The following is a 288,358-nucleotide window of genomic DNA, read 5'->3' as shown; positions in this document are numbered from 1 at the left end:
GCGGTTTTTGCATATTATGTCCTCATTTGTTAGCTGTCTGTATCATCATGATCATGATCATGATCATCATCATCATCATCATCATCATAGACATTTATTCAGTATATTGCAACACGTAATTTACATACAGAGGCAATATGGAACGTCCTCGTCCTGCTAAACGACACTGTTGTGTCGTGAACTGCTGTAATTCAGAACGTTATAGCGGTCCTAGTGTAAAGTTCTTTGCGTTCAATACGAAAAAGGAACAAGACAAAAACGGATATTGGCAGCGAATCGATTGAAGTAAGTAGAGTAGTAGAAGTAGAGTAGTAGATGGAGTACGCCCATCCCCTAGTTCCGGATTCCGTAATTATAGGAGAGAGCACTCTTTTATTGCAAAAAAGGGGCCTCAGGGGCTCTAAAGTTTGGAGCGTGGGTTGGCGACCACGGGGCCCTTAGCTGAGTCCTGGCATTGCTTCCACTTACTTGTGCCAGGCTCCTCCCTTTCGTCTATCCTATCCGACTTCTCTTGGTCAACTCTTGTTCTTTTCCGACCCCGACGCTATTAGGTTTGCGAGGGCTAGGGAGTCTTTCATTTTCACGCCCTTCGTGGCCCTTGTCTTCCTTTGGCCGATATCTTCATTTTTCGAAGTGTCGGATCCCTTCCATATTTTCCCTCTGATTAGTGTTATATAGAGGATGGTTGCCCAGTTGTACTTCCTCTTAAAACAGTAATCACCACCAATCACCACCATCCGATAACCATAAAAGTAGTTAGTGGGACGTAAAAGCAATAATTTTATCATTTTTATTATTATTCAAACATGTTAATTACATCAAAAATTACGCGTAATACATTGGACCTTCCTGTAAAATCACACCTTCGTACTGAGCCGTATCTTGCCGGCACATAATAATAATTAGAATATTATTTGACCAAATATGTGAAATTTATTCATAAAAGTTACAGTCTAACATGTTAAAGCATCGTATCCCAAGATAGTTGATACCGGATGTTGAGCAAGACAGTAAGTCGCTGGATATTGCTTCATATTTCCGTATGACCTTGAGAAAGGATAGCGTACCCAAGCGCTGGTAAGGATCGACAATTGTATTAGATGCTGACCAAGCAAGATATTTCAGCCAATGGGAACTTAGGGATTTGGTAAACCTGGAGGCTACACTGCGCCAAATATTAATTCCAGGATGACCAACGTGCTGTGTGGATAAAGTCAGTTTCTGTAGATAATCGGTTTTCCACAGTTTCTGAAGTCAGATATATTTGGAAATGTATTATATAAATTGGTGGAAGAGATTTGCTAGTGTTTGGGCTGTGTTTTGTAAATATATCACAATAAGTATTGTGTCATTATAGGTGACGAACTCTCTGATTGGTGGTTGATTCAGACACCCGGGAACCCCAACATTATTGGCGTCACCGAAGCCTCCTCAGTAACCCAAGCTCTGGAGAGCGTCATTCCGTAGCAAAGATTTGAACAGTGCGGATGCACCAACTCTGTATCTCTGTAGTAAAAGTTTGAACAGTGCGGATGCATTAACTTTGTGACTGGTGATCGTGATTAACGTGGTGTTATTCCAGCAATAGTAACTGGTTCTCATTGATACCTTTAAATTGTGCAGTCGCAATATTTACTGTACTTGAGTGAATGAAATAGTATCTTTTTGGCAGAGTTTACTTTCTATCGATAAAGACGGTGCTTAGTGACCGCTGAGTAACAAGTGTAGTGGAAATGTGCTATTGTTTCACTATTTCGCGACGGGCGCGTATTCGCGTGGAACTTCCGTACCGAACCGTGTGCTGCTTTTCTAACTGTGTTTTTACCCTTTAAGTGAAGTGTGTAATATATATGTGAATCAGTGTGTTTAGCTGATCTGGTAAAGAGAAGGGTATTTCGGCTCGCAGCATTAAGCAGCGAAGAGATTATCAACTATAGTCTTCTGTGTTCCAGTGAATTATTTTCCAGCAAGATGATGGATACGCCTGCAGAGGAAGGAAGTGCATTCACACATGTTAATGATGTGATTAACATGGAGTAGATCCCAAAAGCAGTGGGGATGTAAGCTGCTATCCTGGTTTCCCGAGAGTCGTGTAAATACAGTAAGACGCATGTATTATTTACGGCATGATATGTAAGTTATGTTAAGGTACTAGGGCAGTGTAGATATAATTTTATTTTCATTTAAAGTAAGCCTGACGGCATGTGTTTGTTTAACTTTGTTACTATTATAGTTTCGGATACGAGATTAACGCATGTTTATTTTATTTTCATTTTGCTTTATGAGTAGATGTTTGTGAAAATGAGGGATTGATAGGATCAGTTGTTGTATATTTGTGTATATTACTTAGCGTAGGATATTCCGAGTTTTCCTTAAATATATGCTAGAAGGGGTAGATCGACAGGTTCATTTTTATATTACGTCAAACACGTATTAATTCATTTTATTTCGGTTATTCAGAGAGACAGGTATAGCTATTTTGCATGATGCATGGTTTTACAGAAGCTGCCAGAAGGAGCTGCAGAACGTCGTTGTTAAAATAAGATCTTTGAAGTTAAGTTGGATTCTGTTTGCCTGATGGTCTGCCAAGGACTCGAACTGTGGCTCATTATGTGGAAAGGCCAGTGGGATTCATGAGGAAAAATGAGATAATAATTGCATGCTGAATTATAATGTATTGGTGCAGGCTGATTGTATGCCTGACAAGATAAAGATTATTGTGCAGATGTGTGTGCCTGCCTAGTGTCTTCTGAGTGTATTGTGATCAGAATGGACAGTGTTAATTCCAGACTATTGAGTCTGATGTTGTTAAATGGCCCAAGCATGCTAAGAAGGAATGAATATACGTGAGTTTCCGTGTAGTTGATGAAAGGCGTTATCTCATGGCAAGCTGATTCCTGGCCTGTGTTTATCTGTATGTGCGAAGGAGACAGTAATTCCTTGTGGCGGCCTCGGGAGACAAAATCCAATCTTTAGCATAGTGGAGTTCAATATTTATTTTCAGCTCGTAATCTACCCGGAAGTACATGACGGATGACCGCGCTGTTGAGCGCTCAAACGCAGCAGAAGGAGGCAATGTAGCCCATTGCTTTTTTCATGATATCAAGAGTTATTATTATGTTTTTCCCTTACAGGATGATGTTTTACATTATTATTTGTGATTGTATACCTTGTCTCGTTGTTTTTAAAGGGAACAGCCCGAGTGCTGAAGTATTGTTGGTTTATCTAGTTCTGTCTAGATCTTTTGCTGTGAACCAGGATTCACATTAGAAGCAGTGTAGCATTTAAGACTTTACTCGATATCCGATGTATATATATGTTTAGTTTGATTATTTGAATTGTTGTAAATATAGTGTAGGATTTGCCCCCAGTATTTTGCATAAATTACATAGCGTCCATTGCGTCTTAATTATTTTTCTTTCCGTCGTATTTTTTTTTTTTTTGTATAATGTAACTTTTTATTTTATTGTAATTTCGGCGACTCTCGGGATTAACTTAATTTTGAAACCGTATCGTTGGGATGCGATAGTGTGAAACTCCATACGGAAATACCACATGGCAGTGTTTGCGTACAATTGTTGCCATACAACATAAACATTGGACTATAAGAAGAAATTCAGTCTTGATTTATATAAATGTTCTTTGTTGAACTTGTTTGTTTTTTTAATGTCAAATTTGTATAATCATTCAATTAACGTTTCTATTTTCGATTTATTTCAATACTTTTAGTTCATTTTTTTCAAATTATAACTTTTTTTGATTCAATTATTTTTATGTGGCTGATCGGGGATATTTATTAATAAATCCATCTTACCCCCTATTATTGTTTCTCATTCGTGTTATACCTCCATTTCCTGTTATTGATTGCTATTTTAGTGTAGAACTTCGACTTTTTATCCTGACCCAATCGACAACCAACCCACACTCTGCCCAACCCTGAGTTAGTCGGATGTTCATACAGGAATGGAGGCATCGTCCTAGAGGGTATTTACCCCTGGGTACGGTACAGTACGTCAAACGGTTTTCGAGGTATAAATAAATTTATTTCTGGAACTAACTTCATTTAATTCCTTAGGGGTGGAATGTTTAAATATTTCCTATTTTACTTCTGGGATTTAAAAATACCGCCATTTGGAATTTAGTCTTCGTACCCAAACAATTTCGAAGGAATGAATATTTTTGTTTTCGGGTCTTAACCCCCATTTAACAACCTTAGGGATTAATCTTTGATAATAATAATAATAATAATAATAATAATAATAATAATAATAATAATAATAATAATAATAATGGCTTTATGACCCACTAGGTACTTTTACAGTTTTCGCAGACGCCGAGGGGGCAAAATTTAGTCCCGTGGGAGTTCCTTTACGTTCCATTAAATCTACCGACCAAGGTTGATGTAGGCCTAATTGAACACCTTCAAATACCACCGAAATGAGCCAGAATCGAACCTGCCAAGTTGGGGTCAGAAAGCCAGCGCCTCAATCGTCTGAGTCACTGAGTCCGACTAATCTTTTTTCACACCAGGTAAATGCTGGGGCTGTACCTTAACTAAGGCCACGATTGTTTCCTTCACAACATTAGCCATTTCCTATCCCATCGTCGCCAGGAAGAGTTACTTCTATCGGTGCGACGTAGAGCAAATTGAAATAAAATAGCTTCTGTTATTTAACACGTAGTACAATATTGAAATAGCCTGCTTCATTGTGCAATTATTTCATTAACTTCTGCCCCCTGTGGGTGGGGGTGGTAGAATAACAACCACGGTATCCCCTACCTGTCGTAAGATGCGACTAAAAGGGGCCCCAGGGGCTCTGAACTTTGGAGAGTGGATTGGCGACCACGGGGCCCTTAGCTGAGTCCTGGCATTGCTTCCACTTACTTGTGCCAGGCTCCTCACTTTCATCTTTCCTATCCGACCTCCCTTGGTCAACTCTTGTTCTTTTCCGACCCCGACGCTGTTACGTTTGCGAGGGCTAGGGAGTCTTTCATTTTCACGCCCTTCGTGGCCCTTGTCTTCCTTTGGCCGATATCTTCATTTTTCGAAGTATCGGATCCCTTCCATTTTTCCCTCTGATTAGTGTTATATAGAGGATGGTTGCCTAGTTGTACTTCCTCTTAAAACAATAATCACCACCACCACCACCACCGACCTCGGCGCTATTAGGTTTTCGAGGGCTAGGGAGTCTTTCATTTTTCACGCCCTTCGTGGCCCTTGTCTTTCTTTGGCCGATACCTTGATTTTCCGAAGTGTCGGATCTCTTCCATTTTTTCTCTCTGATTAGTGTTATATAGAGGATGGTTTCCTAGTTGTACTTCCTCTTAAAACGATAATCATCACCACTAAAACCACCACCTTACCTGTCCTTGACATTTTTCGTCAATAATATTGAACTAAAGATACCGTAGCCGTGACTAAGGCTGAACCTGAAACGAGTTTGAACAATCTCTCAGAAGTGCTATTACGAAGGAATGATTCGATGGTTTCTTTAATGACCAGACTGGACTCTTCAAGGCTTTTCGTCCTGCTCGGTCGTCCTTTGAAATGAATTGTTTACCAACATCGTCGGCCACCAACCCACATAAAAAGAATACCAGTAGATGTCCCCTTCACTTACATGAGCGGGCTTGTGATATAGTAACAGATCCTTCTGTCGTAACACCTGTACTTGCCGGGCGGAGAGACATTCAAATGTCAAGAAGATGAACGTGCTTAACATTTCGACTTCGAGTCTCTTCAAGTGGTGTTAACTGTTCGACCAAAACTCATTTCTCCATAACCCCCTGTGGGTGGGGGCGGTAGAATAACACCCACGGTATCCCCTGCCTGTCGTAAGAGGCGACTAAAAGGGGCCCCAGGGGCTCTGAACTTTGGAGTGTGGGTTGGCGACCACGGGGCCCTTAGCTGAGTCCTGGCATTCCGCCCCAGGGGCTCTGAACTTTGGAGCGTGGGTTGGCGACCACGGGGCCCTCAGCTGAGTCCTGGCATTGCTTCCACTTACTTGTGCCAGGCTCCTCACTTTCATCTATCCTTTAGACCTCCCTTGGTCAACTCTTGTTCTTTTCCGACCCCGACGCTATTAGGTTTGCGAGGGCTAGGGAGTCTTTCATTTTCACGCCCTTCGTGGCCCTTGTCTTTCTTTGGCCGATATCTTCATTTTTCGAAGTGTCGGATCCCTTCCATTTTTCCCTCTGATTAGTGTTATATAGAGGATGGTTGCCTAGTTGTACTTCCTCTTAAAACAATAATCACCACCACCACCACCATCCTGGCATTCCTTCCACTTACTTGTGCCAGGCTCCTCACTTTCATCTATCCTATCCGACCTCCCTTGGTCAACTCTTGTTCTTTTCCGACCCCGACGTTATTAGGTTTGCGAGGGCTAGGGAGTCTTTCATTTCACGCCCTTCGTGGCCCTTGTCTTCCTTTGGCCGATATCTTCATTTTTCGAAGTGTCGGACCCCTTCCATTTTTCTCTCTGATTAGTGTCATATAGAGGATGGTTGCCCAGTTGTACTTCCTCTTAAAAATATAATCACCACCACCACCACCACCACCACCGGGCCCCAGGGGCTCTGAACTTTGGAGCGTGGGTTGGCGACCACGAGGCCTTCGGCTGAGTGCTGGCATTGTTTCCACTTACTTGTGCCAGGATCCTCACTTTCATCTATCCTATCCGACCTCCCTTGGTCAACTCTTGTTCTTTTCTGACCCCGACGCTATTAGGTTTGCTAGGGCTAGGGAGTCTTTCATTTTCATGCCCTTCGCGGCCCTTGACTTCCTTTGGCCGATACCTTCATTTTTCGAAGAGTCGGACCCCTTCCATTTTTCTCTCTGATTAGTGTTATATAGAGGATGGTTGCCTAGTTGTACTTCCTCTTAAAACGTTAATCACCACCACCACCACCTCTTGTTTGTTCACAGTAATTGAAATATGGTGCGTGATAGTCGAGTGGCATAGTTACTGGCATCTCACCAAGGCGGCCCTGGATGGAAACCTGGCGAATACGTGTGGTTTCTTTGATATGAAGTGCCACATCCTTAGGGTTCGGTTTGCCCGTAAAATTGGAGGTCCCTTGGCTGTACTCACCATATCAACAGCAGTCATGTAACAATAAAATTTTGCTTGCATTTTAATAATAATAAAAATAATAAACTGAGCTCTGAGACCTTTGGAGATGTGGAATGTAAGTATTATAGCGTATGTAACCTCGGCACGTAGTGGGTTTGTGGTGTACGGTGAGTAAACCACAGTATTTCTCTCCAGACGTCTCGTTTCTGAATCTCTTTGAACAGGAATCGATTCTATGTCATTCCATGTACTCCGAACTCGCCTTTACTGCCCCAAGTAAGCAGACCATATAATAATGAAAATGAAAAATCCACAACCTGTTTACCGTCATTCTACCGAGTCGGGAATGGAATTAATGAGCCCTCATCTAGCAGTAAGGATAGGAAACGTGCCGGCTGTCGAAGCCTGTCGCACTCCTCTGGGGTAATGATTGATGACTGACAATTGATATTAAATTATATTGGAGAGTGTTCTGGAATGAAAGATGAAAGGAATATAAAACAGAGTACCTGAAATATAGCCTGTCCCACATCCGCTTTGACCAGCACAAACCTCAAATGGAGTGACTGGGATTTGTACCACGGAACCCAGCGGTGAGAACACTGTCGCTTGAGGCACGAAGGCTGCATATAATAATAATAATAATAATAATAATAATAATAATAATAATAATAATAATAATAATAATAATAATAATAATAATAATAATAATTGTTACGGAGTTATCCGTGGTAGTTAGAGGTGAAAGAAGGTGCGGGCGGGAATAGGTCTCAACTTACGAAATTAAAGTTAATTTAAAACATTAACAAAGGTTATATTTTCTTTTCAAAATCAACAACTGACAACAAATAACAAAGATGTAACAGGTACCAAGTAGCAAGTTAACAATTTAGGAATTTACAGAACCCCAAGATTAATTTATGATCTCTCAGCTCACCACCACAATAGTTACAGGGCAGAAAACCCTAAGTACAAGGAGCACTTGCTCCTAATTACAATGTTAAGATGAAAAGAGCAGACCCGCTCTCAATTTTACCAGCCTGTCAAAGGCTAAAACAACCTTTATTCCTAACTGCCCTTAAGGCACACATACCGTGAAACAGGGGTATCTTGTACCCAACCTACAGGGCCTTCACATGAAGAAGAAAACAAACACTGGGTTAATTAAATGGCCCAAAAAAAACAAATTGACTGGAGCCGTAGCTTGCACTCCTACATGAAACTTCTTAAAACCTAGGTGGCACTCGGCCAGTTATACAGGGGCTAATCCCATACTAGGGAGGTGACTAGTTGGCAAATAAGTTTAAGACTTTAAGAAGGAAGAGAAAAAAGGTTACGAAAACATAGTCACCTCAAATTCAAAATGAAGGGGAGTTCGAGAGGGTTAAGCACTCTCTATCCCAACTTGCGGCTAATTTACATGAATGCAGTAAGGTTTACATTAAAAAGGATTCGAACCTTCCCCCGCGGGTTAAAACTGCTGAGCTAGCAAGACATAAAGATGTTAACAGGCCATTACCTTGTAGATGAACCGCTGCTTGGAGAAAGAGGCGCTTCCCGCCCCCTGCTATATATGTTCACACACTGCGAAAGATGTTACTGAAGTGGCCCCGAGACCAAAAAATCAGCAGTTTTTACCCTCGTGGAAAATTGGAGACCTTTCAAGAATGAAAAAGACACACCCCTTCAACTTTATTGGTAGACAAGGAATTACACATGGAAACCTGAGGAAGAAAGCTATGATTGGAGGAAAATTAATTACAGAAATTACCCATTGGTCAAATTCAAAACTGGCGGAAAGAGAAGGGTTATACTGCCAACCCAAACAATGACTGAAAGATATTTAACAAAGAACAAACTTATGAATACCAAATTTCTTCAACAAAAAAAAGTTCCTTCACTTCGCACTAGGGTGCACAATTGTAGTTCTTAAGTAGTGCCATCTAGAAGAGAATGTTCACACTTCTTACTACAGAGCAAACAAATACAAATCGAAACAGACATAGTTCAGAACACTTCAAAATTTACAGTAGAGACATCTTCCGAGAAACTTTTGATTTAATACAGATTGTTAAAGTTCAGGCTTCCTCCTGTAGAGGGATTTCAACTGGCGCAATATTTGAATTCGCGGCGTGGAGGTGTACCGCCCGGTACAATAATAATAATAATAATAATAATAATAATAATAATAATAATAATAATAATAATAATAATAATAATAATAATAATAATAATAATAATAATAATACCGAGCTCGATAGCTGTAGTCGCTTAAGTGAGGCCAGTATCCGGGAGATAGTGGGTTCGAACCCCACTTTCGGCAGCCGTGGAGGTGGTTTTCCGTGGTTTCCCTTTTCACTCCAGGCAAATGCTGCGGCTGTACTTTAATTAAGGCCTTGGTTGCTTCCTTCCCATTCCTAGCCATTTCCTGTCCCTCGTCGCCATAAGCCCTATCTGTGGCGGTGTGACGTAAAGCAACTTGTAAACAATAATAACAATAAATTTGGGATGGATGCAACACAACTTATGAAGCAGATTTATAATGTGTTGGATAACAGACATAACGTGTCGGATAAATGGTTCAAGGAAGTAAGGAAGGACCTCAAGAGCATGGGACTGAATCATGAGGACATCTCTAACCTCTCCCTGTGGGCGGGAACGGTACAATAACACACGGTATCCCCTGCCTGTCGTAAGATGTGACTAAAAGGGGCCCAGGTGCCCTTAACTTGGGAGCATGGGTTGTCGACCACGGGGCCTTTAGCTGAATCCTGGCATTGCTTCCACTTACTCGTGCCATGCTTCTCACTTTCATCTATCCTATCCGACCTCCCTTGGTCAACTCTTGTTCGTTTCCGACCCCGACGGTATTACGTATGGAGCCTAGGGGAACTTACCACCACAACCACTACCACCACCGCCATCTCTAACCGATCAAAATCCCCCTGTGGGTGGGGGCGGAAGAATAACACCCACGATATCCCCTGCCTGTCGTAAGAGGCGACTAATAGGGGCCTCAGGGGCTCTGAACTTTGGAGCGTGGGTTGGCGACCACGGGGCCCGCAGCTGAGTCCTGGCATTGCTTCCACTTACTTGTGCCAGGCTCCTCACTTTCATCTATCCTATCCGACCTCCCTTGGTCAACTCTTGTACTTTTCCGAGCCCGACGCTATTAGGTTTTCGAGGGCTAGGGAGTCTTTCATTTTCACGCCCTTCGTGGCCCTTGTCTTCCTTTGGTCGATATCTTCATTTCTCGAAGTGTCGGACCCCTTCCATATTTTCCCTCTGATTAGTGTTATATAGAGGATGGTTGCTTAGTTGTACTTCCTCTTAAAACAATAATCACCATCACCACCACTAACCGATCAAAATACAGATCAGTGATCAACAACTTTAAGGGCTTCCACGATGAGCACAAAGCGGAACAGCGACTGGGCAGAAGAGAGAATACAAGCGGCTCGAGAAAGAATGCAACGGTTTTGGCCTCCAAACAAGACTCCCAGAAATACCTTATAGTTAACTGAAGTGGCTCTAAACGAGAATAATAAAAATTAATTCGGGAGATAGTAGGTTCGAACCCCACTGCTGGTAGCCCTGAAGATGGTTTTCCGTTGATTCCCATTCTCACACCAGGAAAATGCTGGATCTGTACCTTAATTGAGGCCACGGTCGCTTTCTCCTCACTCCTAGCCCTTTTCTGTCCCATCGTCGCCATAAGACCTATCTGTGTCGGTGCGACTTAAAGTATAATGTAACAAAATCATAATTGCTATGTGGTCCACAGGGGGTGGGTATAAGAAACGGCAGGACTGTAGGTCTGGACGAAAGAATGTTAAGGAAGGAGGATCTGGGAAAGCAGAATTGTAAACTGATGATCATAGAAACCAGAACATCATGAAAGACTAGAGAGATAGGAAGTTAATATTCACACGACATGTGCACTAGTATGTTCTGAAAAAATCTGTAGCATTTGAACCATGTCCGCCCACAGTTTCAGGGTCCACATCGATATCTCATCGCCCCACCACAACTGTCGCTATAAACCGATGGTAATGGATCAGTGTGAGTTGAGCAGACGTGCAGGATACCTCGTAGACCTATGCGAAAACCGTATCGTCAAATGAGTGAGTTTGAAAGAGGGCGCGTTATTGGCATGAGAGAACGTGTGTATCCATCAGGGATTTGCTCCTCGTGTGGGACGAAGTGTGTCGGCTGTGCAACGTGTGTGTACAGAATGGTTCACAGAAGGCCGTACAACACAACGAGATGGGTCTGGTCGTACCACCCAGACCACCCCTCTAGAAAATTGACACCTCATCCGAATGGCATTGCAGGTAGAATCTGCGTCGTTCTCGGCCCTGGCGCAACAGTGGGACAGTGTAACACATCGTACTCGATCAGGAGTGACAGTCATCGCCGTTCATTACGGTCTGGGTTACTGGCGCGTCGTCCACTTCTCCGCCTACCTTTGACTAATGTGCATAAGCATGCTAGACCGCAATGGTGTATGGAACGACGTCACTGGGGGCAGGAATGGCAGCAGATAGTATTTTCGGACGAATCCAGGTTCTGTTTGTTTGAAAATGATGGCCGCATTTTAGTTCAACGCAGTTCGGGGCAGAGGCATCACATTGACTGCGTTCGCACAAGACATACAGCACCAACTCAAGGTCTTATGGTGTGGGGTGATATTGGGTAAAACAAAAATCACAGATGGTGCGTGTCCAGGGCATTGTGACGAGTCTTAACTACGTGAATGACATCCTGCGACCCGTAACCATACCCTTTCCCGCACAACATCCGATATGCTATATTTCAGCAGGACAATGAGCGACTACATGTTGCTGCACGAACACGTGCCTCGTTGTTATTACAAGATGTCACGCTGTTGCCCTGGCCCACCCGATCACCGGCCTTATCGCCAATCGAAAATGTGTGGGATATGGTGAAATGACGGGTGCGGAGCTGTGACCCAGTGCCAACTACCAAAGATGAACTGTGGAACCAGGTGAATACAGCATGGAGAAGAAATAAACTGACAACTTAAACAGAGAGGCTCTAAATAATAATACTAAGAAAGTATGGCTTAAAATAAATCAAATTTGTAAGGATAGAATAAATATAACCCAGGTAAATATAAGCCATAGAGAATGAATAAATTACTTTAGTAAATTATTAAGTGGTGAAGATAGTTGGAAACAGGATGTTCAGAAGAGGGGAATCTCGAGAGGATTGCGGTGCTCCCTGCCCGATTTAGATAAGGAAATTTCAGCCGCTGAAGTAAAAGAAATATTAGAGAAAGGGAGGAAAGGGAAAGCAGGAGCAATTTCAGGAATAAACAATGAATTCTGGAAGGATGCAAGCAAAAATAGCTTTATCCTAGCTAGTATAGTCAAAATATTTAACAAGATCTTCGAGGGAGCAAGATTCCTTAAATCATGGCAAGAAGGTATCATCTGTCCTGTATACAAGAATCGTGGAGAGAGATCTAACCCAAGTAACTATAGAGGGATTACGTTGCTAGATTCGCAAGATATACACAGGGATATTGGCAAAAAGATTAATGAATTGGGCAGAGGAGTACTCGATCCTGTCGAGATTACAAGCAGGATTCAGAAAGGGAATGAGGACTAGTGACAATATAATCGTAGTTAAAACAATATTAGATAAATATATCAGAAAGAAAAGAGGCAAGTTGTGCATTACCGTAATTGATTTAGAAAAGGCTTTTGATTCGGTGAGTAGAAAAGCTGTTGCCCATAAGTTGGGGCAGATCGGAGTATCAGCTAAAATTATAAGATCAATTGATAATATATATTCGGAATTTAAATGTTCAGTCAAAGTGAAGAATGTTTTAGTAGTGGGAGAGATAACTTCTAAAGTGGGCCTTAAACAAGGGTGTAAACTGTCCCCCATATTATTTTTATTGTTTCTTAACGATATTTTCCACTCGAAGGAATTTGAAAAAGGAGCTTCTCCATGTCTTGAGTGCCAAGATATTCCAGGCCTAATCTTTGCGGACGATATCATTCTACTTGCATTAACATCCAGCAAGATGCAAAATAGTATTAATGAGGTAGAGAACTACTGCAAAGAGTGGAATTTAAAGGTTAATCCACAGAAAATCGGAGTAATGGTCTGTAAAAGGGGTGTTAAGCATTCTAAGAGTGAACAGTGGTGGATGGGTAGGACAAAGTTAGAAGTGGTAAAAAAAATCGAATACTTAGGGACGATTATAAGTAGTAATGGAAACTGGTCTGATCAAATAAAAAGATCAAAAATGAGGGGAATAAGTGCCTTGGCTAGTAGCAAAATATTAGATAAAAAGATGCCTAACGTAGAATACAAAATCCAGGAAAACATATTTAATGCAATAGTAGATCAGGGAATTGTAGCTTTAGATGTAATCGTTAGGAAATTTGCCAAAATAATTATGGGATTACCTAACTGTACTGCAAACAGTGGAGTAAGAATGATGTGTGAAGGGGTGAGTATGCGAGCTGAGATTGCTAAGCGAATAGTCAAGTATTGGTTGAGATTAAAGACTGGAGGAGGTGGTGAAATATTAGGCTTAGCCTACCATCACCAAATGAAGCATTTAAACGAAGGCTATTGGGTGGATGGGGTGAAGAAGCTTCTAGAGTACATAGGAATGGGATCATACTGGGTGACTAATATTGAAAGGGATGACAGGAGATTGCCTAACAATGTAGTTCAAAGAGTGAAATATATAGAAAGACAAACAATTAGGACAGAATGCAATAGTAACAGAACACTAATAGAATTTTGTAAAATAAGTGAGAATATGACAATAAGGACACAAATGTTAACAAAAAGGGTAATGAGAGGAATAATCTAGTGGCTGATGGGAGTGTATAAAAATAAAGCTTGAAGAGAAAAAATGACGAAAATAAATGTATTTTATGTAATTCAAATATGGAAGTGGCTCATTTGATTAAGGACTGCAAAGAAACAAGAAACATTAGAGAGAAATACATAGAAAGGAAAGAATTGGACAAAATTCTAAATGAAAATGAACTGTACACACTCTCTAGTCTATTAAACAGAGAATGGAAGAAACCGGGAAAGATAGCCTAATTATTTAATATTATGAGAGGTATTTGGGAAAAAAATGTAAAGAAAACAGAGATAATTACATGTAGCTACGTTCAAAGATATGTGTAAGTAACTATTAATGAATATGTCTGTGGTAGTAGATTATAACTGAATATGGTACAAGTTACAAGTAAGTGACAGTTCGAAACTGAACAGAACCAGTGACATGTGATAGTGATGGATGCGATGATCGGACGGTCTCTCCCCCGTATTGGTGGCCATCCTTGGATGGGGGGAGGGGGTGATGTCCGTTCATTGTTTTCAATCGGTCGTGTGGAATTAATATATTCGATTTATTCACAGATATGGAACATTATATAGTATAACTCACTAATAAGTAAGGGCGACAATAATTATAAGTTTAGTATTATGTTTCGTTTTTTATTTTGTTCAGTTTTGTTTCTTTGTTCCTTAGGTATTGTATATTTCTAATTAGTAGATTCAATTCATTGATATGTAAGCCGTACTGTATACCTTATAATGAGGTTCTTGGTTGTTTGTCTGCCCGTTTTATTTTGGTTTTATTTTAGTTTGGTTTTGTTAGTTTGTTTGTTTTTGGCTGCTGACGTACAATAGAGTTGGAAGAGGGGGAGATAGGCCTGACCTATCTCAAGCTAAAGTGTTGATTCGGTACGTCTGCACATGTAGAGTAGAGTAAAGTAGTGAATAGTGCTAGGTTAGAGGAAGTAAGTTGTCAATGAGACAGTGAAAGATGAGCCGAGTTATGGAATCCGTCTCGGCAGAAGAATACAGGTGTGACAGCCTACATGTAGAGCTAGGCAATCCGCAGACATGTGGGTTGTTACAGGAAGGAGTGGTGAGGAAATAACATTGACAGCTTAAAGGGTCTATGAGGTATCGGTTTCCGAGCCTCATGAGACATGTCTGGTCGTGACATCCCAGGGAAGGGTGGTAGCAGTTCCTCACCAGGGGTGATGTCGCGGCCAGACAGATTTAGGATAGATTTAGTATATATTCATGTAGTAAAGTAGTTAGTTTAGTTAGGTGGTGTGTTGCATGTGGAGCTGGCGATCCGCCCATGTGCAAGATGCTACAAAGTAGTTTTAGAAGTAGTTAAGTAGTAAGTAGTTAGTGCCTAGCTATAAATAGTCTGTGAGTGTTTATTTTGAATTGCATATTGGAACATTGTAACTGGCCAAAAGCCTGTTATGTTCAGTTCAATAAATTCAATTGAATACAGCATGGATGGCTATACCTTCTAGGCAACAGGACACATGCTGAACCTACAGTAGGTTACTGAAATGCTAATCATTTCTGCAGAACATACTAATAAACATGTCTTGTGAATATGAAATTCCTATCTCTAGACTTTCAAGGTGTTCTGTTTTTTTATGAACATGAGTGTATTATATGATCATTTTTTGTTTGTTTGTTTGTTTGTATTTTCTTCTATGAGTAAACAATTTAACAATAACGTGAATTAAATCTTCCTTAGATAACAATAGCAAAAGGCCGGTAACAAGGTTATGGGGTATTAGAATACTTTAAAAATGTTGTACTTACTGAGCGCTGAAACTTTCCAAAGAACCATTTGCGCTTTACCCTTTTGAAAAAAATTATACGGTAGCTTCAGGTACAGGTATAGCACCGTGTAAATCCTCGTTAACTTTTTAATAAATGAAGAAATGTAATAACAACTTAACATTCAAGGGCGGGGAGAACCCCGAAGTAAACAGGAACAAGACTCATACTAGGATAGGCTGTGAGACATTACACCCAAGAATGAAATCCAATTAAATTTAGAAAAAAACGTGCAACAAAAGGAATCCTTCACGATCTCCAACAAATAGCATAACAACTACACCTAAAGTGAGACGAAAGCTTGATGACGCTGTGACTAGAAAAAATTGGGAAAAATACCTCCAGAAACATATTAAGTTATATTTTGAAAATCCTAGTCAAAGAAAAGGACAGCGAGGGTTCACACTCGTGCTTCCTATACACGATAATAGCCGTTGATTGTCACCAGCATTTATGCTAGAAAAAGTTAATTGAAGAAAGAGCCTACGCGATTGAACAAAAATAGTGGTAGCAGGTTCCTACCCTAGAATTTACATGATAGTGCATTAATAAAGATCCTCAACTGCCAACAGATAATCTATATATATAAAATAACTTGTCCTGACTGACTGACTGACTGACTGACTGACTGATGGTGGTGGTGATTATTGTTTTAAGAGGAAGTACAACTAGGCAACCATCCTCTATTTAACACTAATCAGAGAGAAGAAATGGAAGGGGTCCGACACTTCGAAAAATGAAGATATCGGCCAAAGGAAGACAAGGGCCACGAAGGGCGTGAAAATGAAAGACTCCCTAGCCCTCGCAAACCTAATAGCGTCGGGGTCGGAAAAGAACAAGAGTTGACCAAGGTAGATCGGATAGGATAGATGAAAGTGAGGAGCCTGGCACAAGTAAGTGGAAGCAATGCCGGGACTCAGCTGAGGGCCCCGTGGTCGCCAGCCCACCCTCCAAAGTTCAGAGCCCCTGGGGCCCCTTTTAGTCGCCTCTTACGACAGGCAGGGGATACCGTGGGTGTTATTCTACCGCCCCCACCCACAGGGGGACTGGCTGACTGACTGACTGACTGACTGACTGACTGACTGACTGACTGACTGATTCATCATCGCCGAGCTAAAACTACTGGACATAAAGTAATGAAATTTTGGGGATATATTCATATTAAGATGTAGGTGCTCACTAAGAGAGGATTTTCGGATATTCCATCGCTAAGGGGGTGAAAATGGGGGTGAAATTTTAAAATGAGTGTATCTATATCTCAAAACTTTAAAAGTTTACAGATGTAAAAATTGGTATTTAGAATCTTCTTTAAAAATAAGGAAACACGTATTTTTTTGTTTTCAGAAAATCCCAATACGACGGATGAAAAAGGGTGAAAATGGGGGAAAATGGGTTGAATGCCTTTAATCAGGATACCGGTACTTATATCTCAGAAACTGAAGATATTACAGACCTGAAAATTGGTACTTTTGATCTCTTTTAAAAATAAAGAAGCACGTATTTGTTTGTTTTTGGAAAATCCAATTAATGGGAGGGTGAAAAGGGGGTGAATTTTTAAAATGAGTGAATCTATATCTCCAAACTTTTAAAGTTTGCAGATGTAAAAATTGGTATTTAGAATCTTCATTAAAAATAAAGAAACACGTATTTTTTTGTTTTCGGAAAATCGCAATAGGAGGAGTGAAAAGGGGTGAAAAAGGGGTTGAATACCTTTAATGAGGCTACTTATATATCAGAAACTTAAGATATTACAGACCTGAAAATTGGTGTTTGGGATCTCCTTTAAAAATAAAGAAACACGTATTTTTTGTTTCTGGAAAACCAATTAAGGGGGGTGAAAAGGGAGTAATATTTCAAAATGAGTGTATCTATATCTCAAAACTTTTAAAGGTTATAGATGTAAAAATTGGTATTTAGAATCTCCTTTTAAAATAAAGAAACACGTATATTTTGTTTTCGGAAAATCCTAATAGGAATGGTGGAAAAGGTTGAAAAAGTGGTCGAATGCATTTCATGAGTCTACTTATATTTCAGAACCTGAAGATATTACAGACCTGAAAATTGGTGTTTGGGATCTCCTTTAAAAATAAAGAAACACGTATTTTTTTGTTTGTGGAAAATCCAATTAATGAGGGGGTGAAAAGGGGGTGATTTTTTAAAATGGGTGTATCTATATCTCAAAACATTTAAAGTTTATAGATGTAAAAAATGGTATTTAGAATTTCCTTTAAAAATAAAGAAACACGTATTCTTTTGTTTTCGGAAAATCCCAATAGGAAGGGTGTAAAAGGGTTAATAATGGGTTGAATGCCTTTAATGAGGCTACTTATATTTCAGAACCTGAAGATATTGCAGACCTGAAAATTGGTATTTTGGATCTACTTTAAAAGTAAAGAAACACGTATTTTTTTCGTTTTTGGAAAATCAAAATATTGGGGGTGAAAAGGGGGGGTGAAATGTTTAAAATCAGTGTGTCTACATCTTAAAACTTTAAAATTTACTAATGTAAAAATTGGTAGTTAGAATCTCCTCTAAAAATAAAGGAACACGTATTTTTTAGTTTCCTGTAAATCCTAATAGGAGGGGTGTAAAAGGGTGAAAAAGGGGTTGAATGCCTTTAATGAGGATACATATATCTCAGAAACGAAAGATATTACAGAACTGAACATTTGTATATGGGATCTCCCTTAAAAGTAAAGGAACACGTATTTTTTAGTTTTTGGAAAATCCAGTTAATGGCGGTTAAACAGGAGTGTCAATTTGGGGTGAATTTCTTGAAAGACTATATCTACAGAATATCTGAGAAACTTAAAATGTTGCAGACGTAAAAAGTGGGTGTTTGGAGTCTCCTGTAAATATAAAGAAACATAGGTGATTTGTTTTTGGAAACTCCACTTAAGGGGAACTCAAAAGGGGTGACATTTTAACATGAGAAGTTTTACAGTATATCTAAAAAAACTTAACATGTTAGAGAAGTGAAAAATGGTATTTTTTATCTCTATTAAACATAAAGAAACGTGTATTTTTAGTTTTCGGAAATACCACTTAGGCGGGGGGGAGGGCGGTAAAAGTGACTGAAAATGGTGTTGCTTTCTTTTAATTAGGCTACTGATATCTCAAAAATGAAGATGTTACAGACGTGAAATTTGATATTTGCAATCTGCTTTAAAAGTAAATAAACACGTATTCTCGGAAAATCCAATGAAGGGGGAGGGAGGAGGTGAAAGAATTGAAAAATTAATTGACTTAATTGTATGAGAATACATACATCTAATAAAAGCTAAAGTTGTTAGAGATGTGCAAAATTCGTTTTTGGATCTCCTAAAAACAAGGAAAAACGCGTTTTGGTGGGGAAACCATCTTGGAGGGCGGGAGTGTAAAGGAGTTGAATTCCTTTCATGAGGACACATAAATCAAAAACTGAAGAAGTTAGAGTCGTGATAATTGGTATTTAGAAGATCCTTTACTATTAAGGAAACAAGTATGTTTTGCGGGGAAATTCACTTAGGGGGGGGGGGGGTTATTGTGAAATGAAGTGAAAAAAGTAAATTATTTTTATGGGGATACTTATATCTCGAAACTGAAGTTAATAGACGTGAACATTGGTGTTTAGAATCTCCCTTAAACATAAAGAAACAAGCATTATTTTCATTTTTTTGTGCGGGGGGGGGCGGTAAATAAACTTAACGGCGGTGGGGTGTAGAAGGAGGTGAGACCAATTGATTTTACTGTTATTAATGTACTTATAAGGATCCTCTGTTGCTCAGGCGGTAGCGCGCCGGCCTCTCACAGCTGGGTTCCGTGGTTCAAATCCCGATCACTCCATGTGACATTCGTGCTGGACAAATCGGAGGCGGGACAGTTTTCTCTCCTGATACTCCGGTTTTCCCTGTCATCAGCCATTCCAACAACACATAATAATAATAATATTCCGGATTATCGTCAAATGTGCGGACCGCGCTGGAAACGGCTCCTGGACGGGTAATGACTAAGAATGCAGTCCGGCCGCGGGTTCAGTGCCGCCAAGGCACCCAATATGACACCACGCCGGTTCTCCTGAAGGATTTTATCGATATTAAAAATGATTATAGGAAAAGATGGCAAAGATTTACGGACCCAACTGACCGGGAGGAATACCTGAGCCTAGCCCGGGAAATACGAAATCGATTGCTGGAAAGGAAGATTGAAAAATGGGAGGAAACGTGCCGTAAAATAATAGAAAACCAGTCAGATCGGGAATTTTGGTGGATTCTCGCAGAAAATGAGTCAGATCGCTAATTTCGGCGGATTATATATCTAAAACAATAAGCATTCAATTATAAATTTCAGTATAATACCGTAGCGAAGCACGGGTATCTTGCTAGTATAGTATATAATATTCCATTCATCTACTTTGACATTTCCCACAAGTGGCCAGCCGCCTGGACCTCACTCTAGTAGGTGACGATAGATAGAACGTTAGGAGGCAATCTCAGTATTCTTACATTTACCGAGGGATGCTGCTTATTCGACATAGGTAGTGGAAACTTCATATTAAGAAACGGAGGGTGTGCCAACCCCTAAAAGTTACAATTCTCACTAAAACATTCAAGCACAAGCTCCTAGTTGGCAACACCAGTCGATAAAGCGAACAAAGTAGGCAGGCTTAAGAAAGTGAACCATTTTTAGCAATGGTGTCTTTACGGAGTTCCACATTTCACCACTAGGTGCCACTAAGACAAAGTTTTTAAAATGTTGTACAATACTAGGGGGTCCTTTCCTTCATGTTAAAATAATAATATGTACGGTAATGTGAGTCTTCTGTCCGAAGGTTGGCTGGATCCTCAACAGATCACACATTAGCTGTCACAGGTAGCCTAGCTTCGCCGAAGAGGCTTACTAGGGAAATAAGGAGTGAGGTGGTTTTCATTTGATTTCCTTACTAAACCAGAAGATGCTGTTACATATCGGTCTCGCAGCCGCACTGAAATGTATACACAAACACTTTCAAACCTATCGTCACAGGGACTGAAAACATGACGATACTCGAATGACATTCATCACGTTCATATTGTCAAAGCCAAGGATGAAACAAATATAATGTAATAATAATATTATTACTATTATTTGAAGAAATAGAATGATAATTCATAATCATGAGACGTGTCTAACGACATCTCTACTTAAGGTATTCACAGATGTTGGTCTACTTCGGGATCGAATCCATATACTCTGTATTTTTTAAAGTCGGTATTTAAACTCCAATGGTATTCAGACTGATGTATTTAATGTCAATGTCTGTCTCTCTACCACGGATCAAGTGGCTGAGGGTTTGGATGGCGTAGCTATCAGCTGGCATTCGTGGTTTCTCATTTTCACACCAGTCAAATGCCGGACTGTTCATTAATTAAGCGAACGGTCGCTTCATTCCAAATCCTAGGCTCTTCCTATCCTATCGTCACCGTAAAACTTATCTGTGTCGGTGCGATTTAAAAAGCAGATAGTAAAAGAAAAGTAGTGCCCATTTGCCTGCTTCCATAAATTTTCTTTGCCTGTTATTTTGTGCACTAAATTGTTATTAATTTAATAATAATCTAGACAAAAGTTCTTAAAACCCAAGAATTACGTTTAATGACGGAAATTTCAGGTCACCAAAATTGTTAGGGCCCCAGTGTCTTTGAACTTTGGAGCGTGGGTTGGCGACCACGGGGCCCTCAGCTGAGTCCTGCATTGCTTCCTCTTACTTGTGTTAGGCTCCTCACTTTCATCTAACCTATCCGACCTCCCTTGGTCAATTCTTGTTCTTTTCCGACCCCGACGCTATTAGGTTTGCGAGATCTGGGGAGTCATTCATTTTCACGCCCTTCGTGGCCCTTGTCTTCCTTTGGCCGATACCTTCATTTTTCGAAGTGTCGGATCCCTTCCATTTTCTCCTCTGATTAGTGTTATATAGAGGGTTGTTGCCTAGTTGCATTTCCTCTTTAAAACAATAACCACCACCACCACCACATTGTTAGCTTGTAGTTTTACCTTTCTGTTGACAGACTAACAATAGCCACAGATCTCCAGTTTCGGACTCCCTATGGGTGGGGTGGTAGAATAACACCCACTGTATCCCCTGCCTGTCGTTAGAGGCGACTAAATGGGGCCTCAGGAGCTCTGAACTTTGGAGCGTGGTTTGGCGACCACGGTGCCCTTACAATTGCTTCCACTTACTTGTGCCAGGCTCCTCAGTTTCATCTACCCTATCCGACCTCTCTTGGTCAACTCTTGTTCTTTTCCGACCCCGACGGTATTACGTATTTTCACGCCCTGCGTGACCCTTGTTTTCCTTTGGCCAATACCTTCATTTTTCGAAGTCTCGGACCCTTTCCATTTTTTATCTCTGTTTAGTGTTATATTGAGAATGGTTGCCTAGTTGTACTTCTTCTTAAAACAATAATCACCACCACCACCACCACCTCCGTGACCCTTGTCTTCCTTTGGCCGATACCTTCATTTTTCGAAGTCTCGGACCCTTTCCATTTTTTTTTATCTCTGATCAGTGTTATATAGAGAATGGTTGCCTAGTTGTACTTCTTCTTAAAACAATAATCACCACCACCACCACCTCCGTGACCCTTGTCTTCTTTTGGCCGATACCTTCATTTTTCGAAGTGTCGGACCCCTTCCATTTTTCCTTCTTAGTGTTATATAGAGGATGGCTGCCTTGTTGTACTTCCTCTTAAAACAATAATCACCACCACTCTCCAGTTTTGCATGAAATCTTAATCACGGGGACATAACTTATTATTTCAAAAATCCTACATATATTATCTGGGATTCGAACCGCATTCGCCCTAGTGAGAAGCCTGTGGCCATTCTATTCGGCTATCACGTCCACGTACCCTTATTTTGCTGACAAGCCCTGCCATTACATAAAATCAGCTTCATGGTCCGTATCGCACTTCAATAGATTCACAATTAAGTATTTATTTATTTCCATTGTATCGACTAGGTGGAAAATAAATAAATACTTAATTGTCAAGCCCTGCCATTTTACCTCATTTTCTCGTAAAGATAATCATCTTCAATTCTAATTGTGTCTGAATCTCGCGCTAGAGAGTGACGAAATACTTAGTGGTAGTGATTATTGAAGGGACGTCTAGCATCTAATTGAGAAGACTTCCAGGAAATAACATTGTTTATCACATGTCCACGTAAAACCCCAGTGGGAGTAATAAATTAACCAATTTCGTTTGTGCATTAGGGAGTATTGTGTTGAAAATTGAATGAAAGCCTTCCATTAATTTTGCTTTGAATTGATGTAATTAACATTAATTAATTCCCCCCTTGACTTATAGCTGATTCATCTCTATTAGTTGTTTCATGCCGTGTAATGAATATGAACAAGTATTGCACGTGCAAGGCTGAAAGACTTCTTAATTTCCTTTTGTTCCGTCTTCTCAGCTGGAACATCTCTATAATCGTACAGAGGACGTAGTCAGGAGTTGCGCCATCAGCAACCGCCGTTTTACAATACAAACATAAAGTTGGATGGCGCTTTTACTTTTTCCCTCTTCAAAGTGATTTGTGAATTGTTGGAGAGTCTTTACGTAGTGGGGGAATGATATGAAACGTTCCGAATACAAAGACCGAACATAACACCCCCAGGGGCTCTGAACTTTGGAGCGTGGGTTGGCGACCACGGGGCCCTTAGCTGAGTCGTGGCACTGCTTCCACTTACTTGTGCCAGGCTCCTCATTTTCATCTATCCTATCCGACCTCCCTTGGTCAACTCTTGTTCTTTTCCGACCCCGACGCTATCAGGTTTGCGAGGGCTAGGGAGTCTTTCATTTTCACGCCCTTCGTGGCCCTTGTCTTCCTTTGACCGATATCTTTATTTTTCGAAATGTCGGATCCCTTCTATTTTTCGCTCTGATTAGTGTTATGTAGAGGATGTTTGCCTAGTTGTACTTCCTCTTAAAACAATAATCACCACCACCAACACCTGAACTCAAGAAGATAACAAAAGACGCTTCAAATTATACGAATTTTTCAGATAAAATTATTTTTTTCAGAAAACTTGAAAATATTTTGAAATATTCTCAAGGACTGAATATCTCTAGTAAATATATTAAAAGGAATATCTGAAAGTGAAAATCCGCCTGATGGTTGGTAAGTTTCATCTTGATTTATAACTCAAACCCCGCTTAATCCAGACATGAGATAAAATTAATATTGTTCATATGAACTGATTAGAAGGCCTATCTTTCGATTCCGTAGTAGGGGCGGCTATCGGGTGGATTATCTCTAACCTAGATGCTACCCAACCAAATCTTATTCTTCATTCTTAACACTTTTACCGTCCAGGGTTAGTTTTTCCTTCAGCCTCAGCGAGGGATTCCGCTTCCACCGCCTCAAGGGCAGTGCCCTGGAGCGTTAGATTTTAGCTCGGGGTATACATCTGGGAAGGAGGACCAGTACCTTGCCCAGGCGGCTTCACCTGCTATTTTGAACAGGGGCCTTGTTTGGGGGGGGGGTTGTGGTGATTATTGTTTTAAGAGGAAGTACAACTAGGCAAACATCCACTATATAACACTAATCAGAGAGAAAAAATGGAAGGGGTCCGACACTTCGATAAATGAAGATATCGGCCAAAGGAAGACAAGGGCCACGGAGGGCATGAAAATGAAATACTCCCTAGCCCTCGCAAACCTAATAGCGTCGGGGTCGGAAAAGAACAAGAGTTGACCAAGAGAGGTCGGATAGGATAGATGAAAGTGAGGAGCCTGGCACAAGTAAGTGGAAGCAATGCCAGGACTCAGCTAAGGGCCCCGTGGCCGCCAACCCACGCTCCAAAGTTCAGAGCCCCTAGGGCCCCTTTTAGTCGCCTCTTACGACAGGCAGGGGATACCGTGGGTGTTATTCTACTACCCCCACCCACAGGGGGATGTTTTGGGGGGGGGGATTGGATGGGATAGACAGGGAAGAGGGAAGGAAGCGGCCGTAGCCTTAAGTAAGGTAACATCCCGTCATTTGCTTGTAGGGAAAGGGGGAAACCTCGGAAAACCACTTCGAGGGTGGTTGAGATGGGAACCGAAACTTCCTCCACTCAGTTGACCTCCCGAACCTGAGTGGACCCCGTTCCAGCCGTCGTACCACTTTCCAATTTCGTGGCAGAACTGGGAATCGAACCCGGGTCCCCGTGGGTTGCAGCTGGTCACACTAACCACTACAGTGCCGAGGCGGACTCAAATCTTATTCTATTGCAAAAAAAATCCGAATTATGTCACTTATTCAGTCAGTCATGCCGTCATCATTGTAATTCTATTATTGTTATTATTATATATATATATATATATATATATATATATATATATATATTGCGAATGAGCCCATTAGGACTACGCAAAGTACTTAGAGACAGGCATTTGCCTTTCTTTGTGCCCACACTTCCTTCATTCGTTTGCTGTGTGCTTCTTTTCTCTCTTGAGACCATGTTGTTCCGGTCTTCTTCTTTGGTTTTTCCTCTTGATCAACTTGCCACTTATGAACTTTGGTTCTGAAGATAACCCGGCTTTGGATGTCTTCAGGTGTAATTCCTGCCAGTTTGAGATCTGTTTTAATTTCGCCAATCCATTTTATTGTGTCCGTTTTAGCTTTACTTCGGTTTTCATAAAATTCAACTATTTGCTTGGTAAGTCTATCTGGGTTCATCCTTTTTATATGTCCAAAGAATCTTAATCTGCGTTTTCTGATGTCGCTGTGAATGTTAGAAAATTGTTTGATTTCCTGTTTCCCTCTAAGGCGGTACTGTTCATCTACGAGTTTTGGGCCTAAAATTTTTCTAATGATCTTGCGTTCCTTTTTCTGAATATTTTCTAGATCAGTTTTCCTTTTCAAAATTAGTGTCTCTGATCCATAGAGGCATTCTGGTTTTATAACTGTATTATAGTGTCTTAGTTTAGCATGCTTGGAGAGACACTTTTTGTTATAGATATTTTGGGTGAGTCTATACGCAGTTTCCATTTTTTGGCATCTAACTTCATTGGCTTTTGTTTCCATTCCATTCTCCTGAATTATTTCACCGAGATATTTGAATTGCTGGACCCGTTTTATTTTGCCATATTTTGTCTCCATGAATTTAGGGGCTTCTTTGCTGCAGGTCATGTATTCAGTTTTTTCAAACGATATTTGGAGGCCGACTTTTTCCGCTGTTTCTTTCAGGAGTTCGATCTGGTTTATGGCTGTTGAAACGTCACGAGTTAAGATTGCCAGATCGTCCGCAAATGCCAGGCAGTCTACTGCTAATTTGCCCCTACCAAGAGTGATTGGTTGGTCAATCTTGAGGGCAGACTTCTGTTTGCGCCATTCCTGTATTACCTTTTCAAGGACGCAGTTGAAGAGTAGTGGAGAGAGCCCATCTCCCTGTCTTACTCCTGTTTTGATCGGAAAAGGGTCTGAGATTTCCCCCATGAATTTAACCTTAGATTTTGTGTCTGTCAATGTCTCTTTTACAATTGCGAGTGTTTTCCGGTCTAGACCCTGTTCTTTTAATATCTGAAACAGTGATTGACGATCAACTGAATCATAGGCCTTTTTGAAATCAACAAAAGTACAAACTACATTTTTGCTACAAATTCTCTGATGCCTTAGGATTAACTTTAGGTTCAAAATTTGCTCTGGACATGAACGGCCTGGTCTGAAACCTGCTTGATATTCTCCAATTTTTGGTTCTAGTTGTTGTTGGGCTCTATCGATAAGGCACTGAGATAAAATTTTGTAGGCAACAGATACCAATGAGATTCCTCTGTAGTTATTTACATCTGTTCTGTCTCCTTTCTTATGTAAAGGATGAATTAGTGCACTTTTCCAATCTTCTGGAATTTGTTCTGTTTCCCAAATCTCTTGGATGATACCGGTGAATTCTTTTATAGTATTTGGGCCTGCTGATTTGAGAATTTCTGCTATGATCCCATCCTCACCTGCAGCTTTATTCATTTTAAGTCGTTTTATCTGTCTGGTAATTTCTTCTTCATCCGGTGGTACTGAATTTGGGTTTGTGAAGTCAGGTTCCTGCGGTGGGAATCTTTGTGTTGGCTCTGGGCAGTTAAGCAGTTCTTCAAAATACCTTGCAAGTTCGGTGCAGTTTTCTTGATTGTTCAGTGCAAATTGCCCATTTACTTTCTTAAAGCAAAGGTTTTGTGGCTGATACCCTGTTAGCTTTGTTTTGAAGTTCTTGTAGAAATTTCGTGTGTGGTTTTTTTCGAAGTCCTTTTCAATTTCCAGCAGTTGATCTTTCTCGAATTTCCTTTTGGTCTGTCGGATTAATTTTGCTGCCTCTTTCCTGACTGCCAAAAACATTTTGTGATTCTTATCGGTCTTTTTGCTGTTCCACTTATTGTATGCATTCTGCCGGGATTGGATGGCTTGTTCACAGTCTGCGTTCCACCAAGGGTGTTTTTTTCTTTTCTGCAGAGGAATCAGTGTTTGTGCTGTTTCAATTAGTTTGGTCTTGAGTTGCTGCCAATTGTTGGACTGCTTTTTCTCTAATTCTTCGGTGAGAGATGGCTGGATCCGACTGGTATCAAATTTCGGAATTATTTGCTTCCTTCTTCTGAACCTTTGGGGTATCAACTGTAGTTTGACTCTTGTCAGATAGTGGTCTGAGTCTATGTTTGCACCCTTCCTTACTTGGACATTCATAATTTCTCTGTGGTTTGGGTACGAAATTGCCACGTGGTCAATTTGAAACTCGCCCAAGAGGGAGTTTGGTGATCTCCATGTCATTTGTTTAGAAGGTTTCTTCCTGAAGTGAGTCGACATGACTTTAAGGTTGAATGCCCTGCAGAATTCGACTAATCTCCGTCCATTTTGGTTCGTCCATTTATGTGCTGGGAATTTTCCAACTGTTTTCCTGTATTTCCTTTCCTTGCCTAGCTGAGCGTTGAAATCTCCTAACAGAATTTTGACGTGGTTTTGAGGAATTTTTGATGCTGTTTCTTCTAGTATTTCCCAGGATTTGTCTACCTTCTCGCGATCTGTTTTATTGTCTTCATTGACTGGCATATGTGCATTGATCAGTGTGTATGATTTGTTTGCACACTTTAGGGTGATTGTCATTAGCCTATTGTTTACACATTTCACACCTATTACTGAGTTAAGTATGCTCTTCTTGACTGCAAATGCAACTCCTAAATGGGGTGTGTTTTTGAGAATCCGTTTGTCTGTTTTACTTTTGAAGAGTCTGTAGTTCCCGAAATCCATTGCGTGTTCGTCAGTCAGCCTCGTTTCTTGGAGTGCCAGTATTTCTGTTTTTTGATCATTTAGGGTTTGCTCTAGTTCGTACAACTTCCCTGCCCGCAAGAGAGAATTTATGTTCAGTGTTCCGAAAAATGTTTTGCTGTTTGGGCGAAGTTGGCCAGAGGTCTCCGACTCCCTCTGTTTGCGTGTCCAGCCAGACTCCCCAGAATCCGATAGTCTGGTTGTGCTGCTAATGTCAGCAGTGGATTGGTTACCACCTGGGGTACAAATTTGTTTTCTGCCACGCCTCATGGTACTTGATTATCCAAGTATTGGACCGTAGTCCAGTTTCATAGGACTGGAGTGGATAGTTCCAGAACATACATTTCCAGCCGCACCTCTGGTGAACAGACGCTGACCACTTTGCCGCTTGCTGCAAGTCAGACGCGAAGTGGATTTCAGTCAGTTCTTCCGCCCTCTCCGCCATCGGGATGAATCCTCTTATGCCGTCGAGGCCGTTGACCATTTTCCTTGTTCCCTCAGTTGATCCGCGGGTGCTTATTTGGCTATGCCTTATTCGCACCTGTCCTGCATATCTACAGGAACTTTCCCTATCAGCCATTGGGACGCGCCGTGTCGGGGTTGAGGGCCCCCACCCCAGTGTCTTACATAGAGTTATGCCTAACTCCTACTCAGTTCAGAGCTAGACCCCCACGCAAGCTGACCGGGCACGGTTATTGTTATTATTATTATTATTATTATTATTATTATTGATACCCGAGTTCTCACGTTAATGATGTTGACAAAGAAAACGTTCACGGTAAATTGATGTATGTCAATAAGTTATGCATGCCCTTTAGTTTTGCAGGAGATTTGGCGATTGGGCAATCACACAATTTTTATTTGCAAGGCTCGGAAACACACACATGCTAATACGGAGGAGATAGTATGACTTCGTCCTTCTTACTCTCAATATCACTGCTCAGTTTTTGTTCAGTGCTTCTTTTTTTTTTAAATCGAGAATGAGAATTCAATAAATTTGACTCATATTCTCCATGGCTCATAATTAAAGTAAATTAATTAACGGACTTACTGTCGATTCTTCTCACCCGTTTATCTTCGAAGCGCCTCATATATTATACACTGTAGAGAAGTTAATCTTGTACTTTTAATTAGGCTTATATTTAATGTTGTACTAGGGACTCTTTGGTACTATATCAAAAACATAAAATGATCGAATAACAATAAAGTTTCAAAGCCATCTAAAGAAAACAAAGTGAAGATCGGAAATTCTTAATGGAGTAATCATTGACTCTTTCTACTCCGTCCCGACCATAACGCAAGAAGGTGGAGCCGTCACAACAATTTATCTTCTTATTATTAATAGGAGTGGTTGATGGAACGGAATACTGACGTCCATCTCCTGGCGGAGCACTTTGGGTAATAATAAACGAATTATTCCCCCAGCAGCTCACAGAGAGAGAGAGAGAGAGAGAGAGAGAGAGAGGGGAGAGTGAAGATTCAAAATTTCATCTGTGTGGTATTTCTGGGCCAGATGTGTTCCCTCCTTTTTGAAAAGTTTCGGGGAGATTAATGCCCTGTACTCTTATTGTCTACCAATACTGACCAACCTTACTTTGATTCAAAACCACACGATTATTACAGCTTGCTACAGTTATGAGGGTGGGCAGCCCCGGTAGTGATCACAGGGCTGATCCCCCTGTGGGGAAGTGTCGGATCCTTTCCATTTTTCCCTCTGATTAGTGTTATATAGAAGATGGTTGTCTAGTTGTACTTCCTCTTAAAACTATTATCACCACCACCATCACCACGAAGGGCGTGAAAATGAAAGACTCCCTAGCCCTCGCAAACCTAATAGCGTCGGGGTCGGAAAAGAACAAGAGTTGACCAAGGGAGGTCGGATAGGGTAGATGAAAGTGAGGAGCCTGGCACAAGTAAGTGGAAGCAATGCCAGGACTCAGCTGAGGGCCTCGTGGTCGCCAACCCACGCTCCAAAGTTCAGAGCCCCTGGGGCCCCTTTTAGTCGCCTCTTACAACAGGCAGGGGATACCGTGTGTGTTATTCTACCCCCCACCACAGGGGAAACCGGGCTGAGGGTCCGGCTCCATGGCTAAATGGTTAGCGCGCTGGCCTTTGGTCACAGGGCTCCCTGTTTCGATTCCCGTCAGGGTCGGGAATTTTAACCATCATTGGTTAATTTCGCTGGCACGGGGCCTGGGTGCATGTGTCGTCTTCATTATCATTTCATCTTCATCACGATGCGCAGATCGCATTCGGTGTCAAATCAAAATACCTGCACCTGGCGGGCCGAACATGTCCTCGGACACTTTTGGCACTAAAAGTCATACGCCATTTCATTTTTTACCGAGCTGAGTAGCTCAGACCCCGTGTGGGTGGGGGCGGTAGAATAACACCCAGGGTATCCCCTGCCTGTAGTAAGAGGCGACTAAAAGTGTCCCCAGGGGCTCTGAACTTTGGACCGTAAGTTGGCGTTCGCGGGGCCCTTAGCCGAGTCCTGACATTGCTTCCACTTACTTGTGCCAGGCTCTTCATTTTGATCTATCCTATCCGACCTCCCTTGGTCAACTCTTGTTCTTTTCCGACTCCGACGCTATTAGGTTTGCGAGGGCTAGGGAGTCTTTCATTTTCACGCCCTTCGTGGCCCTTGTCTTTCTTTGACCGACATCTTCATTTTTCGAAGGTTCGGACCCCTTCTCTTTTTCTTTTTTTCTTCCTCTGATTAGTGTTACAAGGTGTACAACTATGCTTCCGCCGTTTGCCGATGGACTGCGACAACGGTACGTAGCGGTCGAACGAAACACATTCCAGACGTCAGGCAGTTAGCTTGGACCTCGGTCAACATAACCCCATTCAAACTTAGTCGATGTGTGTCTGCATCATAAAGTTGTTCTCGATTGAGCATGGCAGTGTACGAGCCAATTTCTCGGCACTTGCTGGAGGTGTTACTGTTTTGTTTCAATATGAAGAAAACTGCGGCTGAGTCTCATCGAATGCTCTCACGTACTTCTGGTGAGGACGCTATTAGTGGAAGAACGTGTCGTGAGGGGTTTCAACGCTTCAAGAACGGTGATTTTAACGTCGAAGACCGGCATAGTAGTGGAAGAGAGAAAAATTTCGAAGATGCAGAATTGGAGACATTGCTGAGTGAAGACTCGCGTCAAACTCAAGAAGAATTGGCACGGTCAGTGGGAGTGACAGAACAAGCCATTTCAAAATGTCTCAAGACCATGGGCATGATTCAGAAAGAAGGAACTTGGGTCCCGTATGAGTTGAAACCAAGAGACGTTGAACGGGGACGAAAAATGGGTTCATTACGATAACCCTAAAAATCATGGGGATATCCCGGCCATGCTTCAACGTCGACGGCAAAACCGAATATTCACGGCTCCAAGATCATGCTCAGCATTTGGTGGGACCAGCTCGGCGTCGTGTACTATGAGGTGTTAAAACCCGGTTAAACAATCACAGGTGCTCGTTATCGAACGCAATTAATGCGTTTGAGCAGAACATTGAAAGACAAACGGCCGCAATACAGCGAGAGGCATGATAAAGTTATTTTGCAACACGACAACGCTCGACCCCACGTTGCAAAAGAGGTCCAAAACATACCTGGGAATGTTAAAATGGGACATCCTACCCCACCCGCCGTTTTCTCCAGACATTGTTCCCTCTGATTATCACCTGTTTCGATCAATGACGCATGACCTGGCTGACCGACACTTCCAATCTTATGAAGAAGTCACAAATTGGATCGATTCGTGGATCGCTTCAAAAGATGAACAATTTTTTCGACACGGGATTAGAACACTGCCCGAAATATGGGAGAAAGTCGGTGCCAGCGATGGACACAAGTTTGAATTATACATGTGTAAGTAATCTGTTTCATTAAAGCCTCCAATGTTGGGGACAAAACTGTGGAAGCAAAGTTGTACACCTTGTATATAGAGGATGGTTGCCTAGTTGTACTTCCTCTTAAAACAATAATCACCACTACCACATCCCTTCACATAGGGTTTGTTGTGGGGTGGCCTAGTTGCTGTCTTCCCACCCCGAAGGCTGAGACTCGAATGATGGTCGATCCTGGGTCAAGATTTTATTCTCAAGAATCACGTGACATCAGGAAGGGGATCCACTCTTAAGTACCTGGCCAAAACCAAGCTGAGGCTTGGTAACTCCAGCGAACCCTGAAATAACTGGGAGAAGCTGAAGAAAGTTTACATATGGTCAGGAAGAGCCAAATCAACACACAACCCGACCCCGGGAAAACTGTGAATAGTCCGGGAAGAACAACGCAGGTTTTTGAAACTGGAATTGTAATAATCACGTAAAGATAACAGGCATAAGACTGAACTAACTTCCACCATTACTTCCGTTCTACTACTCTGCATTATCTTAGTCTCAACCGTGCAATCACCGTGCGAGTTGGCCGTGCGGTTAGGGGGAGCGGCTCTGAACTTGCATCCGGGAGATAGTGGGTTCGAATCCTACTGTTGGCAGCCCTGAGGATGTTTTCCGTGGTTTCCCATTTTCACACCAGGCAAATGTTGGGGCTGTACGTTAATTAAGGCCACGGCCGCCTCCTTCCACCTCCTAGGCCTTTCCTATCCCATCGTCGCCATAAGACCTATCTGGTCGGTGCGACGTAAAGCCACTAGCAAAAAATCAACTTTATAATTAACTGTTAGCAAATCGTAAATCAATTAAAGCTTGCTTTGTGCCTGCTCATGACGTGTTAGTTTTGCTTGCTACGAAGTGGAGGAGGTGAAAAACTGTAATTGAGACACAGACAATTGTTAAAATGAGTAATGGATTCGGAGAGTTTCTTATTGCCAAGCCTGTCATACAAATGTTACCTTATAACAATGGAAATAAGAACTAGTGAGTAATTCAGACGTAGTGACCGAAAAGTATTCCTCTTGACAGAGGCTAGATTATAGCGGCAAAGGGAAGAGAGTGCGTATACTCTGCGGCGTTGCAAAAATAATTTCAAGCGAGAAAGGATTTTTTAATATCTATTAACCATTTAGAATAAAATAGAGGAACGAGTTACACTATAAAACGAATTATCTGAGTACACAAGAAGTATTGTTGTGAGATTTATGAAACACTATTAATCATCTTTACATTAAAGTATGAAATCGAATGTCATGAATTGACTTACTGTGTATTTAATGGATAAAAACGTAAATATCCTGCGCAGATGTTCTCCGTCATCTGTTAAATGAAAGACGTAGTTGTAGATATAGTTTTGCCAACATAATTCTCATCCCAGGTACATGAGTCGTGTCGATTATGCATCTCTTTGGTTTATTTGACTGAGCAGGGTGGCTTCTGTAGACAATAATACAGACCGAGCGAGTTGGCCGTGCGGTTAGGGGTGCAAAGCTGTGAGCTTGCATTCGGGAGCTAGTGGGTTCGAACTCCACTGTCGGCAGCCCTGAAGATGGTTTTCCGTGGTTTCCTATTTTTACACCAGGAAAATGCTGGGGCGGTACCCTAATTAAGGCCACGACAGCTCACTTCCCATTCGTAGTCCTTTCCTGTCCCATCGTCACCGTAAGACCTATCTGTGTCGGTGCGACGTTAATCCAATTGTAAAATAAACAATATTACGCGGCTAATCTCCATGTAGCTGTTTGGCATTTAACAATGCTTAAAATGAATACCCGTTTCCACCCTGGTGAATGCCAATGGAGAAGTGGCAGGTAAAGACTCCTACTATTCTTAACATTGGCTCTAGGAGAGTGTTGAACTCTGTGCCAGGTCGCCTTTTCTCCCCTGGAATTGACCTGGTACTCATTTCTGATTTAGTAATCGCAGGGCTACAGGCTTCTCCAAAAGTGAGGCAAATTTCATACAAGCTGTTAATATATTGTTACGTGCCAGTCCTCTGGCTGTAGTCAACTTCGGTATTTCCTGGAAGGAACTTGTAAGTCAGCTGAGTGCTTCCAGCTGGAGGACATAGTGACAGTCTTTCCCCTCTTTTGTTCTCTTCGTCTTGTTTCTCGTGGATCTTCTGAAAAGCGTAACCAGAATGTTCCCATTCGGGCCGCACCTCGAAAAGTCTGGGACTTCATAATCAGGATATAAAAAAAGCATCACAGCGAACAGAGAGTGAGTTAGTGGAGTTGGACAGAAGTAATGTTTGTTGTGGTGTGTGTCCCACCGGAGTCATTGTCAGAGTATCATCCTGTTGCAGTGTTCTTGGAGTACGGAGTAGAGTACAGATACACAGATCACGTCCTTTAAAACAGGAGGTGGATGCACAGAACGGTAACACGGTACTGTATAGGCTGAGAAGTCGGCGCCGTAGGTCAAGTGTCGCAGTAGCTCACATGGCAAGCGGGAGGGCAGATATGTGATAGTCGACAGTGCATGAGGTAGGAGGTTCGAATCGTCCGTAGGAATTATTTTTTATAGCCTGTTGCCTGGTATGTGGTAAGGTTGTATACTTGATAGCTTCCAAGGACTGATTTGTTTATTTGGCCCTGTAAAAGACCATATGTATCGTAGCATTGGGTATGGTGCTGGGCTGGACGAGGATGAGGAGATGATTATCTGTGGCCAGTTAACTACGTCGTACATTTTCCAAGTTTCGTAGACCGCAGGTAGGGCGAAGTGTGCCACATTGGAACGATAACATGCGATGACAGGGAAGTATGTAGCTGCGCGAACTCCCCGCTTTCGAATCAATTTACAACACAGAGTATATTCACTGCCTATGTGCATATGTTACTTATCTATGGAGAAGCTACACAGAATGTTACCCCTGTGGGTGGGGGCGGTAGAATAACACACACGGTATCCCCTGCCTGTTGTAAGAGGCGACCAAAAGGGGCCTCAGGGGCTCTGAACATTGGAGCGTGGGTTAGCGACCACGGGGCCCTCAGCTCAGTCCTGGCATTGCTTCCACTTACTTGTGCCAGGCTCCTTACTTTCAACTATCCTATCCGACCTCCGTTGGTCAACTCTTGTTCTTTTCCGACCCCGACGCTATTAGGTTTGCGAGGGCTAGGGAGTCTTTTATTTTCACGCCCTTCGTGGCCCTTGTCTTCCGTTGGCCGATATATTCATTTTTCGAAGTATCGGATCCCTTCCATTTTCCCCCTCTGATTAGTGTTATATAGAGGATAGTTGCCTAGTTGTACTTCCTCTTAAAACAATAATCACCACCACCACCGTCTGCTGACAATGATCCCCCTGTGGGTGGGGGCGGTAGAATAACACCCACGGATCCCCTGCCTGTCGTAAGAGGCGACTAAAAGGGGCCCAGGGGCTCTGAAATATGGAGCGTGGGTTGGCGACCACGGGGCCCTCAGCTGAGTCCTGGCATTGCTTCCACTTACTTGTGCCAGGCTCCTCACTTTTCGAAGTGTCGGTTCCCTTCCACGTTTCCCTCTGATTAGTGTTATATAGAGGATGGTTGCCAAGTTGTACTTCCTCTTAAAACAATAATCACCACCACCACCACCTGCTGACAATGAAGAGGTCGTGTTTGATGCTATCGGGCGTAACCCTCATACTAGTACCCGGGCCACTGCACAGGGGACGAACTTCACCCAAGCGTCTGTTATGCGGATATTGCATACCTACCGGTTTCACCCGTACCATCTGCACTTACACCAGGAGCTCTATGGTCATGATTTCGATACCCGGGTGGCCTTCTGTCAATGGATCCTACAGTATGTGGACACTGATCATGCTTTCCCAGCGACTCTCTTATTTAAGGACGAAGCATGATTCCACAACGATGGAACCGTTTAATCACCATAATATGCATTACTGGAGTGTGGGTAAACCCCATTGGGTGCGATAGACAGCTATTCAGGTATGGTCCCCATTTCTTTGAGGGCAATTTGACCAGCCAACGCTATCTGCCGTTTTTAGAACATTTGCCACTATTTAACCGCTGTAGAATGTGGTTTCAACATGACAGAGCTCCACCGCACGCCGCGGTGGTCGTCCGGAACCATCTCCATGCAACGTATGCTGATAAAAAATATAGGGATGGTAGGACCTGTCCCCAAGCTCGATAGATCTCCTGATCTTACGCTCCCGGATTTTTTTCTGCGGGGCCATGTAAAACAACTGGTGTATGCACAGGAGTAGGCCAGTCCTTGTCACCTTTGACAACTCCCCCCAAGACATGCCGATCCGTTTCGCCAGAGATATTGCAACAGACCAGACGGTCCTTACAACATCGCACGCAGCTCTGTATCGACCACGGAGGTCGAGAGTTCGAGCAGGTGCTGCGTTAAATGACGTGGATAACTGAAATCCTGTCACATGTTTCCTAGCCTCTATCAACCCGGCTCCATACCAACGGCCCTTTTCAGGTTTTACCGGTTTTATGTATACAACCTTGCGACATCCGAGGCAACTCGCTTTAAAACTTACTTGCATGGGACTCGAACCATCTAACCCTAGAGCAGTGTCAACTATCACACATCCTACCGCGTGCTAGCCATGTGAGCTACTGTGACATTTGACCCACAGCGCCCACTTCGCAGCCTACAGCCTACTGGCCACACACCATCATCTCCACATCCTGGTCCGACCCAGCACCAAACCCAATGCAACAATGCATACGGTCTTTTACAGGGTAAAATAAAAAAATCAGTCCTTGGAAGCTATCATATAAGCAACCTTACCACATTCCAGGCAACTAGCTGTTAAGAAAATCTTATATGGGAATCGAACTTCCTACCTTGAGAACTGTCCACTATGACATATCTTCCCGTCCGCTTGCCATGTGAGCTACTGCGACACTTGACCCACGGCGCCCACTTCGCATCCTACAGCCTACTGGCCACAGACCATTATTTCCACATCCTGCTCCGACCCAGCACCAAACCCAATGCAACAATGCATACGGTCTTTTCATCATCATCATCTGTTTACCCTCCAGGTTCGGTTTTTCCCTCGGACTTAGCGAGGGATCCCACCTCTACCGCCTCAAGGGCAGTGTCCTGGAGCTTCAGACTCTTGGTCGGGGGATACAACTGGGGAGTATGACCAGTACGTCGCCCAGGCGGCCTCACCTGCTATGCTGAACAGGGGCCTTGTGGAGGGATGGGGAGATTGGAAGGGATAGGCAAGGAAGAGGGAAGGAAGCGGCCGTGGCCTAAGTTAGGTACCATCCCGGCATTCGCCTGGAGGAGAAGTGGGAAACCACGGAAAACCACTTCCAGGATGGCTGAGGTGGGAATCGAACCCACCTCTACTCAGATGACCTCCCGAGGCTGAGTGGACCCCGTTCCAGCCCTCGTACCACTTTTCAAATTTCGTGGCAGAGCCGGGAATCGAACCCGGGCCTCCGGGGGTGGTAGCTAATCACGCTAACCACTACACCACAGAGGCGGACATACGGTCTTTTACAGGGTAAAATAAAAAAGTCAGTCCTTGGAAGCTATCATATATGCAACCTTACCATATTCCAGGCAACTGGCTGTTAAGAAAAACTTATATGGGAATCGAACTTCCTACCTTGAGAACTGTCCACTATGACATATCTTCCCGTCCGCTTGCCATGTGAGCTACTGTGACACTTGAACTACGGCGCCCACTTCCTAGCCTATACAGTACTGTGCGTCCACCTCGTGTTTAAAGTACGTGTTCTGCGTATCTGTTCTCGTTTTACGGATTCATTCGAGGTACCCATAATGAATTAATAGTGGTGTTCACGATTCCTGCTGTCTCCTAGCCCGTAAACGCACGCCTCGTTATATCACTCAGGTTTAGGGAAAGGGGCCGATGTCTTTCATAAATGTGAAGGGATGTATAAAACTGGATTGTAAGGGGCTGAAGTACCACCCGGTATATAAAATAAGGATTGTGTCTGCACATTGCTCAGAATTTTAAAATAATGCTATTTCTGTATAGGTCCTGTCCACAGTTACAAGGAAATTAGCTTTTTAATTTTCTGGAATTTATGTTTGTCTGTATGTATGTAATGAAACCGTACAGTGTCCTGTCCTGCTCATTGACAGCATCTGCATATTCAGACCCTATTAAAATCACTACAGAAATCGCGTCATTTGTAGCATGTTGGGAAAAAGGGACATCCCCGGGACTCGATCGGAGTGAGGTCAGAACGAGACCCGCGAAAGAGCCGTTCAAAGGTGTGGCTGAAGCCAAGCCCACGAGGAAAGGTGTTCTCATGTGTGAACCAGAGTTGGAAATAAGACGCGACGCAACGGCAGTCTAATATGCCCAGAGGAGTGGCCAGTTTTTCAGGGTTTCACACTTACAGAAGAAACTTCCCGTTTTTCTGCATGTTTCACAGGTGTCATCGTCGAATTTTGGCGCATAAAATTATGTGATATTTTAATCTAGACTAGGGTTGGGCTGACCGGAAGATTCACTTGTTCCGCAACATTAGGTGCTTGAGGCGGAGTGTTTCGGTACAGAGAGCCGGGACACGGGACACAGGACTGTAACTGCGTCTTAGAGAGAACTTTGAGAGGCAACATGACATGCACCGCTTCAGCTGGAATGTGCCTGAACCGAACATGCTGTGTCAAGGCTGCACTAGATAGATTAGTTGGCCTTGGCTGTGTCTGACTGTCGATACCGGCTGTGTGCCGCCCTGTGCTGGAGTGTCAACATTTTTTCATCCACTTATATCTTTAATTTCAAAGCGATGACCTATATTTTTCTTGGATGTAAAAGCTTCCTTAAAGTCCAAATTAATTTTTAACATCAATCTCCGAGAAAGTGTCGAGGGAAATTTTCGAGATATTAAAGAAAGTAAATGGAAGTTGAGAGCGAAGGAATTCGAAGTGCAGAGAGCATAACAGCACGAAAGTACAACAATGTTTTCATCCAATTATATTTCTAGTTCCACAGCGATGACCTATATTTTTCTTGGACTTAAAAGTCTCCTTAAAGTCCAAATTAATTTTTAACGTAATCCCCGAGAAAGTGTTGAGGGAAATTTTCGAAATATTAAAGAACATAAATGGAAGTTGAGAGGGAAGGAATTCGAAGTGCATAGAGCATAACAGCACGAAAGTAATTAAACCGTACGAAAGACGGTAAACTTTGCATAATGTCGCATCGGAGTCCTGTTCAGGACTTTTACTAGAAGAAAACCGGACAAAGTAAAATGCAATTTATGTTCTATTTTGTCTGCAAAGGGACCTTCAACCGGCACAATGACAAGATATTTCAAACTTAAACATCCCACAGTTTTTATTTTCGTGTTCCGCTTGTATATTGTGTACGTGAATAGAGCACTGACGAATGTTTCAACTGTGCGAGTATACTTTTAATTGGTGAAAATAACATTGTGATATTTGTAAACACCTGTACTGCCAGTGTAACCGTGACAGGTGTATTTCAGAATGAATGAAAACATTCTTATTCTAAAAAGAAAATTTAGACATGATTTTTGGGTGAGTACTTCATTCAGAGTTCCGACTGCTTTCTCACGTGCCGTGAAGTGTTATCCTGGCACTAATCACTCACAATACAGGCCAATACATTCAACTGGTGAAAATATTCTTGAATTAGTTACTTTTAAACACCTGCACTGCCATTGTAACCGTGTTATGTGTATTTTATATTGACCGGAAAAATCTTAACCTAAAAGCAGCCTTTAAACGTGATTACTGGGCGCGAATTTCAGTGTTCTGACTGTTCGTTCACGTTCCCTGCAGCTTTATGCTGGACCATGGCCATAACTACACATAGGCACACACCACACAGCACGTTCCGTACAGGCACATTCCCACTGGCGCGGAGCATGTAATGTTGTCTCTCAAAGTTCTCTCTACACTGCGCAGTTACAGTCCCGCGTCACGTGCGCCCACTGCACAGTTCAGCTAGTAGGCGAAGGGCAGTGCATAGTGGCGCTTCTGACTGGACAGCGGGTCAGAGCCTCCGGCTCGCTTGAGAATGTTTCGGAACAATTGACACTCGGTGTTCTGGAACAGCGGAACATAACTGTGCACCGGCACATTGTGCCGAAACAGGGACATAGTGCCCAACCCTAATCCAGACAAAGAAAATATATGTGAGGCACAACAATGAATATACCTGAATTTTCTGTGTATCCCAGATTGAAAACATGGAATAATTTATTCATGGGGCGAACTGAGGTCACAAAATGTCCAACTGTAATGTACTGCTAACGCGTGTGAGTGGGATGCATCTCCCAAGCCAAGAATTGGGCCTAAAGTTAGCTCCTCCTTCGAAAGGCCGCGAATGAGCTAATTAATGGCGGGAGCGTGATTACTTAAGAACTGACGATCGTATTGCGACCACATTCGGCTCGAGTGAAAGAGGGAATTGAGATGTACAATATCCACCATTTAAATGTCTTGAAGTCCAGTTATTAACGGAGCCAATTTCCCTAATGAAGCGTGAAGGAGACCCTACGCCAAGGACCAGCGGGTTGAAAATGTAAGGCCGATCCTGGCCATTGCTGAGAACAGTCTATTGACCAGTTACAAAAACGAAGTTATTGTGCCCGTCGCGACCGTAAATTTTATAACTTTATGAACTGTGTGTCAGGAACTCGAACAATAGCCGATCGAGCCTAGGCAAGTGTCTCCGTGCCGTGCAAGAATTAAGTAGGCCGCTAGAAACATTTGTATAAATGAATTGCTGGAGTCGGCTATGAACAATGCTGGCATAAATTAGTACGCACTATTAGTAAATTAGTGGTATTTAATTCGAGCAGTAACATTCGGCGGTAGAATAGCGTCCCCCTGTGGGTGGGGGCGGTAGAATAACACCCACGGTATCCCCTGCCTGTCGTAAGAGGCGACTAAAAGGGGCCTCAAGGGCTCTGAACTTTGGAGCGTGGGCTGGCGACCACGGGGCCCTCAGCTGAGTCTGGCATTGCTTCCACTTACTTGTGTCAGGCTCCTCACTTTCATCTATCCTATCCGACCTCTCTTGGTCAACTCTTGTTCTTTTCCGACCCCGACGCTATTAGGTTTGCGAGGGCTAGGGAGTCTTTCATTTTCACGCCCTTCGTGGCCCTTGCCTTCCTTTGGCCGATATCTTCATTTTTCGAAGTGTCGGACCCCTTCCATTCTTCCCTCTGATTAGTGTTATAGAGAGGATGGTTGCCTAGTTGTACTTCCTCTTAAAACAATAATCACCACCACCACCACCGGTAGAATAGCGTCGAAAGGAACAATCCGCTATTCAGAGTCCGGCTTCCTCAAGCCTTGTAGGAGCCGGATGTTTATGCAGTAATAGGTTAGAATGCAAACTTACTGAAGAGGGAAACAAGTATAGACTACCCCGCACAACAGTTGTGCTATGATGTTTGCATAAATGTTAGGGGTACTGACCATCAAAATCCCCCTGTGGGTGGGGGCGGTAGAATAACACCCACGGTATCCCCTGCCTGTCGTAAGAGGCGACTAAAAGAGGCCCCACGGGCTCTGAACTTTAGAGAGTGGGTTGGCGACCACGGGGCCCTAGCTGAGTCCTGGCATTGCTTCCACTTACTTGTGCCCGGCTCCTCACTTTCATCTATCCTATCAGATCTTCCTTGATCAACTCTTGTTCTTTTCCGACCCCGACGCTATTAGGTTTGCGAGGGCTAGGGAGTCTTTAATTTTCACGCCCTTCGTGGCCCTTGTCTTTCTTTGGCCGATAACTTCACTTTTCGAAGTGTCGAGTCCCTTCCTTTTTTCCCTCTGATTAGTGTTATATAGAGGATGGTTGCCTAGTTGTACTTCCTCTTAAAACAATAATCACCACCACCACCACCTGACCATCAAAATTTCTGGAATGTATGTATAGTTCACGAACCTTTTCTCGAGCCCTGAGCTCCATAGTGCTGAATGGGAACTAGGGCTCAAGATAAGATTCGCGTACTATGTTTATGAATTTCATGCAGAATTTGTAATTCTCACTATATTAAGGAAGAGTAGGCCAGAGGACACTTGCTATTAACCAAATTAGTTTGCATTCCAACCTATTACTGCATAAAAATCCGGGATCCATTAATTCCATATTTTGTAAATATTACACATTTCATTAATATTTACAAGGGTTTTATCTAGGCTACATATTTCACACTTTGATATTACATAATAATCCGAGAGATACCTATGACGATCCTCCATACTTAAAATTCTCCACGGGGTACAAGTAATTCTTTATGTTAGGGTAACTACAACCACGTATGGGAGATGGTGGTTTGAGACGTTATTGAATATGATATTGCAAAGTGGTGATCGGACCCCGTATACTCGTATGCATGTATGGGCATCTCGAGTAAATGGCTGGAGAGAATGTAATAAAAATCGGTATGTAAAGTCGGCAAATGATGCACTAAAATCTAGGCTATAAATAATTTTATTCACGCTGAGTGAAAAGGTAGCTTAGGGAAAGGCCTAAAATTTAAGTCTCAAATATTTATATTATTAATCATCCTATCGATAAATCCTAAATAACTAAAGTTATATAAAATTATATTTAAGACCATTTATGTCTTATACAGCTTTTTCATCATCATCATCATCATCTGTTTACCCTCCAGGTTCGGCTTTTCCCTCGGACTGAGCGAGGGATCCCACCTCTACCGCCTCAAGGGCAGTGTCCTGGAGCTTCAGACTCTTGGTCGGGGGATACAACTGGGGGGTATGACCAGTACCTCGCCCAGGAGGCCTCACCTGCTATAGTGAACAGGGGCCTAGTAGGGGGATGGGAAGATTGGAAGGGATAGGCAAGGATGAGGGAAGGAAGCGGCCGTGGCCTTAAGATAGGTACCATCCCGGCATTTGCCTGGAGGTGAAGTGGGAAACCACGGAAAACCACTTCGAGGATGGCTGAGGTGGGAATCGAACCCGCCTCTACTCAGTTGACCTCCCGAGGCTGAGTGGACGCCGTTCCAGCCCTCGTACCACTTTTCAAATTTCGTGGCAGAGCCGGGAATCGAACCCGGACCTCCGGGGGTGGCAGCTAATCACGCTAACCACTACACCACAGAGGCGGCCATACAGCTTTTTGCTAGTGATTTTACGTCGCACCGACACAGGTCTTTGGCGACGATGGGATAGTACAGGGCTAAAAGTTGGAAAGAATCGGCCGTGGCGTTAATTAAGATAGAGCCCCAGCATTTGCCTGGTGTGAAAATGGAAAAGCACGGAAAACCATCTTCAGTGCTGCCGACAGTACGATTCGAATCCATTATCTCCCGGATTAGTCCGTTTGAATATTTTGGTTTCAAATTATGTGATATTTTAATCTAGACTAGGGTTGGGCTGACCGGAACATTCACTTGTTCCGCAACATTAGGTGCTTGAGGCGGAGTGTTCGGTACAGAGAGCCGGGACACGGGACACAGGACTGTAACTGCGTCCTAGAGAGAACTTTGAGAGGCAACATGACACGCACCGCTTCAGCTGGAATGTGCCTGAACCGAACGTGCTGTGTCAAGGCTGCACTAGATAGATTAGTTTGCCTTGGCTGTGTCTGACTGTCTTCTGCCCGTTTATCTGACCGCGCCAACCGCCCGCTCTCTGGTGTACGGCACGGCATTTTAACTTCGAGTGTTAGGTAGATCGTGTTCGTGTTCGGCTTGGTGTGTGGGGACCTATGTGAAGCGACCGTGCGTGCAGAGCCAAGCGAAAATGAGGCCTGTCAATCAGGATTATCGCCCGTCTTAGGTTATACTGGGGAGCCGGACCACCCGTGTTGTCTCAGAACTAGCGAGTATCAAAATTCATGAATTCCAAGAAGAGGATTAGTGTGAGTGGATTTCTTTTCCTGGGCCAGTCTCAAAACCCAGAGCTCAGAGGTGGGCATGTCGTGTAGCCTCGCACAAAGTATACGCGACAGAAGGTTGAGAAACCCATGTACACACTGGTGAGCTGTTTCACTTAAAATCCTCCTGTGCGTGGGGGCGGTAGAATAACACAAACCGTACACCCTGCCTGTCGTAAGAGGCGACTAAAAGGGGTTGCAGGGGCTCTGAACTTTGGAGCGTGTGTTGGCGACCACAGGACCCTTAGCTGAGTCCTGGTATTGCTTCCACTTACTTGTGCCAGGCTCCTCACTTTCATCTATCCAATCCGACTTCTCTTGGTCAACTCTTGTTCTTTTCCGACCCCGACGCTATTAGGTTTGCGAGGGCTAGGGAGTCTTTCATTTTCACGCCCTTCGTGGCCCTTGTCTTTCTTTGACCGATATCTTCATTTTCGAAGTGTCGGATCCCTCTGATTAGTGTTATATAGAGGATGGTTGCCTAGTTGTACTTCCTCTTAAAACAATAATCACCACCACCACCACCACCTCCGACCTCTCTTGGTCAACTCTTGTTCTTTTCCGACCCCGACGCTATTAGGTTTGCGAGGGCTAGGGAGTCTTTCATTTTCACGCCCTTCGTGGCCCTTGTCTTCCTTTGGCCGATATCTTTTTTTTTTTCGAAGTGTCGGACCCCTTCCATTTTTTTCTCTATGATTAGTGTTATATAGAGGATGGTTGCCTAGTTGTACTTCCTCTTAAAACAATAAGCACCACCACCACCTGAGTCACTGCGCACCTCATCCTTCCTACGGTGACCACATGCACCTGCTGTCCGGAGTCGTGAATTTTGAGAATCATTAGAATATTAAGGCGACACTACGGAGATAAAAATATATTTTTACCTAATGCATGAATTTTCAAGAAACTCTCTGGGAATCCCACTTACATAAAAGGAGAGATCTAACGAATAAATATTTCACAGTTCTTCCAAAATATTTTTTTACTTTTTTATTCCATTTTTCATGAAATTTAATTAACATGAAATGCAAATTCGTAAATAGGTAGATAATGCGGCTTTAAAAGCACTACGTCTCGATTTTTCTGTACATTATTTATATAAGAAGATATATCGTACTAAAATTTGTGTAATTTTACGTTCCAAAATTTTGGACTTAAAAATCCCTACCACATAAAAAAATTCTGCAGTCAATAATTCCATACGCAGGAATCTTAACATAGCTTTGATACATATAACACACAAGTTTTGTTACATTTGGCAGACAATTATGGGAGGAAAATGGGATTTAAATGTAAAATTACAATTGGCAAACAAAGGATTATCATAGAGATAAATTGTTTGAATTGAGCGGAATAACTTCGTGACAAATAAAAAGAAACTCAATCCTTTCAATTTTTCATAAAATATTTAACCAAAATGAAAAAATATAGAATTTTCTCTCCAAAGTGTCGCATTAAGCTAGTTTGTAGTCGTGAGTTTTGAGACGTAACCGAAACACCTGTTGTGTGAGCACTAGAGACTTGTAAATACAGAGCAATTAGTGAACTTTTGTCGTTCATTTTCAAGTATACAGTAATTGTATGTGTATGTGAGTCATCCTAGATTAAATTAGATCAATAAACAGTGTTTTATACATATCAATCCGGAGTTGTCATAGTTGCGTCGAACTCCACCACCTGTGTGTGGGATGGTAAAGTAACACCCTCGGTATCTCCTGCCTGTCGTAAGAGGCGACTAAAACTATTCCCAGGAGCTCTGAACTTGGGGGTGTGGGTTGGCGACCGTGGTTCTCTTAGCTGAGTTCTGGCATTGCTTCCACTTATTTGTGCCAGGCTCCTCACTTTCATGTGTCCTATCCGACCTCCCTTGGTCAACTCTTGTTCTTTTCCGACCCCGACGCTATTAGGTTTGCGAGGGCTAGGGAGTCTTTCATTTTCACGCCCTTCGTGGCCCTTGTCTTTCTTTGACTGATATCTTCATTTTTCGAAGTGTCGCATCCCTTCCATTTTTCCCTCTGATTAGTGTTATATAGAGGATGGTTGCCTAGTTGTACTTCCTTTTAAAACAATATTCCCCACCACCATCACCACCAGAAGTGTTACTCCCACGTGGCGCGTCCCAGATGGCGGATAGGGGGGTCCTAACCAGCTTGCCGGCGGACTTGAGGGAAATAAAATACCTCTCGCGGACCAAACACACTACCCCCTGCGGGTGGGGAACGCACATGTAGAACACACCCGCGGTATCCCCTGTCTGTTGTAAGAGGCGACTGAAAGGGGCTCAAGGGGCTCTCTTCCCCCTGTGGGTGGGGGCGGTAGAATAACACCCACGGTAACCCCTGCCTGTCGTAAGAGGCGACTAAAAGGGGCCCCAGGAGCTCTGAACTTTGGAGCGTGGATTGGCGACCACGGGGCCTTTAGCCGAGTCCTGGCATTACTTCCACTTACTTGTGCCAGGCTCCTCACTTTCATCTATCCTATCCGATCTCCCTTGGTCAACTCTTGTTTTTTTCGACCCCGACGCTATTAGGTTTGCGAGGGCTAGGGAGTCTTTCATTTTCACGCCCTTCGTGGCCCTTATCTTCTTTTGGCCGATATCTTCATTTTTCGAAGTGTCGGACCCCTTCCATTTTTTCTCTCTGATTAGTGTTATATAGAGGATGGTTACCTAGTTGTACTTTCTCTTAAAACAATAATCACCACCACCATCTCAACTTGGGAGTGTGGATTGGCGACTACGGGGCCCTTAGGTGAGTGTTGGCATTGCTTCCACTTACTTGTGCCAGGCTCCTCACTTTCGTCTATCCTATCTGACCTCCTTGGTCAACTCTTGTTCTTTTCCAACCCCGACGCTATTAGGTTTGCGAGGGCTACGGAGTCTTTCATTTTCACGCCCTTCGTGGCCCTTGCCTTTCTTCGTCCGTTACTTCATTTTTCGAAGTGACGGATCCCTTTATTCTTCTTTTTTCTCTCTCTTTACCCCCTGTGGGTGGGGGACGCAGACGAATAATACACCCACGGTATCCCCTGCCTGTCGTGAGAGGTGACTAAAAGGGGCGACCAATGAATAATTGAATTAGAACCATGAAACTACTTTTGATTCGTACCATCATGCGGGGAACACCGTGGGTTGCCTGTACTTGCGACCAGTACCACTAAATTAGGTACGAAATAGGTTTGTGGTTAGTAGCAGTAAAGAGGCTGGCCTGGGGGTTTCCAGTACCCGTGCGTCGTACCCATGTGAGCAACACCGCGGTTCTGGGCGTACCCTGTGTGTTGTACCACTATATGAGCGACACCGTCGGTCTGCGTTGCCTGTGATTGGTGCCCACTATGTGAGGAACACCACGGCGCCCGTGATTAGTACACCTAGGTGAGGAGCCTCATCGGTTTGCGTTGGCTGTGATTGGCGCTATTGTGTGAGAAACACCATAGGTCTGCGTAACCTATACGAATTACAATACTTGCGAGTAGTACCATCTTGTGTGGAATACCGTGAGCCTTCGCTACTTTTGATTAGTACAGCAACATGACAAATACCATGGTTCTACTTTACTCGTGACATATGCCATTCTGTGGGGCCTTAGATGTGGTTTTTGCACCCCTTTAGACATCAAGCATCATTGTGCTTTATAAGTGCTACCTAGGGCAGTAATATTATTATTTACGCTCTTTTATTGAGTGTGATCCACTGTTTTTTGTTTGTTTGTTTGTTTGTTTGTTTGTTTATTTTGGGTTCATGTCCATCCATTCATTCTTCATGACATTTCTTATTTTATTTTGGTCAGTGGATGAATTGGAACTTTTTGTTATTTCATTTCGTACCATTAGGGGCCGATGATCTCGATGTTAGGCCCCTTTAAACAACAAGCATCATCATCATCTCAGAAAGACTGTTGCTGGAATGGAATGTGAAGACTTCCACTAACAGCAAGTTCGGCAATGTATGGAGTAGAGTGATTAGTTCTACGCTTTTCCGCCAAGAATAAAATTTCTAAATGTTTCTTCTTCCTGACGTAGAATAGAACCCACATTCCTCCGGATGAACCGCGCACACGTTTACCGCCCCGGCCCGGCGTCGCTATCCCACTGTGGGTGGTGGTGGAATAACACCCACGGTATCCCCAGCCTGTCGTAAGAGGCGACTAAAAGGGGCCCCAGGGGCTCTGAAATTTGAGCGTGGGTTGATGACCACGGGGCCCTTAGGTGAGTCCTGGCACTTGCTTCCACTTACTTGTGCCAGGCTCCTCACTTCCATCTATCATATCCGACCTCCCTTGAACAACTCTTGTTCTTTTCCGATCACCCCCTGTGGGTGGGGGCGGTAGAATAACACCCAAGGTATCCCCTGCCTGTCGTAAGAGGCGACTAAAAGGGGCCCAGGGGCTCTGAACTTTGAAGCGTGGGTTGGCAACCACGGGGTCCTCAGCTGAGTCCTGGCATTGCTTCCACTTACTTGTGCCAGACTCCTCACTTTCATCTATCCTACCCGACCTCCCTTGGTCAACTCTTGTTCTTTTCCGACCCCGACGCTATTAGGTTTGCGAGGGCTAGGGAGTCTTTCATTTTCACGCCCTTCGTGGTCCTTGTCTTTCTTTGGCCGATACCTTCATTTTTCGAAGTGTCGGATCCCTCCCATTTTTCTCTCTGATTAGTGTTATATAAAGGATGGTTGCCTAGTTGTATTTCCTCTTAAAACAATAATCACCACCAATCACCACCATCTTTTCCGACCCGACGGTATTACGTAAGGAGGCCTAGAGACTGCTTTATTTTCACTCCCTTCGTGGTCCTTGTCTTCCTTTGGCCGATACCTTCATTTTTCGAAGTGTCGGACCCCTTCAATTTTTTCTCTCTGATTAGTGTTTTATAGAATATAATAATGTTATTTGTTTTACGTCCCACTAACTACTTTTTAAGGTCTTCGGAGACGCCAGTGTTTTATAGAGGATGGTTGCCTAGTTGTACTTCCTCTTAAAACAATAATCACCACCACCGCCACCCGGAGTCCCTTTTTTCTTTATCCTACAGTATACGGGTAAACTTCATTTCTTGCGATGTAAAACATACTGAAACATACGCGTTGTCGCCGTCACTGGAATTAGAAAGAAATGTACCTTCGAAGGAACCGTCTCTGGTCTGAAGTGCAGCCCTGGAATATTCCTGGTGAGAAAATGTAAAATCTACACATTAACTGTACTTGTAACTCCTGCTTGCACGAAGACTGAGTCAGTCCATCATCCTTGCAGAAAGATGGCCTCGGAGGTATTGCAAAATAATACTTTTCGTCCATTCTGATGAAAGTAGTAGCTCATCCAGGTTACGTGAAAATGAAAGGCACTTTCACTACTTGTCGAAAGCCCTTCCAAACATATTCCATCTCTTGTTAGCATGGCGGCATTCTACCTTGGAGAGAACTTATCCGAGAGTGGCCATCTGGTAAAATGCAGGTGTTGAATTAACTTCTTCACCTACCTTAAGTGCAGATTAAGTCAATATTGTTCTTGGGAAGTAGGATAATATTCTTAACACGTTCGTGATGGCATGAATCACTCACTAGTAGTACACACACTTCTCAGACGCCGTCCTGTACCTCCTACAGAACACGCTTCCATAAAGATTCCTTAACACACGGTTCCAGGAGAACTCACAGGATAGAATATAGTACATATGCGCATTTATTGGTTAATGAACCTTAACTCAAACTACAAGGAATCGCACTGTGGGAGGTCAGAGTTTATTCGTCCGCCACTCCTTCGTATCATAAAAATGTAAAAAAAAAAAAAAAAAAAATCTTATGAATGGTGTAATATATCGGTCATAGGTTCAGTTGGTGCGTGCATTTCAGTGGTCTTGACAGACTGATATGTACTGTATTAGCAACATCTGGCCCGGTGATGAAAGCAACGGGAAACTACCTCACTCCTTATTTCCCTAGTATGCCTCTTCATAGACACCAAGGATATCTATGACAGCTGTTGGCGGAGTTGTGGAGGATAAAAGCGGCTTTCGGACTGAATACGCAATATACACGACACAATTGTAAAGGCATTCATTTAAGCTCTTCAGATATTTTCAATCGTGAAATTACCAGCTTTTCGCCACAGTGTAGCACTGGCCTCATCAGTTGGATAATTGTAGTTCATTATTTCTTTAATGTAGTGTAATGGATTTACAAACCGTAGTGAGTATTTGTCTAAGAATCAGTAACCCTCATTGCACACATCATCTGCTTGAGCCTACATAAACTGGTTCATTACGAGCTACGTGGCGTTATCCCCCTGTAGGTTGGGGCAGTAGAATAACACCCACGGTATCCCCTGTCTGTCGTAAGAGGCGACTAAAAGGGGCCCCAGGGGCTCTGAACTTTGGAGCGTGGGTTGGCAGCCACGGGGCCCTTAGCTGAGTCCTGGCATTGCTTCCACTTACTTGTGCCAGGCTCCTCACTTTCACCTATCCTATCCGACCTCACTTGGTCAACTCTTGTTCTTTTCCGACCCCGACGCTATTAGGTTTGCGAGGGCTAGGGAGTCTTTCATTTTAACGCCCTTCGTGGCCCTTGTCTTCCTTTGGCCGATATCTTCATTTTTCGAAGTGTCGGACCCCTTCCATTTTTCTCTCTGATTAGTGTTATATAGAGGATGGTTACCTAGTTGTACTTCCACTTAAAACAATAATCACCACCACCACCACCCCAGGGGCTCTGAACTTTTGAGCGTGGGTGGCGACCACGGGGCCCTCAGCTGAGTCCTGGCATTGCTTCCACTTACTTGTGCCAGGCTCCTCACTTTTATCCATCCTATCCGACCTCCTTTGGTCAACTCTTGTTATTTTCAGATCCCTACGGTATTACGTATGGAGGCCTAGGGAGTCTTTAATTTTCATGCCCTTTGTGCCCCTTGTTTTCCTTTGGCCAGTACTTTCATTTTTCGAAGTGACGGGCCCCTTCTATTTTTCCCTCTGACTATTGTTATATAGAGCATGGTTGCCTAGTTCCTCTTAAAACAATAATCACCACCACCACCACCACCTGAATATGCAACATACAGAACACAATTGTAAAACCATTAATTTAAGCTCTACAGACATTTTCAATCATGGAACTACCAGCGTTTCGCCGCAGTGTAACGGTGGTCTTATCCGTTGGATAATTGTAGTTCATTATTTATTTACTGTTGTGTAAAGGACTTACAACCCGTAGTGAGTATTTGTCTAAGAATCAGTCCCCCTGAATAACACCCACGGTATCCCCTGCCTGTCGTAAGAGGCGACTAAAAGGAGCCCCAGGGGCTCTGAACTTTGGAGCGTGGGTTGGCTACCACGGGGCCCTTAGCCGAGTCCTGGCATTTCTTCCACTTACTTGTGCCAGGCTTCTCATCTTCAACTGTCCTATTTGACCTCTCTTGGTCAACTCTTGTTCTTTTCCGACCCCGACGCTATTAGGTTTGCGAGGGCTAGGGAGTCTTTCATTTTTCGAAGTATCGGATCCCTTCCATTTTTGATTAGTGTTATATAGAGGATGGTTGCCTAGTTGTAGTTCCTATTAAAACAATAATCACCACCACCACCACCACACCACCACCTCTAAGAATCAGTAACCGTCATTGCACACATCATCTGCTTAAGCCTACATAATCTGGTTCATTACAAGCTACGTGGCTTTACCTAGTTTCGCGGGTTGATTATCAAATGTTCAGGTTTTGTCCATTCATGGGGTATGACATGATCATTGGTCATGTTGGCAGCAATAATCAGAAGTTCAACGACGAGAAACCCACCAAGGATGGCGGGAAATCATAATGAGTGTACAAATCTGTGTAGTCTTTCCAGTTGTGTTAATGATTATGAGTAAAGATGGGAATTATCAGCACGAACAGGTTAGACTGCAAACGTATTTGAACAAGGCGCAAATGTAATTCACCCGCTCTACAGCTTTGCCTGAGTTGCGTACATTTTTGGTGTTCTGATAGTTCAGATCGGTAATATTTATGCAAACCTTACTGTAGAACCGTCGTGCCGGTAGCAGACACTTGCTCCTTGGTTAAATACATTTGCATTTGTGTCTATAATTCCCATCTCTAATTATGAGGTGAATTAATGTGCCTGAAGAGAACGATACTGACTTTTGAGGAAGTCTGAACGAGGCAAAACGCGTGTGTGCCAAGGTGATACACGAAAAAATAGACGTAAAGTACCGAAATGAACTCTTAACTCTTCTAAAATGACATATCTTTCGAATACCTATCACAACAATTCGAAAGTCTAAATAATTCGACTTACGGCTCGGACCCCCCTGTGGGTGGGGGCGGTAGAATAACACAGACGGTATCCCCTGCCTGTCATAAGAGGCGACTAAAAGGGGCTTCAGGGGCTCTGAACTATGGAGAGTGGGTTGGCAACCACGGGCCCCTCAGCTGAGTCCTGGCATTGTTTCCACTTACTTGTGCCAGGCTCCTCACTTTCATCTATGCTATCTGACCTCCCTTGGTCAACTCTTGTTCTTTTCCGACCCCGACGCTATTAGGTTTACGAGGGCTAGGGTGTCTTTCATTTTCACGCCCTTCGTGGCCCTTGTCTTTCTGTGGCCGATATCTTCATTTTTCGAAGTGTCGGATCCCTTCCATTTTTCTCTCTGATTAGTGTTATATAGAGGATGGTTGCCTAATTGTACTTCCTCTTAAAACGATAATCACCACCACCACCTTACGGCTCGGAGGATGGAAAATGGTACTAATCTCCACCGCGGACGTTTTAATTTCAATCGATGACACCCTATTCCTTACGAACCATTTGTCTCCAAATTTACTGCTGACCACCTCATATCCTAGAGTTTGCACATGGGACATGAAAAACACACTGCCACTCTCAGCCATTAGGTAGGGCTCTTGAACCTCACCCTAGTACAGAATTATGGGAATAAAGCGAATATGTAGTGAATGAGAAGCCTCGGATAATAACAGTAATGAAATATTTGCTGCTTTATGATTTCTAAGGATGGATACCACTGTCTTCGTCAATGGACCAACTGCAGGCCTTTTGAAAATTTTATTATAATATAGATATAAAAATTGACCCGCACCTTCAGATATGCAACCCAACAAACTCGTATATCATAGCCAACCTAAGAACATTGATACCTGATCCCACATTGCCTTAGTAAAACCATACCGTTGAGTTCATGCTCGATAATATAGATGAAATCATTAGTTCCAATGTTATTTCAATGACGTAAACTATAAGAAATGTTTCGAACAATCATAGCTACGAATAACACTAATTTACGTTTGAATAGTAAGGGTCTATTAGGAATACGACCAGATTAAAGACTTCCCTCAGCTTATCCCAGTTATTCTGGAACATACCGGACTCACTTTGGTTTAGACCGGTGTTTAATACCGGATTCCCTTCCCGAATCCACTTGATTCTTGAGGTGAAAATTTTGACCCTGGATCGACTGGGTTTCGAATCTCAGACTTCCGGTTGTGAAGCCAACAGTTAAGCCACTGAGCTAAACACGTACTCAGGACTACGAAGAGATTTCACGCGTAAAAATCATGCGCCTCGTCTATTCGAAGCCAGGGTGGCTAAATCACGCATCGCTGCTGATACGGAGTCAAACTGCGAAGGGACAGGTTCAATTCCCCGGCTGGTACACATTTTTTTCGCTTAATACCGTTTGCAATGGATGTGATATGGCCATATACCTACTCGTTAAATTAATGTCTCCTTATTTCGTCCTAAAAGGGACTGTCTTTATCAGCTGTTACGTAGCCAGGTTGGACAACGACATTATTGCCTGTAGGTAGGAAGCAGGTTACCCTTAATATTCAGCAGTAAGTGCTCAACATTTTTTACCACCTTGGTTTATACAGATTTCAGGACGACGTTGTAAAGACATTCTTGCTCGTTGTAGCATGTGAGGCGTAACAGCTTGGCATGAATCGGTGATCTGTTGTCGATGGTGACCAAGATTTTCAAGCTCCTGTGCAAACACTACCTGCATGAAGTGACACCACAGCATGGAGTGAAATGGTAATCTGGTGGGCCAGGGAAGGGGTCCTTTCCCTCCTATACATTTATTAGGATATGAAACATGAGGACGGTTCCGGAATACTACTGATCCGTGAGGTGGGGCCCCATTATGTTGAAATCTCCTGCGTTATTTGTCTTGCAGTGAAGAGTTCTCCAGCAACTGTGAAAGTTCATTTTGAAGACAATGCAAGTAGCGTGCTCCCATCAGATTGCCAACGAATAAAAATGGTCCGATTAGGTAGTCATCAAAACTCCCAACACCAAACGTTAATTCCCCACTGCACTTGAAATGCGTCTTTCTTACCCATTTGGGATTGTCCTGGCTCCAATAGTGCACATCGTGCCGATTCACAGAGCTATTCTTGTGAAGTTGTGATTCCTATGAAATCAGGACTCTTGACAAAAGGCTGCGTCGATGTTCACACTGTGCCCCGTGTGGGTGGGAGCGGTAGAATAACACCCACGGTATCCCCAGCCTGACCCCCTGTGGGTGGGTGCGGTAGAATAATACCCACGGAACCCACTGCCTGTCGTAAGAGGCGACGAAAAGGGGCCTCAGGGGCTCTGAACTTTGGAGCGTGGGTTGGCGACCACGGGGCCCTCAGCTGAGTCCTGGTATTGCTTCCACTTACTTGTGCCAGGCTCCTCACTTTCATCTATCCTATCCGATCTCCCTTGGTCAACTCTTGTTCTTTTCTGACCCCGACGCTATTAGGTTTGCGAGGGCTAGGGAGTCTTTCATTTTCACGCCCTTCGTGGCACTTGTCTTCCTTTGGCCGATATCTTCATTTTTCGAAGTGTCCCTTCCATTTTTCTCTCTGATTAGTGTTTCATAGAGGATGGTTGCCTAGTTGTACTTCCTCTTAAAACAATAATCGCCACCACCACTATCCCCAGCCTGTCGTAAGAGGCGACTAAGAGGGGCCCCAGGGACTCTGAACATTGGAGCATGGGTTGGCAACCACGGGCCCACCTCAGCCGAGTCGTGGTATTTCTTCCACTTACTTGTGCCAGGCTCCTCACTTTCATCTATCCTATCCGACCTCACTTGGTCAATTCTTGTTCCTTTCAGACCCCGACGGTATTACCCCCTGTGGGTGGGTCGGTAGAATAACACCCACGGTATCCCCTGCCTTTCGTAAGAGGCGACTAAAAGGGGCCTCAGGGGCTCTGAACTTTGGAGCGAGGGTTGGCGACCACGGGGCCCTTAGCTGAGTCCTGGCATTGCTTCCACTTACTTGTGCCAGGCACCTCACTTTCATCTATCCTATAAGACCTCTCTTGGTCAACTCTTGTTCTTTTCCGACCCCGATGCTATTAGGTTTGCGAGGGCTAGGGATCTTTCATTTTCACGCCCTTCGTGGCCCTTGCCTTCCTTTGGCTGATATCTTCATTTTTCGAAGTGTCGGACCCCTTCCATTTTTCCCTCTGATTAGTGTTATATAGAGGATGGTTGCCTAGTTGTACTTCCACTTAAAACAATAATCACCACCACCACTACCGACGGTATTAGTTTCCCGAGGCTTAGGGAGTCTTTCATTTTTATGCCCTTCGCGGCCCTTGTCTTCCTTTGGCCGATACCTTAATTTTTCTCTCTGATTAGTGTTATATAGAGGATGGTTGCCTAGTTGTACTTTCTCTTAAAACAATAATCACCACCACCACCGGTTACACGTAATGCTCATTGACAAACTGTTAATAGGATATTCAAATCACATCCGTGGAGCTTGTAGTGAAACGACAGGTGGTAGGGTGAAATGCTTAGATATGCAATATTCACATAAGAGACGACCGGCTGATGTTGGTCTGTGGTGAAAATGTACGCGTACAGTATTAACATGAAGAATATTCCGGTTAGTGTCCGAAACAGCCTCTTGATCTGCACCGGACATTATAGGAGCATTTCTGACAGTAAGCACTGCCCCCTTTATTCCCGGTCGGCTCAGCCGGAGAGCGAGAGTCCCAGACGTGAATCGTTCGCTGTCAAGCTTCGCTTATTTTAAAAGGGCAGGTAAGACTTAAAGGCTGACGATTATTGAAAAAAAAATTTAAAACAACAGGTTTTACATTTATTACAACTAGCACTTCATATAACAAAAAATAACAAAATTTAACAAATTAATCTTGATGATTTTGACTCAGATTCTTCTCCAAAAGATGTCTGATACACGACACCTTCATTCTCCAACCATACCGAAGCTTACATTTTACCCAAATATAAAATAAATAACCATTAGCCCACATCTGGCTTGAATAAAAATGAAAATATTATTGAGGGAGAACCTCCTCCTAACACTGGTTGAATTATCAGCAAATTAGAAAAATTAACAACAGTAAGTTATTTCATAAACTACCCTAGACTATCGCGATAGTGCCTACCATTACACAAACATTATTTCCTTAATTATAATTTAATGAAGGAAATTAATTAATAATGGCGTCATTAAACATTGCAAATATTACAATAAATATTACATCATTATGTTTCTTTTCGTGGATAAATTCCATTAACATTATTTCGTCTTTCTGGTTTGAATTCAGCTGGACAATACTCTTGAAAATATTTCCATTACGTAATTTTACTGAATCATGCCCATTAAAGACCTTACCAGAATTAATTACGTTAACAAAAATTATTATTTCCACGAAATTCCTTCGAAACTGCTTGGAAATAATATCGAGCATTAATTAATTCATATAACTCGACGCCTTGAAAATGAATTTTATAATACTTGCAATTTTTGATACTTTTCTCATGCGATTTTTAAATAACATGCACTTATTCATTTTTGGCTGGTACCTTAAAGTTAACTTTACGTAAAATTCAATTAGCCACATCAAACTAAGTCATTACAAACAACGCTGGAATAACCTGGGCCCAACATGATGAACACGTTGCCAGGTCAAAACCACATTTCAATAAATCACAGAAAAATATTTCTAACTACTGCACTCATTCCACCATCACACAAATGATACACGATTATTATTTACATATTTTACAATCGGATTCTGGAATGTGAATATTAAGTTTTGGATTTTTATTCTCCTATCCATGGAATATTCAGATGAGGGTATTGGATAAATAGCAACACACGACACTCATAGATATGTGATTAAATCTGGGCAATCACTTGTAAAGAAAATAACAAAGTTATCACAACGATGATCATCGACAAAATCAGTGATTCAATATTCTGAAGAATTGGTCGACTTATAACGCACATAAATATTGGTTAAACATTATTTTCATCGGACATGTGGTTCATGAGTCGCGATAAATTATTATTACTCCTAAATCTCATCCACATTATTTAACACGTGCTCCAAATTTCGCAGAAGACATGGTTCTCTACACACATACTTCCCAAATAAAATTACACAATTAATCCCTCAGAATCCGCTGTGTCCTTATATAGCGTCGTAATTGGACATCGTATCTTCACTTGATAGGCTCTCATAGTACGAGAGTGTACTATATCGAAAACATTCGCCACGCGCTATCAATTGGGGTGGCCGTGAGAAATTCCAAGTAGGTCACATGACTACAGCTGGCCGGTCGATTGAAAAATCAATACACTGTCCACCCTGCCTGTTCAAACCGGTTCTCTACGTAAAGACACGACTGAGTTGAAATAAACTTGTATCATATCACCCTTAATGAAAGAATGATAACATCCCTTTGCCACATACAATAAAATATTCATTATAGGTCAAATTTGAAGGGGACAGTACCTTCCAAGTGTTCCATTTGACGACAATTATTGTTGAAGGTTTCGGAACATATTGGCAATCGGTATTCTTATGTCAGAAAACCGCTCGTGATGAAAATGTTGCGGCTCGAATGCTTTCTACATTGTTTCTCGTCTCGGAAATACCTCGTGAGTGAATGAACAAGTGGCGTGACGTGAAGTGGAAGGTGTGGATAAGCACTGTGTCTGCATTACAATGATGTATGGTCTGTCGTTCAAAATATGTGCACAGTTGGATTCGAGCCACCAACGCTACCATTAATCAGATATCACATGCGACAGGCATATTATCGATCAGCCACAAAAACAAGACACATCATACTCGCTAAAAGTATGGTATCGAGCTCGATAGCTGTAATTGCTTAAGTGCGTCCAGTATCTAATATTCCGGAGATATTGGGTTCAAATCCCTTTTCAATCAATCAATCAATCAATCAATCAATCAATCAATCAATCAATCAATACTGATCTGCATTTAGGGCAGTCGCCCAGGTGGCAGATTCCCTATCTGTTGTTTTCCTAGCCTTTTCCTAAATGATTTCAAAGAAATTGGAAATTTATTGAACGTCTCCCTTGGTAAGTTATTCCAATCCCTAACTCCCCTTCCTATAAATGAATATTTGCCCCAGTTTGTCCTCTTGAATTCCAACTTTATCTTCATGTTGTGATCTTTCCTACTTTTATAAACGCCACTCAAACTTATTCGTCTACTAATGTCATTCCACGCCATCTCTCCGCTGATAGCTGGGAACATCCCACTTAGTCGAGCAGCTCTTCTTCTTTCTCTCAATTCTTCCCAACCCAAACTTTGCAACATTTTTGTAACGCTACTCTTTTGTCGGAAATCACCCAGAACAAATCGAGCTGCTTTTCTTTGAATTTTTTCCAATTCTTGAATCAGGTAATCCTGGCGAGGGTCCCATACACTGGAACCATACTCTAGTTAGGGTCTTACCAGAGACTTATATGCCCCCTCCTTTACATCCTTACTACAACCCCTAAACACCCTCATAACCATGTGCAGAGATCTGTACCCTTTATTTACAATCCCATTTATTTGATTACCCCAATGAAGGCCTTTCCTTATATTAACACCTAGATACTTACAATGATCCCCAACAGGAACTTTCACCCCTCTGTTGGCAGCCTTGAAGATAGTTTCTCGGGGTTTCCAATTTTCACACTAGCCAAATTCTGGGGCTGTACTACGATAATTAAAGTCACGGTCACTTTCTTCCCCTTCCTAACCCTTCCCTATTCCTATCTGTGTCGGTGAGATGTAAAGAAAATTGTAAATAAATAAAAATCTTGTCATGTATCAAATAAGTGTTAGGAGCACAAACACAATTTTCTATGTTATTTCATGTAACGCGCCTTTATAAACGGAAATACAGTGAACGTCTCAAATAGCTGGTCGTAATTTGAAAACGAGCACTCAGAAACAAACGCAGAATGCGAATTTCTTAACCATTTAGTAGATACAGGACACGAGTACGAAGATACCAACTAAAGCATGGAAATTCTCCACACCAATGAAGAAGCAACAGCAAGCTTATAATTTTACAGATTTGTTGATATTGTGGTCATAACAACAGGACCTCCAATTTTAGCGAAATCCTAATCAGTAGAGAAATTCCACCTGCATTGACTGGGATTTGAACCGCGGTCTCCTTGGAAGCATGGGACATGATAGACGAGTGCCAGTATCGTTGTCTCCTGACCAATGCGCACGCGGTTCAAATAGCACCCTAGGTATACAAGGTTTTAGAAATGAAAATTAACGTTCCTTTGGCTCGGATCCAACGTACTCCAGGTGGTCCTACAGATGTGATCGCGATTTCAACCGTTGCGATAAACGATACCTTCCTTTCTCTACCTCGAATCACAAACACTCTGAATGAACTCATACACATCAGGCCACACGTATTACACGACCACATCATATTGAATTGCCTTTGTAACCGCAATATTCGTAATGGAGAAAGAAAATAGTAATACGGCCTTATGAATCAGTTATTGAGACAGACCACATAAAAACCATTATAAGAGATTAGTTAATTACTTGGAGAAAGATTCTTACAAATCTAAATGGCAACGATAAGCCTGGCTGCTTCGCTTGAGATCTTAAATTCAAAAGGTTCTAGCCGTGGGTTTTAGGCGTCTGGTTAATTCATCTGGCTCGGAGTCTAGGTATTTCTATTCATATCAGTTTGCACCTCTACAATTACACACACGCCGAGCTGAATGGCTCAGACGGTTAAGGCGCTAGCCTTCTGATACTATCTTGGCAGGTTCGGCCCTGGCTCCGTCCGGTAGGATTTGAAGGCGCTCTAGTACATCAGACACGTGTCGGTAGATTTACTGGCACGTAAAAGAACTCTTGTGGGACAAAATTCCGGCACCTCAGCGTCTCCGAAAACCGTCAAAAAGTAGTTAGTGGGCCGTGGAAAGAGTAACATTATTATCGTCATAAGTATCATCATCATCATCATCATCATCATTATTTACACACAGGACTCAATACTACCAGACGTGGTAGCCAGGTACATCCTCCCCCTGTGGGTGGGGGCAGTAGAATAACACCCACGGTATCCCCTGCCTGTCGTAAGAGGCGACTAAAAGGGGCCCCAGGGGCTCTGAACTTTGGAGCGTGGGCTGGCGACCACGGGGCCCTCAGCTGAGTCCCAGCATTGCTTCCACTTACTTGTGCCAGGCTCCTGACTTTCATCTATCCTATCCGACCTCCCTTGGTCAACTCTTGTTCTTTTCAGACCCCGACGCTATTAGGTTTGCGAGGGCTAGGGAGTCTTTCATTTTCACGCCCTTCGTGGCCCTTGTCTTCCTTTGGCCGATATCTTCATTTTTCGAAGTGTCGGATCCCTTCAATATCTTCCCTCTGATTAGTGTTATGTAGAGGATGGTTGCCTTGTTGTACTTCCTCTTAAAACAATAATCACCACCACCACCACCACCACTCTTCCATTTTCACGCCCTTCGTGGTCCTTGTCTTCCTTTGGCCGATACCTTCATTTTTCGAAGTGTCGGACCCATTCCATTTTTCTCGCTGATTAGTGTTATGTAGAGGATGGTTGCCTAGTTGTACTTCCTCTTAAAACCATATCACCACCAACAGCAGGTACATCCCACTAAACGCAGTTAAAAATCAATAGGTCCAGTCCCGTCTCGTGCTCTTCGAAGTTCAAGTGGAGTTACGTCGCCCGGTACCTGTACCCCAAAAGGTGTGCACATGTACATTATTTAAGGGGGATTATAGACCTAGTGACCACCAGACACGACATTCGAAGGATGATCAGGGAGCTACCTGGCGGCAGATAAAACAGCGTTTTTTCCCCATCCTCTGTCCTATAAGGCTCCTTCGTTAGCAGAGCGCCCTACTTGTGCGAGTGAGACACGTCATTTGCTTGCTGATTAGTGCACAATAACAATTACCCATCATGGTTAATTACACCATTGAGCAACGAGTGTTCATTGTTGAAACAGACGGATTATTAATTTTTATTTTTATTTCTATAATTACTATGGATATGCATCTCGGGGTACGGAGGACATGAATCAGAACAAAGAGGTGATAAATGATTTCTTCCTTTTCTTTATCTCCTTTTCTTTTCCTCCAGAAGCAGAAGAAGAAGAAGAGTAGGAAGAAGAAGAAGGTTTCATTCTTATTTTCTTCCCTGTATTTTACCTCTTCTTCCTCATTATTATTATTATTATTATTATTATTATTATTATTATTATTATTATTATTATTATTATTATTATTATTAAGGTTATTATGGTCAGAACGACAGCCAGTTGGACAGTGGAAGACAAGCTCAATGCACTTGAAGTGGCCAGCTTTTGATTCACAAAAGAGTAATTCTGCGACAACATAATGAACACTTATGTTCATAAAAACAGAACACGTTGAAATACTAGAGATAGGAAGTTCATATTCACAGGACATGTTCATTAGAACGTCCTGCAAAAACGATTAGCATTTGGTAAAACTTCAGGCCTGGAGAAAAGGTATTTCTAGCGTTATACACTGAGTGACAGAGCAAATGCAACACCAAGAAGGAGTGGTCAGAACTTTATGCCAATTGCAGGGTAGACTGACGTCACTGAGGTATGCTCATGATGTGAAATGCGCCGCTGTGCTGCGCACGTAGCGAACGATGAATGGGACACGGCGTTGGCGAATGGCCCACTTCGTACCGTGATTTCTCAGCCGACAGTCATTGTAGAACGTGTTGTCGTGTGCCACAGGACACGTGTATAGCTAAGAATGCCAGGCCGCTGTCAACGGAGGCATTTCCAGCAGACAGACGACTTTACGAGGGGTATGGTGATCGGGCTGAGAAGGGCAGGTTGGTCGCTTCGTCAAATCGCAGCCGATACCCATAGGGATGTGTCCACGGTGCAGCGCCTGTGGCGAAGATGGTTGGCGCAGGGACATGTGGCACGTGCGAGGGGTCCAGGCGCAGCCCGAGTGACGTCAGCACGCGAGGATCGGCGCATCCGCCGCCAAGCGGTGGCAGCCCCGCACGCCACGTCAACCGCCATTCTTCAGCATGTGCAAGACACCCTGGCTGTTCCAATATCGACCAGAACAATTTCCCGTCGATTGGTTGAAGGAGGCCTGCACTCCCGGCGTCCGCTCAGAAGACTACCATTGACTCCACAGCATAGACGTGCACGCCTGGCATGGTGCCGGGCTAGAGCGACTTGGATGAGGGAATGGCGGAACGTCGTGTTCTCCGATGAGTCACGCTTCTGTTCTGTCACTGATAGTCACCGCAGACGAGTGTGGCGTCGGCGTGGAGAAAGGTCAAATCCGGCAGTAACTGTGGAGCGCCCTACCGCTAGACAACGCGGCATCATGGTTTGGGGCGCTATTGCGTATGATTCCACGTCACCTCTAGTGCGTATTCAAGGCACGTTAAATGCCCACCGCTACGTGCAGCATGTGCTGCGGCCGGTGGCACTCCCGTACCTTCAGGGGCTGCCCAATGCTCTGTTTCAGCAGGATAATACCCGCCCACACACTGCTCGCATCTCCCAACAGGCTCTACGAGGTGTACAGATGCTTCCGTGGCCAGCGTACTCTCCGGATCTCTCACCAATCGAACACGTGTGGGATCTCATTGGACGCCGTTTGCAAACTCTGCCCCAGCCTCGTACGGACGACCAACTGTGGCAAATGGTTGACAGAGAATGGAGAACCATCCCTCAGGACACCATCCGCACTCTTATTGACTCTGTACCTCGACGTGTTTCTGCGTGCATCGCCGCTCGCGGTGGTCCTACATCCTACTGAGTCGATGCCGTGCGCATTGTGTAACCTGCATATCGGTTTGAAATAAACATCAATTATTCTTCCGTGCCGACTCTATTTTTTCCCCAACTTTCATCCCTTTCGAACCACTCCTCCTTGGTGTTGCATTTGCTCTGTCAGTCAGTGTATATAAGTGCACTTTAATGCTTACTTGGAATACGTCTCAGACGAGAGATCTACATTTACTTTTATAACCTAATGGAGAGTATTACACGCCATTTTCATTTCTGAAGTAGCTACTTGCATTCCTATTGGTCAACGTAAAGTGGCACGTGTTATAATTCCGGTCAATAATGTTAATCATAATCCGTTACCAACCCCAGCACAATAAAATCGCAAGGAAATACATCATGTTAAGGAAACAATGTACAATACAGAACAGCAATACAGTTATGCGAAAGTTACTGTAGAGGAGGGTAGAGCGTTGTGGCAGCCTTCAGGAATTCGTGCACCCGGGCGTTTAAGGGGAACGAGCTCTTGAAGAGAGATTCGGCAAGATAACGGAGAAAAAATCGTTTCCTCCTGCCGAATCCCGGAACCGAGCAGCTCCCATGCTTCAGATGACGCCACCGGTTTTCTACAGTACATTCTGCGTATGCACGGGCGATTGATGGGTATCACCCTCCTGTTCCCCCTATTCACGTGGCCACTTTTCTTAGTGTGCAGAAACTGAACAGAGTGATTCACGCGAAGGTGCACGCATCCCTCGTCTTCCAAACAATCGTACGCCCTCCAGCAATCCGATATAATTCTCGCCCCTGGGGTGATCCACTTTTTAATGACAGCCAGTGAGGTGTCTTTATCTCTTTTTTGGACAGGAACAACAAAAAAATGTTTTTGTAGCTGTCCCTCTTCACGCCTCCGAAGAGCCACTGGCCTTCTACCCGCCTGCTCTTTCCAAACTTGCTTTCATCAATTTTTACTATCCTATTTTTTTTATCGTCAACCCAGGCTATGCAAACTCCCTACAAAAGTTCGACCACTCCACAATAGTTGTATCAGATAAACCAAACTCTAGTTTCACATTTTGACCCAGGGGTTTCGGTGAAACGCACCACAGGATAGCTTACGCCCCCAGACCCAAACCTCCTTTGCTTGTTCCTATATCACTGGTCTTGTCCAGCTACTATCCTAACCGTCCACACGGCAAGAACAAGTCCTCACCAATCGTGTAACCATAATCACCACCAGCAGCTATCGAATCACCACTCACTCACTAGTTCCTAAGTACAGAGGTTGGCAGCACTGAGCAGCGCTTGACAAAATCCTTCCCGAGAATGCCGCTAGCGTGTAAACAAATGACAGTCGTTCCGCGCGAGTGGAAGTCTTGTCTCCAGGGCTAAAGTAACGATTAGCAATTCAGTCACCTAGGTTCAGCATTGTGTCCTGTTGCGTAGTTGGCACTGGGTTCTCCAGGGGCACTGATAACTTGTTCCATGCGTAATGGCATCGACGCGTATAGGGCGCGAATGGCATCCTGGGGTATAGCTGTCCATACTGCATTCACCTGGTTCCACAGTTCATCTTTGGTGGTTGGCAAACAGCGCCACACCCGTCGTTTCACCATATCCCACACATTTTCGATTGGTGACAAACCCGGTGATCGGGTGGGTCAGGGCAACATTCTAATATCCTGTGATAACAAGAAGGCACGTGTTCGTGCAGCAACATGTGGTCGCGCATTGTCCTGCTGAAATATGGTGCCTGGGGTGTTGTGCAGAAAGGGTATGGCTACGGGTCGCAGGATGTCAATCAAGTGGCTCAAACTGGTCACAGTGCCCCGGATACGCACCAATTGTGATTTGTAGTTGTACCCAATATCTCTCCACACCATATCGTATTGAGTTTGCGCTGTATGTCTTGTGCGAATGCAGTGAATGTGATACCCCTCCCCCTGTCTGAGGCGAACCAAAATGCGGCCATCATTTTCAAACAGACAGAACCTGGATTCGACCGAAAACACTATCTGCTGCCATTCCTGTCCCCATTGACGTCGTTCCATATGCCATTGCAGTCCAGCATGTTTTTGCACGTTAGTCAAACGTAGGCGGAGAAGTGGACGACGCGCCGGCAACCCAGACCGTAATAAACGGCGACGGATTTGTTATACTCTCTCGCTGTTGCGCCAGAGCCGAGGAGGACGCAGATCTGCCCGGCAATGCCATTCGGATAGGGTGTCGATCTTCTCGGGGAGTAGTCTGGGTGGTGCGACCAGACCCATCTCGTCGTGTTCTACGGCCTTCTGTGAACCATTCTGTACACACCCGTTACACTGCTGACACACTTCGTCCCACACGAGCAGCAATTTCCCAGATAGGTGCATCACGTTCTCTCATGCCAATAATGCGCCCTCTTTCAAATTCACTCATTTGACGGTACAGTTTTCGCATACGTCTGCGGGATATCCTGCACGTCTCCTCAAGTACACTGATCTATTACCTTCGGTTTATCGCGAAAATTAAAGCCTCAGACACACTTTACCAGCCGGTGGTCGTGGGCGGAGATATCGATGTGGACCTCGAACCTGAGGGCCGAAATGGTTCAAATGCTAATAATTTCTTCAAAACATACTAATGCACAAGTCTTGTGAATATGTACTTCCTATATCTAGTCTTTCAAGGTGTTCTGGTTTTTATGAAAATGAGTGTGGTATATAATAATATTATTATAGTGTATCTTGTACGGTAAGAACCTCCGTGGCTCAGGCGGCTGCGAGCCGGCCACTCATGGCTGGGTTTCGTGATCCAAATCCATGTGAGATTTGTGCTGGACACAGTGGAGGCGGGACAGGTTTTTCTCTGGGTACTCCGGTTTTCCCTGTCATATTTCATTTCGGTAATACTCTCCAATATCATTTCATGTCACCTTCCAGTCATTAATCATTGCCCCAGAGAAGTGTGACAGGCTTCGGCAGCCGGCTCAATTCCTATCCTCACCACTAGATGGGAGCTTCATTCATTCATTCATTCCATTCCTAACCCGGTATAATGACAATAAACATGCTGTGGATTAATGTTTTATACCTTGTATGGTATACGATATTTGAATTCTTTAATGTAGTATAACTCGCTTCTTACACGAAAAATAAAAATAGGGTGATAAAAGTTATATCGTGAAATTCTAGAGCAGGAAACATGTTCCTGCCGAGTGACCAATTTCATGAGAGAAAAATTATCAGTGTTACATTTGAAGACATCTATCTGTATAGTTAGTGTCAAGAGGGGCATCCGGTCACAAAAATGGCGGAATTCCACATGTGTGACACAGTACGCATCAGTAACCCCACCAGGGTGTGAGTCAAAGTGGCGGTGAAATATGTTTTGATAAAAACTGCAATGAAAATAGGATCTTTAAATTTTATTAGAATTATTTCCGACTGTTCCATTAACGTTGACTTGTGTACACGAGCTGAATCACATTCCTTCCATTATAGTTGTACAAACTTAGAATGAATAAATCTCTAAAGTATCTTGGTTCTCATAAAGTAGGACTCAGACCAATATTTACGAAGCTTGTTCGGTTGAACTCAATTAGTTTTCTAAGCTTGCACAATCACGAACTACAGTAAAGCAGAACAGACCAGAATATTAATGGCTTTGCTACGAGTTTTATTCTAATGGGATATTCAAATCAGCATATTGAATCTGAGTGGAGTCACCGTGAAAGAGTTGTGGTCTCAAACGAATGAATGAGAGGAACGGGCTCAGCCATAATAGCGTTAAAAATCATAATGAAATATCTGACAGGTAGATTTAGTGGAGCTTATCTTAACACTTATTGCTGAGCAGCTATTGGCTAGTAGGTTTGGGACAGTATCGTAACAAAAGTGTACACATTCTCTGGATGTACGAGTAGATACAAAACGTTCTTCTCCTTATTATTACGTCCGACTCGTTGGCTGAATGGTCAGCGTACTGGCCTTCGGTTCAGAGGGTCCTGGGTTCGATTCCCGGCCGGGTCGGGGATTTTAGCCTTCATTGGTTAATTCCAATGGCCCGGGGGCTGGGTGTTTGTGCTGTTCGCAACATCCCTGCAACTCACACACCACACATAACACTATCCTCCACCACAATAACACGCAGTTACCTACACATGGCAGATGCCGCCCACCGTCATCGGAGGGTCTGCCTTACAAACCCCCTGTGGGTGGGGGCAGTAGAATAACACCCACGGTATCCCCTGCCTGTCGTAAGAGGCGACTAAAAGGGGCCTCAGGGGCTCTGAACTTTGGAGCGTGGGTTGGCGACCACGGGGCCCTCAGCTGAGTCCTGGCATTGCTTCCACTTACTTGTGCCAGGCTCCTCACTTTCATCTATCCTATCCGACCTCCCTTGGTCAACACTTGTTCTTTTCCGACCCCGACGCTATTAGGTTTGCGAGGGCTAGGGAGTCTTTCATTTTCACGCCCTTCGTGGCCCTTGTCATCCTTTGGCCGATCTCTTCATTTTTCGAAGTGTCGGACCCCTTCTATATTTTCCGTCTGATTAGTGTTATATAGAGGATGGTTGCCTAGTTGTACTTCCTCTTAAAACAATAATCACCACCACCACCATCTGCCTTACAAGGGCTGCACTCGGCTAGAAATAGCCACACGAAATTATTTATTATTATTATTACTATTATTGTCATTATTATTATTATTATTATTATTATTAGTCTGCCTGGTGGCCATGATGGTGAAGGCATCAAGACTACATGGTCTGACACTGTGCTTAGCCGTTTCGTATCCCGTTGTTCGAAAAATTGTTTATGCTGCTGATGCTGATGATGATGATGTTTGTTATTTAAAGAGACCTAACAGCTAGATCATCGGCCGCTAATGGTACGAGGTGCAACGAAAGGGAAATTAAAACTTCAAAAAGTATCCACTGAATAGAATGACGATGAAAAAATAATCCTGAAACAAAAATAATCAGAGGATCCAATTCACAATGGCTAAATTACTGGGATGATGCTTATTATCTAAAGGGGTCCAAATTCCAGGTCTCCAGTCCCTCATAATAGTATTAAGCACCGGTGAAGCAGAACCATGATGTTCATCTTATAGAGGTACTTATTACAGGTAACGTTGACTCATGGTTTTTCTCGCATTGTGGTACTAATAGCAGTTATTGTAATGTAGACCCATGGTATATCGCACACATAATAGTACCATTCACAGGTAACAAAATCCTATGTTGTTTCTCACAGAAGGGCACCACTCGCAAGCAACGCAGATCCATGGTGTACCTCGCACATTGGGACTAATCACGTGCGCCGGTATTCCCATGGTATACTCATAGTGTTACTCAAATAGTGGTACTAATCATAGGCATTGCAGACCGACGGTGTATCACACATTAAGGCAACACAGACCCATGGTGTTCCTCATAAAGTGGTACTATTTAAAAGTAATGGAGGCCCATCCTGAACACAGTGGAACGAACACTTGTAATACACACGATGACACTTCTCACATGCAACGCCTAGACCTGTAACGTTTCTCTCATTATGGTACTGCTTCTATGTAAAGTAGTCCCATAGTTTTGGTCGCAAGGTGGTACTAGTCGCATGTAACGTCGACCCATGGTGTTGTGCACGTAATGGTGCTAACCATAAGTAGTCTCATGGCTGTAATATCATGATCCCTTGATCGCCCTTTTTAGTCGCCTCTTACGACAGGCAGGGGATACCGTGGGTGTATTCTTCGTCTGCGTCCCGCACCCACAGGTGTGAACAACTTTTCACCATTAGAATGTTGGACGGCAGGACAGGAGAGGTGGTGGTATACAATTTCTAATTACTGGATTGCGTGTCAAAAGCCTAGATTCACTACCAATCCCCTCCGCAGTTTTCATAAGGAGTGAGGGCATATGACGCTGTTGATGGTGGAATAACTCACCAAGGGAGACGTTCAATAAATTTCCAATTTCTTTGAAATCATTTAGGAAAAGGCTGGGAAAGCAACAGATAGGGAATCTGCCACCTGGGCGACTGCCCTAAATGCAGATCAATATTGATTGATTGATTGATTGATTGATTGATTGATTGATTGATTGATTGATTGATTGATTGATCCATTGGATGTGGAGGTAAAGCCTTTAACGGACCCCTTGGTGCTATTCGACAGGAGCAGGCTATGAGCCAGCACCGGCTTTCACCCTCTCGCAGCTTGCTGTCATATATCTTTATCACTCATTTCATCTCATTAACTTCTCTCTTGAGGTTGGCATCACGAAGGCCACCCCGTCGTAAACGTTCATATCCGGCCAGGTAGGTAAACGGAACAACGGCTGGACATGCAGAATAGATCTTATTTATTATTATTAAGAAATACATCGCAATTGGGAAATATCCCGGTGCCAATGGTTACTAACAGTAGTGTGATAGTAAAGCACCCCTGTGGGTGGGGAGGTAGAATAACACCCACGGTATCCCCTGCCTGTCCTAAGAGGCGACTAAAAGGGGCCTCAGAGGCTCTGAACTTTGGAGCGTGGGTTGGCGACCACGGGGCCGTCAGCTGAGTCCTGGCATTGCTTCCACATGTGCCAGACTCCTCACTTTCATCTATCCTATCCGACCTCTCTTGGTCAACTCTTGTTCTTTTCCGACCCCGACGCTATTAGGTTTGAGAGGGCTAGGGAGTCTTTAATTTTCACGCCCTTCGTGGCCCTTGTCTTCCTTTGGCCGATATCTTCATTTTTCGAAGTGTCGGACACCTTCCATATTTTATTAGTGTTATATAGAGGATGGTTGTCTAGTTGTACTTCCTCTTAAAACAATAATCACCACCACAATCACCACCAAAACAATGATAGCACATTGATTTAACGAGAGAACATCAACAACAAACAAGCTTATAAGCTTGATTAATTCACAACCGGGGCGACTTGAGAGTTCCATTTTCAATTACAGAAGACTTTATTCGAAACAATATACAAATCTTTGGCATATATTGCGCCGTTCCCGGCTCCCTGAAAGGACGCATAATATCCAGGCTAGCTTAATTATGACCTTTCCAACTAAACAGTTCAATAATTTGGGTGTTGAGTTCCGAATCAGAGAAAGATATACCATGCGGAGCTAAATAAGACATAAATCACCTATAGTAACGACTTTCATATGTTGCTTATTCTAATTCTTATGCTATCAAGATGTCATCGCTCTCATTTACTTAAATCTAGGTCTCTATACTACAAACACTTTGAAAGAACTGTTTAACATTTTCTATATTTGTTTATTATAACAATATTTCAATCCAGAATTCGAATATTGGACTATCCTCCACAAAAAGAAAAATCTGGTAAAGGAAATTGTATGGTCGACTGTTCACTTGGCCTATTTCGAGGGAACATGGACTTAACCTAAGTTTACCTATTTCTCCATTCAATATTTAATTACTCATTTCCTTTTTTTTCTTTTAATTGCTCTATATCACTCCTTTATTCAGCACTTCCACGTTTCTGGGTGGAAAGAAGAATCGAAGAAAAGGGCGGTATCGTGCAAAAATATATGTAAGTAATGTTCATGGAAAATCTACCGGTATTTGGCATATCCAGCGCCCACTATGCATTCTAAAGTAAAAGTTGTTTGATCTCGTCATCATCTGTAATAGATCTACTGGAATCCATTACGTTAAGTGCTCAGGTCATGTTTGCCCACAAAATCAGGGACAGAATGCAATGTATGGCAAGGTATTAAGTTCTGAATAGGCCACCATTAAGTTGAATACTATTATGCTCCAGCCCATAATTATCAAATTAAAACCCATAAGTCCAAAAGAAAATGTCAAATTCTCCCTCTTAGGCCCTTAAACCAAACCAAACCAAACCAAACCCCATGGCACTACAGCCCTTGAAGGGCCTTGGCCTACCAAGCGACCGCTGCTCAGCCCGAAGGCCTGCAGATTACGAGGTGTCGTGTGGTCAGCACGACGAATCCTCTCGGTCGTTATTCTTGGCTTTCTAGACCGGGGCCGCTATTTCACCATCAGATAGCTCCTCAATTCTAATCACGTAGGCTGAGTGGACCTCGAACCAGCCCTCAGGTTCAGGTAAAAATCCCTGACCTGGCCGGGAATCGAACCCGGGGCCTCCGGGTGAGAGGCAGGCACGCTACCCCTACACCACGGGGCCGGCATTTAGGCCCTTAAAGCAATAATTAAATTGGAATAAAGCGTTCAATTAATGGATTGAAACGAAGTCGAGTATGTTTGAATACTTAAATTAGTGAAAGATTTCCTAACATAGGTAATTAAAAATTCGTATAAGTAATTGAAACTTACTTGGCTAACTAAAGAAAAACTTATCTGTATAGTTAATAACTTATCTGGGTAACAAGAAAAAAAATTATTGGTCTGGGTGCACCCTAGCAAAGAAAAGAAAAGAAATATTTACAACATGAGTTCCAATAAGCAAAATATAGACTGAGGGTGTCTTCTTCATGGTATCCAGGACGCATTTTTGAGACTTATAACCATATTTTAAGAATTGGAATTTTTCTCTACTACATATGAGGTTTGAATTAACTATTAGCTCTCCCTCGGAGCTCATATTTATTTACTGCCATAGAATAATCCTATCCTTCTCAACATACTAATAAATACCTATGGGTGCTAATCTGGGAGGATAGTTCCCTAATGTTTCCATACATAATTAAATCACAATGTTGGATATGGACTAATGACCATTGAAAATTTAATTAAATGTTGAATGTTGAATATTAATGCTTCTTTGTCTACGTCCTTTTTATTCTGCACGAATTCCGATAAGTTCCCCTTTCAAATCAATGTAGTTCTCATAAAAGTTCAATCAGAACCAGTAAGACATATATACCATTTAAAGATCCAAATCCTCTCGTCATTTTAAGCTAAACATAGGTGCGATATTATACTTGTTAATGACTACCCTACTAGTCTCGTCTGAAATATGCTATCAAGAGTGGTGCATAGTGTGAAGACTTGACCGTTGAAAATCATTTCTACATTTCCATTTAGTCATCAGTGATGGGATGACGCCTAAGAAATTACTACGTTCCTCTCGTCTGAGAATAGATTGGTATTAAGAAAAAAAATTTTTTTGTGACAGCACATGTATTCAGTTCGTCCTCCTAACTGAGATTTTGTTAACACTACCAAGTGAGCGTTCTAACCAACAGATGTCACTCAGATCTTATTTGTATTTCTACATGCTTGCTCGTGAGATAAACAGAACATGAAATTGCTACACGTTCATTTCCTAATTAGCAAAACTCTACATGAAAACCGTTAAGTGCATAGCCACGTCACCGTGTTCATCCTCGCGAAGAATCAATAACTATCATTATTCTCAATCATCAATCACGTATCAACTTCTCTTAAAATATTACTATTATACTTTCAAAACCATAATCTGTCTTCTTACTAACACGGGTTCACTTCTTACCATTGTGGCCCTTATTTTTTTTAAATTACGGTTCATGGACACATTTCCAAATACTATGACCTTCATTCAGTCATAACCACCATTTATCATAAACAGATTTGTCTACCTAGCAAGCATATCCTACTGTTGGTTCCTAACTTGACATTCATTGACTATAACCAATGTACACACGTATCTATATCGCTCTTTTATGTATCATACAACTTACTGTCACTTTGACTAACTCAGAATTTCACACTACATGGATCACATTTGAACGTAGGCTTTTATCACTGAGTGACTACCTATCTAAGGATTTGTTATGCACATCTGAAGATTACCTATCCACCTTTATTCTAATTTATCACATCACTTCGCACCGAACAAATTAATAAATCATACTACATTTACAGTTGAATACGAACATTATTACACTGATTTAAAAGTAAGACTTATCTGAATTCAGCAGCTCCAGTCGCCGTCATATGTCCAGCTGACAGGACATATTGAAACGTCGCTACTTATTTCCCTGGGAGGACGGGAAATATTCGCATATTCCTCCTCTGGACTCAGTCATCTCGGTCGGCAACGTCATCCTGCGGCACCCATTTGGGCAGTCTGGCTTATCATCTCCTTAGAGCTTCATGTTCATCTGTGGTCTAGTTGGAATAGAATGGCATATGAGATTAATTAGCATTTCCATTGTGAATAACTGTGAGAAACTGTCTAATGTGAAGATTGTTCCCTCTGAAAGAGTTGATTTACTGGTCGAATATTTTCCTTAGGGTGATGTAATTTTAGAATTTGAAATGATTAATTCTCTTTCTTCACTCTATTTCGAGTTATTGTAGGATTCCCTTTGTAACTCTTCACTTCGGTAATATCGGGAAGTACGTCAGCAGGGACTGCAGTGACGTAAGCTTGTTGCTGTTATTTTTCTCTCTTCACGTCTCTTGGAGTTCGCTGAATGAAATTATTAGTCTCCCGTTCAATTCGCAATGTAGCTTCTAAAAATCCCTTCTTTATCCCGCGGAGCTGATTTCTTGTTGTGCCGTCCTTAAGATTCTGGTGCAGTTGTTCCGTCTTCAATTCGTATATTTTAGGTAGCAATCCAATCTCGTTTTTTTTTTTTTTTTTTTTTTTTTTCATAATTGTTAGTAACAATATTCCCGTTCGATCCTTTTCACTGCCTTCTGGATCTTACTTCTTCTTCTCTCACTTGGTGTGAGCACTTTCGCCTTCACATACGGTATGATTAAGATCTTTCGGCGTTAATTATTCCAAGATACATGGGTTCCATCTTTGTTCTACTTACGTTCGTAACTTCTCATAACAGTGAAATAGCACAATATATGTGTCTGGCTGAGAGTTCTAGAATGAAATAATATACTATTCGATTGGTGGAACCTTACGTCATTAGGTAGAAATCTGATTATTTGATAAACGTTACGGACAACTCAAAACAACTGAAAGGGAATCAGGTTATTAACTCTTAAAACATGAAAATTCTCAAGTCAAGTTAATTCCACTTCAGTACGCTAGGCGACACTTACAATCACCAGTAGAGACATCTACTTAAAATATATTTAACTTCGTGGGCATGGTAAAGTATGATTAGTCTCTCTAAGATTTCACTGCTGTCACTCGGTATAGCGGGAGTTCAAACTCATGGAGATGTCCAACTGTTGTCACTATTATTATTATTATTATTATTATTATTATTATTATTATTATTATTATTATTATTATTAATATTATTATATTGCACACTTTCGTGCTAATCGTATTGAAAAATTGTACAGATTTTAGGAAATCAACCTTAATTTACACTATTTTTTTTACGAAGTATTCGAACCTATAAATTTCCTCCCCTGTGGGTGGGGACGGTAGAATAACATACACGGTATCCCTTGCCTGTCGTAAGAGGCGACTAAAAGTGATCCCAAGGCTCTGAACTTTGGAGCGTGGGTTGGCGACCACGGGGCACTTAGCTGAGTCCTGGCATTGCTTCCACTTACTAGTGCCAGGCTCCTTATTTTCATCTATCCTATCCGACCTACCGAGCTCGATAGCTGCAGTCGCTTAAGTGTGGCCAGTATCCAGTATTCGGAAGATAGTAGGTTCGAACCTCACTGTCGGCAGCCCTGAAGGTTTTCCGTGGTTTTCCATTTTCACACCAGGCAAATGCTGGGGCTGTACCTTAATTAAGGCCTCGGCCGCTTCCTTCCCACTCCTAGCCCTTTCCTGTCCCATCGTCGCCATAAGACCTATCTGTGTGGGTGCGACGTAAAGCAACTAGCAAAATAAAACCTATCCGACCTCCCTTGGTCAACTCTTGTTCTTTTCCGACCCCGACGGTATTACGTACGGAGGCCTAGGGAGTCTTTTATTTTCATGCCTTTCGTGGCCCTTGTCTTCCTTTGGTCGATATCTTCATTCTTCGAAGTGTCGGATCCCTTCCATTTTTCCCCCTGATTAGTGTTATATAGAAGATGGTTGCCTAATAATTGTACTTCCTCTTAAAACAGTAATCACCACCACGACCACCACCATAAATTTCCGTACAGTTCCAGTCATGGGAATGACCACCGTCTTCTGCATGGCCATGTAGATGTTGGTGTTGACATCCAACTTCTTCAGTCCTTTCACCAGAGATTTAGTTATAGCAGCTGTACTCGAAATTGGCACAGTTATCACCTCTTCACAATGCTGTAAGAGGCGACTAAAAGGGGCCCCAAGGGCTCTGAATTTTGGAGCGTGGGGTGGCGACCACGGGGCCCTTAGCTGAGTCCTGGCATTGCTTCCACTTACTTGTGCCAGGCTCCTCACTTTCATCTATCCTATCCGACCTCACTTGGTCAACTCTTGTTCTTTTTCCGATCCCGACGCTATTAGGTTTGCGAGGGCTAGGGAGTCTTTCATTTTCACGCCCTTCGTGGCCCTTGTCTTCCTTTGGCCGATATCTTCATTTTTCGAAGTGTCGGATCCCTTCCATTTTTCCCTCTGATTAGTGTTATATAGAGGATGGTTGCCTAGTTGTACTTCCTCTTAAAACAATAATCACCACCACCACCACCACCACTTCACAATGCTGTAATCTTTGAATATGTTCTGCCAGTGATGTATACTTGTTGGTCTTCTCAGTATACATTTCATGGAGGTTCCCGGTGTTCGGGACAGCTATGTCGATCAGAGCGGCACGTTTCATTCTCTTCACTTACACCACTATATTCAGTCTGTTGTGGATAGTCGTCTTATCCGGGATAATTATTCGGTACCAGTACATTTTAATCTCATCATTTTCGAGTACAATTCGAGGGCTATACTTAAAATAGAGTTTTCATCAACCAGTCTGTATTTAATGGCAAGTTCTTGGTGCAAAGTCTTCGCAGCCTAATCCTCTTACTCCCTTCCAGGGAAGTGCGAGCATCCAGAATAACATGATGGATGGTTTCTTGCGTTTGGCGGCCACATCGGCACGAGTCCCTCATGACTGCTGGGTCTCTCACTACGTTCTTCAGGTAGCTTCTGGTTGGAATGACTTGGTCTCGTATAGGAAATACGAATTCCCCCTGTGGGTGGGTGCGGTAGAATAACACCCACGGTATCCCCTGCCTGACGTAAGAGGCGACTAAAAGGGGCCTGAGGGGCTCTGAACTTTGGAGCGTGGGTTGGCGACCACGGGGCCTTCAGCTGAGTCCTGGCATTGCTTCCACTTACTTGTGCCAGGCTCCTCACTTTCATCTATCCTATCCGACCTCCCTTGGTCAACTCTTGTTCTCTTCCGACCCCGACGCTATTAGGGAGTCTTTCATTTTCATGCTCTTCACGGCCCTTGTCTTCCTTTGGCCGATACCTTCATTTTTCGAAGTGTCGGACCCCTTCCATTTTTCTCTCTGATTAGTGTTATATAGAGGATGGTTGCCTAGTTGTACTTCCTCTTAAAACAATAATCACTACCACCACCACCAGGTAATACGAAACCTTCTATTTCGGGAAACCTTTGCCCTGCAGTGAGCCAAAAATTCGATGTTACCAAATCGACATTTTCTTGTCTAGCTGAGCAGGGATGCTTCCCAAGTAGTGGTTTTGCTAGCCATGCGTCGAGCTTTTGCAAATCAGTTCTTTTTTAAATGATACTTATTCGTGCCGTCGATCTCTGCAGATCTTTTGCCACTACTTTCACCAGATGAGAGGAACCTGCCTGTAAGTGTAATTGCGGAAGTGTAGAATGATGTATGTGAGGAAAGGAACGTTAAGGACGACACAAACACCCAGTCCCCTGGCCAGGGATATTAACAATTAGAATTAAAAACCCTGACCTGGCCGGGAATCGAACCGGGGCCGCCGGGTGACAGGTGGACACGTTGTCCCCTACACCGCGGAGCCGGAGAAATCAGTTCTTACTTCTCGCGCTAAGTCTCGGTGGTTAAGAAGTAACGGAGTTATATCATCCACCTCACATATCATTCGGTGGTGGTCTGAGTTATCAGCTGATGTATGAAAATACTCCCTCAGTGACACTAATTGCCGTGTCAGCTGAGCTCCAATATCGACAATACTACGTCCACCCTGATGGCGTGGCAGAGTCAGTCGCTCAACTGCTGACTTTGGCTGGTGTTTTCGTTCCTTGGTCATCAGGCAGCGCGGTTTCTTTTCAACATTTTCGATGTCGGTCTTGCTCCAGTTGTTAACTCCGACGGAGTCGCTAAGAACTGGTATCGCATAGGTGTTGATTGCTTTAGTTATATTATTGCTGTTCAGGCCTGATTTCAGGATTAACCGTGTCCGTCTAACAAATTCCTCAACCAATTCATACTTAACCTGTGTATTCTGATGATGAAGATGATGCTTGTTTTTTTAAGGGGCCTAACTTTGAAGGTCATTGGCCCACTGTGTTTTCTGTGCGCAATGTTCGCTTGATACTCAAGTACTTGTAAGGCTCGTTTGAAATTATCGTTTTGATTGATCGCCCATCTCTCAGCTCAAAGGAATTTTCTTCACATAATTTACCTTTGACCATACTAACCATTTGGCATTTTTCAATCCCAAAGTCCATACAAATGTCCTTCGAGAAGTTCTCAGTGATTCTCAGTAGTTGTTCAACCAGTTTCTGGTTGGCTGCATGCAGTTTGATGTCATCCATGTACAAAAGATGACACAATCAGTACTGGCTTCGTGATTTGGGCTTGATGGAATAGCCAAATCGAGTGGAGCTCAATATCTTTGACAATGGATTCATTGCCAGGACGAACCACAACGGATTTAGGGAGTCTCGTTGTAATATTCCACGCTGTATGCTTATGGTATCTGTTCCTATGTGTCCTGTAGATGTATTGAGATGCATTCTTGTGCTCCAAGTTAGCATGGTATGAGATAGGAAGTTGCAGAGTTGTAAAAAATAGTAAAAAATCATCGTCACGGAGATTCACATCTAAGCTTAGGAAATAAGACGGTTAACTTATCAATACGCAAAATCGAAACCTATGCAAGGTAATCTTAACTTACAGGCCTAACAACGACAACTGACGAAGCATTGTGGACCGTGAAGAAGCCCTATTGAGGTCCGCGGTAAGGTATGACGTTATGGGGAAGAAAAGGTTTACGAGAACCACCCTTTAGCTGAAATATATTAAAATTAACAAAAGATAAAAGATCAAAATAAAAACCTACCGGTAATCAAGGTACTTTAAGTAAATTTGTAAAACACAAGTTTTAAAATAGTAAGATTATACAGAATTACAAAATATTGTCAATAACAAAATGCAGGTGACTGTCTGTCGAAAAAATGTCATTCAGAAAAGTGAAATTAGTGACGACGGGAATCTAGGACAAACTCCGACAGGATGAATTTAAATCATTGAAAGTTACATTAAACGAGAAAATACCAAAACACTAGAAAGAATTTAATAAAATCAACATAATAGAAAAAAAATAGAAATAGCACTTACCAAGAAAAGGCTGAGGTTCCCCGCGAGGGAGCAAGGCCCCGAGCGCAAGCGCTCGCTACGGCGGAAGAGACGCCGACATGCATCACACACGCGTAGCCGGCAGAAGGCCGGAAGTGGCCAAATCACAATTAACCAATAGGACAGTGAATTTCTCTTGATTCCCGTTTTTCGACAATTGGAAAGTTCGTTATTCTGACCAATCCAATTGCATGACAATACACGGTCAGTTTAAGATAGTTAGCAATTTCACAACTTCTCGAACATTCCTATTACGACACAAAAGTTTTGATCAGCGGTAACCGAACGTGCTGTATAGGCTACCTCAAAAATAAGGCCATTTTAAACTTTTCAAACACATTACAAAATTACAATTCTTGAAGTACGGAATATAAAATGATAATACCATTTAGTTCTTTTTCACGCAATAATTTAAAAAATAACTTCCAATAAATTCTTCAAATTACAATTAAAAAAATTTCTTCCTCCCAGTCCATAGTCTATATTCTTCATAGATTTCTTGAAATTAATTCAACTGATACAGAATATTTTGAAAACTCAAACACAATTACATGAAGTTTAAATACAAGAACATTTCGAGAATATTTGTTGCAATGTTCATTTACAGTTCCCAATAGACTAATAATTTCTTGATGCGTCCGGAAAAACAAAATGGTAAAATTAAATAACCGTACATGGCAAGGATTTCTGTGGCTTCACCGATTACACTGCTGTTCAACAATGGTCACATCGTCCCCCCTTCAAACTCGAGCTACGCTTGAGGGGGTTGAGACCAGACCACATCCGAAACTTTGCAGCACTAATCTTGATGTCGTTCTCGTCAGGAACGTCCATATAAATCGAAGACTCACAAGTTGACCCCCGGTATTGCTGTCCAATGTAGGTGCTGGCCCCGGCCGCACCAACGACCTTCATAATTTGCAGTCCCACCGAGGATTTTGGCGCGGCACTAACGACTGCCGCCGTAAGGAGCGCCTGCCCACTCCAGCGTCGGATAGTAGTGGCCCTAGATACTTGAAGCCTACAATAAGGTACCACATTTTGGAGATGCACCACCGCAGCCTGTGGAACATAAATAAACACCCAGCAGAAACAGAACAAATAAGGCCACTGGCCTGAACTGTCGAAGAGCTACAAGTTTATACATGAGTTCAAGGGGGGGTTTTTAATTTATTTTGAGTAATAATTAACTAAACTCCTTAGGGAGGTCCCCTCCATAGATCTGGGGATATCCCAACCCCCCACTGCCAAGCGCTATTTTAAAATTTCAACAGGCAAACATTGAAAAGCTACAAGAAAATCCACCGGAGTTTACCCTAGTACCAGAGAATTTACAGAAAGTCCCTAGTTATGTATATTAATGAAAATCAAAATCTTACTCCAAAGTACATTATATTAAATTATACCTAGCATGGTCTCAAACGACCATTCTTATAACAACTAAAATAACTCCCAATTAAACTACACATTCCAGGAGATAGCCGGCCAGCCTTTTACCCAAACGAAAATTTTCTTACAACTAAAATTCCTTATAACTACCCCAAATTCAAATAAAGAAAATTCACCAGGAAAATAAATTTTAAAATGCATGTTACTGAGCATAAAGCAGAAGGGAAGAGTCAACAGAATGCACATAGAAACACAAACATTTATAGGGAACTTTGTGGAAAAAGACTGGCAGAAGGAGACAAGGACAACCAATTGATTATAGAGTGATTGAACCTCAACAGGAATAGGAAAGTTAAATTGTTGGCAAAGTACAGTGTGGCACCTAAAATATCAAAGAAAATCTGTTGGACACAGATTACTTGTCATTTTACACACGTGAGCATTTCCAAAGCGGACTTCATTCCTCCATCCATGTTCATTATAGCTGTTAAATTTCTTATTAGTATGAGCATTTTAGCACTTATTCTCTTCCAGCATCAGCTAACAAAGAAGAGGCGTACAATTAATTCCAAATCGAATACCTTCACAAAATATGCTGTTAGGAAATTTTAATCTACATTGTATGAACAAAAAGGACATTCATTTACACATTTCGTACTCACATATAATGAGAACATAGGATCGTGCACAATGTGCCTGATTCGTTCAAACGTTGCAGTAAAGCAATTTCTAGATTCCAATATTGTATTTGTATCTTCAGTGTCACTGTGTACAAAACTGATATAATTCAACTTGCCTGGTTTTTCCCCATCAGCACCAATTTATAGCGATAGTTAGCAGCCTCGTACTTCTTCCACATACACTGCACTAGGCAGAAAAACATCTCTTCTTTAACCTTCCGCACACACACAAACCTAAAGATTTGTCCAAAAGAAGTGAGCATCAGGTTCCTGCACATGTCTCTGTCCCCATCAGCGATATTACAACTGAGAACTTCACTTATCTGCTCATTGGGGAGTGTGATGAGATCCACAGCATGACGTTTCCTAACGTGGGATAGAAAGTACTGATGGACTCCCTTCCAAATGCAGGGATCAACGAGGCCAAGGAAACATTTATATTCTCGAAATGCACATCCTTTAAGATGGGCATTCATTTCAGATGGTAGTATTTTCGTAGAACACCCATAATTAAAATTTTCACATTGGACCGATGTATGGCCAGTCGTGCTGATCGTAAGGTTCCTCTGCATAATTGACATTATTTCAACTGTTCTTCACATGAAGTGCAGATGTAATGCCAATTCCTACACGCAGATCTTAAAAACATAAACTTCAAACAAATCTGACAGTCGAACGGAATTGGACAGCCACAATTTCTTGTATCGAGCGAATGGAATTTCTTCCACATCACTCCATTCCACATGTTGAAAGACACTCCGTCAAGAGCTCATTTGAGTCACCGGCAAGGAGTATCCTCGGATTAGTGTTATATAGAGGATGGTTGGCTAGTTCACTTCCTCTTAAAACAATAATCACCATCTCCACCACATGTTATAGCCTCCTGTGATTGTTCCCAATTAGCTGGATTTAAAGTTCCCAACTTGTGGATGAATTACTGGTTGCTCTTTAGCTTGTCCCTGTCAAACTTATCATATTTTCTTGGAGTAATCTTCTTGGTATTTCTTGAATTAGTCAAACTTTGATCTTCGAAAGGTAGTGATCCGAGTCGAAGTTGGCATTTATTAGAAACTTTACGTTCCGAAACTCTCGCTGCGCTTTCTGTGCAATGGCGACATGCTCTATTTGGAATTCACCAAGCTTGGAGTTTGGAAGAATCCAGGTTTCTGCTTTCTGGGCAGGTATTTGAACGCTGTTGACTTTAGAACCAGATTGAATGCTCTGCATAACTCCACTAGCCTCTCTCTATTACGATTCGCCTCCTGTGAGCTGGGTAGTTACAAATTAGCTTCTGATATTTTCGTTCCTAGCCAAGCTGAGCATTGAAATCTCCAAGCAGAATGATGATATGTTTCTCAGGTACCTTTCAGACGATACCTTCTAGCTCCTTCCAGAATGCGTCTGTTCCTTCCGGGGCCTTCTTATTCGTCTGAATGATCGGCGCTTGTACCTTCACCATTGTGTAAACTCTATTTGTACACCGAAAAGAATGAGGAGAGACTGGGCTGTTAGGGGAGGTGAAGTCCACAATCGAACCCATAATCTTGCTGTTGACAATAAGTCCTTTGCCTAAGTGTGGGATAGTTTTTATTTTGCACGTTTACCGGTCTTGTCTTTGAAGATTCTATAACCTTGTGACTCGAAGCAATTATCGTCCGTAGGTCTTATTTCCTGAATTTTAGCGATCAATATTTGATTTCGGGACAAGGCATCAGTGACCTGTTTCAGTTTGTCGGTCTTGAGAAGGGAGTTTGCATTGAAAGTAGGAAAAAATTTCCGGCGTTTGTGTCCGAAAGAAGTGAGCATCAGGTTCCTGCACATGTGTCTGTCCCCATCAGCGATATTACAACTGAGAACTTCACTTATCTGCCCATTGGAGAGTGTGATGAGATCCACAGCATGACGTTTCCTAACGTGGGATAGAAAGTACTGACGGATTCCCTGCCAACTGCAGGGATCAACGAGGCCAAGAAAAAATTTACATTCTCAAAATTCTTATCCTTTAGTATGGACATTCATTTCAGATAGTAGTATTTTTGCAGAACACCCATAAGTAATATTTTCCCATTGGACCAATTGTATGGTCAATTGTGATGATTGTACGGTTCCTGTTCATACTGGATATTCTTTCAACACGAAATGCAGATGCAATGCCCATTCCTACACGCAGATCTTACAAACATAAACTTCAAACAAATCTGACAATCGAACTGTATTGGACAGTCACAATTTCTTGTATCGAGCGAATGGAATTTCCTCCACATCTCTCCATTCCACATGTTGAATGACACACCGTCAAGCCCTCTTTTCAGTCACCGGCAAGGAGTAGCCTCGGATTAGTGTTATATAGAGGATGGTTGGCTAGTTTTAGTTCTTCCTAAAACAATAAACACCACCACCACCACCCTTTGTATGTGTACTGCTGCATCGCGTTCATTATCCCACCAAGCATGCTTTCTTGATTTCGTGAATGGGACATTCTCCTTACCTGTTCTGATTATAGCCTCCTATAGTTGTTCCCAATCCTCTCGATTTAATGTTTCCAACTTGTGGATGATTTCTTCGTTGCTCATTAGCCCTCTACTGCATACTGTTGCCCTTAGGCAACATTTAACGTTTCACCTGTATAAATGGATAAACACAGTAGACAGAGGTAGTTTTACGGCACACCTTCAACTGTACAGTAAATTAAACACATATCCCAGTGATGCATTTTTTTTACATAACATAAAATAAAACAGCATTTCAAGCAAAGGTACTCCTTCCACGTGTACCAACCACCGTTTATTTTACGTGGGCCCTCCCCATCACATTACCCCAGGCTTCACGAGTACCTCGGGATCAACCTCAAAAACATTACCGACCTACGATCGTGCAAGTTGTACCGCAGTACGTACCCATGGTCAGTAGGTAGAAATGTTCGGTCATTGAATGTTAAAAACTTAGAGTAAAATCGTGAAAAATCGTATATATATATCTTATCACATTTTCTAGGAGTAATCTTCTTGGTATTGCTTGAATTAGTCTAACTTTGATCTTCGAAAGGTAATGATCCGTGTCTAAGTTGGCATTTATCAGAACCTTTTCGTTCCGAATCTCTAGTTGCGCTTTCTCTGCAATGGTGACACGGTCTATTTGGAATTCACCAAGCTTGGAGTTTGGAAGAATCCAGGTTTCTGTTTTCTGGGCAGGTATTTGAACGCAGTTGACTTTAGGACCAGATTGAATGCTCTGCATAACTCCTCTAGCCTCTCTCCATTACGATTGGTCACCTGTAAGCTGGGTAGGTTCCAATTATCTTCTGATATTTTCGTTCCTTGCCATGCTGGGCATTGATATCTCAAACCAGAATGATGGTATGTGTCTCAGGTACCTTTCATAAGATATTTTCTAGCTCCGCCCAGAATGCGTCTGTTCCTTCCGGGGCCTCCATATTCGACTAAATGATCGGCGCATGTACGTTCACCATTGTGTAAGCTCTATTTGTACACCGAAAAGAAAGAGTAGACATTCGGCTGTTAGGGGAGGTGAAGTCCACAATCGAACCCATAATCTCTCTGTTGACAATAAGTCTCCCCCTGTGGGTGGGGGCGGTAGAATAACACCCACGGTATCCCCTGCCAGGCGTAAGAGGCGGCTAAAAGGGGCCCCAGGGGCTCTGAAATTTGGAGCGTGGGTTGGCGACTACGGGGCCCTTATCTGTGTCCTGGCATTGTTTCCACTTACTTGTGCCAGGCTCCTGACTTTCATCTATCCTGTCCGACCTCTCTTGGTCAGCTCTTGTTCTTTTCTGAGCCCGACGCTATTAGGTTTGCGAGGGCTAGGGAGTCTTTCATTTTCACGCTCTTCGTGGCCCTTGTCTTTCCTTGGCTGATATCTTCATTTTTCGAAGTGTCGGACCCCTTCCATATTTTCTCTCTGATTAGTGTTATATAGAGGATGGTTGCCTAGTTGTACTTCCTCTTAAAACAGCAATCACCACCACCACCTGACAATAAGTCCTGTGCCTAAGTGTGGGTTGGTTTTTTTACTTCACGTTTACCGGTCTTGTCTTTGAAGACTCTCCTTGTGACTCGAAGCAATTATCGTCTGTGGGCGGTTGTTCCTGAATTTCAGCGATCAATATTTGATATCGGGACAAGGCATCAGTGACCTGTTTCAGTTTGTCGGTCTTGAGAAGGGAGTTTGCATTGAAAGTAGGAAAAAATTTCCGGCGTTTGTGTCCGAAAGTAATGAGCATCAGGTTCCTGCACATGTGTCTGTCCCCATCACCGATATTACAACAGATAACTTCCCTTATCTGCACATTGGGGAGTGTGATGAGATCCACAGCATGGCGTTTCCTAACGTGGGATAGAAAGTACTGACGGATTCCCTGCCAACTGCAGGGATCAACGAGGCCAAGAAAACATTTATATTCTCGAAATTCTCATCCTTTAAGATGGGTATTCATTTCAGATGGTAGTATTTTTTCAGAACACCCATAAGTAATATTTTCACATTGGACCGATTTTATGGCCAATTGTGATGATTGTACGGTTCCTGTTCATACTGGATATTCTTTCAACACGAAATGCAGATGTAATGCCCATTCCTACACGCAGATCTTACAAACATAAACTTCAAACAAATCTGACAATCGAACGGTATTGGACAGTCACAATTTCTTGTATCGAGGGAATGGAATTTCCTCCACATCTCTCCATTCCACATGTTGAATGACACACCGTCAAGCACTCTTTTCAGACACCGGAAAGGAGTAGCCTCGGATTAGTGTTATATGGAGGATGGTTGGCTAGTTTTAATTCTAGCAACCACCGTTTATTTTACGTGTGCCCTACGCATCACATTACCACAGCCTTCAGGAATAAATCTGGCTCAACCTCAAAGACATTACCGACCAACGGTCCTGCAAGTTGTACCTCAGAACGTACCCATGACCAGTAGGTAGTAATGTTCGGTCTTTGGATGTTAAAAGCTTGGAGTAAAATCGTGCGAAGCGAAGCGAAAACAAGTTATTTCATTCCTCTCCTCAGGAGGAGGGACGGGCCATCAGCTCAACTAAGGAGCTCTTCGTCCGTGTGAAGGGAAAAGTAGTTTAGAAAAAGAGAAAATGGAGGGGATGTGTGTTGTACATACCAGAAAGGGAAAAGAAAGAATGAATCTGGCGTAAGGGCACCGGCACAACAAGTCGGAATCCAGGGCGAAACCCGCAAAGCACCCCGCACAGGCAAACCCCTACGAACTGCAGGGAAAAGGGGGACTAGTGACTTTATTGAAAACTGATGTATCTCAGGCGCGCGTTACAGAGAATGACATTAATTAACAGACAAGTACATAATCATATTACATATACGGTGTGGGAGAAATTGGGTGTAAGGGGGGTGTAGTATTGAGAGAGAGTGTAGGAAAGGGAGGTGGTAATGTTGGTAAGGGAGGTGGCAAGAAAGCGGAGGAGGTCCAGGGTCGGGAGGGGTGGGAGGAAGAAGTTAGGTTGCGGAGCGGGGAAGGGGGACCTCTTGTGGAGGCGGCGGGGGTGGCGGGGCGGACGGTGGGCTAGGAGAAGTGGTAAGAGGAGGGGAACGAGCGGGGCGGGGTGGGGAGCGAGAAGGCTCCACGCGATATGTACGTCCGCGAAATCGGACGCCGGTGGTGATGAGGCGGTCGACGTCGGCCGGTGAGGAGACTTGGAGACGAACCATGAAGGTCGGCCCGCTGGAGTTATAGATGCGTAGCGCTCGACGGGCTGGAACGCCGGCGGAGGTCAGTTCAGCAAGGATGTCACGCTCGGTGAGTGCGGGGTCCAGGCCACGGATGACACAACTCGATGACGAAGGCCGGTCTGGAGCTGGTACGGAGGAGTCGGCAGTGATGAGGGAGAGTGGCGGAGCTGCGACAGTGGCATCAGTGAGATGAACAGAAGGCGCCTGGGAGTGAGCAGGGAGGGAGGGAACGGGGGCAGACATGATAGAAGAGGGGTGCCAGGACGAAACAGTGCAGGTGGAAGTAGACGGAGCAGAATGTACAGAAGTGGTGATGGTGGTGGTGACGGTAGTAGTAGTGAAGGTGGGGGTGGAGTGTGTAACGATGGGAGGTATGGTAGGAGAGATGGGGAAGTCAGGAATGGAAAGCATTTGCTGTAGGAGATGCTCCGGAGTAGCGACTGCGGTGTAGTCTGCATCATAGAGTCTTATGCCATGTTCAATGATGCCGAGCGGTGGTCCTGGAAAGCGGAAGAAGGCGACGACATCCGGAGAAGGTTGTCCGGAGAGGCCATCCTGGAGGCGAAGAACTGCGTCCACATGCGTTCCAGTGCGGCGAATTTCATCTCGGATGGAAGTCGGAGAATAAGATCCGTCCACTCCCTTGATGAGACAAGAGTACATGGTGGAGAGGGGAGGCGTCCGCCCGTTTGATTGTTCTTGGGCCGACTGAGCAGAGACGAGCGCCACCCAGCCGAAAAAAGAGCGTGGAGAAGTGAAAAAGAGTTGTCACCGAAGCCCTATTCGTAGTGTGACAGTGTATGTAAAATCGTGAAAAATCGTATGTATATTCCAGTATGGTAATCCACATCACTTACGAGTGTTAAGCGATTAACCCCAGTTATGAATTGCTCGTTCATCTAAATCACTGAATGTATATTGAACATTGAAGCTTGAAATTTTCTTCAGCAAACGACAACGAAAAATAATTGATGCGGTAGGGTTAGCTTGTGTGTGTCAAACTTATAATATTTTCTTGTAGTAATCTTCTTGGTATTTCTTGAATTATTCTAACTTTCTTCGAAAAGTAGTGATCCGAGTCAAGTCGGCTTTATCAGAAACTTTACGTTCCGAACTTCTCGTTGCGCTTTCTGTTCAATGGCGACATGGTCTATTTGGAATGCACCAAGCTTGGAGTCTGGAATAATCCAGGTTTCTGTTTTCTGGGCAGGTATTTGAATGCAGTTGAATTTAGGACCAGATTGAATGCTCTGGATCTCCATTACGATTGGTCTCCTGTGAGCTGGGTAGTTTCCAATTAGCTTCTGATATCTTCGTTTCTAGCCAAGATGGGCATTGAAATCTCCAAGCAGAATGATGGTATGTTTCTCAGGTACGTTTCAGAGGATATCTTCCAGCTCCTCACAGAATGCGCCTGTTCCTTCCGGGTCCTTCTTATTCGCCTGATTGATCGGCGCATGCACGTTCACCATTGTGTAAACTCTATTTGTACACCTTTAAGAGTAGAGACTGGGCTGTTAGGGGAGGTGAAGTCCACATTCGAACCCATAATATTGCTGTTGACAATAAGTCCTGTGCCTAAGTGTGGGACGTTTACCGGTCTTGTCTTTGAAGATTCTATAACCTTGTGACTCGAAGCAATTATCCCCCTGTGGGTGGGGGCGGTAGAATAACACCCACGGTATCCCCTGCCTGTCGTATGAGGCGACTAAAAGGGGCCTCAGGGGCTCTGAACTGTGAAGCGTGGGTTGGCAACCACGGGGCCCTCAGCTGAGTCCTGGCATTGCTTCCACTTACTTGTGTCAGGCTCCTCACGTTCATCTATCCTATCCGACCTCCCTTGGTCAACTCTTTATTCTTTTCCGACCCCGACGCTATTAGGTTTGCGAAGGCTAGGGAGTCTTTCATTTTCACGCCCTTCGTGGCCCTTGTCTTCCTTTGGCCGATACCTTCATTTATCGAAGTGTCGGACCCCTTCCATATTTTCACTCTGATTAGTGTTATATAGAGGATGGTTGCCTAGTTGTACTTCCTCTTAACACAATAATCACCACCACTACCCGAAGCAATTATCATCCGTGGGTCTTGTTTCCTGAATTTCAGCGATCAATATTTGATATCGGGACAAGGCATCAGTGACCTGTTTCAGTTTGTCGGTCCTGAGAAGGGAGTTTGCATTGAAAGTAGGAAAAAATTTCCGGCGTGTGTGTCTGATCTTTCCTGGAGTCTCCGATACCCCCATGCATATCGGTGCAGGCCCCCAGAATCCGAAAGTCCGCATGCTTCACTGGAGATGAACGTGGATTGGTTACCACCGGGGTTAGTAGCTTCTGCTGAACTTTCCTCCATCTTCTTGGACACTGGAAAAACTGTAGATTGGGGTCAGTGACATTTCGCACTGACCAAAATACTACCAAGGTTGTGAGCCTTGGAGGGCCTCATGATGATTTCTGGCTAAGAACAGGCGTTTCTTCCTGCTCTAAATAAATACGGTTTTCCCGCCAATACTCGCGTGACTGATTGCAGTGTTTATTCCCCGGAGTTTACCCTAGTACCAGAAAATTTACAGGAAGTCCCTTGTTATGCACATTAATGAATATCTAAGTCTTACTCCAAAGTAATAAATTATACCTAGCATAGTCTCAAGCGACCATTATTATTACAACTAAAATAACTCCTAATAAATTATAAAATCCACGAGATAGCCGGCCAGCCTTTAACCCAAAAGAAAATTTTCTTACAACTAAAAATCTTCGTAACTACCCCAAAATTCAAATAAAGAAAATTCACCAGGAAAGTAAATTTTAAAATAAATGTTACTGAGGATACGGCAAAAAAGAAGAGTCAACAGAATGCGCATAGAAACACACAAATTTATAGGCAAGTTTGTGGAAAAAGAATGGCAGAGGAAGGTAAAGATAACCAATTGATTATAGAGTAATTGAACCTCAACAGGAATAGGGAAATTAAACTGTTAGCAGAGTACAGTGTGGCACCAACAATCTCAGGGAAAATCTGTTGGACACAGATTACTTGTCATTTTACACACGTGAGCATTTCCAAAGCGGACTTCATTCCTTCTTCCGTGTTCAGTAAAGCTGTTAAATTTCTTATTAGTATGCGAATTTCGGCACTTATTCTCTTCCTGCATCAGGTAACAAAGAAGAGGCATACAATTAATTCCAAATAGAATACTTTCACAGAATATGCTGTTAGGGAATTTTAACCTAAACTGTATGAAGAACAAGGACTTTCCTTTCCACATTTCATACTCACATATATTGAGAACATAGGATCGTGCACAATGTGCCTGATTTGTTCAAACGGTGCAGTAAAGCAATTTCTAGTTTCCAATATTGTATATGTATCCTCAGGGTCACTGTGTACAAAACTGCTATAACTCAGATTTGTCTGGTTTTTCCCCACCAGCGCCAATTAATAGCAATAGTTAGCAGCCTTGTCCTTCTTCCATATACACTGCACTAGGCAGAAAACATCTCTTCTTTAATCTTCCGTACAAACACAAACCTAAAGATTTGTCCACAAGAAGTGATGGTGGTGGTGGTGATTATTGTTTCAAGAGGAAGTACAACTAGGCAACCATCCTCTATACAACACTAATCAGAGGAAAAAAATGGAAGGGACCCGACATTTCGAAAAATGAAGATATCGGCCAAAGGAAGACAAGGGCCACGAAGGGCGTGAAAATGAAAGACTCCCTAGCCCTCGCAAACTTAATAGCGTCGGGGTCGGAAAAGAACAAGATTTGACCAAGGGAGGTCAAATAGGACAGTTGAAGATGAGGAGCCTGGCACAAGTAAGTGGATGAAATGCCAGGACTCAGCTAAGAGCCCCGTGGTCGCCAACCCACGCTCCAAAGTTCAAGCCCCTGGGCCCCTTTTAGTCGCCTCTTACGACAGGCAGGGGATACCGTGGGTGTTATTCTACAGCCCCCACCCACAGAGGGACACAAGAAGTGAGCATCAGGTTCCTGCACATGTCTCTGTCCCCATCAGCGATATTACAACTGAGAACTTCCTTTATCTGCCCATTGGGGAGTGTGATGAGATCCACAGCATGGCGTTTCCTAACGTGGGATGGAAAGTACTGATGGACTCCCTTCCAAATGCAGGGATCAACGAGGCCAAGGAAACATTTATATTCTCGAAACTCTCATCCTTTAAGATGGGCATTCATTTCAGATGATAGTATTTTTGCAGAACATCCATAATTAGAATTTTCACATTGGACCGATTGTATGGTCAATTGTGCTGGTTGTACGGTTCCTGTTCATACTGGATATTCTTTCAACCGTTATTCACATGAAATGCAGATGTGATGCCCATTTCTACACGCAGATCTTACAAACATGAACTTCACACAAATCTGGCGATCGAACGGTATTGGACAGTCCCAATTTCTTGTATCGAGCGAATGGAATTTCTTCCACATCTCTACATTCCACATGTTGAAAGACACTCCGTCAAGCACTTTTCAGTCACCGGCAAGGAGTATCCTCGGATTAGTGTTATATAGAGGATGGTTGGCTAGTTTTAGCTCCTCTTAAAACAATAAACACCGCCACCACCAGCACCTGTTTTAGCTGTACTGCTGCAGGGCATTCATTATCCCACCAAGCATGCTTTCTTGATTTCGTGAGTTTGACATTCTCCTTAGCTGTTCTGATTATAGCCTCCTGTAATCGTTCCCAATAAAAGTTTCCAACTTGTGGGTGAATTCTTAGTTGCTCTTTAGCCCCCTACTTCATACTGTTGCCGTTAGGCCACAAATAACATTTCACCTGTATAAATGGACAAGTACAGTAGACAGAGGTAGTTTAACGTCACACCTTCGACTGCACAGTCAATTAAACACATATCCCAGTGATGCCTTGGGTTTTGTTTTTACATAACATAAGGAAAAACAGCCCTACAACCAAAGGTACTCCTTCCACCCCGTCAACATCCACGCGTACCAACCACCGTTTATTTTACGTGGGCCCTCCCCATCACATTACCACAGACTTCAGGAGTACCTCTGGCTCAACCACAAAGACATTACCGACCTACGATCGTGCAAGTTGTACCGCAGTACGGACCCATGGTCAGTAGGTAGTAATGTTCGGTCTTTGAATGTTAAAAGAGTTTTTCACATGACATGCAGTTATATTAGTAGGCGGTACAGCATCAATGAGTAAGTTAGTGAGAGTTGTGCGATAAGCATTCCAATTAGTGTGATTGAAACGACGAGTAAGGGGCGGGAGAAGAGGGGGTAAGGTCTGACGGGGAAGGATACCAGGAAAGGTGAGAAGGGCTGGGGCGTGATCGCAACCTATAGAAACGAGCTGCTGGATAGTGATGGATGTGGCAAGGGAGGGAGAAAGAAGGAGGGCATCAGGGGTGGAATTATTGGCTGGGAGGGTGTGGAAAGGAAAACGGAAGCGCATGCCCCGGAGAGACGTACATAAATTAGTGAACTCGGAGATTTGAATGGGGGTATAGGAAGTAACATTAAGGTCTGCAACTATAATAAATTCAGAGAATTTAGCGTCTATGTGTTTAATAAAATCAGAGGGAATGAAAGGTTTAGACGGTATGTAGATAGTAGCTACCGTAATAGTTTTCTGAGGAGTAATTACTTCTAGTATTAGATATTCAGAGAAATTAGTAGGGAAGTGATAGTAATGCTGAATAGTAGTAAAATCCCGTCTGACGCCGATAGCCACGCCACCATGGCCTTGAGTCGGACGATCAGCGCTATAGAAAGTAAACAGGTGAAATTGAGGCATATGGGCCGGCGTCAGAAATGTATCATTCAGAATAAAAATATCAGAGGCATACACGGAAAGGGTGGTGTCCAGCAGCGGAGGATTGGACTTAGATCTTATGTTAGCATAGTAAAGCTTCAATACGCCAACGCATAAAATGAACAGTACTTAGGGGGAAAAAATGCGAAATGAATCTTATTCCCAGAGTACGCCACGTCGACATGAGTGTTTCAAGACCAATCGAGCCACTAGCTAGATCTGATTTAGTATGTGTGGGCGATGGAAGGGGATGACGTTCTGTAAAACCATAGTAATAAAACGAATGATGTTCTCAGAACTCGAGGAGGGGAGAGAGGAGGAAGAGGCAGGGGTAGGTAGGTCTTGAGATTGAACAGGGACAACGGTTTCAGGGTGATCAGGTTCAGGAGCAGGTTTGGAACGACACTTATAACTGAAAGCAGGATGATTTTGATTACAATTAACACACTTTGGATTCGACTTATTGGGACAAGCATAAGTAGGATGCTCCTCACGTGAACAGATGGCACATACCTCCGGATGAACACACGGTGTCCCTGGGGCGTGGTCGAACCTCTGGCACGTCCCGCAGCGGATCTTCTGAGCTGGTGATGTTCTGGAGGGTTCCACCCTATGGCGCTGGGCGTACATCATGGCGCCGTCGCGGAGCAGGGCGTCGAGACGTCGCGTGATAGAATGCGATGCAATGAAGTGGGTCCTTGAGCATTCCGAATACGGATGACTCGGTAGATGTGGTGGCCCTCGAGTTGGAGTTAAGCGGCCACCTCATCGTCGGTGTAGTCTCGATCGACTCCATAAGCAACCACAGATAGAATTGGTGCAGGTCGGGTGGACGGTGCAGGACGTTGTGCTGGACGCTTTGTGGTGACATTAGTGGCCCGTGCATGTGGCCCCAGTTGTGTGAGCTCCGATGTTACTCGTGAAGTGATGGTAAAATGGTTGGCAGGTTTTATATAACCATCCCTCGTCCGTTGGATTTCTAGTTTATAATCCTGAATATTTAGCGTGAATTTTGCTATTAGTTGATAGATGCACTTAACGTTGGCCTTGGTGATGTCCAGATTTGTAAGCTTTATCAAATAGAAAGGCGGTTGAACAGTAGGCTGGAGTGATGGAGTAACAATACTGCGCTGGCAAATATTAGGCGGTGTTTTTTGGTTTTGCGCCGCTTGAGCATAACTACGTACATGTGCAGGCATGTACGGTGCAGGTTGGTCCAACAGGTTGGGCAGTTGGTGGGCGGGCGATAGTCCAGGGCCCAGCAAATGGATCCCAATGTCCGTTCCAGAAGATTCCAGAAGAGCATTAGATCCCGGTGAGGTTTCGACAGGCCTGGAGAACGTTGTGTCAGAGATTGCGTCGGACAAATTCTTTTCCTTTCTCCATCAGGACTTCCGGCACCAGACTCCGATAAACGACGAGGTTGTTTTACTTGAGTAGTTTCCATGCCCTTCCCCCTGTAGATGGGGGCGGTAGAATAACACCCACGGTATCCCCTGCCTGTCGTAAGAGGCGACTAAAAGGGGCCTCAGGGGCTCTGAACTTTGGAGCGTGGGTTGGCTACTACGGAGCTCTCAGCTGAGTCCTGGCATTGCTTCCACTTACTTGTGCCAGGCTCCTCACTTTCATCTATCCTATCCGACCTCTCTTGGTCAACTCTTGTTCTTTTCCGACCCCGACGCTATTAGGTTTGCGAGGGCTAGGGAGTCTTTCATTTTCACGCCCTTCGTGGCCTTTGTCTTCCTTTGGCCGATACCTTCATTTTTAGAAGTGTCGGACCCCTTCCGTTTTTTCACTCTGATTAGTGTTATATAGAGGATGGTTGCCTAGTTGTACTTCCTCTTAAAACAATAATCACCACCACCACCACTGATGGCGACGGTGAAGGACTCATCGTGTAACTTCCAGAAACTTCCTGCGATGTAGACGTAAGACTGTCGACAGGTAGAGATTCCGGTCCGATCATAAACTGTAGACTGAGTGTGTGTAAAATCGTCATCATCATCATCATCATCATCATCACGAGGTTATTTCATTCCCTCCGGGGAGGGTGGGCCGCCAACGCTACTACGGTGTTCTTCAGCCATAAGAGTTTTGTTTATTCGAGCTTGAATTTATAGTGGATTATATTTGAAGGTATCATTATTTGTTGGGTTACCGTTACTCCCTCCAAGGCTGATACCCCAGGGGAGGTCAGCATATGCACCTCGTTGCGTTTCTCCCCAAAAATTACCCCGTTTATTTTTCAATTTTTCAAATCACAATTCATATACATAATGTAAAGAAATATAAGAAGTATAAAATATTTCTATCAAAAGTTTATGTTTTTCTTGTGTGAATTATGATTAGATATACACTATTTCTTCTTTCACTTTTATAAGAATATGATGATGTAATATGAACTATTTATTCCTTGTGCTTTTGTGTGAAGGTAATGGTTTTTTGCACTATTTATTCTTTGCATTTCGATGTGAAGGCAATGACATTATATGTATTATTTATTCTTTGCACTTTATGTGAATAATAGATTTTGTTAGCACTATTTCTTCTTTGCACTATAAATTTTTGTTTCACTTTGGAATTTTTGTCTTCTGTCTTGAGAAGTGACCGATGCCAGGTTAGGTGATGTCACATATTATTCTGCGGAAATGGGGAAGGAGTTTACAATTAAGATACCATGTTTACTAGCAATTTGAAAGCCCACTGTGCTCACTGTCTATGGAGGAAGAGTGTCTGATGGGATGATGTGGGAGTTATCGGGGCGAATATTGTGGTGAAGGGTGTCTAGGGCTAGTGTTTGTGGGAGAGGTTTAGACTTGCGTTTCTGTCTGCATGTGACTGGAGTGGTAAGCAGCTCATGTTATTGGCTGTTTACCGCGGACTATGGATTGAATATATCTTAGACTAATTTTGTGTAAGTGATGGAACAGTGGGGGGGATATTTTTGGGTCGGGGGAGCATTTGACTGTCGGACCACATAGGTACTCGGTACGCAATCTTAAGTGCCGAGTGCTCTATTGAGTTTAGTAAATTATATTGAGTTACAGTCGCTCCCATCCAGGCCAATGGACAGTAGTCCAGTACAGGTCTGACAAAAGATTTATATGTATTTATCATTTGGTGTGGGTTCAGTCCCCACGTTACCCCCCGGAGACGTCGAAGCAAGGGTAGACGTTCCCTTTAGGACATGAAACTATGGAGACGAACACCTAGATAAGTAGCCTGACGGGAAGGGATAATGGCTTCTTAAAACGTGTGATGTGGAATGGGTGGTAGTGATTATAAGAAGAGCGGGAGCCAAATATAATTAATTGTATTTTGGAGACATTTATAGAGAGATGCCATTTCGAAAACCAGGCTGTGAGTTTATCCAGGTAAGATTGCATTCGTTTAGAGAATGTACTTAGGTTGTTGGAAAGAGAGAGAATTGCTGTGTCGTCGGCATACTGGAAGAGATGGGAATGTTGAGGGGGAGGGGCATGTCGTAGCAATATACGATGTAGAGCAGCGGGGAGATTGGGCTGCCCTGAGGAACACCAGAGTACATAGAGAAGGGGTGTGACGTGGCAGATCTGATCTGAATAAAGGCCGAACGATTACTGAGGAAATTACTAATGAGGCGAGTAATTGTTGTTGGCAGGTTTAACTGCATTATAGGTGGGCCGGCGTAAGGTTGCACATGACAGCTGCGCACAATATTGGTCACACTGCAATGGCGCACGAAGCGATGTTGCCGCTGTAACAACAGCTGATTGCACGACACATGTGTTTTTAAAAACATGGGAGAAATGTTTTTAATGTCATCGCGATGATACACAATACAAATGAAATCTGCCGACAAAAATTGAACTTTCAACTCACCGATTATTCATCGCACAAAATTATACGAGATAATTATACTACGAAGTTCTTATTATCGCGATGTTAGAAAACACGGAAGAAATCGGCCGACAAGGATCTCACTTCATGTACACCTTCACCAATAAATGTTAGAATAATATACACCGGTGCTAACACAAAATATTTCAAGTAAATTCTATAAAATTTACGAAAATTCAGAAACCTTATTTTCATACCTGATTCACAAAGGCAGAGGGTCGATACCCTCCAGTTCACTGCCATCACTACCGTCGCCTTCGTTGTAACTGTCATCATCGTCTAGGCAGATCATCAACTCCTGAGAGTCAATGATGATGCCATGTATTGCCATTTCCAAATTAATGAATGCTGCGACATGGCTAAATTTCTTCCTACACAAAGCCGCATCCATTGGAGCAATACTCTCCCGGAACAGTCCTTCCACTTCAGTAACTGTGAAGGACGTTTTATAAGTGCGTCGTAATGTTTTACTTCACCCTATACCGTACCAACTCAGTGAGGTTGAAGTGACAGTGGTACGGCGGCAACCTAATAACCTCGTGCCCTTGTTCCTTCGCTACCTCGTCGACTATATATATATTTTTTTTTTTTTTTTGCTATTTGCTTTACATCGCACCGACACAGATAGGTTTTATAGCGACGATGGGACAGGAAAGGCCTAGGAATGAGAAGGAAGTGACCGTTGTCTTAATTAAGGTACACCCCCAGCATTTGGCTGGAGTGAAAATGGGAAACCATGGAAAACCATCTTCAGGACTGCCGACAGTGGAATTCGAACCCTCTATCTCCCGGATGCGAGCTCACAGCTGCGCGCCCCTAACCGCAGGCCAACTCGCCCGGTGTCGACTAATTTAGTCGTAGGCCTACACATATGCGCTGGGATATTTCTTTACTGCAGCCATTCCACTTACAGTTCTTTACGGGCGCTCGAAGAAGGGGTCTTGTCCATTATTACGGAGTGGTAACGTGCATTGTCCATAACAATGACAGAAGGGACTTTGAGCTGTAAAAATCGTACTCGTGTCTTCGTATTGCATCAGCCTGGAAAGAATTAATTCCTATTACAGGCGATAGCTTAATTGGTTTCTTTCCCGGAGTGCTGTGAAACAAGTCCCTACTAACAGCCCCGTTTTCGCTATTGCTATGTACCCCAGTCACATTTTTCTTCTGTTCTTGGAGGCGAACACCTGTTTGAATGACAGTACGCTTTGAAAGCCCTAATGTTTGAGATATGCGATCCACAACATGATCTACAGGAACGGAGAGACGGCTATACAAGCGTACGAATTTCGTCTCCCTCTCGTAAAACTCACGAGTTCTCCGCACTAATTCTAATGCCTGACTATTTAAGGGACACTCCGCGGCTCAAAGGATTATCACTTCGCGCTTCATGACTATGTTGTCATTTCCGAGACATCGCACTGCATTCGTTAAAATAAAATTTCACAATTATCTCAAAATGAAAACAAAACTTTCATAAACGTGCGAATCACACCTGACCACGTGTTAGCGGCGACAGACAAAACGGCAACACTTCAATACAGTAGTCAAGCTACTTATAGATGGCAGCACTATACTACCTATATTGCCAACAACAATCAACTGAAAATAGTTCGTATTTATTTTGTAGCTCGCTTAAACCTTATAATATATTTTAAATGCTCATATTTGTGTAGGCAAATAAAATATTATGAACACTATACGGAATTAAATACGAATTAACATGAATAAAATGCGTAACTGTATCTGACATAAAAAATAGTGGATTGGTGATTCTGACTGACGGGTGACGTTCTTCATTTCATTTGTGTAGTGGTGCCAACATGACTTACAACTGTCAAGTGCAACCTTGTGCCGGCCCACCTATAATTTGAATACTAGGCCTTTGTGCCATACTTTATCGAAGGCCTTCTCTAGATCCAGCATTAGGAAGGCCGCCGGAAAACCTCTGTTAATGTGAGGCGTTACTTACGCTGCTAGACGGAAGAGTTGTGTGTGAGTAGAGTAGGCTGCTCTGAAGCCGGCCTGTGTGGGGGAAATAATGTTTTTAGCGTGTAGATGTTTATATAATGTAGCAGCAAGTATGGCTTCAAATATTTTGGAGAACACGCTCAGAAGACTTATAGGTCGGTAGGAAGAGAGGAGGGAGGGAGGTTTGCCGGTTTTAGGAAATAGGATAATTTTAATTTTCTTCCAATGAGAAGGGAAGTTTCCTGTGTAGAGAATAAATGTGTATACAATTGAAAGAAAATGTAGGAATATGGACGGTACCTCTTTAATATGCCTGTATGTAATATTGTCAGTCCCGGGTGCTGTGTTTCGTCGTTGTAACTGGTCCCTGATTTCGTCAACCGTAATGGGATCGTTCAGTGGTGTTTCGGGATCTACAGTCGGAAGATTGTCAAAACTGGGCGTCAGGAGGGGAAGGCTAGGATTGGTTTTATTTGATATTTCACCGTAGTAATCGTAGTCGTGTCTGTCATCTATTCCGTCAGAGAAGGTTTCGGTGATTTATTCAGCAAAACAGTCAGCTTTGGCTTTGTCTGTAAATAGATGTCCAGCAGTCCCTCGGATATGGTAGGCATTTTGCGAAGTTATTTGGCCTGTAAGAGCTCTGAATGTTCTCCAATATGGACGTGCTGAAGTCAGTCCTCCGAGCTTATTACATACATCATTCCATCCTTTCTTTTTTATTGCTTTTATATAGGGCCTAGGTCTTTGAATTTGTCTGTGTCTCGTTAGTAGGTCTGGGTCGCGTGTCCTGCAGTAGGCCCTAAATAAATCTCTAGAAAGTCTTAGCAATTGAATAGCTTTAGGAGGAAGTGGTGGCTTACTGGGAGTAAATGTATTTCTTGGAATATATAGTTTATCTGCCTGGGTTATGGTGGACTCCAACAATGTAGTTAAGTTAGTAAGGTCTTTAGTGTTGTGCGGCATGGTAGCACTAGTAAAGGAACCTGTAATAAAATGGCGATATTGCTCACAGTTTATTTTATTAAAGTTTCTCAGCTTGAAAGACGGAGGGTTATTATGATTTAGAAGAAGGGGAAATGGTCACTACCAGCCGTGTCCAACAATTTCATAGAGTAATTCCTAGAAATGGAAGAAGAGCTAAGAGCAATTTCTGGTGTACTCTGGCTAGCTGGAATTGTGAAATCTGGTATATCTAGCCGTTCTCCATTCATTGATAAAAGAAACTGATTGAGATTGTTCTTGTCTGTAGCTGTGAGACTGTTTATGTTAATATCTCCAATGAAAAGGTAGTTCTTGAAGTTTATATCCAGGTAGTCTATTAGTTCAATGGGAATTGGTTCCCGAGAAGGTGTATATGCAGTAGAAATAAGAACCAAAGTATTAGGCAGGTGAGGCCCCAGGGGCTCTGAACTTTGGAGCGTGGGTTGGAGACCACGGGACCCTTAGCTGAGTCCTGGCATTGCTTCCACTTACTTGTGCCAGGCTCCTCACTTTCATCTATCCTATCCGACCTCCTTTGGTCAACTCTTGTTCTTTTCCGACCCCGACGCTATTAGGTTTGCGAGGGCTAGGGAGTCTTTCATTTTCACGCCCTTCGTGGCCCTTATCTTCCTTTGGCCGATACCTTCATTTGTCGAAGTGTCGGATCCCTTCCTTTTTTCCCTCTGATTAGTGTTATCTAGAGGATGGTTGCCTAGTTGTACTTCCTCTTAAAACAATAATCACCACCACCACCTTAGGGAGGTGAACAATAACAGTCAAAGTTTCAGGGAGATGGATAAAGCGAGTAGGCTGGATCTGACGAGATGGGAGGTGTTTATTAAGAGCAATAGCTACTCCTCCTGGGGTTTTACAAGGTCTATCGCTACGATAAATGATGTAGTTAGGAAAGGAAGGGAAATGTTTAGAATTGAGGAATGTTTCGTTTAGAATAATAATGGTAGGATGATGTTCTTGAATGTGAATATCCAAGAGAGGACGGTTTTTGTTCAGAGACCTAATGTTGGAATAGAGCACGCCAACGGACCTTACCTCGGAATTTAAACTACTCATAGTTTAAAACGTGTCCATGGGTCTGAAATGGAAGTGGACTTTCTGGCCTGAAGTGGTGGCCTGCATATTAATACCGAATGTGGTCCTGGCAGCGAAATGTAAAATTTCCAGAACTCTAGGGCGATCGAAAGGGTGAAGGTTCTGCAGACAGATAGTGACGAATCTGACAAGATCTTCTATTGAGGGGGGGGGGGCGGGGGAGACAGATGATTGAGGTGGGGTTATGGGGTCTACGGTGCGAAGTGGGGCTGTGAATTGAGGCTTGGTGGTGTCGACTGGGGGACGGTTAGGACTGCGTGGACTGTAGGCAGGGTGATTGCCTTGGCACTGGGTACACTTAGGGGGAAGTTGAAGGTTGGGGCAATTGCGGGTGGAGTGAGGTTGACTACAATGAGCACAGGTGGGTTGTCTATTGGGACAATGTTCAGTTGAGTGTGAATTGAAGACCTGGCAACGGTCACAGCGGAGAGGGGCTTCGACCTTATGGCGTTGCCAGAAAATGTACGCTCCTTCAGAAAGCAGTCTATCGACGGAGGCCTGATCAGATGACAAAACTCGAACAAGCGTGGTGGGTCCTCTTTCGTTTCCGATCCTGATGATTTTTGAAATTTGGTGTTGATGGTAGGATAGTTCGTCAAATATCTCCTTGTCCGTGTAGTTTATTTCCACCCCACGGATGACGACAGAAAGAAGAGGTTGGGATCTGGTGATAGGGAATTTAGTACCTCTTGGGGGAAGAGTTTGAATAGTAACATGGTCGCCAAGACGAGCTAGGCCCATTTTATTAATCAGAGTGTTTTTCGCATCACCTTTCGTTTTGAGGATGATGCTGTGGTTTTGTGGAATGATTTGAATAATTGATGTGGAGGGAAGAAAGGATCTGAGAATGTTGGAGATTCTTCTGGATTCTGGTCTAGGTTCTGTGAAGTTAACTAAGCGATAGGTGAATATGTTGTTTTAAGGGATTGGAGTGCTAGACGAAGTGCAGGAAGTTGGAACTTGAGAAGAAGATGTATGTTGAGGATAGGAGATTGCGGTGGTGGTAGGGTTGGGAGCGACCATGTATTGGGAGATATTATATTGAGGGGTACTATGAGGAGAGGCTTGATAATTGGGGAGTGGGATGGACATGAGGGGAACTGGTTGAGAGTTTGAATAAGAGGCAGCTACAGTAGAATATGGGATAGAAGGAATTGGTGAAGAGGGGAAGGAAGAGGTAAGAGGAAGACTAGGAAAGCTACTTATACTGTGAAAATCAGGAGTAACTTGCGTGAGTGGTTGCTGTAGGAGTTGCCGCTGCTGTTGATGTTGCTGTGGCTGCTGCTGCTGCTGCTGCTGTTGATGTTGTTGCCGTTGAGGATTAGAGGTTGGAGTTGAAGCCTGAGTTGTAGTAGGGTTTGTTAACTGTACGGAGGGTGCCTGTGCGAGGCTGTCATCGTCTGAGTCGTACGAGGATGAGCAAGTACGCGCACGGGATTTTTTCGAGATGGAATCGTTTGATGACGATTTTTTGCGGCGTTTTTTCCGCGGAGAGCGCGCGCGAATCGCGGGTATCGAATCGTCAAGTTTTTTGGGGATGGGATCTTCCCTCCCTGACATGATAACTTAATAGTTGTTCAGCTATTAATCACGACACTTCACTCCTACTGAGAAAGTGAGCACAAATAACACCAGTCACTAATAGATAGAGTGTCACTGTCACTGCAAATGTCACTTATAACATATCACACTTGGAAAAGTCACTTTGACGGTATCGTGTAAAATAAAGCACAAGCAACAATACTACACAACAATGCTACTAGGCCCTTGCCGCAGAACTCAGACTAAATCCGCAAGAGGGCGCCACTAGTAGGGATGGCAACGATATGTCGGTTTTTACGAAATACCGATATTTCCTTTCGATTTATCGGTATATCGATACCGAAATTTTGATTCAATTTACCGAATAATATATCGGTTTTTCCGTAAATGTATCGTTTTTCTTTGAATTATTATTTTCATAAATACATCCGCACTAGAGAACGCCGATAATTCTTCAAGAGATGGTGCTAGTGAAAGTAGAACTGCAATCTGGAAATATCCAATTTAATCAATACCTTGCTCTGAGCCTCGGATAGGCTGGACTATAATTCGAATACAAATGGTGGAATATGTAACACCGTTGCCTACGTGATTAGTAATAAGGCCTCCGCATGGCAGTTTACACAGCGCGAAATACGTTCTAGTTCCAGAGTCGCCGCTAGACTTCGTGTTAGCCCTCCATTGTTTAACAACACAGGAAACTGTGAAGCAAAAAGATAAGTCAGTGAGTTTTTAGGTGAGATAAGCCTTAAAATTAATTATAAGAGGCGTTGATTTATGTATTCAGCTTGGGGTGAGTATATGGTTTATATTTAAACGTAACATTAAGAAAATAGAAGCCTCCGTGACTCAGGTGGCAGCGCGCCGGCCTCTCACCGCTGGGTTTCGTGGTTCAAATCCCGGTTACTCCATGTGAGATTAGTGATGGACAAAGCGGAGGCAGGACAGGTTATTCTCCAGGTACTCCCGTTTTCCCTGTCATCTTTCATTCCAGCAACACTCTCCACTATCATTTCATTTCATCTGTCAGCCATTAATCATTGCCCCAAAAAGTGCGACAGGCTTCGGCAGCCGACACAGTTCCCATCCTCGCCGCTAGATGAGGCCTTATTCGTTCCATTCCTGACCCGGTCAAATGACTAAACAAGCTGAGGATTTACATTAAGAAAATGTTTTGTGCATATTGATAAATATGCAAGAGCCGAGAGAGTTTTTTTGGTAAACATTATATTCACAGGATGTTTAATGCGCGTGATAAATAATGGTTTATTGCTGTGTACCATTCTGCTAAAGTAAACTTCAGAAAGGTAGTGGCATTTCTTTCCACGAGCAAATGTAGAACTACGAGAAAAATGGGTCAAAATTATATCATGTCGGGGTGACGAGAAGAATTGCATGTGGCGACTTTCCTCGAAGTCTGTAGTATGTAGTAAACATTTTGAAAGCACATGCTTTAGCATTTCTACTAAAACTAGCCTCAATCAATGCCAACACTTTCTTCAGGGTATCCATCATATTTGCATGGCAAGACTAGGCTATGTACTATTACTAAAATGTTCTCATTCCTCGCCTGAAGGAGGAGGCGGGCCTCTTAGACGGTGACGCCGTCTCTCAGGCTGGAAGATTTGTCACGTTGAAGGAGATGCTCGGAGAAGGTGAGGGGGTTAGTGGCCGGTGCCTATACTAGAAATTGTTCCGGCATTCGCATTAGTGCAGGAGAATGGAAAACTACGGAAAATCATTCTCAGGGCAGTCGACAGTGGGGACCAGCCGTGAGGTCCAGCCCTGTCCCGTCTTCCGAATACAGAGATGAAGAGCCACGGTAGAGCCGTGGCCACCCCTCCTCTGTTCGGTTGGCCGGTCGGAGTGCAGAACTGTGGGACCACGGGCCAGCCGTGACCACTTGCGGACCGAGAGCCACTCTGCATTAATCGACGTACGCTATGTGAATACTGCAGTGTTTTAAAATATAGTATGGAGTATTTTCATTTTTATTAGGACGTGAACTTTCCGGTTGCAATCATACTACCTCATCTTGAATTACTGGGTGGTACATTTATTTTTCTTCATTAAACATCATAGAAATATCACTTTCCTACTCAAAACGCAATGTTTTATGTTTGTAATGTGCTTTTATCTGCAAGTTATTTTCGTTATGGCAATTGGAATCGTGCTGAGGAATGGAGGGAAAACCTGACATCCAGCGGCGCCATTTGAACTGCTGCTACTCTGTCAATTTAGTACTAGAAGAGACCGTGCATGCAGAGGCCTTTACTTATGTCGTAGGTAACGATAACATCCAGGGACGTTCCGATATACCGTACTAAAATATCGATATTTCCTTCGATATCGACATGCCGATATTATCCTACTATCAAAACAAAATATCGATATATCTCGATATCAATTTTTTTTTTTCATAATACAAGGATTTGAAATTATATTGAAGTTCTATAAAACGGGGACCATGACAGTTCCAAGAAAAACAAGATAATTAAGGGAATCAAATATAATGACCAAAATATTTTGTGTAAAATGGTATCAGCAGTAAAGTACAAAACATCAAAACCTAATTCAACCATGAATTCTAACACTTTAAGTGTCAGAGTTATTGTTTTTCACCAGAAAAAAAAAGACCAATGACATCTTTATTCCCAGAATGCAATGACAAAGCCATAAATACTTGCACGGTAGATTCTGCATCATATTCTTAACTGTTTTCGGCCATTCCTACTAATTTACGAGGTTTATACGGATTTCATCAAACATTACTGACACTATTTTTTCACTCTCTTTCACAGGTGTACTTAGTTCTTACAAAAGCTAATTATTCAGGGTCTATGCCTCGACTGCTGGCGCCTATTGACATAAGTATATCTTGTGGTTGAGGTTCAATGAAAATTTGCATTTTGGAAGTATAACCTTAGCACCTCATCTGAAATTAGCAGCCGTTGATGGATATATTCCATGGATAATTAAACCGCGAATTCCAGTAGCAAGATAAACGCAACCAACCAGTCGCGTGCACAGGCAGAATACCAATATTTATTTATTTATATAGTGTCAGAAGCATACATAAGTTTAAAATTAAATATAAGGAAAAACATAAAACTTAATATAAATACTCGAATGGCGAAGAGCCACATTAAACTATGAGAGCCCAAAACCTTGCAACATCAAGTGCATTTGGCTTCGCTTTAACCAGGTCTTCTGTTGTGCAGCTGAATGGGCATGAACTGCATTGCAGCAAATGGGCTGTGGTCTGCTCTTTTCCACATACACACAACGTACTGTTCACTTCGAAACCCCATTTCTTCTGGTTTACCCTGCACCGCGTAACACCAGAGCGCAGTCTGTTCAGTGCTCTCCAATTCACCCAATCTGTGACATGGCCAGGAGGGAGTTCCTCTTTTGGGGTCATCCATTGACTGATCCTCGTATGTTGACTCCTGACGCGCCATTCTTGAATTCTTGCTTGCTGCGCTGTTCCTGCAAGTGTTTCGGTTACTCTCAAGAAGCTTTTCCTAGATTTAAGCCGCTGGCGTGGTGGCTCATATCCAAACAAAGGGTGGGCTTCCGATGTCAACACCTTTCTCTTTTCTTTCTTGGCTGCCACTTCACGGCGAATATCGGGAGGTGCTATCCCTGCAAGGCAATACACTTTTTCCAAAGGTGTAGGTCTCAAACATCCAGTAATAATGCGGCAGGTTTCGTTGAGTGCTACATCAACTGCTTTGGTATGGCAAGATTTGTACCACACCGGGCATGCGTATTCAGCTGCGGAATAGCAGAGCGAAAGGGCAGATGTCCTCACTGTGTCTGGTTGTGCTCCCCAAGATGTTCCAGTTAGCTTCCGCACAATATTGTTACTAGCAGCTTGATGTTCAAACAATGCTTTCTGTAGGTTAAGGCACGATCCAAAGTGACTCCGAGGTACTTCGGGGTAGGATTGTGTTGTAATGCTATGCCTTGCCAAGTGACCTTCAGAGTTCGATTATCGAAAATAAGTTTTGTAGTCGGTCTTGTTTCAGTATATCGAAATATCGATATATCGGTATTTTTTAAAAACTGCCATCCCTAGCCACTAGTCAATTACCGGAAGTCTGTAAAATCGTGAAAAATCGTCTGTATATTCCACTAAGGCAATCCACATCACATACGAGTGTTAAGTCATTGACCCCAGAGAAGAATTGCTGGTTCATCTAAATCGCTGAATGTATGTTGAACATTAAAGCTTGAAATTTTCTTCACCAAACGACAATGAAAAATAATTCATGCAGTAGGGTTAGCTTGTCTCTGCCAAACTTATCAGATTTTCTTGGAGTAATCTTCTTGGTATTTCTTGTATTAGTCTAACTTTGATCTTCGAAAGGTAGTTGGCATTTATCAGAACCTTTACGTTCTGAACTTCTCGTTGCGCTTTCTGTGCAAATTCGACATGGTCTATTTGGAATTCACCAAGCCTAGAGTTTGGAAGAATCCAGATTTCTGTTTACTGGGCAGGTATTTGAACGCAGTTGAATTTAGGACCAGAACGGTATTGGACAGTCACCATTTCTTGTATCCCAATTCTCTCGATTTAAAGTTTCCAATTTGTGGGTGAATTCTTGGTTGCTCTTTAGCCCTAACATTTCACCTGTATAAATGGATAAATACAGTAGATAGAGGTAGTTTTACGGCACACATTCAACTGTACAGTCAATTAAACACATATTCTAGTGATTCATTTCAGATGGTAGTATTTTTGGAGAACACCCATAATTAAAATTTTCACATTGGACCGATTGTATGGTCAATTGTGCTGATTGTACGGTTCCTGTTCATACTGGATATTCTTTCATCCGCTATTCACATGAAATGCAGATGTAATGCCCATTCCTACACGCAGATCTTGCAAACATAAACTTCAAACAAATCTGACAATCGTGGGTTGGCGACCACGGGGCCCTTAGCTGAGTCCTGGCATTGCTTCCACTTACTTGTGCCAGGCTCCTCGCTTTCATCTATCCTATCCGACCTCTCTTGGTCAACTCTTGTTCTTTTCCGACCCCGAGGCTATTAGGTTTGCGAGGGCTAGGGAGTCTTTCATTTTCACGCCCTTCGTGGCCCTTGTCTTCCTTTGGCCGATATCTTCATTTTTCGAAGTGTCGGACCCCTTCCATATTTTCACTCTGATTAGTGTTATATAGAGGATGGTTGCCTAGTTGTACTTCCTCTTGAAACAGTAATCACCAATCACCCAATCTGACAATCGAACGGTATTGGACAGTCACCATTTCTCGTATCCAGCGAATGGAATTTCTTCCACATCTCTCCATTCCACATGTTGAAAGACACTCCGCTCTTTTCAGTCACCGGCAAGGAGTATCCTCGGATTAGTGTTATATAGAGGATGGTTGGCTAGTTTTACTTCCTCTTAAAACAATCATCACCATCACCAGCACCTGTTTTAGCTGTACTGCTGCATCGCATTCATTATCCCACCAAGCATGCTTTCTTGATTTCGTGAGTGGGACGATCTCCTTAGCTGTTCTGATTATAGCTTCCTGTAATTGTTCCCAATTCTTTCGATTCAACGTTTCCAACTTGTGGGTGAATTCTTGGTTGCTCTTTAGCCCTCTACTGCATACTGTTGCCGTTAGGCAACAAATGAATGTTGAATATTAAAGCTTGAATTTTTCTTCACCAAACAACAACGAAAAGTAATTCATGCGGTAGAGGGTTAGCTTGTCTCTGTCAAACTTATCAGATTTTCTTGGAGTAATCTTCTTGGTGTTTCTTGAATTAGTCTTTGATCTTCGAAACGTAGTGATTCGAGTCTAAGTTGGCATTTAAGAGAAACTTTACGTTCCGAACCACTCGGTGCAATGGCGACATGGTCTATTTGGAATTCACCAAGCTTGGAGTTTGGAAGAATCCAGGTTTCTGTTTTCTGGGCAGGTATTTGAACGCAGTTGACTTTAGGACCAGATTGAATGCTCTGCATAACTCCACTAGCCTATCTCCATTAAACTGGTCTCCTGTGAGCTGGGTAGTTTCCAATTAGCTTCTGATATCTTTGTTCCTAGCCAAGCTGGGCATTGAAATCTCCAAGCAGAATGATGGTATGTCTCTCAGGATATCTTCTAGCTCCTCCCAGAATGCGTCTGTTCCTTCCGAGTCTTTTTTATTCGCCTGATTGATCGGCGCATGCACGCTCACCATTGTGTAAACTCTATTTATACACCGAAAAGAAAGAGTAGAGACTCGGCTGTTAGGGGAAGTGAAGTCCACAATCGAACCCAAAATCTTTCTGTTGACAATAAGTCCTGTGCCTAAGTGTGGGATGGTTCATATTACACGTTTACCAGTCTTGTCTTTGAAGATTCTGTAACCTTGAAGCAATTAATCCCCCTGTGCGTGGGGGCGGTAGAATAACACCCATGGTATCCCCTGCCTGTCGTAAGAGGCGACTAAAATGGGCCTCAAGGGCTCTGAAGTTTGGCGCGTGGGTTGGCGACCACGGGGCCCTCAGCTGAGTCCTGGCATTGCTTCCACTTACTTGTGTCAGGCTCCTCACTTTCATTTATCCTATCCGACCTCCCTTGGTCAACTCTTATTCTTTTCCGACCCCGACGCTATTAGGTTTGCGAGGGCTAGGGAGTCTTTCATTTTCACGCCCTTCGTGGCCCTTGTCTTCCTTTGGTCGATACCTTCATTTTTAGAAGTGTCGGACCCCTTCCATTTTTTCACTCTGATTAGTGTTATATAGAGGATGGTTGCCTAGTTATACATCCTCTTAAAACAATAGTCACCACCACCACCACTCGAAGCAATTATCGTCCGTGGGTCTTGTTTCCTGAATTTCAGCGATCAATATATGATATCGGGACAAGGCATCAGTGACCTGTTTCAGTTTATCGGTCTTGAGAAGGGAGTTTGCATTGTAAGTAGGAAAAAAAATTCCGGCGTTTGTGTCTAATCTTTCCTGAAGTCCCCGATACCCCCATGCATGTCGGCGCAGGCGCCGCAGAATCGGAAGGTCTGCATGCTTCACTCGAGGTGAAGGTGGATTGGTTACCACCTGGGGTAGTAGCTTCTGCTGAACTTTCCTCCATTCTTTGGACAGTTGACAAACTGTAGATTGGGGTCAGTGATATTTCGCACTGACCAAAATACTACCAAGGTTGTGAGCCTTAAACCCCTGTGGGTGGGGGCGGTAGAATAACACTCACTGTATCCCCTGCCTGTCGTAAGAGGCGACCAAAAGGGGCCTCAGAGGCTCAGACCTTTGGAGCGTGGTTTGGCGACCACGGGGCACTTAGCTGAGTCCTGGCATTGTTTCCACTTACTTGTGCCAGGCTCCTCACCTTCATCTATCCTATCCGACCTCCCTTGGTCAACTGTTTTTCTGTTCCGACGCCGACACTATTAGGTTTGCGAGGGCTAGGGAGTCTTTCATTTTCACGCCCTTCGTGGCCCTTGTCTTCCTTTGGCCGATATCTTCATTTTTCGAAGTGTCGGACCCCTTTCATATTTTCTCTCTGATTAGTTTTATATAGAGGATGGTTGCCTAGTTGTACTTCCTCTTAAAACAATAATCACCACCACCACCACCATCACCACCACCACCACCACCACCACCACCACCACCACCACCACCACCACCTCGGTACTATAACTGTTGTATTTTGTCTGAGGGAGAATACGTTGAAGTCTGTAAGTGAATTTGAATAAAGATAGCCAGTATTTTGCTGTGATAAAATTATTCCGGTTATTTTTTGATACCCCCTCGTACATTACCTCTGTACTGTCTAATTAGCTACCAGATTATCCCTTATTCTGGATGCCTTCTCCTCACAGAAGGACATAATTTAGGCAACCATCATGATTTTTTTCTATTTTGTGTTTCCCGTACCAGAGTTGTCGTATCGTCGATGTTAAACCACTGACGGAAGTTCCGCGTCTAGGATAATTTTCCTTCCCTCGCCCACGGTTTGCTCCTATCTTGCCTTCTACGATCAGTTAAGTACGCAAAAGTAAATTCGTGTTCTCGTCCCGAGGTGGTGAAGCTTTTTTTAGGCACATCCCCGACGGCTGTGAGCGTGCTGTATTATTTTAATCACGTACCGTCTCTCCAGCCATTCCTAAATCTCTGACAGCGCTGGGAATCGTATTCGGGCCCCCGAGGATGGCAGCTAATAGTATAGTATTATCGGCAAACTTTTTCTGGATAGATTTGCACCCTAGTGCTGAATCGGTAGACCTTGGCAATCTTCCCCCTGTGGGTGGGGGCAGTAGAATAACACCTACGGTATCCCCCGCCTGTCGTAAGAAGCGACTAAAAGGGGCTCCAGGGGCTCTGAACTATGGAGCGTGGCTTGGCGACTACGGGGCCCTCAGCTGAGTCCTGGCATTTCTTCCACTTACTTGTGCCAGGCTCCTCACTTTCATCTATCCTATCCGACCTCCCTTGGTCAACTCTTGTTCTTTTCCGACCCCGTCGCTATTAGGTTTGAGAGGGCTAGGGAGTCTTTCATTTTCACGCCCTTCGTGGCCCTTGTCTTACTTTGGCCGATATCTTCATTTTTCGAAGTGTCGGACCCCTTCCATTTTTCCCTCTGATTAGTGTTATATAGAGGATGATTGCCTAGTTGTACTTCCTCTTAAAACAATAATCACCACCATCCCTCACACCCGTACACACATCTATCCAGAAAAAGTGTGCCGATATTACTAAGAGTTTCGCTACGGAGGTCGACTATGATCAGGTGAATCGAACTGTTTTTGTTATTTCCGGAGATGTGACCAAAATAGGCTGTTTACTTGCATTTCGTGAGAGAAAACATAACATGATTTTCCGACGTGGCAGACTACTTCCTCTTTCGTGAATTGGTCTACCCACGGGATATTCAACATTTATCCCCCTGTGGGTGGTGGCGGTAGAATAACACCCACGGTATCCCCTGCCTGTCGTAAGATGCGACTAAAAGGGGCCCCAGGAACTCTGAACTTTGGAGCGTGGGTTGGCGACCACGGGGCCGATAGCTGAGTCCTGGCATTGCTTCCACTTACTTATGCCAGGCTCCTCACATTCATCTATCCTATCCGACCTCCCTTGGTCAACTCTTGTTCTTTTCCGACCCCGACGCTATTAGGCTTGCGAGGGCTAGGGAGTCTTTCATTTTCACGCCCTACGTGGCCCTTGTCTTTCTTTGACCGATACCTTCATTTTTCGAAGTGTCGGATCCCTTCCATTTTTCCCTCTGATTAGTGTCATATAGAGGATGGTTGCCTAGTTGTACTTCCTCTTAAAACAATAATCACCACCACCACCACCGTCCGACTCGTTGGCTGACTGGTCAGCGTACTGGCCTTCGGTTCAGGGGGTCCCGGGTTCGATTGCCGGCCGGGTCGGGGATTTTAACCTTCATTGGTTAATTCCAGTGGCCCGGGGGCTGGGTGTTTGTGCTGTCCCCAACATCCCTGCAACTCACACACCACACATAACACTATCCTCCACCACAATAACACGCAGTTACCTACACATGGCAGATGCCGCCCACCCTCATCGGAGGGTCTGCCTTACAAGGGCTGCACTCGGCTAGAAATAGCCACACGAAATTATTATTACCACCACCACCACCACCACCACCATTCAACATTTAGTGATAAAATCACATTCCAGAAGCCTGCAGTCGACTCACATAATCTCTATTAGCAATATAACGACCACGACCTCATCTACAAATAGCAGGCGATTTAAAGGTCTGGCGAACGCACGATGTTCCTTTGCCTCATAAGTTAGATTTTGTCTTCTTCAATGCCTTTGAGACGAATTTCTTTAGAAGAATAGCATTATTCGGCGCTACATTTTATCATTTTGAATTCACTCCACTTATTGTTGAGACAATGTCGAAAAATGCTAAAATATGTGTTTTAGGGGCGTACTAGACTGGTCGAAACACAAATTTGTTCAAAACAAACACGCAATGAAAACACACCTTCTTTGCAACAGTTGACAATTTAAATAAAAATAATTCTTTGGGCACTCAACACACAACGTCCTTGCGCAACATGTCATAAGCAAAGCTGTCTTTGGTCATACGCTTTGCCATGACTACATTGCAATTAAGTGTCTTAATAAGGAGTATTGAAGTCCGCCTCTGTGGTGTAGTGGTTAGTGTGATTAGCTGCCACCCCCGCAGGCCCGGAGTCGATTCCCGGCTATGCCACGAAATTTGAAAAGTGGTACGAGGGCTGGAACCGGGTCCACTTAGCCTCGGGAGGTCAACTGAGTTCGATTCCCACCTCAGCCATCCTGGAAGTGGTTTCCCGTGGTTTCCCACTTCTCCTCCAGGCAAATACCGGGATGGTACCTAAGTTAAAGCCAAGCCCGCTTCCTTCCCTCTTCCTTGTCTATACCCCCTGTGGGTGGGGCTGTAGAATAACATCCCCCTGTGGGTGGGGGCGGTAGAATAACACCCACGGTATCCCCTGCCTGTCGTAGGAGGCGACTAAAAGGGGCCCAGGGATTTCCGAACTTTGGAGCGTGTCCTGGCGACCACGGGGCCCTCAGCTGAGTCCTGGCATTGCTGCCACTTACTTGTGACAGGCTCCTCACTTTTACCTTTCCTATCTGACCTCCCTTGGTCAACTCTTGTTCTTTTCCGACCCCGACGCTATTAGGTTTGCGAGGGCTAGGGAGTCTTTCATTTTCACGCCCTTCGTGGCCCTTGTCTTCCTTTGGCCGATACCTTCATTTTTCCAAGTATCGGACCCCTTCCATTTTTTCACTCTGATTAGTGTTATATAGAGGATGGTTGCCCAGTTGTACTTCCTCTTAAAACAATAATCACCACCACCACCTGTAGAATAACACCCACGGTATCCCCTGCCTGTCGTAAGAGGCGACTAAAAGGGGCCCTAAGGGCTCTGAACTTTGGAGCGTAGGTTGACCTCCCTTGTTCAACTCTTGTTCTTTTCCGACCCCGACGCTATTAGGTTTGCGAGGGCTAGGGAGTCTTTCATTTTCACGCCGTTCGTGGCCCTTGTCTTTCTTTGTCCGATATCGTCATTTTTCGAAGTGTCGGTTCCCTTCCATTTTTCCCTCTGATTAGTGTTATATAGAGGATGGTTGCCAAGTTGTACTTCCTCTTAAAACAATAATCACCACCCCCACCACTTCCTTGTCTATCCCTTCCAATCTTCCCATCCCCCAACAAGGCCCCTGTTCAGCATAGCACCTGAGGCCGCCTGAGCGAGTTGTATCCCCCGATCCAGAGTCTGAAGCTCCAGGACACAGCCCTTGATGCGGTAGAGGTGGGATCCCTCGATGAGTCCGAGGGAAAAACCAACCCTGGAGGGTAAACGATTAAGAAAGAAAGAAATAAGGAGTATTGAAACCCCTGTCATGGATAATGCCTTCTTAATGCTTCCAACAAGGGACCTCACGTTTAATTGAAGCAGAAGTCCGTTCTCTTCCAAATGGGCGTCTTCAAGGGCTTGTAGTGTTTGAGGGGAGGATTTCTCCTTCGGATGCTTTGCTCCAGTTGGTCCAGAATTGTTTTGTCGGATTCAAGCCGGGACTTCTGGATGGCCACTCCATTCGTTGCACGTCGTGCTCTCGCAGGAATCTCCGTACAATGTTGGTATCATGCGCTCTGTCGTTATCATACAAATAATACTGCGCTTTCTCCATACTGCCTCGGGCACGAATATCTCGTCAAGCAGTTAAGATCCATTGTCATTGATCAGAAGATCAATTTCCTTATAAAGACTTATACGTGCCCATGCTATACCAGATTTAACTCTATAAGCAACGGGAAATTGCACAGCTCTCGGATGAAATAGCTCCCCACATTTTCTCGAAACTTACAGATGACCATATAAACAATATACAGTGAAGTGAAACGGGAATCATCCCAGTTGAGAACAAGAGCCCAGTGTCTTAGTTCCCTGGTGCAGGAAGATCTCTATACAACTGCATTCTCCTGCCACGATGTCGTCTGTCCGGTGCCGGTACTAGAGCGTGTCGTCGTGTGGGGTTCTTAAATTGGCTCCCCCTGAGGGTTGGGGCGGTAGAATAACACCCACGGTATCCCCTGCCTGTCGTAAGAGGCGACTAAAAGGGGCCCCAGGGCTCTGAACTTTGGAGCGTGGGTTGGCGACCACGGGGTCCTCAGCTGAGTCCTGGCATTGCTTCCACTTACTTGTGCCCGGCTCCTCACTTTCATCTATCCTATCTGACCTCACTTGGTCAACTCTTGTTCTTTTCCGACCCCGACGCTATTAGGTTTGCGAGGGCTTGGGAGTCTTTAATTTTCACGCCCTTCGTGGCCCTTGTCTTTCTTTGGCCGATACCTTCAATTTTCGAAGTGTCGGACCCCTTCCATTTTTTCTCTCTGATTAGTGTTATATAGAGGATGGTTGCCCAGTTATACTTCCTCTTAAAACAATAATCACCACCACCACCACTCTTAAATTGGCTTCACGAAGTTTGCATCTGAACTTTTTTGTCACTACAGTAAAACGTATCCAGAAGCCTGCTTGTAGGCTTATCTGTAGTACTCGTGCTACAACTTGGTGGTTTCGTAGATCTTCTAGAGCACAAAACGACCTTTCCCTGAGCTTGTTTTCATTTGGCGGCCCGTTTTAGAGCTGCGGCAATACTTCCAGTCTCCTGGAAACGATTCTACAGAAATTAAATCGTTTTCTGAATAAATTATAAATTATGTAATCAGGAGCTACAAATCAGGCTATTTTCTAAAAAAATATTCATATATAAAAACATTTAATAAAGTTTTGTTTTATGTTTATCCTGCAAAAAGCACAAAATAACGTGATCTTAATAATTTACTCAGACATTGAGCAACTTGCGATTACACAAGGAATGTAAGCTAACGTAAGGCTGTAACTAAACAGAACAAAAGAGTTGTTATACCTTCGGGTGAATAAATTTTGTCTACTGCCACGGGCACTACAATAACTTTCAAACATTTTATGACACCAATCAGGCACGCCATACCTCTTACAACTTTATATCCTATAAAACACTTTTATTATCTTAGCACCATTTAGGACACATAAAAGGCACGTAATGGAGAGATGGCCACGTGCGTGCAGACATTGATTGGACTAGGGAAAAATTCGAAGTATTTGCTTAAGGCCCTGAAGTGGATACAAACTGTTACTCATCGTATGATGCTGCAACTCCGAGAGTAATTTAGAATCCTAAAATCATTCACAATAGTTTTTTTAATTAAAACAATATGCGTTTTACATATTGCACAATGACACTCATAGCTCAAGTCCCGCTCATAACGGGGGAGATATTCAGGGGCGTAACGAATGTGGTTAAGGGCCCGGCTGCCAATATAACAATTCGGGCCCCCTTAAATAAAATGTAAAACTTACGAATAACTAACATAAATCTAATTACAGCAGGTAGGCAATATATTGTCAAATTATCTTTCTTTCTTAATCTGTTTAACCACCAGGGTTGGTTTTTCTCGCGGACATAGTGAGGGATACTACCCCTACCACCTCAACGGCAGTGTCCTGGAGCATTAGACTTTGGGTCGGGAGATACAACTGGGAAGGAGGCCCAGTACCTCGCCCAGGTTGACTCACCTCCTATCTTGAACAGGGACCTTGTGGGGGTGATGGGAAGATACGAAGGGATAGACAAGGAAGAGGGAAGGAAGTGGCCGTGGCTTTAAGTTAGGTACCATCCCGGCGTTTGCCTGGAGGAGAAGTGAGAAACCACGGAAAACCACTCCGACGATGGCTGAGGTGGGATCGAGCCTCCTCTACTCATTTGACCTCCCGAAGCTGAGTGGACCCCGTCCTCCTGTAGGTGGGGGCGGTAAAATAACACTCACGGTATCCACTGCCTGTCGTAAGAGGCGACTACAAGGGGCCTCAGGGGCTCTGAACTGCGGAGTGTGGGTTGGCGACAACGGGGCCCTCAGCTGAGTCCGGGTATTGCTTCCACTTACTTGTGCCAGGCTCTTCACTTTCAACTATCCCATCCGACCTCCCTTGGTCAACTCTTGTTCTTTTCAGACCCCGACGGTATTACGTCTGGAGGCCTAGGGAGTCTTTAATTTTCATGCCCTTCGTGGCCCTTGTCTTCCTTTGGCCGATACCTTCATTTTTCGAAGTGTCCGACCTCTTCCATTCTTTCTCTCTGAGTAGTGTTATATAGAGGATGGTTGCCCAGTTGTACTTCCTCTTAAAACAACAATCACCAGCACACCACCACCACCACCACCACCACCACCACCATCATCACCCCAAATAGGCTATATATGCTACGGCGGAGAACACGCCAACAGATCTTACGTTAGCAATTATTTTGAAATACTGATTGGATACTTAACTGTAGAAAGGTGCAAAGTGCCAAATTCATGAAAAATTAGGTTTGAAAGGGGCAGGATACCGAGGAGGGCTATGTCCGTGAGAATTCCAAGCGGTTATAAATGTCGCCGCTAGACGGCAATAGTGCTAAGTTGCTTGATGATTTCTTAAAGGGTGGAGCAATGTGCAATTTAACTGTTTTTGTTTCTCTTTCCTGGCGTGGTAATGTATGCATAGGCTTTTATTCTGTCCTATTTTGTGAATAATTGCTCTCCAATTTATGTGCGTAAATATTCCCCGTGTTTCTGATTTTGCCTTGTTAGCGAGAAGCCAGTGACGAAGGCATTTTACCTAGTAACCTATGCAAAATGGTCGATGAAGCAAAGGTTGATAAACCTTTGAAAGTAATTTCCATGAATAGTTCCATTTTTTAATTTGTTTTAACATTCGAGCTGTGGCAAACGAGATAATCTCTACAGAAACTCCGTACATTTCAAAAGCTGTCAGCATCACATACAGCAAAGGAATGTTACACATACATAGAAAGGATCCGTAAGGTGAAAGACCTCACAAAAAATGAAACATTCAAGTAACATTCATTCTACCCCCTGTGGGTGGGGGCGGTAGAATAACACCCACGGTATCCCCTGCCTGTCGTAGAGGCGACTAAAAGGGGCCTTAAGGGCTCTGAACTTTGGAACGTGGGTTGGCGACCACGGGGCCCTCAGCTGAGTCCTGACATTGCTTCCAATTACTTGTGCCAGGCTCCTACTTTCATCTATCCTATCCGACCTTTCTTGGTCAACTCTTATTCTTTTCCGGCCCCGACGCTATTAGGTTTGCGAGGGCTAGGGAGTCTTTCTTTTTCACGCCCTTCGTGGTCCTTGTCTTCCTTTGGCCGATATCTCCATTTTTCGAAGTGTCGGATCCCTTCCCTTTTTCCCTCGGATTAGTGTTATATAGAGGATGGTTGCCTAGTTGTACTTCCTCTTAAAACAATAATCACCACCACCACCACATCACTCGGTGAAGAAGAACAGAGCAGCAGTAGTGTATGGTATTATGTGACATACAGCGCCTCCTCAGACAGGCATCCCTCTGCCGGTTCAATGCCACCTCGCCACATGCAGGAGGGTAGCTTTGTATCATTTCGCATATCCCTCCGCAGTTTTGTGGTACTTCTCACATGTCCTTTTAATAAATATCTACTCGTATTTCCTGTTGGAATTTTTAGCAATTTATCTGGCCCTGAAAGTGGTCCTTGGGACGTAACGTATCATTACAATATTTTTGCAATTCAATTTCGTTCATGAGAAATATGATCACTGTTGTCTATTTGATGAACTCAGAAGACAGACTGTAGTTATCGTGGTGAAAAACTTCTTTCACATTTCCATACCAATTTCGAAAGAACAGCAAAGAGATACTGTGCGGACCAATCAAATAAAACACTAGACTTGCTCGTGAATGATAAAAATTGATGGCCTTTGCTCTGAACAATTCTGGGTGGCCTAGGTCGTGCGAAAGCCGAATGAAAGGCTTGCATACAATATCTGCAGATGTTTACCTCACATCAAACCCCTTCAGACCATATAGGGAACAGTTGCTGATTTGTTGTTATTTCCTAGGTTCGACCACGATAACTGCATTCTTTGTTTGTAAAGTGTGTGAGAGTTGCCAAATTTCAGCGTTTGAAAGAAATTATTTTTTGGTTATTCTTTATTGAGCGAACTTGTACCCTGTGTTTTTAATCTGTATACAATTACTGATTTCATAAAATCTTTCCGTTAACCTACCATTGCGGGCCTCACTTTTCATCCCCCTGTGGGTGGGGGCGGTAGAATAACACCCACGGTATCCCCTGCCTGTCGTAAGAGGCGACTAAAAGGGGCCTCAGGGGCTCTGAACTTTGGAGCGTGGGTTGGCGACCACGGGGCCCTCAGCTGAGTCCTGGCATTGCTTCCACTTACTTGTGCCAGGCTCCTCACTTTTATCTTTCCTATCTGACCTCCTTTGGTCAACTCTTGTTCTTTTCCGACCCCGACGCTATTAGGTTTGCGAGGGCTAGTGAGTCTTTCATTTTCATGCCCTTCGTGGCCCTTGTCTTCTTTTGGCCGATATCTTCATTTTTCGAAGTGTCGGACCCCTTCCATTTCTTCTCTCTGATTAGTGTTAAATAGAGGATGGTTGCCTAGTTGTACTTCCTCTTAAAACAATAATCACCACCACCTCACTTTTCATTTTATTGGGGTCGACACCTTTTGTGAATGTGGCCCAGTTTTACGACCCCAGCCAACCGTGTGTGGAGTAATGAATTCACTATTGCGTGTTTACACGGTATTTAGTAGTGTGGTGTGTTTTTTGTAGATAAAGGGTTTGGCATAAAAATGAACAAAAGCAGAAAGTTCCCGAGCCAGAGGTACAGTATTAACCGTCCGCAGGGTGGCGGTAGAAGTAATAATAAATAATAATGCTATTTGCTTTACGTCCCACTAACTACTCTTTTACGGTTTTCGGAGACGCCGAGGTGCCGGAATTTCCTCCCGCAGGAGTTCTTTTACGTGCCAGTAAATCTAACGACCGGAGGCTGACGTATTTGAGCACCTTCAAATACCACCGGACTAAGCCACAATCGAACCTGCCAAGTTGGGGTCAGAAGGCCAGCGCCTCAACCGTCTGAGCCATTCAGCCCGGCCGGTAGAGAAGTATCTCTTTGCTGTTCTTTCATTGCATTGAAAATTACTCACATGTGTTCAGCACTCCATTTTGAATATTTTCAGGTCCCAAAAAACAGGTTTTAAAAGGAATTCATAATTATGTTGGCCATAAAATATCTTACAAAGCAAAGTCGTCTCCGTACAGGCCATGAAGCCCTTGGAGGGGTGGAAAGTAAAGGTTTCCACTATCCGTAACCTCGGCACTTCATGGGGTAGAGTGGTTAGCTCTACGCCCGGCCGCCTTTGCCCCCAGGGATTAACCTGGCACTCATTTTTGGTGTAGGCTGAGTGAACCTCAGGGCCATGTGCACCTCCGGAAGCGGTAATCTCGCTTCTTAAATTTTACTACTTCCTGACGGGGATTCGAACCCACGTCCTTCCGGGCAAACCGCGCAGACCTTTACCGCCTCGGCCAGGCAGTCCCTTAAAATATCTTACACCGACTGTATATCTTGTTTTCACGCCATTTTGAAACGAAAGATATTAAGGAAGAGACTGTAGATACAATAAAAGCACTGTAGTTACAGTACCGAGATGTAAAATATCTCTCTTCAGTTTGTAGAGAATTCATTTCAGTTTACGTCATTGACACAATTCACAATCATGTTCGCCATATAATATGTGATATACGGGCAGTAGGTTTTGTTTTTACGCCATTTTCAAACCAAAGATCTTAACAAACAGACTGCACATACAAAAGAACCCGCTGTAGTAGATTTAACAAATCATTGAAGATACAATACCAACGAATAAGAGACTTCCTTCAGTTTGTCAGAATTCAGTTCAGTTTAAGTCATTCATTCTTTCTTTCTTAATTGTTTATTGTCCAGGGTTGGCTTTTCCCTCGGACTTAGCGAGGGATCCCACCTCTACCGCCTCAAGGGCAGTGTCCTGGAGCTTCAGACAACGGATCGGGGGATACAACTGGGGAGAATGATCAGTACCTCGCCCAGGCGGCCTCACCTGCTATCCTGAACAGGGGCCTTGGTGGGGGATCGGAAGATTGGAAGCGATAGCCAAGGAAGAGGGAAGGAAGCGGCCGTGGCCTCAAGTTAGGTACCATCCCGGCATTTGCCTAGAGGAGAAGTGGGAAACCACGGAAAACCACTTCCAGGATGGCTGAGGTGAGAATCGAACCCACCTCTACTCAGTTGACCTCCCGAGGCTGAGTGGACCCCGTTCCAGCCCTCGTACCACTTTTCAAATTTCGTGACAGAGCCGGGAATCGAACCCGGGCCTCCGGGGGTGGCAGCTAATCACACTAACCACTACACCACAGAGGCGGACTTAAGTCATTCATACAATTAAATATCACAACCAACACACAACATTCAGAAAAAATAACAGTTCCTAGAGAATTTAGTTTAGTTTACGTCATGGAGATAATTCAATATCACTAATCAAACAGGATATCTTCCGATGATATGTGAACTGCATTCTCAAAAATGTCCCTGAAAACAAAGATTTTTTCGCCGGCACTGTGGAAAAATACGGGTATAGTATACCCAAATTTACTCGTCGTGTTGTTCCAAAATTTCATTATTTTTGGACATCTATGCGGTGGCAACAAGTAAACACGATGCAAATCTTCAATTATAGGCTTATTTTCCTTCTTCAGGACCGTATGGACATCACTTGCTGTTGTAATTCCCTCCATTGTACAACACTGACTATCTACATTTCCAAATAAAGGACTTCAAATACATCCTAAAACAAAAGAAAATTTTTATGCCTATGAGAACAATAACATGATCACATACTTCGATAATAATGAACCCCTAATGGTCTTGCCACAATCCCACTCTGACCTATATACACTCATGGTCTAGATACTACCCTAACGTAACCAACCAAGACCATCCGTCTTTCCACAGTATCCTAGAGAATTAACGCCACTCCGCTGCTCCAACCTGGGGACATACACCCATAGACCCACTTTTGCTTCCCCCCACATGACTGGTCTATCCAGACCAATGGTCTAATTCAGACCCTACCCTAACCAGTCCAGACCAATGGTGTTTGCGGTGCAAACTAAAGGCCTAAAGCCGCATACTCCCCGAACCTCAGATTCAGTCTTCCAACATTTCGGGAACCTTCTGGCAGCGTATTAACAAACCACAATGGGAAAACAGATATCGTAAATAACTACCTTACCTGGTTCTTGAGAGCAGCTATGCAGGCTGTATTTACTAATCACAGGCATATACAAGGCTTCTTGTCCTTTCTTAGCATTCATATCCCCAAATTACATGCCCAGCCCACTGTAGCCTGTTGATCTTGATGACTTTAACGACGTCGGGTTCATTAAATAGCCTGTTAATCTCATACTTGTATCGTCTTCTCCACAATCCATTTTCTTCCACTAGCCCAAAAATGCATCTCGAAACTCTCCTCTCGAAGATACCAAACTGTCTTTCGTCAACTTTTGGCAAAGACCACGTTTCAGAACCATAGGCCCCAGGGGCACTGAACTTTGGAGCGTTGGTTGGCGACCACGGGGCCCTTAGCTGAGTCTTGGCATTGCTTCCACTTACTTGTGCCAGGCTCCTCACTTTCATCTATCCTATCCGACCTCACTTGGTCAACTCTTGTTCTTTTCCGACCCCGACGCTATTAGGTTTGCGAGGGCTAGGGAGTCTTTCCTTTTCACGCCCTTCGTGGCCCTTGTCTTCCTATGGCCGATATCTTCATTTTTCGAAGTGTCGGATCCCTTCCATTTTTTCCCTCTGATTAGTGTTATATAGAGGATGGTTGCCTAGTTGTACTTCCTCTTAAAACAATAATCACCACCACCACCACCACCACCATCAGAACCATATGTTAGTACAGATCTCAGTAAAGCCTTGTAGATCAGTAATTTTGTTTTACTCATTAGTAATCGAGACTTCATATGTTTTCTAAGAAGTTGTGATACATGCACGGAGAGACACTTGCACATAGACGGAATGTGTTGACATTTGCACGGAACGCCAAACATTCCAGGAAATTACTAACCCTGGTTAAGTCAAACGGTGTCGTAAAACTTGCGCCGAGTAAAACTTGCGCCAAGTTAAAATCAGTAAAACTTGCGCCGTGGTCATTAATCATTCTAGGATCTCATTAGCGAGAGGTCTTGTTTGTCTGGAAATTCCACAAGGAAGTTTCGTGTTTCAGAATGTGACAGTGTCCACTGCCTAAGAACCCCTTATCAGTGTTTTCCAGCCACTTGCTAGACTTACTTTGTTAAATAATGTCAAATCATTCAAGACTTAGTAATACTTAAGCGGCTGTTTTAAATTCAACGGAAATTGTCTCAATAAGACATAATGAAACAACGCTGATCGAATGAAATTTTGTGACTGAAAAATTTAAATTTCAATGTAATACATATTACATTTAATATTCTGAAAACTGTATGGCGATATTACGAATGTTTACAATACTTCTGTAAATTTTAGTTATTGTTAAGATTAAAAAAGCTTCTTCATGAAGCTGATGGTGGAACGTAGGCCTCCCATCACTGCTTCGGGGGTTCAATGTCCGTTTATGCTGGACAAAGCTGGCGTTCAAAAGATTATTTCTGGTTTCTTCATCTTTATATCAGCATCACTGTTTGAAATAATTTCACTTCTCATTTATTAATCTTTTATACCCCGGGGAATGCGACAGGCCTCACCAGGGCACACAATTTCCTTTCCTTGGTAGTAGCTGTGGTTCATTAGGGGTGCATGTCGGGGGAAACGTAGGGTGAGACAGTTTGTTTCTGTTTTCACTCGTCATTCTTTATTCAACAAATTCGCTATCATTTCATTTCATTTGCCATCCATTGATCTTTGTCCGGAAAAGCACGTCAGGCCTCGCATTCGGCAGCATTTTCTTCCTTTAGCGGTATTTCATTCTTCATTCATTCTATTCCTGACCCTGTCAGTTAGCTACAGACAGGCTGTGGATATCTATATATATAAAAGAACATGTCCTGACTGACTGACTGACTGACTGACTGATTCATCATCGCCGAGCCAAAATTATTGGACATAAAGAAATGACATTTTCAGGATACATTTATATTATAATGTAGGTGCTCACTAAGGGAGGATTTTTGGATATTCCATCGCTATCGGGGTGAAAAAGGGGGGGGGGGGAGCGGGTGAATTTTTAAAATGAGTGTATCTATATATCAAAACTTTAAAAGTTTACAGATGTAAAAGTTGGTATTTAGAATCTCCTTTAAAAATAAACACGTACTTTTTTGCTTTCGAAAAATTCCAATAGGAGGGGTGAAAACGGGTTAAAAAGGGTTGAATGCCTTTAATAAGGCTGCTTTTATTTCAGAAACTGAAGATATTACAGACCTGAAGATTGGTATTTGGTACGTCCTTTAAAAATAAAGAGACATGTATTTTTTGTTTTTTAGAAAATCCAAATAATGGGGGGGGGGGGGTGAAAAGGGGGTTGAATTTTTAAAATGAGTGTATCTGTATCTCAAAACTTTAAATGTGTGCAGATGTAAAAATTGGTATAGAATCACCTTTAAAAATAAAGAAACACGTATTTTTTGTTTTCGGAAAATCCCAATAGGAGGGGTGAAAAGGGGTGAAAAACGGGTTGAATCCCTTTAATGAGGATACTTACAGTATATCTCAGAAACTGAAGATATTACAGACGTGAAAAGCGGTATTTAGGATCTCCTTTAAAAATAAAGAAACCCGTATTTTTCGTTCTCTGAAAATCCCAATAGGAGGGGTGAAAAAGAGGTTGAATGCCTTTAATGAGGATACTTATATCGCAGAAATTGAAGTTATTACAGGCCTGAAAATTGGTATCTGGTATCTCCTTTAAAAATAAAGAAACACGTATTCTTTTTGTTTTTGGAAAATCCAATTAATGGGGTTAAACAGGAGTGACAAATTGCGGGGAATATTTAGAAAGACCTTATCTACAGTATATCCCAGAAACGTAAAATATTACAACGTACTGGTACTTGGAATCTCCTGTAAAGGTAAAGAAACATAGGTGATTTGTTTTCGGAAAATCCGCTTAAGGGGAACTAAAAAGGGAGTGAACTTTTAAAATGAGAATTTCTACAGTATTACTCAAAAGCAGAAGTGAAAAATTGTATTTTTTAAAACTCTATTAAAAATAAAAAACATGTATTTTTGTTTTCGGAAAAACCACTTTGTCGGGCGGGGGGACGGGAGAGAAGTGACTGAAAATGGGGTTGAATTCTTTTAATTAGGATACTGATATCTCAAAAACTGAAGATGTTACAGACGTGAAATTTGGTATTTGGAATCTGCTTTCAAAGTAAGGAAACACGTATTCTCGGAAAATCCAATGATGGGCGGGGGAGTTGAAAGAATTGAAAAACTTTTTGAAATAATTGTATGCGGATACTTATATCTAATAAAAACTAAAGTTGTTACAGACGTGAAAATTGGTATGTGGATCTCCTTTAAAACAAAGAAAAACGTGTTCTTTGGGGGGGGGGGGGAAGTCATCTTGGGGGACGGGAGTGAAAAAGAGTTTAATTCCTTTATGAGGACACATATCTCAAAAACTGAAGATGCTAGAGTCGTGATAATTTGTATTTAGAAGATCCTTTATTATTAAAGAAACAAGTGTTTTTGCCAGAAAGTTCACATAGGGATCGGGTGGGGAGAGATTGTGAAAAGAAGTGAAAGAAGTGAATTATTTTTATGGGAACACTCTCATCTCAAAACTGAAGGTAACAGACGTTAACAATGATATTTGGAATCTCCTTTAAACATAAAGAAACATGCCTTCTATTTTTTTTGGAAGGGGAGGGGTAAATCAACTTAACGGCGGCGGGGTGAAAAAGTAGTTGAGATCAATTGATTTTACTGTTCATAATGCACTTACTAGGAGCCTCCCTGGCTAAGGCGGCAGCGCGCAGGCCTCATACTGCTGGGTTCCGTGGTTCAAAGGTTCTGTATGAGTTGCGTCGAGTAAAAGTTGCGCCGAGTATAATTTGCGCCGTGGAGATTCCCCGCCGGGAGTAGAAGTGGTTTGACAGCTGTCTTAAGCATCTGCTACCTGCGCTGCACCGCAGGGGGTTATTTCCAAGTTCAAGGAATGTCTGTGAATATCTGTAGTACTGAGATTTTGAAATTAATATATAAAAAATATCATTCACTCTATCTTTTTTGTTTGCTAGTTGTTTTACGTTGCACTGACACAGATAGGTCTTACGGCGACGATGGGACAGGAAAGGGCTAGGAGTGGGAAGGAAGCGGCCGTGCCTTCATTAAGGTACAGCCCCAGCATGCCTCGGTGTGAAGATGGGAAACCACGGAAAACCATTTTCAGGGCTGCCGACAGTGGGGTTCGAACCTACTATCTCCCGTATACTGGATACTGGCCGCACTTAAGCGACTGCAGCTATCGAGCTCAGTATTCACTCTATCAATGTTGGTTTCTTGCATATTTAGAAAACCTTCATCGTATTTATATCAGTGGGTGAAATGTGTATAACCACGTAGTTTGACTTAATTTACAAACCAAGTGTGGAAACATGTAATCAGTCTTTCAGTCTTATGAAGAATATCCACAGCCTGTTTGTAGCTAACTGATAGGGTCAGGAATAGAATGAATGAAGGATGAAATACCGCTAAAGGAAGAAAATACTGCCGAATGCGAGATCTGACATGCTTTTGCTGACAAAGATTAATGGATGGCAAATGGAATGTAGCAAATTTGTTGAATAAAGAATGACCAGTGAAAACAGAAAAAACTGTCTCACCCTACGTTTCCCCGACATGCACCCCTTATGAAGTGATAGGGCTCAAGAATGAACCATAGCTACTAAGAAAGAAAGGAAATTGTGTGCCTTGGCGAGGCCTGTCGCATTCCCCTGGGTATGAAAGATTAATAAATGACAAATGAAATTGTTTCAAACAGTGATGCTGATATAAATATGAAGAAATCAGAAATAATATTTTGAACGCCAGCTTTGTCCAGCATAAACGCTATCTAAAGTTATCGTAGATTTAACCCCCGGAGCAGTGATGGGAAGCCTACGTTCCATCAGCGTCATGAAGAAGCTTTTTTAAATCTTAACAATAACTGAAATTTACAGTTTTCCGTCGCAAATGTTCATTCTATCAGGGTTGTTTCATTATGTCTTATTGAGACGATCTCCGTTGAACTTAAAACAGCCACTTAAGTATTGCTTGAATGATTCGACATTATTTAACAAACCAAGTCTTGCCTACGCGCGACAATGGTGCTGGTCACATAGTCAGCAATGACAATGGCAGCAGATGTAATTTACCGCCAAGTAGCGGTCTTGCATCTTGCTGTGGGGTCCTTATCAACAATAATAATAATAATAATAATAATAATAATAATAATAATAATAATAATAATAATAATAATAATAATAATAATAATAATTGTTACGGAGGTTTCCGTGGTAGTTAGAGGTGAAAGAAGGTGCTGGGTGGAATAGGTCTCAACAACGAAATTAAAATTAATTAAAAATTTAACAAAGGTTATATTTTCTTTTCGAGATCAAGAAAAAAAAAGTATAACAGGAACTCCGTTGTATATCAACAAATTAAGAATGTACAATTACAATTTGTTAATGGTTTTGCGCTTCGAGCCCCCGGACACACAATCCTTGAGCAATCCTTATGTATATGGTTCAACAAAGGGGCAGAAAACCCCAATCATACCAAGGAGCACTAGCTCCCAATTACCTAGTAAAGCCTCCTCGAGGCACACAGAACCCAAATTTAAGAAAGAGCAACCCGCTCTCAAAGTTCAAGCCCATCAACGGCCACACCAAACTCCACCTTCAAGCTGTCCTCCGGACACGTAAAAACAGGGGTAAAAATACCCAACCTACTGAGGCCTATTCAGTAAAGAAACAGGACAATGACATGGCCCCAAAATACCAACTTGAGTGGAGGCGTATTCAGCACTCCTAATACACTTTATTAAAACCTAATTTGGCCCTAGGCCGCTTATGCAAGGGCTAATCCCATACTACGGAGGTGACACGAAATAAAACTTTATTACATTACGAAGAGATGGGAAACTGTTATAAAAATGTAGTCACCTCAAAACAATATGAGTGGGAGCTCGAGAGGGTTAGGCACTCTCTATCCCAATTTGTAGTTACAGAGACAGAACTTTATACCAAGTGTCTTTTACATTTTAAAAGAAGGTTACATGGTAAAAGTTTCGAACCTGCCCCGAGGGTTAAACTTCTGAGCTAGCAAACAAAGAAGTTATTAAAAGGCCATTACCTGATGGATGAACTGCCGCCTGAAGAAAGGGGCGCTTTCCGCCCCCTGCTATATAATCACACGAGGAAAGATGTTACTGAAGTGGCACCGAGACCAGAAAAAACAGCAGTTTATATATCCTCGTAGAAGATTCGAGACGTTTCATGAATGATTACAACCCGCCTACAAAATTTTATTGGTTACCGAACAAAGTTACAGAGCAGGTTGGGGAAGAAAGCCCCGATTGGTCGAAAATGAATTTAAGAAATTCGGGATTGGCTAATTTCAAAACTGGCGGAACGAACGGATTAACATTGCCAACTCAAACAATGACAGAAAGAAATTTAACAAAGAACAAACTTATGACTACAAAATTTCTTCAAAAAAAAGTTCCTTCACTTCGCACCAGGGTGCACAATTGTAATTCTTCAGTAGTGCCATCTAGAAGAGAATGTTCACACTTCTCACTACAGAGAAAACAAATATAAATCGAAAAAGACACAGTTCAGAACTCCACAAAATTTACAATAGCGACATCTTCTGAGAAACTTTAGAATTAACATGGTTGTTAAAGTTCAGGCTTCCTCCAGTAGAGGAGTTTCAACTGGCGCAATGTTTGAATTAGCGGCGCGGAGGTGTACCGCCCGGCGCCCGGTACAATAATAATAACATTCTGGACCGTCGTCAAAATGTGCGGACCGCGCTGGAAAGGGGTAATGACTACGATTGCAGTCCGGCCGCGGGTTCAGTTCCGCCAAGACATCCAAGACGACACTACGCCGGATCTCCTCAAGGATTTGATCCATATTAAAATGCTTATAGGAAAAGATGGCAAAGATTTAGGGACCCAGCTGGCCGGGTGGAATACCTGGACCTAGCCCGGGAAGTCCGAAATCGATTGCTGGAAGGAAAGATTTAAAACTGGGAGGAACTTTGCCGTAATCTCTCAGAAAACGAGTCAGATCACGAATTTTGGCGGATTCTCTCAGAAAACGTTTTAGATAGTGAATTTCGGCGGATTATATATATAAAACGTTAAACATTCAATTATAAATTTCATTATAATACCGTAGCGAAGCACGGGTATCTTGCTAGTTCTTCATAAGACTGAAAGGCTGATTCCATGTTTTGACACTTGCTTTGTAAATAAAGTCAAACTACGTAGTTATACACATTTCACACACTGATATAAATACGATGCAGGTCTTCTAAATGTGCAGGAAACCAACATTGATACAGTGAATAACATTTTATATATATTAATTTCAAAATCTCAGTACGACAGATATTCACACCATTCGCTGGACCTGAAAATAAGCCCCTGAGGTGCAGCGCAGATAGCAGTTGGTTAAGACAGCTGTCAAACCACATCTACTCCCGGCGGGGAATCTCCACGGCGCAAATTTTACTCGGCGCAACTTTTAAAGAACCAGTCAAACAGTGACACTTGCACGGAGGACCAAGGAGGGTTGAAATGCGGAAGTAAGGGAGGGGTATACTCACGCGATAGATAGATAGTATAATCGTTCAGTGGAATGTGGGTCAGTTGTTGAGCCATTGAAGGTTATGCTAAGGAAGAGATCAACGGAGATTACTCGAAAAAATACGTCCAGCAGCTACAGGTCCAGTTGGCATGCGTCTAATTGTGTCGAATAGCCGGAATAACTCGTTCATTCAAATAGGAAATTGGATGGATGTACACTGACTGACAGAGCAAATGCAACACCAAGGAGGAGTGGTTCGAAAGGGATGAAAGTTGGGGGAAAAAACAGAGACGGCACGGACGAATAATTGATGTTTATTTCAAACCGATATGCAGGTTACACAATGCGCACGGCATCGACTCAGTAGGATGTAGGACCACCGCGAGCGGCGATGCACGCAGAAACACGTCGAGGTACAGAGTCAATAAGAGTGCGGATGGTGTCCTGAGGGATGGTTCTCCATTCTCTGTCAACCATTTGCCACAGTTGGTCGTCCGTACGAGGCTGGGGCAGAGTTTGCAAACGGCGTCCAATGAGATCCCACACGTGTTCGATTGGTGAGAGATCCGGAGAGTACGCTGGCCACGGAAGCATCTGTACACCTCGTAGAGCCTGTTGGGAGATGCGAGCAGTGTGTGGGCGGGCATTATCCTGCTGAAACAGAGCATTGGGCAGCCCCTGAAGGTACGAGAGTGCCACCGGCCGCAGCACATGCTGCACGTAGCGGTGGGCATTTAACGTGCCTTGAATACGCACTAGAGGTGACGTGGAATCATACGCAATAGCGCCCCAAACCATGATGCCGCGTTGTCTAGCGGTAGGGCGCTCCACAGTTACTGCCGGATTTGACCTTTCTCCACGCCGACGCCACACGCGTCTGCGGTGACTATCACTGACAGAACAGAAGCGTGACTCATCGGAGAACACGACGTTCCGCCATTCCCTCATCCAAGTCGCTCTAGCCCGGCACCATGCCAGGCGTGCACGTCTATGCTGTGGAGTCAATGGTAGTCTTCTGAGCGGACGCCGGGAGTGCAGGCCTCCTTCAACCAATCGACGGGAAATTGTTCTGGTCGATATTGGAACAGCCAGGGTGTCTTGCACATGCTGAAGAATGGCGGTTGACGTGGCGTGCGGGGCTGCTACCGCTTGGCGGCGGATGCGCCGATCCTCGCGTGCTGACGTCACTCGGGCTGCGCCTGGACCCCTCGCACGTGCCACATGTCCCTGCGCCAACCATCTTCGCCACAGGCGCTGCACCGTGGACACATCCCTATGGGTATCGGCTGCGATTTGACGAAGCGACCAACCTGCCCTTCTCAGCCCGATCACCATACCCCTCGTAAAGTCGTCTGTCTGCTGGAAATGCCTCCGTTGACGGCGGCCTGGCATTCTTAGCTATACACGTGTCCTGTGGCACACGACAACACGTTCTACAATGACTGTCGGCTGAGAAATCACGTTACGAAGTGGGCCATTCGCCAACGCCGTGTCCCATTTATCGTTCGCTACGTGCGCAGCACAGCGGCGCATTTCACATCATGAGCATACCTCAGTGACGTCAGTCTACCCTGCAATTGGCATAAAGTTCTGACCACTCCTTCTTGGTGTTGCATTTGCTCTGTCAGTCAGTGTAAAATAAGGGCGGAGATTCATCAGCTCAGAACCCCGTGGTCATCGGATGCTTACAGTCATGAAATGTCATTTAATATATAGCCTAAGCAGAGACTAGCAAGTAAAGTTTACATTTTCAGCAGCAGAAAGCCCCAGGGGCTCTAAACTTTGGAGCGTGGGTTGGCGAACACGGGGCCCTCAGATGAGTCCTGGCATTGCTTCCACTTACTTGTGTCAGGTTCCTCACTTTCGTCTATCCTTCCCGACCTCTCTGGGTCAACTCTTGTTCTTTTCCGACCCCGACACTATTAGGTTTGCGAGGGCTAGGGAGTCTTTAATTTTTACGCCCTTCGTGGCCCTTGTCTTTCTTTGACCGATATCTTCATTTTTCGAAGTGTCGGATACCTTCCATTTTTCCCTCTGATTAGTGTTATATAGAGGATGGTTGCCTAGTTGTACTTCCTCTTAAAACAACAATCACCACCACCACCACCTCAGCAGCAGAAAGAAGCACGTCTACCATAATTATGACATTTAGGTCCAGCAATAACGCGGCGGAGGCCATGATTTAACGTTGTAGATTAAATGATCAAGAAGGCGCTGAAGAGATAAATCGCTGAAGAGGTAAATCGATTGTATACGTCATGAAGACAAATAAACGGTGAAGTGTTCCTTTGTATAACCACCTAATTAGAAGAGATGACGTTATCACAGAGTTTATTCCTCAAATGTCAAAAACATATGGAAAAGAAGTTTTAAACTAACAAAGCGGAAGATATGAAACGCGGACCAATATTATTAATGTAACAATTTTAATGGACTTTTGTTTTGTGAACAACTGTTTTGTAGAGAAAAGAGCTAAAAACTGAGATTGGAAGTCGACATAAGAACTATTAACACGCATTAAGACGAAGCATTTGGAGTAATAGAATTTAAAGGAAACACATTAAAAGACATATTAGGGAGATCTAATATTGTAAATAACGAGATTCAATATTTGTTGTTAAAACAAAGCGAGTGTTTTGGGCTAATAGTCCGATTGCTAACAATGATTGAAGATTATTCCTGCAATGTAATGATGAGAGCCGACATGTGGGTGTAATGGGATTAGTGTCCTAACAGGCCCGGAATGATGCTAAAGTGAATGCCAAACTGAGACCGATGGAATGGAGAGATGAGAGCAGTGTTTAAATACCCAAGATATCATCTTTCTTTATTCTGTCTTGTAGAATTCATAGTAATAGAACTGATTTTATTTCATTTATCATGAAGTGACATTAACTCAAACAGCTTGAGTGCCCTAATGCAATCGTCGCAAGTGCTCAGTAATACTCGTAATTATAGTTAAGTTTATTGTGAAGGTATTGAGATCATTTGTCCCGTGCGAGATTCAACTTGTAGAATATACATATTTGTCGTGAGTTACCCTGGATTTCCTTATAATTATCGTGAATGTAAAGAGATGTTTTCTTCATAATTTTGAATCATAATAGTACTGCGTAAATATTTCTGCGAGGTGATATGATTTAATGTCTATTTTAAAAGGTCTTCTTGTAAGATAATTTCATCCCCCTGTGGGTGGGGGCGGTATAATAACACCCACGGTATCCCCTGCCTGTCGTAAGAGGCGACTAAAAGGGGCTCCAGGGGCTCTGAACTTTGGAGCGTGGGTTGGCGACCACGGGGCCCTCAGCTGAGCCCTGGAATTGCTTCCACTTACTTGTGTCAGGCTCCTCACTTTCATCTATCCTATCCGACCTCCCTTGGTCAACTCTTTGTTTCTTTTCCGACCCCGACGCTATTAGGTTTGCGAGGGCTAGGGAGTCTTTCATTTTCACGCCCTTCGTGGCCCTTGTCTTTCTTTGGCCGATATCTTCATTTTTCGAAGTGTCGGATCCCTTCCATTTTTTCCATCTGATTAATGTTATATAGAGGATGGTTGCCTAGTTGTACTTCCTCTTAAAACAATAATCACCACTGTGATAATTTCATGTGCGTACGTTGTACAATTGCGAGTAGTTCGTGAGATTGGTGCTGTGATGACTGTGACATGGGATAAATAATTGTGAGTAAGCATGGTGCGCTTGAAAGATGGTGAATGACAAAGGATAGGATCGTCGATGAAGTGTTTAGATGGTGAAATGAGGTTATTATAGTTAATGATTTGTTGAAAATAAGTATAATGGAAATGTAATAAATAATCTTCGAGATTTTCAATGAATCTAGGATTGAGAAATTGATTTAAGTGTTCATCATGCGAATTAAGAGAATCCGGAGGTAGACGAGCAGTAAGGTTGTCATTAATGTTCTTCGTTAACATGGCCGAAGGTCATGAGTGTAGATTGATCTACGATCATCAAGAAATTCATTTGCGGCATGATGCGATATGGATACTGAATATTTTGAACGGATGATCATTAATAGGAGGTCTTCGACATTAAATAACACTGACATGGATGTAGTGGAATGTCATATTAAGCAAGTTGTTATCACCTGGCGTAGTGTAAGTAGTATTCATTTGAGTAGTTGCTTTGTAGCATGGATCTTTGTAGACAGTAGATCTTCACGATTTCTTTCAGGAGGACAGTTCCGGCGAGACCAGATGCTGTTAATCATCTCTAGATCTTTGTTGATTATGATGGTACTAGCTAGACATTGTGCATTTTTAAGTGGCGGACGTTAGTTCCTGGGAGATGCTGTTCTTATTCGATTGAATTATTGCTAAATCCAGTTATAATGTCTTTAAATACTGTATGATCGCTTATTTAAGGATGGCTACGTTGATGATAGGTTATTATTAGGAAACTCAAGTTGATAAGCACTTAGGCAATTTATGAGAATAACGATAAGAATGATAGGGCATTGAAAGATTAAACCTTGGATCAATGAACGATAAAAATAAGTGAGATATTTAAGATTTTCATTTTATTTTATATAACGGGCGAACAATTCATGATAATGGAATCATTTTATGAGTCACACTAAGCCTTCAGCAAGTTCCATGTTTGATTTCATCATGATAGGATGTTCAAGTTTAAATTAAATTTTAATTATATTAGCCAACAAAGAATTTGATTTCATTTTTATTTTAATATTCTTCAATCACATTGCGATGTAAATATTATTGTCATTTAGTTCTAGTCACTGTGATTTCATTAAATTGGGAAGATCCTTCCAAGAAACTAACATTTTGATATTTTTCTTCATTTAGTTGAACGATTCCTTGTTACGACAATAAGGGCCTTGCGATAAATGTAAATAGAACCTCATCGATACTCACCGAATGTCCATGCCTTGAGTGGAAACTCATGTATCACCGTTGACTCTGGCCGAGGCATATTCACAATATCTACGAACCCTTAATATCCACGGACCACGGACGGTTGCAATAGGTAGGTAGGTAGGTAGGTAGGTAGGTAGGTAGATAGATAGATAGATAGATAGATAGATAGATAGATAGATAGCTTTTGAGTTCATAGCTACAGTTGATATCTGGTGTTCCATGACGAAATGGTGATAATTTCCCTACAGCTATGGAGTTCATCAAGCAGAACCTTTGTGGATTTGCAATGGACATCAGTACATTGTGGACTATACCAATAAATATCTGCTGACATATTACAGTGTATATTTCAAGAAGAGTAAATGTAAATGAATAATAATAACCATTTACGTCCCACTAAGTACTTTTACGATTTTCGGGAACGCCGAGGGGCCGAAATATTGTCCCCCTGGAGTACTATCACTTGCCGGTAAATCTACCGACAAAGGGCACCTTTAAATACCATCGTACTGAACCAGGATTGAACGTGCCAACTTGGGTTCAGAAAGCCAGCGCCTTAACCGTCTGAGGCACTCAGCCCGGCTGTAAAGGTAGAATAACAAGATAATTTTAGGCGAGGGTGTGAAGGAACCAGAGTTTATGATTTCAATAATTTACATCGAGGAAGTAGGCCAGCTCTTCAGCTATGAGAAATATTGTTCATGAAAATGTAAAAATCGAGGCTCCGTGCAAATGTCACCATCCTACGTCTGACTCGCCAAGTACTGTTAGACAGAGTGAAGGGCTCCGTGTAAATGTCACTCCGTCCAAGGGTTTCAACCCCGTTTTCTAAGACCATAAAAGTACCAATTTGCATTGAGGTTCCTGTTGTTGATTTCATCACTAACATTATTTTTACATTTGACCTCTGATCCCAAGTAAGTGAAACTGCACTCAACTTCAAATTTGTATGCGCTAATTTGGAGAAATTCCCGCATCATTTTTCTTAGTCACAGCTATACACATAGTCTTATCTTCGTTGGTATGTAGATTCATATATCTTGCTGCCTTTTCCAAGTTAGTTAAGGCCACGCATTTCATAGCTCTAGGCCCAGTTTCTTCAACGAATGTTAAGTATTAACACCGCTGCTAAGGTGATTTAACACACAATTTAACAAAATAGTTGTCTCATCAAAATTGTAAACTCTAACAAATTGTTAATACTTGCGTTAAATTAACATGAGACCAGCGCAGTGTTAAGCCTCTTAACAGCTGCCAAAATTTCAAAATGGTAGCACCTAGAAGTCGTGAGTTTGAAACTGTACTGCTGTATTAAGACTACCTACTGTATAAACTAAAAAAGGCAACGGATGACCCATACTAAGAGAAAACTAATTTTTACAGTTGTCAGAAGAAAGATTTCCACAAAGATGCCTAATTACCAAAGTCATAATCAACAAGGTACGAGTAGAAATTGAAAATAAGTTAGATTTTCCCACGTACTGAAACTTCCGAGTGGCTCCATAACAGCGGTTGCTTATAATTCTTCAATATTATGCTTCAGACTCTTTTCATGTAATTGTAGGAGTTTCTGTTGCCTTTGCGGGATTGGCAACGCGTTACATTATTTTGCCCACAGTAAAAGAATACTCGAAAATCATTCAAGACTTACATCAATGGTCAATTTTTCCCGGTGTTCTAGGAACCTTAGATTGCACTCATATAGATATACTCGTATATTGAACGTCGTGATATAACTATCTGTCCTTTTATTTTACAAGTACACTCCCATACATTCATCTCTGTGTTAAAGTTTACTTCATAATTGGTTAATTTCGCTGACGCGGGGGCTGGGTGTATTTGACGTCTTCATAATCATTTCATCCTCATCACGACGCGCAGGTCGCCTACGGGAGTCAAATCGAAAGACCTGTATTTGGCGAGCCGAACTTGTCCTCGGACACTCCCGGCACTAAAAGCCATACGCCACTTCATTTCAGTGACTGCAGAGCATGAAGCCTGTAGAAAATAGTAATTTACTCCGTCATTTGAAGAATAAGCGAAATTATGTACAAAACAACAATTATTTACAAGGAAGGGGCGTTTCACATATAACCAACAGTGTAAGAGAAAATTGAAAAAAAAACTTTTCTGGTCTTCCTTTAAATGATATGCATATTGAAACCTGCTCTTGGATAAGTTGACTCTAAATGTGGAGAGATAGTCACTAGTGTAAGAGAAAATGAAAAGAAGTCGTCTCCTTGTCTTCGTATAAACCCCGGTATATTCAGTGATTTTTAAATGGCATGCATATCAAAACCTGCTCCACGATAAGTAGACTCTAAATATGAAGTTTGGTCGAGATATATTCAATATTGTAAGATAAAATTGAAAAAACTTTTCTGGTCTCCCTATATGCTCCCAGTCTCTTCAGTGATTTTAATATGATGTGCATATCGAAACCTGCTCCTGGATGAGTTAACTCTAAATATGAAGTTTGGTCGAGATCTATTCATACCCGTGATGGTGGAAAAAACAAAGAGGCAAACAAAGAAGACACGAAAGCTAAAAACTACTGATAGGATCTTGAATTGACCTCAAACTGATAAATATATCAACATTTAGCGAATGAAATGAGATTAAAGTAAATCCACCCCCTAGAATGTTATTTATAAGTGCAAGCGAGAACCAACAACCAGTCCTTAATCACTCACGTCATAAAATAAATAAATAAATAAAACCATGGATGGAGAGCCTGATGTGGGTCAGTTAAACGTAAGAATATTTTGCTCTCCGGTGGATTTATTGAGAAATCAAGCTGGGACAGGTGGAATAATAATTACAGTTTTTGCAATCTCACTTTTAATTGTAATATAATAGCGCAGACGTACCTGATTACTCTTTAAGATTTTAGTAAGTTGCTATAAGCCTTTGTGCGGCTTCTGCTGTTTTTTAAATGAACTGCATTTTTATTACTCTGCATGTTCTAAAACATACATATAATTATAGTCTACCGAGTCTTCTTTCGTCTTTCTCTCCCTTGCTCTCTCTTTCACTCACTTATACGTAGGCCTACGATTGTTTTAAACAGCAGCAGAACACTATGTGTCGAAATAAATTCTTTGTGGTCCAGATTTATTGCCTATAAAGATTGCAAATTATGGTTTGCACTCTACTACAAAAAAGAGCTACACTTCTTACCTGGTACGTAAGTTGACGTTTATTTTTGGCTTCAAAATTTGATATCCTTTTCATTACCGTTCACGTAATTTTAAACATTCGCATGCAGTGAAAAGGGGACGAGATAGTTTTATGCAACCAGAAAGAAACTTGTCTGCACATTTCGTTCGTCTACAAATAAGATTTTGACGTGAGATTACGGAACAGACTGAACTGGTCAAATGAAACCACAGCTTGTGACGTACCCCTCTTGGAGAACAATTGAACGAGAAATGCAACTAACCAAGCTAAGGGCGCCAGTCTTTAAGTTTATGACCTAAAATCAAAAATGTATAATAAAGCTCGGACGAACTCTCATCCCAGGGATGGGCTGACATTGCACTGATCATTAAGCAGTAGAATATGAATCAAAAGGCAAATTAAGGCAGACTGATTAAAGTGAACTAGGAAAATACTATTAATGACGACGGTTTGACGAGAACTAAATTTAAAATAGGAAATGAATTTAACAAAAAAAATCGACTGACTCTACTTCGTGAAAACTTGCAACATTTTTAACTCGCTTGCTCACCATGTAGTCTTGTTCTGCTTGTCCTGAGAACGCCTCCGTCCTTGTAGCTGGAAAACTGCCGGTCGTCTTTGAGGTATTTCCATCTGCCGCCAAGTACCATTCCTGCCTTGCCAAGTGCACCTACCACTAATTGGAAGATGGCTTCGACACTAACACTCCCTATTATGCTCTATCCCATATATTGGAAGTGAGCCCTAAATCATAGTTAGAAAAACCTCCTAGGGTTATGTGGAGAGGATACTCAATTAACAATCCTTCCAGCTTTACTGAAAATGTGCACCGAAGTTTCATTTCTATCTAGTTTAATGCTACCTATTGTCTTAGACTGGTACAAACTGGTCTAATACAGAGCTGTTCGTACTTCCTGATGAGAGTGGCTATACACCTATCATTCAGAAATTCCTCAGTACCACCTCGTATTAACGAAGTAATGAATGTAGAAGTGATAAACTATCACACTAGTCCACTATGGTACAACAACCATAAGACAAGTCCTCAGACCTCAAGCGAAATACAAGACAGAATCGAACAGAATAGAATGAAGTCGCAGAGAGAATCGAAGTCGTAGAGAGAGAATCGCCCCAAGAGCTCCAGCACGCCCTTTTATAACCTTTCCTGGCTCTAATTACAGGTCGCTACAGGTGACACGTGACACGTCTCTCCCCACTCATAATATTGAAGATGATGGGTCCAAACGATGCTATCAACTGTTCTTCCATTTGCTATTTCACTCAGTATCCATGACAACGGGACGCTCCTTCGAAAATGTAGGCGGTGACCAGTTTGAATTACTCAGCTCGAAATATAGTAGCTGCGGTTACAACGCTTGAACACGTGCCCGCTTTACCCAGAATTTGATGTCTAAATTTGTCACTCCTTCTGCCTCGTTGATGTGGCAAGATAGAGGAAAATTTACCGCAAGTTAAATTTAAACGAATGTCGCAAGAATCTATGTTAATATAAGGATATTCAGCCCTCGTTTAAAAGTCGTAGTTACAAAGTAATGAAATGATAGTGAACAAATGATCAAACATGAATTGTAATAAAATTACATACGAAGATAAATATCATGTCGTAAAAGTATATCATATTTGAATTAATTAAACACAATAAAATTACCACAATTACATTGTGACGTCTGGAACGTTACAAGCTCTTCTATTTTCGTCCAACAGAGCTTTACTTTCCAGTAGATCTTTCTGATCAGGCGATGGGCTGAGTTAGGAGCTATGATGGAAAGAGGAGTTGGGTAAGAAAGGAATTAGGAATTTGATGATGGCTTATTGGCTCAGACGGTTGAGATGTTGACCTTCTGACCCCAACATGGCAGTTTCGATCCTGCCTTAAGGGGACGTCCAAGATGCACGCTGGTTTTCTGAGTCAGACAGTCGGCGCCGAGTCGACATAAAAGTATGTCCTGTGTTTTTAAGCGGGACTGGCCATAATGCACCTGCGCGCAGGAAGCCTGCGCACTGGTAGTCTGACTCAGATATTTACCGGAATGATTCGTTCATTCTGGTTTCAGACAACCTGCCGCGCAGGTTGTTGATTTTCGTGTTGAGTGTGGTAATTCGCCCAGTTCTTCGTAAGCCTGTGTTCAAATTTTAACAAAATAAAACAAAACGTATCCGAACTCATTCTGAAATATTCAAAAATCTGTTTTCGTCGACAAGTAACTGTGGAAAAAGGTGTTTGTACTCCCCGTAAATATATCTTAATTCATTAATTGGATGTATATCACTTCTCATTCGTTTTGTAACATTGTCACTTAGCAGCAATAGAGCTGCAGCCTGTTCTCTTGTTAGTTCCATGCTACACTGATCAGTTGTATTTCATATCTTTTCTTTTGTGGCAGCTCTGTCTGCGCTGACAACCAGCTTTCATAATGGCCACATCCCACCTGCCGCTCGGAGTCAGACATTCAGCGCCGACTGTCTGACTCAGAAAACCAGCGTGCATCTTGGACGTAACCTTGGTAATTGAAGGTGCTCAAATACGTGAGCCTCGCGTGGAGGGGGAAGGATAAAGTGGACAGGAGGAAGAGGATTACGTCTGTCTTGTAGACGATGTCACATGGTCTATATATTTAAGGATGCAGTGTAATATCCTTCGACAAAATATTCCCCAAACATCGAAGTCAGATCATGAAGCATCTAACGCAGAGGTGCTCACGCTGAGCATTTCGTCCCGAGGGTGCCCAGCTCTGTAAGCGGGCGGGCGTTGAGTGTATGCTATTCAAAAAGAGTGACGTTGTGGTTACGTCACAAGCCGCGAAGATCGGGTGATCACTGCGGCGATACACGAGATTGAAATAGAGGCAGAAAATAATGAAAGAAAAAGAGCAGAAATCCGCATCATTTTCAATTTACGTTGTAAGAAATAAGTTTTTTTTTATGTTCATTGCAGTTTATGTATAATTTGATCAGATACAATAAAGAGACCTGCAACCTCAAATATATTTGTTATGTACGCAATGAATTACAATGTTCGCCATTACATTTTAAGAGGTGCTTCAGAAGCATTTCTAATATAATACGGAGGTAAGGTGGATAAGCTAAATAGTCTAATAAACTCACCAACAATCCAACCATGCTTACCGGGAACATCAGTTAGGTGAAATGAAATGAAATGAAATGGGGTATGACTTTTAGTGCCGGGAGTGTCCAAAGACAGGTTCAGCTCGCCAGATACAGGTCTTTCGATTTGACACGCGTCGTGATGAGGATGAAATGATGATGAAGACGACATATACACCCAGTCCCCGTGTCAAAGAAATTAACCAATGATGGTTTAAGTTCCCGACCCTGCCGGGAATCGAATCCGGGACCGCTGTGACCAAAGGCCAGCACGCTAACCATTTAGCCATGGAGCCGGACATCAGTTAGGTTATTTATTTGAAGGCACACTGTACATCTATTTGGTAGATACATTACATCATTGTTGTACTTTAATCTTGGATAGTAAATATCTATGTTCCCACTCGATATGACACTCCCTCACCATTTAGAGGCTACCTATTATCATCGGACGCCTGTAAAGTTTTAAATAATATTTTCAAATTCAGTGAACAGGGAAATTCAAACGACACAACACCACTGTGCAAAATCAAGCAGTAAACTTGTTGAATTATGTAAATATATTAATTTTTGTTGAATAAATAACAGAAATTTAAAGTTTTAAGAAATGGAAATACTGTTGTTTCCATCCAAAGAATTGTAAATCGTAGCTAGTACGGTTAAAAATGTAACACACAGAGTATTATGTTAGTTTTCTTTGAATGTATAAATATAAGATAATAAAACTGAATTGCCATTAATGCTTTCACGGCCCGTACTTATAGACATGATATTGTATAGGCTTTTGGGCTTATGCTGTGTCAAGAAAATAAGGTGAAATTCTTAACGTTTTGCAGAAAACTGTGCTCTGCGTCCTCAGAAGAATTCTCGACTGTCCACGAGAAAGGCTTCTTAAACAAGGACGAAGTGAAGATGGTACGTTCATTCACCACCAGATGGCCCCTAGGACGTGGCACAACGCTAGCGTTCAAAGTGGAAGCTAACCGAACCATCACAATCAGACTAAGCGGTTCACATAACGTGTTTGCATAAATGGTTACAACCTTTTTTTAGTACACACTTCGCGTTACCCACTCAATTGACGTGTTGGATACTCGATCCTACGCCTACTACGGTAATTGCCCTCTCGAATTTCCTTCATGATACTAATTGTTTACTGTAGGTTCAGTGTTGTTGTTTTTCCTTTTCCCCTTATGTGTCGACCTGGTCTTGTTTGTGATTGGTAGAAGTCGCCAAGTATCGGTCACTCTGGCGTGAAGTCTAGTACCTTGTGTCCTTGTGCTTTTCCTGTGTGGTAGATATGTAGTTGAATTCCTTATTCCCCTTTTTTACATTCTACATATTCTTTTTCATCTTCTCCATCTTTTGGGTTTGTTTAGAGGATGCGTGGCTGGGTATACCGCTCCCAAGCGAAGCCCATTAAATTATACGATCAAGACAAGACAAGACAACGTGTTTGCATAACATATGACAGGTGTAAGACATAGACATAAGGCTGGAATGAAACATCTGGTGACGAGGAACGTACGAATTTGGAAAACACCGGGACGAAATAACAATAGTGAAGGGGCAGGGAAGCGAACTACCTACATAAATTCTTAATGGCTGGCAACCAGGTATTACTTAATTGATAGCCGGTGTCCCCGTTGAAATTGTTAGGATTACTACGTATTTCCACAGCTTCCCGTATACTCCTGGACCTGTAGTGTCTAGTGTGGGCAAGAGCTCGAGCATATTCGTCTCAACCAACCTGACAAATCGGCAATAGCCGAGCACGCTCTATCGTCGGGTCATGATGTCATGTTGCAAAATGTCATATGTTACGCAAACACGTTATGTGAACTGCTTAGTCTGATCACGGCCGATTTGATGCGTCGCTCTAGCTAGCTGAGCGCAGTGAGGGATCCAGTCGGCCGTGGTCTGATTGTGATGGTTCGGTAAGCTTCCGCTTCGAACGCTAACGTTGTGCCACGTCCTAGTGGCCATCTGGTGGTGAATGAACGTACCATTTCCACTTCTACTTCTATTATAACGTTCCAAATTCAAAAGTGTCATTGTTGTAAGAAGCCTTTCTCGTGGACAGTCGAGAATTCTTCTGAGGACGCAGAGCACAGTTTTCTGCGAAACGTTTCTTGACGCAGCACAAGGCCAACAGCCTATACAATATCAATAAAACTGAGTGTTTACATCGCACGCAGTCTAAATCAAGCCAGAATATCTTGGAAAGGTCTGTTTTCTTGCGATTATAGCGTTTTTTAAAAAATAGTGTACTTCATTCAGCATTTCTCTGAGTTAGTAGAGGAGAGATTCGTAATGATAGTCCAACGTGACTGTTCCCTTCCCTTCCCCGCAAAGTGTGTTCCCTCTCACTGTGAATATGCATTTACGTCAGTCCAGCCCGACCACTGGGCTAGCCTCAAAGGGCGCCCAGCAGAGCATCTCTGATCTAACGTAATTGTAGAGGAACAGATGGCCTAGTGCTCGTGCCTGTGTACTACTAAATATGATGAACATTCCAGGCAGCGTATAAATAACCTATTCATTATGACCAGCCGTTATAGGAGTACCTCTAATACTGTAAGAGTGTATGTTTCAACCTCTGCAAACGTCCTTCAAGTCTCCGAACGTATTGGCTGTCGGTTTCCCGCTTCTTTCATGCATCTGCATAGATGAGTAACGTCTCGGTGTATTCATCGTCAACGGAGTAGATCGCAATGTAGGTTAGCAAATCAATTTTGTTTACTCCCACTAAGCGAGTAAATAAATAAATTGTATGTTGTGAACTATTTTAATAGCTGTGGTGTCCAGCCAGCAGACATGATTAACTTATTACTACTCTATTGTCTCACAGGAGATACTCTACCGCACATTGATAAAAATAAGGCTGTCGGACTGAGTGGCTCAGACGTTTGAGGCGCTGGCCTTCTGACTGCAACTTGGCAGGTTCTATCCTGGCTCCGTCCGGTGATATTTGAAGGTGCGCAAATACGTCCGCCTCGTGTCGGTAGATTTACTGGCATGTAAAATAACTCCTGTGGGGCTAAATCCCGGCACCTCCGGACGTAAAACAGAAACTTTATTATTATACGTACACACGTCATTATACCATCGTTATGCCTTTCAGTGTTCAGTCTACAAGCGTCTGGGAATTTACTATTATTTTTTTAACAAGTTGCTTTACGTGGCACCGACACAGATAGGTCTTATGGCGACGATGGGACAGGAAGGGGCTAGGAGTGGAAAGGAAGCGGCCTTAATTAAGGTACAGCCCCCGCATTTGCCTGGTGTGAAAATTGGAAACCGCGGAAAATCATCTTCAGGGCTGCCGACAGTGGAGCTCGAACCCACTATCTCCCGAATACTGGATACTGGCCGCAGCTATCGAGCTCGGTAAGGGAATTTACTAAACGTCGACACAATCCTCTATTTGCAACTAGTTCTGTGGCCTCTTTTAGTTCTCTACCTCTTTTCTTTAAATCGTTAGAAACTGAGTCAAACCATCGCCGTCTTGGTCTCCCGCACTTCTCTTACCCTCCATAACAGAGTCCATTATTCTCCTAGGTAACCTATCCTCCTCCATTCGCCTCACATGACCCCACCACGAAGCCGGTTTATGCGTACAGCTTCATCCCTCGAGTTCATTCCTAACTTAGCCTTAATCTCCTCATTTCGAATGCCCTCCGGCCATTGTACCAGCAATCATTCTCGCTACTTTCATGTCTGTCACTTCTAATGAACATGATATCCTGAGTTCACCCAGCTTTCGCTCCAGTACAGCAGAATTGGTCTGAAAACAGACCGATGTAAAGGGGAGCTGACTTCCTTCTTACAGAATACTGTTGATCGCAACTGCGAGCTAACTGCGTTAGCTTTACTGGACCTTGATTGCTATAGTACCGTCCTGGGAGAACACACATCCTAAATACTTGAAATTATCTACCTCTTCCAGCATTGTATCACCAATCTGACATTCAATTCTCTTGGATTTCCTATCTTCTGACAACAATCTAGTCTTCGAAAGGCTAATTTTCATACCATACTCATTGCAGCTATGTTCAAGCTTTCGGCACAATCTGCCATTCAGACCAAGTCATCAGCGTAGGGCAAACTGCTTGCTACATTTCCACCTAACTGAATCCCTCCCTGCCACTTTATACCTTTCAGCAGATGATTCATGTAAACTATGAACAACAAAGGTGAAAGATTACAGCCTTGTCTAACCCTTGTAAGTACCCTGAACCAAGAACTCATTCTAACATCAATTCTTCGTCTTCTTCTTCTTAATCTATTTACTCTCCAGGGTTGGTTTTTCCCTAGGACTCAGTGAGGGATCCCACCTCTACCGCCTCAAGGGCAGTGTGCTGGAGCATGAGACTTTGGGTGGGAGATACAACTGGGGAGAATGACCAATAACTCGCGTAGGCGGCCTCACCTGCTATGCTGAACAGGGGCCTTGTCGGGGGATGGGATTATTGGAAGGGATAGACAAGGAAGAGGGAAAGAAGCGGCCGTGGCCTTAAGCTAGGTACCACCACGGCATTTGTCTGGAGGAGAAGAGGGAAACCACGGAAAACCGCTTCGAGGATGGCTGAAGAGGGAATCGAAACCCCTTCTACTCAGTTGACCTCCAGAGGCTGAGTGGAGCCCATTCCAGCCCTCGTACCACTTTTCAAATTTCGTGGCAGAGCCGGGAATCGAACCCGGGGTGGCAGCTAATCACACTAACCACTACACCAGAGGCGGACATCAATTATTAAGGCTATGAACACTTTCAAAAATTTCTGCATACAGTGGGATTCGAACCACAAATCCATTTTCAGATCTTAAAGGCCGTACAGATTCATTCACACTAAGGACACGTATATGCTCGCAGGGAGCGCGCTAGTTATGGATGCTCCCCTTTCATCTTGACATTTAATCTCCCTGCCACGTATCTGATTATTTTTTGGCAATGTTCTTTTAGGTTCTATCACAACAGATCATCTTTCACAACCCACTAGTTTGTATTAGCGGTGCTTGGATTGTTACAATGCGCAATAAACAGTATGATTCTGGAATATCCCTTTCATCTTTGTCCGAAGATTGCATAGATAGTCGTTCTTGCTGTCCAAGGTTGCCTCCTTTCTATGTTGCTGACAAGTTAGTTGGAAGTAGAGGAATATTGACTTTATAATGTGGCAGTGTTAGAAAAATTTAAGGGGCTAGTGGACCAGTCTGTGTAGTTGCACTTCTCTTCAAACAATAAAAGCACCTCTACCCCGACTACCCCAATAACTTTGAGCAGTAGCGTCGTAGAAGAACCAAGGTCCTTAATGGGCTGTCACATTTCTTTAACACTTTAGAGCCATCTATTAGCACGCGACTCTTAAAAGATGATTTGTCACTATGCATAACCATTTACCAATGCTAATGTGTATTAAGATCCTACTTCAGTTCAGTATAAAGAAATATGTCCTCATGAAATTAACATACTGTCATTCAATTCAAGGTCGAATGCGAAGACGAGTATACAATTTATTTGGCACTGAGTTGCACTGTCAGTTAATCATTCGTACTCGCCATCCAAAGACATGGAACTTTTCATATAAGCTGTCCTCATTTCAAAATCAAGATTGAATTATTTTAAATTATACAATGGTTTGCAAATGTCTGAAAAAAAGTTGACTGATTATCAATGAGTTTAAGCTTTCGATACTCGGATGCTAATCTAGAATCTGAGACCTTAATGCAGCACTGTGTCTTCTGTTTGATACTGTTATTTTGCTCAGTCTCATCCTTGGCCTTTTTAATATAAAATTAATGTGAACAATGCCAGTAACTATATTCACAACACAGTCAGTCTCTGGGATGAATGGTACGAAGTTGCAGCTCATAAGGTTGGTTGGTGTGGGCATTCAGTGGGCTTGGCAAACAAATATGTAACAACCTTTTGGCTCAATGAGGAAAGAAATGTGAAATGCCTTATTCCTCATTTCCCTTGTACGCATCCTCAGTGCAACTATTGCAGCTGCTATTGAGAATGAGGACTTAACATACTGTAGATGGTATCCATGGCCTTATTGCAATATTGCAATGTGTTTGGTGAGGGTAACATGTGATCCGAATTTCACGATTTTGATTGTTAATGAGGTAAGGGAGAAATAAAAGATTAATATTGCGGTTGGGAGGATCTAAAACAGTGAGCTGTAATTTGGGAGTAGAGGTAACTAATGTAGTTTAATGTTGCCACTAAGGTATCTTATAGGGGTTTAGTTAAAGTAGGTTAGAGAAGAGCCGGCCCCGTGGTGTAGGAGTAGCGTGTCTGCCTCTCGCCCGGAATCCCTGGGTTCGATTCCCGGCCAGGTCAGGGATTTTTCTCTCGACCTGAGGGCTGGTTCGAGGTCCACTCAGCCCACGTGATTAGAATTGAGGAGCTATCTGACGGTGAGATGGTGGCCTCGGTCTCGAAAGCCCAGAATAACGGCCGAGAGTATGCGTCGTGCTGACCATATGACCTCTCGTAATCTGCAGGCCTTCGGTATGAGCAGCGGTCATTGGGCAGCCCAAGGCCCTTTCAAGGGCGTTATGTGCCGTGTTTTTTGTTTTTTATTTTTGGAATATAGAAGGTCTACATATTGAGACCTTAACGCTGCAACCATTTTTATTCAGTATCCACCGTGTCTTCTGTTTGGAGAGAGAGGAGGATAATTCTTAACTTTTACATGGGACAAAAAGTAAATGTGTGAAGAAACTACAGCGTGGAAATAGGAAGAGGAGTCAGAAAAGATGTTGTCTATCGCCGAGTCTCTTCAATCTGTATGGAGAATGGCTGGCGAACGAAGCTTTGATAGGATGCGGAAAATTCAGGATAGGAGGTCGCCTTATCAGCACCATCAAGTACGCAGATGACCTGGTAGTGCTCGCTAAAAATCAAAGACAACTGCAATACATGATCAACCGGTTAATGGAAACTGGAAGGAAATATAGTATGGAAATCAACATTGCGAAATCAAAAGTGATGGGGATATCAAAACGAGAGAAACCTTTGAGGATAAATGTTGACAATCGTGAACGGGACAATGTGAAGCAGTTCAAGTACTTAGAAAGCTTGCTGACAAAGGATGCCAACTGCACAAGTGCAATTCGAGCAAGAATCACCATGACCAAAGTCGCATTCAACAAGAAGAGGACTCTGTTGACCAGCAAGTTGAGCTTGGAATTAAGGAAGAAACTGGTGAAGTGCTACCTCTGATGCATTGCACTGTACGGAGCATGAGAAAGAGGGAGACAAAATACCTAGAGAGTTTTGAAATGCGCTGTTGGAAGAGAATACAGAAGATCAAGTCGACAGATCGGGTGACAAACGACGATGTACTGAGAAGAATGGGAGAGAAGAAAACTATTCTTCAGAGGAAGGCCAACTGGATTGGAAACATACTTAGACACGGGGGGCTTATACACGACGTCGTCGAAGGGAAGGAACTGCAGGACAAGGAAGAAGAACAACATCTGGATGACATGAAAGGTGGGAGGAGATAAAGCAGACTGAAGGAAGAAGCTGAAAACAGGGAACATTGGCGGCAGAAATTCTCCGTACGAAGACATGGAGCTGCCACAAGGCAGAATACTATTTAATAATAATAATATTATCCGGAATATTCTTGATCCCAGTCTCAAAGATGGTGTTTACATACTTCGGAACAACTTAGAAATATACACCCACAATGAAAAGATATTAAGCGTAACCCGGAAAAGAAGGATAACATTTTACGCACACCTCTTCAGATTGCCGCCGGCCCCGTGGTGTAGGGGTAGCGTGCCTCCCTCTTACCCGGAGGCCCCGGGCTTGATTCCCGGCCAGGTCAGTGATTATTACCTGGACCTGAGGGCTGGTTCGCGGTCCACTCAGCCTACGTGATTAGAATTGAGGAGCTATCTGACGGTGAGATGGCGGCCCCGGTATAGAAAGCCAAGAATAACGGCCGAGAGGATTCGTCGTGCTGACCACACGACACCTCGTAATCTTCAGGCATTCGGGATGAGCAGTGGTCGCTTGGTAGGCCAAGGCTCTTTAAGGGCTGTAGTGCCATGGGGTTTGGTTTGGTTCTTCAGACTGCCAGGTGAAAGAATCTGTAAACGTGTGTTAACCTACTTCAGAAGTCTTAAAACTAGTCCTCCTTGGTTAGTTGAGATCGATACAGATTTTTTAAAGTATGGAATCTCAGAAACAGACATTCATCTCCAAGCACCACTCAAACACAGACAGGCTCATCCAGAAGAAGTCCCAACTCGACTGAAGCATGTCCATTCTGAAGCATAGAAGAAAGCACACTCCGAAAGGATGAAAACCTGGTGGGCTAGCAAGAAGACAAATAGTTGAGATCTCGCAGTCCTTTGTTAGCCTAAGGATGAATAATAATAATAATAATAATAATAATAATAATAATAATAATAATAATAATAATAATTGTTACGGGGTTACCCGTGGACCAGCAGAGGTGAAAGAAGGTGCCGGGGTGAATGAGTCTAACTGCTATGTCAAGAAAGAATTTAAACTGAAATGGAAGATTATATTTTCAAAAAACAACAAATTAACAAATTCTCACTTAGTGAGATAACAATGACATAGCAATTTAGAAACAAGACTTAGAAAAATCCAAGATTTCAAAACTTTAACACACTTGGGCTACAAGCCCCTAGTTTTACAATTTTTGAGCTTCCAGCTCAAACTTTACAGAAGGGTATATATTTACAAAAGGGCAGAAATCCCCAAAATAGCAGGAGCGCTTGCTCCCAACACACATTATCAAGCCTCCCAGAGGCACTTTTACAACACTAGAAAAGAGCAGACGTGCTCTCAGGTTTTGAAAGCCTATGCAAGGCGATATCAGAAAATTACAATCACTTGCCATCAAGGCACAACTTACAAATTTGAAACAGAGGTATCTAGTACCCAACCTATTGGGCCGTTGCGGAAAGAAACAGGTTAAGTAAATGGCCCGAAACACAAATTGAATGGAGGCGAGTACTTGCACTCCTAAAAATGCATTCTAGAAACCTAAGGGGCACTAGGCCGATGAAACAGGGGCTATTCCCAAACTATGGAGATGACTCGTAGGCCTACAAGAAAGAAATTTAAAACATTACGGAGAGGAAGAAAACCAGTTACAAAACGTAGTCACCTCAAACCAATATGAAGGGGAGCTCGAGAGGGTACTACACCCATCACCGGCAGAAATTACATTTTCAGAAAGGTAGGTTACATAGTTAAAATTTCGGACCTCCCCGTGGGGTTAAACCGCAGAGCTAGCAAGAAATGAAAATGTTAATAGATGTTGCTGAAGAACTGCTGCCTGATGAAAGAGGCGCCTCCCGCCTCCTGCTTCACACACACACTTAGTTAGATGTTGATCAAATGGCCAGGAGACGTGAAAATCCCTAGTTTAACCCTACGGGAAAGTTGGAGACCTTTCATGAATAAACCAGCCACACCCTCTCACTTTTATTGGTTGACATCAAAAGTGACACTCAGAATCGAGGAAGAAGCCTGTGATAGGCTGAAAATTAATTACAGAAATTCGTGATTGGCTAAATTCAAATCTGATGGCAGGAAAAAATTAATATTGCCAACCCAAAAATGAACATAATTTAGTTATAAATCACTTATGAATACAAAACTTCTTCAAAAAGGGTTCTTCTACTTCGCACCAGGGTGCATGATCATAGTTTATTAGCAGTGACATCTGTTGAGAAAGGTCCGAACTTCGTGATGACTGCTAAACAAAACACGTAGAATTTCATACAGTACATGAAACTTCACAATAAGAAAATTACATCCAATTACTGTAGTGACATCTTCTGAGTAAAGGTTGAAGTAGGACTAGTTTCAAGTTCACGATTTCTCCAGTAGAGGAGTTCTTTTAGGCGCAAGATTTAAATGTGCGGCGTAGAAGTGTACCTCCCGGTACAATAATAATAATAATAATAATAATAATAATAATAATAATAATAATAATAATAATAATAATAATAATAATAATAATAATAATGGAGTAGCCACGAGTTGATTAAGTTGCAATGTCGACACTTGTTTGGCGAAAAAACAGGAAACTGCACGATTCCATCTTCAGTGCTGTCCTCAGTGGATATTCGAACTTTCCAGTACCTGAATGCAAACTTACGGCTACTTACCTCTGCCAACCCATTCGATCGTCTGTATATATCGTGTCAAGCATTTATCCATTTAAGATCTTATAATATCAACTTAATTCCACTACCGTGCCTTGCAGGAAGTAAATATATGTTATACAAAATAACCCATGATTAGCAAACCTTTTGAAAGGAAATGTTTTGCTATAAAAATACAGTAGTCTGTATATCCCTGGAGGAATTCGCCTCTTCGCGTGCCCCGGTGTCGTCGGACCAACTCAAGTCTCTATCGATCTTCATACTTGTTCGCATGCCGATCGCTCTTCGTCGCGGCATATTTTATAAGCTTTAATTGCAGCTTCTTCTCCAATTAACATGTCTCAGAATATCTCTGGCGTTAAAACTTGACAGCAGCTGGCTCCGATCCTCGTGATTGCCTGAGGCATGTCTGCTGAGTCGGGAGTACCAATGATCGATCAGCAAGGTTACTCTGACACCGCCAGGTAATATCCTTTACAACGGTCTGTGATGGGTGAGATAAAGCAGTGAGTGTCTGCTTCTTGTAACCCGCTAGGCCTGATTATCATTAAATTTAATGTGAAATGAAAATATTCACTGGATTGGAAAATACCGGCTGCCATTCTGGTTAAGTACGTTTAATATCTGAGTAAGTATCAATGTTCTACTACCAACTCCGAGCGAGTTGATGCGAATTTTCGGTGACGTAGCTGTCAACTTGCATTCAGGAGATTTTGACTTCGAACTCCATTGTCGGCAGCCCAAAAGATGGTTTTCCGTGGATTCCCATTTTCACACCAGGCAAATGCTGGGACTGTACCTTAATCAACACCACGGTCACTTCCACTCCTAGCGCTTTCCTATCACATCGCTGTCATAAGACGTACATGTCGGTGCGACGTAGAACAAACAGAATAAAAAAGTGTGTATGGTGTGTTTACTTGGGTAGTAAAATGACAGAAGTAAGGAGGACATAAAATGCAGACTAGCACAAGCAAGGAAAGCCTTCCTCAGGATAAGAAATTTGCTCAATTCGAACATTGATATAGGAATTAGAAAGATGTTTATGAAGACTATCGCCTGGAGTGTGGCGTTGTATGGAAGTGAAACATGGACCATAACTAGCTCAGAAAGAAAGACGATAGAAGGTTTTGAAATGTGGTGTTACAGAAGAATGCTGAAGGCGAGATGGATAGATCGAATCACGAATGAAGAGATACTGAATCGAACCCCCTGTGGGTGGGGGCAGTAGAATGACACCCACAGTATCCCCTGCCTGTCGTAAGAGGCGACTAAAAGGGGCCCCAGGGGCTCTGAACTTTGGAGCGTGGGTTGGCGACCACGGGGCCCTTAGCTGAGTCCTGGTATTGCTTCCACTTACTTGTGCCAGGCTCCTCGCTTTCATCTATCCTATCCGACCTCTCTTGGTCAACTCTTTTCCGACCCCGACGCTATTAGGTTTGCGAGGGCTAGGGAGTCTTTCATTTTCACCCCTTCGTGGCCCTTGTCTTCCTTTGGCCGATACCTTCATTTTTCGAAGTGTCGGATCCCTTCCATTTTTTCTCTCTGATTAGTGTTATATAGAGGATGGTTGCCTAGTTGTACTTCCTCTTTTAAAACAATAATCACCACCACCAATCACCACCATACTGAATCGAATTGGTGAGAGGGGATCAATTTGGCTAAGTTTGACCAGAAGGAAAGATAGATTGATAGGACACATCTTAAGACACCTAGGACCAGTACAGTCGGTTTTTGAGGGAAGTGTAGGCGGTAAGAACGGTAGGGGTAGACCAAGGTATGAATATGACAAGCAGATTAGAGCAGATGTATGATTCAGCAGTTACGTAGAAATAACAAGGTTGGCACGTGATAGGTTGGCATGGAGGGCTGCATCAAACAAGTCTAAGGACTGATGACTCAAACAACAACAATGGTGTACATAAAAATTCAGTACTCAAATTCCTAAGAATTACAGAAGAAACGAATACAGACATTTTTTAGTAAACAATCATAGGTCAGAAATCAATAGCTAAAGTACATTTTGAGGTGGTTGAGCATAAATCCATTACATGCTAATGTTATGGTTTTCTTTTACAAAAACTGTTTATAAGTACGTCCTCCTGCTTCAATACACGTTTCCCAACGGCGTGCCATTGCCTGTCGCACACGTCCAGAGGCCCCAGAGTACGCAGTTGCAAGCGCCGTAGCGACGAGTTCTTCTTCGAGTTCAAATTTGGAGTCTCATAAACTGTCGTTCTGCTCTGTGCGAACGAAATCGTACAGTGTGTTGTCAGAACACAGACGTTGCATTCTAATGACGCGGCATGTTTAACAGGGAATGTAATATTGATGGTTCTGAAGAATTACATTACTTAATTACGTAATTACTATAAGCCTTTACAGTACAGTTTCTGAATCTATCGGATAAAAATTCGTTTCAGATCCATGATTATGTACCAAAAACGTTTGTTTTTGCCCCTGCTATCATTCCTATACGTTAGAGCGTTGAATTTTGATGCACCTTATGTATTTATGTACTGTACGTATGTATTTAAGTATCACGTGAAAACAGATGGTGATGCTGATTATTGATCTAAGAGCAAGTACAACTAAGCAACCATCCTCTCTATTACACTAATCAGGAAAAAAGGGGAGGGATCCGACACTTCGAAAAATGAAGGTATCGGCAAAGTAAAGACAAAGACCACGAAGGGCGTGAAAATGTAAGACACCCTAGGACTCGCAACCTAATAGCGTCGGAGTCGGAAAAGAATAATAGTTGACCAAGGGAGGTCAGGTAGGATAGATAAAAGTGAGGAGCCTGGCACAAGTAAGTGGACGCATTCCCAGGAATCAGATAGGATCCCGTGGTCGTTAACCCGCGCTCCCAAGTTCAGAGTCCCTGGGGCCCCTTTTAGTTGCTTCCTACGACAGGCAGGACCTAAAAACCCACGTGAAATGAGCTGGACATACTTCTATAAAACTCGGCATGTATTTTTCAACTGTGTTAACTGTAGTGTTGAAATAACTGACATTACGATATTCAAAGGATTAAGAGGGCGTAATGGTTTCTTGCTGATATTCTAAAATGATAAACATTCTTCAGAAATATTTCAAACGACTCTTTATATTTAACTAGAAAAATACCCGTGCTTTGCTACGGTATTATACTGAATTGATAATTGAATGCTTAACATTTTATATATAATCCGCCAAAATTTGCGATCTGACGGCAAGGTTCCTCCCATTTTTCAATCTTTCTTTCCAGCAATCGATTTTCAGGTATTCCGCCCGGTCAGTTAGGTCCCTAAATCTTTGCCATATTTTCCTATACGCATTTTAAATGTGGTTCAAATCCTTGAGGAGATCCAGCGTGGTGTCGTCTTGGGTACCTTGGCGGTAATGAACCTGCGGCTGGACTGCATTCGTAGTCATTATCCGGCCAGGACCCGTTTCCAGCGCGGTCCGCACATTTTAACGTAGGTGGGTGATATTATTATTATTATTATTATTATTATTATTATTATTATTATGCAAGTCCGCTACCTGGCGGTAAATTACATCTGCTGCCATTGTCATTGCTGACAATGTGACCAGCACCATTGTAGCGCGTAGGCAAGTGCGCGGGATTTCTGGCGATACAAATGATATACTTCCGTGCATTAGTGATCTTGTTATAGAGATGAACAATTGCACGGTCAATATTATTCCTATCGTTTATTACAATGTTTTTAAAATTTTATTTATATGCCGGGAGAATCTACTGTAATCTAACTTTAAGGTCTCCAAAGGAAAAGATGGGTCTTGAAAACGAACACAGGAAGGATTAAAAATGATCAGTTTATGATCAGAATCAAGTACATTAGGAACAGTAAAATCAATTGGTCTCAACTCCTTTTTTCGCCTCACCGCCGTTAATCGCCCCCCCCCCGCCAAAAAAACAACAAGGCGTGTTTCTTTATGTTTATCCTCCTGAGGCCTGGCGTCCTTTTAAAAGGACACTGTTTAAAAATGGAATATCCCGTAAAAGAAGTATTTTAAAGATAAAATAAATGAAAATTGACGTGTTGTTGGTGTTCCATTCTTTTGGGAATTCATTTACCTAGGTGTGATATGCTTTTCACTTCACTGTATCCCACCAAGACACCATTAAAGAAGTATACACTTTTATGATATTTGACCAAAAGAGAAATGTTCTGGGCCTCAGGAGGTTAAAGGAGATTCCAAATACCAATGATCACGTCTGTTACCTTCAGCTTTGAGATATAATTATCCCCATAAAAAGAATTCACTTTGTTCTTTATTAGTAAAGGGTCTTCTAAATACCAATCATCACGACTGACATCTTCAGTTTTTGAGATAGGTGCCATAAACGGAATTCAACTCCTTTTCACCCCCACTCCCCAAGATTATTTTCCCACCAAAATGCGTTTTTCTTTGTTTTTAACGAAGATCCAAATACCAATTTTCATGTCTGTGACAACTTTAGTTTTTATTAGATGTAAGTATCCTCATGCAATTAATTCAATTCAATTTTGAATTCTTTTACCCCCCCTCCTCTCATTGGATTTTCGAAATAAAGGAATACGCGTTCCTTTACTTTTAAAGCAGATTCCAAATACCAATTTCCACGTCTGCAACGTCTTTCGTTTTTGAGATAATAGTATTTTCATACAAATAAGTCAACTAATTTTTCAATTCTCCGTCCCTTCCCCCCTTCAAGTGCATTTCCGAAAACAAAAAAATACGTACTTCTTCATTTTTAAAGGAGATTCCAAATACCCAATTTCACGTCTGTAACATCTTCAGTTTTTGAGATATCAGTATCCTAATAAAAATAATTCAAACCCATTTTCAGTCATTTTACCCCCACCCAAGTGGTTTTTCCGAAAACCAAAAATACATGTTTCTTTATTTTTAATAAGGTAAAGATACCATTTTCCACTTCTGTAACATGTGAAGTTTATGAGATATACTGTAGACATGCTCATTTTAAAATTTCACCCCCTTTTCAGTTTCCCTTAAGTGGAGTTTCCGAAAATAAATCACGTATGTTTCTTTACTTGTACAGGAGATTCCAAATACCAACTTTACGTCTGTAACCTTTTTCGTTTCTGAGGTGTACTGTTGATATAGTCTGTCTAAAATTTCACCCCAATTGTCACTCCTCTTTAACCCCTATTAATTGGATTTTCCAAAAAACAAAAAATACCTGTTTCTTTATTTTTAAAGGAGATTCGAAATACCAATTTTAAGGTCTGTAATATCCCCAGTTTTTGAGATATAAGTATCCTCATTAAAAGCATTAAGCCCATTTTCACCCTTTTTCACCCCTCCTACTGGGATTTTCCAAAAACAAAAAAAACCTGTTTCTTTATTTTTAAAGGGGATTCTAAATGTCAATTTTTACATCTGTAACACCTTTAAAGTTTTGAGATATAGTTGCGCGCTTTTTAAAATTTCACCCTCCCCCCTTTTCACCCCCTTAGTGACGGAATATCATAAAATCCTCCCTTAGCGAGCACCTACATTGTAATATAAATGTATCCTCAAAATTTCATTTTTTTATGTGCAGTGGTTTTGGTTCGGCGATGATGAATCAGTCAGTTGGTCTGTCAGTCAGGACATGTTCTTTTATATAGAGAGATTATGAACATTTTATGTCTTTGGACGTAGCCGTTCTTGAGTGATATAATAGCGAATAACCTAGAAAACTTGCCTTTCCTCGTGATCAATAATGACATCACACTGAATAATTGTTACTTATTGATTGATTGATTGATTGATTGATTGATTGATTGATTGATTGATTGATTGATTGATTGATTGATTGATTGATTGACCGGGCGAGTTGGCCGTGCGGTTAGGGGCGCCGGGAGAGAGTGGGTTCGAACCCCACTGTCGGCACACTGAAGATGGATTTTAGTGGTTTTCCATTTCCACACCACGCAAATGCTGGGGCTGCACCTTACTTAAGGCCACGGCCACTTCCTGCGACGTAAGCAAATTGTAAATTAAAAAAAAATGATGCGCACTTTGTCTCTTCTCCTACCGCTCATTTCCTCTAGATATCGTCTCTGCTACAATAATACAACAACGAAACCTTTTACAACGTAATTCAATAGCTGTAAATACTAATTTGATGCAATTTACAAATATATTCGCACATGAAATGAAAATTCCCACATTTCTTGGTGCAAACATATAATTCCAAAGCATGAAACGTCATTTTGCAATGGCAAAAACAGTCCTGGTCCGCCTCTGTGGTGTAGTGGTTAGCGTGATTAGCTGCCACTCCCGGAGGTCCGGGTTCGATTCCCGGCTCTGCCACGAAATTTGAAAAGTTGTACGAGGGCTGGAACGGGGTCCACTCAGCCTCGGGAGGTCAACTGAGTAGAGGTGGGTTCGATTCCCACCTCAGGCATCCTGGAAATGGTTTTCCGTGGTTTCCCACTTCTCCTCCAGGCAAATGCCGGGATGGTACCTAACTTAAGGCCACGGCCGCTTCCTTCCTTCTTCCTTGTCTATCCCTTCCAATCTTCCCATCCCCCCACACAACAAGGCCCCTGTTCAGTATAGCAGGTGAGGGCGCCTGGGCGAGGTACTCGTCATTCTCCCCGGTTGTATCCCCCGACCAAGAGTCTGAAGCTCCAGGACACTGCCCTTGAGGCGGTAGAGGTGGGATCCCTCGCTGAGTCCGAGGGAAAAACCGACCCTGGAGGGTAAACAGATGATGAATGAATGAATGAATGAATGAATGAATGGATGGATGAAAAAACAGTCCTGAATAATATAATACACAGATAACAAATGTGAATATCATTTCGAATTATCTTTGAGCAGAAGAATTTAGAAGCAGTTCTTTTTCTAGTGTGCCTACAATAAGTAACACTGGAGTTGCCTCTTTTTAATGTGGAAAACATTCTTACCAAAGTAGGTGTCCCCATGCTACGAAAAACGTAAAATTATAAAATATACTCATTTGTGCCAAACGTTGAAGTGCTAAAGGGCCCGGAAAGATTGCAAATTGCGAGCCTTGGATAGAGATCTATCAATTTAAAAAAAACAAATTTCGCAAAATCACTCCCGGCCTAAATGCAGTTCCGTTTTCTTTTTGATTTAATCCCAGCCAAATTAACTTATTTACGTAATTCTTTCTGTAATGTGCTCCTTGTTTCAATACCCTCAGTGTGCTTTGATTTTTTGAAAAATGTCCACACCGAATGTAGTTATAAGGGCTTGAGTGAAACTCTGCATTGACTCACATTAGCGCTCGTAGCGGTACCGGTATATAACCGAGCTCAATAGCTGTAGTCGCTTAAGTGCGGCCAGTATCCAATAATCGGGAGATAATGGGTTCGAACCCCACTTTCGGCAACCCTGAAGATGGTTTTACGTGGTTTCCCATTTTCACACCAGGCAAAGGCTGTACCTTAATTAAGACCAAGGCCGCTTCCTTTTCACTCCAAGCCCCTTCCTTTCCCATCGTCACCATAAGACCTATCTGTGTCGGTGCGACATAAAGCAACTTGTAAGAAAAAAGTAGGGGTATAAAAAGGCAAACTGCTAATCTAATAGACCGGATAACGATGATTACGAAAAGCATTTTAATTTTTAGGAATGAATTCTTAATCTGTTTACCCTCCAGGATCGGTTTTTCCCTCGGACTCAGCGAGGGATCCCACCTCTACCGCCTCAAGGGCAGTGTCCTGGAGATTCAGACTTTGGGTCGGGTATACAACTGGGGAGAATGACCAGTACCTCGCCCAGGTGGCCTCACCTGCTATGCTGAACAGGGGATGGGGAGATTGGTTGGGACAAGCAAGGAAGAGGGAAGGAAGCCACCTTGGCCTTAAGTTAGGTACCATCCCGGCATTTGTCTGGAGGAGAAGTGGGAAACCACGGAAAACCACTTCCAGGATGGCTGAGGTTGTAATCGAACCCTCTTCTACTCGGTTGACCTCCCGAGGCTGAGTGGACCCCGTTCCAGCCCTCGTACCACTTTTCAAATTTCGTGGCAGAGCCGGGAATCGATCCCAAACCTCCGGGGGTGGCAGCTAATCACGCTAACCACTACACCACAGAGGCGGTTTAGGAATAAATAAAGAATATATTCTCATACTTTATTATATTTTACTTACCTAAAATTCGTAGCTCATATCCCCAGGATATTTTCAACATTTATTTGCTTGCCTTAGGGGCTAGAACTGTGATTTTTTTTTTTTTTTTTTTTTTTTGTTGCAAGCTGTCCAACTGTCCTTTGGCGTTACTTATTCTTGTTGTAAAATTTGGGCTATTGTGTAAACCAAGTTTTGGTACGAGCTGTTTAACTTCTCATACACAGGCAGGTTCTTCTTCTTGCCTTCTGTGAAGCTTCTTCAGGAGCGTTGTAAACACGCTTCAAACCAGGCACAATAAAACTGTCTCTGTGTTTACTCGTTGACTAAAACAAACACTCCATCGCAGCCTGTAATCGGTGGGATCTCCTGCCATAAACTTCCCCCCGCAGGGACGCTTCTTGTGACTCACAACGAGAGTAGCAATACATATTTACTTTTCATGGTACACTGTTTGCATCAGGCGATAATTAAATACCGTAAACAAGCTAAGAAACAACACAAATAATTGACTTACGATTCATACTTTTTTACTCCTGGTAAAATGTACTTGTGTTACGGCGAGTAGAGAGGAATACAAACGCGACATGTTTGGTGACTGTGCAACTTGAGACTTGCTATGAATGTAGCTTTCGTACAGGCAATCCTGAGAGATTTCTGAAGTACCTAAAGTCAATACAGACTTCTCTTTGAAGCTTCATTTTTGCTAGTGGTTTAACGTCCCACGTTGATTTTGCGCGAACTGGGATGAGAATTGCCTGTCTAGAAACCCAAGAATAACGGCCGAGAGGGTTTGCCGTGCTGACCACATGACACTTCGTAATCTGCAGGCCTTCGGGCTGAGCAGTGGTCGCTTGGTAGGCCATGGCCCTTCGGGGCTGTAGCACCATGGATTTCGATCTTTCTTTATTTGTTTATGTATTTATTTATGAGAATTAGCCGGCCCTGTGGAGTAGGGTGCCTCTTACTCGGAGGCCTCGGGTTCGATTCCCGGCCAGGTCTCCCTGTAGGTGGGGGCCGTAGAATATCACCCACGGTATCCCCTGCCTGTCGTAAGAGGCGACTAAACGGAGCTTCAGGGGCTCTTAACTTCGGAGCGTGGGTTGGCAACCACGGGGCCCTCAGCTGAGTCCTGGCATTGCTTCCACTTGTGTCAGGCTCCTCACTTTCAACCATCCTATCCGACCTCTCTTGGTCAACTATTGTTCTTTTCCGACCCCGACGTTATTAGGTTTGCGAGGGCTAGGGAGTCTTTCATTTTCACGCCCTTCGTGGCCCTTGTCTTCCTTTGGCCGATACCTTCATTTTTCGAAGTGTCGGACCCCTTCCATTTTTCTCTCTGATTAGTGTTATATAGAGGATGGTTGCCTAGTTGTACTTCCTCTTAAAACAATAATCACCACCACCACCACTTGGAGTGTGGATTGGCGACCACGGGGCCCTTAGCTGAGTCCCGGCATTGCTTCCACTTACTTGTGCCAGGCTCCTCACTTTCATCTATCCTATCCGACCTCTCTTGGTCAACACTTGTTCTTTTCCGACCCCGACGCTATTAGGTTTGCGAGGGCTAGGGAATCTTTCATTTTCATGCCCTTCGTGGCCCTTATCTTCCTTTGGCCGATACCATCATTTTTCGAAGTGTCGGACCCCTTCCAATTTTTCTCTCTGATTAGTGTTATATAGAGGATGGTTGCCCAGTTGTACTTCCTCTTAAAGCAATAATCACCACCACCACCACCACTTCCCGGCCAGGCCAGGGATTTTTGCCTGGACCTGAGGGCTGGTTCGAGGTCCACTCACCCTACGTGATTAGGATTGAGGAGCTATCTGACGGTGAGATAGCGGCCCCGGTGTAGAAAGCCAAGAATAACGGCCGAGAGGATTCGTCGTGCTGACCACACGACACCTCGTAATCTGCAGGCCATCGGGCTGAGCAGCGATCGCTTGGTAGGCCAAGGCCCTTCAAGGGCTGTAGTGCCATGGGGTTTGGTTTGGTTTGGATGAGAATTAGCCAGGACCGGGAATGTGAGAGCCGTGACCACAGTTCACCCATTCTCAGTTAAAATACGCTGTTGAATGCGACTATTTCTTTGCATTTTAGGTTATGATGACGCTTGTTGTTTAAAGGGGCCTAACATCTAAGGTTATCGGCCCTGTTAGGTTATGAATATTGCAACCAACGACAATGGTATCGAATCACAAGCTGAGGTCTGACGGTTGTGATACACTTCCGTTCTTTCATGGTTGTAAAGGAAGATAATTGGAGTTTTACTCCCGAGCGTGACTGTGTGTTTAAACCACTTTGTCTCATAAATATCGTCAAGAGAGCTCAACTCTAAAAATGTTTCCTGGTGCAACACCTCCATTATCAAGGTGAAATTGGAAAAATTCTTTCATTTTCTTGGTAATGATAAGACACAGGCACGGTGACAGGATTTCCGGGCCCCTTGGCAACTGAGGGGTCCGGGCCCCTAAATCCCGCCCACCGCCTCAATTAATTTAGACCAGAACTGTGAACTTTCAGGTTATTTTATAACCACGACTTACCTGATTATCAGCCCCTGGCGGCGGTGTTTGCACCAAAAATCCGTGTTATAATGCTGTAAAATTGGTGCACATTTGTATCGCTGCAAACGTGGTACATTTTTGGTGTTAATTTGGTGCAAAAACGACGATGGATGCACCGATTTAACACCAATAAAAATGCACCAAAACTGTACCATAATCACACCACATATTTTTTCACATTAATTTACACCATTTTTTCACCAACAAAGTTGGTGCAAGAGAAGTGACATTTTACAACATAGTTACACCAAAAATTAAGTACATTAATCAGATAATTTCTGCACCAAGTTCTCGTCAAAAATACACCAAAGTTTTTCTTTCAACTTTCTTTATTGTCAACACCACTGTCGAACCAAATTACATTTTTATTTTAAATTCATTTTTTTGTCCCGGGCCCCTGGTTATTTGCCCCCTCTGCCCCCTTGTCGCCGGCCCTGTTAAGGCGTCCCGCTTACTGGTAATTATTTTTACTCTATTATTATTATTATTATTATTATTATTATTATTATTATTATTATTATTATTATTATTATTATTATTATTATTATTATTATTATTATTATTATTCGAAAAACCCTTTTGAGGGTGCGACAAATCAACTTTGAAAACATTTCTTTGCATTTAACTTTCTTTGTTTTCAAACTTCCTTCATTTTCTGAGAATGTTCCTTTTCCTCTTGAGTCCATTTTCCTCCAGTTGTTCATATCTTTCTCTCCTGCAATCCTGACTTTCGTGTTACTTCTCTGAAACGTGTTCTGTTTTCTATAGTATATACTTTAATTCCAGCGTTTTTCGTATCCTTTTCAATTTCATTGAACCACGTTGACTTGGATTTGTAACTGTTCAATAAGTTGATGATTTGTTTAGTTAGTCTATTGTTATTCATTCTATAAATGTGCCCAAAAAACTGGAGTTTTCTTTTCCTCATTACAGTTGTCAGTTTTTTAACTTTTAAATTAGCTCTCTGTTTGATCGTAGTCTAAATTCGGCATTGTCGTTTCTTATAGTTCCCAGTATTTTTTCAAAATTCTTCTTTGGACTTTTTATAATTTTTCAAGATCTCCAATTATTGTAAGTTCAAGCGTTTCTGCTGCGTATAACATTTCTAGTCGGGCCACTGTTTGGCAATGTCTTAGTTTCAAGTTTCAAGATAAAGATTTCTTATGTATATATTTTTTGTCATATGAATCATCCTTTCCATTTTGTTTATTCGTATAAGTTATCTATAGCAATCTTTTCTTTTGTGTTGTTTGTTATCCACTCTCCCAGGTAATTAAAGCAATCTGTCCGAGATACAGTGGAACCTTGGATTGCGAGCATAATTCGTTCCGGCAACATGCTTGTAAACCAAAGCGCTCGTATATCAAAGCAAGTTTTCCCGTAAGAAACAATTGAAACGTGGATGATTCGTTCACAACACAAAAATATGTATTCGCATACCATTTCTAAAACAAAATATAACGCAAAACAAATTAAGTGCACTTTTCCTTACAATAGAATCATTGTTGGTGTGAGGGAGACGAGAGATGACATGAGAAGAGTTACTGTGTAGCACGAATTTCACTAACGGAATTACTGCTATCTGTTGGCTCACTGGAATTGTTTTATTTTCGTGCAACTTTAACGAGAAACCTGTCCAATGACTGTTGCTTTTGCTTCTTTCTGAGGATTTCACGAAAATGTGACATTGCATTGTCATTGAACTGATTCATCGCTCGCACCGCTACAGCCTTATTCGGGTGGTGTTTTTCTACAAAATGTTGCACCGTTTCCCACATCCCGAATCTCAGTTGAAATGAGAGATTCCATTGACTTTTCCTCCTTCTCTTCCCCGGACGAGATCTCCATAACCTCCTCCTGTTGTTCGCGATGCAGGTCCATCAGTTCGTTGGTGGTCAGTTCCTGGCTATGTTCTTCCACCAGCTCATCGCTGAAATGGTGTATAGCTTCTTGAAGTTCGAAATGGCTTGCTGATACATAGGCTGGAGAAGTGGAGTAGTGTTGGGAGGAGGGAAGTTAACCTTAACGAACTTGAATTACTCCGGAAAGTCGTCCTCAAGCCTCAAGGCCTGGAGGATGAGCAGGAGCATTGTCCATAAACAGCAAGACTTTGAGCGGCAGATTATTTACTGAAAGGTATTTCTTCACTACAGGACCAAAGTCCTCGTTCATCCATTCAACAAACGAACAGGGGAGGGGAAAGCGTAGGCACGCGTGATGCTCGTATTGCGGAACCTCACTCGCTTATCAAGTTACAAATTATTTAAAATATTTGCTCGTCTTGCAAAACACTCGTAGACCAAGTTACTCGCATTCCGAGGTTTCACTGTATTGTGTTATTGTTATTTGTGTTTTTTTTTTTTGCGGGGCATTAATGATGTTGATGGACTTAGTTTTTCCAAATGATATTTGCAATCCTATTGCGGCCGCTTGTTTCTTGTAATTCTCATATTTGTTCTTGAGCATTATCTATTGGGACATTTGAATGCAGTCCCACTGTTGGTGACAAAAATGGGACATATTTTCTAAAAGTAAATTAAGCGTGGTGAAAATAGATGGTGCATAACTGTTACATTATTTATAATATGCGCTGTCAATATCGTTCATCCTACGGCTTCATCATAAATCCATTATAATCAACAACAGATACGTACACCATGAATCATAATTACATCGAAATCATCGTTAGGTAGGATGTCGTAATAGATATCTCATATGTGGGTTCGGCATATATTCATATTCATCATATCGCATATCATCATATTATATTATTATCATATTGTATAATTTATGTTTATTTTTGTATTTCGCTTAGCTCCGGCAGAATATAAGATTCCTAACTCATAAGTAGGTTCTCACGACAGTTTCACCACAGTGTAAAAATAATCGTAAAAGAATAAAATATACCTGAGACAGACAGGCGTCTCGTGCAATGGTAATAATTAAATTTTTTGAAGGAATGTGGAGGATAGTCTCATAATTTGGAAAAATAACATTAACAGTCTCGGAAACTACCTAAATTAATGGAGAGATATTATAACATATTATAATTGTTATTTTCAATGATTAATACTATCTAGCCTATCTGCATCACCTAACAATAGCTCTAAATCATAATTGCACTCATAAACACTAACATTCACACAAGCTGATCACATATTTAAGAGGAAATCTGGACAAGACCATTTAAATGAGGCTATTGAAGTGCTATTACGTGTACTCACAGGGAGTGTGTTCCATAGCCTTGCCCCAGACACTAGGAATGAGTGGCTGTATACAGATGAGTGATTAACCGGTATCACAAGGGTAGAAGTCAATCTGGTATCATGCTCATGGATAAATGAGAGGAAGTTAAAATGTGATGATAGGTATTCAGGTGTAGATTCGTTCAGAAGTCGAAAAATTAGTGTCGCAGTATGTAGATTTCTTAGTTGATCGATTTTCAGCCAGGATAGCTTCTCATAATAAGGGGAAATATGTGTCCTAAAGTTCAAAGAAAATGTAAATCGTATGCAAGAATTCATTGCTTTTTGAAGTTTCATAGTTTATTCTGCAGTTGCTTCGGTAAATACGACATCACAGTAATAAATTATTGGTTGCTTCACGTCCGTAGGTTTAACCTCAAAGTGCCCTACACGTGTCTCCTGGGTTGTGCTAAGTAAGCAACAACACTGGCCGTTGGACCCTAAGGTCTGCTGCAGGGACATCTCAGCTCACAGAGGATACACTACAATTATACTCACTTAGATAACGGAACATTTTCCAAATCCAAACGGTTCTTTTCAGAACCAATCGATAGCAAAGAATATCTTCATACTAAATATTGAGGGTATAAGTCGATGAAAAAGTGACTACCTTTTAAAGGTACTAAATGACAACCATGTAGATGTTGTACTACTACAAGAAACACATTGTGAGGAAGAAAACCAACTTCATTCCAGATGTAAATTGCTGCGGCTACCTTTCACAAAAATTATGGTACTACCATGCACATCCGAAATAATATCGATCATGCAGAAATTCAAAACGCAAGCTCTAATGACATATTCATTACCATGGTTAAAGTAGCAAACTTGGAAATAATGAACATTTATAAACCACCTTCTCAGCCATGGAGCAAAAACGCCATCCAGAACATAAATCACCCTACGATTATTATGGATGATTTCAACAGCAGAAGTACATCCTGGGGTTATGAAGACACTAATGCAGATGGTCTTAAATTGTTAGAATGGTCTGAAACAGAAAATGTTTTACTAATGTAAGATTTAAAAGAGAAAGGATCCTTTCATTCAGGAAGATGGAAGAAAGACACCAATCCCGACCTATATTTTATTTCAACAGACGAAAATGGAAGACCTTTACAGTGCAGCAGGAAAGTACTGAACAATTTTCCCCGGAGTCAACATAGACCAATTCTTGTAAAGATCTGCATCGAGGTCCCAATAATAAGATCAATGCCTGTACCCCGCTCGAACTTTGGAAAAGCACACTGGGAAGCTTTTACTAATGAATTGGACTATAACATTCACTGAATTCCATCAAAACTTGACTATGATAGCGATTTGTTGGTTTAATATGCTCCATAGTGAAGAAGCACATTATTAGAGGATTTAGGAAAGAATATATCCCTGGTTGGAATAGAAGATGTGATGAGTTATATGAAGAATACCAAGTTAGCAATAGAACTGAAACTGCTGACGAACTATTGCGCTGCTTGGATTCTTCCAGAAAAGATAAATGGAATTCAATGACGGCAAGTTTGAATTTCCAACATTCAAGTAGAAAAGCATGGGCTATTCTGAGAAAGCTTGGAGGTAGCACACCTAGATATATTAATAAGAGTTCAGAAGTAACTCCAGAAGATGTAGCCAATAGAATTGTCAGTCTTTCCAAGAGACCAGATAATGTCGATAAACATGAAACTAAAAAACTGAAAAAGGAACTAAGAACCAAACTATCTCTGGCTAACGCAACCTCCCAGTTCTCAGGAGAATTCACTGTTGCAGAAAGCCTGGGAAAAGTGGAAAATGTTCAGAAGATTATTGTCCAATTGCACTCTTAAACATATGCTACAAGTTAATTGAAAGAATGATCTATAATAGAATTTCAACTACAGCCTTCCAACATATACCAATTGAACAAGCGGATTCCGACCAGAACGAAGCTGCTGTGAACAAATATTGGCTCTCACCAGCCATATTGAGAACGGGTCAAGACAAGAAGAAGAGCATTGCAGTATTTGTGGACGTGACATCAGCCTATGATACAGTTTGGCGACAAGGAATGATTTTGAAATTGCAGAAGATTGTCCCCTGTAAGACCCTCGCGACACTTTTCAACAACATGCTTTGCGATAGAGTATTTGAGGTACATTTAAATGGTAGCGTGAGCAAGCCTTATGTACTGAATGATGGCTTACCACAAGGCTCAGTTATTGCTCCGTTACTGTTCAACATGTAGACTGCAGATCTCCCAGAAACTATTTACAGGAAATTCATATATGCGGATGACATAGCTCTGACTGCCCAATCCAATGACTTCAAAAGATCAGAAATTGTACTTACAGAGGATCTCCGTACATTGAACAAATATTTCAACACGTGGTGACTTAAACCTAACCTGAATAAAACTGAAGTTAGCTGTTTCCATCTAGACAATAATAGACCCAACTACACACCTCAAGTGGTCATTACAAAGGACCGGACACTGACGTATAAACAACATCTTCATAATACCGCAGAAAAGAGAAAAGAAACAACATCTTGCATAAGCTCAGTGGAACTGGTTGGAGGGCAAACGCATCGGTTCTACGAAATTCAGCACTCGCTCTAGTTTATCCAGTGGCTGAATACTTCTGCCCTGTGTGGCTTAACAGTGCGCATACTAAAAAACGTTGATATATAACTAAATGACTCAATGAGGACCATATCTGGCACTATCAAATCATCACCCCTACAATGGATACCTGTGTTATCCAACATCCATCCCCGTCATATACGAAGGAAAGCAGCTCTGGGAAGAGAATGGGAGAAATGTCGCAGCAACCCTCAATTACCCTTATATCAGGACAGCAAATTTCAGAAAACAGTGAGATTGAAATCAAGAACCTGTCATGGAAGTTGGGAGAAAGGCATGCTGAATCACATTTTAATCCTGATCAGTCCTGGAAAGAAGAATGGTCTGCTTCAAACCCTGATCAGCTGGGTTTAATTACCGATCCATGTAAAGCTCCGCCTGGTTTCAATTTACCTAGAAAGACATGGACATCTTTAAATAGAATTAGGACAAACCACGTAAGATTCAAATTCTGGCTTCACAAGTGGGGAAAAGCTGAAAACTCATACTGCGATTGTGACAATGTTCCCCAGACTATCCAGCACGTTGTTACGGAGTGCCCAAGAAGAAGATTTGAGGGAACTATTCAGGATATACACAGTGGCACTGATGAAGTTGTGAACTGGCTGAATACACTGGACATTATATTTTAATTTACCTGATCTGTAAATACTGTATATAGCTTACTGTAATATGTACATTTCCAATGTATCCTTATTTTTCCGTACGAAATAATAATAATAATAATAAGAAGAAGAAGAATTTGAAAAATGAGAGTTTTATTTTTATTTTCATGCTATGTGGAAGAATTGATTCTTTCATTTTTAGAGGGTTAAAGAGATGGATATACCTTTCTGCAGACAATTTTGTTTTGGTCATTCCAGTTTAATGTGTGATTCATGACAACGCCTAGGTTTTTGCAGACTTCTGAAAAGGTATAGCTTCACCACAGAGCGTGTGATTAGGCTGTTGTGTGATGTTTAACGAATTTAAAAGCCTAGACTCTCCTATTGTGATTGCTTGCGTTTTCTTCGGGTTAATTAATAGGCAGTTCTCTTTTGCATACGAGCTAATTGAATTATTACTCTTATTATTATCATTATTATTGTTAAAACACGTATATTTATTGTACACGTATATTTATTTAATTTATTTTTGACACATGTCTGTAACAGAGTTGCACTGCAATTACAACATACATTACAAAATATAGTACAATGATATATATTACAAAACAGAAAAAGATCACGAAAAATTAACAACAGATTTTGAAAATTTTTATTAAATTTAGAGGAAAAAATGTCATAAACAACTGTAGGTTACGAACAGATCAGGATTAGATAATGCTGCAATTACTGGCTCCTGATTACATAAGTAGGAAGAACTAAAACTAAAACACGTCTGCCTTATCTCCAATGTACAAGCGACTCTTAAATAATGTAGTAAAAGACAACAGAACAGAAATTTTTGTTCATAAAAGCAGGTCAAGGCACATTTTATTTAATTGTGGAGTTACGCAGGGATTTGCAGAAACACACTGTTTTTGCCTGTCAGAAGACACAGATCGCATTACATTTCTCCTGTTTGCTGGCGATCATGTGATAGCTGGTCGAAATAAGGAATCTGCAGCTTCCTTCACTATATCAACCATAGGTTTTCTTCAGGAAATAGGTTTACAAGTGAATACTCAAAATTCAGTGTAATCATTATCCAGCAAGGAACTCGACAATCTACACTTAACACAGTAATTAGACTTAAAAAGGCCGAATAAAATACTTAAAAAATACTTGGGTGTCACTTTTAATCACTGCCTTACAGACCGAAGATAAAATTCCTGGGGCGGAACTTTCGACAGTGGTTAGACAGGTGTATCTTTAATGAAATAATTACGGGGAAGGAAGGAAGGAAGGAAGGAAGGAAGGAAGGAAGGAAGGAAGGAAGCAGCCGAGACCTTTGGGTATCTTCCCAGTATTCACTTAAAATCAATTGAGAAGAAACACATAAAATACGCTGTTTCATGAGGATAGTAAGAATAAACAGAGGGATGATCAGTGTAAACATGTTATACAGTGTGTATCAGAACTATGCCGGCAAAACTATCAGGGTTGCTCTTAATGTTATTTTAAGAACGATGGTGCAGTCGCATTGGCGGAGAAAATGTTTCTCTTCGAGAAAATCCCCCTGTGAGTGGGGGCGGTAGAATAACACCCACGGTATCCCTTGCCTGTCGTAAGAGGCGAGTAAAAGGGGCCCCAGGGACTCTGAACTTTGGAGCGTGGGTTGGCGCCCATGTGGCCCTTAGCTGAGTCCTGGCATTGCTTCGACTTACTTGTGCCAGGCTCCTCACTTTCATCTATCCTATCCGACCTCCCTTGGTCAACTTTTGTTCTTTTCAGACCCCGACGCTATTAGGTTTGCGAGGGCTAGGGAGTCTTTAATTTTCACGCCCTTCGTGGCCCTTGTCTTTCTTTGGCCGATACCTTCATTTTTCGAAGTGTCGGATCCCTTCCATTTTTCTCTCTGATTAGTGTTATATAGAGGATGGTTGCCTAGTTGTACTTCCTCTTAAAACAATAATCACCACCACCACCATCAGGACAGAGAAGTGGAGTGAGGGGAGGTGGGGTGTATGATGGAGACGGAGATAATGCTTCGCGCGTACGCACAAGTTTCCTCGTTCGACTCGCACAGGACTGTCCTTGTATTTCACAGGCAATATCCAGAGTTCGTTTAGTAAACGGCCGTAACTGCACACACAGAACAAGAACACACTGTAATTAAGACACACTTATCAGTCAGGTAAAGTACCAGATCGTTTCCCCTCTTGTCTGTTGGTCGCAGTAACGTTCTTTATTTTTTAACATACTCGAAGGAACGCTGCCATCCCATGATTGTGTATTCCTTCATTCACATTTTGCCCCAGGGGCTCTGAACTTTGGAGCGTGGGTTGGCGACCACGGGGCCCTTAGCTGAGTCCTGGCATTGCTTCCACTTGCTTGTGCCAGGCTCCTCACTTTCATCTATCCTATCCGACCTCTCTTGGTCAACACTTGTTCTTTTCCGACCCCGACGCTATTAGGTTTGCGAGGGCTAGGGAGTCTTTCATTTTCACGCCCTTCGTGGCCCTTGTCTTACTTTGGCCGATATCTTCATTTTTCGAAGTGTCGGATCCCTTCCATTTTTCCCTCTGATTAGTGTTATATAGAGGATGGTTGCCTAGTTGTACTTCCTCTTAAAACAATAATCACCACCACCACCACTCCTTCATTCACAACATTCTAAACGGAATCCCCCTGTGGGTGGGGGCGGTAGAATAACACCTACGGTATCCCCTGCCTGTCGTAAGAGGCGACTAAAAGGGGCCCCAGGGGCTCTGAACTTTGGAGCGTGGATTGGCGACCACGGGGCCTTAGCTGAGTCCTGGCATTGCTTCCACTTACTTGTGCCAGGCTCCTCACTTTCATCTATCCTATCCGACCTCTCTTGGTCAACACTTGTTCTTTTCCGACCCCGACGCTATTAGGTTTGCGAGGGCTAGGGAGTCTTTCATTTTCACGCCCTTCGTGGCCCTTGTCTTCTTTTGGCCGATATCTTCATTTTTCGAAGTGTCGGACCCGTTCCATTTTTCTCTCTGATTAGTGTTATATAGAGGATGATTGCCTAGTTGTACTTCCTCTTAAAACAATAACCACCATCACCATCTAAACGGAATGAAATACTTAACGAAGGAAACAATGCGCCCAATGGTTTGATTACACCCCTCCTACTTCCATGAACAGTTCACAACGGTGTTAGTAGTGACCTTTGGACTCTGTTCATTATGTGTGGTGTGTCGCGAACGACCTGAAAAGCTGCCTGTATTCTTGATACAAGTTCATCTTCATCTTCTCTTTCTACGATGTTCGAATAGTAGCCAATTTGTGCACAACAAACTGTGCACTGACTACTGTGGCTGGGAAGAAACTGGGAGAAAACTGTGCGTTCCCACCGAGCATTACCTCTGTCCCCCACTTACCAAACCCTCCACTCTCTTCCTTCCTCTGACGCACAGCAACAAGCAGCGGCCGGCTTTCTGGCATAGCAAATACGGCGACTTCGTGAATTTGAATCGCGCGCCTGGAAAGAACAGACTGACCTCCTTTTCTGGAAAAAAAAAAAAATATTCTCCCTCAATCCCATTGCACCATCGTTCTTAAAATAACACGAAGAACATCCCCAATTTTTTTGTCGGTATCATTCTGATACACACTGTAGATGAATCGTGTCCAGTTCTAAATGTGGCCCCCCTCTGGGTGGGGGCGGTAGAATAACACCCACGGTATCCCCTGCCTGTCGTAAAAGGTGAGTAAAAGGGGCCCCAAGGGCTCTGAACTTTGGAGCGTGGGTTGGCGACCACGGGGCCCTCAGCTGAGTCATGGTATTGCTTCCACTAACTTGTGCCAGGCTCCTCACTTTCATCTATCATTTCTGACCTCCCTTGGTCAACTCTTGTTCTTTTCCGACCTCGACGGTATTACGTATGGAGGCCTAGGGAGTCTTTCATTTTCATGCCCTTCGTGGCCCTTGTCTTTCTTTGGGCGATACTTTCATTTTTCGAGGTGTCGGACCCCTTCCATTTTTTTTCTCTAATTAGTGTTATATAGAGGATGGTTGCCTAGTTGTACTTCCTCTTAAAACAATAATCACCACCACCACCACCTCTAAATGTGGGTGAAAAAAAATTACACAATGTCACGCACGAAACAGTAATCTCAGTAATGGACTATATATATCTATTGTACGTCTTCAACTTGCTGCCGTCAGTAATGAGTTGTTCTCGAAACTCTTTTCTCTTACACGTAAAGCCTCCGTAAACTAGTTTCCTCGTTAAATACGCGTTTTCACGTAGTACTAGTGGTAATTACCTTTTTATTCGAGTATGTTGCACCAAATATTATTAGCGATGCGGTGTATGATTGGTCTGAAGACAATTAGCAACGCGCTAAGCTAGAACAATTAAATTTTACGTTGTTGTATTGTCCTTACTTTCTAACTTGCCCCATTCACTGCGTTCAAGGACTCGCATCATGTCAGTGAACTCGTATCTAGCGTTCTATTGCATGTCCACGATCAACAGGTTGTTGTTGTTGTTGTTGTTGCATTCGAGAGACATTGGGTTCGACTCCCACTGTCGACAGCCCTGACGATCATTTTCTGTGGTTTCCCATTTTCACTCCAAGCTGTACCTTAATTAAGGCCAGTGTCACTTCCTTCCCCCTCCTAGTCCTTGCCTACCGTATCGTGACCATAAAACCTATACGTGTCGACGCGACGTAAAACATGATGGTGGTGGTGATTGTTGTTTTAAGAGGAAGTACAACTGGGGAACAAACCTCTGTACAACACTAAACAGGGAGAAAAAACGGAAGGGGTCTGACGCTTCGAAAAATGCAGGGTTTCGTCCTAAGAAAGACAAGGGCCATGAAGGGCGTGAACATGTAACCCTCCCTAGGCCTCGAGTGCTCTAGTACCATCGGGATCGGAAATGTACAAGAGATGACCAAGGAAGGTCGGATAGGATAAATGAAAGTGAGGAGCCTGGGACAAGTAAGTGGAAGCATTTCCAGGACTCAGCTAAGGGCCCTGTGGTCGCCAACCCTCTCACCTTCTCCATACATCTTCTTCTCCGATATCAATATCCTTGCCTGAGAGATGGCGTCACTGTCCAGGACGACCGCCGCCCCCTTCAGAAGAGTAATGAATGCAGTACTAGTAGTAGGAGTAGTAGCAGTAGTAGTAGTATGTGGTTGAGTGGAAGAGAGGGCCTCGAGCCCTAACTTCGCCACTGGAAAAAAGCATAAGTAAATAAATAAATAAATAAATAAATAAATAAATAAATAAATAAATAAATAAATAAATAAATAAATAAATAGAATCTCGACGGCGCACTAGCCACCAGTGTCTTGGAAATGTCGAAATGCTGGTAATTTCACGATTGAAAAAGCCTAGAGAGTTTGAGTAGGTTTAACATTTATATCTGAAGACTGATTTGTGATACCGCTTTACAGATATTCGTGCTGTTTGCTTTTCGTAAGTTTCTCAAATAATTCCAATTTTACGTAAATATTCTATTATTAGCCTCAAGTTAATAGTTCAGCGGCCAGACTGAGTAGCTCAGGCAGTAGAGCGCTGATCTTCTGAGCCCAGCTAGGCAGGTTCGATTTCAGTGGTATTTGAAAATGCTGAAATACCTCAGCATTGTGTCAGTAGATTTACTGGCACGTACAAGAACTCCCGTGCGACAAAATTCCTCGACCTCATAGTCTAGAAACACGATAGAGAAATCATAATAATAATAATAATAATAATAATAATAATAATAATAATAATAATAATAATAATAATTGTACCGGTTGGTACACCCCGACCCCGCAAATTTAAATTGTGCGCCTAAAACGTATCCCCTACAGGAGAAACTCTGAACTTTAAAATCTGTATTAAATCAAAGGTTTCTTGGAAGATGTCACTACTGTAAATTTTGAAGCGTTCTGAAGTAGGTCTATTTCGATTTGTGTTTGTTTGCTCCGTAGCAAGAAGTGTGGACATTATCTTCTAGATGTCACTACATAAAAACTATAATTGTGCACCCTGGTGCGAAGTGAACGAACTGTTTTTGAAGAAATTTTGTATTCATAAGTTTGTTCTTTGTTAAATTTCTTTCTTTCACTTTTTGGGTTGGCAATATTGATCTCTGTTTCCGCCAGTTTTGAATTCAGCCAATCCTGAATTTTCTAAATTAATTTTCCACCAATCCTAGATTTCTTCTTCAGTTTTGACATGTAATCTTTAGCCGACCAATAAAAGGTAATGGGCGGGACTCTTTTATTCACGAAAGGTCTCGAAATTTCCCCGAGCGTATAAAGCTGCTGAGGTTCATGGCTCGTGGCCACTTCATCGACAACTTGCTTAGTGTGTGATTATGTTGCAGGGGGCGGGAAGCGCCTCTTTCTTCGGGCAGCAGTTCATCAACAAGGTAATGGCGGTTTAAGAACTTTATTTCTTGCTAGCTCAGCAGTTCTAACTCGCGGGGGAGGTTCGAATCCTTTCATTGTAAACCTTACTATATTCATGTAAATTAACCGCAAATTGGGATAGAGAGTGCTTAACCCTCTCGAGCTCCCACTCATGTTGTTTTGAGGTGACTGCGTTTTCATAACCGATTTTCTTCTCTTCTTAATGTAATAAATTATTCTTCTACGAGTCACCTCCCTAGTATGGGATTAGCCCCTGTATAACTGGCCGAGTGCCACCTAGGTTTTAAGAAGTTTCATGTAGGAGTGCAAGCTAGGCCTCCAGTCAATTTGGTTTTTTGGGCCATTTAATTAATCCAAAGTTTTGTTTTCTTCATGTGAAGGCCCTGTAGGTTGGGTACAAGATACCCCTGTTTCACTGTATGTGTGCCTTGAGGGCAGTTAGGAGTGAAGTTTGTTGTGGCTTGAGAGCGGGACTGCTCTTTCCAAATTTGATCTCTGCGTGCCTCTAGGAGGCTTGACATTTTAATTAGGGGCAATTGCTCCTTGGTATGAAGGGGTTTTCTGCCCTTGGGTAATTTGTGGTTGTGAGCTGAGGGCTCAGGAATGTAAAACGGGGCTCGAAGCCCAAACCCTGTAACGAACTGTAATGTGTAATTTCTTAATTTGTTGTTCTGCTACTTGGTACCTGTTATACTTTGTTATTGAGTGATTTTGGAAAAGAAAATATAACCTTTGTTAAAGTTTTAAATTAACTTTAATTGTGTAGTTGAGATCTATTCCAGCCCGCACCTTCTTTCACCTCTGCTCTCCACGGATAACTCCGTAACAAGTGGTAGCAGAGCGTGGTTGAATGGGTCTCAATTTAGCCCCTTTTGACGGCTAAATATGCTTTTGTTTGAACTCTAACAATTTTCTCAGTCGCTGGTTTTTCTTTTTCTAAATTTGTAAAGTTCTGCCATCATGTCAGGCCCTCGCGACGTCCTCCATCCCGGCTATTTGCGCAAGGAGGAATTGATCTATGAATTAACGATTAGGAATGTTCAATCTGGAGGCACGGTTGCGGTAGACACCAATAAGCTTAAAGATTCCCTTCCACGAACCTGCTACGCAGGCGTAGCAGGGGGAGAGGTGATACTCCCACGTGGCGCGTCCCAGGTGGCGGATAGGGGGGTCCTAACCGGCTTGCCGGCGGACTTGAGGGAAATGAAATACCTCTCGCGGACCAAACACGCTACCCCCTGCGGGTGGGGGACGCACATGTAGAATACACGCGCGGTATCCCCTGCCTGTCGTAAGAGGCGACAAAAAGGGGCGACCTTGGCGCGGACATGGATTGTGGTTTGGTATAATGTGTTGGACCTCCTGTGGATGGGAGAGGTTGAATACATCCATAGGTAATCCCTGCCTGTCGTAGAAGGCGACTTAAAGGGTCATGTGGCCATGGTCCCCTCTTTATTTTTTATTATTTTTCTGAGGGTCAGATGTAGACCACTCAAAATTTTGATGTGCGTGCTGCTCGACGATGGAGCTCCTATGTGTGCGACTACGCTCAAAAGCCCGTGCCAGCAACCACCCAGGACGCGGCGGGTGGGAGTGTCATGTACCCGGGCAGTGGTATCCGCCTGACAACGCAGGTCCCCGCACAGCCGAATGCCAGAAGGACATATTATTATTAATTATTTTTATTTATTTTTTCTATATTTAGTGCTCTGTATACGCTATGGGGTACATGCTATTGCGGGTGACTGGAGGAAGGGAGCCCTAGTGCTCATTGCCTCAGTCATCCCGTATTAGGCATCGTTCAACATCGGACCCCGGGCAATACCTGCTATGACCAGGTGGGTATTGCCTTGGCTGCTTGGTTCGGCTACAGAGACCCCTGATCGGAGTGGGTGGCATTCGGGGAGGATACTTTCGGGATGGCGTCGAAACAACTTCCGCCAGCAACCTCGGGTAGTTCGCTACCCAAGTCTTTAACTTTGGATTCTCTAAGGGGGGCAACCCCTTGGGAACAGGCGCAGCGATTGAATTTGGGATCCAGCTTCCCTAGGTTCCTGGTTGCTACCAGAACCGATGGGCAGGACTTCAACCTGGTTAAATCCATTCTATTCAGTAAGTACATCGAAGGTGTATATGGCGAACTTGCGGACCTGAAGAAAATGCGCAATGGTGGTTTGCTACTGAAGACGAGCACTGCGCTCCAGGCCGATCAATTGCTTAAGTGCGACCATTTTGGCGACATCCCCGTCAAAGTGGAAGAGCACAAAACATTGAATCTGGTTCGTGGAGTTATTTTCCACCGTGATCTCGTCCTGAACACTGACGATGAATTGATGGAAGACATGAAGCACCGTGGCGTGACCCACGTCCGGCGTATCACACGCAAAGTCAACGGTGAAGACGTTGCCACGGGTGCGTTCATAGTCTCCTTCAAATTGTCAGTGTTGCCCGAGAAAGTCAAGGTAACAACCTATCGTTGCGATGTGAGGCCATACATCCCGCCTCCTATGCGATGCTATCAATGCCAGAGATTCGGACACATGGTATCTCGTTGTTCGAATCCGTCAGTGTGTGGTACATGTGGGAAAGTAGCTCACGGCGCGGAGGAGTGTACACCTCCGTTCAAGTGCACTAACTGCTCTGGTCTTCATTCTCCTCGGGATCGGAATTGTCCGACCTATCTGAGCGAGAAGAAGATCCAGGAGATCAAGACCCTGGATGGTCTTTCCTACCAGGAAGCGCGCCGTAAGTTTAATTCTCTGAATGCACCGGCCAAGACACTTGACTTCAGCTTGATAGCACAGTCCCTGCCAGGTTCCTCATTTTCAACTGGAACACCTGCCCAGAAGATCGCTGCGCCCAAGCCAAAGAGAACCAGCTCGAAGGTGGGTCCGTCCCGGCCTTCGACCACCAACATACTGTAACAGTAAATTTGGTACTTCGGTAGAGATGAGACGCAGGGCGTGTACCAGTCGCTGAAGTGCATACAGAGGGAGAGGGTTTGTTTAAAAGAAATCTTAAAAACTTGTGTTCCAGAGTTTATTAAAAAATTTAAATTAATATCACCTCTGTACAGCATATACAGTCGAAAACGTTCCTTGACCTATGGCTGGCGATGTCCTTGGATTCCGGCAGCTCCACATTCCATAGCAACGAACCACCATTCGTCCCCCGATGGAAGTTCTAGAAGATCTATTCGGTGCTTTGAAGATCCATGGCGTCGAGGTAGTCCTTGTAAATGGTGAACATAAATGAACATCGTTCAGCTCTGGGGCGAGTTAGTGCAACGGCTGCTTCTGCACAGATGATAGAGTGTTTATAAATGCTTTTGACAAAGTCCAAACACAAATGTCTCGGTGAAATGTTATTTAACTTTATCACGTGTCAAGTGAAAGAAACATTCACAAAGTAAAGTCCACTCGGAACTGATTGTCCAGTTTAAAGTTATTTAAAGTTCGTTGCACCTATTACAACGTGAAGTAATGTCACATTACTTAGTTCATTGAAGCACTGTTCAATTTAAATGAAATAAAGATGTTCCGCTCGTGAATCAAACTCGTTCACGTGTTGAAACCAAAAGACAAAATTAACTGAGTACTGACAGTCCTTGGTTTGACTGTCCATAAACTAAATGTACACTGTTCATTAGAATGGAAATGCACTGTTCATTAAAATAGAGATGCGCTGTTCACACCTGCACAGTTCAAAAATGTCGACACAATTTACGGATTGGTAATTTAAATTTGGATTAAATACAGTTTATAACTTAAAGTATCGAGTCCTCGGCAAGGAGCAATCAGTTTTAAGTCCATCAAATTTCAATTTCGAACACTCGAAGATATTTGCGGGTCTTGGACACTCGTATAGAGTAACAGTCAATAAATAATGTCCAGACGATACACAATTCACCTCACGTCCTATCGGAGTAAAAGGTTGTCACAATATAAGGAAATCTGAATAAGTCCACATTCAACGTGACTATATTAAAGTCCACGAACTTGAAACTTAGCAGCGACTTCACGCTCGATTACCACACCCGCGAACTGACGGTGCGAATACTACAGTCTAATGTGCTTATAGAAATCCCGGCCACAAACTGGTATCACATTCTGCAGCGCACTGCTGCTCACTATAACATGCTGCAACACACACTGATCTGCTGAGCGAAGCAGCACGTATTTATATTTGATCCGAAACTTGTAGAACATTCTACATCAACCCAGGCTTCGTGGTGCAGCGAGGCATGCTGTGACGTCACCCGCTCACTACGTCACACGCGCGCAGCTGTTGCTCGCTGCTTAGTCAGTTCTTCGTAAGCGGTCCGGAGCGTAAGTTTAAGATTTTCATAACGGGGACTTAGCCTGTATCGCCGTTACCGGTACAATACCTGTGCCGGCTAGGAAACCTACGCCGGCACAAAAGGGGAAGGAGACAACGTCTCCTCCCCTCCCGAGGTCGACGACAGCCGAGCCCAGGCCGGCGGAGGCGGCATCGTCGACCAGGGCTGGGAAACCACCTCCCAGCCCGTCTCAACAAGAATCGACTGTGGGGAAGAAGAGCGACCTTAGCAGGCGTTCTTCCACTTCTCCTACGAATGGGGCTTCACGCCCTCCACCCGGAGGGCCTGATTCCACGCCAGCGGGTCTTCCTCCTAGAAGACCTGCGCGCTCCCCTCGTAAGAGGAAACCCCACCCCAAAACAACGTCGAAGAAATTGAAGGCATGCTTCACCTCGTCTAGTGGCGGGGAGATGCACGTGGAGCATGAATCTCCATCCTCGGATGGGGAGGTGAGTGTAGGTTAGGTTAGGTGGCATTACGCTGCTCCTAACCTAAACCACAATAGTCCACACTTACATTATGGCACTGTTACAATGGAATTGTAACGGTTATGATAGGCATCTTGCCGAGTTGCGCCAGCTCATTAGCGAGTATTCGGCGAGTATAGTCTGTATTCAGGAAACAAATTTCCGACCTGGTCATCATACGGTACTGAGAAATTTTCGACTATACTCGACAGAACGACATTATGCTCACCGGGCTTCCGGTGGCGTTGGCATTTTTGTCCGTTCTGATACCTACAGCGAGGAGGTTCCAATACGAACCCCGCTGGAGGCAGTAGCTGTTCGCGTACCGCTGCCTGTCATAACTACAGTGTGTAATGTTTATTTTCCACCAGGTGAGGCTCTTAACATCAATGATGTCACTGATCTTCTAGATCAGCTTCCACCTCCCTTCCTCTTGTTGGGCGATTTCAACGCCCATCACCCCATCTGGGGCTCTGAGTCGCCTTGCCCCCGGGGAAGAGAGCTGGAAACATTAGTAACAGAGCTGGATTTATGTATTTTGAACACAGGGGAACCAACACACTTCAGTGTACGTTACGGCACTTATTCTCGCATAGACGTAAGTCTGTGCAGCCGAACGTTGGTTCCGCTGTTTCGGTGGAACACACACGACGATCTTTGTGACAGTGACCATTTTCCCATAATTCTTACTTTGCTGAACCACAAATCCGTCGAGGCTCCCCCTCGATGGATTTTTAAACATGCTGATTGGCCAAAGTACACATCACTAGCTGTCTTTAACGACAAAATCAGGCGGACCGTCGGCGAGGAAATAACTTACATCACCCAGGTTATTCTTGCTGCTGCTGAGGAGTCCATTCCGTTCTTCTCGGGGACTTCTCGCCGAAAGCTCGTTCCTTGGTGGAACGAAGACATAGCAGCAGCTATCAAAGAACGCCGTCGCGCTCACAAACATTACCGTAGACAGCCCACTGCGGCCAACTTGGTAACATTTAAGAAACTCCGCGCTAAGGCGCGAGTTCTTATTCGCCAAAGTAAGAAGGCTTCATGGGAGAGATATGTGTCGTCTATGACGTCACATACTCCATCATCTCAGGTGTGGACTAAGCTTCGACGTATTTCGGGTATCCAAGGATCATCTTCTGTACCGGGAATTTCCATTGAAGGCAATATCGTCACTGAACCCCTCCTGATTGCTGACCACCTCGCTAGTCATTTCGCGAATGTATCTGGCTCCGGGAATTACCATCCTGATTTCCTCGCTCTGAAGCGGGAGGCGGAACGTTCTCACCTTAGTTTTGCCTCTCAAGCTTCAGAGGACTACAACGTGCCCTTTACGGAGTGGGAACTCCGCAGCGCCCTAGCGCTTTGCAAGGACACGTCTCCTGGACCGGACAACATCCATAACCAGATGTTGAAACACCTTAGTGATGATAGTCTACTCTATCTCCTTCGTGTGTTCAACCGAATCTGGATGGAGGGTGATTTTCCGTCTCAGTGGCGAGAGGGCATAGTCATCCCTGTCCTCAAGCCTGACAAAGACCCTAAGTATGCAGGAAGTTACCGACCGATTTGCCTTACAAACTGCCTGTGTAAGCTGTTTGAGAGGATGGTTAATCGCCGGCTTGTGTGGTGTCTGGAGAAACAAGGACTCTTGTCCGAGTACCAATGTGGATTTCGAGCCGCTCGATCCACCACTGACCACTTGGTACGGCTGGAAAGCTCTATCCAGGATGCGTTTCTCCGCAAACAGCACTTGGTGGCTATTTTCTTTGACTTAGAGAAGGCTTATGACACCACATGGCGATATGGTATCCTTTCAGCCCTGCATCAATGGAGATTCCGAGGTAACTTGCCGGCGTTTATTGCGAATTTCTTGTCCCTCCGTCTATTCCGTGTCCGAGTAGGGAGGACATACTCGCAATACCACGTCCAAGAAAATGGAGTCCCACAGGGATCGGTCCTTAGTGTCACTCTGTTCGCGATTGCCATCAACGGTATTGTTGCTGCTGCTGGTCCAGCAGTTATACCGTCGCTATATGTGGACGATTTTGCTCTGCACTATAGCTCGCGTAATATGGCAGTCGCAGAGCGACAATTACAACATGCTATTAGGAGGGTGGAGCAGTGGACCTTAGAACATGGCTTTCGGTTTTCTGCCGCAAAGACCTCTGTTGTCCACTTTTGTCGTCAACGTACTCTTCACCCCCATCTTGAGCTTTATTTAGACAACGTCGTCCTTCCAGTAGTTGACACTTACCGATTTCTTGGGCTCCTTTTCGACAGTAAATTATCGTGGGAGCCACACGTGCGGCAGTTAAAAGTGCGATGCACTAGGAAGCTTAATATCCTTAAGTTTCTTAGCAGCACTTCTTGGGGGGCTGACCGCACGGTGCTCCTGCGATTCTATCGGGCACACATTTTATCCCGGTTAGACTACGGCAGTGCAGCATATGGCTCCGCAAGACCAAGCGTTCTTGCGAAGCTGAACAGTATCCACCACAGCGGGGTTAGGTTGGCGACGGGAGCTTTTCGTACAAGCCCCATCGCTAGCCTGCTCGCTGAGTCTGGTGTGCCGCCTTTACACCTGAGGCGCTAGCAACTTCTCCTTACATATGCTGCCAATTTGCGACAGATGCCACTTCATCCAAGCTATCCTTGCGTATTCAACAATGGCAACCGTTTGCTGTACGCTGCTCGTCCTCGAGCGACGCGGCCAGTTGGGATACGCTTGGATAGCATTTCCGAATCGTTTGACGTACCTTCGGTTCCTTGCCTTGTCAGACAACCAAGTGGGGTACCTCCGTGGGTCGTACGACGACCTGAAGTAATCCTGGATCTGCACACTGGCCCAAAGGAAAACACGGACCCTTCGATTTATCGGAGGCTCTTCCTGTCCGTTGTTGGTCGCTATCCAGGTTCAGTCGTCGTCTACACGGATGGTTCAAGGACAGATACGAAGGTGGGCTGTGCGTTCGTTGTTAACAATGATAGGTTCCTTTTTGCTCTTCCGGCAACCTGTAGTGTGTACACAGCAGAGCTCTATGCTATCTATGAGGCTCTGCGGTACGCACTGTACAATGGGCGCCGACACTTTCTTCTGTGTACCGACTCCTTGAGTTCGCTCCAGTCTATAGATACCTGTTTCCCTCGGCACCCTCTGGTGCAGCTAATCCAGGACCTGCTGGCCGGGTGTTGGGATGCTGGCACCAGAATCACGTTTCTGTGGCTCCCAAGCCACATGGGCATAGAGGGAAACGAGTTAGTAGATCAGGCTGCCAAGGAGGCAGTTACACTGCCCCCGTTGCCTTTCAAGGTTCCAGTAAGTGATATTCGCTCCCAGCTTCGACGTCTTGTTATGTCCCATTGGGAGATGGAGTGGCAGGCCATTCCACTTCCCAATAAGCTGAGAGCGATAAAAGGAACAACGAAGGTATGGAGGACTTCCCTTCGGGCTTCGCGGAGGGAAGCCGTGGTATTATGTCGTCTTCGGATCGGCCACGGTATCTTGACTCACTCGCATCTTTTGAAAGGAGAACCCCCTCCGGTGTGTACCTGCGGCGACCATCTTACCGTGGTGCACATCCTTACGGAGTGTGTGGACCTGGTCGATCTGCACCGTAGTCTTAACCTTCCGAGTACTATCTCCCTTATCTTGCGTGATGACGAGCAGTCAGCAGACCTCGTCGTCCGCTTTATGAGGGATAGTGGACTGTTTTCTCGTGTATGATGCTGTCCTTTGTCCTAGTGTGTTTTGTGTCACTTTCGCTTTTATCCTATTGACTTAATTTTAGTTTGTGTTGCGTATTTTAATGTGTTATTTTAATGTCTCTCGTAAATTATGTGCTACCAGGCAATGCCTTATTCTTTTGTTTTCCTGTAGATTCTCTTATTTTATTAGAAAATAAGGCATTGCGTATTAGATCCACTGTTTGTTTTAATCTCACCCTCATTTTTCTCCATCATTTTTTTAAACTCTAATCAGTGGATATGTTTTTAAAATTTTAACATCATCTCTCATGTCGTTCTTCACGTTCCATTAGGGGCCGATGACCTTCGATGTTAGGCCCCTTTAAACAACAAGCATCATCAAAGATTCCCTTGATTTGCCTATTACTATCCCAACCTTGGGAGGAAAAGAGATTGACGACGCTCTATCCACGATCACTGATAATGCTACTGAGCTAGCATCGGTAGTTAGTTAGTTAGTTAAACGTGTACAAGCTAGATTGTACCATTTTTCCAACAGGGTTAGTGATCTGTTGTCTCTTAAATTGAATGATACTCAAGGGAAGGAGGCTAGTGCTGTCCTCGAAAACCTTTCTGATTCGTCCAGTAAGGTTAGCCTATTGTTAACTGGGGCAGTACCTCCCAAAACTGATCAACCCGCTACGGTAAACGTAGTTAGCGAGGAAGAGTCTTCTAAAGGAGAAGCAAATAGGAAATCTGTAGGAGCTCAACAAACCTCTTCCCCATTAGACAATGAGTCTGAACGCCGTACCCCTTTGAATAATGCACGTTCTGAATTAGCTTCTTCGCCACTTAGACCTCTACGTACTATGTCATCAGGGTTCAGCAGTTTGCCTCATCCATTAGCAATGGTGCTCAGGGGTATTTCTAAGTTTTCTGTTAACTCTACCAGTGACGTAATTTCATTCTTAAGGTTTTTAGTTGAGTTTCAGGATCATGCCCTTGTTTTTTCTCTTTCTCCGTGTCAAATTTTGCAGATCATTTATCCCTATGCAATTGGTGTTCTCTCAGGCAAGATAGTTAGGGCAATTGCTGAACAGTCATCCATAGAAGACTTCCACGCCCATCTGTTAGCTAATTTTATTCCAGCTCGAGCTAGGTCATCTCTAATTCAGAAGTACTATTATAGAGTGCAGCGACTTGATGAAAACCTGGCAGACTTCATACAAGACATAGAATTCTATACTAGGGTATTTGCCCTTCATTTTCCCGAAGATCAAATCGTTCAAGCCATTGTGGAAGGAATTTCACGACCTTAAAGATCATACTTGTGTTTTGCGTCGCGTCCACAAACTTTCGCCGAGTTAGAGGCTATGGCTGTCTCAGCCGAAGGAGTTAGATATGCCGACACCTTGCGTGTCGCGAAAGAACCCCCTCCATCCTCTAGTAGTTTTCGGCCTCCACCTCGCCGACCCGTCACCCCCCGTAAATGTTATGCTTGCGGGTCGCCTGACCATCTTCGGAGTAAATGACCATTGCTCAAGTCTAGTGGGACAAGGAATGGAGTAGGGTCATCTCAAGGCTGTTTTAAATGCGGCGCGTTTTCCCATATTGCCAAGAGCTGCCCTAATGCTAACAGCACCCGCTCCTGCTCAACTTCGGGTGCAACTTCCACCAACAATCATAAGTGACTAGTGGATTCGGCTGAGTCGGCTAACCCATCTTCCCGAGGCTCAGCCCCAAGTAAACCTGTCGAAATTTCAGGGAAAACTCAGTCTTCAAATTTATATTTTGAGGGTCCCAAAGAATGTCTTAGGATTGCGGCGGATACCCCCGCACCTGTTCCTTTTCTCAAAATTGAATTAAATAATGAACCTGTAACAGCTCTATTAGATTCTGGCAGTGTTTGTTCTATTATTTCGGCTGAATGGTACTCCAAATTGAAAACTGTTTGTAATCTTCCTGATTTTTGTTCGACTTCGGTTCATTATGTTTCGGCAAACTCATCCCCATTAGATATTTTAGGTTTTCTGTATGCTAAAGTCCGCATTTCGAAGTTCACTTGGAAAATAAAACTGTTTGTGGCCAAGCACTTGTCTTGCCCCATTATATTGGGAGCTGATTTCATGTCTCACACCGATCTAGTGCTCGACCTTCACAGCAAGTCATGGACTTTCAAATTTGATAGTAATTCCAAAATCCCTTTGCTAAAATGTAGTTCTCTGTCATGTTCATCTATTTCGCCTACCCAGGATGAGATGTTGTTAGATCTTAGACATCTACCTGAGGAGCAGGCAGAGAGTATTCGTAAGTTGTGTCAGCCGTTTCCAGAGGTGTTCTCTGATACTCTTGGTGTTACTGACCTTATTGAATACAAGATTGAGGTTACGGATTCGATTCCTGTCCGTTTTCCACCTAATAGGCTGTCTCCTCCTAAAATGAAAGCTTTGAAGGAAATCATAGATCAGATGCTAAAAGATGGTATTATTCGTCCCTCTAAGTCGGCATACTCTTCGCCGATTTTTCTAGTTCCGAAACCCCAAGGCGGCTTCAGGCCTGTGATTGATTATAGGGCTCTCAATCGGAAGGTGGTGTTACAATCTGTGCCCCTTCCAGACCTTCACTCTTGTTTTTGATGGTTTCGTAAAGCTAAGTTCTTCACCATCTTAAATCTTAATCAGGCTTATAATAGATACCGCTAGCAGAGGAATCTAAACACCTGACAGCGTTTGCCACGGATTGGAACTTGTTTTTTTTTTTTTTTGCTAGGGGCTTTACGTCGCACCGACACAGATAGGTCTTATGGCGACGATGGGAGAGGAAAGGTCTAGGAGTTGGAAGGAAGCGGCCGTGGCCTTAATTAAGGTACAGCCCCAGCATTTGCCTGGTGTGAAAATGGGAAACCACGGAAAACCATCTTCAGGGCTGCCGATAGTGGGATTCGAACCTACTATCTCCCGGATGCAAGCTCCCAGCCGCACGCCTCTACGCGCACGGCCAACTCGCCCGGTGATTGGAACTTGTACGAATACAACCGCGTGCCTTTCGGGCTCCCCACGGGAGCAGCTGTGCTTACAAGACTGCTAGACAGGGTCTTCTCCGACATCAAATTCGAGTACTTGTATCATTATCTGGATTATGTCGTCGTATTTTCTGAGACTTTTGAAGAACACCTTGATCATCTGAAAGAGGTCCTAAGCCGCCTTCGTAAGGCAGGGTTAACGGTGAAGTTGTCGAAGGTTGCATTCGCTAAGCCCTCCATTTCGTTTCTGGGGCATATTGTGTCGCCCGATGGTGTCGCAGTCGATCACTCTAGAACACAGGCCATCCGTAATTTCAAGCCTCCCAAGGACATCAAAGGTATTGCTAGGTTCATTGGTATGGTGAATTTCTTCAGGAAATTTATTCCAAATTTTGCCAATAGAGCGGCGCCCTTGAACTTACTTCGTAGGAAAGGCATCAAATTTGAGTGGGGACCTTCTCAACAAGCCGCTTTTGAAGATCTTAAATTAGCTCTGTGTAATGCCCCTGTTCTTGTTATGCCTGATTTCTCTAAGAAATTCATCGTCCAAACCGACGAGTCGTCGTCGGCTGTGGCCGCAGTCCTTCTTCAAAAGACTGAACTAGGGAGGCGACCCATTGCCTATGCATCTAGGACACTTTCGGCTCGAGAAGCCAAGTATTCCATCTAAGAACTTGAGGGTTTGGCTGTCTTGTTTGCTCTAGAAAAGTTCCGCCTCTATCTCGAACATGTCAAGTTCGACTTGGAAACTGATAACCAAGCCTTAAGTTGGGTCTGTGGTAGGCCGCGTCGTACGGGTCGTATAGCCCGGTGGGCCATCCGAATTTCTGCCTTCCAGTTTGACGTTAGGCATATTAGAGGTACTCAAAACGTGGCTGCTGACGGACTAAGCCGTATGTTTTCTAATGATGTAGAGACCCCTGAACAGGTTGATAGTTCTTCACCTCCCGAATCCATACCACCTGAGGTTAATGCCATTCTAACCGATGCTCCCATGTTGTTTAGGGATCTTGAGAAATATCAATGTGAAGATCCAACGCTGGCCCCTATCATGGAAACCCTTTCTTCTGGGGAACATGCTGTCCCTTATGTATTGAGGAATGGTGTTTTATGTTGCCCGTCGAGGCATGATCAAAAGATGAAAGTTGTAGTTCCACCCGTTATTGTACCTATGATCTTCAAATACTACCATGAGACCCCAGTGGGGGGGGGGGGCATTAAGGCGTCTTCGAAACCTCTTGAAAAGATCCGTGAAATGTTCATCTGGACGGTGAGATTCGTGAACTAGTTAAAGCTTGTAAATCTTGTTGGCTTAGTAAACCCACAACGTCTACTAAGCAAGGGCTTTTGTCTTCTCATCAAGCGTCGCGCCCAATGGAACGCCTGTATATTGACTACGTTGGACCCTTCCCCCAGTCAAAGGAGAATGCCAATAAATTCATCCTTGTGTGTGTGGATGGTTTTACTAGATTTTCATGGTTATTTCCGACTAGACTGGCTACCGCTCAGTCCACCATTTCTTGTTTGAATTCCATTTTTGCTTCTTTTGGTCCTTGCCAATACATAGTGTCTGATAATTCTAAGGCTTTCACATCTAACCTATTTCGTAAATTCTGTTTTGATCTGTCCATCTCTCATGTAACTACTTCTGCTTACTATCCTCAACCGTCTCTGGCTGAACGGGTCAATCGTAATCTGAGGTCGGCGCTGATTGCATATCATCATGAAGATCATTCTAGGTGGGACATGTCCCTGCATTGGTTAGCTTTTGCTTTGAATTCGGCGGTTCATGAATTTCATAGGTTTACTCCAACTTCCTTGATGTTCAAGTTTGTTCCCAACACGCCGCTCTCTAACCTTTGATCTCTTAGTGATATTCTACCTGAGACAATAGACGCGGAGAACATTAAAGATCTTTGGAAGAAGGCTAAGGCCAATCTTAAAGTGTCTCATGAAAAGGTCAGGGAAAGATATGATCGTGGACGGAGACCCACCAATTTGAAGGTAGGCGACCAAGTAATGGTCAAACATTTTGTTCCAGCGGGCAAGCTTGCCCCCCGATTTCATGGGCGTGTATTATTCTCGATTTCCTTACACCCGTTACTTTATTATTAAGCAATCCAGCCAACGAGAGGATCTTTAGGGTTCACCTGTCGCAGGTGAAACCGGTGTAATTCCCTCGCTATTTTAGCTGTTTTTTTTTACCTTTTGAAAGAAATCTGAAGGTTATATTTTGGGTTTCATGTTGAGGCCTTCTGCCCTTTGAATCATGTTCTTTGTATGTAAATATTCATTGTACAACCTCCCCCGTCAGTTGAACTGCTGTCCTTTCCACCTAGGCCATTACCAAGCTCCCGTCTCCTGCTCAAAACACACCAGTGGCTAATTAAAATGAAATAAAAACCTCCACGCCGCTGGCCCCTCAGCCTCACCACAAAGACTGTACCCTAAAAACATTTCTGTCCAACAAAATTCTGCCGCCGAGATCTTAATGTTTCAGTGCCCCCGCAGCCGTGCGGCGCCGTACCGCCACTGTGGTGGAGTACGGGCCGCTCTACTCCAGTGAGGTCAACCAGTGTACGGCGAGCCGGAGCCCTCCTCCCGGCCAAGGCTGATGTGCGGCGCACCACCTGCAAACTGCCCGCGTACTGTAAACAATCGTCGCGTGTGCGGCGTGCTTCACCACCACTACCCCTCTCATAGTAGCGGGAGAAGTGTATCTCAGGGTACTTGAGGGGCCCGAGCGGCCTCCTCTGGACACAAGCAGCAGCGGCTGGTCTGGCCGTCAAAGTAATCGGCAACTAATGTACTTATGCAGCTACGTGGACATGCCATATCCACAATTACTACGTTTTTGGATTAAACACCAACATCTGGTGGACTTAGAAAAAAAAATTCTCTTCTTCCAAGAATTAAAGTGTTCCTTTGGAATTCACTACTACAACCATAGAGACCTTTTCATCAAATCTACTACTAAAGTTTAAAAACTGGATTTTATTTAAGCCCACTCATATCAAACTAACTTCTGATTTTCTCTTATAAATTCTTCGACTCCTCAAAAAAAACTTGGACCTTTTTTAAACAAATTTTTTGTTTTCTCCTGTGTCACCCCCTTGGAAGGACTTTGGGGGGGGGGCGGTCTGTACCGGGCGGTACACCTCCACGCCGCTAATTCAAATATTGCGCCAGTTGAAACCTCTCTACAGGAGAAACTCTGAACTTTAAAATCTGTATTAAATCAAAGGTTTCACGGAAGATGTCTCTACCGTAAATTTTGAAGTGTTTTGAACGATGTCTATTTCGATTTGTATTTGTTTGCTCTGTAGCAAGAAGTGTGGACATTCTTCTAGATGGCACTACTTAAGAACTATAATCGTGCACCCTAGTGCGAAGTGAAGGAACTGTCTTTTTTGAAGAAATTAGGTATTCATAAGTTTGTTCTTTGTTAAATTTCTTTCATTCATTTTTGGGGTTGGCAGTATAACCCTTCTCTTTCCGCCAGTTTTGAATTTGACCAATGAGTAGTTTCTTTAATTAATTTTCAACCAATCCTAGATGTCTTCTTAAGTTTTGACTTGTAATCTTTAGCCGACCAATAAAAATTTATGGGGGGTTGTTATCATTCATGAAAGGTCTCGAATGTTCCACGAGGGTATATAAACTGCTGATTTTCTTGTCTCGGGGCCACTTCAGTAACATCTCTTTCTTCGGGCAGCAGTTCATCCACAAGGTAATGGCCGTTTAATAACTTTATTTCTTGCTAGCTCAGCAGTTTAACCCTCGGGGCAGGTTCGAAACTTTTCTCATGTAACCTATCTTTAAAATGTAATAGACATTTGGTAAAATTTCGTCTCTTTAACTACAAATTGGGATACAGAGTGCCTAACCCTCTCGAGCTCCCACTCATATTGTTTTGAGGTGACTACGTTTTCAGAACCGTTTTTCTTCTCTTCGTAATGTAATAAAGTTTTCTTATCGTGTCACCTCCATAGTATGGGATTAGCCCCTGTATAACTGGCCGAGTGCCACCTAGGTTTTAAGAAGTTTCATGTAGGAGTGCAAGCTACGCCTCCAGTCAATTTGTTTTTTGGGCCATTTAATTAACCCAGTGTTTGTTTTCTTCTTCATGTGAAGGCCCTGTAGGTTGGGTACAAGATACCCCTGTTTTACGGTATGTGTGCCTTAAGGGCAGTTAGGAATAAAGGTTGTTGTAGCCTTTGACAGGCTGGAAAAATTGAGAGCGGGTCTGCTCTTTTCATCTTAATATTGTAATTAGGAGCAAGTGCTCCTTGTACTTAGGGGTTTTCTGCCCTGTAGCTATTGTGGTGGTGAGCTGAGAGCTCATAAATTAATCTTGGGGCTCTGTAAATTCTTAAATTGTTAACCTGCTACTTGGTACCTGTTACATCTTTGTTATTTGTTGTCATTTGTTGATTTTGAAAAGAAAATATAACCTTTGTTAAAGTTTTAAATTAACTTTAATTTCGTAAGTTGAGACCTATTCCCGCCCGCACCTTCTTTCACCTCTAACTACCACGGATAACTCCGTAATAATATTAATAATAATAATAATAATAATAATAATAATAATAATAATAATAATAATAATAATAATAATAATAATAATAATGGTGATGATAATAATAATAATCCTATAGTCTCAAATAACGTGCATAGGCATTCTGATTCCATTCCATTTTGGTCGTTCCGTTTTATTCTACTGGAGCACAGAGAAAACCGGGATCTCTGTTCGATGACCGTGACAGTGTTTTAATTAATGTTTTCGAGTAATGGTGTCAACAAAGTTTTACATGATGATATCATACCCATGAAATGTCGTATGGCTTTTTGTGCCGGGATATCCCAGGACGGGTTCGGCTCGCCAGGTGCAGGTCTTTCTATTTGACTCCCGTAGGCGACCTGCGCGTCGTGATGAGGATGAAATTATGATGAAGACAACACATACACCCAGCCCCCGTGGCATTGGAATTAACCAATTAAGGTTAGAATCCCCGACCCGGCCGGGAATCGTACCCGGGGCCCATGAACCGAAGGCCAGTACACTGACCGTTCAGCCAACGAGTCGGACATCGTACCCATGATCGTAGGACTCAAAAGCTGACACTATCACTGATCCACAGAAGGAGATTATTTTTGTTAGAAATGTTCAAGCAACTGAGAGTGAGCTGGACGTTACAAGATGTAGGTTTTATGAAATTCAGTTTTACGATACAGTGCAATAATTATGGGCACCACAGTGTTTAATATTACTACGATCGAGAAGAACGTGGATGCGTCCTGCACATATCTTAGCAATCATCTCGGCTCTAAATGAGACTGGTATTGCTGCCAGATACTTGTGCAAATCTCCTCTCTCTCATCTCTCCTTATGTTACATCCCGTTGCTAAAAGGGACGCAATTACACTGTCCCTGATTTCTCACTAAAATGACCTCAATTCGAATGCCTGTCAATCCGTATGAAATTTTTGAAATTGAAAGTCACATCCAGTGTTGCCAACTTAGCGGAATTTCCGCTAAATTTGGCGGAATTAGAAGAATGTCGGCGGAGAAATATATCATTTAGCGGAGAGCGGACTTTTTGGCGGAATTTTAGATTTATTATAGCGAAATTTAGTGTTTTATCCATTTTACGTTTTGTTACCGTGTTTTTGTGGTAGTTAGAGGTGAAAGAAGGTGCGGGGTGGTGAACAGGTCTCAAGCTACGAAAGTAAAATTAATTTAAAATTTAACAAGGTTATATTTTCTTTTCAAACTCAGAAATAACAAGAATGGCAGGTACAGAGTAGCAAGGCAACAAAGAGCAACAATAGTATTTACAGGTTTTGGGCTTCGGGCCCAGAACTTGCAATTCTCGAGCAGTTAGCCCGAATTTACATGTACATAAGGTTTAGCAAAGGGGCAGAAAACCCCAATCATGCCCAGGAGCACTAGCTCCGAATTACACAGTAATACCTCCTAGAGGCACGCAGAAACAAATTGCAAGAGAGCGATCCGCTCTCAAAGTTTTAAGCCTATCACAAGGCCACACCTAACTCTACTTTCAAGCTGTCCTCTAAGGACGTAAGCACAGGGGTAAAATACCCAACCTACTGAGGTCTATTAAGCGATAAAAGGATAATTACATGACCTCAAAAATAACAAGTTGAGAGGAGGCGAACTGCACTCCTAATGTATTTGTTTCAAATCCTAATTTGGCTCTAGGCCACTGATGCAAGGGGTAATCCCATACTAAAGAGGTGACTTTAGAAAGAAACAAATTTACATAATGTTAAGGAAGAATAGGTTGAGAAAATAAGTTCACCTCAAAACAATATGAGTGGGAGCTCGAGAGGGTTAAGCACTTTCTATCCCAATATGTAGTTTAAAAGATAGAATAGATACAAGTTTCTTTACATTTTAAGGAAGGTTACATAATGGAAAAACTTCGGACCCGCCCCGAGAGTTAAACTGCTGAGCAAGCAAGAAAAGAAGTAATTAATCGGCCATTACCTGGTTGTTGACTGCCGCCGAAGAAAGAGGCGCTTCCCGCCCCCTGCTATGTACTTTACACACGAAAAGAAGGAACAGCAGTGGCGCAGAGACCCTAAAATCAGCAGTTTATATACTCTCGCGGAAAGTTCGAGGCGTTTTAGGAAGGAAAACACCCGCCCACAATCTTTTATTGGTGGTTAAAGAAAACCCCTACACAAGATGAAGAAGAAACACATCATTGGTGGAAAATTAATTTAAGAAATTCGGGATTGGCTAAATTCAAAACAAGGGGAAAGAAAGGGTTAATATTGCCAACTTAAACAATGACTGAAGGAAATTTAGCAAAGAACAAACTTTTGAAATTAAATTTTCTCAAAAAAAAAAAAAACAGTTCTTTCACTCCGCACTAGGGTGCACTATTGTTGATCTTCAGTAGTGTCCTCTAGAAGAGAAAGTTCACACTTCTTACTACAAGCAAAACAAAAATACGTCGAAAATGACACAGTTCAAAAACTCCAAAATTTCCAGGTAGTGACATCTTCTGAGAAAGTAGAAAATTAATACCGTAGATAAAGTTCAGACTTCCTCCAGCAGAGGAGTTTCAACTGGCGCAAATTTTAAATAAGCGGCGTGGAGGTGTACCGCCCGGTATACGTTTTATTAAATTTGTACTCCAGTCTGTCTCCGAGCTATTCCGTACTTCTTGTCAGAAGCTAGCAGTCACATGAGGAAAACATGTTATTGGGATTTGATGTTATGAGATCATGGTATCATACATTTGTAATGCGTGGTGAAAGGTTACGTATCTCTTAGTTTGCGAATGACGACAGATAATGGAACTGTGAGAGAGTAGCGTTTATATTTATGCTATCACCTGGCCTGTTCTCTGTGTGGCCCTTGAGGTAGGGGATTCACCTAGTTTGCATCCGGCAGTAAAACGCCTACAAGTTTTAGCTCGCCGGCTCGCAGGCAGGGGGTTAATCCCAGTGAAACTCACTGATCGGGTGAGTTGAGACATCCCCCTGTGGGTGGGGGCGGTAGAATAACACCCACGGTATTCCCTGCCTGTCGTAAGAGGCGACTAAAAGGGGCTCCAGGGGCTCTGAACTTTGGAGCGTGGGTTGGCGTCCACGGGGCCCTTAGCTGAGTCCTGTCATTGCTTCCACTTACTTGTGCCAGGCTCCTCACTTTTATCTAGCCTATCCGACCTCCCTTAGTCAACTCTTGTTCTTTTCAGACCCCGACGCTGTTAGGTTTGCGAGGGCTAGGGAGTCTTTCATTTTCATGCCCTTCGTGGCCCTTGTCTTCCTTTGGCCGATATCTTCATTTTTCGAAGTGTCGGAACCCTTCCATTATTTCCCTCTGATTAGTGTTATATAGAGGATGGTTGCCTAGTTGTACTTCCTCTTAAAACAACAATCATCACCACCACCACCCACCTGAGTGGAGACATTTACTTATTATTATTATTATTATGATTATTATTATTATTATTATTATTATTATTATTATTATTATTATTATTAGAGATCGGATTTCTTGGCGGAATTTTAGCGGATTTTTAGTAGTATTTAGCGGATCTTGAAAATGTAAGTTGAGAACACTAGTCACATCGTCGTGATGCCGTTAAGACCTAAAATTAGAAGTCCCGTAGCTAGAATCATGAGATTACTATACCATGAGAATAACAGCGGTTATTTATAACGAGAACAAATTGGGGCAGTCACAAAGCCTTGCTTTACACTGGTATTGATATGAAGTGATTATCTGACAGAGTTCATCTTCCAGGAATACAGATAATTATATAGACTGGATGGGAAACTAATTTGAATCGTCTAAGGGGGAAGACTCATACACTTTCTGTAGCATTAGTCGATTTACAGTATGCTGATGATAATGCAGTTTTAACTCAGTCTGAAGAAGAACTAGTGTTAATTTTGAATACCTTTTCATTCGCATACAGAACGATTGCTCTCAAACTGATTACTACTAAGAGACAGATTCTCTATCAAACAGGCCCTGGAGAAGGACATAGATAGATCATTGTCTCCATTGACGGAGTGAGCCTTCAAGTAGTAAACTCCTTCCATTACCTTGGCAGCGTCCTCTCATCAAGCGTAAATATAGATTTGGAAATCCAGTTTAGAATCAACCGTGCTGGAGCATCCTTTGCCAAACTATGAGACCGATTATTTGATAATCATGATGTCAATGCTGCAACAAAGATCCTCGTAAACAATTCAGTTGTAGTTCCCAGTTTACTATATGGAACTGAATCCTGGACATGCTACATGTGGCATATTAAAATGTTAGAACAATATCACCAGCGATGTTTAAGGAGAATTCTACATATAACCTGGTGAGATAGACGCACAAATGTCAGTGTACTTGAAGATGCACAGACCACACGTATAGAAGCCATGGTTTTAAGACCTCAGCTGCGATGGTCAGGGTATGTAATGCCCCTGCCCGATAATCGCATTCCCAGGCAAGTGTTTTACTGTGAGTTAACAGTAGGTAAACGTTGTTTGTTCGGTGAGAGGAAGCGATTTAAGGACGTAATTAAGGGTAACATTGAGATGTGTCATATTGATGTTAACAACTGGAAAACTTGGGCCATCAACAGTTCATCCTGGAGATCATTAGCTCATGCAGCACACTACGTTTTGAAGAAAACCATAGGCGAATAGCGAACGATAAGAGTAAACGTAAAAGGGAAGAAAAAGAGCGAAATATGAGAACAATTGCTGCTCCACCTGGGACTACCTGCCATCTCTGCGGTAAGTTGTGTGCTTCCCGTTTTGGGCTGTACAGTCACCTACGGTCTCACAGATGAAGAGGAGTTCTGTTTGGAAGACCAACCTACTCGTTTTCGAGTGTCTGCTGTTGTATTGTATACCATGTGCAACATAAGACTGCAAGCTGGCTTGCATACATTTCTCTAGGTCAATCCTTACTCTCTTCTCATCCTGATGGTGTTAGATTTTGTAATGACGAGGGAGTTGTTCAATTTCACATGTTTCATAATCCTTACTGTTTGACTTCCCGACATAAATTCCCGGAATTTAAGCCCTTTCTCTACCGATTAGTGTTAAGAGGGGTTAAAAGTACAAGTAAATTCACGTCCCTACCCCGAAGTGGGGCAGTCCTTTTCGAGCTTGCCCGCAATAGAGGTGAGAGCTACACGAACCATTTTAACTGAATACCAGCCCTCCCGCCAATCTGAAATTTCTGGCAGCGCCGGAAATCGAACCCAGGTTTTCGAAGATGGTAGTTAATCTCTCTAACCGTCACACTATGAAAGTGGACTCGGGTTTGATAATGCCACTGTTGTCTCTTAAAACAACCATCTCTGACACTTATCCTGTGATCTAGGGTGGCTCTTACACCCTTTTTTCTTCTCATCCGCATTTTCTGAGGATGAGTCCACCTATTTTGGACCTATCAAACCAGGCTAAAACCGAGAAATCAGGCTAAAGTCGAGAAGATCTAAACTTGGACACTGATTCTAGGGAATATGTAAATTAATTCCATTTTTTGAATAAATAACTTGGGTATCTGATGAGCCTCACATTGATTAACATTGTGATTAATGTATTGTTTACTGATATATTTAGTAAATAGTCATTCATTTTCTTCGCTTTCTGACTAGATTTTGTTTAATGGGGTATCTGAGGAACCCTGCGAAGGTTGACATTGTTATTAGAACTTTTATTCACGTTGTCATCATCATCATCACCTGGAGCAGTTTACAACCACAGGCTGGCCTGTTTGGAACATCAGGTTCTCCAACGTTTTCTGTCCATCTGCCACTTCTCTTCTGTCACTATCATCCAGTTCCCTCCTATTGCCTCGATGCTCTTCTTTACACCTGTCCCTCGGTCTTCCTCTAGGTCTTATTGCATTCAACTCCATTTCTAACATCTTTCTTGGTATCCTCTCTTCTCCCGTTCTCCCAACATGACCATACCACTGTAGCCTTGGTTTTTCTATCATTTCCTGTTGGGGTACCTCCTTTACCATTTCCCGAACTCTCTCATTTCTTACACCGTCCATTCTTGTTAAACCTACTCGACACCTTTGAAACATCATTTCCACTGATTTTATTCTACTTTTATGCCTCTCCGTCATCACCCACGTTTCTGATTCATACTAAAAAACTGGCACAAAATAAGTCTTGTATTACGTATGGAGGCCTAGGAAGTCTTTCATTTTCATGCCCTTCGTGGCCCTTGTCTTCCTTTGGCCGATACCTTCATTTTTCGAAGTGTCGGACCCCTTCCATTTTTTCTTTCCGATTAGTGTTATATAGAGGATGGTTGCCCAGTTGTACTTCCTCTTAAAACAATAATCACCACAATCACCACCTTGTAGATAATTCCTTTACATCTCTGTGGTACATCCCTGTTCCATATCAGTTCTCCCACAGTTTTCACACCTTACTCTTTCATTGATTAACATCCTGTTCCCTCCATTTCCTTCAATTACACTTCCCAGGTATTTGTAGCTTTCAGTTATCTTCAGCAGATCCTCTCCTAATGTCATGCCATTATAAGTTCAGTTGGGATTGGTCTCTGTGTAAAACTGAAATCCGCTTTTTTGGCGCTTTTTTGTCCCTTTCACTTTCATTTCAACCTCCTTGCATTTTTATAAATTATACGTTTTTTCCCCTTAAGATGGAAGACATTCTTCATTCTTTTCAATGTCGACATCGTTAGTATAACCTTTAAGGCTTTCCGATCTGTCGCACACAAAATGCAAAATTCATAAAAACACTGTAACATACCTACATGTTTTCTTTTAAGGTACAGTATGTAATGGTGCTTTTATAAATGTTGTTATTTGTCATCGAAACAGACTTTCAACCTATTAGGTCGTGTTACATAAATTTAGTACGTGTAGAACAGATGTATCCCCCTGTGGGTGGGGGCGGTAGAATAACACCCACGGTATCCCTTGCCTGTCGTAAGAGGTGACTAAAAGGGGCCCCAGGGACTCTGAACTTTGGAGCGTGGGTTGGCGACCACGGGGCCCTCAGCTGGGTCCTGGCATTGCTTCCACTTACTTGTGCCAGGCTCCTCACTTTCATCTATCCTATCCGACCTCCCTTGGTCAACTCTTGTTCTTTTCCGACCCCGACGCTATTAGGTTTGCGAGGGCTAGGGAGTCTTTCATTTTCACGCCCTTCGTGGCCCTTGTTTTACTTTGGCCGATATCTTCATTTTTCGAAGTGTCGGATCCCTTCCATTTTTCTCTCTGATTAGTGTTATATAGAGGATGGTTGCCCAGTTGTACTTCCTCTTAAAACAATAATCACCACCACCACCCCTGTGTGTGGGGGCGGTAGAATAACACCCACGGTATCCCTGCCTGTCGTAAGAGGCGAATAAAAGGGGCCCCAGGGGCTCTGCACTTTGGAGCGTGGGTTGGCGACCACGGGGCACTTAGCTGAGTCTTGTCATTGCTTCCACTTTCTTGTGCAAGGCTCCTCACTTTTATCTATCCTATCCGAACTCTCTTGGTCAACTCTTTTTCTTTTCCGACCGCGACGCTATTAGGTTTGCGAGGGCTAGGGAGTCTTTCATTTTCACTCCCTTTGTGGCCCTCGTATTTTTTGACCGATATCTTCATTTTTCGAATCGTCGAATCCCTTCCAATTTTTCCCTCTGATTAGTGTTATATAGAGGATGGTTGCGTAGTTGTTCTTACTCTTAAAACAATAATCACCATCACATCTCTTGTACACGTACTAAAAGTCTGTTTCGATGACAATGCGTGAAAATTCAATAGTCTAGTCCCTTGGCTGAATGGTCAGCTTGCTAGTATTCGGATTAGAGGGCCCCGGGTTCGATTCCCAGCCGGAGACAGTGATGTTAAGTGTTTGCGTTCGTCTTATTACACATCTTCATTTACATACGACACATCACACTTCAAACCACCACAGGAGCACGCAATAATCAATGTATCCCTCCACATAGCGTTGGCATCAGGAAGGGCATCCGTCCGTAAAAATGGGCTACATCCATACAAAGTGCGAACCCAGGTAGGGAAGAGGAACAAGAAGAAGAAATCTTCTACAGGTCGAAAATTACCTACAGATATAGGTGTATTTTATTGACGCTTTTCTTTTGTTGATCAACAAGCCCAGAAGCGTCCTTCCTCTTTCCTTGTTATCCTGTACATGTGTTTTTTGCTAGTTGCTTTACGTCGCACCGACACAGATAGGTCTTATGGCGACGATGGGATAGGAAAGGCCTAGGAGTTGGAAGGAAGCGGCCGTGGCCTTAAGTAAGGTACAGCCCCAGCATTTGCCTGGTTTGAAAATGGGAAACCACGGAAAACAATCTTCAGGGCTGCCGACAATGGGATTCGAACCCACTATCTCCCGGATGCAAGATCACAGCCGCGCGCCCCTAACCGCACGGCCAACTCTCCCGGTATATCCTGTACATTAGTGTATTGGTAAGGATACAGCTGAACAACAATTTGGGATACCTTTTCTGATGATACGTAATGCAGAATTTGGCTCGCAGCCCACCACTGTGGGCTTCATGTTGTAAGTGCCAGGTACCATATTATCCTGGTCGTGTGCGCACTTAGATCCAAGTGTCACTTCCCTGACCTATGGAAAGGTTATCCGTGTTGAGATCTTCTTGAGATACACGTCGCAGTCACGAGCTTGACGTTATTACAGCATCCAGAGCTCCCACAGCAGTTCCTCATTGTTCACACCACCATTTATTAGAGATGTACTGTACATGCCCCTGGGTTGGGTTAGGCTATTTCTTTAGCCTGCTCTCACGCACAACACGCAACAAGCTGGATGATTACTCCTATAAATCACTTCTGCATTCAGACATATTCTTAGAGATTCATGATGCCCTGTGGGTGGGAGACGCAGACGAAGAATGCACCCACGGTATACCCTGCCTGTCGTAGGAAGTTATCTGAATGGGGCGACCAAGGGATGATTGAATTAGAACCACGATAAAGCTTTCAATTAGTACCAGCACGCGAGGCACACCATGGGTCGCCTTTACTTGTAAGTAGTACCACTATGTTAGGTACAAAATAGGTTTGTGATTAGTAGCAACAGAGGGTGAATCAGTATGGGTTTTACAGTAATCGTGATTAGTACCACTATATATGGAAAACCACGGGCTTACATTGTCTGTAATTAGTACCATTGTGAGAAACACCATGAGTCTGGGCGTTGCCTGTGATTAGTAGCACTATATGAGCGACACCTACATGGAGTAATAAGAGACAACATATGTAGGAAATGCAATGAAGCAGAGGAATCAGCTGAACACATACTTTTCGAATGTGAGGCGCTGGGTAGAATCAAACTCTCCACTCTAGGACTATCAGATGAAGAGGGAGAAAAAATCCAAGAAGAAACTTTGTGAAGGGAGCAGGTATATCTAGGTGGGAATGAATGGAAAACATGGTAACAAAAGATCTTAGAGGTTGACGCTAATTAGGAACTAATATTTAGAGGCCCCATGAAGAAAATAATAAGAAGAAGATTAGCCAGGATCGAACCTGCCAAGTTGGACTCAGAAGGCCAGCGCTCTACCATTCGAGCTACTCAGCCCGGCAATTTTATTTTATTTATAATACTTTAGAAAGATAAGATACGTCTGTACTTCACGAAATGTATTCTTCTATTTCAGATTCTAAGAAAGTTCCAAGCTCTGACAATATCCGGTACTCCATCAGAGCACTGCGTATATTAAGGTAACGTTTGGATACAAAATTCACATATCATTATAACCAGCAGGCAGATATTATTGATGAAATTCGTTATTTATAAACGGACGGTTCGCATTAAAATGCTAAATCCTTTACGGTAGTGATAAAACAATGATGTCTTAGCCACTGACAGGATGTTATGAAAGAAGGAGGGCTATTAAACTGTAATGAAACGCAAGCTGTGACAAATGTCACGGGAAAGAACATATATCTCTTTTTTTTTTTGCAAGGTCTCTTAAGAAGTCACAACCTACGGTGACCTATTATATGTCTATACGAGACTGGTTTGACGCGTGAAGCATATGGCGTACCAAGCCTAGAGAGTGCAGCTGAGGCGATTGTGGCAATTAATATTGTGCCAGCTGCACTATCCGCCACACATTCGCAACTATTTTAATGGAATGGCCTTATATAGTGAAATGTTTCATGTTATTCACAATCACCACAATTTCCTTGAGAGACTGTAACGCACGGGTACTACACGAACCTTCGACACACATTTATAGCGGTACGTCCTGATACAAGGGTAAATATAGGAAAACGACTTTTGGAAAGTGATAGCACTCTAGATCAGTTAACAAGTGCATATGACTTCAGAACTGGTGCATTATAAATAATGCCTTCAGATTTTCTTGTCTTTCGAAAGGTGAGGCATTTAACATTTCAATGTGTACTATTATAGTGCTGTAAAGATCCTGCTATAGTACCACAATGTTTGTTTTCCTTGGTTTTATCCTAAGATACCATAAATGAGAGCTTCGTTTCCCAAAAGATGAAAATAATTGAAGATGAAAATAGATCATTAACGACTAATATAAATCATGCATCATCTTGAAAACACATAGTCTATTTAGTTAAGTAATTTTTAAGAAAAAACATGCCTTTGCTGGTGGGACTAGTGTTTACAGTGCACTATGTCTTCTGGTATAGGCTAGAGCAATTTTGTTTCTTTCATTGACCTGCCTCAGTCTTATCATTGGCTTTGACAATATGAAAGTGACTGAGGTATGAGCGATACTAGTAATGCCACTCCTTATGCAGCCAGTCCCTGCTACGAATGGTGTGGAAATGTTGCTCATAGAGTAGGTTGATGCATTCATTTCAGTGGACTTGGCAGACTGTTATGTAATAGCAACTTCTGGCTCGGTGAGGAAAGTAACGGGAAACTACATCACTCCTCATTTCCCTAGTACGCCTTTTCAGTGATGCCTAAGCCATCCATGACAGCTGATGGCAGAGGTGTCGAGGATCCAAGGAGTCTTAGGCCTGAAGACTAAACATACACATACAAAAAACAGATGTTTTTCCTCAGGACTAAAAAATATAGTTGATAAATATACCACAACATAAACGTACACCTCTTTGTTTAGGTTCATCAAAACTCTACATGAAATCATAAAATGACTCCGCACATATTTCCACTCTTCCCCTCTCGTCACCATTACACACAACGATCTATCTTACTACCTCTATTCAGGAAATAGACGGTTCGAGACCCACTGATGGCAGCCTTGAAAATGATTTTCCATGCTTTCTCGTTTTCACACCAGGCAAGTTCTGGGACTAGACCGTAATTAAAGCCACGATCGTTTATTTCCCGCTTCTAACCATCTTCTCTCCCATCGTTGCCATAACCTATCTCTGTCGGTGAGACGTAGGGGAATTTTAAAAATTCCTATTAGTGGACAACTGCCAGGTCAGACTGCACATAGCACACTACTGTACAGAGTTGCCACGTCAGGCTACCAAGAAGAACATTTCACTTTTTCTAGTTGATGGTAACAGGAGAAAAAGTCAAGTTTGCTCTTAACTCCTTCAAGTAACGGAAGATGAATAGCACTTTAAATTTCTTTTCTTGTGCTAGCTCTTGGATTGCATTGTTGGATGCGCTTGAGAACGGTTGGCTGTTGAGAGAGCTCTTGCATTATTGTAGTGATAAAGTAGTGAAAACCTATTGAAATAGCTTAATTTTGTGTATATCTGATTCATTTAGTGCTGTTTATATAGTGGTGTTTAGTGCTTGTTGGTAGAAATTGGGAGTAGTAATAATTATTTAAATTTTGTAACAAGTAATTCAGTTGGTCTTCAGTAAATTACGTTTTCTAGGTTAAGTAGGCTAGCTAGGTGCACCTTGTTTCGAATTTAGGTTTAGGTAATACTTTAGGTAACAATATAAACTTTAAAAATATTTGTAAATACCGGTATCTGTATAGGTTCGTTGGTTGTACTTACAAAGGCAGATTATCTTAAGGAATAGTACCGTAACTTCTGCAGCAACTTCTCCGGTATTTCGTATAGATATACGTTCAAACCGTCGCGAAGGTAATAATTTACTACATTAAAAAACACGATACGCATGTAAACTTCCATTTAAAAAGAAGTTAAAGAGATTACACGGTAATAGTTAACAGTCGTATTGTTATTGATTATTGTCGCTCCTCATATTGTTGGCTACAGTCGTGAACAAAGGGTGTAGTGTAGTCAAGTAAATATAAATAAAAATCAGCTGACCTTGTATTCCATTCATTTGTACTTCTGAGTAGGTAGTTAGTATCCGTAATTTATATTTCGCTCCCTCGATCTTTCAGTATTTATGAGCGGTTAGCTAATAATAATAAAGTTCATATATCCCAGTAATTGCAGTTCAAGTCCCTGGAGTAATAGTAGTAGTAGTTTTGACAGAAATATTTGAGAAATTATTGTAGACAACCTCGTATTTTTCAGTAAGCCTAATTAAGGACACTTTTTTTTCTCCGTCCCGTGGAGTAGGGAAAATAATAGTAATCCACCAGCTGTAATAATCACATAACCACATTTCAGCAGAATTGTAGTGAAGATAAGGTATAATATATTAGATAGTATCTTGCCAGTTATATTCGTGTTTTTCTTCGTGTACGGCAATCCTTTTGATACTTAAGCATTTAACCAAACGCAGTATAGTGTAGTGTAGATACATTGTAGTATAGATACAGTACGGTACATTTAGATAGTGCCGTATCTTGCCTGCTATATTCGTGTGCTATCTTTTGTGTGTATCTATTAGACCCTAATACTAATAATAATTTGTCTAAGCATTTAGCTTCGTTGGTAATCTTTGAGTACAGTAGTCCTTGCAAATTTCATTTCTGTTGTGCTTAGTAGTGACATACGGTACGGTACCAGTATCGTAATTAGGATACGTGTGAAAGTAGTTTAAAAGTTACTGTAGTGTACTGTACAGTAGTATACAAGTAATATCCTATTAGAATTTAGTGTGCTTATTTTATTATTGTAAAATATTTGTGTAGTACTGGTGTAGTAGAGGTATCCGTAGAAACTCTTACTAAAATATTGTTGAAATTAGGATAGGCTTAATTGCAGTTTGGAATTGTGTAGTTCTTGTGTATTACTTTCGATATTCAGTAATTAACAGCAGTTTTTATCCTGTTAGGGGTTGTAGGATAAAAAAAAATAGAGCACGACTAAGTAGTATTGTAGTGTAGTCGTATATTAATTACCTTATTGTTGTGTACTATCCCAGACAATATATCCCTCCGTTCATTTTTTTTTTGCAAATAAGTTACTTTATTTTTTTAATTTATAATTTTCCCCCCGTAAAGAATGGCTAAGGAGCGCGAGTGTACTTATTGTGGGTGTGGTGAGGCGTTGAGGAGTATGAGGGAGGAGTTGGAAAGTTTGAGGGAGATAACTAGGATTCTCACAGAAGACAGGAAGGAAGATAGGACTCCCTCAAACAATGTACAGGTTACAGTAGGTGTACAAGAGGGAGGGGAAGGAAAGGGAGGAGTTGTAGAAGACAGGTGGTCTAATGTTCTAAGGGGAAGGAGATTGCAGGCCAAGGGCTCTATTCAGGATCAGAATTCAGGACAGGTGTCTGTGCGAAATCGGTACGAGTCACTCCAGGTAGAACAACAGAGGGAAGATGAGGGACAGGGAACTGTTGCTGAGATGCATGGAAGTAGGAGGAAGGGAAAAGGTAGGAAAGGGAAATGTAGAGTAGAGGATAGGAAAAGACAGGTGGAACAGGGTCATGGGAAGGAGAAAAGGGAGGAGGAAGTAGCTTCTGCAGCTATCAGGAAAGATAGGGCTGACCAGGAGGGGAGGGGATCAAATGAGGTGGGTAGGGTTGAGGCTCTGGTCATGGGGGATTCCATCGTTAGACACGTGGGGAAGGTGTGTGGAGGAAAGGGAACCAGGGTAGAATGTTATCCAGGAATTAGGTTGAGGCAGATGTTGAGGAAAGTAGAAGAGAGGGAGGAGGGGAAGGAGAAGGTGGTAGTGTTTCACGTTGGTACCAACAACGTAAGGCAAGCTGATATAAGTACCAACATAGTTGGAGATGTGTGGGATCTGGAAAATGCAGCACGGGTGAAGTTTAAGAAAGCGGAGATTGTTATTAGTGGAATACTGTGTAGGAGGGATACTGACTGGAGGGTGATTGGGGATTTAAATGAGACTATGGAGTGGGTATGTGGGAAACTGGGAGTGAAATTTCTAGATCCTAATGGGTGGGTAGGAGATAGGGATCTGCGCTCGGATGGCCTTCATTTAAACCGCAGTGGTACGTATAAGTTAGGAAATTTGTTTGGAAGGGTAATAGGGAGGTGCATTCAGGGAAACGGGATGGCCTAGGGAGCGGTGATAAGGGAACAGGGAACTGGAAATCAAGTAGGGATGACATAAAATTGTTAGTGCTGAACTGTAGAAGTATTGTAAAGAAAGAAATAGAATTAAGTAATTTAATAGATATATATTTACCAGATATTGTAATAGGAGTTGAATCATGGCTGAGAAATGATATAATGGATGCAGAAATTTTCTCACGGCACTGGAGTGTGTATCGTAGAGATAGGATAGGAAAGGTGGGAGGGGGAGTTTTCATTCTGGTGAAAGAAGAATTTGTAAGCTACGAAAAAGTTAAAGATGAGACACATGAAATTCTAGGTGTAAGGCTCATTTCTAAAGATAATAGGCAACTTGATATATTTGGAGTGTACAGATCGGGAAAGGGTAGCACTGATGCGGATTCGGAATTATTTGATAGGATAGTCAGCTATGTGGGAAACGACATGGAAAGAAATGTGATTGTAGCGGGAGATCTGAATTTGCCAGATGTAAATTGGGAAGGAAATGCGAACGACAGGAAGCATGACCAACAAATGGCAAATAAGTTAATATGGGAAGGACAGCTGATTCAGAAAGTGATGGAACCAACCAGAGGGAAAAATATCCTGGATGTGGTGCTGATAAAACCAGATGAGCTCTATAGGGAAACTGAAGTAATAGATGGTATTAGTGATCATGAAGCTGTTTTTGTGGTAGTTAAAAATAAATGCGATAGAAATGAAGGTCTTAAAAGTAGGACTGTTAGGCAGTACCACATGGCTGATAAAGCAGGTATGAGGCAGTTTCTAAAAAGTAACTATGATCGGTGGAAAACGGTAAATAAAAATGTAAACAGACTCTGGGATGGGTTTAAAGAAATTGTTGAGGAATGCGAAAACAGGTTTGTACCTTTAAGGGTGGTAAGGAATGGTAAAGACCCACCTTATTATAATAGAGAAATAAAGAGACTAAGAAGGAGGTGCAGACTGGAAAGAAATAGAGTTAGAAATGGCTGTGGAAGTAAGGAGAAATTGAAGGAACTTACTAGAAAATTGAATCTAGCAAAGAAGGCAGCTAAGGATAACATGATGGCAAGCATAATTGGCAGTCATACAAATTTTAGTGAAAAATGGAAGGGTATGTATAGGTATTTTAAGGCAGAAACAGGTTCCAAGAAGGACATTCCAGGAATAATTAATGAACAAGGGGAGTGTGTATGTGAGGATCTTCAAAAGGCAGAAGTATTCAGTCAGCAGTATGTAAAGATTGTTGGTTACAAGGATAATGTCGAGATAGAGGAAGAGACTAAGGCCAAAGAAGTAATAAAATTTACATATGATAACAGTGACATTTACAATAAGATACAAAAGTTGAAAACTAGAAAAGCGGCTGGAATTGATCAGATTTCTGGGGATATACTAAAGACAATGGGTTGGAATGTAGTACCATATCTGAAGTACTTATTTGATTATTGTTTGGTCGAAGGAGCTATACCAGATGAATGGAGAGTTGCTATAGTAGCCCCTGTGTATAAAGGAAAGGGTGATAGACATAAAGCTGAAAATTACAGGCCAGTAAGTTTGACATGCACTGTATGTAAGCTTTGGGAAGGCATTCTTTCTGATTATATTAGACATGTTTGTGAAATTAATAACTGGTTCGATAGAAGGCAATTCGGTTTTTGGAAAGGTTATTCCACTGAAGCTCAACTTGTAGGATTCCAGCAAGATATAGCAGATATCTTGGATTCTGGAGGTCAAATGGACTGTATTGCGATTGACATGTCTAAAGCATTTGATAGGGTGGATCATGGGAGACTACTGGCAAAAATGAGTGCAATTGGACTAGACAAAAGAGTGACTGAATGGGTTGCTATATTTCTAGAAAATAGGTCTCAGAGAGTTAGAGTAGGTGAAGCTTTGTCTGACCCTGTAATAGTTGAGAGGGGAGTTCCTCAGGGCAGTGTTATCGGACCTTTATGTTTTCTTATATATATAAATGATATGAGTAAAGGAGTGGAATCGGAGGTAAGGCTTTTTGCGGATGATGTTATTTTCTATAGAGTGATAAATAAGTTACAAGATTGTGAGCAACTGCAACGTGACCTCGAAAATGTTGTGAGATGGACAGCAGGCAATGGTATGTTGATAAACGGGGCTAAAAGTCAGGTTGTGAGTTTCACAAATAGGAAAAGTCCTCTCAGTTTTAATTACTGCGTTGATGGGGTGAAAGTTCCTTTTGGGGATCATTGTAAGCATCTAGGTGTTAATATAAGGAAAGATCTTCACTGGGGTAATCACATAAATGGGATTGTACATAAAGGGTACCGATCTCTACACATGGTTATGAGGGTGTTTAGGGGTTGTAGTAAGGATGTAAATGAGAGTGCATATAAGTCTCTGGTAAGACCCCAACTAGAGTATGGTTCCAGTGTATGGGACCCTCACCAGGATTACCTGATTCAAGAACTGGAAAAAATCCAAAGAAAAGCAGCTCGATTTGTTCTTGGTGATTTCCGACAAAAGAGTAGCGTTACAAAAATGTTGCAATGTTTGGGTTGGGAAGAATTGAGAGAAAGAAGAAGAGCTGCTAGACTAAGTGGTATGTTCCGAGCTGTCAGCGGAGAGATGGCGTGGAATGACATTAGTAGACGAATAGGTTTGAATGGCGTTTATAAAAGTAGGAAAGATCACGATATGAAGATAAAGTTGGAATTCAAGAGGACAAACTGGGGCAAATATTCATTTATAGGAAGGGGAGTTAGGGATTGGAATAACTTACCAAGGGAGATGTTCAATAAATTTCCAATTTCTTTGAAATCATTTCGGAAAAGGCTAGGAAAGCAACAGATAGGGAATTTGCCACCTGGGCGACTGCCCTAAATGCAGATCAGTATTGATTGATTGACTTTTCTTTAATGCCACTCTAACCTTGGAAGTTTTTGGTGACTCCAGGGAAGGAATGATTGGGGTGAATACAGTTATAACATAAATATACACACCATTAGACAAACATCCATTATTAACACTATTCAAAAAGGTAAAATGAAAGAGTTCGGAACCTTCCAAGAATAGGACAAGGGTAGGAAGGGGCTAGGATCAGGAAGATAGTGGTTATTACTGAAACTGTGGTACAGTCATGACTAGGGCTCGGAAGGTGAAGTCCTATAAATTGCCTAAGAATTTGCCTGTAAACAGACCTAAAATTATCCAAGAAAGGACCTAAAAATTGGCAAAAAATGGCGTAAAAATGGGATCCAAATTAATTCATAATTTTAGTTCTAATTACATATTTATTGAAGGAATATAATGGTTTAAAACTCAAAATTCTGGTGGTATGCAATATCCATTACAAAAATATAAGAGTCAAATAATTCATCTACATTACATATTTTTGTTTAACATAATTAAAAAAGGAATTCCGTGTTTGTTATAAAAATTTCGAACGAAATATATTTTTCTCCTAGAATGAATTCAGCGAACCCGCAATGGGCATCTTGGAGAAAGAAATTGAAATTAGAATAACTGGAATCACATTTGTCTTAACCACAACTAGGGTTCCAGAAATTGGAATTCCGAAACATTATCTAAGTTGGATTTGTAATATATATCCTTAGTCATCTCCAGGTTCTTAAGTGTAAAAGGATCGTTGGTTTTCAGACAGCAATTTGCGAAACAGCGAGAAACTACTCTCCCCATCAACGGATGTTAAGGGTTCATACTTGAAGAAAGTGACATCTTCCTCTACAAAATCACTCACATCAAAATTTCCCCTTTTCAGTATTTCACTTATCTTGCACATAACTTGATACCCTCAGTTCCCCCCTGTGGGTGGGGACGGTAGAATAACACCCACGGTATCCCCTGCCTGTCGTAAGAAGCGACTAAAAGGGGACCCAGGGGCTCTGAACTTTGGAGCGTGGGTTGGCGACCACGGGGCCCTTAGCTGAGCCCTTGCATTGCTTCCACTTACTTGTGCCAGGCTCCTCACTTTCATCTATCCTATTCGACATCTCTTGGTCAACTCTTGTTCTTTTCCGACCCCGACGCTATTAGGTTTGCGAGGGCTAGTGAGTCTTTCATTTTCACGCCCTTCGTGGTATTTGTCTTTCTTTGACCGATATCTTCATTTTTCGAAATGTCGGATCCCTTCCGCTTTTCCCTCTGATTAGTGTTATATAGAGGATGGTTGCCCAGTTGTACTTCCTCTTAAAACACTAATCACCACCACCACCACCACCGAAGTTTTTCAAGCATTAGTTTCTTTTTCATTTCATTTCATTTCATTTCATTTCATTTCATTTCATTTCATTTTCTTTCTTACTGCAGGAAATGTAGTCGAAAAGTGAATTTGAAAAGGAAAAGCTCTTAAGAGATAAAAAAGGTTAAAAAGAATATGTAAGCCGAAAAACGTTCAAAAAGGAAAAGAAAAGGACAAATAAAATCCAAAATTTTGTGGCCTACAATGACCCAGACTGAACATGCAGTATATTATGTTGGGCCTCGTTTCGGATACTCGAGAGAAGAAGGATGTTAACATTTGCCTGGTATAATATTGGAGAAATATGGAAATCTGTCTTCAGCAATCCGGTGATGGGGTTCGAACCTAACATCTCCTGACTGCGGGCTTACTGCTTCGCGATCTGTACATCATAGTTCACTACGAAGTTTGAAATAAAATGAGGAGTAAGGACAAAATAGAATGACCCGGATGATAATGTTCAGAAACCACAAGATTGGTCGTAATCTGCTCAATCTTAGCCGGATCGTTAAGACGTAGTACATCTGCACTGTTGAGACAATTAGAACAATTATATAAGCGTCAATTGTACGATCCGTCACGTACTTACTGCAATTTAATCGAACGGTCTTGTTTGTACATTGTGAAATGTTTTCTGTTGCTGATCATAATCGCTGCAAGTTCTTGGAGAGAGAACATCAGGCTGGAACAGGGACTCTAACCTCGCTGAGGCTAGTAATACATATTGCTTTTTAATCATAATAAAGTACAGAACAGTAGTGTTTAGAATGTATTACACTTGGGGAGATGGGTGCTGATCAGTAATTGCTTGTAAGAACCAGTACCAGAAATATATATTACCTCTGGAATACCAAGCATACAGATCTTACGACGTGCGTTATATATAGTCATATATTTCATCTTAGAAGATATTACGATCATATCATAAATGCAGGAAAACATTTAACCGTAGAATAGAAAGGTATGTCAATCTGAAAGGTCATAGATATTCAAGAATAGTATGTTGCTACCGTATAGGAAAGTAACAGTCAGTTCTGTTGTTATATGAACAAAGAAACTCATCTTGTCTCATAAGTCTTCTTGACTTCCCTCTCGCTATTAGTTGGTTCTGCAATATGCGTACAGTTTATACAACATAACCAAAAGATTATTGCTCTTCGTGTGACATATCTAACGTATGGAATAACACAAAAAACAGTGAGAAATTGTTATTCATGGAGAAAAAAGGCGTACAGCATTGTTAGGGCAATAATGGATGCATTTCTAAAATATTCCTCTTTTTGTTAATCTACCTGGAAATGAAATACATTTTCACCAAACTCTCTGAACCGACGCTGAAAATGCTCCTTGCGTTAAATAAAATTGGAATCATCTGAAAAGGTGAATAATAAGTTATAATATGTAATGTAAATATTAGCTAGGGCTGTACATTAATTAAGGCCACAACCGCTTCCTTCCAACTCCTAGGCCTTTCCTATCCTATCGTCGCCAAAAGACATATCTGTGTCTGTGAGAGGTAAAGCAAGTAGCAAATAAAAAAATATATGGAAGGACAGTATCCACGAGTATCCACGTAAATTAGTATCAGAATACAGCAAAATAGATTCCTGAAATATTAATAGCCTCATTTCGTTTACGTACCAATATATAAGTAATGAATTTCTCAAATTAGGTAAGACAATACGGCTAAGGTGTTGTAATGCATTTTAATAATTTTTAACTCAAGCATCTAATTTTTACAAGTAAAATATGTACGTATACTCCCTTTTCTAAAAAGTGGTCTACTAAAAGTAAGTCTCCGAGTACAAGCACGACTCAAAGGACTTCGACAGCTTAGTTACTGTATATGCTGAGCAGATTATCTGAAATACCTAGCGTGGTTTTAGTGCAATGTGAAGGAATGTTATATTTACTAATAATTTGATAAGTAACTTAAACAACCTTAACAAATAGCATCTTATAAAAAGAAAATAGAATTCATTACGCTATCTCTTTGTCAATAAAACAAATGGAATTTAATTGTTTATAAACTCCGAGATATTATTTTTACACGCTTAATCATGCACCTGACCTGTTCGCATATGTGTGTGCTTGCACATAAAGTTTTAGCTCTTCCTACTTATGCAATCAGGAGCCAGTAATTGCAGCACTTCCTAATCGTGATCTGTATATAACCTATTGTTGTTTTTGTGATTTTTCTTCTAAATTTCTTTATTATAATTTTTCAAAATATGTTGTTAATTTTTCGTGATCTTCTTCTGTTTTGCAATATATGTTATTGTACTATATTTTGTAATGTCTGGTGTAATTGGAGTGCAGCTCTGTCACAGACATGTGTCATAAATAAATTAAATAAATAAATAAATAAATAAATAAATAAATAAATAAATAAATAAATAAATAAATAAATAAATAAATAACTTTATATGGAATTATTTCCTTTTGAAGAGAGAGGGAAGAGGTGATTTGATATTACCCTTCTATGAAGTTCAGTGAAATGAAGCATACATGATCTTGTAGTAGAGTGGCTGGCACAATGGTTCAAATGTCGTAGATGTGAATCCAAAGCAAAGTCATGTCCGCACAGACCTTGAAGGCCCTGCTAGAGGTGGAAGGTACTATCCGTAACTTGGGCGCTTGTTGGGGTAGAGTTGGTTGCTCTACGCCCGGCCATGTTTGTCCCCCAGAAATTAAACTGGTACTCATTTTTGGTATACCTCCGGAAGTGGAAATCACGTTTCTTAAATTTTTCGACTTCCTGACGGGGAATCGAACCCACGTCCTTCCGGGTAAACCGAGCACGCCTTTACCGCGTCGGCCATTCCACCCCTCAGATTTGATTCCAGGCGATTTCATTATGAGCAGCTCATAAGTGACAAGAAGGGCGTTTGGAACATAAACCCTGGCCAAGTCCAAAACTGAACTCAGGTGCTCTGTTGATCCCAAAATAAATTTATTCTGGAGATTGTGGGGTCGAACCCCACTGTCGGCAGCCCTGGAGATGGTTTTCCGTGTTTCCCATTTTCACACCAGGCAAATGCTGGGGCTGTACCTTAATTAAGGCCACGGCCGCTTCCTTCCCACCCCTAGCCCTTCACTGTCCCATCGTCGCCATAAGACCTATCTGTGTCGGTGCGACGCAAAAAAAAAAAAAAAAAAAAAAAACCAAATCAGAACAACCAGTCATACATCTTAAGTTTATCGTGTATCTTAGGAAAAAAATTCAGTGAATTAGAGCGTAACACTAAACATAAAATTGGCAGGATGTAAAACCTGCCCGTAATTTTGTCATAATTGATTATGATTAAGAAAGTCAGCTACAAGAGAATGGTGAATGGGGGTCTGAAAAATGCTCAATATACTCTAATAGTCAGATAGGAAATAACAAAGCAATTCCATAACAACATAATTCTAACAACTTTCTTCATTTTTCGTCCACTAACACTCTTATGTTCTTTATATTGTACTTTCATACTGCTTCTGAAAATGCGAGTTAACACGACTTGGGTAATATTATGTATACAGAGCGGTCGGCAAAAACGTTAACCGTATACATTAGAGTTAGAGAGTTGGTCATGCTGATTAACAAATAAAGGGAAAATAACTCGTTATCTCTCATCGTTGTCATTTTAATGGCTGCTAAAGTTAGCCAATCAGATCTCTTCGTGGGCGAATTCAAATGGACTTTGCGCTACAGTGTTGCTAAATCTGTACGTGTCTCAGAACCGAAGGTTATGGGTAAATGAAAGAAGAAATATGATAATGAAATATGAAGGAAATGGTATATGAATAGAGAATTAATATGAAGAAGAGTAATGATGGTGATATTTATTGTTTCGTCGACAAAGAAGAAAATGATGTATTGTGATGATTAAAAATAAGAGGGTTGACGCAATTTAGAGCTTATAATATACTTAATTCCATCTTAAATCCAACATACTGAAAACATATTATGTAGGTCATAATTATATAGAGTTTAGGCACATGTAAGTCATCAAGCTAACCTACTGTAAGGAGAGTTGAGTAGAATATTAACCAACATTAACCCAAATTTCTACCATAACGATGATTACTTGGTAAACAAATACATGGCACTTATTTTACCACATCCATGATAATGACAAGAATATTCACATATAACTGCAGAAGGAAATGATTGTTAGAGTCTTCATAAATATTACTCAGTACCTGGTTTTATAAATAACAGCGTGTGAGATTTTGTAGTTTATTAATTACCTGATGACAGATTTCATGAGAATCATTTATACAGTTGGTCTAACTTGTAAGATTTATGAGAGGAATGATATCCAGTTGAGCTGTATATATTGATAGTAGATGTTAATTTAGAAGAGTACACATGAGGTAAATGACTTAATACTTATATTTTTCCTGATGCATCCATGAAAACCATTTCCTAAATAATAACTTATCCTCATCTTCGATATTATAGATACTTGGAGGACTTGAATATTTAAGACCTGAATAACTATAAATGTAGTAAGGCAAATGGCTGATGCTGAAACAAACGATTTCCCAGGAAGATCTGTAAATATTTTATAACGCTAATTAAAGTAGGAACATTATCTTTTATATATGAAAAATGAAACAAGTGTGATTTCAATTTCATTGAAAGGTCTGTATTCCTCAACATATGGGATATCCGCTTATCAACCAGACTTGAGAGTAATGCCGAGAAATCAACATCAAACAGAAAAACATACTTGGTTTCAGCCAGTGCCACTGTAGCGCGATCCTGTCACCTCAGAGGTCTATATTCAAACCCCTCCCCTGGCGAAGTTTCATTCTTCGACTGGTGCTCTGATGGTGGTCTGCCACGTACAGATTGAGCAACACCGCGTCTTAAAGCCCATTTGAATTCGCCCCCGAAGTGATCTGATTGGCTAACTTCAGCAACTGATAAAATGACAATGGCGCAAAATTAAATTAAATCTGTAACGATGTATTTCCGGACCCATGTTGTTTTATCAGGAATACATTCCTGAAGTTTTGTCGTCGAGTTTTGAAACACTCTGCATATTAGTTATGTTGTAAAGATGCATTAATCTACGCGTGCATTAATCTACGCGAAGACTGAATAAACATTCTGGCTAAAATACTGAGCCGTGTTTAGGAAGAAAGATGCAAATTTGAGAGAGAATCCAGAGACACACTCTGCTGCAACGCGCAGCTTCTCGGCGGAAGAGTGAGGCCGGATGCCCTTCCTGACACCAACCCTATATGGAGGGATGTAATCACTATTGTGTATTTCTGTGGTGGTTGGTAGTGTAGTATGTTGTCTGAATATGAAGAGGAGAGTGTTGGGACGGACACAGCCCGCCTGGTGGCCATGCTCGTTAAGGCGCTGAAGTCTGAACGGTCTGACACCGAGGTTAGCTGGTTCGAGTCCCGTTGGCGTAAAAAATTTCACCATCAGGATGTTGGCCGGCAGGGTAGGGGAGGTGGTGGTATACAATTTCTGATCACTAGATTGCGTGCCAAAAGCCTGGATTAAATTCCAAACCTCCCCGCAGTGCTCATATGGAGTCGGATGGGGACGTTAAGCCTTTAGCAGTCCCCTTCGTGCTATTCGACAGGAGTAGGCTATGTGCCTGCACCGGGTTTAACCCTCTCCCTACTATCATATATATCACGCATTCATTTCATCGCATTAACTCCTCTGATGAGGTTGACGTCAGGAAGGGCATCCGGTCATAAAACCCGCCACGACTGATTAATCTCACCTCATACCCGACCCCGTAGGGAAACGGGACAAGGGTTGGACAAACAGTGTTGGGACGGACACAAACTCCCAGTCCCCAAGCCAGAAGAATTAATCAGAAGCGATTAAAATATCCGACCCTGTCGGGAATCCAACCCGGGACCCTCTGAACCGAAGGCCAGTACGCTGACCATTCAGCCAACTAGTCGGACAATAACAATAGTTAATATTAAACACAGTGTATACACACGATTCACTGTCAATACAATGTTTCACCTTTAGCATGATGAGAAACTGGAAGTGTTCTTTGTGTGCAGTGAACAATGTGAGCCGCAGATTTCAAAAATACAGTCGCTGGATACTCGTTAAAAAAACCTTTCTTATTAAAAATGCGGTGATGAATGCCGTGAATTGCTTCTCTCGTGTAGAGGTGATGTAGCTCAAAATTGGCTGGTTTCCATTCATTATTGAAGAATTCTGGGTCTATTTCTGCAGTTTTTTGGAGTCGTTCGTCCAGGAAACTTTTGGTAGCTGGGGATGGTGTCAGATTATAAGCTGTCATCCAGTCTTCTATGAAGGAAGAAGTTCCTGCTAGCTGGTATAGAAGTCGATTTGGTGAAAACTTTGAGATGCAGAGTGCCCTCTTTATGTATCTGACTTTAGTTCTGTCCAAAGTTTTCAGATTTCCGTATGAAAGATACGGCCATGTATCTCAATTGCATACATTTGTACCGGTGCAACTTTCAGGTTGAATAATGACATTGCTGTTCTTAGTGAAAGGGAATTGAGATTGCGAATCTCCATTGCAGCCTTTACCGCAGCCACTGTTCTATCTTCAATGTGCCTCGTGAATGTGAATAGAGTGACTTGTGGAGTCACCCTTAAATATTAGAAAGATTTGAGTAATTATCAATAATAATAATCCTTCTTCTTCTTCTTGTTTCGTATAGGCCAGCTAAGGACCACGACATTCAGCTATTACATTTTGCAATGGGCTTTGATGTTTGCCCAGTAGTTGCGCATCCTCAGGCTGTGTTGCTCCTTCCTCTCCTTTTTCCAAAGGGCGCCGGTCTTCTTAGTTGGTAGTCTGTCCTGGAACTCCTTATGTTTAAGTATCTTCCTGAGTGTTGTCCTAACCTTTAAGTTTCCTTCTGTTATTCCCAGTTCCTGTAGATCTTTATCCACTTCCATCAACCATGGTGAATTGGTCTTCCTATTTTGCCAGTAGCTGAGAATCCGGTTGGTCAACCTGGTTCGATGCATCCTATAAATGTGCCCATAGAATGCTAGGCGTCTCTTCCTTGCTATATTCGTTATTCTTTCACAGTACTTGTAGAGCTCTTGGTTAGGCCGTCTTCTATAACTGTCACCTTCCTTGACTGGCCCCAGTATCTTCCTCATTATCTTTCTTTCCCGGATTTCAAGTTTTTCCATAAGTCCCTTCCTGTTGAGTGTTAAACATTCTGAAGTATATAAGGCTTCAGGGCGGATGACTGTCCGGTAGTGCTTCATCTTAGTATTACGAGAGAGACACTTTTCATTATAGGCATTCTTCGTCAGTTGGTAGGACATTTCAAGCCTGTTAACTCGAGTTGACAAAGCTGTTCCTTGAGTGAGATTTCATTCCAGTCATTCTCCCAAGTACTTAAACCTGTTGGTTTTCCTGATCTCTCCCTGTTCCAGATGCAACGTACAAGGAGATTCACCGATGTTCGTGATGAATTGTGTTTTTTCAAGAGATACATGTAGCCCAACCTTTGATGCTTGTTGTCTGAGAACTTTTAGTTGTTTTTCATTATATTCTGTGTATACATGATTGAAGCCACCAGTTGCAAAGTGATAACTTGTAACTTACTTGGGCTATGAAAAGTTTAGAAATGCGTCTGACTTGAGAAGCCTATTACTGCAGGATTTTCCTGGAGGTAAAGTGGCAAGCCATGGTAAATCATATAAGGAACGGTCGTTGATTTTAGCGCAATAATCAGAGCTGGAACACACTGATCTCACCTGGTAGATGACTAGAAATTTAGTTTAAATGCTTTTATTAGAATAGTACGAGACAGCTCCCACGTGTCTTTCCCATTGGGACGTACACAAGGCTCTTGCTTTTAAGAGGTTGATTTCCGTGACGTGCAGTGTCAGTAACGTGAATTATATTTTTCATATAGAAAACGAGTACTATAAAGTAACTCCCTTACTCTGTCAGCAACATTAAACAACAGTACAGATTTTACATTGTTGGAATTTCACACATTTTAAAACTGTATTTTCACATCATTTCCGGATCATTCATCATGTTTCCTCGAAAATGTATTATTTTCAGTCGTATGGTAACGTCAACATCTATGCTATTAAGATAACAGTGTAGTATGCACTTCTCCCCCTGTGGGTGGGGGCGATAGAATAACACACACGGTATCCCCTGCCTGTCGTAAGAGGCGACTAAAAGGGGCCCCAGGGGCTCTGAACTTTGGAGCGTGGGTTGGCGACCACGGAGCCCTTAGCTGAGTCCTGGCATTGCTTCCACTTACTTGTGCCAAGCTCCTCACTTTCATCTATCCCATCTGACCTCTCTTGGTCAACTCTTGTTCTTTTCCGACCCCGATGCTATTAGGTTTCATTTTCACGCCCTTCGTGGCCCTTGTCTTCCTTTGGCCGATACCTTCATTTTTCGAAGTGTCGGATCCCTTCCATTCCCCCCCCCCCCGATTAGTGTTATATAGAGGATGGTTGCCTAGTTGTATTTCCTCTTAAAACAATAATCACCACCACCACCTACTATGCACTTCGAGAAGATTATCATAAGTTTTTCTCTGCAAATCACTATTTAAAAATATTTAAGTTAATGTCTGCTTATCATTCAGTCTTTAACCGGACATTAGGTGGCTATACACCGCATTGACCTGTTGCACAATGTAGGATAATTTTGTATTCAAAATCCCACATTACCAAATTTGTGCTTTTTCTTTGTCTTTGTTTTTGCATAGTTGCATGATTTTTATTTTCGTGGTATATAGGCTTTGTAACGTACAACATACGCACAAACGTACAAAAAAAATGAGTTCATAGTACTGTATAAGTTTTTCGTAGGTGCACTTCCTTCAGAACTAATTGAACCTTTTGATATGGGTATCCACAGGATTTATATGGAAGATGAATAATATTTTTATATTAATTACAATTAATTCTGATGAAATATTAAGGCGACACTCCGGAGATAAAAATATATTTTTACCTAATGCATGGACTTTCACGAAACTTTGTGGGAATGCCAGCTACATAAAAGTTGAGATACCACGGACATTTTTTTCATATACAATTAATAGTTTTCCCAAAATATTTTTTCTTTTGAAATTTTTAATTTCATATTTTCATGAAATTTAATTAACATGTTAATGTAAATTCTTTATTAGGTAGATAATACTTCTTTTAAAAGCACTATATATATAGATTTTTATGTAAATAATTTACATAAGGAGATAATCGTACTAAAGTTTGTGTAATTTTTACGTTCAAAAATTTTGGACTTAAAAATCCCTACTACTTGAAAAAATTCTGCAATCGAAAATTCCGTACGTAGGTTTCTTAATATACGCAGCTGTGATACATATACTTTGTTACATTTGGCAGAATATTATGGAAGAAAAATGGGATTTAAATGTAAAATTAAAATTGGCAAACAAAGCATTATTACAGTGATAAATCCTTTCTATTCGGCGGAATAAAATCGTGATAAGAAAAAAGGAAATCAATCCTTTCAATTTCAGTCATTTAAAAAAATCACAAAAATGGCCATGATATCGATTTTTATCTCCATAGTGTCGCCTTAAGTGCGTAGAATATATTTTTCCATGCGCTCATTCTTATCTTGAGTGACTGTACATACATACACACACACACATACATACATACATACATACATACATACATACATACATACATACATACATACATACATACATACATACATACATACATACATACATACATACATACTGTGACCGTTCACGGTACTTTAGATACCATATCGTGACATCCCATATCAATAATATGCCGTTTTCCGCGTCATTCTACGACGTTTAGCCGCAAAGCTAGCAGAGCACAGCGCTGCACGGTATACGAACGATGCGCTGCTACTTTAGAGGACAAGAGGCTCTGTGCGCGTAATGACAGGGGCGAGTCATACGCTAGCCAGCAATTAGGATGTTTCTCCTGTGCGAGTGAGTTGGAAGGAGTAAAAGGTCATGTGACAGCCCGCGAGCCATGCTTAATAAGTCGGGTTAACTTAGGGAGAAGTAACTCCCTAAATATTTGTTGGTGATTTTAGTGATACCAACCAAAACCTTCATTTGTTTCAGAATTATCAATATTAATAATAATAATAAGAATCATGTGATTATTGACTTACGCATCTAATATTCATGAATAAGAGCTTGACATGGTCAAGGAATTATTTAGTTAAAGATGACAACGAAACATCTTCCAGTTATTCAACTTATCATTGATTACGTGATCTGAATCGGTGCAGAGAATTACAGAACGTCGTCACAGGTCTGGCGGGTGAGCCTATCCTGGAGTTTGGCAAGACGCAAATCAATCATTGCACAAGTGGTAAATGACGCTTTGGCGATTATAATTAAACCGCCGATCCTAAGAGAATAAGATTCGATCAGTAAAATATGGAAGGTCAGAGCTATCTTTTGATATGCAGATCAACGCCGACAAACGGCTTTTTACGGAAGTGACCCCCGACATGAAGGCGTAGTTAACTCCCACTCTTGATTTTTTCCTCTGTCTTACAAAAGAAATCGGACAGGATACCACTTATCCACTATCTAATGTGTCTCCGTGCTGTACAGACGTGTTAATATTTTGCACGACCTGTGAGATTGTGTAATACTTTCATTAAGTGATGAAGTACTGCAATTGTGAGATTTAACTAGCAGAAGTACTGCATAAATCATTATTTAAGCGCAGTGATTGTTGACGTGCACTTATTGTGTAAATTTCGTGTATTTATAACATTTTGTATCATGGTGTAATCACCGAGGATAGTGAACGAGGAATAACCCATCTGTTATGAGCTGCGTAGCATTCAAGCTACTGTTATATATGTTCGATGGATTCGTGTGTGGCTAGATTAATTCACTACTAGTCAAATACAGTGTAGTGTTGTGGGAGCACAATTGGAATTACAATTAGAACGTTGAAAAAGTGAATTTGTTCAGGAAATTGCGATTCACGCGTAATAATAATAATAATAATAATTTGGGCAGCGTCTGCTGAAAGTACAAACGTGGATGTGAGTTGTCTTACATTGTGAGGGGATGTAAAATAAGCAAGTTAGTGACCCTTAACGTTGGATTACAGTGCAAGTGAATACGTGATAGTTCAGCAATATTGGGATAAATTTAACCATGCCTGAATGTAGTGCGTATTACAAGTTGACCCAATTATAACCATAGTGTTTTTCCCTTTGCATATTGGAACGAGTGATCGCTGGTCTGGGAAGAGAATACACGAGTCACTTACCTACCCAGCATCTCATTGTGTTGGATACCTCCAGGATTATTATGCGTGGTGAAGTCTACAAGATGAAGTTCATCCCGGAAACGAACCAAGGACCTCACGACATCAAAGGCAGCAAGATGATGGCTTAAGCTGTTATGAGTGTGCTTCCTCGGACAAGAATGATCACCCTAGATAAGTGCATTTTCAAATTTACTATGTTTGAAAGTCATTTCCCTCCTGTACATAGTTAGAATTAGCATGTCAAGTAGATTAAACATGTGAATGATGATCGCAGGCTGTTCGAAGGGATTAAAACATTTAGCTTGTGTAGTAGGAAGTTTGTTACTGGCATGATGACCAGCAGTTAATTTAAACCCCTTGGAAAGTAATGCATGTTAGTTATAAGATTCCTGTAATGATTTATTTTTGTCTTCAAGAAGTGTTGTGATGGATGGAAGTGGTATCCATCTAGGTAATCCCAAATCTTATGATAAAATGAGATGCTCTACCTCTTCAAAGAATACGAGGATGACTTGTATGTCATGTATAAGACGGGGCATTTGAGGAGTTCAAATGATGTTTTTAGATGCGAGTATAATTTCTGGATCGTGAATTTAATATGAAATTTTTTTTAGAATGTCATGAATTAATATCCCTTATGTAAATATATGCGAGAGTTTGTGGTATTGAGCCGGAAGTGATGGTCGGTGAATATTTGTCGGTTGATAGTCAAGGCGAAATAAATATGTGCCAGAGTTAATTTATACAAAGCGTGAAGAATTGCACCACGCTAGTTATATTGGGATTAGGTTGAATAGAACCATGTGAGAATTGACATGTTAGCGTTGAGCTTGAAGAAGCCTTGTTGGCCCGAATTTTATATCGAGGCAGCTTATTAAAGAAAGATATCTTCCCCCGACTGTATGAAAGGGAGGGGTACGAAAGTACCGTTACGCTAGAGAAAGTGTCAGCTGGATACAAGGGCTGATGAAGCTGTGGGCACGATACAAGTCTTGACTGTGGAGTGTTGAGTGACCATTCACTTTCTAACAATATCCGACGGACATTTACGCATAGAGTAGTTAATTGTCACCGCAATTGAATATATTAGGAGCAATAGACTTCCTCCCAATTTATTTTGTTCATTCCATCCGATCTAGAAATTCAAAACATGCATCCTGCAGTGAGAAGACCATGAGTTCGACCCCCATCTAGGGCAACGTGTATCATTGCTATTATTTTTGGTAATGGAAGGACCATTCCCTCCATATAATCTTGTATATATGATAAAGGGTCATATTATATGTTTGGTAGTAGTTGAGGGTATTATTACATTAAAATGTCGTGTTATTGTCCACGCGTCATCCATAAGCCCAGTATTATTTTATGTTAATTGATCAAATGGTATTTTTTTAATCCCGGCGAAATATGCCTATGCGATTAGATACACCTTTGTAAATAATAATGAAGTTAGTTATTAGGGCTGAACATGACTTTCAGATATCTTGGAATGTGCTTGTCATAATTAACATACTGTCTTAATCCTTGATCGCGTAATGATATGATCACAAGAAATTATAATATTTCAAAACTCCAGTTCATGAATAGAAAGCTGGGATGATATCCAGAGGGGTGATAATTATAGTGCCGATTATTATGTATAATTAATTGATTAATTAATTAATAATTGCCTAACAATGTTGTGAATAATAGAGGTAGTAACAAGTGAAAGGCCTCTAAATATCGGGATTATTGGTGTGGAATACTAATTCCACAAGACAATTAAATAATAATTTCATCAATATGAATCCCGCCTTTTTAAATTTTTGTGATTCAGATGATATACGGCACATTTCGTTTTAGTTGTGGATGTTCTTTCTCAGTTGATAATAAATCTGATATTCATAAAACTTTAAAACATCATTCTTCTGATTTAGTAATGACGTTGTATTCCTCTTCTATATTGAGATCCCTACTTATAAATAATTTATTAATGCCCATTAGTCCGAACGTACCATAGACCTGGAATGCTCTAAAATTATAGCCGTGGTTATTCTGAAGTAGGGATGATGAGAATTCGATTCTAGGGCCGTTCGTCGAAGATCTCATCACGTATTTTCCATTCGGCCGATGCACTCACGAATTATTATTATTATTATTATTATTATTATTATTATTATTATTATTATTATTATTATTATTATTATTATTATTATTATTATTATTATTGTGCACTGAAGCCCCGGACAGGCACAATATATACATACATACATACATACATACATACATACATACATACATACATACTGAACCCATGACCTTTGTGCCCTAAGAACATTATGCATAATGTAACAATTAAATTAAAAGTTGGATTCTTGATAGCATGGATTTGACACGTGACGAGGGGGTGATTACCTTCGGTCCCACGCTCTGGGGTACGTGACGTCAGCCACACGTGTCAACGGCGGAAGAATCTCAAGTCATTTTTGTGAACTATTTCAAAGCGCGTGTACATGGCGTGACCAAGCCAAGTCAAAAAAATATAGTGGCTATCAAAGGGGGTCAATCATCTCACAAATCGAACCCGTAAAAGTTTTAAATGTCCATGAACACTACCGCCAGAAATGTAGCAAGCATGTAGTCACTTTCAAAACTCTTCAAATTACAGTTTAGGTAAGTCAGAAAATTTATAGAAATTTTCTTGGCGGCAAATGGAGAGATCCGAAGAGAGGGGGTAACTGCTATAAATATGAAGGGACGCCATGACGAAGTCTCCTTCTCCGGCATTTGTGATACAAAGCTGACGAAAAATTGTTGAGCTGCTCTGCGAAATCAAACAACGAAAGTAGACTCAGTTCAACTGCAGATTTCAGCCAGTGTGGCTAGGTCTTGAGTCCATAAGGGGATAGTTTTCTTGAGTGAAATAATTGTACCAGATAGGACGGTCAAAGTACTGAATAAATTCTAATGTGATTAATTAATTAATTCGTGTGCGGAAACAATTATAGTCCATCGTGTGCGCTCAACAAACAAGTGAAGGGTATTTTCTTTTTTATGCTTTATTCCAGGAAACCTGAAGAAAATAATAATAAACTGTGAAGCCATGAATGTAAAAATGGCTAAATAAAGTGCCAGGGTCGTAGGTGAGCCCTATGACGAACACTGGCGTGACGACATTAGGTAGGTGACTTTCCATCTTACTACCTCTTATATCTTGTCTCGTGATCTCTAAAAGTGTATTTGAATGGGGATATACGACGCAATGGTCACCCCTACTACGTTTTGTAAATGTGAGAGTACGACTAAAAGAGTCATTTGTTTTATTTTCCACTTGGATAAAATTTTGAAGTCTTGCGAGTGCCGTATAATGTTGTAAAAAGTTATTGAATAGGGTTCCGAAGTGATATCACGTCCAATGTAGATCGTCATCCGTGTGAGTGTACTGCCTATATTTGTGATGTCAAATTAAGATGTTCATTCGACGTAAAATTTTTCTGTCTGCAATTTGACATTAATAATAATAATAATCCATGGTTACTCATTTTCAATCGAGTGGAAGCGCGCTGTCGGGTGAGAACCTAGGGTGATGAATTTGGTCACGGAGAGAAACGTTTTGCTATGCCCATTTTAAACTGTGTCTGACTGACAATAAAAAGATCTAGTAGAATGTTTCAGTCATTTTGTTAATAAAAATCAAGTTATTAAATACGATCTCATTTATGCGAAGTTATTCATGAGTAATGCATTGTGCGATATTATACGTCGGGATTTCTAGTGAGGATTTTATTCCAGTTCTTTGTCGATGATAATTGTGGAGCTGGGAAACAGAGGTTAGTTTGTTGATATGAGGTTTGTGAATCAGGTTGGACCTGTCATTGAAGCCGGGACACGGAAGCCCGAGGAATGTTTTATATGAGTTGAGATGAGATGTGCGAATCAGGTTAGAGTCCTGTCATTTGAAGCCGGGACATGATAGCCCGAGGAATATTTTATAATGTTGAGAATGGAAAGAAATTCATAGAAATCCATAGCGGTAATAACTGGCGACGCGTATAATTAGTGTGGGCATCTTGAAGCATAACCTGTGCATTTTGTTGGTTAGAATATCGTATTTGTTTAATTATGTCGGCAGAGTTTAAAGGGAGCATTTTGAGAAGCCAGTCAACTGTGAATAAACCAGGTGTTTCCTGTAACTGCCAAGCGAACTCGGGGGATGAGAGACCTCAGCTATGATAACGGGACAGGCTTGGTATTGAGATTGTACTGTATTCTCGGCCAGGGAAAACGTTAAAATGCTGGATTTAGTTGAAATTCATAGCCGGTAATGATCTGAGTATTGTGAAATACTGTAATTGGGGACGTAATGAACATTTGAAACCACGAACTTGGAGTATAAGGAACAGAGTAACAAAATTCAGGGTTGTCCAAAATATAGAGCGATGGTCGTGATGATCGGTTTGTCTGTGAGGGGTGTGCAAAATTCATAATGGTATGACGAGATATGACATCGTAATTATATGGAGAGTTGTTTGGTTTGTACGTAGATTCATAGGATATCCAAGTTTTGATAATGGTTAGGACTAGATTAGACTTTAAAGTGTGAAATCACGAGACAGGATATATAGCTGGACATGAATTATGTAACAAATTCTTTTCCAGCCAGATAAACATCGCAATATTGAATTCACATCACAGCTGCGTAGGAATTTGTGAAGAAACCAGAGTCCGCGGAGATAAAATTTGTTGTTCGTTAACATTTCGTTAAATCATTTAAATTTATTTAATTATTAAATTCAGTGAAACCGCATTTGAAATAACTTTAATCAAGCGAATAACTTGGAGATGCATTCTGGAAATTTTAGTTTGTTTCTGGGGAATATAAAAAAATAAAGTAACGATTAAGGGGACATATCCGAAGGAAATGGATTTTACTGCCACTAAGTTTGTGAGCATTGCTATTGTTGTAATTATTGAACTTCGATTGATTGAGCAGTGAGTGTGCTGGGGATAGTAAAGTGGAGAGTTTGGTCATCAACTGATGTAACTTAATTGTGTTTAGCCTTCAGCCTAGAAACTTGGATGGTCAGGGGGTCATCAACCTCAGTGATTTAGATTAGGGCCATATGCTATTGTAGCATCATTTCCTTGCGGTCATTATCCACAATGACTTTAAAGTAACTTAGAAGATTAGATGTCGGTCCATGACATAGACGCAGGTCACATCGATTCAATTAAGAGTCCATGCCGTAGAACCACTGTGTGGCACACACCGATTGGACGGCCTTAATTATAACCGGAGTCCAGAGTTCGTGTTACGAGGGCTGGACCATAACGAATCACTATGATGGTACATGTGGTCTCACGTGGATGCCGAATTTAAGGATTTCCAGACTTTCCTTTCTTAAATGATTAATAATTGAGACAATGGTTTCTAGTATGAATGCCCGTCAGGCAGTTACGTTAAAGTCTCACACCAGTGTTCTGACGTTTATGTAAAAATGATTGTGGTGTCCAGTGGACACAATTGACTTCTATGTTACCATTGACATAAAAGATGGCTTCAGAATTTTCCTGAATAAATAGGAATCTTTTAAACAGACCTTTCATTACAGTAGATAGATTAGAATTACTGAACCCTACCATTACCTCAGCAAGTGACGAAGAACCCTACACGACCCAAGAGACAGATCTCATGAACTTTGCTGATAGGTAAGAAAGGTAGGTATCCCTCAATATGGACCTAAAGGGTTCAATACATACATACAGAACCCTTTAGTCCGGGTTGAAGGATATCTACCTTCCTTATCTATCAGCAAAATTTCATGAGATCTGTCTCTTGGGTCGTAGCGGGTTCTTCGTCAGTTGCTGAGGTAAAAGGTAGGGTTCAGTAATCCTAATCTATCTACTCGAATGAAAGGTCTGTTTAAAAATATTCCTATTTATTCATGTAATTTACGAAGGAATAATAATTTATAATCAATATAATTTGGACTCAAATCTTGTCCACTTGACACCACCATCATTTTTACACAAAGGGACCGTACGCTCGTTTGAGCGTTTGACTTAACTGCCTGATGGGCATCCTTATTAGAAACCATTGTCTCGATTATTAAAAGAAAGGAAAGTCTGGAAATCCTTAAATTGGGCTTCCATGTGAGACTACATGTACCATCATAATGATTCTTGATGGTCCAGCCCTCGTAACATGAACTCTGGACTCTGGTTATAATTAAGACAGTCCAATCGGTGTGTGCCACACAGTGGTTGTACGGCATGGACCCTTAATTGAATCGATGTGACCTGCGACTATGTCATGGACCGACCTCTTAACATCTAAGTTACTTTAAAGTCATTGTGGATGATGACCGCAAGGAAAACGATGCTACAGTGGCATATGGCCGTAATCTAAGTCACTGAGATTGATGACCCCTGACCATTCCAGTTTCTAAGCTGAAGGCTAAACACAATTAAGTTACATCGGTTGATGACCAAAGTTTCCACTTTACTAACCACAGCACATTTACTGCTCAATCAATCAATCAAAGTCAAATAATGCAACAACAACAACAACGCTCACAATACTTTTTGGTAGTAAATACCGTTACTTTCGGATATGTCCCCTTAATCGTTACGTTAACATTTAAATATTCCCAGAAAAATAAACTAAGATTTCCAGAATGCGTCTTCAAGTTATTCGCTTGGTTTAAGTTATTTCACAAACACGGTTTCCACTGAATTTAAATGATTTAATGAAATCTTAATGAACAACAAATTCTATCTCCACGGGCGAATGGTTTCTTGCACAAATCACTGCTCAAATTCTGACGTAATTATTTTTAGTTCATGTTTAATGTTTATCATCTGTTGTTATCGTGCAGATGGAAAAAATTTACATCATTTATTTCCAGTATTATATCTTGTTTCATGACATCACACTTTAAATCTAATCTAATACTAACCATTATTAATACTGGGATAACCCTAATAATTAAGTACAAAACCATAAGTAACTCGCCGTACAATGTAAGCCGATTACGATGTCATGCCTTGTCATAATATTCCATAAAGCTTTGTGCACCCCTCACACACAAACAATCATCACTACCACCACTCTATATTTTGGACAACCCTGAAATTGGCTAACTTCGCTCATTATAGTCTAACTTCGTGGTTTCAAATATGCATTACGATCTCAGTTAAACAAATTCACAGTATCAAATAACCTACACGTTATTCCCGGATGAAAATTTCAACTAGTTCCTGCAATTAATGATCTCCGTTACAAAGAAGGCAATCTCATTTTAACACTAGCAAGCGCACAACCCCGTTAATCGAGCGGCGAACTCCGATCAGCTGACGGCATTGAAAACAAACGACCCTCACCCTGTCTGTCAGTTTTAACATGAAACACATGTCTTTCGCCACGCTTGACGGGCCTCTAAGAATGAACCCTTTTGACTTCGCAAAATAGAATAAGATACGACATTCTAACCAAACAAATATGCACATAGATTTTCTTTTAAATATCCTACAATAATTGTACACGTCGCAAATTAATACCGGCGTGGATTCTCGCACTCTACTTTCCATCCGAAACATTATAAATTTTTCCTCGGGTTCATACCAAAGTCCCGGGTTGACTACAGGCTTCCAATCACCTGATTCGCAAATCCCATCTCACTCATACGACAAATCTAACCTCTTGTCTCAAACTCGACGACTCTCACTGACAAAAGAACTAGAATAAATGTACTTAGAATCCACGACGCATAATAGCGCACAAATACTTTGATAATGAACAACTTCGCATAAAATGATCTCGTATTTTAAAACTTGGATTTTCACAAAAATGACTGACAAATTTATTGTCACACAGACCTAGATTAACCCGTATGTGCCCACTGTAGACATTTGTCGACGTTAATATCTGAATATTGTCGATCTTATATCGGTAAACCTGAATAATATCTTTGAGGTGCATTGTTTACAGTTCATAGTTTGATACTTACTGCACAGCACGAAAACAAGAATCACTCGTTTTCGCGCCTTATATCGTGGCTGCGTATGAAATATCATTCCATATACACTCAAGAGGATGACGCTTCCGTCGCGGTGAGTAATATTTTCTTATAATATTGTTACAGTTGAAAGTAAGATCGGACTGTTGTGGTAAACGTAATAACGAAACATGCCTTTAACAGATTTTGAATTCATTTATGGTTGATTTATAGTTGCTTTTGTCTAGCAGAGCAAAAAATTTCCACGTCGACATATGTCGACAATGGGCGCGAATGGGACTGCCTCAGTACTGATATACAATTTTCCTTTATTCTTCTCAGAGTGACCGTCGAGCAGACCATAATAATCCTAGAGGAATCACAAAGCATCCTAGATGCTAATATATATATAGAACAACCTGAAAATGCTTTACATAGTGACGGGGATAGCGATGATGATGAGTCTTGTGGAGATATTTACAGACTCTCTGGTAATCAACTCCGGGCTGATGCTGAATTAGTGTGTACAAAAATAAGTGAAAATGGTACAATGGTAATGCTGAAATGAAATACATAACAGTAATTCAGCCAGCATGTATAATTCTGCATAATATGCACATGGAGAGCGTGGATCAATTGGATCAAAATGTATCTTGTTACCGCATCAGCATCAAAAACAAGAAATGGTACTGGCCTCTAATTGTGTTCCTTCTGAACGTCTCCATGGACAATGCATGGCAACTTTACCGTTTGACCCTAATTTAGACCTTCTCGGCTTCACACGCTACATCGTTGGGACATATGTCCTATCTCGTGCCGCTACGCGTCCTAACGCATGAAGACCGAGTACGAAAGTATCTTCACGCGTGTTGCCAGAAGTGCGTTCCGATGAGGTATCCCACTACTTCGAAACAAGAGGGAAGCAAGTGCGGTGCGCTCACTGTGGTAAAGCTGCCAGGAAACAGTGCAAAAGTGTAACGTTGGCCGCCACGTCCTTTGCTTCGAGTCATTTCACTCACGCTAAACCAGACTGGATGAAGAGAAGCAGAGTGTAATCTCAAAACACAGACTAAACTCTTTTGAAATTCTACTCGTAGATTTCCTTTTCTGCTATTTTCAGAGTGATCATACTTGCTCAAAATTTGTTATTGTGTGTATAACGAGTACTATAAACATACGAATATTGTCCTTTTGTTTTGAAACAGTATGCATTCTAAATTGAGACGAAACTGTTCCTCATTTATGTTTTGAATCATGTTTTATAAATATTTGCTTCTTATTCAACACTTATGTGACTAATATTCACTAACTGATTAATTATTACTTTCATATAAGCTTAAAATTGCGAAGAAAAGTTCCTTTTGTGAGCATGTCTCTTACCCTACCCGTTCATGCTCACTGTTGACATATGTCGACACGGTAAATCTCCGCGAATATATGTTAATGAAACCTACAATAATCATAAGCCTTTAATTTAGGTTAAAAACATCTGTACTTACGAAATATATCGCAATATTCCACAGAAAAATAATTTGGGCAGATATGGGTTAAACGGACAGAAAATAACGTTACACTTCGTGACAAAATTCACCAATCTGCATTACTCAACGCTATATACAGCGCTTCCACCCGACTGAAAATGGGTAACCACGGATCCTTTTGCACCAATTCCATCAAAATTCCAACAGAAAATTTTACGTCGAATAAACATCTTAATTTGACGTCACAAAATATAGGCAATAAATTAACGAAAATGACGATCTACTTTGGATGTGATATCACTTCGAAACCATCATTAATAACTTTTTACAACATTGCACGGCACTGGCAATACTTTTAAAATTTTATCCAAGCAGAAAATAAAAAATGACCTTTCGCCATATTTCTAACATTCACACAAACATATCGGTGACCAACTGCGTCATAAATACCCATTTGAAATACATATAAGTTTGACATAAAAGAAGATATAGTAGGCAGTAAGATGGTATGTCACGTACCTTATGTTACGTCAGCGTCCATATTTGGGCTCACCTCTGACCCTGTGTCATTTATTTAGCCATTTTTACATTTCTGGCTGTACATAGAATTTTCTTCATGTTTCCTGGAAATAAAGCATTAAAAAAATTGCCCTTTCACTCGGTGTCTTCCTTGATCGCACTCGACTGATTGTATTTATTATCCGCACACGAATTACTTTTTTTCAACACAAAATTTTACAACTTTAAAAATACTTCTTCGGTGTCTTGACCGTCCTTTTATAAAATTGATTGTGCTCTAACAAAGCTGTCTCCACATGGATTCAAGACCCCAGGCACATCAGCCAAAATCTGTTTGTTGGACTTAGTCAACTTCTTGTCAATCGATTTACAGATCAGTTCAACCCTCTGTCTCAAGCCTCAGTGATAAAATGCAGGGGTTTCAACATGGCGTACCTTCTTATTTATAGACACTACCTCCTCAAGCAGGCATTTTCCCTTTGCCGCCAAGAAAATTTGCTACGTTGTTAGCGGTAGCGTTCACGAACCTTTAAAATTTATTCTTATTAATTAACTGGTTAAATGACCTCATTTGATAGGCACTAATTTCTGTCGACTTAGCGTGGGTAAACTAGACACGCGCGTCTCTTTGAAATAATCCACAGAAACGGCTTAGCAGTCTCAAATCCGTCTTACTAAAGACCAATTGTCATATAGATAAATACAGGACCCTCATTATACTGCGTTCACTACTAATTCTTTCATTTAAATATATTTATTCAACATAAACTTTCTTCTGTATCCTTCCAGGTTCGAAACGTGTGGATGACGTCATCGCGTGGGAATGAAGGTAGCCAACCCCCTTGCCACGTGTCGCCTCGGATGTATATAAAAATTCGAGCTTCCTATTACAATTGACATGGGGCCTCCTGTAAAAAAAATTATACTTAAAATTCATAGGGCACAAAGATCATGGGTTCAATACATACATACATACATACATACATACATACATACATACGGGCATAGCTCAGCCGGAGAACGAGAGTCACGAGGGTGGACCGTTCGTTGTCTGGCTTTACTTGTTTTCGAAGGCAGGGAAAGAGACAAGGACTAGCGACAAACAAAACATATAAAACAACAGGTTTTGACATTTATTGTGAACTAACACATTTGACAACAACAAAATTTAATTAATAATCTTGATAAAATAAAATATATTCTTCTCCGCCAGTTTTTTCCTGCACCAAGTCTCCTTTATGTTGATTGACATTATTCTGAAAAATGTACACCTTGATTAGCCTACTTCTGGCTCAACGAAATAATAACAAAATAACAATTATTTTGTGGGAGGACCTCCTCTCAATAATGAATAATTTTTTTACAAGTTAAATGAAAATGAAATTAATCTGATTTCCCTTTATCTTGAATGTCAAATAACCATATTCATTCATCTCAACATCCATCTGAAATAAATTCTTCCTTCCTTAGGATGTTGAATAAAGCGTCATTTCAATTAAATTGAAAAATTAATTGAACCAAAATCTTATCAAAATATTAAAAAATGTCTTCATTGGACTTAAATTTTGCACCATTGTGCCTGTACAATAATTATTCCTCTCAATCTTCCTCTAATACTTCGTCTGACAAACGAAAAGTTCCTTTTTATATTTGACACTTCCAAGGAATTATTAACATCGTCGGCTTAACAAATTTAAATGGTGAACCGCGTCCACGGAAATGATCCTTCCTTATTCATTACCGTGCGATACTCTAAACTTTTCTTAACTTAAATAACAAATAAAATTCACTAAAGGTTTAAATTTCAACAAATTATGCCATCACAAACAACGACGCTGATAATCAAGACTCAACGCAGCGAACACGTGGTCTCCAAAAGCATGGTCAAAGAAAATATTACAATGCACTGAAATAATATCATTCACACACACACAGCATTCACACTAAGGCACACAAGAATTATTTACACCATTTAGAGCGAATTCTAGCTTTTGAATATAATTTTTTGATTTTTAATCCTAAATATTGGAAATCGCTCGATGACGGCATCGGGCAAAGAAAAATTATTTTACGTCCGTCAGAAATGTGATGAAGTCTAGATCATCACTTAAAGAAGATGAAATTAAAAACGTTGTTCATGGTAATATCGGCGGTTGAAACCTGAAGAAATTGTCGACTACAAAAATGCACATAGAACAGGTCAAATACGAACATTCGCCTTAATGGTTCATGAATCACGACATTATTATTACTCAACGACACACGTACCGATTAACACGTGCTCCACTTGAAGAAATTACGTTCCACAAACGTATTTTCCAAACAAGACCCAATAAATGGATTCGCAAGTCACAAACATACAGTGATAATCCATCCACAAGTCAATAAATACAATAAATGATCCGACGAGAATCTGCCATATTCCAGGCTCATATTCATCCTAATTGAGCACACATTAGCATTATACACACAAAATCAAGCAATATTTAAACTCATGACCCTTATTCATTTATTTAACCCGAGATGAACATTCATTATTATTATTATTATTATTATTATTATTATTATTATTATATGTGCGAGATCTAAAATTCACGGAGACTGGAATTCGACAATATGTCACATGACACTAACACGCCTTAAATCACACATGAAGAAAATTTTACATAGAAATCCGGCGTAACACAACATGCCGTAAATCTGTCCACCACGACATCCAAAAAAATATTTTTCAAAAATGAAATTGTTAATTATCGGTGAGGACAATCATTTTTAAACACACTAGACTATTAAATGGGACAGCTAGAATAATTGTAGAAGACACACACACGTTCTAGCTAAACTAACAGAGATCAAAATCATACACACATGAATGACAAAAACTACCATCTCCCATCGGAAAAAAGAGTGAAAATATTCAAATCTACTGCAAGACTAGAATAAATATTACCACTAATGAATAAGAAAGCATTATTTCTACAAAGATGAACAGATAAACATTATTAAAGTGTAATTAAATGCATGATGTAACTGGATCTTCGCCGATGGTCTGGAACATGTGGACAGTCCTCTGCCCGGGGTTGCTATCTCCCCATGACGAAGGTTGCCTACATTTTAGCAGGTCATCGTAGCACCAGTATTCCAAATAAAGTTTTTGCAGGCTTCCTCTTCGCAATATGACAGCATCTTCAAACACTCGTTCCAACATGTGGCGATTTCTTCTCTCTTCTCGTTGAGTAGAGGCTGAAACTAACAAACAGTTTTAAAATATGCTCCACACACACACGCGATGAAATTAATGATAGAAAAATACGTAACTTGGGATGAAGAAATTCTGCCGAGCTCGTTGATTCAACTATAAACGAGGGATGGCTGGTTTTACTGTCAGGTAATTGCTTTAATAAATAACCATCTTGAAGCAGACTGTAGATATCACTTCAAAGTTCGCAGCACGCCCAAGCCCGCAGCAGAGAGACGAACAGCAGAGTATCAGAGTACAGACCCGCAGAGAGCAGATTACAGAACAGTAGAGCAGAACAGTAGAGTGCGAACTACAGAACAGCAGAGAGCGTTTCTTGCGGAAACACGGGTTTTTATGCATATCCAGGGAAAGGGGTGTGGCACTATAATTGTCCGTAATTGGTCGACGTCTAGCGTTCATTTCTAGAAATTATTTCTGCTTGAAATCTCACATGTTTACATGCCGCTCGTCTTGGTGACCTTGGCTCGCTCCCTTCACTGTGTCACGTGGCCAGCTGATCGCTCCGCCGAGAAAATCAATACATTTCTCCTGCCAAGAGGACCGGTTTTTTGACCTGCTGGGAGCTGTCTCTGTTATACAAGGCTGGAGAATATCGTCCGCGCTGATGAAATAAAGTCTTATACACGCAAATACAATAAATGCTTATTGTAGGCCAAATTTGAAGGGGACAATACATACAATAGCAGCCTCCGTGGCTCAGACGGCAGCGCGTCGGCCTCTCACCGCTGGATACCGTGGTTCAAATCCCGGGTACTCCATGTGAGATTTGTGCTGGACAAAGCGGAGGCGGGACAGGTTTTTCTCCGGGTACTCCGGTTTTCCCTGTCATCTATCATTCCAGTAACACTCTCCATTATCATTTCATTGCATCTATCAGTCATTAATAATCACCTTGGGAGTGCGACCCCATTGTAATACTAGCCTATATATGTTTCATTCATTACATTCCTGACCCGGTCTAAGACTGGAAAACAGGTTGTAGGTTTTCATTTTCAATACATACATACATACATACATACATACATACATACATACATACATACATACATACATACCCCTAAGTAAAAAAGTTCGCTATATCTGAAAATGTAAAGAAATTTTAAATTTCCAAAGGGGAAAGTCATATGATCATAAGTATTTTTTTGAACTGGCTATATTATCCGGCGCTGCATGGGCAGTTTATTGATTGTTTTCCTTTGGGTATGTTATTACCTGTTAATTATGTTTAAAGCCATTTTCTGTAGATTTCATTATTGTGACGGTGACTGATACTTCACCCCCTTTCCATCCACGCCCAGAGGGGTCCACACACATTAAACCATAATCTGGTCCATTTGGACTTAAGCGACATGCGGAATGTCACTCTTCATCTCAGCGACCCCGAAATCTATGGGGTCGACAATATTTACGATTATTTTTATATGCCACCCCCAAGGTGCACTTTTCCAGACAGTCAGTCATATATGTACCAGAATCTCTCCTTGGTCTAGCCTAGATTTACGCACGTGCCCACTTCGAACCGCAGGCCTGTATTCTACTGTAAAATCCTTCAGTTGACGTTGCCATGGTGACGACTGGTAATTTCTTCATCCGATTCCTAGAGCGGGGCAGTTGATGATAGTATCTCCATAACGGTTAGTTGTAATCCCTTAAAACATGATTTTCGGTGCCCGTTACCGAGTTTTGTTTTCCACGCCGTGAGGCTTAAAACGAGCTTTGTCCCGCCTTTGAGCTTCAAATTCGGTATTTCGTCTATATTGACCTTTAATGGCTTTTATAGGCAAATTTTTGATACCTTGGATTACATTATTTCAATTGTATTTAAAAAGTACAGCACATATTACTCACTGGTAATGTAGCTTTCTATATGTGAAATAATTTTTAAAACTGGTTGAGTAGTTTTTGTGTTTATCCATTACAAACAAATATACAAACATACAGGTCGTTTTCTCTTTATAATATTAGCATCAAGGAAACCAAAGAGATTAAAGGAAAAATTAGAAATTAAAGAACGAAAAATCATGAGAAATATCTTAGGAAGAATTACAAACAGAATTCATTACTCTAAACCTATTAGTGAAATATAGAAGCACATTTCCAAAATTACAAATGCAATTCGAATGCGATGAATCAAATTTGCAGCGCATTTGGAACGAATGAACTCTTACAGATTTTCCACATCAAATTTACAAATTTCTACAAAGCAAGGTCACTAGACCAAAGTGGTACAAATTATTAGAGAAGGACCTCACTGAATTAGAATCGCCAAATCTACAAAAGGAAATACAAAACATAATTCAAACACGGGGATTTCAGGAAGGAGAAAGGAAACCCACACGATCGGCATGGTCGGAAGACCGGAGACATGCACAATCATTGAAGATAAAGAATTATTGGGCAGAAACGAAGGCCGAAAAACGTGTATTCCGCGTGGTCCTAGGTAACTCATTCACAAAGAAGAGGAAGAAGAAGAGGAGAAAATGTGTGATGTGATGTTACCTAGCAAATCTGCAGGCTCCAATGTGGATTATTGCTGGATGGCCATGACATACAGATCCACGGCCCGTGCAACTCTCAAGGTAATGTTGCTAGGTAACATCACTTCACACATTTTGTTACATACACTGTTTCGTTACACAAATTTTCAGACGACCCTAGCACTGAGCCCCAGGGGCTCTGAACTTTGGAGCGTGGGTTGGCGACCACGGGGCCCTTAGCTGAGTCTTGGCATTGCTTCCACGTACTTGTGCCAGGCTCCTCACTTTCATCTATCCTATCCGACCTCCCTTGGTCAACTCTTGTTTTTTTCCGACCCCGACGCTATTAGGTTTGCGAGGGCTAGGGAGTCTTTCATTTTCGCGCCCTTCGTGGCCCTTACCTTTCTTTGGCCGATATCTTCATTTTTCGAAGTATCGGATCCCTTCCATTTTTCTCTCTGATCAGTGTTATATAGAGGATGGTTGCCTAGTTGTACTTCCTCTTAAAACAATAATCACCACCACCACCCAGCACTGAGACATGGTTATGTCAACATTGAGCACTGTATAACACTACCACTAGTTTTTGAACACCGTACTTTTCAAGGTTATGGTGATAACCATATTTGAAGAATATTTTCTTTCTTTCAATTACAATAATAATCTACTGTATATATTAAAAATTTACTAAAAACAGCTTTGGCAAAACCATCCCTCCGTTCTAATGAACCTATTTGCTTCATTTTTGTTTTAATCTCTCCGGAATTATCTGTCGGTGAATCATGAGACATTGACAGGTCTCTAAGCTCAGCCAACTTTGAATAATCATAAACTCAAATCATTGAATGATCACTCCAATAATTGCATTCTGTACTTAGCAGGTTCCTAAGCGACTAACAATTTCATTAATATTCTGATATATGTGATTTTTATCCTTAGTAGTGGCATTGCATACAGCTATGTTTGATTACTACCTGTCAAGCCAGAGAGTAGACACTTCCTCTGGAAGAATACTATTCCGTGCTAGATACTCTTTGATTCTCTAACCTTCCCCAGCTTCAAAATATACTCAACAGATGGCAGAACGTTCCTAATAATTTACATGCTCCTAATAGGAAAAGTCTATGTACAAACAGACCCCATCATGACATACGCCTTAGACATTATCTGGGAATATCACACTTAACGAAGGATAGCTTAGCTACACTAGAAAGAGTATCTTAAAATAGTTCTCTGCCTGGCAAAAAAACGCTCCTTCGAGACTAACCTATGAGCTCGCAATACAACCGTTTTATACAGAAGGACTTTCTTCTACGAGACAATACTAAGGTTTACATCAAGAATTGCAAGACACAAAGAGATTATATGGATGATTTCTTACCAAACAGACGGCATGATGACGTCAGAATGGATGAATTCTGACTACGAACTGTGGCATACCATAACCCGCTTCGTATTAATTGCTGAAAAGGGCAGGCAATGGAATAGCTACGACAGACATACCAAGACGAGTTATCTGACCCATTTAAAACGAATGCTTGCGGAGCATCACGATTCCTGTAGTAATTACAACAATTACAATATAATAAAAAAAAATTTCTGTACTTCAAGTTGTCGCTTTGAGGACCGTCCCATGAATCCTGAATACTCATTTCTTCAAGCCACCACTGTGGCTGTGAGGAGGAGCGAGAATGTAAACTGGCACCGTGGCGTAACATATAGTGGATTGGTAATATGCTAGCAACCTGAACCAGTTTTTTTATTAAACTAGCTGCACCTGTAATCATAAATCTTATGACAATTATATCACTGAGCTCTGACTACTCACATATGCTTCCAAATAAAGGTACCTTGCGGTATTCTGTGAAACAGGTGGTACTATCATTTAAGAAGAGTAAACTTCTCCTTGACTGAGGAGCTACTTTCCTTTCGTCTAATCAAATTATCAAGCAGGTTGTCTCCACGACGTAACAAAACCACCGGGCTTATGGAGCAGGTTTATTTACAATAATTATCTCTTTCTGATTTCACATGTTTTAAGATAGCTGCAAACAGGTTCGACCAGACAAGGCAGCTAGTCAGCCAGCGTTTCTGTCTGTGAGATATTGTTCGACAGTTTCAAAACATAAAAAGTTTTCGTTTCCTAGCCTTGGTCCCCGTCACATTGTTTTTTGGAAAACGTGTTTTGAGATTGAAACGGCAGATTTTGTGAGGTGCAACAAATTTTATCACACGATTCCTGAACAGGAAATACGTGTTCTCCTTTTGTTTTTGCACTCGCTGCCTGCAGTTATAAGTTAGCCGCTCTTTGATGGATGTAGAGGCTGCGATTAATGGTACATGCTTGAGTGGCGATGTACGAGCAAACGAAATGTTTGTCTGCCCATTTGGAAGCCTGGTGGCCGGTTACAAGCCAGCTATTCAACTCTGCTTGTATTCAGAGTGTAGCGAATGTGTTTAAAGACGTGCTGTATTTAGATACTTAAACGTTTTAGCATTAATATAAAACGAAACACTTATTGAATTCTGATGCTGTGAGCTGTAATATTTTTACAACGTTCATACTTGTTTATTCTGCTCGTCAATACGCTTCGAGAGTACCGAAATAGTTTTAAATAATCACCTCGTCATATTCGTGATGCATCAACTCGAAAAATCGTGACTGGATCTTTTAAAAGTATGCATGTATGTGATGACCTTACAGGTTTTCTTGGATGATTAATCGGACAACATCGCCTTAAAATTCATGACTTAATTTAATTTACAGTTGTGATACAACTTATGAAATTAACTAAAATGACCTCTTATCAACATGGCAGGTTACCTACATTCTCATTCTGTGTTGTTATTGGAATTATACTTCCTCTGTGAATCTGTCTTGAAACGGGTATCAACTGGACATCCTCCATGATTCTCTGCCCTGAGCATCTTGCTTCAGTTGTTCATAGCTTCTCCCTTGTTTGATATCTATTAACATTTGAAACCTTCTTCATCTTCCTTTTCTTCCATCTATTTTTCCCTTCATCGCCCTCTGTTGAAACATCCCTGTGTGTGGGGGCGGTAGAATACTACCCACGGTATCCCCTGCCTGTCTTAAGAGGCGACTAAAAGGGGCCCCAGGGGCTCTGAACTTTGGAGCGTGTGTTGGTGACCACGGGGCCCTCAGCTGATTCCTGGCATTGCTTCCACTTACTTGTGCCAGGCTCCTCACTTTCGTCTATATACGACCTCCCTTGGTCAACTCTTGTTCCTTCCGACCCCGACGCTATTAGGTTTGCGAGGGCTAGGGAGTCTTTCAATTTCACGCCCTTCGTGGCCCTTGTCTTTCTTTGGCCGATACCTTCATTTTTTGAAGTGTCGGATCCTTTCTATTTTTCCCTCTCATTAGTGTTATATAGAGGATGGTTGCCTAGATGTACTTCCTCTTAAAATAATAATCACCACCACCACCACCTCTGTTGAAGGAAATTTCTACGTAGTATGTAACCCAACCAGGAAATTTTTCCTCTTTCTTATCGTTTTCATCAGGTGTGTGTTCTCTCCTACTTTTCTTAGTACTTTATCATTGCTCACATTATCTCTCCACTTCACTTTTTCCATTCTTCTCCACAACCATATTTCAAACTTTCCAAATATTTTGTTTCTTTCTTTCTTTCTATCATAATGTCCATGTTTCAAGTCCACACGGCACTACACTCCACACAAAACACTTTGCGAACGTCGTTCTTAAGTCAATAGAAATAGCCCTCCCACCTTTTCGAAAGCTTCTTTTCCCATAGATATTCTGCTTCGGTACAACTTCCATTTCAGGTTAACAAACTTCCCAAATATCTGAATGACCTTACTTATTCAGAGCTTCGAGTCATGAAAGCTCTACAATACCACAGAAAACTTGCTTCTGTAAATCGGTAAGTAGCAGACATTATATTAATGAGACTGATTAATAACCACAATTCCAGCCATATTTTGGAGACAGGTTGGGTAGCTAAGATGGTAGAATGCTGGCTTATTGATTTTAAGTTGGCAGGTTCGATTGTGGCTGAATCAAGTGGTATTCAAAGGTGCTCAGATACGCCAGATTTACTGGTACGTAAGAGAAATCCTGCGGGACAGAAGTCTGCTTCCTCGATGTCTGCGAAGACCGTAAAATTATTTCGTGGGACGTAAAATGAATTAATTTTATTATTATTGTTATTATTATTATTTTTATTTTTATTAATAATATAACCAGACCAAACCCCATGGCACTACAGTCCTTGAAGGACCTTGGCCTACCAAGTGACCGCTGCTCAGCCAGAAGGCCTGCAAATTACGAGGTGTCATGTGGTTAGCACGACGAATCTCCTCGGCCGTTATTCTTGGCTTTCTAGACCGGGGCCGCTATTTCAGCGTCAGATAGCTCCTCAATTCTAATCACGTAGGCTGAGTGGACCTCGAACCAGCCCTCAGGTCCACGTAAAAATCCCTGACCTGGCCGGGAATCGACCCCGAGGCCTCCGGGTAAGAGGCAAGCACGCTACCCGTACACCACGGGTGGCATTATTATTAATATCCACATATGTAAAACGCTAAGGTGTATGTTTCACAAAACTCAAGCTTTTTAACCAGACGGAGTTAAAAGGTGCGGTTGTTACCAAAATCTTCCAAATCGTCTCAATAGAACAGGGAAAATTTTGCATTTGTTGACAAATCAACAGAAATATAGTATATTCATTTCCATGATCAAATCATTAAATTATAACGCCAATAATTGCAGACGAAGACTTTCCCTAACCCGCAATACATTCTGTACTTTGTAGGTTGCTAAGGGACTAACACTTTCATTAGCACAAGCCAGAGAGTATACACTCCCTCTCATGATGGAAGAATACTATTCTCTGACTTTCCCCAGCTTCTGAATATACTCAACAGATGGCAGAACTTTCCTAATAATGTACATGCTTCTAAGAGAAAACAGTCTACGAACGTATAGACGGGAAAGGTCTCTGCATGAACATTAACAATAAGCAGAGAAAAACGCTTGAAAGAGTGGGTAGCCTACTTATCCCAACCAGTATTCAGGCGCTGCCAATTGTATGTTGCACTATCTCGAGCAAGATCGTTCGAAATTGTTAAGATCCAGATACGGCCGAATGGTCAAAGTACAAAGAACATTGTATTGGAAAGAAGTGTTAAGAACTAAATTACGAATGAATCAGTTATTATGTACCGGTGTTAAATGTTCATGAAACTATTGATAATGGCAGGCTAAAACAATATGACTAGGACAGGCACATCAAAACGTGTTATTTGACTCTTTTATAAGTTGTGCTGCGGACCAGCATGGGCGAACTAGTTATTATTATTATTATTATTATTATTATTATTATTATTATTATTATTATTATTATTATTATATATTGCGAATGAGCCCATTAGGACTACGCAAAGTACTTAGAGACAGGCATTTGCCTTTCTTTGTGCCCACACTTCCTTCATTCGTTTGCTGTGTGCTTCTTTTCTCTCTTGAGACCATGTTGTTCCGGTCTTCTTCTTTGGTTTTTCCTCTTGGTCAACTTGCCACTTATGAACTTTGGTTCTGAAGATAACCCGGCTTTGGATGTCTTCAGGTGTAATTCCTGCCAGTTTGAGATCTGTTTTAATTTCGCCAATCAATTTATTGTGTCCGTTTTAGCTTTACTTCGGTTTTCATAAAATTCAACTATTTGCTTGGTAAGTCTATCTGGCTTCATCCTTTTTATATGTCCAAAGAATCTTAATCTGCGTTTTCTGATGTCGCTGTGAATGTTAGAAAATTGTTTGATTTCCTGTTTCCCTCTAAGGCGGTACTGTTCATCTACGAGTTTTGGGCCTAAAATTTTTCTAATGATCTTGCGTTCCTTTTTCTGAATATTTTCTAGATCAGTTTTCCTGTTCAAAATTAGTGTCTTTGATCCATAGAGGCATTCTGGTTTAATAACTCTATTATAGTGTATTATTTTGCTATTTGCTTTACGTCGCACCGACACAGATATGTCTTATGGCGACGATGGATAGGAAAGGCCTAGGAAGTGGAAGGAAGTGACCGTGGCCTTAATTAAGGTACAGCCCCGGCATTTACCTGGTGTGAAAATGGGAAACCACGGAAAACCATCTTCAAGGCTGCCGACAGTGGGGCTCGAACCCACTATATCCCGATTACTGGATACTGGCCGCACTTAAGCGACTGCAGCTATCGAGCTCGGTATTATTATTATTATTATTATTTCGTTTCATCCTCTTTGGGGTATGTTGAATCAATCATTTCTTTGCGTGTTTCTCTTTTCTTAGTGCCCAGTATTTCTTCATTTTTTCTGACCTTCGTTTCCTCTCGCTTTCCGAGATCATAGGTTTGGCTTTTGATGAAGACTTGTCTTGGAACCTTATATTTTCGTCTTTAGGTTTTTTTTTTGTTTTTTTTTATATTACCGGGCGAGTTGGCCGTGCGCGTAGAGGCGCGCGGCTGTGAGCTTGCATCCGGGAGATAGTAGGTTCGAATCCCACTATCGGCAGCCCTGAAGATGGTTTTCCGTGGTTTCCCATTTTCACACCAGGCAAATGCTGGGGCTGTACCTTAATTAAGGCCACGGCCGCTTCCCTCCAACTCCTAGGCCTTTCCCATCCCATCGTCGCCATAAGACCTATCTGTGTCGGTGCGACGTAAAAGCCCCTAGCAAAAAAAAAAAGTTTTTATATTAACTGTTCGATCGAATAGTGAATTATTGTCTGTAATTTTTAATTCTACTAGATCGTTTTTCAGTATTTTTTTAAACCAGGTGAATTTTGTTTTGTGGTTACGGAAGGAGTCATAGATTTGTTTGGTTAATTTATTAGAGTTCATTGTGAGAAAATGACCTTAAAATATATCTTCCTATTATTTTCTTTACGTCGCAGCAACACAGATAGGTATTATGGCGAAGATGGGATAGGAAAGGTCTAGGAGTGGGAAGGAAGCGACCGTGGTCTTAATTAAGGTACAGCCCCAGCATTTGCTTGATGTGAACATGGGAAACCACGGAAAACCATATTCAGGGCTGCCGACAGTGGGATTCGAACCCACTATCTCCGGGTTGCATGCTCACAGCTGCGCGCACCTAACAGCACGGCCAACTCTCCCGGTAAAATAAATTTTCCTTCTTTTTCACGTAATATCTGAGAGGTTTTTTAAATCAATTTTCATGTAGATTGTTTCATTGTTGATATATATTATCTTATAATCCTGAAATTTTGGTCCTTTCTTGATTTTTTTCTTTATTTTAGATCGATTTTCTCCATCTGGCCTTTAAAATACATGTTTAGGGTTTCTGCTGCGTATAGTGCTTGTAATTTAACCACTGTTTTTAAACGTTTAATTTTGAAACCCTATGAAAATAATTTGTTGTTATATGTATCTTTTGTTGTTGGACTTTGAGGTATTATTACTATTATTATTATTATTTTTATTATTAATGTTTTTGTTATTCCTAGCCTACCTACAAGCAGTAGGTGTCATACTGTTGTGTCCAACATGTAACAGCACGAGCTTTTAACTGACTCTATAGCGATCAAATAAATAATATCCATTTCTCGTTCCTTTATTCGGAAGTTCCCCATTAATTTTCAGACAAAGCGTAGTTGTCAGGATATTTGCATAATAATAACTTATAAATATACCACGCAATTGCGAACATGTTCGTTGAAATGTACATTGCCTATTGTATGTTTTAACGCGATGGCGTTTTGTTTTATGTATTTCACATATCTAACAATTATAATCGTGGAAATAATTATGAAGTGGCGGAAAATACACTGACTGACAGAGCAAATGCAACACCAAGAAGGAGTGGTCAGAACTTTATGCCAATTGCAGGGTAGACTGACGTCACTGAGGTATGCTCATGATGTGAAATGCGCCGCTGTGCTGCGCACGTAGCGAACGATAAATGGGACACGGCGTTGACGAATGGCCCACTTTGTACCGTGATTTCTCAGCCGACAGTCATTGTAGAACGTGTTGTCGTGTGCCACAGGACACGTGTATAGCTAAGAATGCTGAGAATGCTGAGAAGGGCAGGTTGGTCGCTTCGTCAAATCGCAGCCGATACCCATAGGGATGTGTCCACGGTGCAGCGCCTGTGGCGAAGATGGTTGGCGCAGGGACATGTGGCACGTGCGAGGGGTCCAGGCGCAGCCCGAGTGACGTCAGCACGCGAGGATCGGCGCATCCGCCGCCAAGCGGTGGCAGCCCCGCACGCCACGTCAACCGCCATTCTTCAGCATGTGCAAGACACCCTGGCTGTTCCAATATCGACCAGAACAATTTCCCGTCGATTGGTTGAAGGAGGCCTGCACTCCCGGCGTCCGCTCAGAAGACTACCATTTACTCCACAGCATAGACGTGCACGCCTGGCATGGTGCCGGGCTAGAGCGACTTGGATGAGGGAATGGCGGAACGTCGTGTTCTCCGATGAGTCACGCTTCTGTTCTGTCAGTGATAGTCACCGCAGACGAGTGTGGCGTCGGCGTGGAGAAAGGTCAAATCCGGCAGTAACTGTGGAGCGCCCTACCGCTAGACAACGCGGCATCATGGTTTGGGGCGCTATTGCGTATGATTCCACGTCACCTCTAGTGCGTATTCAAGGCACGTTAAATGCCCACCGCTACGTGCAGCATGTGCTGCGGCCGGTGGCACTCCCGTACCTTCAGGGGCTGCCCAATGCTCTGTTTCAGCAGGATAATGCCCGCCCACACACTGCTCGCATCTCCCAACAGGCTCTACGAGGTGTACAGATGCTTCCGTAGCCAGCGTACTCTCCGGATCTCTCACCAATCGAACACGTGTGGGATCTCATTGGACGCTGTTTGCAAACTCTGCCCCAGCCTCGTACGGACGACCAACTGTGGCAAATGGTTGACAGAGAATGGAGAACCATCCCTCAGGACACCATCCGCACTCTTATTGACTCTGTACCTCGACGTGTTTCTGCGTGCATCGCCGCTCGCGGTGGTCCTACATCCTACTGAGTCGATGCCGTGCGCATTGTGTAACCTGCATATCGGTTTGAAATAAACATCAATTATTCGTCCGTGCCGTCTCTGATTTTTCCCCAACTTTCATCCCTTTCGAACCACTCCTTCTTGGTGTTGCATTTGCTCTGTCAGTCAGTGTATTCACACCTTAATTTCATATTTAGGAGAGGAGAGAACTGTAAACTTGTGGTGTAGTGCAGCCACCGCATGGCGAAGAAAACAATAAGTTCGCCAGGGAATAATTTCACAGTCCGCACGCAAAGAACATGTTCTGTATTGAACAATTTAACGGTGTGAAATATTAGCCACCAACACCTTCCCCATCAAGATATCATAGAAAATCGAATTTGGCTGGTAGCCATTATTTTCGAAACCACAGATATAGAAGCTTTCTTTAACTCTGAGGAAAAAACATAAATTTTCATAAGTAGTTATTCAATAAGACTTTTGCCCTTTTAGTGATGTCTCATTCACAATATTGAAAAAAAACTATTGGGGTCTTTACTGTGAGAGAAAGCTATAGCTGCTAAGAGTGTTCAAATAGGAGAATTCTACCAAATTCTTCTGTTCATTTCTTGGCACAGGACTCTCGGTCAGCTAAGATAACGTCTGAGGCGACAGTATTTCTCGACATACCACTGTACAGTTAATGACCTCTGTATCACTTCCAGTGATGAACGACCATAATATGCAATAGATCTTCAGACTATTTCGCCAGTAGTAGAGGACGTCTACCGCTGTGAAGTGAGGCAGAGTTCAGTCTTCAAAAACTGGTATGGAGGTCAACTACTCGCAAAACTGAATTAGAAAAGTGTAACAACATGAATTTCAATGAAGTTATTAATATAAAATTCGTGTCAGATGTGTTGGAACATAGCGTGGGTTGGCGACCACGGGGCCCTCAGCTGAGTCCTGGCATTGCTTCCACTTACTTGTGCCAGACTCCTCACTTTCATATATCCTATCCGACCTCCCTTGGTCAACTCTTGTTCTTTTCCGACCCCGACGCTATTAGGTTTGCGAGGGCTAGGGAGTCTTTCATTTTCACGCCCTTCGTGGCCCTTGTCTTCTTTTGGCCGATATCTTCATTTTTCGAAGTGTCGGACCCCTTCCATTTCCTCTCTCTGATTAGTGTTAAATGGAGGATGTTTGCCTAGTTGTACTTCCTCTTAAAACAATAATCACCACCACCACCACCACTGTTGAAACATGTTTTTCAAACAGTGTTTTATGTTTGGAATAACTTCGCTCATATGGAGGGGGAATGCACTAGAATGTAATGCTCTTTTTAAAACTCTGATTCCCAAAATTTACAGATTTGAAACTCAGAGCACTTTCTCTTTGAAACTGCTGAAGGTACGAACACTAACTTTTACCACTCATAAACAGCATGTCTGTGCACGCGTTAACGGTTTCTTTAACATTGCTAAGGTAGGCGTGTCCGACTCCTCTAAAGGCAGAAAAGTTTATGGTAATCGAGACCGTATATCTTCGTCTTAAGGTCCTTTAATGGTGGGCAGATCCGTTGCATTATCCATAGGTACCACCCCTCCTCCATGATTTGATTGTGAAGTCTGAACGGCCTGAACCAGTTAATTCGGTGTCTACTCACCGTGTCTCTCGCACCCACAGTTATACGGCCTCTCTCAAATTATGCTCGTTGTTTATGCTAGTGTCTCCTCCATGCCGATCGCTCATGGTGATGGTTATTTGAAGAGGAAGTACAAGTAGGCAATCATCCCTTCTTAACACTAATCAGAATATTAGGAAAAGGTCCAACCACTTTGTTCTAGTGCCCGACACGCAGGAGCCGTCATCGGCTAAGTTCGTGCATGATCGTTGTGGCAGGATATTTAGCCTCACCCTCCCTCTGCTTCAGCTTTTCAAAATTAAGGATTTTCACTTTCCATGAGCTCAGTGTATTGTGAACAGAATTACAGGCTCAGTGATATAACTGAACGCTCACAATGCTATTGCGTGCCCTGTATACAAATCGGTTCTAATGCTACTTGGTACACATTCATTATTTCGAACAACTTACAGAGAAAATAAGTGGCCAATATTATTATGAAAGACAAACACCTACTTACAAATATTTATATCATCATATCGTTATGATGGAGTCCCATATAATTTTGTAGATGCACAAGTCACATGTAAATATCATCCCCCTGTGGGTGGGGGCGGTAGAATAACACCCACGGTATCCCCTGCCTGTCGTAAGAGGCGACTAAAAGGGGCCTCAGTGGCTCTGAAATGTGGAGCGTGGGTTGGCGACCACGGGGCCCTTAGCTGAGTCATGGCATTGCTTCTACTTACTTGTGCCAGGCTCCTCACTTTCATCTGTCCTATCCGACCTCTCTTGGTCAACACTTGTTCTTTTCCGACCCCGACGCTATTAGGTTTGCGAGGGCTAGGGAGTCTTTAATTTTCACGCCCTTCGTGGCCCTTGTCTTCCTTTGGCCGATATCTTCATTTTTCGAAGTGTCGGACCCCTTCCATTTTTCTCTCTGATTAGTGTTATATAGAGGATGGTTGCATAGTTGTACTTCCTCTTAAAACAATAATCACCACCACCACCACCATGTAAATATCACTGTTCCGCCTGAATGTTTCATCTTAAAATGAAGAATCGATTTTCGCCTCTGTGGTGTAGTGGTTAGCGTGTTTAGCTGCCACCCCCGGAGGCTCGGATTCGATTCCCGGCTCTACCACGAAATTTGAAAAGTGGTACGAGGGCTGGAACGGGGTCCACTCAGCCTCGTGAGGTCAACTGAGTAGGGGAGGGGGGCCGATTCCCTCCTCAGTCATCCTTGAAGTAGTTTTCCGTGTTTTCCCACTTCTCCTCCAGGAAAATGCCGGGATGGTACCTAACTTAAGGCCACGACCGCTTCCTTCCCTCTTCCTCGTCTATCCCTTCCAATCTTCCCCGTAGAGGCGCGCGGCTGTGAGCTTGCATCCGGGAGATAGTAGGTTCGAATCCCACTATCGGCAGCCCTGAAGATGGTTTTCCGTGGTTTCCCATTTTCACTCCAGACAAATGCTGGGGCTGTACCTTAATTAAGGCCACGGCCGCTTCATTCCAACTCCTAGGCCTTTCCTATCCCATCGTCGCCATAAGACCTATCTGTGTCGGTGTGACGTAAAGCCCCTAGCCAGTCTTCCCATCCCCACAAGGCCCCTGTTCAGCATAGCACGTGAGGCCTCCTGGGCGAGGTACTGGTCCTCCTCCCCAGTTGTATTCCCCGACCAATGTCTCACGATACATATCACTGCCTTTGAGGCGGTAGAGGTGGGATACCTCGCTGAGTCCGAAGGAAGAGCCAACCCTGGAGAGTAAACAGATTAAGAAAGGAGAACAAAAGAACATACTGAACCCTCCTAGTTATTCATGACTACAGTAAAAAGCAAAGCAAAGTCATCTCCGTGCAGGCCATGAAGGCCCTTGGAAGGGTGGAAGGTAAGGGCTTCCACTATCCGTAACCTCGACATTTGGGGTAGAGTGGTTACCTCTACGCCCGACCGCTTTTCCCCTGGGAATTAACCTTGTACTCCGGAAGTTTCACCTGGTATAAAGCCAATGTCTGTTCCAACATTTTCGTTTCAAATTGACGGTGGCAGGGCCTAATTGATGTAGACTCATCTTCGTTTAAACAGTGGACCAGTGGCGACGATTGGGGGGGGGGGGTGAGGGGGCCAGTCGCCCTACACTTTGTGGAGAAAACATTACATTTTTATTCCATTTTAGCCGCCTGAAACTGGGAATTACAGGAATTATTTTGAAAAACATGTTGTACAAGTTCTGTTGTTCCTTTATCTTTCTTTCTTTCTTTCTTTCTGTCTTTCTTTCTTTCTTAATCTGTTTACCCTCCAGGGTTGGCTTTTCCCTCGAACTCAGCGAGGGACCGCCTCAAGGGCAGTGTCCTGGTGTCGGGGAATACAACTGGGGAGAATGACCAGTACCTCGCCCAGGCAGCCTCAACCGCTATGCTGAACAGGGGTCTTGTGCAGGATGGGAAGATTGAAAAGGATAGGCAAGAAAGAGGGAAGGAAACGGCCGTAGCCTTAATTTAGGTACCATCCCGGCATTTGCCTGGAGGAGAAGTGGGAAAACACGGAAAACCACTTCCAGGATGGCTGAGGTCGGAATCGAACCCACCTCTATTCAGTTGACCTCCCAAGGCTGAGTGGACCCCGTTCCAGCCCTCGTAGGCCTACCACTTTCCAAATTTCGTGGCAGAACCGGAAATCGAACCCGGGCCTCCGGGGGTGGTAGCTTATCACACTAACCACTACACCACAGAGGCGGACTGTTTCTCCTTTATTTTGTTTAATTATTAACAAACCTGGGTAGTTTTTCTTGACTGAAATTGGATTAGCCCCCTCCCCTCTCCAATTTCTATTTCAAATCATCACTACTATTCGTTACATTGTGAGTGCCGGTAGAAATTGAAAAGGCTGAGTTTGAATGGGCTCTCATATTTAGATTGGAATTTTTTAAATTAGTGATTTTGATCACAGATATCAAACGAAGTGAATTTATTCTTTATATAGCCTAACCTGTGTTCGTACTTTTATTCATTATAACTCTGAGCGGTGGTCTTTCGAAACGTTACGACTTCACAGAATAACGATACGCTTCAGGAATTACACTGCTGTGGCTGTTACCTGGCCGTAATGGTCGGTTGTGGTGGAACAGTGTTCCACAGAGCCGAAGCTGTTATCTCAATATAACATCCATTGCGATGGAACACTGTTCCGCACCATAACACAACGGAGCGCATTAGGAAGCACGCTACCGGTGTTACCTCAACAGAACTCTCGTTGCGATGGAACACTGTTCCGCACCATAACACAACGGAGCGCATTAGGAAGCACGCTACCGGTGTTACCTCAACAGAACTCTCGTTGCGATGGAACACTGTTCCGCACCATAACACAACGGAACGTATTAGGAAGCACGCTACCGGCGTTACCTCAACAGAACACTCGTTGCGATGGAACAGTGTTCCACAGAGCTGAGGCTGTTATCTCGACAGAACATTCATTGCGATTGAACACTGTTCCGCACCGTAACACAACGGAACGTATTAGGAAGCACGCTACCGGCGTTACCTCAACAGAACACTCGTTGCGATGGAACAGTGTTCCACAGAACCGACTCTGTTATCTCGACAGAACATTCATTGCGATCGAACAGTGTTTCAAAGACTAAGACGACGAAATGCAACCGTGCTAAATCGCAGTAAACTAAAATAACTTCAATAATTATCAAGTAATGTTGAATGACGAAATGACTAATGCAATAATGAAGGGTTGAGGAAGAATGACCCCGTGTGGGTGGGGGCGGTAGAATAACACCCACGGTATCCTCTGCCTGTCGTAAGAGGCGACTAAAAGGGGCCCCAGTGGCTCTGAACTGTGGAACGTGGGTTGGCAACCACGGGGCCCTTAGCTGAGTCCTGGCATTACTTCCACTTACTTGTGCCAGGCTCCTCACTTTCATCTATCCTATCCGACCCCTCTTGGTCAACTCTTGTTCTTTTCCGACCCCGACGCTATTAGGTTTGCGAGGGCTAGGGAGTCTTTAATTTTCACGCCCTTCGTGGCCCTTGTCTTCCTTTGGCCGATATCTTCATTTTTCGAAGTGTCGGACCCCTTCCATTTTCTCTCTCTGATTAGTGTTATATAGAGGATGGTTGCCTAGTTGTACTTCCTCTTAAAACAATAATCACCACCACCACCTGAAGAAGAATGCTATCTGTTACAAATATAACAGAGTTAATTGAGTAACAATATATTCCGTTAACATGTTAGCAGGCTGAAACATTGTTATCTTAACTGTTACGTTAAATGCCACCCATCTCTAATCTTAGTGACAGTACTGGTGGTGACAAAGATTAGTGTGTTAATTCGAAGGAGGAAATTATTCATGAAAGTAGTGAAAATGACAGCAAAGTACAAGGTGCCTCGGATGTAATGGGAAATTCTGATAACTGGAATGATTTTCAAGTCGGTGCAGGTGATGTTATTACTGGCAGTACCTCAATATTTGAAGGAACCGGTGAAGGGGGTAAGTGTTAACTTTGACTGACATAGAACCGCAAGAAAGTAATTATCCAGGTCAAGATGTACCAGCTGCCGTTCATCACCGTGGGCCTATGAACTTGCCTTCCCATAATGCAGCTCCCATTATGTGAAAAGAACCCAAACTCCGTTTCGTTAAAAAAAAAAAAAAAAAAAAAGTGTTTTAGTTAGCATTCAAAATAGAAAGTGGAGATCTGAGGGGAAATATGTAAGAATGTACTTGTGTGTTTCAGAATACCATGTTTCAGGAATAAATTATCTATCAGAAATTATTTTGTTAGAGCAAAATATTTCAAAAATTTCCTTTTGTTCAAAAATTTCATAATTGTATTTTACGTCGAAATCGTGACTGACAATACTTTTTATTATTGTCATCTTCATGTACATCAGACTTTCAGCTTTCTATTGGTGTATAATGTGGATTTATTAGGATTAATTTAAGATTACAGACATTTTCATGGTGTATACTGAGGAAAATAACTCTAGCATTCGACAGATAAACCTGCAGCAATTATAGAATTAAAGTACTGCTCCTTCTGATGATATGTGTTGTTTACAATCTGTGTTACTTCTGGCAAGTATAAACAGAAAATAAAGATGTGAAAAGGCGACTTGAGTGGAGGACGACATTGTGTCACACAATGAATAATGTTGGCCTCTTGAACACTTTACACCTTGCTGACTAGCATTACACCATAAGAGGACTGACTGGTAACTGCACACCCATAGGCTGTTATTACAGACCACAACAGCTATGTAGCGGGGGAGTTTACGACTTGATTACCTTGCGGAAGTTGGCCGTACTAAACAGGTTCTTAAACTTTGTGATGTGCTAACATCGACTCAGAAGGAGGAAAAAAGTTGTTAAATAATTCAGCATATGAAATTTAAACAAATTGCTGAAAATAATTGGTGTATGTTCATCTAAAATAAACCAAACTCTTGACTGTCATAAATTGGATGAATAACATAATTCTAGGAGAAATTATCCCAAGACTTATGTATTTTTTGTAATTTTCCAGGAGATATAACAGGCCATTTTTACCGTTTTTTGCTGTTACTTGTGGCAGTCCCTTACTTGGTAGGATACACGGAACTATCTCTTTCTTTTTAAGTATATCACTGACTGCGTTTTTAAAATCTGACCGTTCGTGTATATCTTGGCATTAGAATAGCTCTACCACAGGATTTAAACCAAACAGCGAATCTAATACAATTTTGAAACGTAATTCGTTCTCAGGTAAATAATACGTACCATGACACCAGTAAGTAACAAGCTTTAACAGTTTAACTTGTTTAAACCGCACTGTCCTCAAAATCAAGGAGCGAATATTTAAGAAGAAACTTCTTTATTGCATTTACGCGGTCCGCCTATTCAACACATATATAAATTTGATCTAGAACATAAGTGACATCATCAGCTAGAATATTTCACAAAATACATCAGATATAAAATCACCTTAATAGATTGGTAAGGCATCAATTAAAATACACTATCACACACCAGGACATTTAAAATAAAATAATTGCAAACTTGTTGTCAATAATATTGATGAGAATTGTTCATAAAATTTCTTGATGAGGAAGTCCGTAAAAACTGAGAGTTGCAGTCATAAAATCGTAAAATGACCGTTGATGTTGATAAAATTCTTGAATTACAATATTTCATGACAAAGGATCGTAATGATTTTTGGAAGTAGTTCCTTTTAATTACATTGAAGAACGAGTTCTGCCGGATTCTAAGTCAAAACGGGCCCGAAGTGGTACAGTTGGTAGTAGAATTGAATATGTTAAGTTTCCTTGTTATTGGGCCCGACGTGACGAAGAGGGCCTCAAGGGCAGTCCATAGTACAGTAAATAACATGAAATCCTATCCAAATATAGCCGCTACAATGCTACGAAACTGAGCAGAGGAGACGATAAGGGAATTGTTTAGAGATCGCCTAGAGATATAAGAATAATGTTTCAGACCCACTGACTGGTTTTGCGGTTTTCAAATACGCAGACGGGCCGAAATTTTATATCGCAGAAGTCCAGCCTTGTGTCAGTAAATTTACCAGCACATAAAAGTAGTGTTTGAGTACCTTCAAATACCACCGGCTTGAACCGGAAACGAGTCTGCCAACGTGTTTCAGGAAGCTAGCGCTGTAGTGCTTGACAAGGCGAGGTTAGGATGTCCGCATCACAGATTTTGTTCAAACTTTGTAGGTTGATAGTACCAAATCACGAAGACACACTGGCAAAGTAGTAGCGCGCAACTCTCAAAAATTTCCGAAAGAAGCGATTTTAAAAATGTCGAGAAAAGTTACGAGAGGTTTAGCATGCCAGGTACCATCGCGCGAGAGAGCGAGGTGCGGTGGTCGAGTGGTTAAGGTTCTCTATTTCAGTTATGAAGATGGCGAGTTCGAGTCATGGATCGTTTCACCTGATATTTCCTGATCCCCTTGTTCCTCGTGTTGCGAATGAGAGCAGCAGTTAGTCACTGTCTGAACGCGTTGTGACGTGTAACGGTTGTGTGCGTTGTAACCAGACGTGCTAATCATAAGTTCGATCGGCATGAAGATTTCGCATGTTGAATTATGTTCGAACGGAAGTTTTTTGAGTATAAAGCTACGCAAAGTTCGATCGAATTCTCGGGAAAGAGAAAAAAACAAATAAACAGTTTAAAAGGGGCATTGGCATACGTCGACAACATTCTTTTCGACCGCCGCGCCGCAGTCTCTCACTTGATGGCACCTGGCATGCTAAACTTCTCGTAACATTTTTTCGACATACAGTATTCAAAATCGCTTTTCTCGAAAATTTTTGAGAGTTGCGCGCTACTAATTTTAAAGTGTGTTTTTGTGATGTAATACTACCAACCTACAAAGTATGAACAAAATCGGTGATGTGGACATCCTGACCTCCCCTTGTGAGTCACTGAGACAAGCGGAGAACTGAGCGATTTCGAGTCTGAGTCTCGACCACATCTATCTGTCAATTCATTCTTGTTTATAATCTCAATTTGATCTTCACCGATGGTTTAAGACATGCTGTTCTTTTGAAAGGAGCCTATAAGATGATGGGTTCTGAATAATGACTGCCTGGATGAACCTGTAGAAGAATACTTACACGTCGCAGTTTAATAACTCATCGGATAATTTAGGTAACAGCATATCTACAAAATTATTAATATGAAGTAACAACGCGACTCCATCCGCCTCTGTGGTGTAGTGGTCAGTGTGATTAGCTGCCACCCCCGGAGGCCCGGGTTCGATTCCCGGCTCTGCCACGAAATTTGAAAAGTGGTACGAGGACTGGAACGGGGTGCACTCAGCCTCGGGAGGTCAAATGAGTGGAGGTGTGTTGTATTCCCACCTCAGCCATCCTGGAAGTGGTTTTCCGTGGTTTCCCAATTCTCCTCCAGGCAAATGCCGGGATGGTACCGAACTTAAGACACCCCTCGCAAGCCCCCTGTTCAGCACAGCAGGTGAGGCCGTCTGGGCGAGGTACTGGTTATTCTCCCCAGTTGTATCCCCGACCCAATGTCTCACGCTCCAGGAACTTCCCTTGACGCGGTAGAGGTGGAATCCCTCGCTGAGTCTGAGGGGAAAACCAAACCTGGAGGGTAAACAGATTAAGAAGAAGAAGAAGAAGAAGAAGAACGTGACTCCAATATAAAGAGAGAAATATCAGCTTTCTAGTAATTAGGACTAGGAAGTTGTGAAATTTGTGGTACGAGGGCTGGAACGGGGTCCACTCAGCCTCGGGAGGTCAACTGAGTAGAGATGGGTTCGATTCCAACCTCAGCCATCCTAGAAGTGGTTTTCCGTGGTTTCCCACTTCTCCTCCAGGCAAATGCCGGGTTGGTACCCAGCTTGAGACCACGGCCGCTTCCTTCCCTCTTCCTTGTCTATCCCTTCCAATCTTCCCATCCCCCCGCAAGGCCCGTGTTCAGCATAGCAGGTGAGACCACCTGGGCGATGTACTGGTCATCCTCCCCAGTTGGAACCTCCAACCCGCAGTCTGAAACTTAAGGGCACTGCCTTGAGGCGGTAGAGGTGGGATCCCTCGCTGAGTTCGAGGGAAAACCAACCCTGGTGCGTAAGGAGATGAAGGAGAAGAAGAAGAAGAAGTTGTGAAGACCTACGAAAATTTACTAAAGAAGACCTACAAAAATACAAAAATATCCAAAAATGCGATTCAAATGTATACACAATTTTAGCTTTAATTACATATTTCATGAAGGAATATATTCACCCGTTTTTCCCACACCTGTGGGGTCGCGGGTGCGAACTGTGTAGCACATGTGAATTTGGCTCTGTTTTACGGCCGGATGATCTTCCTGGCGCTAACACTATGTGGAGGGTTGTAGCCTAGTTACTTTCGCGTGTTTGTATGGTGCTTGGTAGTGAGGTGTGTTCCTTGAATTTGAAGAGGAAAATGCTGGAACACACACAAACACCCAGTACCCGAGCCAGAAGAACTAATCAATCAGACGCGATTCAAATCCCCGACCCGGTCGGGAATCGAACCCGGGACCCTCTGAACCGAAGGCCTCAACGCTGACCATTCAGCCAAGGTGTCGGACATTTAATGTAGGAATATAATGTTTAAGTGCAAAATTCTGGGTGTATATGAAACTTACAGTGCACAAATGTACGAGTGAAATACTTCTGTCAGAGAATATAAGTTATACAAAGGACTCTGAAATGTTATATAATTGCGTTGGTACACTATGCGTTCAAATTGTGACACACATTGTTCGTAGAATTTCTGAAAATTATTTAACATGTTGGTGAACAAATGTTGTTGTAAGGACACGCGTAATTCGGAATATTTGTTTGAAGGGGGGTCATTTGCCTGGATAACTGATTTTTTTCAACATGCCCTAGAAGTCTCGGGGACTGGGTGTTCGTGTCGTCTTCAGCATTAGACTTCCTTTTACGTAGGGCCTCATCCTTACAGATCACCTGTACGGCTTCAACTCTAAAGACCTGCACCAGCCCTCCCCGGAGTACACGCGTTATTATTATACATTTATGTGAAATGTAAAAAATGCATTATATTAGTTTTAAGACAACAGAAAAATATTTTAATAATAATAATAATAATAATAATAATAATAATAATAATAATAATAATAATAATAATATACATCGGTCTCTTTCATTCTTCTTCTACTTTATCTGTACACCCTCCAGGGTCAGTTTTCCCCTCTGACTCAGCGAGGGATCCCACCTCCACCGCCTCAAGGACCGTGTCCTGGAGTTTCAGACTCTGGGTCGGGGATACAAGTGGGGAGGAAGACTAGTACCTCGCCCAGGCGGCCTCACCTGCTATGCTGAGCAGGGGCCTTGCGAGGGATGGGAAGACTGGAAGGAATAGGGAAGGAAGGGGTCGTGGCTTTAAGTTAGATACCATCCCGGCTTTTGCCTGGAGGAGAAATGGGAAACCACGGGAAACCAATTCCTGGATAGCAGAGGTGGGAATTGAACCCACCTCTACTCAGTTGACCTCCTGAGGCTGAGTGGACCCCGTTCCAGCCCTCGTACCACTTTTTCGAATTTCGTGACAGAGCCGGGAATCGAACCCGGGCCTCTGGGGGTTCAGTTCATCACACTAACCACTACACGACAGAGTCGGACCCCTTTCATTCAACAGCCATTATTCTTCCCCTGTGGTTTGGGGTGGCAGAATCACATCCACATTATCCCCTGCCTGTAGTAAGAGAAGCGGGATTCACCGCGCACCTCATCCCTCCTGCGATCATCGCAAGCACCTGCTGTCCGGAGTCTGTAATTTTGAGACTCATTAGAAGGTTTACTTTAGCTACCAGTTTGTAGTCGTGAGTTTTGATACTATATGTAACTAATTTTAGCCCGTGAGTATTGAAACTCGTGAGTTTTGAGACGTAACCGTATCTTGGGCAATGAGATGAGGAAAGCAGAAAGGGCAGAGGTACGACAAATCTCCAAAGTGTAGTTGCAGAAGGTTAAAAGACTCGCTATTTGTTGCCTCCCCTACGGTTATTTAACGTGATACAAACCCGGCCCCTTATGACCTTATGACCGGAAACAGGAAATGTTCCACGATAAACACCTTCTCCTCAATAGCGGGACCCATAATTGCAGAAATCAACAAGCACTGAATTCACAGTATGTCAGACTCTTCTTCTTCTTCTCCTTCTTCTTCTTCTTCTACTACAACTTTTCCTACAGCTGTGGGGTCGCGGGTGCGAACTGTGTCGAACATGCGAATTTGGCCCTGTTTTACGACTGGATGCCCTTCCTGACGCCAACCCTAGGTGGAGGGATTTATTTACTATCGCATGTTCCTGTGGTGTGTTGTCTGAATACGAAGAGGAGAGTGTTGGGACAAACACAAACACTCTGCAGTGGAGCCAGAAGAATTAATCGGACGCGATTAAAATCCCCGACCCGGCCGGGATTCGAAACCGGGACCCTCGGAACCGAAGGCCTCAGCGGTAACCAAGGAGTTGGACAATATGCCACATTAATAAGTACAATAAATAAATACTTTGCTGCTAGGGAGACACGGGAGAGCAGATGAGAAATAATTCCAGCGACGTTTATTTTGCCGCAAAACTTGTAATGTGAAATAATTTTACTAGTTTAATTTGTGTTCGCCTCCTTAATCTGTTTACCCTCAAGGATTGGTTTTTCCCTCGGACTCAGCGAGGGATCCCACCTCTACCGCCTCAAGGACAGTGTCGTGGTGCGTGAGACATTGGGTCGGGGGTGAAACTGGGGAGGATGACCAGTACCTCACCCAGGCGGCCTCACCTGTTATGCTGAACAGGGGCCTTGTGGGTGGGGGGAGGGGAATGGGAAGTTTGGAAGGGATAGACAAGGAAGTGGGAAGGAAGCGGCCGTAGCCTTAAGTTAGGTACCATCCCGACATTTGCCTGGAGGAGAAGTGGGAAACCACGGAAAACCACTTCCAAGATGGTTGAGGTGGGAATCGAACCCACCTCTACTCAGTTGACCTCCCGAGGCTGAGTGGACCCCGTTACAGCCCTTGTACTACTTTTCAAATGTCGTGGCAGAGCCTGGAATCGAACTCCGGCCTCCAGGGGTGGCAGCTAATCACACTAACCACTACACCACAGAGGCGGACCCCTGCGAGTGTATCCGGCGGAAAAATTACGTTGAAGAGTGGCAATCTGGCAAGACTGTAACCACATGTAGGACAACTATCTCTGTCAGCACATGACAGTCGTCGTGTACAGTCGGTGCAGTGGAAAGCTTTTTGGGTTAGCATGTAAGAGGTCGAGGGGTCGACCCCGAGTTGAGGCGTATGTTTTTTTATGTCCTAAATGTAGTCCAGGTGGTATGGTATCTGGCATCTTAATCGTCAACAGCAAATAAATTCACGCCCACGACGTGGAAAGGGCGTCTTTGAAAGCTGACCAATGGAAACGATTGTTCGTCCATTTCTAGGATCTTAGTCTGTAAGTGCAAATGGTTTCTAGAGGACCCGCTGCAGTCGCTGTTAACGATTAAGATGTCAGATACCATACCACCCTGGGCTACATTTAGGAAATATAAATAACATACGCCTCAAGCCAGGATCGACCCCTCGAACTCCTGAATGCTAAGCTAAAACTCTATCCACTGCACCAACTGTACACCACGACTTGTAAGTGCTGACGGAGGTAGTTACCATACACATAGTTACAGTGTTGCCAGATTGCATTCTTCAATGTCCTTTTCCTGCCGGATCCACTCGCAGGAAGATACTTTTTTTATTGCTGGCATGTGAGGAGTCGCGCTAGGACGCCCGAATGTGCGAATTTCAGTTCATTCTGTATATAAAGCAGAATATCTGTCTGTCTGTCGGTCTGTTTCTTATACAAATCCATACCGTTCCACCAATCTGACACAAATTTTGGTCCGAGACTGGATACTTAGCCGCCTCTGTGGTGTAGTGGTTAGCGTGATTAGCTGCCACCCCCGGAGGTCCGGGTTCGATTCCCGGCTCTGCCACGAAATTTGAAAAGTGGTACGAGGGCTGGAACGGGGTCCACTCAGCCTCGGGAGGTCAACTGAGTAGAGGTGGGTTCGATTCCCACCTCAGCCATCTTGGAAGTGGTTTTCCGTGGTTTCCCACTTCTCCTCCAGGCGAATGCCGGGATGGTACCTAACTTCAGGCCACGGCCGCTTCCTTCCCTCTTCCTTGCCTATCCCTTCCAATCTTCCCATCCCTCCACAAGGCCCCTGTTCAGCATAGCAGGTGAGGCCGCCTGGGCGAGGTACTGGTCATACTCCCCAGTTGTATCCCCCGACCAAGAGTCTGAAGCTCCAGGACACTGCCCTTGAGGCGGTAGAGGTGGGATCCCTCGCTAAGTCCGAGGGACAAACCGAACCTGGAGGGTAAACAGATGATGATGATGATGATGATGATGATGATGATTGGATACTTTAGGTCGCGAATAAAATCTTGTAGACAGATGGACAAAAGTCATTCTCCTTCTATTATTGGAAGAATATACCTGGGTCTTTTACAACCCTCCGGGTAACCAGGTCTACACGAAATTTTAGCACCGGGCGAGTTGGCCGTGCGGTTAGGGGCGCGCCGCTGGGAGCTTGCATACGGGAGATAGTGGGTTCGAGACCCACTGTCGGCAGCTCTGAAGATGGTTTTCCGTAGTTTCCCATTTTCACACCAGGCAACCGCTGGGGCTGTACCTTAATTACGGCCAAGACCGCGTCCTTTCCACCCCGAGGCCTTTGTTATCCCATCGTCGTTATAAGACCTATCTGTGTCGGTGTAACGTAAAACCAATTGTTAAAAAAAATATTTTAGCAGCCCACTCCATTCCCTAGATTTAGGCCCTTTTGCACATTAACATGGGGTAATATAGGTCAAATATCGAATCTGTCGTACAAGGACGAGACATAGCTCATTTCATGCCTCACAACGCAAAGAACAAAACTCGCCAAGTCTCTACGAGACCGAAAACCATGTTTTAAGGCCCAGAAACCAACCGTTATGGAGACATTCGCAGCACACTACCCCCGTCGTAAGAATCGGATGACCGGGCGAGTTGGCCGTGCGCGTAGAGGCGCGCGGCTGTGAGCTTGCATCCGGGAGATCGTGGGTTCAAATCCCACTGTCGGCAGCCCTGAAGATGGTTTTCCGTGGTTTCCCATTTTCACACCAGGCAAACGCTGGGGCTGTACCTTAATTAAGGCCACGGCCGCTTCCTTCCCATTCCTAGGCCTTTCCTATCCCATCGTCGCCATAAGACTTATCTGAGTCGGTGCGACGTAAAGTCCATAGCAAAAAAAAAAAAAAAAAAAAAAAAGAATTGGATGAAGGAATGACGGGCCGTAACTATGGCAACATCAGATCAAGGATTCTACAGTAGAATACAGACGTAGTGTTCGAAGTAAGCACGTGCGTGAATGTAGGCTAGAGCAAGGAAAGACTCTGCTACACATATGACTAACTGTTTGGAAAAAAGCACACCTTGCGGTGGAGGTGGGGAGGGGATGGCATATAAAGATAATCGAAAATAGTTTCGAATCCATAGTTTCGGCGTCTCTGAGACGAACAGTGATGTTCCACATGTCATTTAAGTTCACTTTTAGCGCTCATCGGCATGGGGGATGAGAAGAGGTGAAAAAAGTCAAAATGTCCGAGATTATGGAAGTATGTTTGAATGTTCCATAATAGCTGTCAACCAGACTTGGTAGCCTACACATATGATTTAGTATGTGGGGAAACGGGTGAGACACGCATAGCACACCACTGGGTGGGAGAAGAAATGAGTGAAGTATAAAAATAACTAGCGAATGTACCCGTGCTTCGCTACGGTATTCTACATTGTATTCTAATATCGAAGTAAATAGTGTGCATGCAGTAAATAAGATTGTTTTAAAATTGCATGTCTCTTAGCGTTATCCGAGAAAGAGCATGGGGAGGTCCCCGTACGTTGTTTCCAATGTAAAGTGTTTGTTATGGATTTGTGATATAACGGCAGGCTCACTGCCTACTGCCATTCACAATCGAGTTGGGAAGTTTACGTTATAATTGCAGGCCCCATTGCCTACTATGCGGACAGAATCGATTTGGGGAGTTTTCGTTAAAATGGCAGCCCCCCTTTCCTACTTCCAGACAGATTAGAGTTTTTATTATAATGGCATGCAATTACCCTACTACCACTCGAAATTAAGTTGTGCAGTTATCATTATAATGTCAGGCCCATTTTCCTACTTTCAGCCAGCTTACTGCCAGTCACACCAAGTTGGTGAGTTTCCATCAAAATAGCAGGCCACTATGCCTAATGCCAGTCACATTTTAGATGAGGACATTTCTTTATAATGGCGGGCACCCTTGCCTACTGCCAAACACAATCGGGTAGGGGAGTTTTAAACAAAACTGCATGCTCACTTACCTTCTGCAAGTCAAATCGAGAAGTGAACTATTCATTACAATTGTAGACCTTCCTTACTAATGACAGTTACACAGGAGTTGGAGAAGGAACCCTTTCATACTGCCAGTCAAAGTCGGTGTGGGGAGTACTGATTACAATAGCAGACCCACACTTTCTCGATCGCTACAAATCGACATCAGTGAATATATATAGATCGACATACGAAACTATATGCGTGTTTACAATACTGAAGACCTTCATTTACAGATTAACTGCTACTAAACGTACGTCATATCGACAAAGGATTATACCATAAGACACGCCGGATTTAGTGGCCTAAATGGCTGGTCCTATGATATGTAATCTATTCTTGGGTCAGATTGAGTTAGAAACGTGGAACAGGGTAACGTTCTTGTAAGATTATCTCACATTACATTACTTTTCGGATAATTATGTGACAGCTATATACATAGCATTTGGCTCATATATGGCTACTGGGTGGGCCAATTTTCGTGAAGAGTTTGATGATTCTGTATTTCATATAAGTAATCGAAGGTGTAAATTATGCATGTGAAAATTCCAAATTGAAATAACATCCATTAATAGAGAAAAATCAAACGTAAAATTGATACAGATACGGCAAAGAGTAATAAGACCAAGGTTGTAGATCATTCCAAATTGAACGGAGATTGTGCAATCTGTTATGCGATAGGAATTTCAGAAGGTCTGCACCATTATTAAAATTGCCTGCATATTTCGATATTCTTCGGGGATAAAAAGTGAAGAATTTAATGATCATGGATGTTTTCCGTTCGTTACAGGCTAAAACGTATAATTTTGTCAAATTTCAATTATCTTCTTTTTCTTCTGGCAGATTATGCCGCAATCTGGATTTTCGGCGAGGCGGGTAAAAATTAGGACTTTCAGAAACTAAACCAAAAATTATGCAGATGGTCATTATTACCCCTTAAACGGAAAGCTGTACGAAAATTTCGCCAAAATAGTCAGTGTAGAGGCACACAGTCGTTACGATTTGATTTATATAGATAAGGAATCTGCTCCATGTAAAACACCTTTTTGGTTATGGCCGCTGGACTTAACCTGCAAAACTGACCATTCATGATATCTCCCTTATTAATCCTCCTGACGAAAAAATGCACATGAAAAAAAGGTTTAGAGGTGGAATTCCATCAGGTTTGGTCGATTTCCAGTCAGGTTGGTCTTGTTCTCTATATATTGTGCAAGAGTAAAATCACCATTTCGGTTCCCTATAAACCGCCAGTCCATTCCGGAATATTAAATGTTATTTACGTTTAAAACCTACCTTTGGACAGGTGGATGCTAAATATGAATTTTGGTTCGAATGTCTTCAGTAGTTTTCAAGTTGTAAGGAATACGCTTTACACGCACCCGCTCGTGAGTTAAGTCCGATGGGACTTGTACAAAAAAACGGTCCGTTAATGATATCTCCCTTATTAATCCTCGTATCGAAATGATGCACATGAGAAAAAAGGTTTAGAAATTAATTTCTACCAAGGCAGGTAGATTTAAATTAACGTTGGTTGTGTATATTTTGTGGAAGTGCAAAATCACTGTTTCGGTTTCGTATAAACCCCCAGTCAGTTCAGGGATTTAGAAACAATATTTGCCCTAAAATCTATCAAGGACAGGTGTATTCTAAATATGAGTATTGGTGGAAATACATCCAGTAGTTTGTAGCACTCGCGTACATACGGCGTAATTAAGGAAGAAAATAATACAGTTAAGATAGTTGAAAGTAATAGAAAATGGATTATAACTGAGGACAGCCGGAAAACGACAAATATGTAAATGCCAAGTTAATGTATTGGAAAAACAAATGCCCCTCCATAAATTATGCTAGTGTGAGTTATGGATATAATAAAACGGTAACAGAGGAGCAATTTAGGTCCATTGATTCCTAGGTAAACAAATAATAAGAAGATGACTAATGGTGTTATTATTTAATCTATTCGAAGGCGGTTATAACATCCAACGATATTCCGCCAATATCCCGCAGATAGGCCGATTGACGCCTTTCTTGCATTCTACCCAAGGAACAACCAAGAATTTAAAAGCATAATGAGGAAAATGGCAATACGTTACTTCCCTGCTGGCATGCATTAAGAGACGTTGCCATGGTAACCTGTAGGTTCGTTGTCGGTCTGTCGGTCACTCAATGCAGAGCATGGTACCAGCAGAAAATTGTAAATTTCTCCGTCATGTAAAGAGTAAGGTAAATTATAAACATAACGAAAGTTGTTTATAATGAAGAGACGTTTCACGTACGGTAAACGAAGTTTACAGAAAATCAATAGTATAAGAGAAAATGGAGGAAAACCATTCTGGTTTTCCAATAAACACCCCGTCTATTCAAAGATTTTAAAATGATATGCATATCGAAACCTTCCCCGGGAGGAGTATGCTCTAAATGTGAAGTTTGGTTGAGATCTATCCAGCCGTTTCGACGTGATAGTGGAAAAACCATTCTGGTTTTCCTATAAACCCCCCCGTGTATTAAAGATTTTAAAATGATATGCATATCGAAACCTTCCCCGGGATGAGTATACTCTAAATATGAAATTTGGTTGAGATCCATCCAGCCGTTTCGACGTGATGGTGGAAAAACCATTCTGGTTTTCCTATAAACCCCCCGTGTATTCAAGGATTTTAAAATTATATGCATATCGAAACCTTCCCCGGGATGAGTATACTCTAAATATGAAGTTTGGTTGAGATATATCCAGCCGTTTCGACGTGATGGTGGAAAAACCATTCTGGTTTTCCTATAAACGCCCCGTGCATTCAAAGATTTTAAAATAATATGCATATCGAAACCTTCCCCGGGAGGAGTATACTCTAAATATGAAATTTGGTTGAGATCTATCCAGCCGTTTCGACGTGATGGTGGATAAACTATTCTGGTTTTCCTATAAACCCCCGTGTATTCAAAGATTATAAAATGATATGCATATCGAAACCTTCCCCGGGATGAGTATACTCTAAATATGAAATTTGGTTGAGATCTATCCAGCCGTTTCGACGTGATGGTGGAAAAACCATTCTGGTTTTCTTATAAACCCCCCGTGTACTCAAAGGTTTTAAAATGATATGCATATCGAAACCTTCCCCGGGATGAGTATACTCTAAATATGAAATTTGGTTGAGATCTATCCAGCCGTTTCGACGTGATGGTGGAAAAACCATTCTGGTTTTCCTATAAACCCCCCGTGTATTCAAAGATTTTAAAATGATATGCATATCGAAACCTTCCCCGGGAGGAGTATACTCTAAATATGAAGATTGGTTGAGATATATCCAGCCGTTTCGACGTGATGGTGGAAAAACCATTCTGGTTTTCCTATAAACACCCCGTGTATTCAATTTTTTTAAATAATATGCATATCGAAACCTTCCCCGGGATGAGTATACTCTAAATATGAAATTTGGTTGAGATCCATCCAGCCGTTTCGACGTGATGGTGGAAAAACCATTCTGGTTTTCCTATAAACCCCCGTGTATTCAAGGATTTTAAAATGATATGCATATCGAAATCTTCCCCGGGAGGAGTATGCTCTAAATATTAAGTTTGGTTGAGATCTATCCAGCTGTTTCGACGTGATGGTAGAAAAACCATACTGGTTTTCTTATAAACCTCCGTGTAATCAAAGATTTTAAAATGATATGCATATCGAAACCTTCCCCGGGATGAGTATACTCTAAATAAAATTTTGTTGAGATCCATCCAGCCGTTTCGACGTGATGGTGGAAAAACCATTCTGGTTTTCCTATAAACCCCCCGTGTATTCAAAGATTTTAAAATGATATGCATATCAAAACCTTCCCCGGGAGGAGTATACTCTACATATGAAGTTTGGTTGAGATCTATCCAGCCGTTTCGACGTGATGGTGGATAAACTATTCTGGTTTTCCTATAAACCCCCGTGTATTCAAAGATTTTAAAATGATATGCATATCGAAACCTTCCCCGGGAGGAGTATACTCTAAATATGAAGTTTGGTTGAGATCTATCCAGCTGTTTCGACGTGATGGTGGAAAAACCATTCTGGTTTTCCTATAAACTCCCCGTGTATTCAATGATTTTAAAATGATATGCGTATCGAAACCTTCCCCGGGAGGAGTATACTCTAAATATGAAGTTTGGTTGAGATCTACCCAGCCGCTTCGACGTGATGGTGGAAAAACCATTCTGGTTTTCCTATAACCCCCGCCCCCCGTGTATTCAAAGATTTTAAAATGATATGCATATCTAATCCTTCCCCGGGAGGAGTATACTCTAAGTATGAAGTTTGGTTGAGATCTATCCAGCCGTTTCGACGTGATGGTGGAAAAACCATTCTGGTTTTCCTATAAACCCCCCGTGTATTCAAATATTTTAAAATGATATGCATATCGAAACCTTCCCCGGGAGGAGTATACTCTAAATATGAAGTTTGCTTGAGATCTATCCAGCCGTTTCGACGTGATGGTGGAAAAACCATTCTGGTTTTCTTATAAACCCCCCGTGTATTCAAAGATTTTAAAATGATATGCGTATCTAAACCTTCCCCGGGATGAGTATACTCTAAATATGAAGTTTGGTTGAGATCTATCCAGCCGTTTCGACGTGATGGTGGAACAGACAAACAGACAAACAGACAAACAGACAAACAGAAACGAACAACTTTATTTATAAGATTATTTTTATACCACTCCCCTCGCCCCCTGCCAAAAGGGTGCTAGGGGTGTCTTACCCTCACGCGGTTTGTCTCCTGATACTAATTGATAAGTGTACCACGTTTGGTGAAATTGCTCCAGTGGTTTAGGAGGAGATGTGTCATATACACACCCACACCCACACACCCACGCACACACATACATCAATTTTTATATATAGTAAGAAGAAGAAGATAATATTTTTATATGTAGTTTTTCGATTAATTTTATATCTCACCCCCTTCGCTCCCCACTTGGATTTGCAAAAAATCCGGAGTAATACTATTCATCTCAGAGACCCTGAAATCTATGGATTCGAAACTGTTTTTAATTATTTCTATATCTCACCCCACCCCCCCTACCCTTTGCTCCCAACCTAAAAGGGGGCTGGATTTTAAAAAAATTCTAGAGTATCACTTTTCAACTCAGCGACCCCGAAAACTATGAATTCGACACTATTCTCGATTATTATTGTAACTACCACCCCCCTGACCCTCTCCCTTAAGGGCGCTAGGGATGGCTTACCCCCCACAGTGATCGTCTCCCGATAGTAAGTGATTCGTGTACCAAGTTTGGTTGAAATTGCTCCAGTGGTTTAGTTGGAGATGTGTCATTTACACACACACTTCCATTTCTATATATAGTAAGATTTTTACACTCGTTCTTCACCCCCTTTCCATCCCCGCCCAAAGGAGTCCTATGAGTGCCTTACACAACAGTATATTTTTTTCCCAGATATTAAGTCTTATTTGTACCTATTTTGGTTGACAGCTATGCCCAAACGTACATGCATAATCTCACTGCTCTAGAATCCTGGAGCTGACGTTGCCATGGTTACGGCAGTTCATTTCTTTATCCGATTCCTAGAGAAGGGGTAGTGTGGTGCCAATATCTCCGTAACGGTTGGTTTTAGGGCCTTAAAACATGGTTTTCGGGCCCGTAGGGCTTACCGAGTTTTGTTCTTTGCGTCAAGAGGATTAAATTGAGCTTTGTCTCGTCCTTATACGACAAATTCGATATTTTGCCTATAATAGTATAAGAGAAAATGGAGGAAAACCGTTTTTCCTATAAAACCCCCGTCTTTTCAAAGATTTTAAAATGATATGCATATCGAAACCTTCCCCGGGGTCAGTATACTCTAAATATGAAGTTTGGTTGAGATCTATCCAGCCGTTTCGACGTGATGGTGGAACAGACAAACAGACAGACAAACAGACAAACAGAAACAATTTTATTTATATAGACTAGCGAATGTACCCGTGCTTCGCTACGGTATTCTACATTGTATTCGAATATCGAAGTAAATAGTGTACATGCAGTAAATAAGATAGTTTTAAAATTGCATGTCTCTTAGCGTTATCCGAGAAAGAGCATGGGGAGGTCCCCGTACGTTTCAAATGTAAAGTGTTTGTTACGGATTTGTGATATAACGGCAGGCTCACTTGCCTACTGGCATTCACAATCAGGTTGGGAAGTTTACATTATAATTGCAGGCCCCATTGCCTACTATGCGGACAGAATCGATTTGGGGAGTTTTCGTTAAAATGGCAGCCCCCCTTTCCTACCTCCAGACAGATTACAGTTTTTATTATAATGGCAGGCAATTACCCTACTATCACTCGAAATTGAGTTGTGCAGTTATCATTATAATGACAGGCCCCTTTTCCTACTGCCAGCCAGCGTACTGCCAGTCACACCAAGTTGGTGAGTTTCCATCAAAATAGCAGGCCACTATGCCTAATGCCAGTCACATTTTAGATGAGTACATTTCTTTATAATGGCGGGCACCCTTGCCTACTGCCAAACACAATCGGGTAGGGGAGTTTTAAACAAAACTGCATGCTCACTTACCTTCTGCAAGTCAAATCGAGAAGGGAACTATTCATTACAATTGTAGGCCTTCCTTACTAATGACAGTTACACAGGAGTTGGAGAAGGAACCCTTTCCTACTGCCAGTCAAAGTCGGTGTGGGGAGTACTGATTACAATAGCAGACCGACCCTTTCTCGATCGCTAAATCGACATCAGTGAATATATATAGATCGACATACGAAAGTATATGCGTGTTTACAATATTGAAGACCTTCATTTACAGATTAACTGCTACTAAACGTACGTCATATCGACAAAGGATTATACCATAAGACACGCCGGATTTAGTGGCCTAAATGGCTGGTCCAATGATATGTCATCTATTCTTGGGTCAGATTTAGAAACGTGGAACAGGGTAAAGGTTTTGTAAGATCATCTCACATTACATTACTTTTCGGATAATAATGTGACAGCTACATACGTAGCATTTGGCTCACATATGGCTACTGAGTGGGCCAATTTTCGTGAAGAGTTTGATGATTCTGTATTTCATATAAGTAATTGAAAGTATGAATAATGCATGTGAAAATTCCAAATTGACTTAACATCGATTAATAGAGAAAAATCAAACGTAAAAGGGATACAGATACGGCATAAAGTCATAAGACCAAGGTTGTAGATCATTCCAAATTGAACGGAGATTGTGCAATCCGTTACGTGATAGGAATTTCCGAAGGTCGGCACCATCATTAAAATTGCCTGCATATTTCGATATTCTTCGGGGATAAAAAATGAAAAATTTAATGATATAGGATTTTTCATTCGTTACAGGCTAAAACGTATAATTTTGTCAAATTTCAATTATCTTCTTATTCTTCTGGCAGATTATGCCACAATGTGGATTTTGGGCGAGGCGGGTAAAAATTAGGACTTTCAGGAAATCAAAAATTATGGAGATTGTTATTATTACCCCTTAAACGGAAAGCTGTACGAAAATTTCGCCAAAATAGTCAGTGTAGAGGTACACAGTCGTTACGATTTGATTTATATAGATAAGGAATCTGCTCCATGTAAAACACCTTTTGGGCTATGTCCGCTGGACTTAACCTGCAAAAGTGACCATTCATGATATCTCCCTTATTAATCCTCCTGACGAAAAAATGCACATGAAAAAAAAGGTTTAGAGGTGGAATTCCATCAGGTTTGGTCGATTTCCAGTCAGGTTGGTCTTGTTCTGTATATATTGTGGAAGAGTAAAATCACCATTTCGGTTCCTTATAAACCGCCAGTCCATTCCGGAACATGAAATGTTATTTACGTTTAAAACCTACCTTTGGACAGGTGGATGCTAAATATAAATTTTGTTTCGAATGTCTTCAGTAGTTTTCAAGTTGTAAGGAATACGCTTTACACGCACCCGCTCGTGAGTTAAGTCCGATGGGACTTGTACAGAAAAACGGTCCTTTAATGATATCTCCCTTATTGATCCTCGTATCGAAATGATGCACATGAGAAAAAAAGGTTTAGACATTAATTTCTACCAAGGTAGGTAGACTTCCATAAACTTTTGTTGTGTATATTTTTTGGAAGTGCAAAATCACTGTTTCGGTTTCGTATAAACCCCCAGTTAGTTCAGGGATTTGGAAACAATATTTGCCCTGAAACCTATCAAGGACAGGTGTATTCTAAATACGAATCTTGGTGGAAATGCATCCAGTAGTTTCTAGCATTCACGTACATACGGCGTAATTAAGGAAGAAAATAATACAGTTAAGAATGTTGAAACTAATAGAAAATGGATTATAACTGAGGACAGCCGGATAACGACAAATAAATAAATGCCGTGAGTTATGGATATAATAAAGCGCTAACAGAGGAGAAATTTAGGTTCAGTGATTCTTAGGTAAACAAATATGAAGATGACTAATGGTGTTATTACTTAATCTATTCGAGGGCGGTTATAACCTCCAACGATATTCCGCCAATATCCCGCAGATGAGCCGATTGATGCCTCTCTTGCCATCTACCCAAGGAACAACCACGAATTTAAAAGCATGATGAGGAAAATGGCAATACGTTACTTCCCTACTGGCATGCAGTCAGAGACGTTGCCATGGTAACCTGTAGGTTCGTTGTCGGTCTGTCGGTCACTAAATGCAGAGCATGATACCAGCAGAAAATTGTAAATTTCTCCGTCATGTGAAGAGTAAGGTAAATTATGAACATAACGAAAGTTGTTTATAATGAAGAGACGTTTCACGTACGGTAAACGAAGTTTACAGAAAATCAATAGTATAAGAGAAAATAGAGGAAAACCACTGTGGTTTTCCTATAAACACCCCGTCTATTCAAAGATTTTAAAATTATATGCATATCGGAACCTTTCCTGGGATGAGTATACTCTAAATATGAAGTTTGGCTGAGATCTATCCAGCCGTTTCGACGTGATGGTGGAAAAACCACTCTGGTTTTCCTATAAACCCCCCGTCTATTCAAGGATTTTAAAATGATATGCATATCTAAACCTTCCCCGGGATTAGTATACTCTAAATACAATGCTTGGTTGAGATCCATCCAGCCGTTTCGACGTGATGGTGGAAAAACCATTCTGATTTTCCTATAAACCCCCCATATATTCAAATATTTTAAAATGATATGCATATGGAAAACTTCCCCGCGATGAGTATCCTCTAAATATGAAGTTTGGTTGAGATCTATCCAGCCGTTTCGACGTGATGGTGGGAAAACCACTCTGGTTTTCCTATAAACCCCCCGTCTATTCAAGGATTTTAAAATGATATGCATATCTAAACCTTCCCCGGGATTAGTATACTCTAAATACAATGTTTGGTTGAGATCCATCCAGCCGTTTCGACGTGATGGTGGAAAAACCATTCTGATTTTCCTATAAACCCCCCATATATTCAAATATTTTAAAATGATATGCATATGGAAAACTTCCCTGCGATGAGTATCCTCTAAGTATGAAGTTTGGTTGAGATCTATCCAGCCGTTTCGACGTGATGGTGGAAAAACCATTCTGGTTTTCCTATAAACCCCCTGTCTATTCAAGGATTTTAAAATGATATGCATATCAAAACCTTCTCCGGGATGAGTATACCCTAAATATGAAGTTTGGTTGAGATCTATCCAGCCGTTTCGACGTGATGGTGGAACAGACAAACAGACAGACAAACAGAAACAATTTTATTTATATAGATTTTTACACTCGTTCTTCACCCCCTTTCCATCCCCGACCAAAGGAGTCCTATGAGTGCCTTACACAACAGTATATTTTTTTCCCAGATATTAAGTCTTATTTGTACCTATTTTGGTTGACAGCTATGCCCAAACGTACATGCATAATCTCACTGCTCTAGAATCCTGGAGCTGACGTTGCCATGGTTACGGCAGTTCATTTCTTTATCCGATTCCTAGAGCAGGGGTAGTGTGGTGCCAATATCTCCGTAACGGTTGGTTTTAGGGCCTTAAAACATGGTTTTCGGGCCCGTAGGGCTTACCGAGTTTTGTTCTTTGCGTCAAGAGGATTAAATTGAGCTTTGTCTCGTCCTTATACGACAAATTCGATATTTTGCCTATAATAGTATAAGAGAAAATGGAGGAAAACCGTTTTTCCTATAAAACCCCCGTCTTTTCAAAGATTTTAAAATGATATGCATATCGAAACCTTCCCCGGGGTCAGTATACTCTAAATATGAAGTTTGGTTGAGATCTATCCAGCCGTTTCGACGTGATGGTGGAACAGACAAACAGACAGACAAACAGACAAACAGAAACAATTTTATTTATATAGATGACGGATAAGCATGAGCACGTTGAAAAGTGCAGACTTCCACTTCGAGATTCATATCTCCTAAACGGTTTATGATATTAAGAAACGGTTTGCGCCATCAGACGCCTCATTTATCGCTCTACATGTTTGTTTCTAAACCATTTCCTCGTATCTCCCATATTAAGGGGGTAAATTGAGTTCAAATTTTGAATAGGGTGAAATTTGGGTGCATTTTTAACATTTTACACTACATTTTGCCTACTTATGTATAAGCTAGAATCATGAAATTTGGTACACATATGTCCCTTAATCGTGCCAATGTGCGCACACAACGTGATGATCCTATCATTGTTATAAGTGTGTCAAACAATAAAATATACTTGTAAAAATCACCAAATTTACGAACAATACGGCCGAATTTAACGTATAAGGGAGAGAGATACGACAAAATGTCACAGGACCAAAGTTGTAGATCACTCCGAATTGAAGCGACATTGTGCCATCCGTTTTGTGATACGACTTACCGTTTAGCCAAAAAATAGCTCAAAAGGAATGTCTGCACAGTCATTAAAATTGCCTCCGTATTTCGATATCTTTGGGGGTAAAAAGTGAAAAATTTGAATATCTTGGAATTTTCCCGTCGGTTAGGGACCAAAAGCTATAATTTCACCAAATTTCAATTGTCTACCTCGTTTCGCAGGTTGTGCCGCCATCTTGATTTGGGGGGATGGGGAATAAAAATGAGGAAATTCCCGAAAATTTTTAAGCCCACGAAACCTATAGGTTATCGTTTTGGATATACTATACGACTGTGTTCTTATGCTGAGCCCAAAATTTGAGCCCCCCCAGCGTGCCCCCTTCAGGGAATTTTGAGAATTTCCGATTTTTCTAGGGATCCTGGGGTCATCAGTTTCCCTCGTACCAAGTTTCAAATTTCTGAGATTTCTGGAAGTGCCTCATTAATTCATCTTTTTTCATTTTTAAATATTTATATATACATCGCTCCAGCCCGACTTGCTTTTATATATATAGATAGATGACGGATAAGCATGAGCACGTTAAAAAGTGCAGACTTCCACTTCGAGATTCATATCTCCTAAACGGTTTATGATATTAAGAAACGGTTTGCGCCATCAGACGCCTCATGTATCGCTCTACATGTTTGTTTCTAAACCAGTTCCTCGTATCTCCCATATTAAGGGGGTAAATTGAGTTCAAATTTTGAATAGGGTGAAATTTGGGTGCATTTTTAACATTTTACATTACATTTTGCCTACTTATGTATAAGCTAGAATCATGAAATTTGGTACACATATGTCCCTTAATCGTGCCAATGTGCGCACACAACGTGATGATCCTATCATTGTTATAAGTGTGTCAAACAATAAAATATACTTGTAAAAATCACCAAATTTACGAACAATACGGCCGAATTTAACGTATAAGGGAGAGAGATACGACAAAATGTCACAGGACCAAAGTTGTAGATCACTCCGAATTGAAGCGACATTGTGCCATCCGTTTTGTGATACGACTTACCGTTTAGCCAAAAAATAGCTCAAAAGGAATGTCTGCACAGTCATTAAAATTGCCTCCGTATTTCGATATCTTTGGGGGTAAAAAGTGAAAAATTTGAACATCTTGGAATTTTCCCGTCGGTTAGGGACCAAAAGCTATAATTTCACCAAATTTCAATTGTCTACCTCGTCTCGCAGGTTGTGCCGCCATCTTGATTTGGGGGGATGGGGGATAAAAATGAGGAAATTCCCGAAAATTTTTAAGCCCACGAAACCTATAGGTTATCGTCTTGGATATACTATACGACTGTGTTCTTATGCTGAGCCCAAAATTTGAGCCCCCCCAGCGTGCCCCCTTCAGGGAATTTTGAGAATTTCCGATTTTTCTAGGGATCCTGGGGTCATCAGTTTCCCTCGTACCAAGTTTCAAATTTCTGAGATTTCTGAAAGTGCCTCATTAATTCACGTGTTTTTTCATTTTTAAATATTTATATATACATCGCTCCAGCCCGACTTGCTTTTATATATATAGATGACGGATAAGCATGAGCACGTTGAAAAGTGCAGACTTCCACTTTGAGATACATATCTCCTAAACGGTTTATGATATTAAGAAACGGTTTGCGCCATCAGACGCCTCATTTATCGCTCTACATGTTTGTTTCTAAACCAGTTCCTCGTATCTCCCATATTAAGGGGGTAAATTGAGTTCAAATTTTGAATAGGGTGAAATTTGGGTGCATTTTTAACATTTTACATTACATTTTGCCTACTTATGTATAAGCTATAATCATGAAATTTGGTACACATATGTCCCTTAATCGTGCCAATGTGCGCACACAACATGATGATCCTACCATTGTTATAAGTGTGTCAAACAATAAAATATACTTGTAAAAATCACCAAATTTACGAACAATCCAGAAATACGGCCGAATTTAACGTATAAGGGAGAGAGATACGACAAAATGTCACAGGACCAAAGTTGTAGATCACTCCGAATTGAAGCGACATTGTGCCATCCGTTTTGTGATACGACTTACCGTTTAGCCAAAAAATAGCTCAAAAGGAATGTCTGCACAGTCATTAAAATTGCCTCCGTATTTCGATATCTTTGGGGGTAAAAAGTGAAAAATTTGAACATCTTGGAATTTTCCCGTCGGTTAGGGACCAAAAGCTATAATTTCACCAAATTTCAATTGTCTACCTCGTCTCGCAGGTTGTGCCGCCATCTTGATTTGGGGGGATGGGGGATAAAAATGAGGAAATTCCCGAAAATGTTTAAGCCCATGAAACCTATAGGTTATCGTTTTGGATATACTATACGACTGTGTTCTTATGCTGAGCCCAAAATTTGAGCCCCCCCAGCGTGCCCCCTTCAGGGAATTTTGAGAATTTCCGATTTTTCTAGGGATCCTGGGGTCATCAGTTTCCCTCGTAGCAAGTTTCAAATTTCTGAGATTTCTGGAAGTGCCTCATTAATTCACGTCTTTTTTCATTTTTAAATATTTATATATACATCGCTCCAGCCCGACTTGCTTTTATATATATAGATATAAGACGACCAATATGTAGAATCCATAGTTCTCGGGGTAGCTGAGATGAATAGTGACACTTCAGATGCCCTTAAGTCCAAGTTCACGGGGTTGAGAAGAGGTGAAAGAGAAAAGGTCCAAAATGACCGATATTACGGATGTATGTGTGTATGTTCCAGCGTAGCTCTCAACAAAATTTGGTACACATATGACTTATTACCTCCCACGGTATCCTCTGCCTGTCGTAAGAGGCGACTAAAAGAGGCCCCAGGGGCTCTGAACTTTGGAGAGTGGGTTGGCGACCACGGGACCCTTAGCTGAGTCCCGGCATTGCTTCCACTTACTTGTGCTGGGCTCCTCACTTTCATCTATCCTATCCGACCTCTCTTGGTCAACTCTTGTTCTTTTCCGACCCCGACGCTATTAGGTTTGCGAGGGCTAGGGAGTCCTTCATTTTCACGCCCTTCGTGGCCCTTGTCTTCCTTTGGCCGATATCTTCATTTTTCGAAGTGTTGGACCCCTTCCATATTTTCCCTCTGATTAGTGTTATATAGAGGATGGTTGCCTAGTTGTACTTCCTCTTAAAACAATAATCACCACCACCACCACAACCTGACTTTTTACCTGGAAAAACGACTGTAGAGCAAGACACACCTAGCAGCCCTGGGGCGGGGCGGAGGTTGAAATGTAAAAACTTTACCGTGAACGTCCGATACTAGTGTCGAATCTATAGTTTTTCGAGGTCGCTGAGATGAACTGTGACAGTGTGGATGCCATATAAGTCATAGTTCAGCCCAGTCGGAATGGAGGTTGAGAAGAGGGGGAGGGTGAAGATTGTCCAAAATATCCAGAAGATGTATGTTTGGTTCAGTATATTTCTTAAACGAACTTAGTACACATATGAATTACTATCTGAAAAAATAAATACAGTAGGGGTAATAAACTGCTAGCATCCCTTGCGTCGGGGCGAGGAGGGAGTGAATAATCGAAAATGACCGATATTAGCGTCGAATACGTAGTTGTCTGAGTTGCTTGGATGAATGGTGACACTTTGAATGCAATTAAATTACATGTTGAGCCTACATCGGCATGGCGATTGAGAAAAGATGTATGTATGTCCAAAATGGCAGTGATTATGGATATTTGTGTGTATGTTCCAGAATAGCTCTCAACCGAGCTGGTACATGTATGGCTTACATGTAAAAAATGCTGAATAATAGGAAACGACACATATTGACATAAAATCCATAGTTTTGGTTTTCGCTGAGAAGAATAGTGGCACTCCGGGTATCGTTTAAGTCCAAGTTCAGCCCCATCGGCATGAGGGGCGGGAAGGGGTGAAAAATAAAATGTCCCAAGTAACCGAGATTATGAATGTATGTGCGTATGGTCCAGGATAGCTCTCAATCAAACTTGGTACACATAACTTACTATATGAAAAAAAAAAAAAACTGTGGGGGAAAGACATCTCTTGCACCCCTAGGGGAGAGGATGACGTGCAAAAATAATCGACAACGGCCGATATTTTTGTCGAATCCATAGTTTTCATGGTCAATGAAATGAATTGTGACATTATGGATGCCATTTATGTTCAAGTTTAGCCTCTATCGGCAGGGGTTTCAGAAGTGCTGAAAAATAAAATGTAGTTTTTTTCTTTTTTTGCTAGTTGCTTTACGTCGCACCGACACAGATAGGTCTTATGGCGACGATGGGACAGGAAAGGGCTAGGAGTGGGAAGGAAGAGGCCGTGGCCTTAATTAAGGTACAGCCCCAGCATTTGCCTGGTGTGAAAATGGGAAACCACGGAAAACCATCTTCAGGGCTGCCGATAGTGGGGTTCGAAGCTACTATCTCCCGAATGGTGGATACTGGCCGCACTTAAGCGACTGCAGCTATCGAGCTCGGTAATAAAATGTAGAAAAGGACCGAGTGGAGTATTGATTCCATAGTTTTCGGGGTCTCTAGGCTGATTGGTGACGGTCCCAGAGAGAGTTGGATTCGTGTGCATGATATCTATAGCGCGATGTGTTAATATTATTCAGTGATAACTTACTTTTATTATTTATACGAAAGTGTCAGCTACTTCCCAGACAAACTAGGTTGCCACAAGGAAATAGTTTAACGCGAAACTGAATAATTTCAAATTAAAACTAAAATTATACATATACCGATATTCTAACGCCCTGTTTCTTCAACTCTATGTTAAATTTTACTTAACAAAGGTTAACTAAGAATTATTACTTTTTTTTTTGCTAGTTGTTTTACATCGCACCGACACAGATAGGTATTGCGGCGGCGATGGGACAGGAAAGGGCTAGGAGTGGAAAGGATTCGGCCGTGGCCTTAATTAAGGTACAGCCCCAGCATTTGCCTGGTGTGAAAATGGGAAACCACGGAAAATCATTTTCAGGGCTGCCGACAGTGGGGTTCGAACCTACTATCTCCCGAATACTGGATACTGGCCGCACTTAAGCGACTGCAGCTATCGAGCTCGGTATATTACTTATTTAACATTTCGGTTAAAAGTGCCGTGTTTCACGAACACATGTCTAACTTTCGTTACGAAACAATTGGTAAAGACAAAAGAGTCTGAAGTAGAGCCGGAAAACTATCGATAATGCTATCGATAGTTATCGATAGTGACCATTATCATCATACATCGATAGTCAGTTACATATTTTCGATAGTCAACGATAGTATTTTTTTCCCCTCATTGGCTTATTTTTCGCGCTAACAGAAATTGTACCGCTGTTTGCAGTTAAGTGGTGAGGAGTTTGTTCCAATTCATAGGTGTGCATTTAAGTATCTCTGCGTACCTGCGACTTTAGTGCCGGCAGAAAGACTATTTAGCATTTTGGAAGGTGGGATTCTCCATTCAACCTAACCTTAGTTCAGTTGATGCCATTACGGGACAAACAATGAGATATAGATGTTGTCAGTGACTGTATGTAGGCGAGAGAAGATACGGCACATTTTAGGTCAAAGACTTCATGAAAGCAACTGAAAATTCTTCTTCCGTCTGTTGAGTATGCTGTAAAACATTTTTCCAAAGATATTACAATACCCGAGAAAATGTCGGACGATCGCAAAATGAACACTGCAGCTGAACGAGAATTTCTCGAGCGGTCACGTTATGGACAAGCGTTGCCACTGAAGACATTTATGAGTGATTCCGTTTTGAATTTCAGAAATTACACAGCATGAAATAGTTGTGCTTTCTACTGATTTTTGTGAATTGTGTTCGATAAATGTTCTATTTTCGGGCATAATGATATGATTCGTTCCACTTTTTGAAAACTATCGATTACTATCGATAGTACAGCTCATAATATCGGAAAATATCGATGGCGATTGCTATCGATAGTTTGCCGCCTCTAGTCTGAAGCGTAATATCTAAGAACTATCATCAACGGCTACACTGGTGACACTGATAAGTTTCAATCTGTGGGAAACTCTAACCTATTTTCAATTTCTTCTAGTATCATGCTGATTATGGCTTTGATGATTAGGTAATTGTAGAAAACTTTCTTCTTACAACTCTAAAAAGTTGTTTTTTCTTACTTTTTGGTCGTCCTTTGCCTTCTTCAGTTTATGCGTAGTCTTCATACAGAAGTAAAGCTTCAAACTTATGTCTTTTACATTTTGAAATGTTAACAGCTGTTAGGATGTTTAACACAGGCTGCTGCCATGTTAATTTGACACAACTATTAACATTCCCTTAGCATTAGAGATCGGGCCAGCTAGGAAGACGTCTATGAGCGCATGCGCACTTTGGACTATCCCGCATAGCGCATCCCTTCCTAACAGAGCTCCTGCTACAAAGAGAGTACAGTGCATAAGTTTACACTCAACTGTCGCGCGCTGCTTTCTAATTTGTTGTGTAGTAACTGTGGTTAGTGGTGGTGGTGGTGTGCGTTAGGCCTATCTATGACTGTATGGAAGGCGTTAAAAGTAGCCTGCATCGTAAGGTGCAGCACTCTTGAACGCTGAACGTTATAGACTTTATGGAAAGGGAGGCAGTGGAAGAAAAGTTCGTGATAGATTGCAAGAAAGTGGAGGAAAGAGTAGCATCAGCTGAATTTTCTGTAATTTTTAATTCTACCAGGTCATTTTCAGTTTCTTTAAACCAGTTTTGTTTTGTTTTTGGGTTACGGAAGAAGTCAAAGATTTGTTCGGTTAATCTATTAGATTTCATTCTGAGAAGAATATGGCCGAAAAAAATTATTCGCCTTCTTCCCATCGTATCTGAGAGTTTTTCAATTTTCTTGTAGCGTGTTTCATTCTTGATGTATATTATCTTATTATAAATATTATTATTATTATCCAGTTATTTTACATGACGTGGCACAGGTTATGAAGCCTGGTGTTATACTGTACATCTACGGCGTCGTAAAGTTCATTTTACATCAAATTATAATTTAAAATAAGGAATACGAAAATGGATACACGAAAACGATTTTGACAGCTACTATAATAGGAGGTTAAATTATATTCTAACTCCTTAAATCTATCTATCATTTGTAACACTTCTAAATAAATTCATTTCGGCTAGGTATGTCTGTAATTTACAGCTAGAAGGTAATTCCACTAAATGAAAATCTGCGGAGTGTTACATGTCAGTTATAACACATATTTCGGGTCAACTGTACGTCCCCACAACACTGAGCGGGAAGGGGAAGTCAGCGTTCTCGCTTCCACGGCTCTGTTTTCTCACTCGCACACTTCCCCTCACCGGGTGTCTTCCTAGCTGGCCCGATGTCTAACAATTCTTGATGAGACGGCCATTTTGTTAAATTATGTGTTAAGTCTCCTGAACGGCAGTGTTAACACTTAACTTTCGTTGAACAGACTTGGCCTAAATCTACAAAACCGTTTATAAACCACCAATCAACGTTACAATAAAGAAATCGATAACAATTCACTTCAAACGGGTTATACAAATACAAAAGGCAATACTCGAACAGATCCTGGGACTAAAGCTAGTATCGAAATAAAATTTTACAACTGCAAGTGACCATGATAGTGATTCGAGAGTTGTCTAAGAGAAAGGTGCAGCTAGCTGATGTCACTGCTAGTGAAGCGAAACAGATTAATTTCACGGTGCAATTAAGTCCGTTGTGAAGAATTCCTTTCTCTAAAGCAACCTGTATGGGAGAGGATTTCACATCTGTATCGGATACTTAATTCCGTGCATGCAAGCCTAGGTAAGCCACAAGTTGTTGTTGTTCGTAAGGAATGTCTACAATTCCATTATCACCTTACTGTATACGGGCATAGTTGGCACAACGGGGTACTTTATACCAAACCAAACCAAACCCCATGGCACTACAGCCCTTGAAGGGCCTTGGCCTATCAAGCGACCGCTGCTCAGCCCGAATGCCTACAGATTACGAGGTGTCGTATGGTCAGCACGACGAATCCCCTCGGTCGTTATTCTTGGCTTTCTAGACCGGGGTACTTTATACGGTTATATAAAATAACATTAAAAATGAGTTATAAAGGTGAGATGAATTTAACACGTTGTAGAGGACTATCCTACAATTAACTTTCGTTATCTACGTAGTAAAACTTCAAAAATCAGCTAGGTTCTTGAAATGAATCATTTGACAATTTTTTCTTTTTAATTTTGAGGTAGGCCTACATTGATTTATCTATTATTGTCTATGAAAATAAAATCGTAACGACCGGATGTCTGTACATTGAATTTTGGCGAAATTTTAGTAGCCTATCCGTTTCAGGTGTAATAATGGCCATGTGCATATTTTTTCGCTTTGGTGTCTGTTTGTCTGAGTTCTAATAACATGAAAACTACTGGATATATTCGTCCCAAACCTGATATTTTTAATCCACCTCTCCTTTGGTACGTTTCAGTGCCAAAATTATTTCTTAATCCCAACTTGACTGGAGTTATATACGAAACTAGCTGTTACCCACGGCTTCGCTCGCGAGGATTTCGTAAGTTGATAAACATTAATTGTTCCTCGGTACTGCACTAAGACATTATCTGAAAATCCCTAAAGTATAAAAACTCGCCTAAAAATTGCATTTCATTTACGCCAGAACCTCTTTGTAAATCATCCCCCTGTGGGTGGGGGCGGTAGAATAACACCCACTGCATCCCCTGCCTGTCGTAAAAGGCGATTAAAAGAGGCCCCAGGGGCTCTGAACGTTGGAGCGTGGGTTGGCGACCACGGGTCCCGTAGCTGAGTCCTGGCATTGTTTCCACATACTTGTGCCAGGCTCCTCACTTTCATCTATTCTATCCGACCTCCCATGGTCAACTCTTGTTCTTTTCTGACCCCGACGCTATTAAGTTTGCGAGGGCTAGGGAGTCTTTCATTTTCACGCCCTTCGTGGCCCTTGTCTTCTTTTGGCCGATATCTTCATTTTTCGAAGTGTCGGATCCCTTCCATTTTTCCCTCTGATTAGTGTTATATAGAGGATGGTTGCCTAGTTGTACTTCCTCTTAAAACAATAATCACCACCACCACCATCTTTGTTAATCACGTTTGTGGCTTTGCCTTTTGGGGCTCAGATGACCAGGCTACTGGCAGAGCTAAATCTGGAACATGCGACATGCATGGAACTCTACATGTGAGAAACAGTCAAAAAAGGGGTTTCTTTATTTCTAAAGGAGATTAATAATAACAATAATGTTATTTGCTTTACGTCCCACTAACTACTTTTACGGTCTTCGGAGACGCCGAGGTGCCGGAATTTAGTCCCGCAGGAGTTCTTTTACGTGCCGAATATCTACCGACACGAGGCTGTCGTATTTGAGCACCTCCTAATACCACCGGACTGAGCCAGGATCGAACCTGCTAAAGGAGGTTAAAAATACCAATTTTCACGCCTGTAACATGTTAAGTTTATGAGATATACTGTAGATATACTAATTTTAAGAACTGACCTACTCCTTGGCTGAGAGTTCATCGTTGAGGCCTTCTGTTCACAGAGTTCCGGTTTCGATTCCGGGCTGGGTCGGATATTTTAATCATCATCATCATCTGTTTACCCTCCAGGGTCGGCTTTTCCCTCGGACACAGCGAGGGATCCCACCTATACCGCCTCAAGGGCAGTGTCCTAGAGCTTCAGACGCTTGGTCGGGGATACAACTGGGGAGAATGACCAGTACCTCGCCCAGGCGGCCTCACCTGCTATGCTGAACAGGGGCCTTGTGGAGGGATGGGAAGATTGGAAGGGATAGGCAAGGAAGAGGGAAGGAAGCGGCCGTGGCCTTAAGTTAGGTACCATCCCGGCATTCGCCTGGAGGAGAAGTGGGAAACCACGGAAAACCACTTCCAGGATGGCTGAGGTGGGAATCGAACCCACCTCTACTCAGTTGACCTCCCGAGGCTGAGTGGACCCCGTTCCAGCCCTCATACCACTTTTCAAATTTCGTGGCAGAGCCGGGAATCGAACCCGGGCCTCCGGGGGTGGCAGCTAATCACGCTAACCACTACACCACAGAGGCGGACCGGATATTTTAATCGCGTGTCATTAATTCCTCTGGGTCGAGGACAGGTTGTTTGTGTTTGTCCCAACACTCTGCTCTTCATATTCACTCAACACACCACATTACCAACCACAACAGGATTACGCAATAGTAATGGAAGGGCATCCAGACTTAAAACAGCGTCAAATCCACATGTGCGACACAGTTCGCATCCGCGACCCCGCAGGTGTGGGAAAATAGATAGAAAAAGTACTCATTTAAAAAATTCACCCGCGTTTTTTATTCTTTTCACCCCCCTTAAGTGAATTTTCCAAAGGAAGTGTGTTCATTTATTTTTAAAAGAGATTCCGAGTAAGGCATATCAATTTTAACGTCTGTAACATCTTCAGTTTCTGAGATATATGTATCCTCATATAAATAATTCAGCTCCTTCCTAACATCTTTTCAACCCTCCAACCCCTCCCCCCCCCGCCCTCACCCCTTTATTGGATTTTCTGAAAACAAAAATGTGGGTTTTTTTTTGTTTTTAAAGGAGATTCCAAATGCCAATGTTAATGTCTGCAACATGTTAGATTTTTGTGATGAATTGTAGATAATCTCGCTGCTGTAAGCATACTGGAGCTGATGTTGCCATGGTTACGGTAGTTCATTACTTTATCCGATTCCTGGAGCAGGGGTAGTGTAGTGTCAATACCTCAATAACGGTTGTTTTTTGGGCCTTAAAACATGGTTGACGGGCCCGCAGAGCTTACCAAGTTTTGTTCTTTGCGTCAAGGTGCTTAAAATGAGGTTTTTCTCGTCCTTGTACGACAAATTCGACATTCCGCCTATATTAGCCTAGTATTTTTATATCTCCCCACGTCGTCGACCCCCCCTCGAATTGTTTTGAAAATAAAATGTAGCCTATAGCACTCAGGGATAATGTACCTTTCTATTAGTGAAAGAATTTATAGAATCGGTCCAGTAGTTCCTGAGGTTAGGCACTACATACAAACAAATTTCACCTCGTTATATATTAGTATAGATGAAAGCGTGATTTTGCACTCCAACAAAATACAGAAGACCATCCTGAAATGAGATCTACCTGCCCTAATGGAAATCAATTTCTAAAACTTTTTTCTCACGTGCATCATTTCGATAGGAGGATTAGTATCGGAGATATCATTAATGGATGGTTTTGTAGTCTAAGCCCCAAAAGCGGGTGCAGTTTTTAATATACTTATCCAGGATTTTGTTATCAGGTGCATATGGCGTCAAGTTATCACTTAGAGTTATGTTTTAAGAAATGTATTTCCCAATATAGGTTCGTTAAATTAGGTCTATCAAAAGACTGTATATAACGAACGTTGAAAAAGTATGTTATTTCCGTTATTTTTTGCCGTATTCGTATTTATTGTATGACGGTATAACGGAGATGCTTACGAAAATTTGGATTTTTAGTCGAAGTCCCGTGGAAATCTTGGTGCATTTCACTTCAAGGTGCGTGAACGGGATAAACTAAAGAGACATTTTTCTCTTTTTTATATAACAGACAATGTCGGAGGTTACCATCAACGATTTGCTTCATGAGCCTTCATCTCTAGTGGTCAGAGGAACGACAACATGTTATCACGAAGCACGGAGAATTTCGCAACACATCGGACCTGGAACTGTACCGTACAATAATTTCTCTAATCGTCCTAATTCGGTCTCGACTTCGTTGATTATCATACTTCACGTTACTGCCACGTGCAGTCGTAGAAAAGTATAAGTTATCCTGCCGTATTAAAAGTTTGAATAAAGGCATGTAAATTCACATGTAGTAATGAAGGAAACATGTAATCCATTACAAATTCCCGTGCGAATAACGGGTACAAATGCTAGTTCTTAAATAAATGTCAAAAATATAATATTCTGAGAAGTTAATAATTATTTTTCGCAATTTACGCAAATGTGGCGTTGTATTTTGATTTCTACTCTTGGACAGAAATGATGGGTTCATTATTTTGCGTGACACGCATCTTGCCAATCCTTCTTCTGAGAAAACTTGATAGCAGAGCCAACAATTTTCTCTATCCTACAGTTACGCGATTTCAGTGAAGTGAAATTTAATTGAATGCAAATTGGGACAGAACTCCATTTGCCTCACCAGGACTTTTCTATGTAGCCAGATCATGGCGCGTAAAATAGCCATAAAATTTATAGAAATAAGTTAGAATCTAGTTAAAAATAAAACAAAGTATATTATCTAAATTGTTTCTAGTTTTCAATTATAAGAAAAGACTGAAATATTTCAAAGAATGACATTCCACTAGTGAGCCCGTAAATATATTCTGCTCTATGCAAGAAATAAGAGTTCATATTTTATACGAGGGTTGTAAATAAAGTAGCCGCAACGTAGCCCAGACATTCGCAGGAGATCGGGCATGCGCAGACAGGATATGGGAGCGGTCAGGTAGCTCTGTTGTCGATGTGTAGCGTGCATTTGACGGGCATCCAGTTGGGAGTGTTGTTGCTGTGTGGCGTTGAAGTGAAGAGTGTCGATTTCACCGTTCTAAAGCACCGGTGGTCAGCGTTCGTGGATTTAAGTCTAGGTTGCCCGTGGCAAAAATACATCAGAATGTTATCGAGGAATACATGAAGCCTCGGGCGAGAATGCATTACCATATAAGACGGTTCAACGATGGGTCAAGGCGTTTGGTGCCGGTCGGAATGAGACTGCAGATTTGCACCGCACAGGTAGACCGTACATTTCTCAAGATGAGATTCACATCGTGAGTGGTCTTGTTTCCATAGTCCATCAGTGGACTGTGCGGAAATTATCCTTAGAGTTCGGCCTCAGTTATCGAACGGCGTGGCACATATTGACATGAGAAAATTGTGGCCCGTTGTGTTTCGCAGCAATTCACCGAAGCGACGTACAAAATGGCACCGGTATGCACTGGCTGGTATCCACCTGGAGGTACCACAACTAATGGAGACGCATTTCTGCAGCGTATTGTCGCCAATGATGAGACGTGAGCACGAGCCTACGAGCTTGAATTCAAGCATCAGTCGAATGAATGGCGTCACCCAGGTTTGCCACGTCCACAGAAATTTCGACATGAACCCAGTTGTCATGTTGCTAGCAATCTCAAGCTCTTATTGCGACGGTGGCATTAGAAGGTCTTGAACACCCTCCGTACTCACCAGACTTCGACCTGTTTCCGAAGTTGATGGAACCCGTCCGAGGCCGCCGATTTCCTGACGTGGCATCTGGACTTTGCGCAGTAGCGCGCTCCGTCGCTGTCATCAACAGATAACGCCTTACCGACGGTCCCCAACGGCTTCCCGACATTTCGCAAAGGTAATTCGGCTTTGCGGATATGGAAGCTATGGAGGTATGGCTGGTGCTGAGTAATGGCATACAGAGTACGACTAGAGCGTCTGGGTGTTATGAAAGTTGCACTCATAGAGCCACTTGTGCTACAATAGCATTTTCTGGCCCAGTGAGGAAAGCAATGGCAAACTACCTTGCTCTTTTTCTTGCATTGTTCACCTCATTCTGGCACCGCTGTCGGTTTTTGCGTTTTCCCTATAACTGCGTTAATTTTTGTGGTGTGATATGAGGATCCAACCAGCCTTCGTATTGAAGACCTGACAGACAGACTCAATAAGTGTCTAAATTAACTGATGTGAGTTTTAAACAGTCCACAACGAACAGAAAGAAAGAAAGAAAGAAAGAAAGAAAATTGAAGGGTCTTGTAGGAGAGGGAGCTACCTGTATGCCACTTTGACAAGAACTGAAAATACAGTAGACTTTTCTAAAGCATTGTGTTGAATCATTATTTTTACAGTAAACGGCTAATTATTTCTTCTTAACCTGTTGTTAACTAAATTATGCAAAAGGCAAGATGGCCGGAGAAGACTGAAAATGGCTAAAACTCAATTATTGGTGGTTTGTGCCAAAGGTCCCCCTCTCACTAGACCCCTCAATTGATTTATAAATGTATTTCATTGATGTCTGTAGGACTTCAAGTAGGCTGTATTGTAAAATTCTAGTAGATATTCTGACTCGAGTAACTTGTGTTAAATAACGATTGATTATCCGGGTTACAAACCTGAGTTTTTGGGTAAAGGGAACGAAATCTTGAGATATTTTAACATATTTTTCAGCAATATGAAGAAATATTTGTCTTGCATTTCATTTTTAGATGTAACTCTTTATCAGATACCCCTCCATTGCTCAGACTCCTCAAACCTAAGGCTAAAGAAGGATGGATTTGATAACACGATGTCAGATAAAGACGTTATATACGTGAAAATCGAACTGATTAAGATCAAACGGTTTATCACCTAATCGCTCATAATGGAAAAAACGATTCGACTCCGTATACTGCTATCTGCAGCTATTATCTAATTTGCTGTAAGGAAAAATGAATTAGACTTGAAATATTCATTATAACATTAATATATTAGTCTGCACCTTAGGCAAAAGATCTACTCATCTGTAGGAGGTCCTTGCTTACTTATTTCTGACTTTGGATTAATGTATTCTCTAAAACTAATGTATAATTTAGCGAAGATGGACGAACAGGTTGGCGAAAGAAGCTGGGAGATGCGTATCGACTGTGCAACAGTTACGTCATATAAGGCTAGTGGACGAGACCTATAATTTGAACCACATGAAGGTGATAATATTATGCTAGCATCCTGGCCTATTTAGCCAGCAACATACACAGCATGCCATTTACTGTTGAGAGAGCAGGTGTTAGCCTACATCGGGAAACACATTCTGATTTTATTCTCTAGGTTAGCGGCACTCAGTGAATGGATGGATAGTTCACTTTACTCAGATGGTGTATTAGACAGAAAGTGTATATTATACCTTTCGAAAGTGAAGGTGAATTGTTATTAAAATGCCTTTTATTGAAAGTGACCAATTAAATAAGTCGGTCATAGTAATTAATATTATAATACCAGAATATATAGTTAAATTATACGGATATCGTGGAAAGGCGAGGGTATTTTTAATTACTGTATAAATGACTACAGATGTACAACCATTTACACGCTCACACTCTGCTCCGAAGATTACAATTACATAATAACAATAATAATAATAATAATAATAATAATAATAATAATAATAATAATAATAATAAGTACAATTGACAGTGTCCCATATTTAAATACCTCGTAGAATTTATTGAACCGACAGGCCTTGAAAAGATCTCACAAAAACCTTGTCTCCAAAAAATGAAAAAAGCGTTTTAGTCCAAAACATCTATACCAAAATAATCCATGTGGAGACATACAACACAGTCATTTAAACAACAGTACTTTAAGCACGTGAAACACTGGCATTCAACAGAAAACAAGAATTTGAAGAACTAAAAAAAAAAAAAAGCAGGAAGATCGTAAGGAAAATCTTTGGAGTAAGATCACCCAAAACTGTTACATGTTAAATCAATCAAAACAACAGAACATTTCTCAAACATCGAAATTGGCATTACGAAAGCACGAATTAAATTCTTCGGTCATCTCACTAGATTACCAGAAAATCTGTTGGCAAAATGGATAATGGATTAGGTAACCTCACTTAAGAACCCAACACTCTGCCTTAACGAATTTCGAAAGGGCCTTAAAAACGCAAACATAAGTTCAACAGACATTCTAGAAAGAGTCATCTTTACACATAAATGAACAATTGTAAAGCTACATCAGAGCAACCACAACAAAAACAGTACAGACCAAAGTGGTCGGAAGAACATCAACAAGCCTTCTTAAAAATAATGAAAGCCTATTGGAACAAGACGAAGAACCCGCACAAGAATTGATTGAGTTACTTACTTAACGTCTTCCGATATTGGGAGCTACTACCACTACTACTACTACTAATAATAATAATAATAATAAAGAACCAGGAGAAGATGGTAAATAGCTGAAATGTGAAAAAGAAAGATGGTGTTAGCCTAACTCAGCAAATTCACACCATTATATTGATGATATCTGAATTGCAGAAGAGTGGAAATGGGCATGAATACATTCCTTGCGTAAAAAAGGGGATACATCTGATGTCAACAACTACAGAGGGATATCACTGTTACCAGTTGCTTCCACAATTCTCACCAAAGCACTACTCACAACACTGGAGCATCCGGGAGATAGTAGGTTCGAATCCCACTATCGGCAGCCCTGAAAATGGTTTTCCGTGGTTTCCCATTTTCACCAGGCAAATGCTGGGGCTGTACCTTAATTAAGGCCACGGCCGCTTCCTTCCAACTCCTAGGCCTTTCCTATCCCATCGTCGCCATAAGACCTATCTGTGTCGGTGCGACGTAAAGCCCCTAGCAAAAAAAAAACAACACTGGAGAAGAAAACGAAGCACCTAATACGTGAATATCGGGCAGATTTCATAAAAAGAAAGATCATGTGTGGAACTAATTTCTTAATCTCAAAATCATCGTACAAATACATAGAAACAGACAACCTGTGACACATGTTTTACATTTCAAAAGAGCGTATGATTCTTTAAATAGACAAACACTTTTTGATGTCCTGGAAGTAGATAAGAAAACGAGAAATTTAATCGGACACTGTAGCTTCTGAAGTACTTGTTTGTTTTTCAAATGAAAGGCACAAACTTGTGTCTTTGCAGGATTAAGTCTGAACTAGTTTACAGTATAATGGCTTGAGAGCACTAGTAAGATTTATTTCCACTTTTTCAATATTTGTCCTTTGTTGGGCCAGGGAAATAAGAAATTAAATTATTATTATTATTATTATTATTATTATTATTATTATTATTATTATTATTATTATTATTATTATTAGCCTATTATTATTATTATTAATCCTATGACCTCAGCTACCATGAGGTCCGACTCCATGGCTAAATGGTTAGTGTGCTGGTCTTTTGTCTAAGGAGTCCCGGGTTCGATTCCCTGCTGGGTGGAGGATTTAAAACTTATTTGCTTAATTCTGATTCCTTCCAAAAGGTTAGTCAGATTTGAACCCACTATTTATGGATCCGGAAGTCGACAATGTATTACAAGTATACAGACAGAGCTAACTTTCAAGTGAGGTCAATGTCATTCGAAACTACGAGTCTTAACTTCCGTCTTTAAATCCTCTCGCACAAAATTCCGACTCCATGTTATTTTTTTGGATCGTTCGTACGTGTGTCGAACATATTATTATTATTATTATTATTATTATTATTATTATTATTATTATTATTATTATTATTATTATTATTATTATTATTATGATTATTATTATTATTATTATTATTATTATTATTATTATTTCTGCGATGGCTTGTACGCACTCTAGGACCATTGCACTGTATATCTCCACATGTCGACAAAACTAGACAAAACTCTTTATATTTTGTTTTATTTTATTTTTTATTTTTTGATTATTAAGCAGCATCCAAACCAAGCAAGGTGGACTGTAAAGGCTTGAATATCCCTCTATCTTATAGTTTTCACTCTAACTTCTATTAGTCATTCATCGCAGCAATATTATGTCTCCA

This window comes from Anabrus simplex, chromosome 4 (genome assembly GCF_040414725.1).
Source record: "Anabrus simplex isolate iqAnaSimp1 chromosome 4, ASM4041472v1, whole genome shotgun sequence".
NCBI classification, from domain to species: Eukaryota; Metazoa; Arthropoda; class Insecta; order Orthoptera; family Tettigoniidae; genus Anabrus; species Anabrus simplex.
Note: the sequence above shows the minus strand (reverse complement) of the source record.